Source organism: Cupressus sempervirens, chromosome 9, assembly GCF_028749045.1.
Source record: "Cupressus sempervirens isolate cs-2001-9-10 chromosome 9, ASM2874904v1, whole genome shotgun sequence".
Taxonomy (NCBI): domain Eukaryota; kingdom Viridiplantae; phylum Streptophyta; class Pinopsida; order Cupressales; family Cupressaceae; genus Cupressus; species Cupressus sempervirens.
The window spans coordinates 513,921,592-514,163,749 of record NC_143126.1 but is presented as its reverse complement, the minus strand read 5'-3'; the positions used below and the strand labels follow the sequence as shown (position 1 = coordinate 514,163,749).

The window sequence follows — 242,158 nt, the reverse complement described above, 5'->3', positions numbered from 1 at the left end:
ATGGACTCCAAATGTGGCTTCACTATAGTAAACCACTAAAACATACAATTTCATGGTGTTTTAACTATGTTACAATGATCTAGTTGCACTTTATGTGATGTGTTCCATTCATTCTCATGAAATTTGGATTTTGTGAACCATTACATAGACAAAATATACCTCTTTCAGCTAGTATGGTACTCATGTTTTAAATGGGTATCGTAGTTCATGAATATAATGTTCTTGATCTTTTGTCTAGTTCAACATGTCTCGATTCATAATTATATTAGATGGAAACAAAAATTAAGATGCTTAACTTTAAATAGAGGCTTAATGCATCAAACCAATAATAAATTAATAAATTAATAAATTTTTGTACATACCATTTGAAAACTTGGAAAGTAGAGAGGAAAACATTAAACAATGTATCTACTCTTTCATAAGTGATGGCTGATCATGTAGAAAAAATAGTTTATGTGGATACTTGAATGTCTGCTATGTATTTTTTGTATCTTGTTATCTATTCTCTAAACATATGGTTATTTCTATATTGCAAATGCATTAAATGATTCATGTATTTATATTGTAAAAATCTTACATGGCTCATCATTTTGTGCATTTTCGATTTCAGGGACTATTAGCATATATTAGTAGTGATTTGAATTTTCAACATATCTAACAACATCAATTACAGCGATCTGGTATGTTTCCATGCAATTATTTTGATATAGAATATTGACTTCTTCTCTCAAAATACAAAGATAAACTTGAGATTACTACATCTTAAAAAGAAACCAAGCTTTCACTTCTAATTGCCTTTATTTTTTTGCATATTTACATTTTCCATTTTCTATCTCTTCTTTAGTCATTTTTTGTCTAATGGATGTTTACATAATGCATAAGACATTTGAAGAATTTTATGATTTTATTCAACATTGTTTAGAGCACAACAATTATAGTCACAAAAGAAACTACATAGATAAACTATAGTTGTCTGGAAAGAAATAAATAATGTTTCCAAACTTCTTTGCTTATTAGCAATGATGACCATTTTGACATTGATCATAATTCATGAGCATCATTTTTCTGTAAAATATAATAAAGTTGAGCAATTGAAGAGAACCAAAGTCAAAGAATATGAAGATTGTTACAAGCAATATGACACCAACACTATTGAATACATACCATTTTAGAAAATTGCCAAAAATGATAGGCTAATAGTTCATCATAGACAACATTATCCAAGTAATATGTACTAACAATGAATTTAACCTATATCTTATAATCCAATCATGGCTGCAAAGATCTAAGATTTGTTGCTCATTGTCAACAGGTTTCATCTGTCCATATTGCACGACTATGAATACGCTGAGTGCATTTGCTATAGTAAATCGAGAAACAGATCATCTTTTTGAAAGACCACAATGTACTGTCTTTGAAAGAGTCCAACAACTTCCAAGTGAATTCCAAAGAAACATATTGCAAAGATATCTTTATGACAACCATGTTGTCATGTTTCCATACAATGGATGGGGAAATATTCAGTTGATACCAGAGACCAATCAAGTTTGTGTTTTGTCTCCATTCATGACAAAAGGAGAATTGATTTACCTTAAATATTTAGTGCGAGTATACAGGGAAGTTCATATCATTTTTCGTTGTCAAGATATTAGAATCCGTTTTCCTCACATAAATCACAACACAGAAGAATTGACTGCCATTTTCAATCCAACATGCAAAACATTGTTTTGTCAATTATCATCATTTAGGGCTACTGTTGAAAGCAAGACACTTTTGTGCATATTAAACCTTGTCATAGCATATCCAACTCTTACACTTGAATGGATTATAAGAAATGACAATGCAAAACTTGTTGGGCAATGGTATGATGAAGATACAGGAGCCGTATTAACTAAAACCATAGAGCATCATTACTCTTACCATTATTTGTTTGCATTTGCAAATGGTGACATGTCACCTGGCATTCATCTTGGAGCAGATATTGGAAGATGGTGCATTCTTAATTGATAAATTAATTGTTACCACAAGTAAATTAGTGATCATATGAAAATTATGAATGCATTGAAGAGCTCAATTGTTAGAAATAGACTTGCAATAGATATAATTCTAATTTTCTAATACAAGATACTTGTAATAGTGTCTTGTTCAAAATTGAACCAAAAGCATTGAAAGTTGCATTGCATATAGAGACGTAATCTTGTCCATGCATACTCTTTATACAACATAAATTTGTTCTTCCTCTTTACATTGAGCCATATTGTATATTTGAATAGTAAGTTGAAGTGAATATATGCATGTGGCAGGGCTGACAAATTTGAGGGAGACATCTATTCCCTTTAAATTTGAATTTGACATCGATAACCAATCAAGCTGACTGCAACTCGCAGTGGTCAAATTCCAGAAGATTATGGGACTTGGTGAAATAGTATTTGCAATTGAATTATGCTCTCTCCTACTTCTCTTTCTCACCGTAAATGAAACACCTACTATCATTTCGTTATTGGCTTTCAATGTAATAATTTTCTATGCAGTTCTCTATGTATTTGAAAAATATATGTGATGTTTGTAGAAAAGAATAAAAATCAATACTAAGTTTTGCTCAAATGTTTCTTGTTCGAGAACTACCTATGTATTCCCTTTCTTAAATGTCTACTATCAAATGTTATTAGTTATCTATCAACAGTACTAAATCTTTTAAGAAATTACAGTGCTGAATTTGATAGTTGAGTGATCATACTCATTTCTTGTGAATCATGGAGACATTTATTAAGTTGACATGATAGGATTGGGTGTTTCTATTCATTTCTTAAGAACTCAAGTTTGAAGCTTTCTTAGGTGATACTTGGTGCATTTGAAATTGGAGATTAAACAATTAGTAATAGCAAGTGTGTGAATGTTAGAAGCATTAAGTCAACAAATGGCTTATAGAAAATGGATAGCATTTCCAACCATCATATAAAAATTAAATGTCAATGCTATGAGATGGAAGAAGAATTTCCAACCATTGCAAATGACTTCACTGGAAACAATATATGATGAAAGTAAAGCATCTACAAAGATATACTATTCAATGTGTTTCGTATTCCTCCTACTATTTATCAGCTCTTTGCAAGCTGCAATCACTACCTTTTGGGTAAATTGCACCTTACAAGGTATGAAACATGGCTTTCATTTAATTTTTTTTTTACTCTTATGTTTAACTTTTGAATTTGAAGTGGTGAATATGCTGCCTTAGAAATACATTTTAGGCATTTAATGTTTGATGCCTTGTCCTCTTCATTTCATTCATGCCTATGATTATAGTTTGTTCATGTACTAATATGTTTTCTTCCTAAATACTGAATAACACATAATTTTTTTTTCTATATCATTAGGAACATTCAAACCTTGATATGTAACTCTTACCTTATAAAATGACTTCCTCATATGGTGTTAGTGTTAACTCCAAAATTTGCACCCTAAAACTAAGCACTAAAGCACTTAGAAACTCTGGATAACATGGGAACAATCACGAGTTTGTGGGTAAACTATAAAGGTGACTGAACCTCCGGATTCTAGGCCGGTTCCTATTTGATGTTCTGTGATGCCTCACCTAAAACTATTAAAAAAAAAAAACTGTAAAACTTGTGAGGAAAAGGGATAGGAAGTACAGAATGAATTTTTTCTTAAACCTAAGAGGTGATGCACCTGGACAAGATAATGGATTTTGATATTTCAGTGACACAATGATAGGAATACTGGCAACAATAAGATACAACTTTGATGAAAACCTCTGCATAACAGTGTTTCAAAAGAAGGCTCAAATGAATAACATCAAAAAGATATAAACCACAATTGATATTATTTCCATTAAGACGCACAAATTATGACCTATGCATGGAAATTTTACTAACTCAAATAGATGCAGAAATGAGACATAAACTTAAAGGTTCTTTAGAAGAACACAAAAAATAAACATCAATCACCGATTTTGCACACAAAGAATGAGTCCCAAAGTAGATCTAGCTCGCTATATTATTCCTTCAAAGGCCAAAAACATCAGCTCCCAATGATACAATCTAGAAAAGATAACTGTAGAAGACCATAAAAATGGCACAATAGCTTTCCCCTTCTCCAAAACTGAACCCTCTTACAATCAAAATACCTAGACTAAAAACCAATCCCTTGGGGTCGAATCCATAACAAAAGGCTCTAAAAAAGGAAGCAAAACTCATCCAAATGAATGACAAGTGACTGATGAACTGCGCCAAGTCATAGAAGAACTTATGACTTACTCATGATTACCCAGAAACCACTCCAGTTAGTCATGAGGACTCCAAATTACCATCACAAAGTTTAATTTTGACATAACTATGAGTCCAAAAATACTCTTTAAATGACTTGAAAACCATCAGTTAGAAATCCAAGTCTAAAATGCTCACTAAAACACTTGGTAACAGATTGCCAGCACTGTCAAATCACTCAAAGAGACTCCAGCTAACACTTGAAACTAGAAGTCTAACCCCTGATATCTAGGTAATTAGAGTACTCACCTAGTTAAGTTAACTTTAACACGAAATTAACTTCGCCCCCATTTCACATTGCATTTTAAATTTATTATTAAATAATTGACTTATAATTGGTCAATTAAAATAATAATAATCATAATATACATGCAATAATGAATAGAAACAATAAAAGACTTAAGAATAAACCTTAAATCACATTATAACCAAAAAAATTAAAGCAAAAAGAAAGCGTGACTTCAAAAGTCACTTTGTGGACCCGAAATTCCTTTAGAAAGGAATTAATTTGCAATGTTAAATCGCAAAAGGTAGAAAGGAAGTCTTCATTTGCTCATTTTCGAGCCCTAAAATGCAGACATATAGGGTTTGAAACCCTAGCTGCACTCCTCACTCTTTTGGACCTGCATGTGAAGCGATTCTGTACTCTTTCAATGGAGGCACGTATATCTTCGATTGTTCTTCATTGTTCTGGTTTGTTTGCTGGAGTCGACTTTGCATGAGTTCTGTTTGTTGGTGCCACTTCTTGCTATATTTGAGGAATGTGTTGTAATAAGCAACTCACGGCATGCACCTGTGAGTATTGTCTTTTGTCAATTGCGGCTCTGCTGCTGTAGCCATGACTGGAAATTGCATCATCTGCTATATATCTTTGAACACGTCTTTCTCTTTTTTCTCTTTGCTGTAGGTTTCATTTTATTGAATGAAATTGCACAAAAAGTGCATTCATTTCAAATACATCTCACTGTTTGCCTTGCAAAAAGATATGCGTACACATACAAGTTTTCAAAAGTATCTGTTGTTGACTACATATACTCTGCATGGAAATGATGTTTCCATGAACGAGGTCAGCATTGAAATATTCTTGGAATATACTTAAGGTTCTCTACAGAGATGTGGCATTTGCTGTCTCCACTGATGCATTTTCAGTTTAGCAAAAGTCTTGGTTGAACTTGAAATCTTTGCTGTTGTAAATATTTGCTTGGTTAGCATGAGCATACGTTCTTCTACACTTATGTTTATAGTTGTTTCCTTGCAATTTTCTATAGGGTTTGCATGAATCTTGAGAATACTAGCTCGCTGAAGTGGATGCTTCAAATGACAAACTTTTGCTCACTATTTTATGAATACTAAAAGTAGAACTTGCTGGAAATGTTTACGAATTTGAACTATTCACTCTTTGGCTGGAAATGTTTACCTCTTTGCTCGGCACGTCATATGAATGTTGCAATTGCTCCTTAACCTATAGCTTGTTGTAGATGCACATCGTATTCTATATCTCGTTGTATCTCCCATGTTTGTTCTTGCCATGTTTCCTCTTTGCATTTATGCGTAATAGCTTTCTTGTGAATGCATTCTTCTTGCACCTTTTAATTGTATCATGGATACCTTTCTCGCAGCCTACATCATGTCCATGACTAAAAGAATTCGTTGTATGGTGTTGTCATGGTTGTTTGTTGTTGCTGGTACAACTGTATAGGATATGATCTCTGCTATAGTTGAAGGTGAATTTATGTATTTCTTCTAGTCTGTTGCAGGAGGAAGATGAAATATATAATCTGCATTCTTTCTTTTATTCCTCTTCTTTACAAGGTTTGAGCACGGGCTCGCGACACTTGTAACCAAACTGTTATTATTCTTTGACATTGATTATAGCTTACTTTCTTTTGCAATGGAATGCATCAACAGATGAAATATATTTAGCAGTAGAGATATTTAGTTATTGCTTAGATCCTTCGGGATCTAATATCATTTCTTTTCATCTTTTGCAGTTGTCAGGGAATTCGAGCTTGGAGCTAGACAGAGCAATCATAGGAAATCTATAACCAGTCAAAGCAAAAAGGCAATGACTGGCTATCTCTAAACTCGCTTCTTTCCTTTGAACATATTTTATTTGTTCGTGTATTCCCTTATGAAAGAAGGATAGCTAAGAAGCTATGCTCACGGCTTGTGTGAGAATCTTTACTTTCAGCATTTCAATCATTTTAATCAATTGTAAATGAAAATTGTACATATCAGTTATGATTTATACAATGAACATTGTTCTTCTTTGCTCAGAATAAAAATGATTTTAAAAATGGAAATGAACTGAGACAAAAGCATGAATGGCTTATGAATTCTTATGCAATGTTACAAATAAACTAAATTCCAACATGTGTGAAAATTTAGTAACAGTTAGTTTTTGTCGAAAGAATTATAGCACACACCTGCTATCCTACGATTCTCTGAATTTTCCAAATTTTAAACTTGTCCTCTATCTGACGATGTAATGGTCTTTTATCTAATTTCTATGTTCTTTTTGTATTATTTGGAATAAAGAGTTCTGTGAATCCATGTCCCCTGGTTGTAAAAGTATCTAGAGCCTAGGAGTCTCCTGTGGCATTCTGCTAAAACTCTTCTTGGTTAATTGTTTTTGGGCAGTGTATTGTTGAAAAAAATATATAGTTATTTATGAACTAACGAACATGCACTCATTTTATGAACATGCACTTATTCTCATTCTTATCCTTATTGTCTAATATCTTGGAAAATAGTTATCTGAATATTAAGTTTTATCAGAATAGTGACTTTTCTACTCAAAGCAAAACATCCTAAACATAATAAGTATACATCTTTGTAATTGCTTGCCTTGAGAATGCTAGTTGCAAATAGGCCATTTCAATGCATGAATAAATTTGCTATATGCAAACATCTACTATCACAAAAACCAAACAATTCTGACCACCACAATTTATTTGCACAAATCCTTGTACAATTTGGAGGACAAATTAGTTTTCTGTCAACATTTTCTGTTGCAAGCATTTTAGATCTCCACAAAATCTGTTGGGAAGATCATAGAGCCAAGGAATCTCTTCCATTCAGCCATTGCAAAAGGATTTTGCTTTGCTTGACTATGCTTTAGCACAAATTTCAATAAACTTAGAATATAAGCAAGAAAGCATTGATAGTGATGATGTATAGTCAAAGTTGTGAATAAATAATATAGAGAGCCTCTACGGCTCTCTCTAACACCAAAAAGGTTTTCTATTTTTCCTTTTGCACAAGAATTTTTTGGAGTAAATTCTTTTTTTAAAGATCAAAGTTGCAACAACCCTCGATTAAAGAAAGATTTCCTTCTTCTATCTTATACTTCAACACAAATTTTTATAAATTACAATATAAGGGAGCGCTCATGGTGATTCTGTAGAGTGAAAATTGTAAATAAGAAAACCACAGAGTTTATGTAACATTATCCAACATTGTATTAGTTTAACGACACGACAATGTCCTCGTTTAGGAATGCCTTAGCTGACAAGTAGGGAAAAATTGTAAAAGTGCTCGCTATGGCTAATTTACATTTCCACAATGTACATGCAAAAAATTTACTTTGATGCTTATAGATCTTGAAAATACATTCTCACATAAATCCAAAATCACTTGAGAAGCCATGGAACTTTTACCATTTTCGACAACATCAATCACATTAACTAGCTAAATAATTTTTACCATACAGAGACTCTCGTACCAACAAATAATAATAACAATATTTTGGTTTTTTCTCGCTTCATTCACAACACTTAGTACCCATAATTACAATGGCTCTGAAATATTAAATATAAAGCTATTAGGATATGTCCATGGCATTAGTATTTCTTAACTAGTTTTCCAACCACAGAAAACTTGGTTTTGCATATGGTAAAAATGTGTTTCTAAAGGAATAATATAAACATTTATTTTATTGAAAATCAAATACTTGAAATAAAAAGGTAATTATCTGTGCATGGATCACTTCGATAAACTATTGTGAATGTCATGGCTCTTACTCAAAATTTGACCATGCTACTTTAGAGTAACAAAGATCTCTACTTAACAGAACTATTGCTTTACGCATATGAAAATTTGACAATGATTTCAATTTCTGCAAATGCAGGTTAATTGATAACTGCATTTTATAGGCCTTGCTTAATGTTTTCTCATTTCTATGTATCATGACATAGTTACAAACTCAAACAAAACTATTTATACAATCACACACACCCGAAAAAAGTTGATACAAGTGATCATATTAACAATGCTCAAATCCAATCTACTTAAAATATTCTTATGTTAAATCAACAAAATTGAAATTGTTCACTCATAAACAAACATGGAGGTACACAAATATGATACAAAATCCCATTCACAAAAACTTGATATTGACAAAAGTTTTCAAGAACATGGATTATGTACATCTGATGACTTCAAATACAATGTTGGTGATTGTTTATTTGATTTGTTTGAATTTTTATTCAATTTTCAACTCACCTCAACTCAAATACGCAAGGGAGTAATAGATTTCTTCATCACTTGCCTTCAAAATTCTAATGAAGAGGCTATACATTCTTTCACTCATGAATTGCATCCACAAACATTGAAAGAGCTACATAATATAGTTGATCGTAACACTTATTTACAAAGAATGCAACTATCTGAAAATGCAGCTAGGTCAAAAGAAGATCAGGGTTTGTGGGGTGATATATTCTGCATTCATTGGCTATCTAAGTGGCTAAACATTCACATTTTTGTTTGGTCATTGACTTCTGGAAAATTATATCTTGACTACAACCAGTCAGTCACTTCTAGTGCATACAACATTCTATTTCATGATACAAATCCTCTTTGTGGCCATTTTGAGCCATTGGTTATTACAAACACCAGAAAAAGACGTAGCAAAAGCATGAGCTTGCATAGGGTAAAAGAAATTATTAGAGGCAAAAGTGAAACACAGATGAATAAGATAAATATGAAAAGAAAAAATCATTCTACAAATGACAAGTTGACTAATATTGCTAAACTCGACAATGTAAAAAACGTTGGACATAAGAATGTGTTTGTAACAAAGAAAATTATTAGAAATCAAGCTCAAAAAATGCATGAAAACACAAGCAAGAATGACAATTTGACGGTTTGTCAAACAATGAACCAAGTTAAACAAAACTTGAAGATCAACTGAAACACGATCGTTAATTCTAAAAGACCATCAAAAAAGAAAAACATTACACAAGTGCAATGATATTTAGCCACAATAGAGGACACACCAAAATATCCTTGTGCAATATGCCAACTCCTCAATTTTAAAAAAGACATCAAACAACTTAAACACAACCATAAAATTGCATATTACAATTTGACAAATCATAACATCATGTTTTGCAGTGACAACATATGTAAAACGTGTGCAAATGCACTAACTACAAATAAAGTCCCAAAATATGTTGTTCCTTTAAACATTAGCAAAAATATTCCAATAAATAGTGTCCAAAATTTGACTCAACTAGAAGAACGCTTAGTGTCATTAAGAATTGCATTTGGGAAAATCTGGGAACTAGGCCACAAAAATTCACAACTAGGCTTAACTAGTTCCATCATAAATGTTCCAGTAAACATACACACAGTTCAAAGTGCTTTACCACTATCATTATCAAACACATCAACTATTTTTGTTTTCCTCAAAAGATGTTTAGAATATAAGAATGCTTTCCAAAAAGGCATGGTGCGACTGAACATTGTCATGCATGCCTTGCTTGATTTGACTAAAACAACACTTTACAAAATGCAAAATGTACAAATAAATGATGAATGGATGCAAACATTAGAGACCAACATTGAAAATGATGGCAATGACTATTTAGACTCAATTTATTCAGAAGATCAAAGTGATACTGAAATTGAAAACCCAACACAAACTCTAATTCATGACTACACAAACTCAAGGAGTATTCATAACATGCAAGACAAAATGATTGAGATTGCTCCTTCCGAGCAATGTTATCCAATTGGAATTTTCAAAGACAAATATTCAGAGGAAATGAATTTTCCAACACTCTTTTATGGTGAGCCATGAAGTACAAACATTATGGACAAATTTACTTACCAAAACTTGGCACAATCAGAATTATTGCATTATCACCAAGATTTTGCATTGCACACAACAAACCTTTTCTTCAAAACAATTAAAATACTCATACATCAAGTAATGTCAACAACGTGGATACGAATAAGAAAAGGTTAGCTAAAAGAAAGAAAGTTAATTGCAAAGGATGTAAAACAAAAACCAAACCTAGAAAAAATATTAAAATCTGATATTGGATACTTAGATTTCAAAAGAATAAGAATATCTCCAGACTACATAAACCAATTAAAGAAAAATGTCTTCGCGATGATTCGACAACTTGGACCACCTACTTTTTTTTCTCACTTTTAGTAGTGTTGAACAAAACTGGGACCCTATAGTCACAACATTGCAACATTTGCACAAAATGTGTCAACAAAGAATGCAACATACGACATCATTTGAATCCAGTGACATCAAGAATGTTGAACTAGTAAGAAAGGATCCGATTACATGTGCCAAGTATTATAGACATAAGATTAATGCATTAAGAAAACTAATTTTGATAGACAATTTCTTTTTTGGGAAAGTTGTCGACTACTTTTCAGTGACAGAATTTGAAAATAGGGGAAATGAACATGACCACATGCTCATTTGGGTTCAAAATGCTCCAATATATGGAAATCAAAGCAATGATGAAATTGTCAAATTTGTTGATCACCACATAACATGCAACACTGACCACTTGCAAACACATGTGGCTAAATTGCAAAAACACCACCACACAAGACAATGCAAAAAGTCATCAAAGAAAAAATGCAAATATAATTTCCCAATACCTCCAGTTCCATATACCATGATCTTGGAACCATTGTCTAATAACAATGCCACAATCACAATGCCTGCTTCAAAAAATTTTGAAACTTTGGAAAGCAAGCAATTTGAGACATTGTACACATTTGAAATGCTATTAATAGATTTGCAAACGACACATAAACAATACATTATATCACTAAGATCATCATTACACAAACCAACTTTGTTTTTAAAGAGAAAACCATCAGAGATATACAACAATAGTTTTTGTAAACAAATGCCAGAGTTATGGAGAGCAAACACAGATGCTCAATTTGTCTTAAATGCTTATGTTGCAGCAATGTACTGCAGTTCATACATGGCAAAAGTAGATAGGTCTATGACACATGCTTTTAAAAGAACATGAGATGATCACCAAAGAGAAAACACAGATATAATAGGGATGATAAGAAAACAAGGAAATGCTTTGTTGAATTTACAACAAATGTCAGCACAATAAGCTGCCCACTTAGTTCTATCACTTCCCCTCAATAGAAGTTCACACAAATGTACCTTCATTGACACAAGACCAGACAATGAACGTATCTTTGTTCTAAAACCTACTGTTCAAATTAACCAAGAACCAGATGAATCCGAGAATGTGATATCAAAATCTCTAATAGACCACTACATAAATCGACCAACAAGTATCTCCCACATATGTTCGGCTAATTTTGTATCAAAATATAACATTAGAGCAATGCAAAATATAACAAAAAAAAAAAAGAAACCATAATAAGATTCATTAATTACAACAAACATATTGACATCAAAAATTATTGTAGAGAGCAATTACTTCTTTTTGTACCATTCATACAAAATGAAGTTTGTCTCAAACAAAATTTTACATCCTAGCAATTAACATTTATACATCATGAAGCTATAGTGAAAAGAAATTGCTCAAAATTCTTCTTCAAAACGAACCCTGCATGGGGTGACATTGATACTGAAGCCAATGATATGAACATGCAGACAATAGAAAATAATAACAACAATGAAACAATGCAAACCTTTATGCCCCAAGAACAATATGACATTCATAGTGACATTGAAGCAAAATCACATAAGAAAATAACAAACACAACATATTCAGGATTTGAAATAGCAAAGCATCCACAAATACTCAACAATGTTGACTATTTTGAACTTAGACAAAAGCTTAACAAAGAGCAACAACAAATAGTCAAAGACATTGTTATGAAGAAAATGAAGAATGACAAAACTCCAATCAACCTGTTCCTTACAGGAGGTGCTGGGACAGGCAAAACATTTACAGCAAAGGCCATTTATCAAGCACTTTTGCAAATTTACAACAACAATATAGACAATGATCCCAACAAACCAAAAGGCTTAGTTACAACTTATACAGGAAAAGCAACATACAACATTGGTGGTGCAACAATACATTCAACATTACATATTCCTTTTAACAAATTAGAATTCTTACCACTAAATAGTGACACACTTGACAAAATGTCAAAACATTACAGTCAACTAAGACTTATTTTGATTGACGAAATCTCCTTAGTAGGTTCATCCTTCCTACGTTTCATAGAAAAATGACTACGAGAAATTATGCACACACCTACAACTTATTTTAGAAACCTGGACATAATTTTTTGTGGTGACTTGTACCAAGCACAACCAGTTCTAGACTCCAATGTATTTGAAAGTACGCCTACAGACAAAGACTTGTTGTCATATAACTTTTGGAGAGACAATGTTAAATGTTACACTTTACATATTACCATGCAACAGAAAGATGAACATTTTATTCAAATATTAAATAGGATTCACAAAGCACAACAAACTTTGGAAGATATATGGTACCTCAACCACCATTATCTTAGACCAATACCAATTGACCCAACACTCCCTTTTCTCCTTTATAGAAAAATTGATGTAGATGCACATAACAAAAAAATGCTTACAATTATGCTCAATAAAATTATTGTTCTAAAGTCTATTGATGAATATGAAAACAACAATGATGGTATACGACTCTACTTCCATACGGCCAGTCTACCAACTGAAATACAACTAAAACGTAACATGCTCAGAGAGTTATATTCAAGAAATTACAACACAAATGATGGCTTAGTAAATGGTTCTGATGGTATTTTCAAAGAATACACTAGACATGATACTTTTGACATTGTCTGGGTTAAGTTTAATGATCCTAATGTTGGGCATCAACAGCGAAAGAAATATATTACATACTAATACAACAACTTTTTCAGGACAAGAGTTAAAAGTAGTGCTCAAATCTCCATTGAAGAGCTCATTTCAGGCAAGCAAGGAAACACATTTGAAGGAGATGTTCTGGTTGTGTACAAAGCCACTCTTGACAAGGTCAACAAGACCCGTGAAGTGCTATGTGCAGATCTAATAGACCAAAAAGTAGAGATGACAATAACATTACTTGTCAACACACATTTAGTACAACAATTTGAAGACAAAATAGTACCAGGCATGGGTGTTTTTATAGAAGATTTTGACATTGCACCAAAATTAGAGTATGATAAAGGTGATTGTGACTATATACTTGTATTAAAAGATACAAGTACAGTGGAAAAAATCAATAGCACATGCAATCAAGACAACTTCATTCCAAACAACACAATTCGAACTCTCCTTAATAGCACTAGCAATTACCCTATTGGAACTGTTGGTGCATTGGTGGTTGGAACACTGAAACAAGGGAATGTAAATCTCTTAGAGATAAAGGATGGCCAATCAAAGGAAGATTATGCACAGGTAACATCAAATAACAAAAAGAAATAAAAATACAGTTAATATAGTTAGTAAGACATACAACTAAATATTTTTTTATTCAAGGCTTACATATGTCTCTTTCATTGTTGTCTATGCAGCTAGAGATCCATCCCAATTTTGTTCACCATTACATCACAAAAAAAGATCAACTTGCTCAAAATAAGATGCCAACATTATTGTTCAAGAACATTGTTACAAGAATTGACAGAAAATAAACACTCCGTATAGGCCAATCAATACTCATATGCAAGCTGACTGATAAAATTACCCTCAATATGTTACATGAAATAATGCAAAAAACTACAGAGGTAATATATCTACAATTTCAAACACAAAAAACTCATAGATTCTACTACAACTATTACTTACAAAGTCTATTGTGCAATAGGTAAACGGAGTATTGAAAGTTGCAAATCCATTCTCTGTTCCATTTATCGCTTTCTGTCCAAACTGTCAACATAGATTTGAAGGAAATGGACTTGCTGACAATGAAAGAGTTTATTGTGTCGGGTGTAACCAGAACATCACTTATGTCAACAAGTTACATTTAAAAATAGTGCTTATTATAGAAAAAAATAGCAAATCTATTGCTCCATTGATAACTCAATGATTGACAAATTAGTCCCAGTAATCCACAACCTCAAATATGAAGATTACATGCAAAACAAATCCAAGGTTGTCTTCACACTTAGAAAATTGTGTATTGAAGGCCGTTTTACACTTACTCAATCAAATGCAATTGTCCATGTTACTCTAATGCAGACCGCTCAGTCAGGTGAAAAGGTATGTCAAACAATCTAATGAAACAAGCATTTGAAAATAGAACTACTTCAATAATAGTGAATATCTTGCTCAAAGTTTCCTAACACTAATATCTCAGCCAAATTTTTCTAACACTAATTATATGGCAATCCTGCAGGCTAAAGAAGAATAGCCGAACTCAAGAACATATCACAACAATGGAGTCTTTTAAATAGTGACAAGAAAGCAGTAAACAAACTAAAAAAAGTTGTACAAGACTTACTAGCACAATCAAACTTCTCTAGCAATAGCCCAAGGTACATATCGAACTAAACTTAAATAGATCTTAGCATTAGTCATCCTTACATTATGCCACATGCAAATATATAAACACTAACATACATAATTAGAAATCTTTTATCTATAGTGCTATAGAAACTTGTACTTCTTACCTACCTTTTATATCAACCTGTATTTGCTATATATACAAATGTCTACTTGGTGACAATATTGTTTTTAGATGATCTATCTTAGGTTTCAATCATGAAATTAATGTTCATTGATAAAGTAATTCGATTATAATGCTAAATTAATCTTCATAAATGAAATCATTTTAATTGCAATTACTACTAGACTGAATTGAAAATGATTATTACTGTTTCCAGGTTTGTCTCTTTGAATGTGAACTGGCCCTCTTATCAATTTGGTAATGGAACTTATTTATCACTATTACTATTCTTTTCAGTTGTTATATCTATTGATTTCTATTTCTTTAAACTTAGATCGCTTTGTTGATTGCAAACTTGTTCTACTCTATTCCCTTGTGATTGACATCATAGAAAATTGAGCATTCCTAAAGTTCAATTAGATGCTCAAATGCATAGTGAAATAACATCATATAGGTTACCAATTTACACTTTCTTTTAAGGGCCAGACAACTTTTTAAAAAAAAATGTTATCTCAAATTCGATTGTAATCAAACTAAACTATACAACGCCATAGAAAAATTTACATAACTTTTTTAACATAATTCATTATCTCAAAAAATTAATCATATAGACTGTTACACTGTGCTACATTTTCAACAGTAAATACTTTTTTTCCTATTTTCAAGAAGAAACATATTAGTGTACATGAGGCACCGTTACAAAAAAAACTAATTGAAATTGAAAAACCCTGATAAAAAAACATACGGATATGAACTAACTGTCTGTTGGATTTGAAATACCCTACTAGTAGCAAATCATGATTCTAATTTAAAAATGCTTCTCTAAATAAATAAAAAAAGACAGTCCAATATCCATGTTAATATAGCAAAACTAATCATGGTAGGTTTTCAAATCAATGCAAAAATAGCAACATATTCATGTCATGGTTTTAAATATTTTATAAATTGGAAGTTACCATGCATACATTCCAGTTAAACTTTAATAGAGCTATGTAGCGTTTAGACTCTCTCAAGAAGGTTTAAAAAATTGTGTTGTAGCAAACATTGTACATAGTGTTCACTTCACTAGGTATTCCACATTCCAAATCTCCAAAATTATTTAAAATAAATGATGTTGTTTTGGCAGCCAATGATGTAGTTCATAGACTCTGTCGACACTTTAATCTTTCATAGCTATTTCTTAAATTTCCATAGGGTCCACTACAAGGACCTTTTTTCCTTCTACACAGTGTTAAATGCTTACAGTTGAACCTTAAATACATGATGCCACCAAAAGACTCGTTGGCATTGCTCCCAAGCTTGGATTACACAGACACTACTACATGCTTCAAGATCCTACATGCATAATAGTATGACCATTATACTCCCTCAAAGCATACAAGAGCTTAATAATCAATAATTGGTTTTTCATTTTTCTATTTCCACAAAGTATTGTCATCTTTAATGTTGAAGAATTGTTCTTCAGTCCTCATCAAGATAGCATTTTGATGATAGCTCTGGTATATCCTACTAATCAGAGATGCATTCAACATTAGATCCTCCATCCATTGTACTTTTTCCCATCACACCGCCATCCATTGTCTCTAACAAACTCTGAAACAAATGAACCAAAACAAAAGACAAAAACAATCCTTCCAGAACCTAGTTTCTTTGTTAAACTGGGAATTCTATGAGCTTTGTTCTGTAGCAAAAAATGTCTCAAAGATAGATAAAGATTCTATGCTTGCATATGCTATTACATATATAAATGATCGTAGCTCCGAGGTTAACCAACCTAGCTGATATCACAGGACATAAAGAATAAAATTATATCTCTTGGTAGAGCCTATACTGTCATAGGAACTATATAATCTGCTCATAGGAACAAAGGGCTTCTCGTTATCATATCGTACTCTGCACGCCACGCCAGTGTCATGTGTAGTTTGTTACCTTCCTCTTATGTCTCTTAGGTAGGTTACGCTCCTCAACAACAACTTTAAACATGGCCTTTTAGTTCTTGGAAGCAGTTGTTGGTCAGACTTTGTTTTACTTTTCATTTTCCTCCTTTTCATGTTTTGCAAAATTTTAGCCCTTCTATTCCTTTCTCTAGTTTACTCAGATGTTAGCCTCAGTCGCATTAGATTAACTTGTATACCCCAATAAGGATTTGGTTTTCAGAGTAAGTGAAACATCTTACATGTATTACGTGGAGTTTATCAAATAATAATTTGTAATCGTGGTTTGTGTATTATTTCTCTCGAAAAGTGCAGATTTATTATTTCTTAGCCTAAATATGTTAAAGAGCACAAATTGGTCCTGCAGTGATCTCAAACTTAAAATTCGAAGCCATGAAAAATATATGGTCAAAAACGAAAAAAAGAGGAATCACTGGATGGATCCCAAGTTTGTTTTTCACTTATATATTCAATAGGTGCATATATGTGTCTTCATGGAGTTGAGGAGGCTGATGTAGAATATAATTAATTATTGAATCATAAGGAAATCATTGAAGGCCACTCATTTGATCATGCAGAATAATACACAGATTTACAGAACTTCAGAGATGAGCATTCCAAAGCTTCCAAGTTCCTATGAAGCTTGTTATAAAATTGGTCCAAGTATAATATTAATAATTGATGTTATAAGTTTCTTTCAACTATAAGTGTGAACAAGAGCAACTATTCATTTATAATAAATTCTTATAATACCATAGATTTTCCTCAAGGTAAGTAAATCACATTAAAAAATAACTGTGGGTTGACATTGTGTAATGGGGGAAAATTAAGAGTCTGCCATAATTTCTGGGAAATAGTAAATCCCAGCATTTAGTGTTGAGATTTTACCTTGTAATTGCTTAGGCTCTAAAATGTATGCAGATGATAGTTGCATAACTAATGGATAGGTCACTGGATCCAATGCAACCAGTTCCATAGCTGCTAAAAAGTGGCCCTTCCAATTTCAATTCACTTGATTGAGGATTCACAGTATTCCTGAGAAACAGTCAAGCATACATGACTTTCCCAGCTCCATTTTCCTGTACCAAACTTAGAAAATGTTTACCCTTTCTACCAGGCTTTCAACTTGTATTTTCAAAAATTTTAAACATTGTAAATTTTGAATTTCTAATATAAAACTAAAAAATTATTTATCAGAGAATGACATATAAGCAAATTAAGATTTTTTCACAACTTTTATTTATTAATGAATTTTACTTCATTTTGATCTAATTTTAGATTTAAATAAAAATAGAACATAGATAGCATGGATAGAACTGTTGAATCTAAATACATATTGATTAACTATAAACAGTTATATTATCACATGACATAATTGAGAAAGAAGAATAATTGAGATCTCCATAGAGCATGAAGAGAGCTGTTGTATATAAATGCACATAGATGAAGTGTAAACAGTGATGGTAGCACAAACAATTAAGGAGGGTCCGTTAAGAATGGAGTTTTATTTTCAAGTGATTATTTTTAGAATCAACAACATTACACAATTGATTTCATAAATAATGTTTTGAATATTAAATAAATTTTGACAAACTCATATCTATTGTCAAAGTGCATTATCACCACCTCCATCATCACAACAATGTTTAATGAAAGAAGTTTCTCACTTTGCAAACCTTAAAGCTCAAAATACATGACCTTTACCATCCAACATAATTCCCTTCCCTTAAAGATCTGTATCCATCTTTTCCAAAGCTTAACATCCTAAGATTTTCCACATCGCTAGCTACCAAGCACGTCACATGCTTGATAAAAGACAACTAGCAAATTAAATTGCCAGCCTTTTCTTAAAAATTGACTGTGGGCTTTTGGTACAGAAAATGAAATGGAATTTCAGGGTGCAAGGTCAAATAAGGCTTGGATGCTATCAGATCATAAACAAGCAGTTGTAATTTTTCCCCATAATTATCTGCTCCTTATCCTAATGTCATTCTTTTAAGCAACTTAAGTTTCAAAAAAAATTTATTGTTTCAAATTTTGCATTACTAATCAGATAATTATCATCAAAAGATAATGTTATTTTAATTCTATTAATATAGATTTTTTTATAATATTATTATTATGATCAATTAGTTCTAATTTCATAGATGTGTTGAGGTTCAATTATTTGTGTTAAATGGGGTTTGGCCAATGTTTGTTTATAAAAAATGTATTTTACTATTGTTAACTAGTACTATGAAGAGGAAAAATATAATTTTTGGCTTTAATCTAATAACATTTAAGATTAAAATTTAATATTTTGTGATTATATTTAACTTTTAAATTTTAATAGAAATATTCAACATAGAAGGTAAAAATAAAAGTTAACTACTAGTTTTCTTTCATATTTAATGACTAAATGTGATTTCTTTCTTGCTTGTCCTAAGAGTGCTACAAAAGAGCTATTAATTAATCTTTTTGGATATCTATGCAATCTCATTATGGTAACAAATCTCATTGTCCAATCTTGGAAACTCAAATAGCATTTCATCTTATAGATGGTTGTTTATAGTAATGTGAATGATTTTAATAAATATATTTTATGAAAAATATCTATAAATTTATATGTTAATGTCAACTATATATTTTCTTTTATTTCTAAAATAGATCATGAATGCTACTTTACTTAGACCTTAGACCGGTGTTTAATGACTAGGAGGTGGTTTGTTTTTTCCTTACTCTAAGAGTGCTACACGAGGTATTAATTAATCTTTTTTGATATCTACACAATCTAATTATAGTAACCATTTCAATTTATAGGTTGTTTATAATACCATAATATGAATGAATGATTTTAATACATATATTATGTGAAAATAACCTGTAAATTTATGTGTTAATGTCAATGATATATATATTTTATTTCTAAAAAAGATCATAAATGCTATTTTCTAAACATTAACAATATTATCTATCTATCTATATTAATACTTCTTCTCTATTATCACTTTGCACCGGTCAAATCAGACAGCGGAATGGTAAGTGATAGGAATTTAACAACATAACACATGCCATTGTACTTTATTTTAAATATTTTTAAGTGTCCGCGAATTTTGACAGAGTTGCACGACAGGTACAAGTTGACAAGGTTGTGAAAATTTGCATTTTTGGTGATGAAAAGTAATTTTCTCTTCTACCTAAATTAACATTGTCCAAATATTAGAAAATCGAGATTTATTTAATCATGTAAAAAAAACATATACATAAATATTAAAATTTTGTTTAATTCTAAAATATGATCGATCAATTTAATTAGAAATTTTTATATAATATATTAATTAATATTGTTAAATTTAAGTTTTGAAAATTTTATTTACTAAATTTAAGATTTTTATGCATCATTAATGCTGGTTCTCTTGAGTTTTACAACTTACCTGTTTCAAGAAATCGGATTAAAAAATTTCTTAGCTGTTTGGTCGGGAGTTATGCATTTAGACATCACACCCGTAATAAGTCATCAGTAGTTGAGTCAGTTGAAGTGCTTTCCTCTGTATTTCTTAAAATTATTTTTTGACCAAGCAGATATATGTACTTGAACTGCTTTCCTCTTTATTTCTTAGAATTATTTTTTGACCAAGCAGATATATGTACTTGAATTGCTTTCCTCAATATTCTGTTTGTTAAGGCTGTGTAGTAATACGTCTTGACACTCTCTACTAGATTGGTGAGTTTTCAAATTTGTATAAGTTTTCACATCATTTTTTCATAACTCTCAACCACTCCCTATCAGGATAAGTTGAGCTGCAAATAGTTATTGTCATTTGTTAGATATAAAATTATGTCTATATTCCTTAGATACTTGATCTTCAGTTCGATATTTGGGTTGACATTTCTCAATTCTTTTTGAAGCAAATATTAATACGATATTCAATTTCTGTAACCAGGATTTGAAATTATTTCTCTGTTCTGTGTTTGCTAAGTGTTAGTTTTTGTATGAAGGGTGGGTGTGGGAATTGAAGCCCGAATGAAGGGTTCTGGATACTGTTGTTAAATTGCTTGATTTATTCAATTTAAAAGCAAAATTTAGTCATACATTCTCTTTCTAGCTTTCTAGTTTCTTATTATGATTCTCTCTATAATGGTCATGCAGATGACTGAATATTCACGTGTTAGGTTTTATGCGGTAGTCATGTCTGAGACAATGGGATTTTACATGCTTTTATTAACACGAGTCACATCATATCGCTCAAAATTACATAGGTTACCATGGCTTTTTCTGTCATAACTTTTTTATTTCTCATATTACCGTACTCCATTCACTTTAATTGTCTCATGCTGAATGCTCCTCATATTTGGTATAACTTGTTTCTACCATTTTTATAGTCTTATATAATCCTCTCAATATAGACTTTGTATTACACAAGAGTAAAACCTTAAATCTCTAACCCTCAAAAAAGTTTGCGCAACATTTAAAACAAAGGTCTTAATTAGACCTAAGAATAATTGAAGCAGAAAGACAAAAACATTTCAGTTAGCAATATGCTGTTGTCAACAAAGCAGTTGAATTAATGACAGTGGGATGACTACCACCGATGTTGCTTTTTGTATTCACTCTCAAAAGTAATATAGCAGACCAATTAAGCAGTCAAATTCTTCTAAAATTTTCCTTCGGGCATTTCAATTGTTGCTTAGTCCCTTACCTTTTTCTCAAGCTGCCAAAACAAGCTTTGCAGATATCAAAGCATTTTATGCATCATCTACACAAGGCAAAAGAATTTGAAAATCTTTTTACTTATCTTTTCTGTAGGTATCAGACTTTGAAAGCTATTATGTTTTCTTTAATTTCTAGCTGATTTGAAAATCTTTTTACTTATCTTTTCTACAAGTATAAGACATTGAAAGCTATTATGTTTTCTTTACTTTGCAGTTGACTAAAGATTTTCTGCAACATTAAGATTAAAGGACTTTTGGGTTTTAATGCGGGCCACAGAGAAGAAATACGAAAAAACAACTATTAACCATCATGCAAAATGTCAACATAAAAGAAGATATATTCCAGTTGACGTCTAAACACTCGTGCTCCCATCATCAAATATGAACATCCATGGAGAAATTAATGTAAACCTCCACATCATGCTCACGTGACGGACTACAACTACATCGACAGCCAACAAATAGCTCTTCACTTAGTATTTTATTAAGTTTAATAATTTATACAGAACTCTAAATGTTGACATGCTAGACTTCCAGAATAAGGGTGCTTCCAAATAGATAATACATCAAATGATCTACATGACCTTATATCATCGTATTTATAAAACAACTAGATGTCAATAGTATTAATTATAATCCAGCTCCTAGTAATCCATTGCTTCAACTTTGGGAATCTGTTTCTTACAAGGTTATAATCTCAAGATAACAAATTGCTATTTCGTTCTCTAATTGTTTTGAAGTAATGGTTCTTTCACCGAAAACTAATTACAACTTCTAGTCCTCAGAAACTTACTGATTGATGAGCTTAAAGAGGCTTTCTTAAGCAATGCTTTCTAATACCATCTAATCAATTTGTTTCCAGGTTTTTAAACTTCGAAGACTTTCTTAGATTGAGGTTACCAACACATCTATATTGGTTAATCTCTAGTATTACGATAATTGCTTTAAATTTTAGTATTTTCGTAATCTTTATTTAAATGCTCCTATTTATTTTAAGCCTCAGAATTTATTCTCATCGTACCACACCTTATCAAAAAGTAACAAACCATAGGCAAGAACTTTGATGCTTGCGTCCCTTATTAGTCCAGCCTATTTATAGGCTGAGACTTATGTTTTCACCTGATTTTAGGCTATTAGTTTGCCTTAAAAGCTGTGCCTTTGCAAAATATTAAACATGATTTCCAATGTTTGAAGTGTCTTTTTTTTTTTTTTTTGAATTTCTTGAAAAGTATTTCTTTTTTCTTATTGGTTGACCCTATTTTTGCTAGGGGTTTAATTAATTTTTCATTCTGAAAATTACAAAAAAATTGTCTAATCAACTAAAAGTTTTTTTTTTAAAGTAAATTTAAGTCTCCATATCTCTAAACTTTCTCTTTATATATTATATGCTATATAATATATATAACTAGTAGTATGGAGAAAGAAAAGGACTAAGTATTAAATTATAAAATTTATTATAGAAGTTAATTAAATTTTATAAATGTTATTAAATTTTATTATATACTTTATTTTATATAATAATTTTTTTGAAATATATATATATAATCCCTAATCTCCTTCATTATTATAATTTTAAAATGAGATTTAAGTTTAGTATTCAAATTAGTTTTACAAGTAAAGTTAGAGTTTAGTATGAGAATTCAATTAAGATTAGATTTACTATTACGTTAGGTTAGGGTCAATAATAGAATTGCATTTAGAGATAAGCACCACAATATTTACACATTTAATGTTTATATTGAAAAAAAGGTTTGAGTAATTTTTTATTTTAGTAGATAGTAATGAAATACATATTATTTAAATAGATTGATAGTAAATACGCTAGAATAAATTCATAAATTATGAAGAAAATTTGAAGTCATCATATAAATGAAATTATTTAAGTCAATTGATTTAAAATAATATTGTACCTATTGATTTAAAATAAAAAATATATGTTCAAACAACACTTTCCTCTAATTTTCTCTAATTTTCTATTTCATTATTCTATGTTCTTATATTATAAAAAAATTAAATTTTATTTTAAAACTTATAAAATTAATTTATTTGATTTACTCTTTAATAATTATTAGTTTATATTACTTTATTTTAATTTTCTTCTACTAATTATTTAGAATCATTTACTTATGCCAATGTTTGTTCAATCTATTCAAACAATATTAATTTTTTTACTATTAGGCTGAACTCTTGCTATAACACAGCTCTTGTTTAAGTTTGCTTTTAATAATAAAATCATAGTATAGCACTGAAGAGATAAATGTCTATCGTCTATTCTTTACTCGGCATATCACCTAATCGCATAAGCCTATATGGCACCATGACGCTACGCGTCACTTGTTTTAAACTTTCGAAAACGAGTTTAAATAGCGCGCTGAACATCTTCACAAACACCGTTGTTTTATATAATGGGAAGAAAATTCATGGGCTCGAAAAATTTAGAACGGAGTTCAACTCGAGAAAGATCTCTACCTACGGCCATCACTATTCTTACTCAATTCTGCGCAGAGTTAAATAAGGACGTGTTGTTAGAAGAGAGGCATTGATCTTGTGTTGCGTTGTATCTGCTTCTCTGTTAAGCACAAATATATTTTTCACCCAGGCAAAGCCCTCTTTTGGAGAGTAGGAGGGTCACACACATATTATCTCCACGGACCATGGGTTGTGAGGTTGGACGAAGATGGTATTATTGATAGTGGCTGACATATTTATAATGCGTGCATGTCGAGTTTGGGGTTATAGTAGGGATGGGGAAAGAGGGGAATGCATTGCTGCCAAGGTAATAGAGCAGGGGAATTGAAGGAGAAAGAGATGGAAATGGAAGGAGATCTGGTAGTCGTCCCTGCAATTTGCGCCACGCTCTTTGCGCTACTGGGTGCCCTTAGCTTTATCATTCTTTGGCGTGTCAATTGGCGGCCCTGGAGAATATACAGGTCATATATCGCAGCTTCATTGGAGCTTGTTTTTAGCAACGCGATTTTCGTAACATGCAGCATTTCTCTCACGGGTTTCTTATTTACAACACTTTCTTTGTCTTTTGGTTGTTTTTGGTTTTACTACGCTTTCTACTAGATTGCTACTGGATTGCTCTCTTGTCACTATCCAATGTTTTTTAAATCGATTTTATTTGTAATATTCTTTCCATGCAATATGAACATCATTTTGTTTGTTGCAACTGAGTCATGTAGGTCAAACTGAATTCCCTCTGCTTGTTACAGTAAGTTGATGCTTTGCAAAGTTGCACATTGGGGAGTACTGAAATCACTTTCAAACGTTAATCAAAATGCTTTTAGATGTTGCTTTACTGGGGATAATACCATTAATAGTGCTGGACGCATTAATGTCTTTTGGTTGTTTTGAGTTTTATCACGCTGTCTACTAGATTGCTACTACATTGCTCTCTTGTCCCTATCCTATGTTTTTTTAAGTCGATTTTACTTGTAATATTCTTTCCGTGTAATATCAACAGCATTTTGTTTGTTGCAACTGAGTCATGTAGGTCAAACTGAATGCTATCTGCTTGTTACAGTAAGTTGATGCTTTGTAAAGCTGCACACGGGATAATACCATTAATAGTGCTGGACGCATTAATTTGCTATTCTAAAGTAAGTGTTGGCAGTCTACCAGTCTTGTTCACAAAGTTTTATGCGCCTACTGAAATTCTGTGCAACATGGCTTTTTGTAGAAACACACCCCATATCTTCTTATTGACACGATGACTGTATATGAAAAGGACCTGAAAATTTTGAGCAGCATGTGGGTAATGGTAAAAATGATAAAATGACATTAAAAATTTTGCTCTGGAGGACATGGCATACATAACAGAGACGATTGGAATTTTTAGGATAGAAATCCGGGATTGATTGAGACATCCGACAGAGTGTTGCAATAACTATTAAGCGTCAGTGGTTTTCTGAAGGAAAAAAGACATATATATATATAAAACTCAAATTATTTAATTGGAAGGTACTTGTAAGAGAAGAACCCTACGACTGCTGGGAACATTTGAAGTTCTTGCATAGCTTCTTCCTGAAAATGGTCCATTCTTACAAACAGGAAACATAAGCTTGATTGTATCTCTGTGGGCGCAGCTTTGTAGAATATGGTAGCAACTGGCAGCATCACACACTGACTTGTTTATAAACATGTTCGAGTAAGAAGACATGACCATAGAGAGCTTATGTGTAAGTGTAGAGTGTTAGGGTCCAGGGGGTTATCAGATCTCAAAGTATAACAGTGTTATTTTGCTAAAATCTTACATAAATTGTTGATGAATGGAAAATGGTCAACATACCTTCAAGAGAAAGATCATGTTTTTTTTAATTTTCTAGGCTGTAGGAAGAAGGTATTTAATTTCTCGAGTGGGTCAGTTTGGACTACATTCTCTCGATTTCACATTCAGTGTGGAAAGGAAATCATTTTAAATGCACAGTTAGCCCATTGCCTTATCTGCTCATGTTTTTAGACAATATAACTTCATATCTGCTCCTTCACAAGCTTGAGGAGACAAATTTTTAACATATGTTCAACATTGGATACTTACATTTTTAATAAATGATGTGATTTTTCAACGCATGCTTCAGCATATTTACTTAAAAAAACTTGTCATCATGTTTTACATTTTTTTGTTGCTTCAATGTGTTCTTTGTTTTGAACCTCTTATATTATTTTGTTTCTATAAAAGCATTGCTAGTATGCTTACTGAAGAAGAATATGCTTAGCAATGTTAAAAATCTCAAGGAAGTTTTTGATTTAGGCAAAAGCAGGTTTTGAAGGGACTCCAAAACCATTTACAGCAAGAGATTACCAAGATAGAGCATTAAGCACAAACCAACAAAATATGCTGACAAGACCAAAAGGCCATCCAAATAAGACAAATAGCCAACACACCCAACCCAAGAACAAAAACAATAAACTATTTTAGAGCACCAAAAGAACACAAAAACTTAGGCCAAATTTCTCAGAGTGCTGGCCACTTCTTCTTCTCGAGATTCTCAATATCAGGAGGCAAGAAAGAGCCTGCCATCTTCTTTTTGCCGGTTCTTGTGCATTTGCCTGGACATGAAATTTCCTGGGCTGCAACATTCTTCTCAACATCCACAATAATGGTGTTCTTTTGTATATGGCCACTCTCTAGCCTGGAAACCAACATCCTCATTTTTTTAGCTGAAGACTTCACAATCTTCAGACTGTGATCCATAATCTTCGTCAGGGTAGCCTTAGTTTTCTCCACCGTAGCAGTCAGAGCATCCAGTTTGAAAGTTTCTTTTCCAGGCTCCTTCTAGCACTACTCTCCACCTCTACAGAGACCAAAACTAACTTCTTTTCTTCCACGGTCCATAACGAATGATAACCCTGGGCACCACCCATACTCTCCATTTTCTGCTGCATTTCTTCAAACTTAGCCAAGAGAGCCCTATATTTATATTTAAGGAGCCACTCCTACGTATATTGCATGTTCATGGTTTGCATGAAGGATGTTATTTATCGACTACATGTTTCACAAAAGTTACTTAGAAAAATAAGCCGCTTCTTTACATGTGTTTGTTTCATTTATAAGCATTTATTTGCCTTTTAAACATGTTATCTTTTGTTTTTATGCAAATATGGTGGATAGGTTTAGTAGACGGTGATAGTATTCTAAGTATCAACTATATATTAGTTATTGCTTAAGGAGCTAAATATAATCTCGATATATTATGAACATATTTTTTAGTTCATTTGGCTTCATGTAACGTCTTTTATTGGAGTAGACGGTGATACTATTCTAAGTATCAACTATATATTAGGTATTACTTAAGGGTCTAAATATAATCTTGATATATTATGACCTTCATATTTTTTAGTTCATTTGGCTTCATTTAATGTCTTTTAGTTGAAATAGGATTTAATAACAAACAATAATACTATTTATATACGAAAGATAAAAATAACATATAAATATTTAAATTTAATTAAGTTCATTGAATGGTCAAAAGGCAGGAAATCAAGAGTTGCGATTCCCTCAAACATGAGATATAAAAGGGAGAAGAGTCCCTTAGAAAGGAGATTTAGAAGAAGGAATGTAGCATGTTAATAAGAAAGAGTTCATTGACGGGAAGGAATGGGAAGAGAATAAGGAAGCGTCAATCCTTCAAAAGGCAAAAATGGCAGAAATTAGAAAGGGTTTTGCTATTTCAAAGGATGATAATTGTCAAAGGTTGTGACCTTTTGTAATGACCTGTAATGGCCTACCCCCTTGTACTGCTGGTTTAACGAAATATACTTCTTCAAATTCAATTTGAAATCAAGCAAGCATAGTGATAAATGAAACTTCAAGAACAAGTAAAAAGAACACCAGATTGTATTCACTTAGGATTTTCATAGACATAGAGCAATCAGAAAAAACACTTCCAACACCAAAAATAAGATTTAAGGGAAAGTCTGTCAAGTTCTATAAAAATAGCAGTAGAGTCATGCAGTTCAACACCCACCTAAAGGATTGGAGCAACATCACTGCACTTGCAAGTCAGCTAATCATCAGTCCAAAAAATAATGGCAACATGAGTCCTTTGTTCCGTCTCCTCCTCACCCGGTTGAGCCTAGTCTTGAGCACTCCTTCGTTTGCAATCTGTTTCTTTATAAGAGTGTTTGAAATAGATGGCTACCAATCTACCCTTCGACTCCTTACTACTTGCCTCCTCAGAACATCGACTTCCATCTTCTATCACATCATTCAGCTCCTGCGATTTCACCCAATGTGTGGAATGCTTTCAACATCTGGTAACATCTATATGTGCCCTTGGTCTCATGGCAGTCCTGTCGTGACTTTGCTCAATGCTCAATCCTCACACTATTTTTCTAAAAGTCTTCCTACCATGTTCATGCTAATTGGTGCGACACATCTACTGTTCCACCTTGTAAAGAGGATGTAAAATGGAACCGGTGTCTTTTTCATGCACTCACATGCGCAATCAATGACTTTCCCCTTGCTTGACGCATTCGCTGCTATTTTAGCCTCCATTACTCTAAATAGAAAATACTTGAACACTCGCAAAGTTATTTCCTATGCGTCCTGCCTTCTGGCAAAACATTGGCTTTCCTACCTCCTCCAATCACTGTGGATTCCCCTGCTAACTGCTACTATTATTCCCTTTAAAAATGGTATCCTGAAATGTCTTCACTAGCAGCCCTGGGTATGTCTTCCAATTCCAAAGACTGTTAATTCTTCTGGTGAGATGCTGTCACTCATAGTAGACTGACCAACATTAAGTTTAAACCTGACTTCTAATTTCTTTCTTCTTTCCTCGTTTTGGGTAATCTTTCTTCAATTAAACCTCCTCTCCTGTGTAACGTAACTGATTTCTTGTATACTCACCTTCCATGTAAGCCTCCGATTTGTCATCTAGTCCCTTTGTAGAATCCAAGTGCAAATATAATTCCCTATAATGTTTCCTTTAGCCATCCGAAATATATTTGCATTTTAAAATATTAATTAATTAAATGCCAAAGGGAATAAGCATTTGATAAATTAGTCTCAAAATTTCAGGGGTGAATGGGGGACATTATAGTCCGCCCTCTCCAAAATTGTTTGCCCTCAAGAAAATTCAGTTTTGGATGCATCAAGATTTGCTTTGTTTCCCACGTTCCATCTTCTATAGGTAAGTCTTCCCACTTTACAAGATACTCCTTGATTACACACTTCCTGAGTGATTTTTCTCTTGTATCAATGATGGCCTCTGTTATTAGGATTAACATACCTTCCTCATTGAGAGGTGGTAATACTGCCGATGGATTTACATTATGCCCCAATGCCCTCTTGAGCCGGGAAACATGAAAAACATTGTGTAGGGAGTTGCAACTCGTAAGCTACTTCTTTAAACTGCCCCACTACTCTATAAGGTCCATAGAACCAAGTCATTCACTTTGAAATTCCTCTCCACCCTGTGCTGGTCAGCATATTGCTTCTTCTGGTTCTAGGCCTGTGGAATATTCTCCTTCGGTGAGTTCATTGTGTCTTTACTTTGCTGCAAGCAACTTTGGGCACTTTACTATCCGTTAGAACCAGATCCAAAATGTTTGGTGGCTTGTAACCATAGAGAGCCATGTATGGTGACATTTTGATGGGCACATACTTGCTCATGTGCAATCACTTCACCCACACTTTCTGCTGTCCTAAACCAAAATTCCTCAAGTAACCATCCAACCATTTGTTACCAATTTCAGTTTGACCATTGGTTTGTGGATGATAACTAGTGCTAGGAATGAGCTCGGTTACACAACTTGAATAATTCTTGCAAAAAAAACTAATAAACTTTCTATCCCTGTCAGTAATTATGGTCTGGGGCAGCCCATGAAGTCTGAAAATTTCTTTAAAAAACAGATCTGCTACTTGTACTGCCGTGTATGTGGCTGAAATGACAAAGAAATGTGCAAATTTAGTCAATCTATCAACTGCAACATAGATGCAATGTTTGGACAACGGGTAGCCCTGTTATGAAATCCATTGAAATACTCTCCCATCTTTTGATTTGGTATGGGCAAGGGCTGTAACAAACCAGCTGAGTACGTGTTTTCATATTTGTTTTGTTGGCATGTTGGACATTCTTGTACGAACTTCTGAACTTCAAGCTTCAACCCTTTCCAACTGAATCTTTCTCTAATTTGCTTGTATGTTTTATAAAACTTGGATGACAAACCATAGGAGCATTATGAAATGATTTCAAAACCTCTGGTTTGAACTTGGAATTAGGTACTAAGAAAATTCTATTCTTATAAAGTATCAACTCATTTTGCACCTTATACTTGTCATCATGAGCTTTACCTTCAAGGAGGCTTGAACCCCAAGCATCCTTTGCGTATTCAGCTATAATGATTGTCTTCCAATCAGCAGTTACTTTCACAAAAGCACATAAGTATGGTCTCCTTGACAAGGCATCAGCCACCACATTTCTTTTCACCTTCACATAGACAATGTCAAAGTCATATGCGTGCAATTTACTCAACCACTTTTTCTGTCTCTCACTTAAATCTTGCTAGTTTAGGAAGTATTTGAGACAATTGTGCTCAATTTTAACAGTGAATTTACTTTCAACTAAATATTGTTTGAAATTGGCAAGAGCATGCATTATTGCTAGCATCTCTTTGTCATAGATTGAATAATTCTTTTCAGCTCCGCTCAACTTTCTACTTTCAAAAGCAATAGGATGTTTATTTTGTGTTAGAACAACACCTATCCCTTCACCCAATGCATCGCATTCTAGCTTAAATGGCTTAGTGAAATCAGGTATTGCTAACACAAAAGATGAACTCACTAGATTCTTGAACTGATCAAAACATTTTTGTGCCTCATTGGACCATGCAAAGGCTCCCTTTTTGGCCAAATCAGTTAATGGAGCAGCTACCTGTGAAAAGCTTTTAACAAACCTTCTATAAAATCCACACAAACCAAATAAACCTTTCAGCTGTGATAAATTGGTAGGGGTAAACCAATCCATGTTGCCTTAATTTTTTCAGTATCAACACTAACTCCCTTCACACTAATGATGTGACTAAGTTACGATAGTTTCGTTAAACCAAATTCACACTTAGATTCCTTAGCAAACAAAGATTCATTCTCCAAAATACTAAGCACTTTTTCTAAATGTTTCAAGTGCTCTTCTTATGTCTTACCATATATCAAAATGTCATTAATAAAATCAAACTAACTTATAGAGCTGCTTGACAAAAATCCGGTTCATGCAAGAGTGAAGGGTTGCTAGTGAATTAGTCAACCCAAAAGGCATCACTACGAACTTGTAGTGCCCATAATGGCATCTAAAGGTTGTCTTCTCCACATCTTTCTATTTTACCTTGATTTGATGGTACCTGGATCAGAAGTCTATTTTCGAAAAGAAGCAAGCTCTACGTAGTTCATTGTAATATCCCTGTCATTAAATAAAATAAATTAATAACTTTATTTGAGGCCTTGATTGATTTTTGTATATCTCGGGCCCATCTTCAATTTTCTAGTGTAGGTGTTTGTCGTGTCATGTGTTGGCAAGTTGTATCTCCCTTGGGAGTTTTCCTCCGATGGGGTATATAGGTTTGTCGGCTTAGTTGTTTTAGGTATGCGATTTGGATTATTTGTACTGCGAATTCCTATTGGAGTTAAGTATTGTTCTCCATTCGAAAGTGGAAGACCTTCCATACTTGACTATTCCGATTTCATTGGGATTCAACCCTCACCCATTCCGTCTATGTATTACTTTGCTTGGATCTGGCAAGTCGGAGCACCATCATTATTTGTAAGTTTAATCTTTGTTCAAAGTTCTGTGCGTATTTAGTGTTCACTTGGCAATTCAAAGGTAATTATTGATATTTGTGTTTGTGGCAAAAACATTAATCAAATTTGGTAATGTCATTCTAGTTCTCTTCATATCCACACGCCTCTTGCTCATCTCTCTTGTACTATTATAGTCTATACCACCACTCACTCCTGCCATACAGACACCTCTTCGCACTTATGTTTCCCATATGACTACGACTCTGTATGATCTAGCTCCCCCCCCAGTTGTACATCCTCCATCACACTGTACTCCATCATTGCTGTACGCCAACAAGACTATACTATCACCCTTTCACTACTGTACGACTTCAACTTCGTATCTCCCTCTTTGTCCTTCTACTTGTAGTCCCTCTTATTGCTTGGAGTTCACCTTGCTGCTTGGTCTGTTTCGCTGCTTGAAGTCTGCCCTGCTGCTTGGTCCGTCTTGCTGCTTGGCCTGTTTTGCTACTTGAAGTTTGTCCTACTACTTGGTCCTTTCTTCCACTTGATTTGTCTTGTTGCTTGATCTGTCTTGCTGCTTGAAGTCCGTCCTGTTGCTTACACTTCATCCTGCTACTTGCAATCCGTCCTGCTGAGATTGCTCCGTCTTGTTGCTTCACAGTTCATCCTCCAACCTACACTCCATCCTCCTGCTTCACAATCCATCCTCCTGCTTACGGTAATATCTATTATCGTGATACCCCCCCTTAATGGTTAATCTATCTAGAGTACGAAGCTGTCAAAAAGCGTAAAAGACAGATTTTGTCTACTTAAGGGGCTTTGCACTATTCGCTGTGGGCTGCGAAACGGATTGCTAAGATAGGACAGCTAAGCTCTTCCGACATTCAACCTTCATGTGCCCAAACTTGCGGCAATAGTTGCATTGAATGTTTTTCTTCCAGTAGCCTTTTAAATTTGGAGCAGAGGATGTCTGCTGAGAATATTGCTGATTGTACTTTGGATAATGCCCCAAAACTTTGCAGATGAGCATAATGCTACAAAACAAACTGCAAAAAGCCGTATTTTTGAGGTGAAAAATCAATCAAAATTCAACATGATTTTTGAGGTAAAAACTCAATTAAAACCCAACATGATTTTTGAGGTGAAAAAACAATCAAAACCTAACATGATTTTTGAGGTGAAAAAACAATCAAAACCTGATAATACAAAGCTTCGTTTTTTATAGGAAAAATGGTAAAACCCAAAAATAATTTTTGAGGAAAAAATTACAAACCCACAAAGGAATCTACTTTGTGCGAATTACAGAATCATAAATTTTAAAGGGAAAATCTATAGAGACCCACAAGAATTTTTTTTTAGGGAAAAAAATATGGAAACCCATCAGATATATATTTTTTTGAGGGAAAAATTATGAAAACCCACCAAAATTTTCAAGGAAGGCAAAACACGAGACTTTGCATGGTAAAGCAACACATGCAAACAAAATGCAAGTACATGCAACAAACATGCAAGTACATGCAACTCTCAAAAAGTAGAGACCTAGAAAATTTGAAGTGTGACCCAGAAGAGAGCTTGAAAAACACAAAGAATATGTCGGTTTCTAGATTGGCTGGCTCGAAAATTGAGGCACAAAAATCGAGGCAACTAAAAAAATCTGACAACAACTGAGTTGAGCTCTTGAAAAACTCACCAAGAATCTAGAATCATAATTTTTTTCCTAACCCGAAAATTAGGGTTTTGAACAAAAACGGCCATGCTGCAAAAAAACCACAAAAAATGGTAGAAATGTGCAAAAAAAATTATGCATGTGGACATAAATGGGTTGCAGAACCGAAAAAGAAGTCGGTGGATTCAGATCTCAGAACGGAAACCCTAGGCAGATTATAGAGAGAGTTGGAAGCATATATGCATGAAAATAATTTTGAAAATAAAAGGCAGATAATTTCAACCAAGAAATTATAATTATTTTCGAAAAAATTTAGAGTATTGGCTCTAATACCATATTATAGAAGTAATTCAAAAATATTTGCTTGTTATTAACAGTGATCAAGAGATCAATTTTTACAAGAGATTGGAAAATGTTTCCTTAAGAAACAATCGTAAAGAGTAAAACCATTTTATTCTAGAAAAGATAACTAAATATTAGAAACATTCTAATATGTACAGAAGATTACAATAGATAACCATTAGATACTAAACAGAGATAATAGAAACTATCTATTATCATAATAATATCTTCTTCTTCTTCAACTAATGACATAAATTTAAATAGCTAAGTTGGGATTTTATAGTGCATTTATCCAATGCATCATCTACTGCCTAATTGGATTGTATCATGTTAAAGGCTCATGGTTATTCCTCGTGATGTTTTCATGGATTTCACTCTCTTGCACACAATAAATTGAAATTCTATGATAGCAGCTATAAACCCCAAAATTCATCTGAAAATCTCTTCTAAAGTATGTAAGAGTTTGTTTTGTACGGAGTATTTAACTAAAAGAATCCATTGAATGATAGTTATGAAACTTTTAGTTCATTCCATAGTTTATCTTAGTTTTCAGTTTTTTTTGTAAAAGAGAGGTAAACTCAACCCAGAGCTATGAACCGGTGAGGTCACAAACAAGGGACCTCATCCCCAATGGGATTTGAACCTTGATGGCAATAAGAATAACACACCAACTTAACCATCGCAACATTCCACTATTGGGTAGTTTTTAAGATTTCTAGTGCTAATATGGAAGTGCCAAATTTTAAATAATTCTCAATTCTGGAATTATACACAACCACCGTCTTTCCTATTGAAAATCCTAGAATGTTACATGTTCAATATAAAATTTTACAAACATACTGCTTTAGAGTTGGTGAAGAAAAACTTGTGTATAATGGTGCATTCAACCAGATGTACCTGTATCAAATGATATATTGTGTCTTCTATGCTTTAAATTCATGGTACAACTCAATCTCACATGTTCTATCATTCTAGCAAAATTTTTATTAATGTTTATCTGATAAATCATGACATCAACTTTACATGACAATTAAAATCATCAGAAATCTGCTCAGTTATCATTATTGAATATTAGCATTTGTTGATTCATTGTTTTCGCTCATGTCTTGTACTTTACCTACCTTGTGGAGTGCATACTGCACATGGAAGTGATAACTTCCTATTGATTTTTAGCTACAAACTAGTTTCTGTCAATTGAACCTCATGATGTGTTGTCCATAATATCTGGGATGTTATTCTGGACTGAAGTTATTGCATATTGGTTTGACCCTTGAGGAATATTTGACAAACCATATGAAAACTGATTTGATGGGCATTTAGATTATTTCTGGAGCAAACCTTACCACATGCGATCAATTTGTTTCACTTGCAGACATTGTGGGCATTCTAACACCGAAGGTTATAAAGCCTTTATTTGTTATTGAGTCTGATTCAGTAAAAATATGAGGAAGTAAAAAACTAAAAAAACTTTGAATTATGGAAAATGTGTGTGCAAATTATCTGATCATGGGGCGATGAGAGATTAATTGGTTGGACTTATTTAAATCAAATGTTGTTACAAAAATCTTCTTTTGGAACAAATCTAGGATGAAAGTTTCAACATAGATAATTGTGAATGAATTGAGCAGTTTTTAGCTTAACTACTGTTATTCTTGCTTGGTTGAAGTAGGGCTGATACTCTGGATATGTGGATGCATATCTGTCGGTGACCTGAATTGCTTGTCTAGTTGAATATGACAAACTAAGATTTCCTTAATTTTTTTTCAGTCACTTATTTATGCTTGAATTTTATATATTAGCACATGTAATGGAAGCACCAACTACTATGGTTTTGCCTGAATAGCCATTGATAATGATACTAGTTAGGGTTTTTCTTGGTCTATTTGCAGCTGGGTTTTTGCTAGAAAGTGGCCAACATTTCTTCATGGTCCCCAGTTATGTGCAATCTTGCGATTGTTATCACTGGCAGCCTGGGCTATTGTAATTTCACCAATGCTGGTTGTAATTGTATGGGGAAGCTGGCTCATTGCAATTCTGGATCGTGGTATAATCGGGTTGGCAGTAATTATTGCCGGAACAGCTCTTCTGTTGGCATTCTATGCAGTAATGCTTTGGTGGAGAACTCAGTGGCAGAGTTCGCGTATGTATATTCAGTTCATTTGTATGGTTCTCCAATTAAATTGAGTTCATGGTTTTTATGCTAGAGTTTTAAATATTGTTAACTTGGGAATCGTAGAAATAATTGAGGGAGACATTTTAAAGTGGTTACATGTGTAAGAATTTTTTTTTTTTGATTCATAAATAAAGAGTTTTCATTAATTTGAAAGTCAAGCTTTACAAATCTAGGCAAAATCCCAGATGAACAAAATTCATTTTGCGCCTGGCAGTCTTTTTCCATATGCTTATTGTGCCTTCACAGAACCACTTGATACAAAGCCAAGAAAACTGCACAGCCCCGACATCCAGTAGACTTAAATTCTTTATTATTTGTTAAGAATGACTTACACAAGTGAAGCTACCAAGCAACATGCTATAGAACCCCTAAAAGATCCATTGATCATTGCAAGGGTAGAGTTTGACAGAGGCTAAATTTGTCATTTCCACTAAATGATCAATTGGGAGAAGCCCACGCCTTCACCATGCTGGCAATATGGGACAACTTACCTGCAGAAGCTCAGCCAACACCATTTTAATAAAAAAACAATGAAACCAAGATAGGCTTAGTCATAAAACCTATGCACAACTGATGAAAGCTACTCTCGCACAAAAATACTCTTATTTAAAAGATAGAAATCGGCTCCATTGTCCATGCTATTAGCCAAGGAATCAGCCTAGCCATTGGCTTCCCTAAAAACATGATCGGTATAGAATATCTCAAAATCCTAAGATATCTGTAGAGTCCTATTGGGTAAGCCTTGAAGTTTCCAGTTAGAAATGTGGCCTCTTCTAAGAGCATTGATCACTAATGCCGAATCTCCTTCAGCCACCATGTTCCTCAGGCCAAGTTCTCTGCATTTGTTCAAATGAATAACGAGAGCCTCCATAGCCTAAAATACAGCAACATTATTACTGTTTACTGGGAGAGGTTTAGTCAACTTACATGCAATCTGTTGTTCCCAGTTCCTATTAATGCAACGTAATAATACCAAATAGGACCTTTAAAAAAAATTCTGATTTCCACCCAAAAATCTGAATTTTCTGATTTTATTATTTTCAGACTGATCACTCACTTACTGTAATGCCCCACCATGTGACCCAAAAGAAGTTAACCTAAAGTTTTACTAAGTTTGTTAATTTTTTTTTTTAAAAGATAAAGATACAACAACAGTAATAGAATAGTGGAAGCAATTAACATACACTCATACATCAACAACACATAAACAGGTTACGACTCTTAAGGGTCCCATGACGTTGAGTCACATTTAAATTTAATTCATGCTAATTCAAATAAATAACACATCCATATGAAATAATAATTACAAGTGTAAGTCCATTTAAATAATATACATTTGTTCCAAATGCCACTTGACAATAAATTCGGAATACACAATCATCCACTGTGCATGTCACAGGGTATGAAAGGCTAAAAGAATATACATTAATAAAATAGATTACATCATCTTGTAAGATTTATGAAAGCAAATACAATACACTAAGTATAACCATCTATCATATAAAAACAAGAATAGATAGAGAGGAACATCTGCACAAACACACCAAGCAACAACATCCAATGGTCGGATCTCAATGGTATAAGAAAAAACACTACCATCCGACCTCGTTGAACTCAAAAAGGCCCACTCCCACCGTGCTGAGGAGATAATCTCAAGTCTCAAACATGATAACAAACTCAATAGTGAAATCCAACATCTAGGTTCAAGGAATCACCTAAAAGCAATCTAACTCAAAGGTACCAAGACACAAGTATCAACTAATCCCAGAGGCAACACAAACATGTAGGAAATCTGCTATGCAAGCTGTTAGGTGGATATTTTGCAACCGATGGTTTTGGGTAAAAATCCAGTCGCAAAATAGGATGACTAGGCACAACATGTGAGACAGAGTCTCTCCTACCTTAAAGGGAAGGCTCCCCCTTCTCACCATTCGTTGGATCAACTCAAGGTAAGCAAGAAGTTGAGAGATTTATAAATAGAGTGTTACTAATATCCTTTCTTCTTAACTTTCAAAAAAGGATCCATTTACTCGTAGAACGAATAATGGGCAAGGTAAATCTCTAACTACACTTCTATCAAGAGCTGGAAACAGTGATATTGATAAATCTTCACTAACTCAAAGGCTAGCTAAAAACGTACCGGTTTGGCTCTAAGTCCGTTCGTACTTCTATATGGTAAAAGTTTTACAATTAGGGCACAAAGACTCCTAAAAGTAAGAACAATCTAACTATTTTGTGAATTAAGACAAAAATACAAGCTACAGACAAAGCTTCTAGCTATGGATTTTCACAATTGTTTCTGGTCAAAGCTTGGGCTTCAATTGTTTCTTAACTCTCTATGCTCTTTTATTGAACACACAAGAATAACATGAATCAAGACAATAGGCACAAATTATAGTCAGCTTCTAATTTGTTCTATCACAATTGCTTCTAGTCAAAGCTTCGAATCCAATTGCTTCTTTTATTCACTTTTTTCTGAAATTCATACTACACAATCAAAGTTATGCTTGCACAAATGTGGCAGAGCTTTCTTGCATACAACAAAAGATGATTTTTACAATGGGGGGGCACTCCTTTATATAGGCACAGGAGTTGAGAAAAAGTGGGAGCAACTCAACCAACTTTGACCTAGTCTAACTATAGAAAATAAAGGGTTACATGCAACTGCACATGCAACTCGCATTACATCCTTTTACATACGTGTAACTTGCATTGCATGTAATTACACATCTTCATGTAATGCATCATTTTCAACTATAAACGTGAAAGAAGAAGAAAAAAGACAGAAGAGAATTGAAACAACCCTAAGGATTGTCCTGAAAGGCCTTGTACTTAGCGATGCTATCCCGGATGATAACAAGATTGGGAGTTCTTGTACTTTGTACTGTTGCATTCATCTTGATAACCACAATTTTGCATCTTTTTGTAACCTCTGACTTTGATGAATTGTCTGTTGTCATGTGGAAACTTAATGTGATCCAACTTTTCTCGTTCAAGTTGTCGTGAATTCTCCTTTGTAGATTGGCACATTTTGGATTCTCTGACACTTTGAAAACCTTTGACGATGTCCAGATGTAAACTTAGAATAACTTTCCATTAGCATCTTTAACTTTTTTTTTGCCTATAAAGTGCTTGACGCATGGGAATGTGTGCAAATGGAGATTGCTGATTTCCAAAATGTGACTTGGGCTTTCAAGATGTCATTGCACGGAAAATGGATTACATGTAAATGCAACATGTAACAGAAGGTGAAGGGTGAAATGAGATGCAAGTGCGAGTGAAAGATAAACTTTACGTGTATATGCGGATGAAGGCTAAGATGGAAAGCATGGAAAGATGTAGAAACATGTATTTGGTTATGAAGGTGCAAATGCATATGGAGAGGTGAAAATGAATTTTATAGATGCCTTTGAGGAAAAGTAAGGTCAAATTACATGGGAAAACATGCACATGACATTTTTTTGACTTTTCAAAAAGTGACTTATAATCAAAATTGGCCTTTTAGATGCAATTACACGTAAGACATTTTATGTAATCCTGTCGTGCGAATGGAAGCGAAAAGTGAGATGGGTAAAAATGGAAGTGGAAAATGGGATTACATGTATATGCGGATGGTGAATGGGATGAAAAACATGTAATCACATTTTGTTGAGTGAGAGATGAAGTGTTGTGACATGGAAATGGAAAGTGGAGTGAAGTGAAATGTGCTCAAGTTCTTGGGAAAGAACTTGCAATTTCTTCCAAATGGAGAAAAAACCGAAATGCAAACAAGCAAAACACAAAAACAACCACATGCCTTTGGCAAAAGACTCAAACATGTCAAGATGCAATGCACTTCAACATGTAATTTCGAATTTGGAGTTTGGGGAAATTCCAAAAGTGTGAAAATGAGAGTTTTCATCATTTTTAAAGGCAAAATGCACTTTTCATGGCACATATAGGAACAAATGGCAATCATCAAGCAAAAATATGCATGGAAATAGCAAGATAAGCTCAAATTAAATATAGCAAGAAAGAAAGAGTCCACTTGCATGAAGATTAAGTGCCAAAAATGAAGGAGAAAGAGCCAAAATAGCAAGTTTTATAGACTTAAGACCAATTCTCCCTTAAATCCGGATTTTCAAACAATCTTTTGACTTTTTCCGCACTTGCATGTAATGGACATTCAATGGTCGAATTTGACATGAAAGTGACAAATAAATGGTCTCCAAAGACAATATCATGCATTTAAAACTCAAAAACAATCTCTCTTGATCGAAGGTATGGGCTGGAAATGCATTTTTTTGAGTTTTTTGAACAAAAACATGACTTTTTAATGCAAAAATCTGGGCCGTTTTTGCAAAAACATGGCCAAAAAATGCATGTTTTTGATTCATTTTTGTGAATGCAAAAACGACTTCCCCAAATGGATATACATGGATCTAAATGCAAAAAAGTTACTTTAAAACACATTAAAGTGGATTAAAACCTCAATTTTCTGGGCATTTCCAGTGTTGTTGTATCAGACTATAATCTTATTTTACTCAAGGCAAAGATATAATTAAATTCTGAAGATGATAAATTTAACTGAGATGGAGGTGAGAAGATCCAATGTTATTCTTATCTGCAATTTGCAATACATATACTGGAAGACTTGTTAATGTTATGTGTTCGCTGCATATATTAAAGCAAATGAGATCGCATATTATATATGCGGGCAGATAAAGGAAGTCACGGGTAATAGCCGTGACTCATATATGAGTCACGTCTATTAGACGTGAGTGTTATTAAGTCACGGCTTTAACTAAACTCATAATTATAAGAATTGCGCCCGACACACAATAAACTACGCAAATACAAGCACTCGATATTATATCGAGTTTAATATAAATTGACACACCATAGTAATAGTCAGTATTTATATATATATTAATATGAATATATATGAAATCAGAACTTATGTCATAATTTATATTTAGAATAAATAAATAAATAAATAAATAAATAAATAAATAAGTAAATAAATAAATAAATAAATATATATATATATATATGTATATGTTTATTAAATATCTCATATATAATATAACATAAGTCTAATTATAAGAGTTATAAATAACTCTTCAACTAATCTATACATCAACACTCCCTCTTAGATTAGTAGGGTATACAGGTATAAGAAGTCTTTGATCAGAAGACTTCTTTTATCCAATGTCAAATATAAACATTGTAACACGTGAGAGTTTGGTCTACGAGAATATCACTTTCATGATATTCACCAGTCTCTCAAAAGCAATGGCCTATCAGAAACATCAACTTAATGATGATGACCAAATGCTCAATGTGGTAATGGCCTATCAAAATATCAGGGCATGATATACACCAAGTACCGGAAATATATCTATACAAACAACTTGTAAATAATCAAATTAATGATATCAACCGCCTAGTTGTTTGATTTACAAGATAAAGCCCTTACATGAAACACTTTCACAAAAATGAATCATGCTACAAGTTATTGTAAGGACGTCACATTACAACAACTTCTCCTGATACAAGTGAAAAACCTTTTGAAGTCGTCACTTCTTAAGAATTTAACACAAGTTATATATATATATATATATATATATATATATATATATATATATATATATATAGATATATATATATATATATATATATAGATATATATATATATATATCTATATATATATATATATATATATATATATATATAGATATAAAATAATGTACAATAATCAATTTCTCTGAGACATGTCCTCAGATTTTACAATCATACCAAGTTCTTTACGGAAAAGTTCCACCTTCGTCTTAGCAAGTGGTTTGGTAAGAATGTCTGCAATTTGATCCTTTGTACTAATATATTCCAGCTTGATTACATCCTTCTCAACCATGTCTCGAACATAGTGGTAAGGTATCTCGATATGTTTAGACCTGTTATGAAACACAGGATTAAGAGATAGCTTGATGCAGCTCTGGTTGTCACAATAAATAGTAGTAGGTGGAAGAGGCTTCCCAAATAATCCAAATAGAAGTTTCCTCAACCATACAGCTTCTCTTGCTCCCATAGATGCGGCTATGTATTCGGCTTCTGTAGAACTCTGTGCTACTGAAGACTGCTTTCGACTAAACCAAGATATCATAGCTGAGCCCAATGTGAAACAACATCCTGAAGTGCTCTTGCGATTCTCTGAATTTCCTGCCCAATCAGAATTTGTATATCCTTTCAAATTTAATTCAGTTTTAGAGTATTTGAGACCATATCCAATAGTACCACTAAGATATCTGAGAATGTGCCTTGCTGCCACCAAATGAGTTTGTTTAGGTTTACACATAAACTGATTGAGAACATTTATAGCATAACAAATGTGAGGTCTTGTATTCACCAAATACATTAAAGAACCAATTATTTGTCGATATAGAGTAGGATCAACACTTTCAGAATCTTCAGTTGCTTCTTTTAGTTTCAGGAGATTTGTTTCCATAGGAGTTTTCATTGCCTTGCTATCCAACATGCCAAATTTGTTAAGTAGATCCAAAGTGTACTTGCCTTGATTTAGAAAGATCCCTTCAGAATGCTGCCATACTTCTAGTCCTAAGAAGTAGTGTAGTATTCCTAGATCTTTCATTTCAAATTCAGACATGAGAGCTTGTTTACATTTTCAATTAAATGATCTTCTCCTGTAATCAAGAGATCATCAACATATAAAACCATAATTAACATATCCCCCTGTATTACTTTGTAATATAAATTTGGATCTGCAATGTTTTTAGAGAAGTTAAGTTTGGTTAGATGCTGATCTATCCATTCATACCAAGCTCAGGGAGCTTGTTTCAATTCATATAAAGCCTTTTTCAACTTGAATACATGAGTTTGTTTATTGTACACTTCAAATCTTTCAGGTTGTTCAAGATAAACTTCCTCTTCTATAACACCATTCAAAAATGCAGTTTTTACATCCATTTGATGAATTTTCCAATCCTTGGATGCAACAATGGCTAAAACAGTTTTGACTCAGGTATATCTGGCTACAGGAGCAAAAGTTTCATGATGGTCTATTCCTTCCTTTTGGGAGAATCCTCTAGCAACAAATCTAGCTTTGTATTTATCAATACTTCCATCTGTAGCATGTTTTATTTTGAATAGCCATTTGGAGGAAACAATTGATTTATTTTTCGGTCTCGAAACAATATCCCAAACATTGTTCTTAAGTATAGAGTTATATTCTTTTGTCATGGCATCTTTCCAGTGTTGATGTTTTATGGCTTCTTTTACATCAGATGGTTCAGATTTTGAAATTTCGCTCATTAGTGCAATGTTACTTGAGTATATATTAGGACGTTTCCTCTCCCTAATGAACTCTGAAGGAATGGAACTATTTTCTTCAATTAGCTTTCTGGCCCATAAAGGTCTTTTCCTTTCCTCGGAGGTGTGAGTAATGTCCATAGGTTCAATTTGTTTATCTTCCTCATTTATAGACTCCCTCTCATTATCAGGATTTTGATCTTCTAGAGTTTCTTCTGAATTAGATTCATCTTTAGATCTCTTGTAGGCCAAATCTTCGTCAAATATTACATCTCGACTTAGTTCAATATTCCTTTGTCCAAGGATATAGATGCGATATGCTTTTGAGGTTTCATTATAACCTACAAAGATTCCTTTCTTTCTTGAGGGCTCTAATTTGGTTCTCTTTTCTTTAGGAATATGTACATAGACGGGACAACCAAAATTTCTTAGGTGCTTAAGATCAGGTTTCTTCCCGGTAAATACTTCTTCAGGAGTTTTAAATTCAAGATAAGAGTGGGGACATCTATTTTGAAGGTAAATAGTAGTATTTAAAGCTTCTCCCCAAAGAAAAGTCTCAAGACTTTGATCATGAAGCATTGCTTTGGCAGAATGAACTATAGATCTATTTTTCCTCTCAGCTATTCCATTTTGTTGTGGATTGTAAGGAACTGAACACTCCCTCTTGATCCCAACAGTTTTACAATAGTCTATAAAGATATCAGAAATGTACTCCTTACCATTGTCTGTTCTTAATATTTTTATTTTCTTTCCAGAAAGGTTTTCTACAATGGCTTTAAACTCTTTAAATTTAGAAAGGATTTCCTCAGATTCTTTACTTTTAAGAAAATAGGTCCATGTCTTCCTAGAGAAATAATCCACAAATATGATGTAGTATAGAGACCCTCCTAGAGATGGAACTAACATATGACCACATAAGTCTGAATGAATAAGTTCTGGAATTTCTTTGGATTTGGTTTGACTATTATGAAATGTAGTTTTGACATTCTTCCCTAGAGCATAGCCGTTACAAGTTCCTTCATGATATGGATTAAGTTTAGATATACCTGTTACCATTTTTCCTATAGAGGATAGTCCTCGGAAATGAAGGTGACCTAATCTCCTGTGCCAGATTTCATTTTCTTTGAAGGAATCATGAATTAGAGCTGAATGAACGACAGAGTTAACTTGATAGAGACATCCATGTCTTGAGCCAATTTTGTATGCATTTTTAATGTTAGAGTTCTTAGGCCAAGCTAAGACCTTTCTTTCCATAAATGTAATTCTGCGTCCTTCATCTTCAAGAGCAAAGATAGAAAGCAAGTTTCTTTTTATGCCAGGTACATATAGTACCTTAGTAAGTTCAACTCTTTTCCCTGGTTTTAAATGTATGGTACATGTTCCTATTCCCATTACGAGGTAGCTTAAATCATCTCCAATGGTTACTTCATCAACATAGTCTTCTTGAAGAGAGTCTAACTACCCTTTAAAACCTGTGATATGTCGAGAGGCTCCACTATCGATTACCCAAGTGCTTGATTTGGATGATGCTTCACTGGATAGTGCTGAAGAGAAAGCATTATGTTCAGACTTTTCATTGGAGTTTTGAGTGGTTGCAAATGAAGCTTGAGTCTTGACTCTATCAGGACATCTGGATTCCGGATGTCCAAATTTATTACACCTATAACATTGCATTTTGGAGAAGTCAGTGTGCTTTTTCCTTCCTTTGAATTTTCTTTTCTTCTTGTTTACTTGAGTAGATAGAGCATGTATTTCTTCTTTTCAGGAGGAAACATTTTGACCTCGAGCTACTTGCATGCACTCTTCTTGTATACAATCAGCTTTTAGTCTTTCAAATTTAGGTAACTTAGATCGAGAGCATACCCCTTGTCTAAAGGTGTCCCATGATGATGGAAGACCTTTTAGAGCCATAATTGTTAACTCCTTTCCATCACATATATGTCCTACGGAAGACAGTTGATTTCGAAGATCAGTTATTCTCATGAAGTAAGAGGAAATTTTCTCTCCTTTATTCATTTTAATATTTGACATTCTATCTTTTAATGTAATGATTCGAACAATATTGTTTATCTCAAACATATTTTCAAGAGCATTGTACATCTCATGTGCAGTATCTAATTCTGAGATTACAGGAAGTAAATGAGTTTTAACTCCGTCCACAATAATTTTCATGGCTTTGTTGTTATCACTTTCCCATTTTTCTGTTTCATTATCTCCTTTAGGTGACTGGTTAGATTTTTCAATCAACTTATTTAAGCCATGTTCGTTGAGTATAAGTTTCAGATGTAGCTTCCAGCCTCAAAATCTAGATCACCTTCAAGCCTATCTTAAAGTCTCATGCAGTTCACCATTTTATTAACAATATCTGATGCCTCTAAAATCTAGAAAATTTATTGTTTGATATCAAGATACTTCTTTTAATCTTGCTCTAATACCATGTTGTTGTATCAGACTATAATCTTATTTTACTCAAGGCAAAGATATAATTAAATTCTGAAGATGATAAATTTAACTGAGATGGAGGTGAGAAGATCCAATGTTATTCTTATCTGCAATTTGCAATACATATACTGGAAGACTTGTTAATGTTATGTGTTCGCTGCATATATTAAAGCAAATGAGATTGCATATTATATATGCGGGCAGATAAAGGAAGTCACGGGTAATAGCCGTGACTCATATATGAGTCACGTCTATTAGACGTGACTGTTATTAAGTCATGAGACGTGAGTGTTATTAAGTCACGGCTTTAACTAAACTCATAATTATAAGAATTGCGCCCGACACACAATAAACTACGCAAATACAAGCACTCGATATTATATCGAGTTTAATATAAATTGACACACCATAGTAATAGTCAGTATTTATATATATATTAATATGAATAGATATGAAATCAGAACTTATGTCATAAATTTTATATATATATATATATATATATATATATGTTTATTAAATATCTCATATATAATATAAGTCTAATTATAAGAGTTATAAATAACTCTTCAACTAATCTATACATCAACATCTAGCAAAAACGTGATTCATTAAAGACTTGAAATGAATTCATTTTTAGCTTCTAAAGTTGAAAATGTGTATCACAATGCAATGTAAACAACTAATAAGGCCAAAGCAACTTGTCTCCAAGCAAAAACATTTTCAAAATTTGAAGATTTATGGAGTTTTATGCAAACTCGTGCCCTAGATTGGAAGTTTCAAACATGTTTTTAGGTGCAATAAACTGATTTTTGATGAGGGCAAAATGATCACCACTCCAAAACGTTTTGAATGCAAGTGATTTCATCCAAATCCATGGAGAAAATCAAAAGTTATGATCAAAATCGGAAGTTTTTGGAGCAAGAACATGTTTTCTTCACACAATAGGACATTTTGATGTTCATTACATATTTTAAAACAGGTTTGAAGGCAAAATAGGACCTTTTAGAGTCCATTGCATGTTTTAAAATATGTCTTGAGATATAATCTCACTTTTTGGAGTCACTTACATATTTTAAAAACATGTCTCACCTTTTTGATGCACAAGCACAAAAACTCAACTTTTCATGTCATTGCATCAAAAATGTCCACTTTTACAAGCTTTTGATGTAATGGTATGAAAAATATCCTCAAAGTGAGTTTTTATATGCAATAACATGAAAAGTTTCCACTTTTCATTATTTTTTACATGCATTTGCACATAAAAAGTCCACTTTGAGGCATTTAAGTTATGTATTTCACTTAATTTTATAAAAATGTCAACAATTTGGGTCAAAAATAACATTTATGCATCATATTAATCAATATAATTCATAAACGTTAAGTTAAACTGACATTTATATAAGTATTTGATTTAAAAATAAAAAATTTAAAAAGTAACTATATAGTTCTATAGTTACTTTAAGTGAAAAATTAAAAAGTAACTTAAAATTATAACATAAAACGTGCTATAGTCACTTTAAGTTATAAATTTAAATGAAAAGTAACTTCAAAACATAACAAAAAGTGAAAAAATGTTATATTTTTTAAAAAGTGAATGTCAAAATGAAAATATAACATCATTTTTTTAATTCGTGCTGTTGAACTTAAAATGTCCACTTTTGAGGCACTAAAATGACCATAGCTCTTGACTGACAACTCCGATCAACCCCTAGGTTAGACCGAATTGAAGGGGAAAATGAAAGACATGACATGAGCAAATCCAAATGACCAAAAACAAGCAAATGCAAACTCAAAAAAAAAAAAAGAACGACTGTGAAGGCTTCAAAAATCAAGCAATGGCTCGATAGAAAGCAAAAAAAAAACGACTTGACAAAGGCCTTTAGAAAAACAATTTGATATTCAAATTGAAATAGATTAGTCAATCAACATTAAGCAATTGAATATCAAATTCAAGCTTAGAGAAATGCAAAACTAACTTGGAAAAGTTTCATGCTGTTACCAACATTTTGTGGTGACAAATGCAGGACAACACAAGCAGCAAGTGTCATTGCACGAATCAATGCTAGAGTTACATCATCTAGTAAGATCTTATGCCATCATAGAAATACAAGAATAGATAGAAAGGAACATCTGCACAAACACATCCAGCAGCGGCATTTGATGGTCAGATCTCAATTGTATAAGAATATACATTAATAAAATAGATTACATCATCTTGTAAGATTTATGAAAGCATAACCATCCATCATATAAAAATAGGAATAGATAGAAAGGAACATCTGCACAAACACACCCAGCAACAACATCCAATAGTTGGATCTCAATGGTATAAGAAAAAGCACTACCATCCGACCTCGTTGAACCCAAAAAGGTCCACTCCGATTGCACTGAGGAGATAGTCTTGAGTCCCAAACAAGATAACAAACTCAACAGTCAAATCCAACATCTAGGTTCAAAGAATCACCTGAAAGCAATCTAACTCAAAGGTACCAAGACACAAGTATCAACTAATCCCAGATGCAACACAAACATGTAAGAAATCTACTATGCAAGCGGCAAGTGTCATCGCACGAATCAATGCTAGAGTTACATCATCTAGTAAGATCTTATGAAATCAAATTCAATACAATAGTACAACCATCCATCATAGAAATACAAGAACAGATAGAAAGGAACATCTGCACAAACACATCTAGTAGCGACATCTGATGGTCGGATCTCAATGGTATAAGAAAAAACACTACCACCCAACCTCGTGGAACCTAAATGGCCCACTCCCACCACGTTGAGGAGATAGTCTCGAGTCCCAAATAGGATAACAAACTCAAAAGTCAAAAACCAATATCTAGGTTCAAGGAATCACCTGAAAGCAAACTATCTCAAAGGGTACCGAGACACAAATATCAACTAATCCTAGAGGCAATACAAACACGTAGGAAATCTACTATGCAAGCGGGAAAGTGTCATTGCACATATCAACGGTAGAGTTACCCTGGCAGTCTAACTTGACTCTGACCCCCTAGTGACTCTATGCGGCACTAGTATCCTTTCGTACTGACAAGGCATACTAACGATGCATGGTCGCAACCAAATGCCCTCTCTACTCTCATCCTAGTTTGTACTAGCACTTGAGGCATGGACGAGGAAATACAAAGACTCTTATTAGGTTCATTTTATTCTCATTTAGTGTAATGTTTTCACTTATTAAACAACTTACAATGGGTTACCCTGGCAACCACTTTGGGCCCCTGCCTCCATTGTAAGCCACTTTTTGACATGACATATAGATAACCTACCCTAAGCTTAGTAAAATCAAAAGATCACAAAAGACCACATAACATACATTAGTTCTTAAACAAGCAACTGACAAGTATTAAAAAAAATTGATCATAACCACAGATTCCACCAATACGATCATCCTAACAGGACTGATCCCAAAATCAAGTATACATAAGCCAATTCATGTCATAACATGACATCACCAATAACAAATCATACAAACACCTCAGTACTATATAAGCGGCTGAAAAACAATCCAAATACAATTGATCGAAGACTCAAAGTTTATATCAGATAGGTCACACCATTCACCTCAGTTTCACACAAGAACACTGGAAAACAATAACAATCAATGCATCAAAACATCTCATAGAGCATACCAAACACATTACCATGGTTGAGTATAAAAGATCGTATACAACACATCATCATGACATCATAGACAAAACTCCCAAGCCTTTGGTAAACATCCTGACTGGCCAAAGCTAAGACAAACCCAAAAACCCCAACACCAGTAAATCACACGTCACATAAAGCACATACAAAAGTGAATTTCATAATTCATTAGGTTTTGAAAACCCTAAAGTTAAATATTTACTAAAAGTTTTCAGATTAAATCACAAACAATTCTATAATGGAAATCAATTTTCTCAAACAAGAGTTTCAACCCAGAGAACTTTTGAAAACAGAAACACAATAGACACGAAGAAGACGAGAATTCAAAGAACGAGCAATTACTGCACAAATCCACAAAATCTTATATGGATCTGATGCTAAAACAATGAATGCACAAACACGCAAGAATCTTCCTTTTCCTTCAAAAACCCTCTTCTAGAAAATTGGCTTCTTCAAACTTGTGTGTTTAGAAATGAGCTGTAATTTTATTAATAAAGAGTTTTTCTCCCAAATCAAGGCTTTGATCATGCAATTATGCGAAAACCCTTTGTCTTTAATTACTATATTTTAATTTTCATTCACACACTTTATGCAATATAATTAAAATAAACTTTATTAAATTAAAGCTTTCTCTCTTTTGTTAAATCATGCGATGTTTTTAATATAATGTTTATTAATTTAACTAATAATATTATTTAGAGTTCATTAATAATAAAATTCTTAAATAAATTATTATTAAATTAAATAAATATAAATACGCCTAAATTAGAACTGTAATCAAATTTTTTAAATTAAATTTTTTCATGCACATTTAAAGAACTTTTTAATTAAAATATTCTGTTATATTTTTTTTTCCTCCACTTATTAATTAGTGTAAGCACTATTTAAAGCATAGTTTATTATTAAATTAATAAGAATAATTAAAGCTCATTATTTAAATGCAACTCTAATTTAATAATTTTTGATTAAATAATCATAATAAATCAATGTTAAATCTTTAGTCTTTTAATCTTTTAATTCTATTTTTATCCAACTTCTTAAATTAAACTTTTAAAATAAATATTTTAAATTGAAGTACATATTTAATTAGTTTTTAATTAATTAAATAACATCATATTCTAATATTTCTTTAACCAATTTTTTAAATTTAAACGTCTAATTTAGACTTTTTATTTAAAGCGTAAATTTAATTAGTTTTTAATTAATCAAATATTCACATATTTTAATATTTTATTTTTAATCAAATAATATTTATTACTCAACTAATAATATTATTTAGAGTTTATTATTAAAATATAACTTTTAAATAAATATTATTAAATAAAATAAATATAAATATGCAAAAATTAAAACTTTAATTTAATCTTTTAAATTTAATTCTTTTATTTAATTAATTTTTCAATTAATTAAATATAATTAAATATTGAATATTCTATATACAATTTTCATGCAATTTGAATTAAAATATCTTTATTAAATTAATGTTCTTTCTCACTTTAATTAATCATGAAACATTTTTAATATCATATTTATTAATTTAACTAATAATATTATTTATATTTTATTAATTAAAATAAAATTCCTAAATAAATTATTATTAAATAAAATAATTATAAATATGCCAAAATTAGAACTATAACTTTATCTTTTAATTTTATTCTTTTATTTAAGTAATTCACGAGACATTTTTAATAATATATTTATAAACTTAATTAATAACATTATTTAGAGTTTATTATTGAAATAAAACTTCTAAGTAATTATCATTAAAATAAATAAATATAAATACGTCAAAAATAGAACTTTAATAAATTCTTTAAATATAATTCTTTTGTTTAATTAATTCATGAGACATTTTTAATAATATATTTATTAACTTAATTAATAACATTATTTATAGTTTATTATTAAAATAAAATTTCTAAAAAGTATCATTAAATTAAATAAATATAAATACGTCAAAATAAAATCTTTAAATTTAATTCTTTTATTTAATTAATTTCTTAATTAATTAAATATAATTAAATATCAAATTTCTTTATAAAATTTCTATTAAATTAAATCATTAAATTATCTTTTAATTTGATTTAATTATAACAGAAAATCACTACATACCCACAAAACCAAAAAATGACAACTCAACTGAAGGCGAAGAACATTATCAAACTCCAGGGTCAAAATCACCTATTCATGTCGCTTGACAAATTCAGATGGGCAAACTAACTCAGATACTTGTCCTATTTCCTAGAACAATTGGTTTAGGGTTTAGAATTTGGACTCAAGAGTTATCTCCCCACTTATACCACTGAAATACTGCGATAGGGTACGCTCATCCTGGCAATTCAGGGAAGTTGATACCCGGTATTTGCAATCTGCATAAAATCCATGCATGTACAAACACAATATTCTAAATTAAATAGGCAATGGCAGAAAGTGGTTCATCGTGTAGATCCCGACTAGCAAGTGATTACGACTCCCTTCCTCAACCACATCAGAAATGCCAAACATAAAGAAAACATACACGTACACCATACACATGCAAGTATGGGGTAAGTATCCCTAGAAACCGCATAAAAATCATTCGTCTAACTAACATCATTCAATAACTGAAATAACTGGCACTAAGTACCTCAACATATATATATCAACTGAATATGAAATACAACTAATCAATTCCAATAATCCAGCACTGCTAATCATAAAACATAATAATAGAACATGCCTAAAAGAATCCAGTCAAAACAAATCAGAAAAGTCAAGTAGGGGTAGGCATTACACTTACAACAGTGAATACCAAAACACAATTATTCTGCCAAAAGGTTTGCCCAATAGCTGACATGGATTTGAGAGATACACAATATATGAACAACAATGCATACTACATACCTTTTGAAATAATGGAGATAACTTTTGAAAGTACATCCAAACATGACAATCATGCCCAGAAATGCAGCAGTCCCAAATCAGTTAGGTTTAATACATACCAAATCATGAGAAAGTGAACATCAGATAATGAATGTGTCCTTGTAGGAGTGGCTCAAAGTTTAGGCAATGAAACCCTAATTCAAAGTGAACACAAACCACCAAGAATGCTGCTCCAAATATAACACTCAGATCTGCTTGAAAGGCTGTTATGAATTAGGATTAAAAAACCCCTGGACAATGAATAAAGCCCTAAGCGATCTGTATAAAGGTTGCATCAAAACCTCCAAACCCAAATTGAGATTTAATTCAAATCATATAATTTCATGTTCCAAACTCTAGCTGCCCGACTGCTGATGTGAACCCTGCCTGATTGATTTTCAAGTCAGCTTCAAGACATTGCTAAAAACCAGTAATAAATTTCTGTCGCTTCCAAAATGAGGTTTGGCACAAATCTTTCCGATTTTTTGGAAATTAAAACCCTAGTTTTTGACCTGCAATAAAATTTCTCTTGAACCCTTACTTATATCTGGTAAATCTTCCATATTTTTATTTAAATTGATTGTCAAATTCGTCTCCAACACTTGTTGCTACCTTGCAAACACTCCATGGGAAGGGATGTGGTTTTGTCCACACCTTCAATTCCAAATTTCCAAGGGTTACCGTTCTCAATAGTTGGCTCTTTAAAGGAAATGAATCATGTATCAATTTCGATAAACCATTTGAACATATAAAATGAACTCCAGGGAACATCTAGAGGACTAGAGCAACTTTAATAATCACAGAACTTTATTTAATTAAGTGACTTATTTAATATTTGATTAGTTTTACTTTTTTAATAACAAAATTATTAATTAAATTCATCCTTTTAATAATAATATTAATAATTTGTTCTACTTAATTTTAATTAACTTTATAAAAATTTGGGGACATAACAATCCTCCCTGCCCAACATTACTTCGCTAATATTTTCTCTAAAATATATATATTGCTGGACCCCATTATCAGTTTTTAGACAATGTAAAATGACTTTAATCAAAACATTGAATAAGTTGCTAGTCCATGAGGGGACCTCAAATATTAACATGAATTCATATATTAATTTTTAATATAATAACATTAGTAAAATTATATCATTTTTTTATCAGCTACAAGGTTTTATCCTAGCCCATAATCAACTGAGGCCACAAATGGGGAACCTCATGCCTTGCATTGACATAAGAACAACCTAGATCCACAAGCATGGCAGCCCAACAAGGGCATAGAGCTTGCAAGCATACCAGCCCAAAGGCAGTCTGGCACAAGCTTGAACACCTCTACACCTTGCCTTTTCACAAATGAATGGAACAATGTTGCGAATTGATGACACATTTGTGGTCATTTATGACAAACGTAGTTGCCATAATCCGACTCAATCTCGATAATGTTGGCATGATTCCAAACTTGTGATAAAGATATTCCATGGACACAGTTAAATTTTCTGTATCAAAGCTTGGAACTAGTGCAAACCATCCGCTGTCAGCAGGCTACTCACTCACGTGTCAATTAATTCAATCTCCTTTCCATCAATGGCTAGGTTTGCGAATGCATGAACCTCCATATTAGCTTTTCAGCAGGTGTGCATAATGGAGTATGCCTCAAAGGCCCCAAGAATGGATAAACCTCTATCCATTGAACTCTAAACTTTGCAACTGGGTGTATCCTTGGACCTATTGGCATCAACCACCAATGCCGAATCATCTTTACTTCCGACATGTTAATCCCTAGGTCTTTACAGAGGATCAGTCCTTGTTTTAATGTTGGAACTTGGCCACATATTGGTGTTTTCTTCTAGTAGTAGAGTCAGTTGATCCACAATTGAACCATCCTATAGCCTCTCTAAACAACCAGCTCACAATGCCTCAAGGTCAATACTACAAGCACCATCAAAGCTCATCTTGAACCATCCCATCTGTGGGGGTTTCCAAACAGCTTGGGCTCTCATTACTTCTACCTCTTTGTTGCCAATTCCTACAAATAATGGTACACTCAGGCTCATCTAAGCATGCCTCATTTTGTTACCGTAGTCTGTTAACTAGTTTTTAGATATAAGGCTGACTTGCTATTGATGAATTCCACTAACACTGCCTCTATTTATTGTAAAAATGAGTGTATATTTTGCCAAAATGTCAAAATATACCACCATATGAATGTTTTAGTTCAAAACTTTAGTCTTTAAAACAACAATGTCAACATTACTAATCAGTAATTAGTAATCGGTCATAGACTCATATGTGATCAAATATCAATGTATCATCAAAAATCATCCAAGAATTCATCATCATTAGGCAATTACTGATTAGAAGCACAATTAGTGCCACTAGCGTGAACAATCTCAACCGTAGTCTCAGCCGTAGCCTTAGGATCAGCTCCATTAGTACCATGTATCTTAGGATCACCATCTTCAATTGCAAGTGCATCGAAGTGGACTTCCAACAACGTGGCCTCTGGTTTGACATTCCATTGTTTTGCCTCCTCCCTTTTTGTACGTATTCTCTTTGTGAGTTGTGAGCCTCAAGTTTGAATGCACAAACACCAAGTTATCTGCTTTCTTGGAGTTTAGTCTGTTGCATTTTATTGAGTGGATGAAGAAGTATGTGGTCCAATTCCTCTTAAATGATGATGAACTAGCAACCTATCAATGCAAATTTACCAACAAGAAACTAGAAATTAGAGTTTTGAATATTTACCAACAAGAAACTAGTAATTAGAATCTTAAGACTAAAAAACTAAGTTGTGATAAAATTTTGATGGCAATGGGCTGCAAGTGTTGGTATTTTTGTCCATGGAAGTACCACCATCTATGAGCATCAACATTGTTCTCGTCTTCAAGAGCGTCAAGACCACAATCATTAGTGCTCGCAAAACTCATAAATTTAGACTTCACTGCAGGTCATAGGTGCTCAGGAAAGAGTCTTCGAAGGGCTGCCTTGTACCCTCGAGCAACTTTAGGATCTCTGTATGGGGGAACTCTAGTGATACTCCTCTTGAGGATCGATTGGCTATAGAACCTGGGGCTTAAGGAAAATGCAAGTAGATGCAAAGGGGTAGTCATTTTGTTCCATCTCTCTATCATGATTAATTGTAGCTCCTTGAAGAACATTTCATCAGGGTCTTGCTCTTTTTCATTTATGATATTTCTAATGTCCTCAATCATGGAGTCAATGCCATCATATACTTCACCCAAGCAAGGCCTATCCATGTCAGTGTATCGGATCATGCTCAATATAGGCTCGGTGATCTTCAGAAGGTACTCAACACGATCCCACCGAGACTCATTTAGTATCAATTCCCTTATGGCAGTTGCTTTATCACTATTAGATTGCTTCCATATGCTCCAATTAGCACTAGTTACCATTCTAGTCAATTCGTCTTTAACCTTGATGAGGTGCCTCAGAACAATGGTGTTGGAGGCAAAGGGGGTCTCAACAACCTATTTTAAAATCAAAACAGTAATAGATTAAAATTTGAAAACATAGAAAGTTTACTAAAGTGGCTAGATTTCTAAAACATGTTTGAATTTTAAACAATTCAACTTACCTTGAAGAACTCCAATTTCGAGAATTGTTTGAATATGGCTTGCGTGATATGGTGGTTCGTGACAAACATTTGGATCTCTAATGCGTCTTCATACATTTTTTTTATCCACTCAACCTTAGTGCCAATTTTTTGGAGCATTAGGTCGAGTTAGTGCACCACACAAGGTGTCCAAAAAATGTGTTCATACCGCTCCTCAACCAATAAGCTGGCAGCCCTACAATTCTTTGCATTTTCGGTTATTACTTGAACAACATTTTGAGGGCCAACTAGCTCGATAGCTTGGATGAGAATGTTTGCAATAGAAGGACCATCCTTTACCTCTCCTTCACAATCCACTGCTTTTGGAAACATTGCACCTCTTGTAGACACTGCAAGAACATTCACCAAAGGATAGTTCCTTGCATCTTTCCCTCCATCTGATACTATTGTAACACTTTTTTCGACCCATGCATCCTTGATGGGCAACATGACATTCTCTACACGGGCCACGTTATCATCTAATAAAGTGGTGCGTACCTTCTCATACCCAGGTGCCTTGAACCCTTTTGAGCCTCATTGATTGCCCTTACCATGTATTGCCAATACGGTGAGCAAACAACATTAAATGACAATCCATTGGCATAAACGCATCTGGCTATGGCTTGATCAGCAATGTCTCTAGCTTCATTTGGTCCCACTACTCTTTTACTTACAATCTGTTGTTGAGGAGGACACAAGAATGGACGGCACTCTGCAGGTGGTTCACTAGGAGCGGTAATTGAAAATATAGATGATGTTTTTTTTTTCTTTAGAGGCCTACCACTTTCCAACCGATGTGAAAGATTTGCCCTCCTAGTAGCTTCCTCTGCTTGCTTCTGTTCTTGAATATATTTGTTTATGATGTGATTTGGAAGGAAAGTTTTAGGTAGCACTCCATTACTCTTGGCTTCCCGGTACAAAATTTGATGCCTTTTTGAGGAATAAAGCACAAATGTGCTTTTACTCTACTATAAAAGCTACTAAATTCCTCTCTGTAGTGGCTACAAATCCACACATAACCTCCACCTGGCATCTTTCGAATCATTTGCACATGTCTCCAAAGTGGGGAACATTTGTCAATTTTTAAGTTGGGGTTATTGGCAACAAATGCACTTGCAGCCATGATGGAATCTACAAAAAAATATGCAACAAATAAAACATAAAATAAAAAATAAAAAAAAATATTGTCAAGTTGTAATGGATTCTTAGTCTCTATTAGTAAGTTCAAAATGAAAAAACTATGAACAGTTCAAATCCAAGAATCTCAAAAGCAATGAAATTATAATCTCAAATTTAAGAGAAATTAGAATCTCAGATTGCTATTCGTATCTAATTTTAATATCAAACTATGATGCATAAACAAGTTGCATCAGCATGCAATATGAATATGACTATATTTGATATTTCCCTACCTCTGTTTTGATCTCTGGAGTTGCAGTAGAAATCGCTGCCTCTCTTTGCTATAAATTGGAAACAAAAACGTGCCTTCCTTTTTCGTTGTTCTCAGGAGTCAGAACTAGAAGTAATGATAATCGCTCAACCTCAGCCACAAAACTCAGAATGTTAGGGACCTAGGGTGAATTGTTGCCTTAGAATGATTTTAGGAAGGCGGGTGACTTGGTTCAAACAGCCATGAATGAGGACGAGTTTGTGAAATATTCAAAATGAAGTCAAATGTTAAGGAGGCCATGTTTTAGGGTCGGTCAGTTAAACATTAAGCAGATTAATAAACTTAGAAACTGTCTTAATAAGTAAATTTTTTTAAAAAGTCAAACATTTTCGGTCACATGCGCAAATTCGTTACAAGGTCAAAGTCATTCCATCCGGGTTCTTCCGTTGTCCTCCAAATTCGCTAGACATTCGCCTAGATTCGACCAAGGTGCGAAAATGAGAATCCACAACGAATTTGTCAGGTAAATCACGAATGTGACATGAACCAGGATCGAATTTAACTTACTTGTGAATCAAATCTCAAATTTCCCTGTAGAGGGATGAATATGGTAACTTAGTATATATATATATATATATATATATATATATATATATATATATATATATATATATATATATATATATATATATATGTATGTATGTATGTATATATGTATGTATGCATGCATATATATATATATATATATCGATATCGATATATCTATATCTATATATATTGTTGCTAATAATGTCTGATGGAAATTAACTTACAATAACCAATATTGATTAACATAGAGATATGTCTCTTCTACTCCTATAGGCTATATATATGCATTCAGATCTGCACTTGAAAAACATAGAAAAAACATATATAGTGCCATTACATTTGCAGTGGTACTGAAAAATTGTTTCAGGTTGTAGTTGCTAAATTTTCTCACAATCATTAGGTAGCATGCCAGTTCCATCAGTTCTGAATTTGTCAGATTCACAGTTATACAAATCTGTATGTGATGATGCGCTAAATCCACTGTTCAGGCCAGAAACACAATATAACATTCTGCTGTTTTGACAAACGAGGGAATACTTTAAAATGAAGGCACTCCGTTGTTCTCTTTTACTCTAAAAGCTGCGAAGGATTTCCAATGAGATCTTTTCTGGAAAAAACATATTCCTTAAGTGGATATATTGCATTATTGGCTTGGTATATTGGGAAAAAGACATCGGGAGGAAACCATGTCACATATGGAAGAAGAGTCTGGATCGCCTGGACAGAGACGAGACTATCAAAACAACAGTCATACTACATTAACTACTGCCAGGAGCCCTGTTTCAAATGCAGGAACCTTTAATATATCTATGGGAATTTAGTGACTTATTGACCTTGAATTCTTATGCAGTGTATTCCTTAAAAATATTGTGGATATATATTCAATACTCAGGAGCCGTTGGCGCATCTTAACATACTGATATCAATTTTGCATACTTAATACTTAGCACAAAGAAGTGGTACACCGCCTTTCTGAATTTTGAAATATTTGTGGCACCCAGTTGATCTGAAGTTTGTATTAGCCACTGATATGATTTATTTTCAAGTTTCCTAACAAATGAAATATCGAATCTCTTAGATCATGTTGCGAATATATAATTGTGTAGTTTCATTGAAGCAACTCATGCCTATCATGTACATCGATATTTATCATCGACAACTCTAGCTGCGGAGGAGACATTTTGAGAAATGGCGATTTAAAGGGGTGCATAGTCTGAAGTGGTCTTAAATATGTTTAAATTTTCTATGTATAGAAGGGAGTGAGCTGACATATTGACAACATCGAGTCTTATAAAAGTGACAAAATTACATGTGAAGATCTTCAGGAGATTTTGACTAATTGAAGACTCAAGAGGTCTATTTCATGATAATTTACAATGAAATAATGCAGACTGGTCAAGAATTAGAATATTTAGAATGAATTCTTAACTGTGTCAAGGTCACAGACTTTGGAATGGTCAAGCTTGTTGGCAAAGATGGAGCTCTTTGAATTCTCTAAAATTTATGGGTCCATGGGAATCGATTCCGGGTAGTAATCATTTTTCAATTTTGCTGTTGCTAGCTATGGTGTTGATATTGTTTGTAAATCTCAGTTCTGTTACTTTTCCTATATCACAATAACTGGATAAGTTTACCACAAAAGTTTGAATATAATGTTTAAAGATCTCGTAAATTCAGCCATGCCAAAATTGTAACAAAGAGAAGTGCTAGGTAGGAAATTTTAAAATTTGTGCAAAGGCTGTGTACTTTTGATAGAAGACTGTAAGTACTAAAAGAAGTGATTCTATAAAAGGCTGCAATCAGATTTAAGAGAAGAAATAATACAATGAGGTTTGATTGTTAAGTGTTGCGACTTATGTGAAAAGTCATAAAGAGAGAGTGCATTAATGCCAGAGTTGGTTGATTTATCTGATATTGTAGTCATTGGAGACAATTCAGACTTGATTGCATTATTGAAGACCAAACTAGAGCTTGAAAGAAGACTAATACTCAAATAAGAAAGAAGCAAATTGCAAAGATGTTAAAGAGCATCTTGAGATAAGTATTGTTGGTTAATGCCTCTTGAATACTAATTTTATTTGCATATCGTAGTCAATCTCTTAACTATATCCATACATGTAATATAAAAGTCATTCACTTTATTATGCTCTTGTTCTTTCCCTTGATTCCCAAGGATGATTCTTTGCAAAGAACGAAAAGAAATTTTCCATACTTGAATATGATGCAAAATTGTTCAACAATATAAGAGTAGGAACTTCACATTGTGGGGGGAAATAATAACCACTGTTTAATTCCCATTGTTTGACAAATGCTTATATGGAGGCATTTTCGGACTTGACCGATATGGACCTTCATTAAAGCAACTTGTATCAAGGATGCACAGGTAAGTATTCATTATCTTGAGTATTACATTTATCTACTCACTAAAGTCTCTCTTAATTGTATACATACTATAAGAGTTATTTTCCTTGATCGTTTCCTTTATGTTTAGGGATGCTCTTTTAGTAAAAAAAGGTTGGTACTTTATTTATGCTACCAAATATTGTGCAGACTCAATAATATGACAATAGCTCCAAAGAAGTTGTGATCTGGAATTCATTCCTCATCTGATGATCTGGCTGGATGAAGTGAGGCTCTTGAAACAAGATGGTTGAGATTATGAGTATCCTTCTATATAAAGAGGGAGTCGTAACTTCATTAGAGCCAACCTTGTACGAGGAGGTTAGAAGGTTGATATAAGATTAAAAGGGAGTCTGATAATCCATTAGAAGCAAGCTTGGATGGAAAAAGTCAACAGATTAAGAGGGAGAATTTCGAGGTGAGATTCCTTGTAATGCATTCTACTCTGTGAGAGAGAAGTTTGAGGTGAAAACCCTTGTTCCACCCTCTAGGAGCAGTTATGGTGGATCCACCCTCTCACTTGGCTCACGGTGGATATCATGTGAGTTATTACACAATTTTGTTGGAAAACATCATGAGAGGTAACGATCTTTCATTGATGTGTTTGTGAGGTTGCTATTGTAAGTTGACGATATTTACTATGGCTTGACTTGTTATCATGATGGATTACATTAAGTTATCCCAGAATGTGCTGAAGATCATGGTAACGAACATGTGATGATAGACTACATTATGTTGCTGTCCAAAAATGTGCCGGAGATCATGATACTTGTCATGATGAACTACGTTAAGTTGTTTTCCTTGAGATCATAACTTTATCTGATGGTTATGTTCAGTTGCTATCTCTAAGTGTGTCGGAGATCAGATAACCTATATCCTTCTAGGACATGATGTATTCTCTTGGTAGACTTCATGGACATGAGGCTAGTGCAAGAGAATATAAGTATGATGAATGTCATATGGTTGATATTCCTTGCTGAATCATACTTTAGAGGATATTGAAAGATAACATCTATTTTGATGGATATATGTTGATATCCTTGTTTATGTTTTTTTTCAAGAATATCATATTGAGATGATATCTCTCTATATGCTTGAGAGAATAATGTGTTCTATGCCAATCCTCTTGAGCTAAGAGAGAGTGTTAATGTTGTAGCTTCAGTCAGATTGAATTGATCTAAAGTTAATCCCCTATGGTTATTGGTTAAATACTATCACATTTGATTAATCATCAATTAGACATATATATATATATATATATTGCTGTTAATAATGTCTAATGGAAATTAACTTACAATAATCAATATTGATTAACATGGAGACATGTTTCTTCTACTCATATATATATGCATTTGGATCTGCACTTGGAAAATATCTAAAAAAAACTTATGTTCCCCTGAGTTTCTGGGATAGGGATGAGAGGGGACAGCGGGGTGACAATTTTTTTTGCTGATTTTGGGGACGGGGGGAACGCAAACGGGGATGACAAAAGTGACATTTAAAATTTTTTTTTTTCGTGTTTTAAAAAATTGGGGACAGATGCAAGTCCCCAATGAAGTCCCTGGGATGGGAATGTCCCCATCCTTGAAACGATGTCTTTTTTGGGGGGAACGCGTCCTCGGGTATAGAGAAAAAAACATATACAGTGGCATTACATTTGGAGTGATTTTAAAAACTCAACAGTGCTAGCTATCCTCGTCATGTATTTGCTTTGGATTATTTTAACCCATTTCAGCTAAGATTCTTATTAAACTTTTCGAACTAGCTGTGCTCCAAGTACTTTTTTTGCCATAGGTATTTTACTTTGGATTTTTTTAACCCATTTCAACTAAGGTTCCTTTTGTAAATTTTTCGAACTAGCTACGCTACAAGTGCTTTTTTATCCATAGGTGGTTATTGTAGGCTTGCACCTACATGCTTCTTAAGCTTGCAAATTTGCTTCCAAATTAGAAGAGCAATTTTCTTCTTGTCTACAAGGCCTTGCGAAAAAAACTTTCCTCATTTTCCAAATGATCTGCAAATTGAGATCTACAGATGGGAATAGAAAAGAAAGAAGGTAGATCAGGATGGATGAGATCACTAATTTGAGTTTTATGATTCTCGTAGCCCAAGACAACAACCTACCCTTTGCTAAGGTAATCCTTCTCTCCATTTTATCATCCAAGGGAATGGTGGGCCACAATTCTTTAGCAAGAGGCATGCCTTAGTATGTACTAGGGAATGGTTTCATTAGTTTGAGATGAGCTTCTTTTTTAGGATGCGACAGTCATTTGGTAGGAATTTATCTTCTTATATCATATCATGGTAGAATAATGAAGGTGTTATTAAAGAAAGATCATATATATACACGTAAGAATGTTTCTATAACAAACAAAGAGAGAGACACAGAAACATTCTGAAGAAAGAAAGAGAGTTTCCATATTGAACATAGAGAGAATATGGATACATAGAAGAAGAGTGACCATTAGAAACTAAAGTAAATCTATAGAAGAGAGAGATTTGACTCTAATTCCCTCTCTTAATAGTCTAACTAACTTTAAAACAAAAAAAATTGCTCGAAAATCCTCAAAAGGTGTAAAAGGAAGACTTGGGATGATCAATGAGCTTTGCATATTCTGCAATATTTGTCTGTGGTAGGACGAGTCTTGGTACCTAGAACAAGCACCTCAAGGCTATGGTACTCGAAGATCGTCATTATTCTCTGCTTCTAGGTGTTGTAGTTCTTTCCTTTAAATTGATGACTACCTTCCAAGAGAAGATTGGTGAGAGATGCCATGACACTTTTTTGACGCAAAAAACATGAATGTTTGAAAAGACATGAACTTTGAGGCAGATTGACGGAAGACCTAGAAAAAATGAGAGGTCACTCAGAAGAGAGCATGAAAGATAGAAAGAACAAAAAAATGGAGACCGACCCAGTTGAGATCTAGAAAAACCTAGTGTGAATTCACAAGTTTATAATATTTCATCTTTATTTGAAGGGTAGAAACCGTAGCAGAAAGTTCAAGAACTAGAGGCGGTAAGCTCAGATATTTGCAGAAAAAACAGGTTCACAAAAGAAAGGTGAAATGCAAGCCCAAATATGCCAAAAAGCTAGTTGTTTTTTAGAGGAAGTTGGTCGCACAGGTAGGGGAAAGGTAGATGATGCACGAGTTGATGGAGAAAAGCCACCCGGAGGATAAAAAATACAAAAACCCTAGATGGATTTTAGGAAATATCCTTGCAAATAGATGGCAAAGGATGTTGAAAATCTTGAGTCTAAAATTTCATGAAGAAATCAAGATTTTCAAAACCAATTCAAAAAATAACTCAAAAAATTTCAACGATGAAATTATTAATTTTCGAAAAACTAGCTCTGACGCTATAGTATGGTACAAGAATGAATGTATTATTAAACAAAGATCATAAATGATCTATGTATACAATTATACATAAGAATGTTTTTATAACGAACAAAGAGAAATAAAAACATTCTGAAGAAAGAAAGAGAAAGTTTCCATATTGAATAGAGAGAGAATATGGAAACATAGAAGAGGAGTGACCATTAGAAATAGAAGTAAATTTACGGAAGAGAGAGAAACAAAAATAGAGAGATTTAACTCTAATATTAATATATCAAGTGTACACAAAACATGAAAGTTATTATAATGTAAGTCCCTTACCTAATTTGCACTACAATTTTTCCCTAGAATCACAATTGCTTATGATTAGGGATATGTTTCGCGATGAGTAACTTGAATCTTGCAACCTAGTTAGGGTTTATTCATAATTATAATATCATGGTTATATTTCTTTAGAAACAAATAGCGTAAATCAATAAAGTGCTAATTTAACATTAAGGTGACCAAGCCATAGAAGTGTAGGATGATTTGAAGAGGTGCCCTAGAAACCTCCTATTCTAGGCCCAAAAGTGGGTTCATTATTCCCCCTTATCCTCATGTAGCCCTTTCGATACATGTTAGGTGTGCTACCTAGAGTGGGGTCCTATCACCATTCTCCATTTCCAACTGCCTTCCTTGAGTCCAAGAACTAATAAATTGTTCCTTCTTTGCCTCATGGCATGTGCCATGCATATGATGTGTGCTACCTAGTGTAGGGTCCTATCATTGTTCTACTTCATCTCACCATTCCTAACTTGGCTTTGAATGATTGAAAATTCTTACCAAGGTAGAGATTGTGAGGATCATTCACCATTGGATGCCCAAGAATCTATCCTTCCTAAGCCTAAAGGTAGTCCACATAGTCCTCCTTTTTCCCCATGGAGATTTCTCAGTCACAACCATGAGATGGCATGTGTAGAAAGGTTACCTCATCATTGTGCTCCAAATAGTGACTACCTCATCACTCTTCCATGGTTGATTATAGTAGTTACGAACATAACTATACACAATATTCTACCTAAATCATATATTCCATATGTCTACATATCAAACTATAAATAATGAATCATGGATGCCTTGTCTCTGGAGATTGATTAAACCTCTACACTGCTCCTCTAATTTTGAATGTGAAGGATGACACTAAAGTCCACACAAAAGATGAAATGGGAGTAGGGATGGGCAACAATGATCCTATCCAAATTTTTGTATAGTTCCCACGTTTTAATTCAAGTAATGGGCCCATAAACATCCACAACGATGTAATGGAGGGAGGAAGAAAGGTTGTTGACTCTACACCCTATCTAGTGTTTGCCTTCTATTAGCATTTTGACTATTGCCAAGTTAGGAATCCACAAGAAGCTGGACCTCATGACATTCCATAAGATTGAACTACGTTTACCTTCAAATTCCCCACGTTCTTTGATATCGCATCCATTCCAATACTGGTCAATGTGGTTTATTGTAATAAAGCAATATTTTATGTTTCACTAAGTTTTAGGGACGTGGATGTTTTAGGGGATCTGGACATGTTTCTAGTTCGTTTATGGTTTAAGGCCAATTTTTAGGGGACAACAAGGGACGATTATTAAAAAAATAGGGGGATTATTATATATATAGAGACTTCTTATATGCATATCATAACATTGATAAACCATTCACCATAGATATTTTAGAACCTCGATACATAGCAAGTTAACAAAATTCAAATACTCTCATTGTAAAAATATGGCATACATATAGAAAAAATGCTCCAAGGCTTCTATCAACTAATCATAACAACAAAATTCAATAATGTATCTGCAAATATATGGCTGTCCATAAAAAACACATCATAAGTCTAGGAGTTTGACAATGCACAATACTCTGCTGATCTTGTAGCTACAATGTGATGTGAACAACCACTAAATTCTTTGATCGTCTAGAGGTAAGTTTGTTCCTCTTGACTAATTGGATGAAGCTATATGTGGACCAATTCCTCTCTTTGCAATAGAGGAACTGACAACCTATTAAATAAGATGAAAGACAAGTATTCTCATCTTAGATTCATGCCTACCATGCCATGTCCACCATCCAATAGGGTTAGTTTGTGCAAATGTAACTTTATCTATCCTTGCCCCTGGCCTACCAAAGGTTGGACCACAATGATTGACGAGTGCAAGCCATTGACCCTGAAGTTTAGCAACATCATTTTCACTGTACATATTTGAAAGGACCTTAAAAGAAGCCCTCCACCTGAGTTGGATGGAAAACAATAACATATTAAATAACGTTAAATGAAAATGAAATAAAGAGATAATCATAAGATATCTAGTTTGCTATTTGATATTTAAATTTAAAAACTTAAGATTTCAGATTTGAGACTCACCTCCTCATCAACAAATAGAGTCACTGTCCCAGGTTTTGGTGCGTACGATTTGGGATTGAGACCATAGGCTGCCATGTGAAGCGGGGAATTCATAATTTTCCACTGTCACGTTACAATGGGCCTAAGATGCTTCTCATAAAATCCTAAGTAGAATCCCAGCTATAAATAGAATGCTTGATCTACCCAAGCATACCATTAAAGGTCTCATGAATCTTTTCAAGGTTAGGATAGTCAATATCAACATATCTAATGGCTTGTACAAAATCATGTGTAATATCCCCTTGGTGTAATTTTAATAATAAGCCATATAAAAGTAATAAATTATTAATAAATTATTTAAACAATAAACAATGATAATTAGTAATAAATAGTTATATTAATAGTTGTAAGTATACAAATAATATGTGAAACACTAAACTATAAATCATCAATGAATATTTATTTTAATTAATATTTATAATTAAAATAATAATAACTCTATATATTTATGAATGTGATTGAAACAACATTCAAATAAATGAATAGTAATCAAAGTAAAATCATTAATTAACGCTATTATAGTGGACAAGAAAAAAAATAAAAAAAATAAAGGAGTCGACAAAAATTTATGTGCCCCTTTGAAGAGTCACATCATTAGATGCCCCACCCATATTTAAATGGGAAAAAGTTGGATTTGCTTTTCACGGGGATAAGAAGAAAAAAATCAGAAGGATAAAATGAGAATTAAAGAAAGGAGGGAGAAAATAAAGGAGAACAGATAGGAAATAAAAAGACAGGCACAAAGAAAATAATAAAGGGAATAAATATAAAAGTAGGAGTGGTTGAAAGATTTATGAAGAAGGGAAATCATAATAAGCAACGTGGCCAAAATAAGAGATGTAGAATAATAAATGCACCCATCTAAAAATAAGGCAAATATTATTAATATAATTTAAGGTAAAAGCCAAAGTTAAAATTCCTACCTTGGAAAAAGAAGAGGGGTTAAGTATATGATATATTATGTGGGAAATATAAAATAAGGAAGAGGATTTCCTCCATTCAAATAATAATAAATAAGAGAAAGAGGTAATCCATGTGTCGGGGCTTATAAGTTAAGGGAAAGATATGTAATTAGGAATTTATTAAGTTAAGGGAAAGATATGTAATTAGGAATTTATTCTATAGTCAAATTAAGCAATGCTATTTTCATTTGAATATATATTGAAAGTATTTTTAATGAAGGATTATTGTTATTGATCCCAAGTTTATCAAATATGTTTGTTGATGACATAAGGCTATGGTAGATAAGAGAAAAATAATAGTTGAAGATAAATGATTTTATTTATAAAAATCAAATGAATATATTTGTGATAATAAATTCCTTATATGAGGAAAAGTGGAAATTGGATAATATTGTGTTAACCAATGGGGTTAGCACCATGGAGATTAATGAGACTTGAAGCATGGAGCATGCAAGATATTAAGATCTCTATGTCCGCCATGGCCAAGAATCAACGTGGCAGAATATTCTGATGGTGTCAACAAATGCATATGTGATTGACCTTGGACAGAGGATGCCTGTCCAAAAAGAATCTTAAGTGGTGCGCTCCCGGGAAGACCACAAAGTCGCTATGAGCTAGGAAGCCTAATCTAGAGACGTCCTTAAGATTGTGGTTAAATTAGAGGATAGAATAATATAGTTAGTTTTGTTATTATTGTGATTCTAACATTTATTTTGCAGGTATTATTTGTCCCAGACTATTCCTAATAGTGGGGAGTCTGGGGACATTACATCAGTGTTGCTACTTTGAATGATATTTGGCAAATTTTGAATTATGAATTTTTTAAAGCTGATCTTGGTGTCTCTAGATAAAGGGAGGGACAGCTATGTTACTCAACATCTAATAGGAGGGATTTTGGTGTACTTGGTCATATCCAGATGTTCTGCAGCAATAGGAAGTTTATCAGCAGTAGGCTCTTGTCGTAGGGCATTTTGAAGAGAAGGGGGCATCTTTCTTTGCATTTGTGTCCAAATGACTTCCATATTATGTCAAGTTTTCTACCGGGTAGTTAGTGGAATGACCATCAAGGGAGGGTATTTAAGTAATTGTGTAATGTTTCTGTAGTGGTCACCATGTTAGGATCTTTCCTTTTCCTAGTTAGTTCTTATTTAGAATGTTTTCTTTTGTGTTTCTATTTTGGATCATTTCTGTTATGGAAAGATCCTCTTGTAATCTGTATTTAAGGAGCCTTCATCTCCTTAGTATTCTATTGACTATCAATTAATTATCATTTGAGCTACTCCCTTCAAACTCACCTTTCTCCATGGAGACCTCCCCTAACTTTGGGTCTTCTCGAAAATTTTCCCGCAAAGAAGGCAATCTCTGGTGGCATTTTAAGTGCATGGTTTTTATCTCATCCATCTCGCAGGCATGAACTTGAGGATTTAACCTTTGTTCCATTGGAGGACATAATTTTGTATTTCTCACTGACTTGTAATATATCTTCTTGGATTGTAGTTCTCTCACCCTTTCCTTTATTCTTTTCTAATGAATAGACCTCTAATGTCATTGGATTGACTGAAGGTTAGGGCTCTGCTGTTGGGGTGTCACTTCAAAGTTCAAACCCAAGCCTCTCTCTTTCTGAGACTTTTGGATCCCCTAAGGACCATCCTTCAGAGCTATTCTGGGGAAGGCACGCCCAACAGATTGATTCTCTCCACCACCACCTTCTGAAACGATCTGCCAAATTCAGTGTTAATCTCCGACTCTTTCAGAATTGCAGCATTTGGTCAAATTCAATTAAGAGTTTTTCTGTTTATCCCTTCGTCTTGTTTAGAAATGCTTCCTCTAGCTCCACAAAGGACCCTGGGGCATCCCCATTATTGATTAGGGTTTCAGTTTTCCAATATGCTGCTGGCTGCCTGCTCAAATTGACTTACAAAGGTATTTTCCTAATTTGATACATCCGTGGATCAGAATTTGGGATCCAATTAACATGGATAAAGCTTAAGCACTCAAAAAAAATGGGCTTCCATGTGAAAGTTCTTATTTAAGTGATTTATCAGTACATTCAACCCGAATGAAACTATTCAAAAGAGGTCTGATACTTACCCTACCATCAAAGCTGTTTGTCCACCATTCCATAATTTTGTTGCCTGAGCAGCCTCAACCACCTCATTTGATGTAAACAGCCAGATCCCCTAAACTATGCATTGTTCTGTCAGAATCTTCATGCAGATGACAAAAGCTTTACTATTAGCTGGCCTTTGCCTAAACCCACCATTCCTTCCTTTCTCATTTCTGGCCATTGTCTGGACCCAATTCCAAGCGAAGGTGTCTGGCTTGAACGCTTTGGCAGCTTTCTCTGCTCTGAGTGGGACGGAGTTAGCCTCCCATCAAACTGTGGGATGTATCAGGAAATGTTTTCCCATTTGTCGATGTTCTTCTGGCTTCGTTGAATCTTTGAAACCCTCGGGTATTATTTGCATCCCTTGTCCTTTACGCCATTGCAAGCAGGAAACAATGGTACACAAGTTGTTCACAGAACAACAAACTGGGCAGGAAATGAACTGCAGCGAAGCTCTTATTTTAGAAAATAGCCATGTACTCAATATGCTAATATAAGATAATTTTTTGCTTTGTTTCTCATTTATGTTTTTGATGATTGTTAAAGATTTCCTCAAGTGAAAATCAATTTATTGGAAAAAACCAATGTATTTTAGGAAATTACATATAAATCTATTGAAAGAAGCTGTTCTCATACAATTTTAGAAATATAAATACAGCTGTGTAGTTAATCTATGAAGTAAATAACTTTCTAAAGTTGTAGAATATTTTGAATACATTTAGAAAATGTCAAGAGATACGCTTTTGGAAATGCCTGTCTAGCTTCTATCAATATAGTCAGCTCATGATTGATATTCTTTGGTGTCTTTTAGGTGGATGTATTTAGAATACCAATGCATGTTCTATTAAACTCTCCTATTGATCCATTTTGTAACGTCTGAAAGAAATTAATTTGCATAATAATTTGGAGAATGTCCAATGGAGTGCTAAAAATTGTAAATGGTTTGGTTTTTCACTATTGCAGGAGCTGTTGAAGTTCTTCTATATTTGTCGGTTGCATTACTTTGTGCATATGAACTGTCAGCTGTTTATATTACAGCAGGCAAGAATGCATATTCAGCATCTGGTTTCTTCTTTGGTGTTTCAGCACAAGCTCTTGCAATTAACATGCTTTTTATATGTAAAATGGTTTTTCATGGTAAGATTTTACATCAAAATGGTTCATGCTATTAACATATACCATGGATGTTTTTATTTTATTATTATTTCCCCATAATTGAGTTGTTAAAGGAAATGTTTGCAATATGCTAGTTTATCTTTAATTTTCACTTACAGGAGCAGGCCTAGACGTAGATGAGTATGTGCGGAGGTCATATAAGTTTGCCTATGCTGATGGTATCAAAGTTGGTCCACTTGCCTGTCTACCAGAACCTCCAGACCTTAATAATTCTTCAATACGAAAACCAAACAGGCAAGAACATCACAGTATGATCTACAGTCAATATATTGGAGACAGTTTTGAGTGTTGAATATGACATAAATTGATGTGTTAAGCAATATTCATTCTTTCATGGTGGTTTGGGTTGTGCTTTTTGTGTACAGACTTCTAATGTGACATGTTCATTTATAGGATATTTCATAGTGGGTGTCTATATAGTGGGTCTTTGTTCGTACTCCTTGTGTACTCCATTTTATATGGCATGACCGCAAAGGAGGCACACTGGCTGGGGGGAGTGACATCCATTACTGTTATTATTCTGGGTAAGAGGAGTTTAACTTATTGGGTTGGAAACAATTTTATTGTTGTTTGTACGGAATTTTATGAGGGAACTGGTAGGTATAATAAGTTATGATGCGCTATTTTACTCGTAATTTAAAAGAATTGATACATGATACACTTCATTGCTTTACAGATGTATATGTGGGAGCATGCCTGTTTGGTTTTGAGCTTCTCAAAAGTCGATTGATTGCATTGTTTATAGCTGGCACATACAGATGTTTCTTCATATGCTTTGGAGTGCATTATTGGTATTTTTCAAGCTTCTCAGTTGAGGTTGATTTATACTTTGCATACAATTTTGAACCTTATTATTATTTTTGTTGCTCCAACTGTTATGCTTCAGGTATCTTGGCCATTGTATAAGTTATGCAGTGGTGGCTTCAGCATTGTCAGGGGCTGTTATCACGCGCCTTTTTGCAGTTGTGAGCCCATTGGCTGCAAGGAGAGATGCTCTTGAGAGCACTGTGATTCGCCTGAGGGAGGGATTTAGACGGAAAGATGCTTGTAGTTCGTCAAGTTTCTCAGAAGGCTATGAATCGAGTGCAAAGCACAGCAGCGGTGTTGAAGCTGCTCAAATTGGAATTACTGGTGACACTTTTTGTAGAAATAAGGTGCAGAATCAAGGTGGTAGTGTAACAACCAGGAATAACGTGGTCCATCATGGAGCTGAAGATGATCAAAAGGGTGAAAATGGTGCTAAAATCTTGGACACTGGAAGACTAAGTTTGGCTTTGAAAAATGCTATTGCCTGTTCTACTGGTCAGGAATTTAATTTTGGATTGGCTTTAGCAGACCAGCAGCCAGAGATGACTTCTTTAGATCATAACAAGCATGAATCAGTTGGTCCAAGTAATCAAATAGATAGTCAAGGATCTGACTCAAGTACATTGGGTGGAAGCTCAGTAAACCAGCAAATCTTGGACTTTGATTTAGCAATGCTTTTTCAGGAAAGATTTAATGAGCCAATGATTAGTTCAATTCTAAAACTAAAAGCTAGCCAAAGAGATCAGGAGTTAATCTGTCTGCTGCAAGACAAAGGGCTGGATCCAAATTTTGCCGTGATGCTGAAGGAGAAGGGTCTTGATCCGAGAATACTGGCATTACTGCAGAGAAGCAGTTTGGATGCAGATAGGGATCATAGAGATAACACAGAAGGTGCAGGTATCGAATTAAATCAAATGGAAAATGCTGTATTGAATCAGGTCTCATGGTCAGAAGAACTACGACAACACGGATTTGAAGACTGGATACAAGCTATACGATTTTTGCTGCAAGCGTTAGTGGGCAGTGCAGAGAAAGCTTGGGCACTTGTCACTGCTTTTTTTATTGCAGAAACTGTAGCCATTGGTATACTACATCCAAAGTGTCTAAATGTGATAAATAGAACTCACCAGCAGGCAAGGATTGAGATTTGCTGCTTAAAATACCATGATACATATTTTGGGATTGTTTTTCTGATATCAAGAGAATCTTATCTTGATGACATATTATATGTTTGCATATCATTGTATAATGAATTTGAAATTGTCCTTGTTATGCAGTTCGAATTTGGCTTGGCAGCATTGCTTTTCCCTCCTGTTTTTTGTTCCATAATGGCTTTCATTCGCTCACTACAAGTAGAAGAAATGGAAATGACTTCTAAACCCAGAAAGGTATAGGATATTAACTGTTTTAGTTATGCCCTATGTTACGCATCCAAATCCTTGTGAACATTAAATGACGGCCTTATATGGATTGCTTTTGTTTCACACTTAGAAATACAAGCATTACTCCTTTCTGTGACCTTTGTAATTTTAAATCAGCAGGTATTATAATCGTCTGTAGGAATATTTTTGGTTTTTGTAGCATATCAGAAGTTAATATCTTTTGGGATTTTTTTAGTTGAGAACTCTGAAATGTTGAGATCAAGCTTCTGTCTATTATAACGTCTGATATTGTTATACTCTGAGTGGGAGTTCCCTGGAAAATTTTGTATATATAGTTAGGACAATATTATGCAGAAATGAAATATGTTTTATGTCTCTTGGAGTGGAACAAGTGTTGGGGCATTGGAACAAATTAATCTGACAGAAATGGCTTTTATCTAGACATGGCAGTATCACCATAGTTTAATCGTAGCTCTTTAACATGTTTGTTTGTTCTCTCAGTATTGTTTCATTGCATGGCTCGTGACCACGTGTGCGGGTTTGATTCTGTCTGTCTTAAGGTATGTTACTATTTTTTTTCTAATATTTATGAAGCATCTCTCTAATGGCTTATTATGGCATTTTTTGCATGCTTTATTGTGGTTCTTGTAGTTAAATTTTATTTGGCATTATCCACTATTGATATAGGTCACGTTCTGATATTGTGCATATGAAGATTTTTTAAGAAAAACACTATCAATTATACATTTTTGATAAGCTTTTGTTTATAACAAGATCATTTAAATAGGTTGAAAATTCTTTATATGCAAAAATTCAAAATGTGATTTTGCAAACATTGTCTATATTTGCAAAAAAGTGTGATTTTACAAAATTCAAGCTTGTATATGTGTAAAAGTTAATCTACCAAAGATTCAAGACAACCTTGAATAGACCCTTGCTACGAATGTGTAAAAAATAATCTATCGAAAATTCAAGACACCCTTGAATAGACACTTGCTACGAATGTGTCCCTATCATAGTGCTTGAACTCGGACTCGGTTCAGACTCGGTAAAGCCAACTCGACTCTTGATTCAGCTATGACTTTGCAAAATGACAAAACCATTGAAATTTAGAGAGTTTTAATGATTTAAAACTTGTTTCATGCATCCTTTATTGATTAAAACTTAAAGACACTATAATTGTTAGAGTGGGATTGCCATTGCACCAAAGGATTGATCTGTCAATGCTCGATACAACCACTCAACTTATAGTACACAGGAGGCGGTTAAGTCCTTGCCATGAATCCCGAGGGCAATCTCCCCCTCAACATTACCTGAAGGTTTGAGGATTCAGATCTGTGACCAAACTCTGATACCACTTGTTAGAGTGGGGTTGCCATTCCACCAAAAGACCAATCTATCATATCCGATACAACCACTCAACTTATAGTACATAGGAGGCGGTTAAGCCCTTGCCACAAAGCCCGAGGGGAGTGTTGAATATTTTTCTAGCAATAACACCATCAAATAGAAGCTAATTTGTCATCACATACATGAACAAGGAACATAAATAATAAATCCATCATATACATAAAATATAAATTGTAGCTAAGTTTGTCAGGAATATGAAATTGAAACCAAAGGGATTTTGGATGAAATGAGTCAAAAACTTAAAACCTTTAGAAAATTCTTGTTCTAGCTTTAGTTTTAGTTGACCTTAGAAATTGAGGATACGATATGGGGGGTTAGAATGCTAGTTAGAGTGCTAAAGGCGTGTTGAATCTTGGAATTTGGCTAAGTCTGGAATATTTTGGAAAACTCTAAAATCTAGATTTTGCATCTCAACTCTTATGAAGTTGAAATCTATCTCAAACATCTTGATAGTATTTATACAAATATAACTTAAAATATAAGAAAGGAAATAAATGTAACTTAAATGTTATAATTGTATAAATCCTTATGGCCTTTGAGCAAAGTTTTGAATTGCAGATTAAACTTGCAAGTGTATGCTTAGACATCTTGACAGTATTTATACAAATATAACTTAAAATATGAGAAAGGAAATAAATATAACTTAAATGTTATAATTGTATAAATCCTTCTGCCCCTTGAGCCAAGTGTTGTATTGCAGAGTAAACTTGCAAGTGTATGCTCAGACCCAACTGAGATCTACATGCTTCAACTCAGCGAGTTCGGTGAGTCATGCCCCAAAACTTGGCAAGCCAAGTTGCCAAGATGACATAACTCAGCTAGGTTGACCCAGCTCGCCAACTCGCCCAACTAACGACAATTTTGGGAACTCTAGTCCATATTGAACATGATTTAATGGGTTATGTGGTTGAAACTTCATATATATGTCTTGTGATTCAATTTTCATAAAGTAAAACAGCTAGTCGCTGATTACTTGCATAGCTAAATGGTTTGCTGACATTTCTAGTGGAGTGAAATGCATTATAAAATTTCATAAGGTCAATTATTGTGCTATGTAACTAAGACAAAGGCCAGTTTCTCTGAAAAACATGATATAGCTTTGTTTATGATTAGTAATTCCCTAAAGTTACTAGGCTTGGTATTGGTTTGGGTCTAGGTTCATTGTTTGGATAACTGGATTGGAGAATAATTTTTTTGGTTTTGAGTTCGTCCATACAAAAACATCCAAGGATAAGAAATAAAATCATATAAAAACAAGAAATGCTTACATATTTGCACTATTATATATATACGTATGTATTTGTGCCTGTGTATATATAGCAATTAAGTTTAGATTTTCACGCATAGGAATGTGCATTAATAAACAAAAGCACCATAAAATTATTATTTTTTGACAATGAATGTCATGATATATATTATATATTAAAGCTAAAAAATAATGGCAACAATCATCAATAATGAACCATCATTGAGCAAGCATTGTCATCCATCTTCAAAAATATCATCGTCACCCTTTCTGAATACCATCCTTATTGATGCTTGACACCCAATGATGAGAAAAGATGTCCCCCAATGTCTGCATGCCCAAAATTTGATCCATGTAGGAATAATATAGCTCATATATGACTCATAATGAATATGAAGGCCACCTCATTTGCGCGCTCCGATATTCAATGCCTAGTGCTTCTAATGTTTCCCCTTCCTTGAACTTAAATAGTCTTTGGATTTGGTGATCTCTGGAATTGTCGACACATTCACAAAAAAACATCAAATCTGCTTTGCTCCACCTCTTTGTACACAACAAACCTCCCACTATTTAACTCAGTTTCCATGCATTAAGCGCTAGGTTGATCTAAGTCACTCAAAAGCCCAAAGTCAGTAAGTTAGAGCAAAGGACCCTCACAACATTTATTATATTCAAATCATGTTAGAAAGTATCAAATTCATCAAGGCATCTAAATCCCACATAAAGATAAAGTTCTTGTCCCTACTTGCACTCGAATACACCACAACCTATATCATTACCTCGCTAAACAATCCTTTTGAAAATGACAGCAATGGATCTCAAACTCAATTTGTATTTGTTTCAATGCCACCATATACCTCAATCTTGAAGGAGTGAACCACTAGAGGCATTGAATTTACTATGGGATTGTTTCTTGATATATTCTTTTAGTGTTGAAAGTGGCAAAGCTCTCTATTAAGTCCCATATTTTGTTGCAGTAGCGACCCAACCTTTTATCATGACATGTATATTGTTTTCAAACTTTCCCAACCAATATATTTGTATCTCCATGTACATGTAGGAACTTGGCACTTTTTTGGATAGCTAGAAGCAAACCAATAACTAATGAGTCATACTTAGCAACATTATTTGTAGATGGGAATTGTATTCTATGTGCTGCCAAATAAGTTTCTCCATGTGGGCTAACCAATTCCATGCTTGCTCCACTTCAATACTTCGACTTGGTTCCGTCAACTGATAGTGTCTAGGCGTGATCAACCATTTGTACATTGGACAATTCAGCTCGTGATTCTTCAATCTCTTTCTTATGTTATTCTTCAACAATTTGCTTCTCAACTCTTTCAATTTCTTTACACTATAGTACCAGAATAGCTACTTGCAATTGATCTTCAACATAAAAAATTTCTTCAACTTTTATCTTTACTGGTGCTTGTGGAACCATTTTTGTTACTTGTGTAATTGGAGATTTACACATTTTGCATGATATTTCGGAATGGAAAGCATTATAAATTCTGTACCAATTGGGTAGTAACAAATTTTGAATGCATATTTACCTAACTCAACTTCTTGTTTGACACTCTTTTGGACAAAATTTCTAAAATTCTCAAACATTTCTTCATTTAGTATTGGCTTTGAATTATTGTAAACATGTACCTCAACGAACTTAGGTATCACTTCTGGACATCCTCCTTAATTGTAACTTTGTAGCATTTAAAGTTCTCTAGTAACTTTGAAGCATTTAAATTTTACCATTTGACATACTCTTCAACTCTGTACAAACTTCTTAACATCTTGCTGCAATTATGGTCAGTAGTAGTTCTCACTAACTAGAGCAATAGTTTCATCTCTACCAAAATGTCTAGGCCAATCCTCCACTATGCTTCTCCTTGATGAGATTCTCCCTAATAGAACTCTTTGGAATACACATTTGACTTCCTTTGAATAGCACACCATCTTGGATGAGGAAATCCAACCATTTTATCTTGTCAAGTGTAACATATTTTGTACTTACAAGGTTTTCAAGCTTCACCAAAATTAGGATCCTTTGGATACAAACTCTTGAGATCCTTGAACCCAACTACTTTAATCTACATCTTTGTTAGTAAAAGTTGCCTCCTACTAAGGATATTTGCAACCCTATTAGACTTCTTACTCATGTGTTTCAAAACAAATGTGTAACTTTGCAAAACTCAACCCTTTTCAAATGCCTTTGATTCAATTTTCCTTGACTATTTAAATATTACAAAGCTTGATTTGCAGTATACAAAACAAGCTCCTTAGGAAGAAGATAGTGTCTCTACTTCTTCAATGCTTGAACCATAGCATAAAATTTTTGATCATAAACAAAATATTTCCTTTTGGCATCATTCAACTTCTCACTGAAATATGAAACAGGTCTACCTTCTTGGTCAAAATAACTTCTATTGTAGTACGACTAGCATCACAATCTACTTGAAACATATTATTAAAATCTAGAAGTGCTAAAACAAGTTGTTTTGTAACTTTCTGTTTCAAAAAATTAAAACTCTTATTTGCTCCAGTAGTCCACTTAAACTCTTTCTGATCCACTCATTGTTTTAGTCAAGGGTCCATAAATACTGCTAAAACTATTGATAAACTTTCTGTAAAAGCTAGCCAATCCATGAAAAGATCATACCTCGGTAGCACTCCTTAGACTAGGCCATTCGAGGATAACTTTCACTTTCTCTGGGTCCATTTTTAGACCTTCTGCTGAAAATACAAATCCTAGATATACTAATTCTTTCACAAGACTGCATTTGTTCAAATTAATCACCAACTTTTCTTCCCTAACTTCTGAAACACACTAGAAATAGGCATTATATGCTCCTCCAATTTCTAATTGAAGATCGATATATCATCTAGGTGAAAATGACAAACATACCCAGAAATTCTTTCAGTACCTCATTGATGAGCTATATGAAAGTGCTTTGTGCATTGGTTAGCGCAAAAGGCATGACTAACCATTCAAACAACCCTTCCTTTGTCTTGAAGGGAGTCTTCCATTCATCTCCTTCTTTGATTCGAATTTGATGATATCCACTCTTCAGACTATCTTTGTGAAATAGAAAGCTTCACTCAAGTAGTTCATAATATCATCCATTTGTGGTCAAGAAATTTTGTAGTTTATTGTGATCTTATTGATAGCTGTGGAATTTGTACACATCCTCCATTCTCCATTCTTTTTTGGTGCTAATATTGTTGGTACAACTCATGGACTCAAACTCTCGTGAATCACCCCTTTTTGTAACAACTCCTGTATTTGTTTGTTCAACTCTTCATTTTTTGCAGGTGTCATTCTGTGCACTGTCTTATCTGGAAAATTTTCTCGTGAAATCACGTCCATCTGACGACTGATCTTCCTTACTAGTGGTAATCTATTAGGCACATTATCGAATACAATATCTTGAAATTCATCCAACATATTTGTAACTTCTGTAGGTACATCTACTTCTTTACCCTCTTTTGGAATTATAGCAAAACACATGTTCTAATGCCTCATACCTTTTAGGAACTTTCTTGCATCAACAGAACGTATTCTAGTAGTACTACATACCTTTTCTTCCATGTCCATTAATAGTTTTAGCTTATGTTTCACACCATACCATTGTTAGTGAATAGGTATTCGTATGACCATCTTGAAAGACACGCTTGTCAAACTACCACGACCTACCCAACAAAATATTATATGCATCCATAGGTGTGATGTCACATAGTATTGCATCACGGTAGCCCCAAATCTTGAACTTCACTAGGCACTGATTATTGACCATGACCTTGTGGTCATCTTGCATCCAAGCAATGCGGTATGGACATGGGTGTTTCTATCTCTTAAGCTTCAATTTTGTGACCGTCTCTTTTGAAACGAAGTTGTCAGTGCTTCCACCATCGATAATCACATTACAACACTTAACTTCGTACTTGTACCTAGTGTGAAACAAGCTTCTCCTTTGATCTGGTTCATTCTCACCACCCAGTAGGACTCTTCTATTAATTAGGACTTCTCTTTTAGTATCTTGAAAATGTGATGATTTGACATCTTCATCGACATGTGCAACTTTCGGCTGGCCTTCAGTTCTTGCATCTGTCCTTTCTTGGCGTTGAGGACATTCAAATGCTCTAAAACCTTGTCCATAGTGGAAACATGTTCCTTGGAAGCCTCCTCTTCTTGATCCTTGCCCTCTTCCTCTCTGACATCTATTATTTTCATGATGGAAACAATTAAAATTGCTTGTCCTCTGATTCTAATTGCTACTACTAGCCTCATCCTTCTTCTAATCTTCATTTCGGCTTCCATAAGACCGTCCACCAAATCTTCCACCATGACCTCTTTTGCTTTGCTCGCTCTCAAACTTCTTGTTCATCTTCTCTTCTAATCCTGTGCTTCTGGATTTAGATTGTGTGAGTATTTTCTGGCATAAAAAATACTCACACAATCTAAATCCAGAAGAACTTAAAAATCCAAAAGCACAGGATTAGTTCTATGGATTGTGGAAATGCATTTACAATCATCTTCTCTTCTACTCTTGGGGCAAACTAGTGTCCCTCTTCAATACTGTTCATTCATCGCAGACTCAACTCCTCCTGAATACTTTGCCTCAACCCATTAAGGCAACGAACAACTTTTCCTTTTGAGCTTCTGCATGGCCCGTTTTGTTGAGGACTCAGGAGAACTCTTTTGTATATTTCTGAACTGATTTTCTGCCTAGTTCAACCCTTGCATTCTATTTTGCAGATCAAGCTCATAATCAATGGGAATGAATTGCCACTTTAGTTTATCTACCATCCAATCACATCTTGTGATCTTCTCCTTCCTCTACTATTTCACTCCAGTTGGGGAAAACAGGAGGTCTTATATCTGATAGAGAAAGTAAATGTACACAACGCAATCACTCCAAGGTTAAATTTAGGAAGCAAAATCTGCCTGCTAGAGGTGGTAATAGAGGAGGGGGAACTAGAAGAGGAAGGTGGACATACTTGTAATACCCTGTGCTGTTGCATTAAACAACCATCTTAGGATGAAGCATGCCAAGAAGACAAGGAATAGTCTTAAAACCCAGGCAATTTAGTCATTAAAAAAAAATCTAGAATGGTGGAAAATATAGAGGTGGAGGAAAACATAAATAGATTGCAATAGTAAGAAACTAAATCTTTCAATAGAAGATATTGGAGAAAATTTAAAGATATATAAAATTTAACCCATGACTTGTTACTAATTCAAAGCGATTTAAGTGATCAATTAATCCTTTGGGACAAAGCACACAAAAATCATATAACCAATCTTGATGGTAGCCTTAAAAATAAAGATCAACAAAACAATAATAAGATCAGAGAAAGTACCATCTCTTTATCAACAAAAGGGCATCAACGTCAAGAGCAAACACTTCAATAAATGAACTCTCATCATCTTCACAAGCAAAATTAATTGAGGATACATAAATTTGTCCAGAATGCTTAGAAAGAAGAGAAGAAATCAAGAAATCTGCAAAGTAGGTAATGATCGACAGTTCTAAAGAAGGCATAGAGACAAAACAAAATAGAAATTAGGAAGAAAAGACAAATCCTGAAGCAAATAAGATGGAAAAGACAAGAAAAATGAACATGGATGATGACTTAATAAATAATCTCAAAGAAAAAATAGAATCTCAAGATGATTGGATCGAAGAATCATAAGTGGAAACAAGAGAACTCAACATTAGGAGGAAGAGATCGAAGGAGACTAAACAAAAATCCTACAAATTCTGGCAAACTCCAACTAATGGGAAGAATATTTTTGATGACATATCAAAACCATCACCTCTAGAAAAGAAAGAGCAAGATGGACAAAAAGCAATTAACATCTCCATAGAAATAGAAAATATAATTAGCGAATATGGATCATTAAACAATGAGGAAATAGGCCAGCTTAAGGAAGATGCAATGCAAGATTCAGAAGAATTTGGTGTACAGATTCCAACATATTGGATGCAAGATGAAATGGAGGATGATGAAAAGGAAAACCAAGCAGAGACTATGGAGATAGGTCTTATTGCAGAAGGAAATCTAGACAGTTGGATTAGTTATCTAATAATGCAAGAATGACAAAAGAAGAAGAGGATAAAGAAGATAGCACAATAGCAAATAGTGTGCATATTGCACAAAACAATTTGAGTAAACTAAGCAATATAAATAACATGGATGGCCTAGAAAAACCAAAATGTGGCAAAATAAGTAATAAAAGGGGCAGGAAAAGCCTTGCTGAACTGAGAAAAACAATAAGTAGAGCTGAAAATCAAAAAATGATAAATGACATCCTTAATGTGGGGAAGGGGAAGAGCCTTACCACAAAGCCATGAGGCTCACTACGTGGAATGTAAGGGGCCTAAATGCCCCAAACTAAAAGCACTTTTGAAAGTGCAACCTAACATTATTTGAATTAGAGATAATACCACTACAAGAAACAAAGCTTAACAAAGGAGGAGAAAAACTAAAAAACAAACTACGCTATTGGAAAAATGAAGTGGTGGAATCTACAGGATTATGATTTTTTTGGGATCCAAGAAAGGTAGAATTCACCCTTCAAACAACAAATAAAAACTGGATGGGTGGCAAAGTTCAAAGCTTCAGAAGCGGTATTCAATTTACTATAATAAATGTTTATGGACCAACTCCTACTATAGATAAGAAGGCAATATCAACAGAAATAGACAATTATTTGGATACTCTTCCTACATAAAACTTTATCTTTGGGGGAGACTTTACGCAATTATAAGCCTTGTAGAAAACAAAGGTGGTTCACGAACAGTAACGCATGTCATGTCTAATTTTAGAGAATGGCTTGTTAGAAATTCCTTCACTGATATTCTAACATCAAATGGGGTTTTCACATGGAATGACAGGAGGAAAGGCTTCTGTCAAATTGTAGAAAGGCTTGATAGATTCATTTATAAAGGTGATTTTAGTTCTTTTAATTTCTCTTTCTTAACATCTATTCTTCCCTACACTGGTTCAGAGCATTTCCCTGTCAATTGGAAATAAGAGAGCAACAAAAACCAACTAGGAACCCCTTTAAATTTGAAAAGATGTGGTTTCTAAATGATGACTTCTTGCAACACATCAAAAGCTTGTGGCTAGAAGAGGATTTTGAAGGATCTAAAATCTTTTGTTTCTTGGCAAAATTGAAAGCCTTAAAAGGAAAAATAATTAAATGGAATAATGAACACTTCAAAAATATATTTAAAGAAAAACTAGATAATGAAGAAGAAATTGAGAAACTTAATGAAGAAGTAATTAAAAACAATGTGAACAATGATAAATTTTGAAATTTATAAAAGAAAAAGAACTACTAATAAAACAAGGAACAATTTTGGCCAAAAAAGAAATATATTGGGAGCAAAAGTCGAGAGAAACATGGATAACAAAAGGAGATAGAAACACAATTTTTTGCACAACAGTACGATTAATAAATAAAATATTAATAGAATTACTAAAATAAAAGATACCATGGGTCAGGAGGTAGAAAACCCTATTCAAATACTAGAAACCTTTGTCAAATATTTTTTTGATATACGAAATAATTATGAATACTCTTATTATGCAACTTAAAATAAAATGTTAAAAAATATCCCTAAAGTACTCTCTACTGAAAATAATAAATATTTAGATTAAAAATTCACCTTAGAAGAAATTAAAGTAGCTCTCTTTTCTCTCAATCTAGATAAATCCCTAGGACCCAATCATTTCCAGGCCTCATATGAGGTAATGACCTATGGGAAGCTTTAGAAGTTACCAGGAATTCAGACTTGTTACTATCATAGATTAATAATACATTCATAGCCCTCACACCTAAGAAACCCAACCATAAAGTTTCGGAGGATTTTAGGCCGATAGCTCTTTGCAACACAATCGACAAAATATTGTCAAAAGCTCTGGCAAACAGACAAAAAATACTAAAGTAATTAATCTCAGGAGAACAAACTGGTTTTGCTCCTAGTAGGTCTATTTACGACGGGATAATCATCATTCATGAAACAATTCACTCAGTTCAAGTTAACAAAGAAGTATGTATGTTAATGGAATTAGATATCCACAAAGCTTATGACAATGGATTGGAGATTTATCTGTAAAACAATGGGGGCATTTGGTTTGTCTTGTCAATGGATTAACCTAATCTTCAATCGTATTTCAAATCCAAAATCTCCCTGCTTATCAATTGTACAACAAAAGGTTTTATCAATATAGCAAGAGGTATATGACAAGGCAACCCTATATTGCCTTGTCTCTTGATTATCATGGTTGAAGCCTTTGGGAGAGCCATAAAGAAGGCTCAGATAGAAGGAACAATTAAAGGCATCAAAGTGATAAATGATGTGGCTAGGATAATAGATCAACAATTTGTGGATGATACAATTTTTCTAGGAGAAAGTATAAAGGAGGAAGCCAATCAGTTTAAGAAAATTATTAAAACTTATATGGAGGCCTCCAGTCAAATACTTAATGTAGACAAATTAGAGATCTTTTCCCTTAATACTCACCTAGATATAGAAAGGGATACATGCAATACTAAGGGATTCAAAAAAGGAGCATTCCTTTGCAAGCATCTTGGGATTCAATTGGAAAAAATGACCTAGATAGACTAAAATGCAGACCTTGATATCAGAAAAATTAGACAAAAAAATGTAAAGTTGGAAAGGGAAATGGCTAATTAAGGCTATGTAATGGGCACCCCTGGATGTCCCAAAGAACTAAACCAAATTGCTGAAAGGAATTATGTCAAACAATTTGCATTCAACCTCTTATTTCTCCGTTTAATGTTTTAAACCCCTTATAACTCCGGAAATCAAACGTTTATTTGTTTGTTGTGTTTCGTGCATGGAATTGGTATCATACAACATAAACAAGAAAGAAACTACAATAATATGCAAAGTGGAAATGAACTGCTGCTAACAAAATGTTATTTTCAGAATTCATAAAACCAAATACATGGCAGATTTATCAACTCACTAATTACTTCAACAGTATTGACATAATACACCAGCTCATGCTTTCAAACTTTTTGCTACAGTGCTTTGTCCTTCAATCAGTCCACTACATTTGTAATATCATTCCCTCAAAGCGGCATAAGCGTCGGAAAAGTAGTGAAGAAGATATGAGCAAAACACCAAATCTGCTTGTAGCTGGAAATGCAACTAAATTGCTTGATAATGAAGCCAATAACAAAGAATTCCAAAGGCCAAACCCCAAGGGAATGACGTCTAGAATGCTACAAGAGAGGATAGACGTCCTCAAATGCCAAGAACGGAGCTGCAACTCACACACCAATTTCTTATCATATTCAACCTTGGCTAATGAAGCCACAAATGCTTCCTTTTATTCTATTTTCAAGGGTCCACTCAACTCATATGGGCAATGTGGGATAAAAGATGTGTAGTATATAAAACATATATTAAAATACCCCTTATGTCTCCCTTGGGTACAACAATTGTTAATTCTCAAGGATGGGGAAAAATGGAAACTCTCCTTATGTTGGGACACAACATGTCTTCCTAAAGCTAACGTGTTTCTATGGGCTGCTCTTCAAAGTAGAATCCTAATAGTTGATAGATTCACGAAAATAGGTTTTTAAGGGTCTTCAAGATGTGTGTTATGTGGAAACGAATCTGAAATTGTAGGAACATCTTTTGTTTCAGTGCCCTTTTTCAAATCTTTGTTGGAAATGACTTTGTAATAAGCTTAATTAGCAAACAGCTATTTCTAACAATCTTTGGAATTTCTTAAAGAGTTGGCCTAAAAAAAGATCTCGTAAGGTCTATAGTGATCTATGAAAAATCTCCCCGTCCATTCTTCTTTGGGAAATATGGAAAGAAAGGAACAAAAAACATCTTCCTAGACGAAAAGATGGACTCTCAAACCCTTCTCAATAAAGTGGAGGTAATTATAGTAGAGGTCGCGAACAACCGCCTAAGAAACATATTCAAAGAAGAAGGCTCCTTCTTTGATTGGGACGTAGAGTGTAGAAGAATTGGTATAAATTAATCAATCTTCTAATGACTTATATGAAAGCCAATATACTAGGCAGGGTTAGTTGCAAATGGGAACCTCCCCCAGTTGGATGGGCAAAATTAAATTTCGGTGATGCTTCGAGGGGCAATCTCAAGGTTGCAGGATTAGGATGTATCATAAAAAATGAGTTTGGCTCTCGGGTGGCTAAATGGGCTATAACCTAGGGATGACATCCATTAACTTGGTAGAATTAGAAGCTTTAATAGACGGGTTAAAACCGAGGTTGGAGCAAGGTATAACTAAGTTAATTATTCAAGGAGACTCTGAAATTATCCTTAACACTTTAAGGGAAAAAAACACCCCTAATTGGGTTCTTAACTCTAAACTGGAAGAAGCTATACTTATTGGAAAAATTTCAAGAGACTAAAATTAAACACATATATAGAGAAGGTAATAAAGAAGCTGATGCCTTAGCTAACTTAGGGGTAGATGATGAAGATTTAATGGTTAGTAATATACCTACCCATTACATAGTAACTTATTTAAAGCTACACAACATTCTCATTATTATCCACTACAAAGTGTTTAATTAGAGGAAGACAATTTCTATTAAATGATTCAATACCTTTTTCAAACAACATTGCAGTAAGGTTTTTGAATTCAAATAGAATGTTAAAACTCAAATTTAATGATTTATTGGGAATATCCCAACTACTTTCTTTATAAAGGATGCAATACGTATCTTAAAAAAGGAAAGGATGCAATAAGTATCTTAAATCCTTGAATAAAAGCATTTCAAAAAATCACCAAATGCGAAGAATACCTAATAATTCTAAAAACTGAAGAGGCAAAAAGTTAAAATTATAAAATGAAAATGGATCTAATAAAAAATAAGACTCAATATAAAGAGATTCTAAAACATATAAGAAGCACAAACCATAAGTCTGAAAAAGAACTCCAAATTATCAAATTAAAACAAAACCTAAAGCACAAAACCTAAAATTTAATATAAAAATAATTCAAATTATATATCAGCAACAACTTCAGTAAACTATGAAAGATTCTTATAAGATATAAACTAAAGCTTAAATTATTACAACTAGAGACTTTGTATCTATATTATCTAACCTCCTTTGTTATTTTGCCTTTAAAAATTATGATTTACTCTTATATAAATAATATGGATTTCAACTAACAACGATCTTGGTCAAGAAAAGTCAAGTTTTGCAGCTATCTTCAAATAAGGTGGGGGAAGGAATCGTGTTTCAATGAGGCAAAATCTCTGTTTGATGAGGGATATGGACATGAAAGAGTTTATGTATTAACAGGAAAAGGAAGCTAACACTAGGAAGACAAATTGATATGATAAAGCACCTGATCAGTCAGAAGCTTTCATGAAGTATCAATGAAGGTTTATGTATGTAATCAATTGTATAAACTCAAAAATAGAAGCCTTTTAATGTATAATCATATACTTTGTAAAGGAAGGAATGCCTTCCAAAGGCTTTCAAAAAATGTAAGGGAAGAGATCATATAAGGGAGGGGATATGGACATGAAAGAGTATGCATTAACTGGAAAAGGAAGCTAACGCTAAGAAGACAAATCGATAAGATAAAGCACCTGATCAGTGAGAAGCTTTCATGAAGTATCAATGAAGGTTTTTGTATGTAATCGATTGTATAACTAAAAAATAGAAGCCTTTTAATGCATAATCATAAACTTCGTAAAGGAAGGAATACCTTCCAAAAGCTTTCTAAAAATGTAAGGGAAGAGATCATATAAGGCAGGGTACGTCCTTTCAAAACCTTTGATGAGTAACAAAGGCATATGTAATATTACATATACTGAACATTAAATGTCCTAGGCTAATGCTGGGGTTTTTTCTCCCGTTCTTTTCCCTCCAGTGCCTGCACTCTGAACAGGGAAAAATAGCTGTAAATGGTTTTAAAACACAATACAATATATAGGGCTTTATGTCTTTTACCAATTAAAAAAAGATGAGGATAATTGTCAATTTTTTTTAAAAAGATGCTTGCAACCACAAGATAAGGATAAAAATATTTGACTCAAAAAAAGATACACTTAGTATAAGCCTGCAAGAGAATTAAAAAAAACAAGAATTAGTAATATGAAACAAATATAATATTAGAGCATACAAAAATCTTTAGATTAGTATTATAATAACATTTTAAACATGCAAACATAAAGACACAAGAATAGATCTGGAGTAGATTTGAAACCTGCGACTAAAATTTGTTACAAAAGAGAAATCGGTAACCTTGTGTTTGCATTACAGAGGTCAAGATGATTTTTTTTTGATGCAAGTTCAACAAAAAATTTAAATTAAACTTGAAAATTGAATAACCTAGTAAGAAAAATATTTGCACAAAGAGCTTAGTATTATTTATTAAACCTTCAAATAAGTGGATGGTGAAACTTAGAAATGAAATAGGTTTGGCGGCAAGCCAGCCAAATAATTTTTTTTCACAAATTTACTCTTTGATGGCAAGCCTTCCAATGAGGATAGAAATTGAAACAACGAAATAGATAAAAAACTTGCAGCACAAATGAGTTAGAGAAATCAGATGCAACCCTCTTCTCAAATGTTTTTGCAAAATGGCAAGCTCCACAAAATGACAACCTTTAACACCTTTTATTGAAAACAAGGATCAATAACTTGTTCTGATATCGTGAAAGGAATATCAATAGAGAAAGGAACAATAAATCCAAGAGAGTTAGATGAAGAAGAATTCTTATCATGAGAAAACCATAAACTAAGAGAAAACACACAAAATCCAATAAGAGGAGACAAGTGTTTGAAAGGGAAAATGCAAAGAACCCCTTGTAACAAGGAAAAACTAAGAGCAAGCACGGAAAATCCAGTAAGAGTAGAGAGATTTTGTAAGGGGAAAAGCAAAGAAAAACCCCTTGTAACATTATGAATGAAGCAAAGCCTTAGAAAGAGAGGGATAGGGAGTATGAAGCTCATTTACAGTAATGAGAGTGTTGTGTTTTGTGTTTGAGAATGACACAGACATATCTCTTAAATAAAGATGAGGAGACGAGTTACATGTGTAACTCCCAAATCTATGAATGCCACCTTTCATAAAAGGTGTGTGCAAAGTGTCAACATCCTCTTACAGAGGATAAACTAATTTTCTTATTAAAGGAATTAGAAAATATGATGTCCTCACAATTACACAAAAGGACAAACAAGTTGTAGGGATATTTCGGGATCCTTGTAATATCCTTTCATATAATACATCCAACGAAAGATTAAATTTCGAACAAGTTTCATACACTTCGAGAAGCCATCAAATTAATGAATCAAAACTATTTACATTTGTTCGTTGAGAGACTTTTTATTTGAGTGGGGTTGCACTTGTAATGATGTTGAGGGAAAAGGAAGATGAGGTAGACGAGCTCGCCTGAGAGTTGGTTGTGACTATGGAGTCTTTGGAGAAGAGGATAATTGGCCTTTTGCGAGTCTCAGTCATTGACTAACGAGTTTAAGATGGAGTTATGTTGGGCACAGTCTTCATCGACTATAGGTGTAATCCAATTCTCTATAGTGTCAGTTGGTGATAACTTTATACTCGCGAGAGATAATTATGTGGTTGTGGATGATGTGTCCACTCTTATCGTAGTTATAAGTGCAAATGATATAGTTGGGATGGGTGCATTTGTAGAAAGTAGTGGAAAACCACATGTTGTGTCAGGTTCTCCTCTGCTTACATCCACTATGGGAGTAGTTGGAGACGAGTCAGATGACAGAGTTTATACTCAGAACTATGAAATCAATGTTTGACTAAGGTGGGAACTTTTTATCAGGATTGCATAGGGAGGAGAGCTCATCACTACTTTATGATCCACACACAGAGGGTTTGATGATGCATTATTGGTGTGGATTGGCTTTGAGGTTGTAGCCTCCTTTGTGGGATGCTGCAGTCAGGGGGATTAGTGGCCACAAGAGTGACTCTTTGTAGGTTGCGCACATCCATGATAATATATTAGAGGATGGAGATAGTTGTAATGTTGTAGACACCTTCCGTGATTTGTATCTTCACATAGCAAATGGATGTGAGTTCAATGTAATTTGGGAGCCAAGTGACAATAAAGCTAGCACTACACTTTGGGCGGGCCTCATTGGTTAGCTTCACAACTTTGGGCATGGTGAAGTTGGGATCATAGTTGAGTAGCAGAAGTCAAGATGTTCTTATCTCATCCTAATGATGGATCATGGAGTATGATCCGAAATGTTGATGGTTACAATATTTGCACGCAATCTTAGCCTAGATATACAACTCAACGATGTTCTTCTCATCTGGTTTCCATTTAGAGTCGGGATCCTTCAAGTGCATTGAGAAGTCAAACAGGGCTCAATGAGGAGTTTCCAGGAGGTTACACAATTAGGGGTGCCTACTAATTTTCTGTACTCCTAATATGTATGATCTTTTTTAGATGCACAATTTAGAAGTGCTTGGTGCAATCCAAGGAAGCTAGCTTTGTTAGCCTTCTAAATTGCTTTTGTATGAAATATTCACTTGTGCGACATCTATGGATGGATTTGATTTAGTTTGGCAGGTTCTATCAGTTATTCTAGTGATAGTTCTAGAGGAGCTGGTTGGTGGTCATAGGTACATTACATGATTCTATGCTTGGGATTTGGGTGGATTGATGTGTTTTTTTTGTTAGATTGCTTGGGGAAAAACAATTTAAGGAAGGGTAGAGTGTAATGTCCCCTTTTCTCTTAAGTGTGGAATTTTAGAGGTTTTAGCCTATTTTCTGACCCTCATGGGCTAATAGTGTTGTTCATAGAGTCTAGTTGACAGAGTTGGAGACCAAATCCCATTCCGGAAGACAATGTACACTTACTATTTATAGTCAAATTGACACACTATTTATATTGTCTATTTTGGGAAAGAGTTTTTACCTTTAGCAGGGCTTCTTCATAGTTTGGTAGTGGTATGGAGTTATGGTGACATTGATAGAGCTTCCAGTTGGGGACATACTATTTATAGTAAATTAAATTACCGTCAGAGCTATTTTTGCCAGAGGTACTTAGACTCATTGTTTGCATAATGATTGACTCATTCGTTAGTTGGCTTAGTTTTTTTCACTTAGTATTTATTGTAAGTCATCTATCTAGCATTTCTATATTTGACAGGGCACCTACAATGACCTTAGTTGTAGTGATGACCTTTGACACCTTTGTCGATCAAGTATTCAAGGATTTACTAAGTATAATAAATCAAGGGTTGATAGAGATGGTCCCTTACTATTTTTAGTAAGCCAACCTGGTTAGCAGTGAATGTAGTGGGTTATCGCCTAGTTTTGACAAAATCTAGAAATAATTAATATCTTTGCAGTTATGACTTTTCAATTATTAATATAGCAATACTTTATTAACTATTATTTAAAAGTGTACATCACTAAATGTTATTTGACTCTATTATTAAAAAGGATTATTTAGTGATCATAAAGTGAAATTCTAAAGTCTATATGGGGAGTAATGTAAATTGCTAATTTAAAGGGAGGTATAAGTGATTCTTAAAATATACTCCATGTTATATTATTGTTTACCTAATGGAAGGAAATATAATTAAATATTATATTTTGAGTACATTAAAAGCAAGTGGAACAAAAGCTAAATATTTTCTAAGTCATTAAAAGTGTATTGAAGAAGATTGATTTCTTTTTGTGAATTATAAAAAACCAATAGATGAGAGAAATGGAATTCATTTGATGACCTGTGCATTTTCTTTTGTTTGTGTGGAGAAGGAATTAAAACAAGTGTTTCAGATTTCAAGCTTGAAGAATTGTGAATTCTTCAAAGTTATTTCGGCATAGTGAACTAGTGTAACACTCAATGAATTGTGCAATTAGAATAGCTTCAACTAGGAGCCATCATTGAGCTTTCTTAGATGAAATTGGTGTGGAATTACTTCAGATTTGTGTTGTTTATTAGCAGCAACAGGTTTGAGCTTCTCAAGGCAAGGATTAATCATTCCTAGTGGTTGCTGATTTATGGTATTATTAGCTGCAGCAGATATATATCAGCTGCGGGAGATGTGAAGGGTTTGTGAGTGTTTATAAAATACACATTTTTGACGTGGGAGTCTTTTTGTGCAAATCTGAAAGTGAATATTCTCAGAATTCTGCAAGGGGTTTGAAGTGCTTATTATTGAAGCTTTCTTAATCACCTAATGATCTGGGCGTGAGCTTCTTGAAGGTTTATTGATTGAGTTTGCTGCTATTTCATCATCAAGTTCTTTGATGTATTTTGCATAATTATATCTATCGACATATGTGCTCTAGTCGATACACATTATGTATCAGATTTTGTAACAACAATTTGATTGTCAGGCATAGCAACTTATACTTAGTTTAGCATATGAATACAAACAATATAGGATTGCGTGCCATTTGTTGTCAAAATGCTGAATTTCTGTAAATGACTAATTTGCATAAGGATTTGCATTTGGGAATTGGAAAGATGCATGCCAAGTGTTTGTGGAAATGTCCATTGGCTGTAGCTGCATATTTTACATGTAGAAATTATATATATACATTAAAAAATATAGAAAGGATTGCATTTTCATTTTAGTTCTTTATTTAGATATCTTAGCGTTTACAAGCATTTTAACTTAATATAAAATATTCCAAGCAGGCAAAAACAATCTAAAATTGAAAGACAACAAGATACAGGTTTCATTACAAGTGTTTGACAAAATTCTTTGAGATTAAAGTTTGCACCAGGAAAAGCAAGGGATATTACAATGGTCAAGTTAGAATTAGGTAGGGCTTTCACATACTATAATTGATTATAGTAGCTATAACAAGTACAAGTGTAGTGTTTAGTGGTTTACCGATTTTGAAAATGTGAGATTTTATGAAGAGTAGGGACAAGTGAAGGAAAATTTGTTTTGGACAAATTAATTGTAATCTATGTTCCATGACATTCCAGGGATGGGGATAGGGGGATGTTAAGAGAAGGCATTATGCAAATTCATATATTTATATATGAATTTTTCAAATATATTAATATATTATGCAGAGATACGGGAAAACAGAGCAAGATGCCAATAATTAATAACAATAATATCAATATGTAAATAAATCATGAGAGTTGTAGTATAATGAAAATTTCCATTGGCTGTAGCTGCATATTTTACTAGTAGAAATCATATATGTACATCAAAAATTATAGAAAGGATTGCATTTTCATTTTAGTTCTTTGTTTAGATATCTTAGTAATCATTTACAAGCGTTTAAACGTTATATAAACCATTCCAAGCAGGCAAAAAACAATCTAAAAATAAAAGACAACAAGATAGAGGTTTCATTACAAGTGTTTGACAAAATTCCTTGACATTAAAGTTTGCACCAGGAAAAGCAAGGGATATTACAATGGTCAAGTTAGAATCAGGGAGGGCTTTCACATACTCTTATTGATTATAGTAGCTATAACAAGTACAAGTGTAGTGTTTACTGGTTTATCGGCTTCAAAAATGTGAGATTTTATGAAGAGTAGGGACAAAGTCAAGGAAAATTAGTTTTAGACAAATTAATTGTAATCTATGTTCAATGACATTCCAGGGACGGGGACAGGGGATGGTAAGAGAAGGCATTATGCAAATTCATATATTCATATATGAATTTTTCAAATATATTAATATATTATGTAGAGATAGGGGAAAACAAAGCAAGATGCCAATAATTAATAACAATAATATCAATGTCCAACCCAAATTTTGGTCTTTGCTTCCACAATTGCTTAAGCCTTTTGGGGCCGGTCTTGCAGATTGAACAATCTAGGGTTACCCTCTCATATTTGAATGCCAGAGCCCTAATTTCTTTAAATTCTGATGTTCTTTTTCCATAAGAAATCTTTGTTAAAATTGAGAAAGATAATTTTTGTTGGAAAATTCAAAAATTGGGTGATTTGGGAGCGTGTTTCCATTGCAAAATGAATGGCCATAATAAGAAAGGCCGTTGTTAAAAAACATATATAAAGAGTTTAATGGGAGCCTTAAAAATATGTAGGATATTAATGGTAACAAGGAAGATAGTAAAAGTAAGGTCAATTCTGTGTCGACAAAAAATAATGAAGAAGTTTACAAGTCGATGAGCGAAAACCCTAATGTTAACAATTTTTTTATTCACCATAACCCTTTGTATGATGATGATTGTGATGTTGTTTAGGCAAATGAAAGTTTGTAGGGAAATCTCAAGAACCCCTTTGATTCAATACCCGCATACATGCCAATTGAAAGAGAGAAAGTTAATGAGGACAATGGGCCTAATTTGAATGCTCAGCAGTTAGCATTGAAAAAATTGAACTTGAATGCTAGCAGAGGTGTTTCTAAACAACATAATTTGGGTGGAGACAATAGCTCATCTATTCTTACAGGCAAATTGTAGAATGCCTCTTCCTCCGAAATCAACAATTTTTGCAGCAGGGTCTCTAAGGAGGATACTGGTGATGGATTTATTGAGGTCTCCGGAAAAAAGAAAAAATGGAAAACATATGAGAGAACTAATAGTGCTAAGACCAGTGAAAGGAATAATAAAGCCAAAAGTGGTGATGCCCAACAGATTTTATAAAAGCAATAACTCCTAAATCTATTTAGAACGAATTTACATCTATATAGCTGGAATGTTAGAGGTTTGGAAATGCCGGACATGAAATATATTGTTAGGAGTTGGTGTAATAAGCTTATCAATAAAGACATTATTTGCCTTCAAGAGATTAAGACCACTGCTTATCATGCTTACAATACTCACAAATTGGATAAAGCCTCTTGCCTTTACTCGGGGCATCAAAGGGGTAAAGGTGGGGTGACTTTGCTTATTAATTCCTGGTGGATGGATAGAATTGTTTCTCATAATTTATTCTCCTTGTTACAGAGCTATTTGGGCCATATTTAAAATTAATGGATCTGATGTGGGAATTTGCAATATCTACTCTCCCAATGACTATAGAGATAGAGCAATTCTTTGGGATTGGTTAGCAGACAATCTTCTTGAAGCAAATTGGATTGTCCCTGGGGATTTCAATATGATATAGAAAGCGGTCAGGATAAGAAGAGGGGATCATATTATGGGTGGAAATGTAATGAATTATTTTTTTGGTCCAAATTCAAAAGAAGATTATAGGTCCAAGACTCGATGGATAAAGGTAAGAAGGATTTTAATGGTATATGGTATACCTGCTGTAATAAGCAGGCCTTAAATATGAGAGTATATTGCAGACTTGATAGAATGCATTTAAATCCCCACATTTTAAAATTTGTTCATCCTCTCAATTGTACTTCGATTATGGTATCTCTTGCTAGCATTTCAGACCATTCCCCCATATATGCACACATTGTTCTTTCTGAGGATGAGGGCTTAAGCGTGGTTAGAAAGAAGGGTTTATTCAAACTGAATACCTCTCTCCTTCAAGAAAAAGGCATTGACAATACCTTATACATTGTTTCCATTATGACCAATTTTTGTAATAAAGATGCTATAGCTATTTACAAATGGGTACTTAAAGTTGACTCATGGAAGAAAGTGCTGCAAATTAGCCAAAGATAGGAGAAGGGAAGACAATTTGTATTAGAAGAACAATATTGTTAGAAGAACAATATTGAGAAGGAATTGCAGGGTAAAGGGAAAGACATTGAATTGGAGAAAAAATTGATTAATACTTCGGAGAAGTTGATTAGAGGCTCCAAATATTTTTTTAACATCATCAGAGCTAAAGAGAGCAGAGAGAAAATTGAAGTTATTTATACTGATAATGGTATTTCTAAGGATAACAAAGATATTGTGGATGCTTTTTATCAGTTCTATTCTGAGTTGTTCAAGTCTGAACAGAATGACAGTATATTAAGAGACATGAATAAGTGTATAAATCTTATTCTCAGGAAAGTTTCTGGGGAACAAGTCAAGAAATTGAATGTTCCTATTAGTGTGCAAGAAATTAATGATACCATTCTTTCTATGGCTAATGGGAAATCTCCTAGGGCTGATGGACTGCCTGCCGAATTCTATAAAAAGAATATTTATTGGATTGCTGAAGATCTGCTGGGAGTTTATGAAGAGCCCTTTGAGGTTGGTACACTTGGGAAAGAGATTAATAAAGGAGTTATCAAATTGTTGCCCAAATGTGGGGACAAGTATCAGGTGAAAAATTGCAAGCCAATTACATTGCTTAACCTGTCCTATAAGATTCTTGCAAAGTTGTTGGCCAAAAGAATTGCTGGGATGCTAAATAATATTGTCTCTGTTTCTCAGACCGGCTTTATTAAAGGTAGACATATTTTAGAGAACTTAATTACTAGTTGGGAGGCCATGCAGTGGGGAAAAGACAGTGGCCAGAATGTGTGTATGGTGCTTCTGGATTTTGAGAAGGCTTATGACAGGATTGAGTGGGAATTTGTGATTAGAGCTTTGGAAAGATTAGGGTTTCCTCCCTCTTTCTGCAGATGGTTAATATTTTGTTTAAGGATTTTAATACAGTTATCCAGGTCAATGGGGAGCTTTCCAAACCTATTTGTTTAGGGAGATCCATCAGACAAGGGTGTCCTCTTGCCCCCTCTCTCTTTGTACTTGCTGCTGATGCTTTATCTTACATTCTAAAGGCTAATGAGCTTGGTCCACCAGTGAAAGGCATTTTCTTACCTAATAATGATATTCTTCTTTTTGAGCAATTTGCTGATGATATTGCTATGTTTTTGGAGCTGACTGAAGGTAATTTTGAGATTGTGATGTATAGGATGCAGCTATATTGTAGTGCATCAGGTGCTAAAATTTCTACAGGGAAGTCATTTATCTTGGGATGGTATGACTCCCCTCCAGATTGGATAAGAAATCAGGAGTGGCAATGGTGTGGGCCCAAGCACACTGTGAGGTATCTCGGCATCCCATTCTCCATTGAACCTAGTTTGAAAGACATGTGGAATTGGATTTATGCTGAGATAGAGATAAACATTTAAAATGGCAGGCACATGTTTTGTCTATTGCTGGGAGGGCACAAGTTGTTCAGAAGATTCTGTCCTCGTACACTATTTATTATTCTTCTGCTTGGCTGCTTGCTAAGTATCAAACTACTAGGATTGAGAAGACTTTAGGACATTTTCTGTGGTCTGATGGTCTTGGCAATAAAAAGAGACATAATGTCAAATGGGAGTGGTGCTGTTATCCGAAGAAACTGGGGGGTCTTGGCATGAGAGACATCAAGACTCAAGGAATTGCTTTGGCAGCCAAGTGGGTTCTTAACCCTTTGGAAGGTAGTGAACCATGGAAGATATTGGTTCGAAACAATATTTCTAGGGCTATCATCAAAAAGCGTAAGCATTAAGGCAACATTCCCTTTTTGGGATATTGTCCTTGGGGATTTTGATGTCAGAGTTGCTGGTTCAAAGGTTTTTCACTCTATTTGGAAGCCTTGGGTCTAGGTGAGATTATTGATCCAATCAAGGTATGCTGTTGGGAAAGATCCTTGTTATTATTCAGTTAAAGACAGATCTCTTTGGTGGGGGGTATATCTCAATGGGAAGCCATTGGTTCTAACACAATGTTGTTCAGCTAAAATTTGGAATAAAAAGGGCATTTCTTTGATTCAAGATGTGGTTATTGATCATCAAATGAGTTCTTGGGAGGATATGAGAAGGAAGATCAATATTCCTAACACTCAAAAAAAGACATTCACATTGGTTAGCAAGGCTTTGGGTTCTTGATTCCCAGGTAAATATTTGAATACTAAACAGTTTATTGAACAACTTTGCTGGCAAGATGGTAAGATGTTAAATGAGTTCTCTAGTAAGCAGATTTACTCTTCTTAATCAAAAAATGGATATCTTTGATAGAATCAACCAGGTCTGGGGGTTTGAGTGTTCTCATACTAGATGGCTTTTCATTTTTGATATGTTTTGGCATTCTCTTGTTGAACCTAAGAAAGTTTGTTTTAGATGGATGCTTTTGCTTAAAAAACTCCCTGTTGGCGCTTTTTTTCCTGTAATGGTAAGCAACCAATTGTGTGTTCGTTATGTTTGAACACGTTTTCTTTGAATGCAAGTTTTCATTTAGTATTTGGTCTGTTTTCTTTGGTATCCCCCTTGCTTGGAACCATAAACCTGGTCTTTCTTGGCATGAAGTCCTCACTGGCTTTGTTGAGTCATTTGACCTTAAATTGAATGCTTTTTGGTTCACTCTTACTAATGAAGTTTTGTGGTTCATTTGGAGGCAAAGGAATTGGAAGATTTTTCAAGGGAGGCAATAGGATCGTACTGGGTTTTTTTATATTTTAAAGTCACCCTTCTCATCATTTTTTCTCAGGTTATGGCTCTTATCGAGGTACCGAAAGAAATGTTCATGGATTTGTTGAAAGGAAACAATATGGTGCTATTCGAAGAAGATGTGCTCATGGGCAATATTCTGATGCAAGAGATGCAAGAGCAGGAGATAACCAACAACGCTGATAGAAGATTGCCTCAAGAAGATGTGATTGCTAGCCCAGCAGATACTAATGATGGTCAACAGGAGAATGATCAAACTAATCAATATAGCAACAGTGAAGAGGATAATGTTATTAGACCTCCTGAGAATAATGTTTATGATGATGGATGGAACTTCAGCAATATCAGCCTTAATAGCAGCCCAAAGGATGGTTGGGGATAACTGGTTTAAAGTTGAATAGCTTTCTTTTGTGTATAACTGAACATGCTTTGTACAGTACAGCTTATTTGTTTTGGTAGCTGGATCAATTTAGTTGATGGTCTTGTTAGCTTGAAAAAACCATCTGTAGATGCAGTTTTGGTGGCATCCAGATTTTGGCTTGATTTAACTTGAAGTTTTTTGATCCTCTATCATTAATAGAAAAAATATATTAATATATTATGTAGAGATAGGGGAAAACTGAGCAAGATGTCGATAATTAATAACAATAATATCAATATGTAAATAAATCATGAGAGTTTAGTATAATGACATAATAGATTTTGTGTAATAATCCTTACTTAATCTGATCCGGAAATTAACATTTATGCTGATGGAATCTTTGTCAAAGAGTTGGTGTACGATCTCTTGGATTAAACTATAGGGCCATTGAAATAAACTGATTCTGGTAAGACATGGCAAAGTCTAATAGAGATTGAAATAAATTGATTCTAGCAATTACACAGCAGTGCTTGAAATAATGATAACAGGATTAATATTGATTACCATCTATTGGAAATATGACAAGGGAATGAATCAAATTCAATGTTTTTACTTGCAGCAGTTGATTACTGTCTTTCAATACAAACAAGAGTTAATGCACCTGTATGTTAGCTGCTGAAGGAGAACAGCCCAAGTAACAAGGTATGAGAGTCTGCAGCAGGTTACTGGTATCTTGAAGTGGGCTGCTGTAGGTGACTGTCCATGCGAGCTGGAGATTGTACTCTGCTGTAAGTTACACTCCCAGATATAATCAACAAACTGTCCCTTCTCTCTTGGATGTGGCCACTAAGTAGATTGTTACCAAGGTACATTGATGCACTGTGGCTCCTGCTGTGATTCGTGTGACCCATAATTAATTTCATCTACAACCTGCGGACTACATCCCTTGTCATAACATAGACATAGATGCTGGGTTGAACATGTGAATGCAGACTCAGCTTGTAACTGCAGTTCGATACTCCCTTGCTCTGATTGTGGATACTTTTCCTACTGCTGTGAGGTGTCTCTTGACCTGTCTACAGTGCAAGGACTATGCTGACTGCAGTCTTACCTCCCTAGCCGGCAATAACTATTACTGAGAGAATGGAGGAAGAACCAAAACAAGTAATTCCTACTTCACTGTAACAAATAACTTACTTCCAGCCTGATACGAAATCACTGTTCACTTGCCATTTCCTTCCTGAACTGTACTTTTATCCCAGTATGAGGGGTTGAGGTGACGTCCAACTTTCTCAAAGAACTTGAGGGGTTTCGTCCTCAGAGTTACCCAATCACATTAAAGCAACCGTGGTAGCAATATATTATATTTACCATATTCATCCTTGTTTTAATCCCAATGTAGCTCCATGCTTTTATAACCTCGATATAAGGGAAGACACAAACAACTAGGCAATGTGGGAATAAAAACCAATTTCGTCTTTTAGTCACTTAAGTGACTTTATAACTTTATAACATTAAAATATTTAAATAAATCACTTAAGTCACTTAAACTTAAATATCTCTTAAAATACTTGTCTGATTGCCATGCTATCTGAAATAGGAATCTCTCCTCATAATTCCCCATGTGACCAAATACACTTTCTAAAAATAGAAAGGGTCCATCTCCATTAGCCCTGACTTACTATACATAGTATGGCAAATGGGGTCCAAATGACATCGAACGAAGGCCAAATCCATAAATCGCTGAATGTTGGAGATGAACCAAACCTCAGAACACCCTCTAACTGTCCTCATTAGCCTACGAGGATACAATATTAGGCTAAACCCTGAAATACTGATGCTGGCAACCAATGAGGACATTACAATTTCAATAAAGAATTATAACAATAATTTCAAACATAAAAACTCCGTAGTTTATTAATATAAAAAAGTCTCAAACATGCGTGCAAAAGTCTTGAACATCAAAATACGACAGTCTATGAATTAACCTTGATTTTGGATATTAATATCCAAATAGTCAAAACCATCTAAGTTACTAACCCCCCTCCGGCACAAGTGGATCATCCAATGCTAGCCACTATTGTCAGTGCCAAATAGTAAACATTTTCAAAGAAAATAAAGTACAATCACACAAAGAAATATAATAATGCATCTCTTTAATTTCAAAACTCAAGAACGAAAGTTTTCAAGCATAGTATTAGGACTCAGACTTGGCATTTTTCTGAAAATTAAATAGATGTAAACTCTTATTGTATATTTCATTGACTATATTTGATTTTCATACATTTAAAATTAGAATAGCTATTTTGATTCTCATATATTCGATTCTTATATATTTAAAAACTAAATTTATTTTTCTGATTCTCATATGAAGGAAATAAAATTAAAGAAAAAATTTCTTCCTTTATAAAATTATTACTATAGGAAATGTTCCCTTCCATTTGGGAATGTCTAGCCATTTTGGGGATGACTAGCTGTCCTGAAATGGCAAGAGACGTTTTCTTGTGTTTTAGAGGTTTGCGCTGGTATTTGGGACAATAGGGGGTCATCCCCTTGGTGTCCCTGTCCTTGAAATGACTAGGGGTCTGGGACACCAAATTCTGGGTAGGGGACACCTCCCCACACATACTTGATTGCATCATAATCGGCTCTCTTATAAATTGCAGCATTGAATGTAATTTCATTTTTTGTTATTTTATTTCAAAATTTCAAATAGCATGTCAAATCAACTTTTTAAATCTGAATTGTCAATATCAATCATGGAAAGAGCTCAATGCTCTTGTTTTTAACGATTTTTGATATTCTATTATCAACTTTGATATCTGCAGTAAATCATCTATTATGCTTGGATTGGCATTGACAGTACCACTCATGTTGGTATGCTTGTCTGTGACCATTCCAATATGGATAAACAACGGATACTGTTTTTGCTCACCTCCATTAGAGCGGACAAGCAATAATCAAGGACACCTTAACAGATCAAAGGAGGTATGCATAAATAATTTTGGTGAAGTTATTTTTGGTCCAGTAGTATACGACTTGCTTAAATCTACTTCTTATGTTATTGTTTTCTACTAAGATTAATTCCTACCTTCTGCTTAATAGATTGTTGTGTGTGGTCATAAGAATATTCTTATCTAATTATTGATTTTATTATTTGTTTGACTAAATCTAAGAATAATGCTTGAATAGTTTAGCTTTTTATTGAAGTTATGCTTTATGCTAATGTTGTTTTTATCACTCAGATTCTATAAAGAATCAATGATTTCTTAAGAAATTGTATGAAGAATCAATGTTTTCTTAAGAAATTACAAAGCTTCATATTTGAAATTATTGATAGCCTCTTATGTCCATGATGCCTATAAACGTATTTATCATTTTGAGTTTGGCCTTGAGTAGTAATTTTCAAGTGCCTGATTACTGAATTTAGCATTGCTTGTTCAAATATGGTATCCTATTTGATTCCAATGTGCATGCTGGAGAAGTGGTTTGATGAACATGGCACGTAGCTTGAGTGAAATATATCTTGATATGACTGTTAAATCAATTAGACTTCACCTTTGGCTAAGATTGTATAATTTTAAATCTCAGGTTAATGGAAGTTCATAAAGTTACAAATGTCTAAGTATGAGATCGTCAATACTTGTACCTTTCATAAATATGTGTACATTATTGAGCTTGGTGTTAACTAGCAATTAGCATGTGTCTAACATAGTGCAAATGCATTGACTGGACAAATTTAGTTATGGTGGATAACTTTGTGATCATGCATGACAAAGAGTTTCTTTTAAATAGAATGAAATTTAATTAGACAATTAAATGTACAAAATTCAAGTGAAAAATATGTTGAGAAGTTTAATTCCCAAGTAAAGTAAAATACAAATACTTTTTCAAAAACAAAGTAAAATAAAATGCGTCAAGGAAATACAACTTGAAATTATTCGTAAGGATATAAAATATGTTTAAAGTAACTCCAGTTAAATATACCTCCAAATAAAAATAGAAACAAGGTAAACAATACAAATAAAATAGGATGATTTTGAGAAACGTCTGGAATAAAAAAGATAACTTCTGAATAAATATAATAACTTAAGGTATCCCATCCCTTGACATTTTTGAGATAAATGTACTTAGGATGTTTATAATAGTTATTACTTCTAGTATAGCTTACCTTGTGTAACACGTAATGTATTTTGAGGGGAAGCATGAGTAGTGTTGCCATATTTAATTTTGTTAGCATTATTGTAATATTTTCCTCTGGCGCTCTTATGTGTGAAATATTTATTATATAAAGAAGATACTTTCTAAAAGTGTTGAAAGGTATTTGTGCAGGTTGTTGATACTTGTTTGTCTTATTTTTATGTGTACTTAAAATGATAAGGTCCATGATATATTCATATATATTTTGAATAATTAGGAAATGAAATATTTAGCTAGTTCACAAACAATAGAAAAACAATGTTTATTATTGAAAATTTGTAGGATGAGAATGGTGAATCAGGTGTGTTTGTGCAGGATAGAAGTGCTGCAGATCTTGTGTGTAGTAAATACTAGTAATGATGTTAGACGACTCCATCATTATATGCATTTATTTTTAATCTATACTGAATAATTGGGAAATGTTTCTAATTTCATAAGTGATCAAACTTTTTATTAGAATTATTTTTCATTTTTCTTTTGAGAAAAAGTTATATGAACTGCATATGGCAGCCACGATGCATTTCTTTAGTATTGCAGTATATATATGGTAAGAAACAAACTTGCACCAAACGAGGCTCATTTATGTCAAGTTGTGATTTCTAATAATAAACATTCAAAGTTCTTTATCTTAGTTTCACACCCTTGCTCTAGAGTTCTAGCAAAATCTATATGTGAAGGTTTTGAGTGACTTCTATTATCAAGTACTTTATTGCATTTCCTAGTCTCCATGTAATGTAATTGGAGTATATAATATTACTCTTGTAAGTTGATGTGATGGTGCTCCTATGTGAAGATTAGTGCTCTCTATATTGGTATAATTTATAGAGCTAGATAGGTGTTGCATGTGTGTGAGATTTTTGAAAAGGAGTTGTATTGATTAAAACATTTATTAATTAATGTGTACTTTCTAAGAGAGAAGTGTTTATTTCAATGATGCGAATTTAGGATAGTAATTAGGCCATAGGTCAAAGTTGCATGGAAATGGATATAGATACACATATTGTAATGTCCCCTCTTTAGTTCGACATGGCATTGATCATGGATTTGCCTATTCCAGACTCTCGTAGGCAAATGGTGTGGAAAGAGAGTCAATTCTGCGGATCAGATAGTCACATCTTGCTCTTGAAGAAGTGTTAAGAGGTTATATTTTATCATTATGTGATATTGGGGCCCACATGTTATAATTTTAATTTGAGTTGCACTTTTTATTTTTATAAAATTACTTTATTATAAAAAAAAGTGCATTATAATGAGAAATTATAAAGGATGTTTCTAGAAGTTCTAGCAACTTCTTAGAAAAGTGAATAAATAGAGGGCTGGGCCTCTCATTTGGACATGCTTGGATTGGAGAACTCTTCTACTTCTTCATTGTGAAGACATTTGTGGACTTTGGATCTGCAAATTATTCGATCTTTGGGAACGAATCACTCCCTTGGATTGGCGACTTTGAGGGTGTGAAATATCACCTGAATTGTTGCATAATTGGAGTTGGTATTCAGCCATCTCATTGGAGCTTATTGAGAATTCGTTGTTAGGGTTTGTTTTTGGTTGGAATAAGGATTTCAGATTTGCCCTATCATTGGAGAAGCATTTGACAAGAGTTTGAAGACAGAATAAGTGCATTTTCAGAATTGGCAAAGCAGGGTTCGGAACCACATAATTGCTCATATCTCCTCAACCCCTTGGAGTTATTTTTTATGGTTTTACAGGGTTACTACCTAACCCTAGGCGCCCATTTTCCTTGCATTTTGGGGGTCCCAAAACCCTAATATTATTTTATTTCAGCAGCCGTACAGGTACGGCCTGGTACGGCCCTGCTAGTTTGGGCAGCAGCAGCAAATTAAGGACAGTTTGGGGGTGCGGTTGGAGGTCTTCATCAACGATCTGCAGCAAAACGTGGTGTTCTTCCATAGTTCTTCAAACCAGGTTCTTGCATTCTGAAATATATGTCAATTTTTTGGTAAATTTGCTGTCATACAGTCATTGTAATAATCAGTCCAGAATTGGTAATAAAATAATTTCAAAATTTATTGCATTGTAATTGAAATATAGTTCAATGGCTTTATATATATTGTAATTCTGTGATTATATTCTGAAAGTATCAAATCTGAAATTACCATATCCTGAATATTGTTACTGTTACACGCCAAGTGTTTGACAAAATTCCTAAGTTCAGTTTGAGGGTTTCTGTGGCCTTTATAGAGAGGGTCATTACAGTGGTATCAGAGCTATAAGTCCTGCCATCCTGTGGAGGTCTTATAGGGAATTTGGAACAGCTGGATAGGAGGGAAAGTGTTTGACGAAATGTCAAAACACTAAAATCAGAGCATGCGACAAAGGCCTTATAATTTCCGCAATACCAAAGCCAGACAAGATAGGATTTCTGACCTACAGAGCGAACAGTCTAGCTCATCTATCCAGGTGGACATAGAATCCAGTCATACAGACACAGGGGAGGTATTTTTTGATCAAGACTACGACTACAATATGGATAGAGGCGGGAATGCCGGTCCAGATCCGCAAGAGGAAAGATTTTTACAGTTATTAGACACCCTGGCACAGGGACAGCGATTAGTCGAACAAAGAGCACAATAACAGAATCAGAGAATGGAGCTTATGATGCAGATGATGGCTCGACAAATGGGGTTGAACGCTAACATAGGTGGAGGAAATAATCAGAATGGTCACAATCAGAATGGGAATGATCAGGATGAGAGACATAATGGAGGCGAACAAATTGGGAACAATTTCGGTCATGCCCCCCAGCAAGCTCGGACAGTAAGTTCGAGGCCTATGATTCCTACGTTCCTTCCTAGAGCTCCAGAGCAGCCGGTACCAGAACCCCAGATCACTGACATACAGGATCAGCTGAGGAGAGATTGGGAAGCAGGAGGACCAGATTTTACAGCTGCAATCACCTTTAGAGAGTATATGGATGTGCGGATGAAGCATATGCCCCGTGGACAAGACAGGACTCAGAACTATGAGCTACGAAAGAAAGTAGGAAAACTACAGTTACCATATTATGATGGCTCGGGGAAGTCTACAGCAAGAGCTTGGGTTCAAAAGCTTGACACATACTTTCAATTGAATCCTATGTCTGAGGAAGAAGCTATTAAGTATGCAGCAATTCACCTGGATGGGTTAGCACACGAATGGTGGCATCATGGTATGATCACTATGGGTCATGCACACATTACCTCATATGTGGAGTTTACGGAGAGACTGATTGAACGTTTTGATAAGAAAGATCCAGAACTCCATTTCAAGGAATTAGCCCAGCTTAAACAGTGGGGCTCATTGGAAACATACATTTCAGAGTTTCAGAAACTTGCAGTGTTAGTAACAGATGTATCTGAACGAAGGCTATTGGTTTTATTTATGGATGGGTTAGTTGATCCGTTGAGAGGGTGGATTAAAGCTCTCAACCCTCCCACTTTGCAGGAAGCCATTAAGAAAGCTCGTGACATGGATTCCTCTTCAGCTTCTAAAAATAAATTTCAGGCAAAGAGTTTCCCTTCAGGAAAAGATAAGGACAGGAAACCCTTTCATAGAGAGGCACAGCTACCTAAGGAAGAAAGTAAGAGGCTGGACAAGGAGACACTTAATGACTTGCGTAGGAAGAAGCTATGCTTCTATTGCAAAGGCCCGTATGAGTACGGCCATGACTGTCCTATGAGGCCAAAAGGGAAAGCCAACCGGGCAATGTGGGCTTATTACGAAGGCTCAGATTCAGATGGTTCAGAACATCATGATGAGGATCCTGATGAAGCAGAGGGAGAGCAGGAGATAGACAGTGCAGGGCAAAGGCAGGAAACAGAGCTACATTTACAGGAAGCACGACTGTCTAGTATCCAGAGAGAGGGATCTTTCAGACTTCGGGGAGTCTTGGCTGGACAGAAGGTTATTACATTGTTGGACACAGATGCCACGCATAATTTCATTGATGCACGATTTGTAGAGAAGCGTGGACTCATTACTGAGGAGTTCGAAGGACTAAGAGTCAAGGTAGCTGATGGATACACTCTTCGTTGTGACAGGATGGTACGAGACTTACCTTTACGCTTGAACAACTATGAGTTTAAGGAGGACTATCATGTGGTCAACATGGGTGACATGGACATAGTACTTGGAATGCAGTGGCTACATTCATTGAAGGTGGTTACCCTAAAATTAGAGGATATGGAGATACAATTCGAAATGAATGGTAGGACTCATGTGCTAAAGGCTATCCGTAATGGAGACATCAGGACTATCTCATTTAGGCGGCTGGAGAGATTAACTAGGCATAATGATATAGAGTGGGCAGCAGTTTGTACTTTGATACCTACACAGGAGGAGCAACATAAGGCGGAATATCATCCTGATATTCAGAAGTTGAGGATTAAGTACGAAAAGGTATTCAGTGAGATTCCACCAGGCAAGCCACCGGACAGAGGCATTGAGCATATTATTGAGCTGGAGGAAGGTGCTAAACCTGTCATGGTCACACCATATCGACATCCAAAGCGACTCAAGGATGAGATCGAAAGGACCATTGAGGAGTTGCTAGCGATGGGGCACATCCGACCCAGTAAGTCACCTTTTGCATCTTCTGTTGTTTTGGTAAAAAAGAAGGATGGAACGCTTCGGATGTGTATTGATTACAGGGCATTAAATAAGAGAACCATTAAGAACAGGTATCCTATTCCTCGCATTGATGAGTTGATAGATGAATTGCATGGGGCCTGTTATTTCACGAAAATTGATTTGAGATCAGGATATCACCAGATCAGAGTCCGTGAACAGGATATTGAGAAAACTGCTTTCAGATGTCATTGTGGGCACTTTGAGTTTGTAGTCATGCCTTTCGGCCTGACCAATGCACCTGCCACTTTCCAGTCCACTATGAACTGGTGTTTTTTGATGACATTTTGATCTATAGCCGATCATGGCAGGAGCATCTAGAGCATTTGGAGATGGTGTTGAGCATTCTACAGAAGGAGTCCTTGTATGCAAAGGAGTCCAAATGTGACTTAGGGATGACCGAGCTGTTATATTTAGGACACATCATTAGTGCAGAGGGAGTGCGGATGGATCCTGAAAAGATTCGCGCTATTGTTGATTGGCCTCCACCAGAGAAGCTTACATAGTTGAGGGGGTTCCTTGGTTTATGTGGTTTTTATCGCAGGTTTGTTAGTGGCTACTCACGACATGCAGCTCCCATGACAGATTTACTGAAAAAAGGGGAATTTGTGTGGACTCAGAAGGCACAGGACTGTTTTATGAGATTTAAGGAGATAATGACTACGTGCCCAGTTCTAGCATTACCTGATTTCACGAAGCCATTTGAGCTTCAATGTGATGCATCTGGAGAGGGAGTAGGTGCTGTACTTATGCAGAATAAGCACCCCATAGCTTATGAGAGCAGGAAGCTCAGAGGCCCTGAGCGTTCATTCAGTATATATGATAAGGAGATGTTGACCATCATGCATGCTTTGGCCAAATTTAGACAATATCTTGTGGGTAGCAAGTTTTGTATTAAAACTGATCATAACAGTCTGAGGCATTTCTTGGGACAGCAGGACCTGAATGATCGCCAACAAAAGTGGGTAAGTAAGTTGCAGGCATATGATTTTGACATCTCATATGTCAAGGGAACTCAGAATGTTGTTGCAGATGCTCTATCTCGAAGGCCACACCTCACTCTTATGGTTCAGATATCAGAGGATTGGCGACACTTGATTATAGCAGAGTATGCCAGGGATACATGGGCCTCCGATATAGTAGAGAGAACAGTGATTGATACCAGATACACACTTGTGGATGATTTGATCATTTACAAGAACAGGATTTACCTGGTCCCAGGATCGAAGGTTAAGCAACTGATTATGAGAGCACTTCACGACTCACCGACAGCAGGCCATCCCGGGTACTTCAAGACTTACAAGTCAGTTCGAGAGCGGTTCACTTGGAAAGGGCTGAAAGCTGATGTTTTGCAGTATGTTCGAGAGTGTCTTGTTTGCCAGCAAAACAAACAAGAACACAGCTATCCGGCAGGGCTCCTACAGCCACTTCCGATTCCCGACAGGAAGTGGGAATGCATCTCCATGGACTTTATCACAGGTTTGCCCAAGGTACAAGGACGAGATTGTATTTATGTGGTGGTAGATAGATTAACGAAATATGCTCATTTCTTTCCTATCACCACTACACATTCAGCAGCTCAGGTGGCAGAGGTTTTCTTTCGGGAGGTTTTCAAATTGCACGGCTTGCCTCAGAACATTGTGAGTGATAGGGATAGCCGTTTCATGAGTCACTTTTGGCGGGAGGTATTCCGGTTATGTGGCACGGAGCTTACACCCAGCACTAGCTATCACCCACAAACCGATGGTCAGACAGAAATTGTGAACAAATGGGTGGAAGGGTATTTAAGGAATTATGTGGCAGCTCAGCAGCGAGTTTGGGTTAGATGGATATATCTCTGCGAGTATTGTTACAATACTACATATCATATGACTATACAGATGACACCCTTCATGGCACTTTACGGTTATGAAGCACCTAGTTTCTTGGATTTGTTGTTGAGCGACAGCCGGGTACCCAGTGCAGGTGAATTATTACAGGAGAGTAAGGATATAGTTGCTACCCTCAAAGACAATATTGCAAGAGCTCAGAACCAGCAGAAGCAGTATGCAGACCAGAAGAGAACTGAGCGTAGTTTTGAGGTAGATGATATGGTTTACCTCATGTTGCAGCCATACAGGCAATCTACTCTTAAGAAGAGTGGGGCAGAGAAACTTAAGCCACGCTATTATGGACCATTCAGGATTATCAGGCGAGTTGGTGAAGTGGCTTATGAGTTGGAGCTTCCCGCAGACAGCAGAGTGCACAATGTGTTTCATGTGTCACGCCTCAAGAAGGCGTTGGGTCAGAATGTGGTGCCTTCTGCAGTGTTACCTCCTTTAGACGATGAGGGAAAATTGATTTTAGTACCAGAATCCATCCTGGAGAGTAGAGAAAAGCAGCTTCGTAGAAGGGTGATCAGAGAATACTTGGTTAAGTGGAAAGGTTTACCTGTTGAGGATGCTACTTGGGAGGGGGAGGCTATTTTGCAGCACCCGGCGTTGAGATTGCTTGAGGCCAAGCAATTTCAGGAGGGGCGGACTGTAATGTCCCCTCTTTAGTTCGACATGGCATTGATCATGGATTTGCCTATTCCAGACTCTCGTAGGCAAATGGTGTGGAAAGAGAGTCAATTCTGCGGATCAGATAGTCACATCTTGCTCTTGAAGAAGTGTTAAGAGGTTATATTTTATCATTATGTGATATTGGGGCCCACATGTTATAATTTTAATTTGAGTTGCACTTTTTATTTTATAAAATTACTTTATTATAAAAAAAAGTGCATTATAATGAGAAATTATAAAGGATGTTTCTAGAAGTTCTAGCAACTTCTTAGAAAAGTGAATAAATAGAGGGCTGGGCCTCTCATTTGGACATGCTTGGATTGGAGAACTCTTCTACTTCTTCATTGTGAAGACATTTGTGGACTTTGGATCTGCAAATTATTCGATCTTTGGGAACGAATCACTCCCTTGGATTGGCGACTTTGAGGGTGTGAAATATCACCTGAATTGTTGCATAATTGGAGTTGGTATTCAGCCATCTCATTGGAGCTTATTGAGAATTCGTTGTTAGGGTTTGTTTTTGGTTGGAATAAGGATTTCAGATTTGCCCTATCATTGGAGAAGCATTTGACAAGAGTTTGAAGACAGAATAAGTGCATTTTCAGAATTGGCAAAGCAGGGTTCGGAACCACATAATTGCTCATATCTCCTCAACCCCTTGGAGTTATTTTTTATGGTTTTACAGGGTTACTACCTAACCCTAGGCGCCCATTTTCCTTGCATTTTGGGGGTCCCAAAACCCTAATATTATTTTATTTCAGCAGCCGTACAGGTACGGCCTGGTACGGCCCTGCTAGTTTGGGCAGCAGCAGCAAATTAAGGACAGTTTGGGGGTGCGGTTGGAGGTCTTCATCAACGATCTGCAGCAAAACGTGGTGTTCTTCCATAGTTCTTCAAACCAGGTTCTTGCATTCTGAAATATATGTCAATTTTTTGGTAAATTTGCTGTCATACAGTCATTGTAATAATCAGTCCAGAATTGGTAATAAAATAATTTCAGAATTTATTGCATTGTAATTGAAATATAGTTCAATGGCTTTATATATATTGTAATTCTGTGATTATATTCTGAAAGTATCAAATCTGAAATTACCATATCCTGAATATTGTTACTGTTACACGCCAAGTGTTTGACAAAATTCCTAAGTTCAGTTTGAGGGTTTCTGTGGCCTTTATAGAGAGGGTCATTACACATATGGGCACGGGTATGGTATCATATATAAATACGATTATTGTTCAAGATTTCTCATTTGGATATGATAGGATAAAGAACATAAACACATATTTAACATGATTTTCCGAAGTTAGTAAACAAGAATTTCATTACTATGAAAGCATAATCGACACATAATTGTGACATATTCCAATATAATATATTTAAACAAAGCTTAATTATTAATTTAAAATTTAAAGACATGAATTGTTTGGTAGAATCACACAATATCAAAATATCATCACTATTCTAATGAAATTGGAGATCAGGATCATCAAGGTTCTTTGAAGAGTTAGTATAGTTGGATCGTGTGTGAGCACCAACCAAAGTTAGATCCCTTTGAAGATTTACCGAAGGCTCCTTGTACTATGTTGGAATTCTCAAGAATGGAATTGAGTTGTGTCAATGTATTTATGGATGAATCAATGTTATTCATCTCAAGTTCTACATTCCAAAGTCTGCTAATCGTTTCATGTAACTTGTAGAGGAATGTGATGAGAGAAAGATTGAAATGCACCTATACAAGGTTCTTTGCTTTGCTTGTTGCCAAGTTATTTCATTTCACAGAATGAATGAAGCCACAAGTATTTAAATTCCTCAGATGCATAAGAATTTGGAATGTTTTAAAAAATGTTTATATTTATGGTTAAAAAGAATCTAACAATAAAAAATAAATCAAACTAAGAAATAATTTAAATTACAATATAATTCATATAAAGTTAAACACATGACAAAAGTTTGAAAGTTAGTTTTTACAACTGTCTACTTGTGGCACCATGGAAGTTCCACCACTTTGTAGGGTCCATTTCTTTTTTATTTGCCATCACATTAACATTTGGACACTTTAGATCAGAGGGTGCAAAGTCTCAAACTCATCTCATATATGTGCAACAACTCTAGGATTTGTAAACATTTTTGAAAGCTTTTTTATATGTATCAATGCCCTTAACATCCATATTTGTTAATGCTAATATATCATCATGGCAGTGTTTTGGATTCAAAGAATATGTCAAAAGTTGCAAAAAAGTTGCCATTTTACCCTATCTTTTCTTGATTCACTCATATATTTGACTATAAAAATTATCATGGTTGGCCTTTCTCTTTTGCTATAGTATCTCTAACTTGCTCCATTATCGTATTTATGCAATCATAGATGCCGGCCAACATTAGCTTTACACGATCACAATGAAGACTGAGGGTGTATATTGGCTAAGTGAAAGATAGTAAATAATATATTTGGTTCTATTAATCATCATCAAGAATTATTGTCTAAATGTTATTTGCTCTATATGTTTCAGATTGCCTCCAAATTGCTCTAATGTCACTAATCACCATACTTTTCAAGGCTTGTTTTGACATCCACAAGCCTTTTGAGAACAATGTGGGGCAAATTGTCTCAACCACCTTCATTTATAAATTTTAAAAACATGCTAATCTTACATAGATTTCAAAAGATAATAATAAAAAGTTATTTAAATATTTTAAAAACAAAAGAAAACATACCTTTAACAGTTCTCATTTGTCGAATTGTCTATAAAAGCCCCGTGAGATGTGATCATTTCAAATAAACATATGAATTTCTTTGGCTTTTTCATAAAATGTTTTGTATCTATTGAGTTTTGCCAATATTTTGCAGCATGAAGTTCAAATATTGAACTATGCAATAGGTCCACCAAACGTTTGGTTATCTTGCTTCCATGACCATTGTTGCTGCTTTGATACTCTTGCATTATTTGTGATCACCTGGACAATACTTTTTGTCCCCACTGGCTCGATTGCTTCAATGAGATGTCAACGATAAACTGGGCATGTTTTTCTTCAACCTTGCATTTCACTTCTTTTAAAACCACAACCCCCTTTGGACTCCCTATGTTACGCATCCTTTCGTCCATCACATATAATAAAAACCCCTAGGATTTTTCATGAAGCTTGAGTCACCTACAATTTTTAACAATTAAAATTCTTCTTTAGACGAAACGGTGATGCAAACCTTCTTGTACCTTGAGCTTTTGGGGCTTCATTATTTGCCTTGAGTGTCACTTGCTAAATTCTATTTGCATACAGACAATATGCAATATTCTGATTTGTATCTGCTTGACTTTGCAAATTAAATGCCTCTTCTCAAGATGTCCCAAATTGCCTCTCTCGTGACCAGTTAATGTTCCTGAAGCTGAATGCAAAAGAGGTCTATTTAAGCTAAGTGTTGACCTTTGATTTGATGTTTGAACTCTATCTCTTGATTACATTATCAGCTTCACATCTAAATCAGGACATACTTCACATCTTGTAACTTGTATGTGGTCAAAGGTGCACATGAACCCTGATACGAGGACCTTTACAATCACTTTAAGACTCATGACACCTCCATTTGTAACCTCCATCACTCTCAAATTTCCATGGACAGATTGAGTGTTAGGTTTAATACACATCCTTTCATGATGCTTTGACATTGGATGATGATGGTGATGTCATGATTGTTATACAGACAAAAATAATAAAATATAATTTAATATATATTGAATTTATAAGACTCTCCTTTTTTAAAATGACTATTACATGGGTAAGACATAACACTCAAAAATAAAGGAGTGCCATAAACTTCACAAATCCACCTCTATTAACCTTGCCTTTCCTCCATGTATTTTTTTTCATCTGATATATTTTTTAATAGTGAATTAGTCCCCTACAGTATGTTGTATTTTTAAATGTTCATTCTTTAAGGCATATCATCCATGGGCATTAAATTAGTAACTAAACAAATTCTGTAGTTAAATGTTTCTATGTTTTTGCGAGCCTTCGAGACAGGGAGATGGGGAAAAGGATTTTTAGGATTTTTTTTTGTTGGAGCATGTGACGATTATACATACATACATACATACATATGTACATACATACATACATACATACATATGAACATACATACATATGTACATACATACATACATACATACATACATATGAAAATCTGAATTTTCAAATATATTCATAAATTTTAGAATTACATAGCATTGTAACATTCATCATAGCAACATAATTATCAATGTCATTCATCAAATCATTAGAGAACATAGCATTGAATCGAATAATCATAGAATAGGAATATATAATGACATCAAATGAGAGTTAAATTTTAAATTCATACGGTCATAGATATACTTTAGATTTCAATTTCATACGTTCATAGATATGATTTAAACCATCACAATGATTAAAACAGTAAACTGTGATCTTAAAACTATTGATTAATCATTCAATAGTTTTGTTAATATGGATATTTTTAAATTTTTAAATCTTAGAATGACCAACAAAGCCTGAAAATGAAAGTGGGCGCAGAATTTTTTTATTTCTATGTGACCACAACTTCCATCTTTCCTTCTAAACACAACAATTAATGGGCAAAAGCAGCTTAAATTCTTGTTATTTCTCTACAAAGGCAACTTCAAACTCGTATTCTTCTCCCGAGATTTCTCAGCTGCAAACCCAATTCGCAAGGGTGCATGTAGCCAAAAGATTTCAATGTTTTAAAAGTTAAAAACTTTATAAGTTTATGCCTTGTAAAATATGTTAATATATTATTATTAAGTTTGCATTATGTGGAGTCCGTTGAATTATAAAAAAGGTTGCAAATTAGTATAAACAAGAAACTGCAATTCATCCCTGGGACAATCAGGAGACGTAGTCGTCTGAGGTAAGGTCGACGCAGCTAGGAAACAATCAATAATCTTACCAAGTTTTGCAAATGGTATCCAATTTTGTTGACCGATTAGGGACGGCTTAGAGATGTCCTTGACAGTTGCTAAGTCTTCGAATTACTTTTCATTTCTGAAACTTGGCCATTAGTGGCGGACACATGTTTCCAAGTAGCACAGAAAAAATATAATATATCTATATATTACTGTTTCAAATTAAATTTTACAAAAATATTCAAATTAAAGTCTTTAATTATATGTGTGATGACTATCATATTTAAATCTGAGTTTTTAACTTAATTATTATTTATATTATTTGCATTATATTAAATATCTTAATAATTTAGTAAAAATAAAAATATTATGTTTAACGATTATAGTCATTTATTTCATCAAAATAATTAAATTCTTATAATACATTATAAAGTTGTTTCAAGAAAAAGCTAAATGTAATTAAAAATTTAAATATAAAATATGGAACAATTAAAAATCAATTATATAATTTATATTTAAATACAAAGTTAAGTAAAATTTTAAAAAAAAAGTTAAAAGCATTTCAAAGCCATTAAATTTTTTTCAACTAACCTAAACAATGTTAATGTTTTGCCCATAAATAAAGATAAACAACAATAACCAAAATGTAGAACAATAAGATACATAGAGACACAACAATTTTTTCTAGGAAAACCCTCCAACTTGACGGGAAAAATCTGAGCACACTGAAAAATATCTCTTTTATTAAATAAAAGAAGTTCAAGTACAATGCTTTCAACTGAATAATATATTTATCACATAAAGCAATCATATATATATATATATATATATATATATATATATATATATATATTGAATTGAGAGACTCTTCATATCATAACCAAAAGTCTATTGATTTTTTGAATGCAAGTCTCTTCATTTTCCAAATGCAAATCTCTTCATATTACCAAACACATCTCTTTTCCTGTTGCATCTTAGATGTTTAGGATGAGACACTTAGCACACCTTGAATGCCATATCATGCTCACTTGGTTATACAAGAATATCCTCATAAATCTCTTCTCTAGCAATATTAGAGGCAAAGATCTCTATCACAGCTATAGTTTTCAACACTCCCTCTTAGCAAGAGAGACATCTTTAGTATGGCAGGCACACATAGCTACAACCAAAAACGTCAATAACAATTTTTTATCACGGATTTTCTCAATAAAACATTGTTATCTCTGCATAACACTATTTACCATAGCTACTTCTAGAGGGTGAACCATAAAAGCATAAGATTAAAGTCATGGTGTCACACACATGACTTCCGCCATGCCTACTTGTAGAGGGTGGATCCAACATACGTACTCAGAGGGTGGAATGTGGGCTTTCAGCTTAGACTTCAACTGTAGAAGAATGCATCTCCACCATGCCCACTCGCAAAGGGTGGAACAAGGGATTTCTTCTTGAAGATTTCCTCCATAGAGAAGAAATCATTAGCAACATGTATAAGAATGGCTGAGATTCCCTCTCAAGAGAGATTCCCTCTTAGCAGGAGCAACATTCTCAGTGCTTTGTTTATCACAATAAGAGAGCTGACACCAAGTTAAACAAATAGGGAGCTTGAGCAATCATATTGCCACACAAGCTTGCCAAGAATTAGGCATTCTCCCTCTGTCACGCAAGCTCCCTCTAAATCTGATTAATGCAGCTTAATAGTCTCCCTCTGAATACCATTTCTTCCTCTTATCATAACAACAACTTGTTTATGATCTAACTTTGTAATGAAGATAAGTATCACATATTCAGTCCAATGACTGCAAGCATCACTTCCATGTTCATTTCTACAGTTTGGATGACTTTGCTTGTAATATCACGTCATCCCATTGCTTCTTGATTGGTCCTGTAATCAAGAGAGATTAATAATAAAGAAGATAAATATAGAGATCAGTGATAAAAGCATACACTATTCCCAGTGATGTGTGTGTATACATACACATATAATTCATGATTAACATTCAAAGATGTAATCATTGAATACACATACTTTGTAGTCTAATCTTTCTTGAGAATGATCTTAGTACACACACAAATATTGATCAATACACAATAATGATATAATCTCTTTTAACAATATAGAAACAGTCTCGAAGTATTGCTCACAAGTAGAGCACAACAAAACTTATATGCTACAATTTAATGCTCCTTACTTAACTTTAATAAATATTTATGAGACTCAGAAATACAAATGAATATGATTGCACACAGGACGGCCACACACACTAAGCTGTATTAACATTGATAAGTAGGAGATATTTTCCACATCAAGTCGAATCATGATATTGCTATCAGGATTTAACTATTAAGTTTTTGAGTCAAACTCATTGGCCCATGTTTCATGAGTAGTGATTCACATGAATCCATCTCTCATGAGAATAAATAGAACACTTAGCACTCATTGGATCTAGGAGATGCTCAAAGAGGTGAATACACATACTTTGTAGTCTAATCTTTCTTGAGAATGATCTCAGTACACACACAAATATTGATCAATACACAATAATGATATAATCTCTTTTAACAATATAGAAATGGTCTCGAAGTATTGCCCACAAGTAGAGCACAACAAAACTTATATGCTACAATTTAATGCTCCCCACTTAACTTTAATAAATCTTTATGAGACTTAGAAATACAAATGAATATGATTACACACAGGACGACCACACACACTAAGCTGTCTTAACATTGATAAGTAGGAGATATTTTCCACATCAAGTCGAATTATGATATTGCTATCAGGATTTAATTGTTTAGTTTTTGAGTCAAACTCATTGGCCCATGTTTCATGAGTAGTGATTCACATGAATCCATCTCTCATGAGAATAAATGGAACACTTAGCACTCATTGGATCTAGGTGATGCTCAAAGAGGTGAAGTACCAGGACTTCCTGTGAGGTCACCCATCCCAGTACTACTCCAGCTTGAGCGCGCTCTAGTGCAAAGTTTCCTCCATGGTTCAACCCCCTCTGCTTGCAACCCATTTGCAAAACCTTCACCTAGTGTTGTGCCATACCAACCATTCATTATAAAGCCCCTTTAGCTCATCAATTGATAAGTAGGAGATATTTTCCTTAGCAAGTCCAATTATGATATTGCTATCAGGATTTAACTACGTAGTTTTTGAGTCAAACTCATTGACCCATGTTTTATGAGTAGTGATTCACATTAATCCAATTCTCACGAGAATAAATGGAATGCTTAGAAGTTATTGGATCTAGGTGATGCTCACAGAGGTGAAGCACTGAGAGTTCTTGGGAGGTCACCCATCCCAATATGACTCCAGCTTGAGTGCGCTTAAGTACGGAGTTTCCTCCATGGTTAAACAAACGCTGCTTGAAACCCAATTTACAAAACCTTCACCAAATGTTGTGCCTTATGAACCATTCATTAGAAAACCCCTTTAGCTGATCAATTGATAAGTAGGAGATATTTTCCACAACAAATCAAATTATGATATTGCTATCATGGTTTAACTGTGTAGTTTATGAGTCAAACTAATTGACCCTATGTTTCATTAGTACTGATTCACACAAATCCATCAACATGAGAATAAATGGAACACTTAGCACTCATTGGATCTAGGTGATGTTCACAAAGGTGAAGCATCGAGACTTCTCGGGAGGTCACCCAACCCAATACTACTTCGGCTTGAGCGCGCTTGACTACAGAGTTTCCTCCATGGTTAACCCCACTCAGCTTGCAACCCCATTTGCAAAAACTTCACCAAGTGTTGTGCCTTATGAACAATTCATTAGAAATCCCCTTTGGGTCATCAATTGATAAGGATATATTTTACACAACAAGTCAAATTATGATATTGCAATCAGGATTTAATTGTGTAGTTTTTGAGTCAAACTCATTGACCCGTGTTTTATGAGTAGTGATTCACACGAATCCATCGCTCATGAGAATAAATGGAACACTTAACACTCATTGGATCTAGGTGATGCTTACAGAGGTGAAGCTCCAGTACTTCTTGAGAGGTCACCCATCCTAGTACTACTCTGGCTTGAGCGCGCTTAACTAGGAAGTTTCCTCCATGGTTAAACCCACTCTGCTTGCAACCCCATTTGCAAAACCTTCACCAAGTGTTGTGCGTTATGAATCATTCATTAGAAAGCCCCTTTAGCAAATCAATTGATAAGTAGGAGATATTTTCCACAAGTCAAATTATCATACATAGATCAAACACAAGGATAACCACCTATGGAATCTATGATAAATTACAATACAAAGATATATTGATGCTTGATAATCACATATAAAGTTCATGCACAAAATCAAAAACTACTACATATGACTCATATATAAAACTAGCAGCAAATTTTTTAGACTTGGCGAATAATGTCAGAAGTTTTTCCAATGCAATTGGTACATGGAAGTATTTGATAGCCATATTACATTGAATACTTGAAGAGACCAACACAACACCAAGCGTCTTCTTATGAATCGAAACGACAATTACAAATAATATCGTTCAAGAATGAGAATAAACACCAATAAATATATATAATTATGAATCGCTAGTATAGTAGATGATGACAAGGATAGACAAAAACAATGAAGAGACAATACCAAAAGCCACTGAAGCCATCCATTGTCAGACAAGAAAACTGAAGCCATGCCAATATAAAAGTGAAGAAATATGCACTGATGGTCACAAAAAATTGCTGCCACATTTGAAAACAATTGCAGAGCTTCGATGGTGGTGTTTCAAGATCACACCGGCTACAAGAGAAACGCAATAGAGACATTCAATGTCAATATTGACGAGGAGATATAAAGTCGCAAAATTTTAATTAAAAATTTGTGACTGAATTCAAATACTAAAAACAAAGGACTGGATCAAACTAGCCAAAGATAAAATGACTTCTTTAATGGAAAAGCAAGGCACTGACATATACTAAAAACCTTGAGCAGACAAATTCAGGTAAAACAATCTATCTGGCAACTATTCACTACAATACTTACATAGTACCTACAAAATACTTATGCAATCTGCATTAGACAACGAACTAGAGAACAAAAGAAAATCCCTTATTTGCTGTTATCTAACCTCTCTTTAATACTATGTTAATGTTTTGCTCTTAAATATAGATAAACAACAATAAACAAAATGAAGAACAATAAGACACAACAATTAATCCTGGGAAGACTCTCCAACTCAAGGGGGAAAAAGCCATCTACACCAAAATAACATTTCTTTTATTTAATATTAGAAGTTCAAGTACAATGCTTTCAATTGAATGCTATATTTATCACTCAAAACAATCATATATATATATATATATCTTGAGTTGAGAGATTGTTCATATCATAGCTGAAAGTCTCTTCATTTTCCAAATGCAAGTTTCTTCATATTTCCTAGCACATGTCACTTTGCATGTAGCATGTCTCTTCGTAAAATAAAAAGCCAGATATTTAGGATGAGATATGTGGCACACCTTGAATGCTACATCATGCTCACTTGGTTATATATAAATATCACCATAAATTTCTTTTCTAGCAATATCAGAGGTAAAGATCTCTTTCGCATCTATAATCTTTAACAAACAACAGGGGATAAAAATCACTATTTAAATATAAAGACAAAATAATATTATAAAATATTTTGAACCTATTCTTTAATAAAATAAAACCTTTCCAAAGTGAATGAATGAAAGGTTTTAATGACATCCATGAGGCCAAGGTAGTGTATGGGACCTCCTAATCAGCACACACCCTAGACTAGAGTGCCAAGAATCTTAAGCAATTTGTAACTTCTTTAATTATACTCTTCGATAATGAATTTTGATCGCTAGGTTTTCTGTTATGTCTAGTTGTGTTTCTTGAAATAAATGATTTAAGTTTTCCGCTCCTAAAATATACACTTATCTGAACAGATGTCATTGTATGCTGGGACCTCCATGATAAAATGTTGCTCTTTCTCTACCACTTCAATGTTGCAGAATAGGCCTATTCTTTTCTCATTCTTTCTTTCATATTATCCATCTACTCGTTTCACACTCAAATGTTCAAGGCTAGTCCTAAGCATTTTTGCTGGCCATTTAATATTTTCTCCTATATATGCTTTTTCCTCATGGTCTCCCATGGAATTAAATTCTTTGATATAGTAGGTATTTTTATGGAATTTTTATTATTATCATATGTTACTCCTGAATTTCCTGCACAAACTAGTTTATTTTGTCATTGTTATCCAGACATTGTTGTATGTTAATATCTCATTTTTTCATCCATTTTTCATTTTGCTTCATCCACATGTTCTTTCTTGTATCTATAATATTTCCTCAATAGTTCTCTTAGGTCAGTGATGATTTTTCATATTTAGTGTTTTGTAAAAAGTTAAACCTAGACTGAAAAAATATGCATGTAGGAAATGAGCACAGAGAAACAGAAACAGTTAAAGTTTGCCAAATTGTGCAAAGAAATGTCTCCAACTCTTCAGAAATTGACCAAAGAACAGAACTCTGCATGAGGAAAGTCACTGAACAAATGCTTTGTTCCAATAGGAAGTAAAAATGCTCCAGGAAAAAATGAGTTGCTCCTCGTGGCAAAAACCATTGAAATAATGAAAACACTGATAAGTGAACAAACAAAATCAGTGGAAGAATTTTCAATGCCGTTTGGAGGCATTATTGTAGTGTCATTTTTATGTAATTTTTGACCAAGAAAAATTGGTTTTCTTTTGATGTTTTGAGAAAGTTTTATTCATAGGGAAGAGCCTACAACACAACAGTAAATTGTGAGCCATGGGAGGTCTTGGGTTCGAGTTTACTCGAGCTTAACACATAATAATAATAAATCTCAACAAATAATAATAAATAATCTAGGCTTCGCTCCATTACCTATAAAAAAAAGACAATTTTCATTCATCTTTACGAATTTTAGTGCAGTATAGTACAGTTAGTCTTCAGCAACTGGTAATTTCTGTGGGCAGCTGAATCCATAAGTATCCATCATGCCAAATATCATTTCTGTTTCCAAATGCGGGTCAGCATGGCTTCCATTTCATATTTGATCCGTAGCCTTTTTTGGTACGGCAGTACGTCCAGGCAAGGATGGGTGCCATTTCCTGCAATCCTGGGCTATACTAATGCATGTTTTCCCTTTCTGTGTATTAATCAATTCTGCATGTCACCCATAGATTGTATTCTAGTAAATGTATTAGTTAATTTGATTTCTTTCTTGCTTATGCTCACTCGGTGTATAACAAGGTTTTATTGAAACAAGTAAACAAAATGAGGAAAATGAGAGTGAAAAAGAGTAGCAATAATTAAGTAGGATTAGTTTTCTGGTTGTTTTTCATTTCTGTTACAAATGATTTTTTTGTCATTTTTTCCCTAGATCAATTCAATTTGGAACCACCTTAACATTATGCCAAAAAGTGCAAAATTATGTGTTTGTTCATTTTATTGATTTACTAATCTCTGCATTCTATGATTGTAGTTATATGTTGCATTTTTATAAGTAAATAGAAAATTGTCATGTCAGAGTGATACAACTGGTTTGTATGTTTATATTTATCAATTATGCAGGATGTTGCTCACCATTTTAGTGGATGGTGCTTTAATTTATCAAATAAGTTGCAAGGGTGCAAGGGGTTGCTCTCCTATCCATTCAGAGTTATATATTTTATCTGATAGCTTAATATATTTTGTCAACAGGCCTCCAAACTCAACAAAAATGAATTTGACTTGAGAATCAAAATTTAGAATATTTGCACTTATCAAAATAGTAAGAAAGTTTTATGTCATTTGCTGAACATTAAATACCTATACGAGCATCGGAGAATTCTCTTGCTTGTAAGATTTCATGTTTTTCTGCAAGTATCAAACCTAGGAAGTGAATGACTTGTAATGAGTGTGAAGATACAATATAAAACATATTCAGATCACGATCTTTAAGGGCAGGACTTCGATACAATACTGATGTCTTATTGCTTTGTAAAATGTGCTGATGGTTCTATCTTGCTGAGAATCGACTAATAGCTTGTATCGCAGGGATTTATTGATTAAATGCCAAGGTTACGTTGGATGTCTCAATAGCGACTCTTCTTATATGCAGAAGTATGGTATTCAATAAATATTTCATAAGTTTATTTGGGGCCTGCCATAGACTATAATAAAGTTTAAATTATTATAGGGTGCGGATGTGCCATGCCATTAATCCATCCATGCACACATAATACTCTAAAATGGATACTTCAATATTAAATTGGCTACTATGGTCGACAGATCTGATGATTAATTGAAAATATAAATTGATATCATTGATCAAGGAAAAATCAACATTTCGATGGTAACTAAGTTATAACATATCAACAGCAGTGATAATATTGAGAATATTGGGAAAGTTGTCTATGTCACTAGGACTGCATACTATGGATTCCAATACTCACCAAATAGATATTTGTCAATAATCTAGAACTATTAAAATGCGTAACATAATACGACAATCTCCTGATACTTGAACAGAAAACAACAGGCTCCTGATACCAATCAGCGATCATGAGAAGTCATTTTTTGGTTTAAAACATGAAAAGGGTATGATTTTAAGGCCCAAAGCTTAATGAATTGTTAAAGGTGCGATTTGGTTATTATGATGACTAATTCATAAATAAGGAACTATAACTAAGTGTGATATGTTTGAAGAAATATTAATTGTGCTAAGGAGAGGTGCATTAGAAATCATTATAAAACTTTATGAGTATGAAGGGACATGGGATCTTATCGTCCCAAATACAAAGTATAAGAATGCATTCTCATCGGCTATTGAGAAGAATCATTAGCAGATACAAGAAAGATCATCGAATCAGGAAAAGGATAGACAGTGATAAATATTTAACAGCCTAATCTATGTTCCCTGATCTTTGTTACAAATGTTTTAAACACTTATTCATGATATATTGCTGTGACTACTCATTAAATTAGTACTTACAGATAATACAACTGTTAAACATGTGTACATACAATATTATACTTCTGAGATGAAATGCATGATTTAATTTTTAGATAATTAGTGATTCATTATCTCTAGTTTGATATATTGGCATATGGATTATACTTAGTTACTGATTTGGGATACAAGTCCGATTCAGGCATGTGAATTGGATCCGTGGATTTGCGATTTTTTTTCCCAATTGGGATTCGTGGAGGATTCGTGAATATATATATATATATATATATATATATATATATATATATATATATATATATATATATATATATATATATATATATATATATATATATATATATAGTTTTAGAATTGTGTATATTTCTCACAGTTTTTAGTATATATAATGCATAAAAGGGTCATTTTAGGATAAGAAAGCAAAAAAATTATTTTAAAAAGTCATATTAAATAACTTAGACCCACTTAAAACCGTGGATCCTTGAAGATTCATGCCGGATCCTTGAGGATTCTTTTAGATTTGGGCATGATCCTTGTTTGACATTGTGGATTCGTTTGGATTCACGGCCGGCCGTGAATCCGAACGAATTCACAGTGTGAAACGAGGATCATGCTCGGATCTGCACGAATCCAGGCATGAATCCGGATCTAGATCGGACCTGAATATGGATCCGGCCTCTAGGGCACAAATGCGGTAACTAAAGGAATATATGGTTTAGGTAGAATATTACGTGTAATTATACTCATAACTACTATAATCAACCATGGTAAGGATGATGAGGTAGTAAATATGGTAGAACGGTGACGAGAGAACCTTTCTACATAGGGCACCTCATGGTTGTGACCGGGGAATCTCCATGGGGCCAAAGGGGGACTACGTGGACTGCCTTTAGGCTTTAGGAAGGATAACTTATTGGACATCCAATAGTGAATGATCCTCAAAATGCCTCCCTTGGTTAAAGAGTTTTCGATCATTCAAAGCCAAGTTAGGAATGGTGAGATGAAGTAGGTGTAATGTCCCATTCTCTGCGCTAGCATTAATGGTGCCTAGTTGGTCTATCTTTCCATCCAGATAGGCTAACGACATGTGATTTAGGATGCCAACCAGTCACAAGAGTTTTGGTTTCAGTTGAGGAGATTTTAAATGGGAAATCCTAAGGTTAAAGTCACTTTATTTTATTGAGTTGAAATATAAAGTACTTTATTGTTTAAAGTCACTTTATGACAAAATTACTTAAGTGACTAAAAGACAAAATAGTCTTTTATCCCACATTGCTAAGATGTTTGTTTCTCTCCACACTTCGAGGTTATAAAAGAAAGCTTTTGCATTGGGATTGTCACCACAAATATATGATATTACTCAAAATCCTGAATGCGGTTGCTTAAATATGACTGTGTTCTTCTTAAGGACGAAGCCCCTTGAGAAGTTGGAAGCTGGACGTAGCCCCAGTCTTCTCTGTGAGACTTACACCAGATTGGAAGATTATTGGATAGTAAAAAGTGTTTGAAAACAATCTAGCATATACAGGTCAGTACTGGATTTTTTAATGTTTGGATGACAAATAGGGTAGGCCAACTTTTCTTTGCCAAGTAAGGAGAGATAGCATAGGTTTTTAAGAAAAGACTTTAGTCTGAACGTATTGGGATAACCGGGCCAATCACAACAGGTCAACACATAGCAGGAATGTGCTTGACGACTGGCAGTATGCTTTATACTCCATAGTTGGGTAAGGAGGGATCATCACTGCTTCAAAACTAGCTATTTAGTTCATATCCAAACAAAAGTCACCCTGTATCGAACAAACAACAGATTAACAGGTTGAGAGAGACACAACCTACATTCACTTCGTTCTCCAACAACCTCACATGGTTGTAACCGCCTACACAACAGTAGCAGGCAGATCATGGGTAATAGCTAGACTCAGGAGAGACCAAGGGTGATCACGGGAGGAGTCTTCTAGGTGGGCTGACAGGGTTTCCCTGACGACAACAGCATAAGGATATCATCCAACAGTAGCATGATATACACCTCCAGGAGTGCGGTATACACATCACCTAATAGTGGTATCATCTATTGTTGCAAATCGAACAGTAGTATTGTTTAAATCATGAGTTTCATATTTTATTAGTGATTTGTAAAAGTTTGTATTTAAGAATTTGATTGGAATTTAGACAATGGATTAGGTTTGTTTGATTGATTGGAATTCAATGGCATGACAGGAGGCCTCGAGCACCAAATAGAGACTTAAAGCATGCTATGAACAAACTATCTCTCCCTACTTTTGATGGCAGTAGTAAGACATCTTTGAGAGCTTGGATCACAAGCTAGACACTTACCTAACAGTTAAACCTATGTCAGAGACAAAAGCCATCAGATTTGCTACGATGCATTTAGAGGGAGCGGCAAATGATTGGTGACATCATGGGTTGGTTATCGAGGATCATGGTCTCATTACATCCTATGAGACTTTCAGCTCTAAGCTGATTACTCGCTTTGACAAGAAGGATATAGAGGTCTATTATAGGGATTTGGCATAGTTACAACAAGAAGGATCTCTAGATGATTTCATTGATGAGTTTCAGGGGATCTCAGTGATGGTTCCATACATGTCAGAACAGCATAAGGTAAACGCTATAGAGGTTTGGTTAAGGTACTTAAACCAAACACTCTGGATGATGCTATTAAGATCACACATGATCTAGAGTCACCCTCTTCGATATTACAACCTCCTAAGAAAACGTATAAGGGGTCCACTTTATTCCAAAAGAACAACAGGTACAAGGTAATAGATGATGTGATTCTCTATAAGGATTGTATTTACCTCGTACCAAGATCTAAACTCAAAGGTAAGATTATGGAAACTCTACATGATACAACATCAACAGGACACCCAGTATTCTTCAAAGCCCATAGATAGGTTAGGGAAAGATTTTCATGGAAAGGCCTCAAGGAGAGCATATCAGGGAGTGTTAGACTTGTTAGCAGAACAAGTAAGAGCATGAGTTCCCAGCTAGGTTATTACAACCTCTCACCAATCCGGCATAGAAATGGGAGAGTATTTCCATGGATTTTATTATAGGATTGCCTAGGGTGTAGGGTAAGGGTTCTATTTTTGTGGTGGTGGATAGATTAACGAAATTTGCTCCCTTCTTTGCCATAGCAATAGATTGATCAGCCTGTTAGGTAGCTGAGTTACTCTTTCAAGAGGTTTTTCGTTTACACGGTCTTCCTTGCACCATTGTGAGCGATAGGGATAGCAAGTTCCTTAGCAGTTTTTAGCAGGAATTGTTTGATTGACCGACAGGAAGTTGACAACCACCACGAGTTATCACCCCCAGACGGATGGACAAACTGAGATAGTTAACATTTGGGTGAAGGGTTATCTGCAAAGATATGTAGCAGGACAATAGAGAGCCTGGGTTAAGTGGTTGTATCTAGGGGAGTATTGTTACAACTCCTCCTAGCACATGTCCATTTAGATGTCTTCATTTCGTGCTCTCTATGGCAGCGAGCCCTTGTCATTCGTAGACTTGGCTTTGTAGGACAACAGGGCACCACTAGCTAGGGAATGGATACAAAATCAATAGGATATCCTCAGATCTCTTCGGGAGAACATTCTACGGGTCCAGAATCAACAAAAGATGTATGTTGATTGCCGGTGGACAAAGCGGAGTTTTGAGTTGGGTGACGTGGTTTATCTCCACCTCCAACCATACAAGTAGAGTTCCTTGAAGAAGAGTGGGTCTCAAAAACTTCAGCCCAGAATTTTTGGTCCATATCACATTACTAGGAGAGTTGGTGAGGTTGCCTATGAGCTAGATTTATTTGATGACAACAGAATGCATAACGTGTTCCACGTTTCATGTCTCAAGAAAGTGATTGGCCAACATATAGTACCCTCCATAGAGTTGCCCTCGCTCGATGAGGAAGGGAAGCTTGTATTAGTTCTAGTAGAGGTGATAGGGGTCAGAGAGAGGAAGCTACGTAACAGGTCCATCAAGGAATATCTAATTCGTTGGAAGGATTTACCTTATGAGGATGCCACTTGGGAGAGCGATTCAATCCTACAAAATCTAGCTTTGAGATTTCTTGAGGGCAAGCAATCTCGGGAAGGGAGGACTCTAATGTCCCCTTCTCCGTGGTAGCATTAATGGCGCCTAGTTGGTCTATCTTTCCATCCAGAGAGGCTAATGACATGTGATTTAGAATGCCAGCTAGTCACGGGAGTTTTGGTTTCAGTTGAGGAGATTTTAAATGGGAAATCCTAAGGTTAAAGTCACTTCATTTTATTGAGTTGAAATATAAAGTACTTTATTGTTTAATGTCACTTTATGAAAAAATGACTTAAGTGACTAAAAGACGAAATAGTTTTTTATCCCACATTGCTAAGATGTTTGTTTCTCTCCACACTTCGAGGTTATAAAAGAAAGCTTTTGCATTGGGAAGTCGGAAGCTGGACGTAGCCCCAGTCTTCTCTGTGAGGCTTACACCAGATTGGAAGATTATTGGACAATAAAAAGTGTTTGAAAACAATTTAGCATATAAAGGTCAGTACTGGATATTTTTATGTTTGGACGGTAGACAGGGTAGGCCAACTTTGCTTTGCCAAGTAAGGAGAGATAACGAAGGTTTTTAAGAAAAGACTTCAGTCTGAACGTATTGGGATAACCGGGCCAATTACAACAGGTCAACACATAGCATGATTGTGCTTGACGGAAGGCAGTAAGCTTTATACTCCATAGTTGAGTAAGGAGGGATCAACACTGCTTCGAAACTAGCTATTCAGTTCATATCCAAATGGAAGTTACCTAGTATTGAACAAACAACAGATTAACGGGTTGAGAGAGACACAACCAACATTCACTTCATTCTCCAGTAGCCTCACATGGGCGTAACCATCTACACAACAGTAGCAGGATGATTGTGGGTAATAGCTCGACTTGGGAGAGACCAAGGGTGATCACGAGAGGAGTCTTCTAGGTGGGCTGACAGGGTTTCCCCAATGGCAGTAGCATAAGGATATCATCCACCGGTGGCACAGTATACACCTCCAGGAGTACGGTGTTCACATCACCTAATAGTGGTATCATCTATTTAAATCATGAGTTTCATATTTATTAGTGATTTGTAAGAGTTTGTATGTAAGAATCTGATTGGAATCCAGACAGTGGATTAGGTTTGTTTGATTGACTTACTTAACTGGGCTGGTTCTCTCATGTATTTCAATATGCCAAATAAATGAACCCTTGTAAATATTGGAATAGTTGTGTTGATCAGTCAACTGTTAATCATATGCAAATCTGGAAATAATGCTATAACAACTTTTCAGTTAGCAGCAGGTCATAATTTACCAACTGTTTGACAAAATTCCTTGGTTAGAGTCTTGACCATTTCTTTTAAAAATTAAGGGAGAATATTACAGTAGGACAGTTACAGGATCCCACACTAGGTGCAACACCTCATATGCATGGCACATGCCACGACGCCAAGAGGGAACAATCTATTAGCTCTTGGATGCAGGTTAGGTGGTTAGAGATGGTGAAGAACTGTGATAGAATCCACACTAAGCAGCACACCTGATGTGTATGGCAAGGGCCACATGAGGATAAGGGGTAATAATGTATCTTCTTTTGGGCCTAGAGTACGAGGTTTCTGTGGTACCTCATCAAGTCATCTTGCACTTCTATGGTTGGGTCACCTTAATATTAAATTAGCACTATATTGATTCATTTATATTTGTTTCTAAGGAAATCTAGCCATGACATTATGATTATGAATGAACCCTAACTAGGTTGCAGGATTGGAAGTTACAAATCACATAATTGAAAAAATCATATGTATAGTAAACGGTAAACCCCATCCCTAATCTTGAGCAATTGTGATTCTAGGGAAAAAGTGTAGGGTACTTTAGGGAATGGGCATTACATTATAATAGCTTCCATGTTCTATGTACACGTGACATACAAAGGGGAAGTCCTACCAAATGACTGCTGTATGCTGAAAAAAGCTAATCCTGAACTAATCAGACCATCCTATACATTTAGGTTTATTACTACCAGGAAAACCTGAAAATGAATAGGGAAAATGGCTAGAAGTGAAATATGTAACATGGCAAAGACTATAACAAATTACATAAGCAATAGAATGCCAAATCATGTTTCTTGATCTGCTACATGTCTTCAGGCATAATCAAGTGCCATAATTGTTTTTTACTTGCTGTTGATGTTCTGCATAAGCTGTATCATATCTTGTAGCCTATTAACCTTTCAATGAGGCTTTAACCTAATTTTCTGTCCCTTCTGCAATCATTTTTGTGGTCCTAACATTGTAAAAACCTCTGCTACCTCGGTAACTGAGGGATAATTAGCGAGCTTCTTTTTGAGGGAATAATGGGGAATTTCTTTCAGAATACAGGATGCATTGGTCCTTTATAGGCAAGGTGTCCTGTTTACTGTTAGTATTTTCTAGTCTCACTTAAATTTGTATTAGGATAGGTGCAGTTGAAAGTTAAAGAAAATAAATTTGTAGGCTGTATATGCTAAACAGATCATCTACTACTGATTGGTTGTATCATGTGTATCACTCCCAATCACATTGGATGAATACACATTGATTTCTATCACCCCTGTTCTTGACTATGCATTTTTTTTTTTTTTTTTTTTTTCAAAAATTCACTCTGTAGGTTCCATGTCCACCCCATCGTATAGCATTAAACCAGAGCACACTTGATGTTTCAAATCCTTGATTACGATATCTTAGTGCAAATGACTTTTTTGTATATCATGGAGATATCATAGTCTCTTGCACCCAGTTTGTTGAGGTCATTTTAATAATCTTCAATTGTATAATTTTCTGCCTTACATTTCATGCTTATATGGTGTTTTATCACACGTTCCCTCTGTTAAAACCAGAGCGCAGAACTAAAGATGAAATACAGCAATAAAGAAATCATTAGAGAGAAAATCAACACCAGAAAATATACTAGGAAAACCCTTCTAGAATGAAGGGAAAAACCCAGCCACACAATGAAAGATCATTTTATTATAATAAAAGTTCAAGTGTACAATATCTTTTACTTGATGTGAATATATAACAATAGGAGAGACTCTCCACATTATAACCGAAAGGTCTCTTGAGATTTCCATAACTTCTATAATTAATTATAACTCTTTGAATATTCATGCCTCAATGTATGTGAATGACACATGTCATTTACATTTAGTATTACAAATTAAACTTAAGTGACCTTTTCAGCTGAAGATGACAATAACGGTACTAACGTTCAGATTTCGAGAGATAAAGATCTCTATCGCAGCTACAAATTTTAACACTCCCTCCTAGCAAGAGAGAGATCTTTTAGTTGAATAGTCACACAAAACTGCAACCAAAAAATGTCAATGATAAATTCTGATTTTACGAATTCAAAACATAATTCATGGAGTTATTCAACATGAAAACCTTTAACAATGAGACATATTCATGGAATCACTCAACATGGAAACCTATAACAATTAGTCATATTCATGGAATCACTCAGCATGAAAAGATTTGTAAGACTCACAGCTAAGCCTTTAATCACAGACTCTCTCAACGTGAATTGTCATGGAATCTCTCGACATGACATCCAACTCCCATCACGGATTCTCCATGTGATGACACCATGGACTCTCTCAACATGATGTTAACTATTGCATAGTGAAAGAGTTATCGTAGCTGATCTTACAATCTCATTTATTCACACAAGAACAAAATAGGCAATAACAAACTAAGACTTGGTTCCATTTAAGTCTCAAATTTTATAAATACCACAAGCATCACAAGCGTATATGAGAATGAAGGGGATTCCATAAGCACTCCCTTTTAATTATGAAGCCTCCCTTTGAAGTTAAAATCTCCCTTTAAAGCTTAACTTCTCCCTCTTAATTAATGCAACCAATTGTCTTTCTCGTTGCATCCTGTAACGATGAGAGATAAAAGATCAAATGCTATTTATGATTAACATTCATAAATACTGAAAAGTAACCTCTTTTTTTTGACTATAACAGAACTTCAAAAATCATAGGATACTTATCTCAGTAATTCCATACAATACTTGTCTCTGCGACCTGTATCCAGACCAGAGTTTATGCAGAGAGAGGGATTTCTGAAAATGAATCATGCTGCCTGCAAAATCATCTTGCTATATCCAGAAAATAAATAACTCATAAAGAACGTTTGAATGCAGTAATATTTATAATGAGAATCACATACTTTAGCAGAAGATGATGCTAGCTTATTATTGAAAAATTTAGGAAGGCAGAGATATGATCCATTACTCTGATATTCCAAGAATTTCATCAAGCCCTTATCATAGTATATAAAATCATATGATATCATAGTATCAACCAACCCCATTTTTCGAATCAGAATAGCCACATGATAGCAAAGAAAACATTATCCCTAGAAAAACAATTCAAGATATAAATTTAGGATACTTATCTGTTTTGAATTCTTGCATTTTCTTCTTTCGCAGCATATTCTTTAATCTGCCAAGCACAATTCTAACATATGAACTCCCCTTTGAGATCTCATATCAGCTCCACCAATGTAGAGTAATGACCACAATTCTGGATACCCTTGCTCTCTCAAAGCTCCTCCACACCCTAAACCGTCTGATAAAAACAACTCCAATCATATTGTAGTTAGAAATTATGACTGTCAAACTCAGAACTTGCAAGGGCATTGGCTGCACAATCCCTTACAGCTTACTTGACTGTACTCCTTCAAATTACACCATTTTTCCAAGAATAAAAAAAAAAAATCTTCATTTGAGGAACCGATCAACCCTGACAGTTGACATAGACGCCATGATATGATTCACACAATAATAAATAAAGAACACACATAACTCTCCAAAGTATATGCATCTCACGGATATGAAAAAATAAGACTAAACCCATCTATCATTCGTGTTGAATAAATTCAACAAGAATCCAAAGAGTTCTGCCTGAGTACACGTGGTGACAAAGTTAATCAAAGTAACTGATAATATAAATAAAATAAAGATAGAAAGAACTAATGACGTCTAACTGATATCGCATCAAATATTATAATTAAGCCAACTCAACATAGTTAGAGCCATGACTCAGATATCGATGCCACATTATTAATGATGAAGAACATGTGCTCACATCATGAGAGAGTCAATAAAAACTCATGATGGAAGAAAAAACCGCATGCACAAAAATTTATTACTTTACGCCACCATAAAGAGGAGTAATTGTCGACAGAATTACTTGCAGAGCTTGATGTTCAAAACTGTATAAAATCGGTACTGATCTCTGCAAATACTAGGAGCATGACCGCTGATGTATCCAATGCAAGAAGTATTAGAAGTGCTTATTCCTCCACATGATATAAATCTTCTGGCGATGACACACACCCTAGAATATCAACCAAAAATAATGCACGATCTCTTTTATTGCCTCAATCCAAGTCCTTAAGCTTATTGATTTGCTCGTTCATTTGTTCAAGACTCGTATTTCTTGGAATATCCAGCAACAAAAACATGCTGAAGGGCACAACTGTTAACAATGGTTGAGAGGCACTGCTCAACAATTTTATCACACCCTTCCTCAATAGATCTAACCCACAATATAATAAAGATGAGAAGTCGTCATAGAAGAAAGAAAACCACCTTGACTTTGACAAGTAATATGAGAATTTAATTCCACCGCAACACATTGCAAAATAACCCTCTCTTGATTTTTTTTTTTTTGTATCCTAAACAAAGAATTTTTAAACGAATCTAACCCAAAAAAAGAGCCATATCAAATATGACCGAAACTGAAAGAACAACCCATGATATAATAACCGTAAAAAGATCAAGGCCAAGACAATGATCAGGACAAATAAATCATGATGCCAACGAATGTTCTGAGCAATATATGCACTAAAGATTGCTATTTTCCACCAAGCTCTGATACCATGTTAAAACTACAGCCTAGAAACTAAAGATGAAATACAGCAATAAAGAAATCATTAGAGAGAAAATCAACACCAGAAAATATACTGGGAAAACCCTTCTAGATTGAAGGGAAAAACCCAGCCACACAATGAAAGATCATTTTATTGATAATAAAAGTTCAAGTGTACAATATCCTTTGCTTGATGCGAATATATAACAATAGGAGAGACTCTTCACATTATTATCGAAAGGTCTCTTGAGATTCCCATAACTCTTATAATTAATTATAACTCTTCGAATATTCATGCCTCAATGCATGTGAATGACACGTCATTTACATTTAATATTGCAAATTAAATTTAAGTGACCTTTTTAGTTGAAGATGACAATAACGGTAATGACGTCCAGATTTCAAGAGATAAAGATTTCTATCATAGCTACAAAATTTAACACCCTCTTATTGGGTTTGTGATTTGGACGTATGTTAAGGATTCACTTTACTAGGCAATTCAAGCCTACAACTCTTCGAATATTCATGCCTCAATGCATGTGAATGACACATGTCATTTACATTAAATATTACAAATTAAACTTAGGTGACCTTTTCAGCTGAAGATTACAATAATGGTAATAACGTCCAGATTTCGAGAGATAAAGATCTCTATTGCAGCTAGAAACCTTAACACTCTCTTATTGGGTTTGTGATTTGGACGTATGTTAAGGATTCACTTTACCAAGCAATTCAAGCTTTGCAGACTTTGTTTAGTGAGTAACAAACAGACTCAAAAGATTTTTGTTCTTTGCGAAAAATAGTGTAGCATATGCAAGAGCAACACTATCATGGGTGTCAGATCCTTGCCATAGTTGATCAATTTGCAAACTTTGTATAATGAGTGACAAACAAACTCAAACCATTTTCTTTCTTTGAGAAAAAATGTAGTATACAATATGCAAGAGAAACACTATCATGGGTGTCGGTTCCTTGCCACAGTCAATCAATTTTTAAAAGTGAGTGAGGAGCAGACTTTGGAAGGTTTGATGATTCTTCAGTTAACTCTTCAAAGAAATGTTCTTATACCATTTTAAGCTAACTTACGAAATCAACACATATATATATGCTGATTTGGGGTACGAAATGTTCCTGAATTGAATTCTGAGTGGAATTATCCTTGGGTTCAACTAAGGTATGGGTTTTTCCTGCCTGAAATGTTTCAAATGTTAGTTTTGTGAATGAATATAGATCATAGATAGGGTTTAACAGTAAACTCATTGTTTCAATTTAATCAGATAGGATGATAATACTTTATCAAGTTTATTACTTCTTGTGATTGTGCATTTACAATAAAATTATTATTCTATACTACAGATGCAGAAGACTTGAGAGAGATATATAACTCTAGATGTCGCTTCTTGCACTTTGCATGAACTTGTGATTGATGATTTTCAAGATCAGTGATATCAACTGATATTTATAAGTAAACCAAAAGTCTTATCCACATAAGGACATGACTCTATGTGTCTTATGCCAGATAGGGTCATGTCCCTACGTGGATAATAATACAAGCTAATGTCTATTAAGAACCCTAATCAAGGGTAGACATGCTCGATAACACAAATGCCTTATTTAGCATGGAGTATAATGCCACAGGGATATGTAGATCTCGATCTGTCAAGAACATATTATACAAGGGTTGCAGGTTATGCTACATGGACTATTAACATCATACTATATTGTTCATATTACATCCATAGACAATGTCATTGCTAAACACAAATGGATATGCGATCAGTTGACGGTTTATTTTGACACTCGCAGACTTGAATATATATACATGTGTGTGTATGTCAATCATACTTTAAGATCCGACTGATGCCATATCCTCAACACCCATTTAGTGAGGGAAGATTTGAATAACTCAACCATCTTCAAGTTTGTAACTCAAAAATATCATCAATCTCATATTCTTCTAAAACGAGCATTAGCATCATAATGTTTATTAACAAGTATGTCCTAAAAGGATATGAGTTATCTGATTTCCGACACATTGCGGGACAATAATTGAATGTAGTCTTATTAGATAGCAATCTCGATCTTAGGGATGACAAGGTAGTCTCCATTTTGACAAGTATCACAATCTCCGACACACTCTAGGATACCAATATAACGTAGTCTGTCGTGATACGTTAGTTATCATGACCTTTGGCACATTCTGGGACAACAACGTAATGTAGTGTATCATGATAATAGATCAGGCAATTGAGAACATCAAATGTAGTATCATGATCTCCAACACATTCAAGGACATAATCTTAATGTAGTCTATCATGTTACGTTCATTATCATGATATCCGACACACTCCGGGACAACAACTTAATGCAGTCTGTTATGATAACAAGTCAAGCTATTGCTAAGATTGTCACCTTACAATAGCAATGTTAAAATACATCAAATCAAAGATCGTCACCTTTCATGACATAATCCACATATGCAACATAGTAACTTTTTAACATTTAAAACATAAATGAATATATTATAAATTTAAACATGAGTGACACTCAATCTCATGAATTACAATCACATTCTAGTCATACCAAGTTTACCTCTAAAGTACTCCACTTTTAATTTTGCTAGAGTTTTGGTCAAAATGTTAGGAGTTTGCTTCTTAGTGCTGATGTACACCAACTTGACAACATTCATGTTTACCATATCTTTGATGTAGTTGTAAGGTATTTGTATGTGCTTGGATCTATTATGAAAGACGGGATTAATGTAACTTTGATTAGCACAATTTATAATAGTGGGATTCAAGGATTTCCCAAATAGTCCAACCAATAACTTAACCACATTGAGGCGGCTATGTTTTCTGCTTCAGTGAACTCTGAGCAACTATGGATTGCTTCTTGATAAACTAAGATATCATAGCAGATCCAAGGCTGAAACAACATTTTGTAGTGCTTTTACAGTCGATGGAACTGCCGGCTCAATCTGAATTTGAATACCTTTGAAGTTGAATTTCAACATTGTCATATTTTAGACCAAATTCAATGGTTCCACACAAGTATCTCATAATGTGTTTGGCTGCCATGAGGTGAATTTTCTGGTGTTCAAACATGAATTAACTTAATGCATTTGTTGTATAACAAATATCAAGGCTTAGAGATCCAATTATTTGTTTGTACTATGTAGTATGTGGGATTTGTAGATTCAGAATCAGATGCATCACTTTTGAGTTTATGAAGATTTGTCTCCATCGGTGTAGATAATGGTTTACGGTCCATCATTCCGAATTTGTTCAAGATGTCAATAGTATATTTGCTTTGATTTAGGAAAATATAGTTTTCCCTTTGCCATACTTCTAGTCCAAAAACATATTGCAGGAGACCTAAGTCTTTCATTTCAAACTCAAACATAAGGTCTTTTTACATTTTTCAATGAGGTGGTCTTCCCTTGTTATTAGAAGATTATCAACATAGAGAACAATTATTAGCATATCACCATCTGAAACTTTGTAGTATACATTTGGATCAACTTCATTCTTGGAGTACCAAAATTTGATAAAATATCTGTCTATCCTTTCATACCATGCCATGGGGGCGTGTTTAAAGCCACAGAGAGCTTTCTTTAGTTTACACACATGGGTGTTGTTATGAATGACAAAGCCTTTTGGTTGTTCTAGATATACTTCTTCATCAATGGCACCATTTAAAAATGTTTTCTTTACATCCATTTGATGTACCTTCACCCTTTTGACACAACAATCACAATTATAGTACTAAAGGAGGTATATCAAGCAACGTGGGCGAATGTTTCTTTGTAATAAATTCCAACCTTCTGAGAGAACCCTCTGGCAACAAATCTGGCTTTGTATTTTTCAATACTACCATTTGTTGCCCTGTTGATTTTGAATAACCATTTAGAGGAGGCAACTGATTTGTTCTTGGGTCTAGGCACAATGTCCCAGTGATCATTTTTTAATATGGATTGATATTCCTCAATCATAGCATCTTTCCAAGCTTGAGATCTTAGGGCTTCTTCAACATTTGATGATTCTAATTTGATGGGTTCACTTATAAGTGTAACATAGCATGAGTGGCTTCTTGTATCCTTACTTTTCCTAAAGATTTCATTAATAACTACATTATTTTCTTTGATCATTTTCCTTGCCCATAGTGGCCTTTTCTTGTTGAGTGAGGTTTGAGCATTTTCAGGATTAGAAGATGTGGTTCTAGGTTTTTGTGAACAATTTTCCGTTTGAATCTCAATAGTAGAACTTTCATGTAATTTTGAGTTTGGTTCTTCCATATTCTTTGAGGTTTTATATGCAACATCTTCTTCAAACTTAACAATTCTACTGATTTCAATTGATCTTTGTCTTGGTACATATACCCTATAGGATTTGGAAGACTCACTATAACTGACAAGGATACCTGTCTTTCTAGAGGGTTCTAATTTAGACCTCTTTTCATTGGGAACATGGATATATACAGGAGAACCAAAGATTCTTAAATGACTTAGATCTGGTTTGTTCTCGGTGAAGACTTCTTTAGGTGTTATGTTCTCTAGGATTGAATGAGTGCATTTTTTTTGATTCTTTGAATGTACACTGCTATATTTGAGGCTTCTACCTAGAATGTTATGTGAAGATTTTGATCGTGCATTGTGGCTTTGGCTGCTTCAATAATGGTTCTGTTTTTCCTTTTTGCTACACCATTCTATTGAGGATTATGAAGTACTGTATACTCCCTCTTAATCCCAATAGAGGTGCAAAACTCTTTAAAAGTTTCGAAAATGTATTCACCTACATTATCTGGTCTTGGAGTCTTAATTTTTTCTCAAGTTTGATTTTCAACTAAGGCTTTAAACTCTTTGATTTTCAATAATACTTCGTTTGATTCTTTAAGCTTTAGAAAGTACATCTATTTTTTTTTGGAATAATCATAAAAAAAATGACATAATACAAGAATCCCCCTAAGGTACTAACGTTGGGCGACACAGATCAATGTGATTAAGTTCAAGTACTATTTTTGATTTATGTTCATTATGAGGAAAAGATCCTTTGGAGTTCTTCCCTAGGGCACATCCCTTGCCTGTTCCAACATGTTTAGATTTTAGATTAGCTAAACCTATCACAATCTTTTCTATGGAGGGTCGAGCACAAAAATGGGACACCTTCTGTACCAAATTTCATTAGTTTTTACAATTTCATGATTTAGTGCTAGATTTTTGAGGAAAGTTTCTATAAGATTACATCTCTAAATCCTATGGTGATTGCTTTCTTGATATTAGAATTCTTAGGCCAAGATAGGACTTTATCTTCTTGAAAAGTGACATGATATCCTTGGTGTGCAAAACTAGAGATGGAGACCAAATTTTTCTTGATGCCTGGTGCAACCCACACATCTCTTAGTTGCAGGGTAACTCCAGTTTTCAATTTTTTTGAGAAGATCCCAATTCCTGCCATTGGATAGGTGGAGTTAGCCCCTATTATAAGTTTCTTTGTTGAGTGTCCTTCAGAAGTTTCAAATTGGTCTCTAAATACAGTTATGTGTCTAGAAGCTATCCTATCAACTATCCATGTATTCTTGTTAGTGTTTAGTTCACTTGATAAGGCTAAGAAGAATACTGAATTTTAAGCTTCCTTGAGTTCAACTATAGAGACATGGGTTTTTCTTTTTTCTTTTCGGGCAATAAATGTGAGTGTCTCCAAATTTATCACACTTGTAGCATTGTATTTTGGACAAATCTCTTTTCTTGCAGGTTTGATTGTTCTTCCCCCTTTTTCTTTGGAAATTGTTGACAAAAATGATCTCTGCAAACATAATAACACTTCTGATTATTTTTGTGTGTTCGAAGTGCAGATTCATATGCATATACATGGTAGTAGAGAGACATGTCTCTATGTTAATCAATAATGGTTTTTGCATGTTAATGGAAATTAGATATTATTAACATATATATATATATATATATATATATATATATATATATACGTATGTATTTGTGTATGTATAGTTCTAATAGAATATTAATAAAATGTAATAATATTTAACCAATAACCATACGGGATTAACTCTTGATAAATTCAATTTGACTGAAGCTACAAAATTAACACTCTCTCTTAGCTAGGGTGGATTTGTTATAGAACACATTATGCTCTGAAGCATATAGAGAGATATCATCTTAATATGATATTCTTGGAATGACATGTTTAAGGATATCAACATATATCCATCAAAATAGATGTTATCTTTCGATATCATCAGAAGTATGGTTCAGCAAGGTATCTCAACTATATGATATTTATCAATCTCATATTTTTGTGGTATGTGCACTAGCATCAGGTTCATGATGCCTACCAAGAGAATATGTTATATCCTAGAAGGATATGTGTTATCTGATCTCTGACACACTCCGGGACAAGAACTAAATGTAGTAAATCAGATAACAAGTGATTTGGATGTCACAATCTCCATCATGACAAGTATCATGATCTCCGACACATTTCGAGACAACAACTTAATGTAGTTCATCATGATAACAGGTGAAGCCATTGTTAGTAACCTTACAATAGCGACCTCACAAACACATCAATTCAAGATCATCACCATTTATGATATTTTCCAACAGAATCAAATAGTAACTCACATGATATCCATTATGAACTATGTTAGAGGGTGGATCCACCAGAGCTCCTCCTAGAGGGTAGAACAAGGGTTTTCACCTGCAACTTCTCTCTCACATAGAAGAATGCATTACAAGGAATTTCACCTCAAACTTCTCCCTGTCAAGCTGTTGACTTTTCTGTCCAAGGTTTCTTATGATGGAATGTCAGACTCCCTCTAAAACTGATATCAACCTTCTGACCTCCTCATACGATGTTGTCTCTGATGAAGTGTCAAACTCCATCTGAATAAATATGTTCAAGATCGTCAAAGGTTGCCTCTAATGAACTGTTAGACTCCTTGATATAGGAGGATACTTCACAATCTCAATTATCAAGGATATTAGCTTCAAGAGCATCACTATCAAGCATGGTCATCAGTTGACTAATGAATTCTAGATCAAAACTTATTTATCATAAGATTGAGTTCTTCGCAATATTTGGTAGCATGTATAAAGGGCAAACCTTCTTTATAGTATATATAGAATTACAAATAAGAGAGACTACAATAAGTAGATAAATGTAATAGTCAAGGATAAGAATATTTATCTACACAAGTTACTCCAATGAAGGTCCATATCAAATCAAAAAATGCCTCCACATAAGCATTTGTGAAACAATGAGAATGCAACATTGATTCTTATCCCCCCCGCAATGTAAAATTCTCACTTATTCCACTATTCATGTTTCATGTTGGGTTTTGTGCTCGTAACAATGGAATCTGAACTTGTACTCACTACTAGATGCTTCTCACAACAAGTATAGGCTCTTTGGCAAGTATCGGCTTATCTTTGGCAAGTTCGATAATCATAGCTGATTCTTTAACCAACATTTTGTGTTTTGTAACACTCGTTGACAGACAAATGTCGTTGATGTTTTTCTTTAAACACTCAGAGGCGTTGCCTTATAGTGAGGTAATGATTATTATAAATCACTGTTCTATGAGATTTCAGACCAATGTTCTTGTCTTCAAGTTGCTGTATTGCTGAAGTATGTGATCACAGTCTCTTAATTAATCTCACTTTTTATCCCACACTAACATCTTTCTTGGGTATATTATTTTCATTTCATTGTGTCAATTTCCACTCTTCTCTTTTTCTTTGGGCCTATACATTATTTAAATAGTCTCACATCTTATCGGTGTTAAAGTTGTAGCTTCATTCAGATTGATTCGATCTGATATACATTATTGTTATTGGTAAATTTTTATTTCCTATATATACTTATCCATGTTAATAATATATATTATTGTACACAATACATACACACACACACACACACACACACACATATATATTATAGTATATAATATATATATTATATATTGTTATACATATTAAATAATAATTTATTATGTATATGGTTATTAGTCCCTGCCTATCTATAGGCAGGTTACTAATGTTTTTTTTTTACCCCCCCTTCTATTAATTTTTTGGAGAACAATTACTCTATTTCTAAAGTTATTCCTAAAGTTCAAGAAACTTTCTATTTTAAAATTAATTTATATTGATTAATTACCTTTTTCTAATTGGTCCGTTACATTTTTGGTGGGGTTTATTTTATTTTTCCACTTCAAAAAATACAATATTTTCTAACATGCATTAATGAATTTATTAATTACACTCTATCTTTTCCATATTTGTGACAAGTTTATTATTAATTACAACTTTATCTTTTGCATATTTCTCACAAGTTCATTAGATTTATAAAATAATTACAACTTTATCTTTTGGATATTTGTCACAAGTTCATTAGATTTATTAAAAAGTCATGTTTTTATCTTCCACAACAAAAATAATGTTTTATCAATATTAATATCACAATTTTTAGTTTTGAATATAGTATTTAAAAATGTTAATATATTTTATATTATTTTAAAAATTAGTTTTATATAAATCAATAATTACTAAATTTGATTTTTTATTAAAATATATTATTGCTATTAAGAGTTGTATTGCTTTATATATATAAACTTTAGTATATATTAATTAAAAAAATAAAAAACAATTAATCTCCAAATTTAACTTATGTAATAAAATTCTAAAATTCTAAAATTTTTTAGTTAAAACTCTATTCATTTAAATCTCGCGATTTTACAATGCATTACATTATGTTGTATATTTTTAGACAATGGCTAGTCGCCAAATTATTCTATAAAACTAAAATTTAAAATATTAACTAAAAATCTAAATTAAATTTGTTAAAATTTACAACTTCTCTTTTCAAAACCATTATTTTAACAAATATTATGTCCAATTTGTTTCCTAGAGGCAGGGACTCCAGCTCTCAAAGAGCTCTTGTTTATATTACAAATATATTAACTAGTGATGATTAACCACAGAGACACATCTCCTCCTCTCTTATTTATAAGCCTTCATTTGCATTTGGGCAGTGATCCTAGAAATCAACATGGTATCAGAGCCTAATTGTAGATATAAAACGAGTACAGATTTAAAATAAGAGTTGACTCAAAAGTACTGAGCCTGCACATGTTAGAACCTATGAAATCAATTATAATCATATGAAATTCATGGTCGGTGATGCATAGTATTAGTTTGTGATTATGGAAACTGCAGGAGATGTGTATGTCACCAACCACTTGAATGATACACTCTGGTACATAATATGCACGGGATATATCCCACCATATCCACAGAAAAGCAATGATATAATATCAGAAAAAGACAAAAGAATTGCCAACAAACAAAGAGAAAACAAAAACTAAGCACCTATAATGATAAATTGAGAAAGACTGATTAAGAAGGCAGCCCAATATATGAATGTTGATCAGATAAGAAAAAAACTGCCCAGTCAGTCATGAGTCATAGTGTAGTTTGAAATAAATTCAAGTAGCGATAATAATAAATGTATCGTTTCAAAAATTGAAATAGAAATATCTCATTGGGAGCAGATTTAGGGAACATCGAGAATTACGGAAGAAATAAACAAATTCCTTTCGGATATTGAAGTTTATCAAATAAAGAATCACCTGATAAGATGGTCAACTAATTCAGATATAGAGGATGGTGACTTCCACAAACAAGCAATCAACATGTCATGTGATGAAGAGGATCAATTAACAGCACAAACTAAGACTATTTAATCTGCTTATGATAACACAAATGAAAATAGTTATCGAAGCATCTATAAGACTATTGATATGCATCTATAGAACAAATACAAAGACAAACAAGATCACCATTTGTTTGTTAAGTCAGTGTTGGAGTTTTTACAACAAAACCAACAAGGATAAATGAGAGGTGATAATAATTTAAATCATTGAAAAGAACAATTGAGCATTGGAGTTCTGTAATAAACAAACAAAATTCAATAAATTGTGGAGCGACATATAGAGCAATATGAATAACAACAATTAATATATCTGAGTCAACGATTAATATACCGAAGTCAACGATATCAAAGGGAAAGCGAAAATGGTGCATCCCTCATATGCTTGTGATGCTGTCAAATTTGAATAATAAACCTTGTCTTAAAAATAATAAACATGGAATCATGGTCATTGCACACTCAGTGAATTTTTATTCGTCTCTTTTTTTGAAGGATTACACAGATACAAGTACCACATCTTATGAAACATAGTGATCATTGATGGAGAAATTTACACAATGACTATTTATAGATTGCAGTATTTACAAATAAAATGGATTGTAGCATATTCACAGGTATCTACCAATCGCTCTATAGAGTGCACCATCATTTGGAGTCATATAAAGGATATGATTCAGGCAACTGTTGGTGATCTTGATCATATTAATTCAGAGAGAGTAAACCACATTGTGATGGATTCACCAATGATATTAATTTAGAGTACACAAATTACAAGATGTGCGTCATATAGGTTTAAATCAAAATATCAAACAAATACCTTTGCATGAACAAAGGCAATTTGAGTTGTTGTGAGACGTTAATGAAGCTTTTAAGAATTCATTTGAACCATCTATGAGTCTCTCTTTGATGAATGAAACTCGATGTATGAGTTGTAGATTCATTCATGTGGCATAATCATACTTAATCAAAATATTGTCATATTGTGGATGAGTTTGAGAAAATGGAAGGACATGTTTGGTTCTACTATTAAGCTAAATGAATATTTGGACCTTAAATGGATGAAAAGAGCAAGCTGGAACTTAGAAACGAGTTGTTATATTTGATGCAAAAGTGTTTAAAGATATAAGATTGAGAATTTTACATTGTGGGGGGAATAATAACCAATGTTTCATTCCCACTTGAACCATCTTTAGAAAGGAGATATTCCATGACCCTCATGGGTAGATAAGTACTTGTATCTTTCTACATTAAGAGGGAGTATGACACTTCTTCTAAGGCAACATGGGAGCTTAGAAGGTTGATACTTAGAGGGAGTATAGAAATACATGTGTGTAATTGCATGATTTTGATGGGCCTACTCCTATGTATATCATGGGGAAGTAATGACTTATCACCAAAAAATCAGAAAATTGATATCAGATTTAGAGGGAGCCCGACAAACATCCTTGGGCGAAGAGAGCCTCTCAAGAAGTAATTACAAGACTTGACTTCACAGGATCATTGTTCAGAGGGAGAATTTTGATGTGCAATCCTTTATGAATGATAGCTTCCCTGTCAGGAGAAGTTCTTAGTGAAATTCCTTGTAATGCATTTTTTCTCTGTGAGAGAGAATTGAGGTGAAAGCCTTTGTACCACCACCCTCTGACTTGGTTTATGGTGGTTACTATTTCACATATGATATGAAATAAAAGGTGACGATCTTTCATGTGTGTAAGGTCACTATTGTAAGGTGACGACCTTATCAATAGTTTGACCTATCTCATAGATACAATACATTAATTAACTTGTAGTACCTAAATGTGTAGGATGTCTAGGAGCAAGTGTTGTCATGGTTCTTTGGACCAGATTTTGCCAGACACCATGATAACCAACTCATCATGGTTCTTTGGGTTGGATTTTCCAGACACCATGATAACCATCTTGTTCTGGTTCTTTGGGCCAGATCTTGCCAGACACCATGACATAGTCACTATTATAGACCACACTTAAGGTGGTGTTTAAACTCATATTAAAGTTATTGAAATTATTTCAATTATGTGTTATGAAAGGTGAGAAATTTAGCCTCATAGTGAATTGGGTATCATATTGAGATGATATCTCTTCATATACTTGAGAGCATAATGTACTCTACTACTCTTCCCTAGCTAAGAGGTAGTGGTAAAGTTGTAGCTTTAGTTAGATTGATTCGATCTAATATACATTATTGTTATTGGTAAATCATAATTTCCTATATATACTTATCCACGTTAAATAATATATATTATTGTATATAATACACATATATATTATTATATATATATATTATACTCTAATATATATAATATTGTTATACATATTAAATAATAATATATTATGTATATGGTTATTTATATTATTAATATATTAACTAGTGATGATTAACCATAGAGACATGTCTCTTCATGAGACATGTCTTGTCTTCTCTTATTTATAAGCCTTCATTTGCATTTAGAACACAATTAATACAATGACAATTGTTAGTACATTTGCAGCAATCCTAGAATCAAATTGATTTGATCTGATATACATTATTGTTATTGGTAAATCATAATTTCCTATATATACTTATCCATGTTAAATAATATATATTATTGTATCTAATACACATATATTATTATATATATTATACTATTATATATATATATATATATCGTTATACATATGAAATAATAATATATTATGTATATGGTTATTTATATTACTAATATATTAACTAGTGATGATTAACCATAGAGACATGTCTTGTCCTCTCTTATTTATAAGCCTTCATTTGCATTTGGAACACAATGAATACAATGACAATTGTTAGTACATTTGCAGCAATCCTAGAAATCAACAATCGAGTGAGTGGTTACAAGATTTAAAAAAATTTCTATTTTATTTTATTTTATTTTGTTAACTGACACATAAGTTATAACGAAAAAACCCACTGAACAACTGAATAGTCAATCATGTAAACATTAAGCTTATGTGTATCAACTAGATTCTTCAAAGCTGTTGGTATATGCAGGTTGCTGATATTGTAATTGCAAATCACATAAGATGTGCCATTGTTTCAATACTAGAGTCCAGTAGACATCTTATGCAAACTGACGACTAAAAGCATCGAACATAATGTCTTTGATTCTAAAATCTTATATCTTCACACCATCACCATAGCTGGACAAAGAATGAATGGGCTCAAATATAGTAGACGCTGTCCATTATATTCTAATCTGCCATTAATACATTTGGATATTGCTTCGACATGGCTTAATACTTAGTATTTCTGTTTTCTGAATTACTAAATGGTTCTGTTTTGCTACTGTATTTCGAGTTGCCATATTTGACATGTGCCAAAACCTTCCAAGAACTTCTTGAATTATGAGTTACGACCAAACTTTCTGGGTCTTCAATATAGTCATTTTCATATGGTCAACAAATTTAGATGCTTCCTGTGATGATAGACGGGTAATACTTCTGCCTTATAAAAGCTTCTGCTAGTACAGGTCCTTGTCTGGCATTTGACTTATGAGTAGCAATAAACAGATCTCTCAAAAGGAACTTATAGATTCTCCAAATGATGTTCTACAATGCCACTTAGATATCCAAACTCTTAAATTTTTCAAGTTTAAGGACAAACTTATTATGTGTTCTATAATCAGCAACATTTGTTTATCTTTTAGTCTTCTTTCTCTTTCCTTTACTACAAGTGGGAGTGGGTGTGAAACTTTCTTCCCTATGAGAAGGATGATCTAAGGCAAACTAGATTGCACATTCTCTAATGAAGTCTTTGATTTTTATGCATTCCTCTCCATGTATGATCTAGTTGCCTCAAGTTTTTGTGCTTGTGTTATTCTTTTGCAACATTTGATCCCTTGACTACCTATCCACAAAAGATACCAATAGACTCTAGTATAGCACCCAAAATAATGTTTGTGGCACAAATGGAATTTCCACTCCCTACTACTCCCTAGATTTTTTTTTTCTTGTCCTTGTCTCTTGTGGAAAATTTTAGTGGAGGTTTCTTGAGGTTGAATAAGCCTTTTGCGAAATTTTTCAGGGCTTGGGAAGGGCACTCATGGCCAAGAGGTTTCTACCTTGCTTCATGGACATCCACATCAGTTGAAGTGACTAGTTAGGTCTTTTTCTTTGTAATGTTTGGGTTTCTTATATTGCACCATCTATGCTATGACTGTCACTACTAACCTCACTTTCACTCTTGCCCATGATTATGCATGTAATATAGTGCTGCAAGTTAAAAAAAAATTATTTCATTGAAAATGTTCTCCCTGTGTGTTGCAAAACAAATGAAAAATAGAAAGAAATATTGGCCACAAAGTTGAAGTAATCAAATAGAAAATGAAAAAAATACTTGTCACGGTTGACCTAATAGTCATTTGTAAATCCTTTAATCAAGGTAATGTTGTAAGGGAATGTTCAAATTCTTGTAACAAGGCCACTCCTAATAGTGTGATTATATCCTTTAATAGGGTCACACCTAAAAATGTGTTTAACCTTTAATAGGGTTGGATCTTAATAGAGCTCATTTCAAAAGAGAGAAAAAGTGGTAGCATGTTACTTAGTGGTTTATTTCCAAATTGGGTTTCCACGTTAAATACTTATGTCAAAGCCCCCTCTTGCAACTCTTAAATGCAAAATTTGAAAAATTTCTTCCCTAGTTGCTGCTCTATATTCTTCTTGGCAAGTATGGTAAAATGAGTAAGCATTTACCTTTTTCTGTGTTTTTAGCTCGTCAAAGAGGGTTTCCTATTTTTAATAAATTTTTTTACCCACATGCGGCCCGCATGCTCAAGCAAAAGGAAAAAAAACCTCTCTTTTCTATTTTCTTTCTCTTGGAAAGTGGTCATCTTTTTTTAATTTTTATCTTCTCAAATATGGTTTCCTATTTGTCAATAACTATTTTGTACCCACATGGCTAACCAAATAGAAAGAAAACCTTAAAAAAAAAAGAAATATTGTTGGCTGTTTTTGACTTAGGCAATTAGGGGAGACAATCTATCTTGGGGACGATTGAGGGGCAGCTAGGTCATCCTCTTGATCGATTGGTGTCCACAAGTCTCCTTTTTGGCATGAAAGTGTTGTTTTGGGAAAGGTACCCTATTCGGCAAAAAAGAATCATATTTGTGGATGGAAATTCGTGTCCCTGCATCCTCATACTGTCCATGATACGGGTGTGGGTGGATTTACACAAGGGACGCGGCCTCATAGAGCATTGCTTTTCCACCTTTGGCGGACTTATCACATTATTACTTTTCTTCCTCTATACGGTGAACCACCTTTAGTGGACATATTGCACTATCACTTTTCCACCTTTGAGGGTGCTCACCTTTAGTGTGTTAAAGCTTTATCAAATTTTTATGTAGGGGGAATTTAATTTTCATCTCAAAACTATGTATGTATCTTCAATGTTGATGGTATAATTCCTCACAATATCATAAGGATGATTCTTATAAACCAAGCAATATTTAATATCAATTGGTTCTAGTTTTAGTGGAGATATAAATCAGAGAGATCTAATCTCAATATCGATTTCCTATAAATCTATAATTGGACTGATGTAATATGATCTTAGCAAATAGCAATGTCTAATTTAATCTTAATAAGATTACCGTCAATCTGAATATGTTATGTTCTTATTGCTTAGATCAATGCGCTGGTATCTATCTCTTATGGAAACCGATCTCTTTATTAATGAAGCTATTTGATATAGTATGAATCATTGTAATGATACTTGCTTTTGCACTTATTTTTCTTGTACACTTACAAGATCCCAATCGGCCTTCATATTTGTATGTTGTGAGGAGATATGTCTGCTGTAGAGGCATGCCTCTATGGAACATATTCCACGTAGAGACATGTTCATTTGCAAATCATATTCAGTCCGTTTTAATGATGCCATTTCATACTATAATATAAAGTGATCATTTAGTAATGAGATCAATTAAATTTGCCATGTTCTATATATATATAATGAATCATTGTAATGGTACTTGCTTTTGCACTTATGTTTCATGTACACTTACAAGATCCCAATCGGCCTTCATATTTGTATGTTGTTAGGAGATATGTCTCCCGTAGAGGCATGCCTCTATGTGGAATATGTCTCTACGTGAGACATATTCTCATTAAATCATATTCGGCCTAATTTAATGATGCCATTTCATACTATAATATACAATGATCATTTGGTAATGATTTCGATTAAGTTTGCCATGTTATATGTAATTAATATTGATCTTAATCATGATTAATATTATTAACCACGATCATATATATATATGTATGTATGTATGTATGTATGTATGTATGATCATTAATTTATAATCATGCTTAATTTATGATTAACATAATTAAAGCAAATAATCAGATTAGTATCTTGTGAGGGATAGATATCAAATGCTTAAGGCTGATAGGACAATTGAGCATTTGATTTCATCAGTTAGAATAATCTGACTGAAGCTACAATACATTAACAATACTTTTCCACCTTAGGGGGTGATAAGTTATCACTTTACATATATATGTCATAAGATTAAGGCATATGCTATAATCTGATGTCTTCCTATGTCTCACCTTGGGGTATTTAACTACGGGGTCTCCTATGTACGTTCATTCAATTCAATTCATTCTTTTGGATCAGTGTTAAAATAGCATTATTCTTCATTTTTGATCTCTCTTGTGCTTCCATGGAGTGCATTGAGCTCGGGTGGTTGTAATCATAGTGAATTGTCGTAGTGTTTATACTCTTCCTACAAAGGATGACTTAGAATTTATTCGCCATATGCATTTTATCAAGAAAGTCACCCCAAAACTAAAGAGCAGACTAAAATGCTGAGAAAGGCAGGAATGATCTTAATGCAAGTTTATTTCTCTATTTTTAGCTAAAGTGAGTCAATTTGACACCCATTAGTTTCCTTCTCATAATTTTAGGTAATCGCAAAGAATCTACGTAATGATATGAGAAGGTTAAGGTTTATCAGGTGGTAGACCCCATGTACCATCTAGTGGTCTTTGGAGTCATAAGATCCATAAATTTACAGTTAGACTCAATTTAAGGGTATATTGGAAATACATAGCTCATTCAGTTTAATGAAGCATTTTTCTCAGGATCTTTATAGAGGAGAGAGTTGAAATTTTAGAAATGACTAGAAGTTGTTTGCTTCTGCTGTAGAAGACTGCCTGCTCATAAATACCATGAATTTTTTTATTGTTCTTTCCTCGATTCAGTTTAAGGAAGCATTTTTCTCAGGATTTTGTTAGAAGGGAGTTAAAATTTTAGAAATGACTAGAAGTTGTTTGCTTCTGCTGTAGAAGACTGCCTGCTTATAAATACACATGATTTTTTTATTTTTCTTTCCTCGATTGTCTTTGTGTTATGAATCTTTGTATTGCTACAACAAAGACAATAATTGCACTTCCGTAAACCCCCCTTAGAACTAAAATTCATCATTCTTTTGCTTTCCTCGCAGGTTGTTGCAATGGCTATATCTGTAGCGATATTCATAGCTGCTGTTTTGGCATTAGGTGCTTTAATATCCGTTAAGCCTTTAGACGATTTGGACTACCTTGGCTGGCATACAGACCAGAACTACAGCTCTCCATACACATCATCCTTTTACTTAGGTTGCGCAATTGCATCAACTTTTGCTTTAGTGGTTACTGGTGTTCTGCCAGCAGTTTCATGGTTTGCAACCTACCGCTTTTCTCTGTCATCAGCTATTTGTGTTGGAATTTTCACAAGTAAGTCACAAAAATGTCTATTTGGTGAATTGATCTTAGTGCAGCATATTAGGAGTGTTATTTTTTAAAACATACTTTATGTTGGTGTACATGTTTTAGAAATTGCTTGGTCTGTGTAGTTGTTCTTGTTATCTTCTGTGGAGTATCTTATCTGGGAGCTGTACATTCTCGGGATGGGCATGTTCCAGCGAAGGAGGATTTTCTCGCTGCCCTGTTACCATTGGTGTGCATTCCTGCTATACTTTTGCTGTCCTGTGGTATTTATAAATGGTAGGTCATTGCGCCTAGTCTTTTATCGTCAAATGTGCTATTTCTCTTTATATAGTAAACTTCATATGCAAGCCAGTCAAGCTTTGCAGGAAGGATGATAGGTGGCAACTTTCATGTGGGGTCTACATGTTTGTTGGTATGGGCATGTTTCTTTTACTAGTTGCAATAACAGCAGTAATAGCTGCTGTTAATCCATGGACGGTGAGTGATTTTGGTTTACAATTCTAAATTAAAATGTTATTATCTTCTTGAATTTGAAAGTATGACACTGTTCTGTTTTATGTTATAATTTTCTGTTGCTTGTTGATGGTTCAGGTTGGAGTTACATTTTTACTACTTCTACTACTCCTAGTTCTTGGCATTGGTGTTATTCATCATTGGGCTTCAAACAACTTCTACCTGACACGTACAAAGATATTTGCAGTATGCATGGCACTGTTGATACTTGCTTTAGCAGCTTTTCTTGTTGGATATCTAGCAGGTTACATGAGATCTTTTACCAAGCACTTGCTCTACTGTTCACTTCCAGAGAAAGTTTGCAACTCTTGCTTGGAAATTCCTACCTTAGCAATGTGCTAATATAGCCAGTATACCTACTATATTAACAAATAGATTGATTTTTCTTTTGATATGGGTCTTTCTTTCCTTGTATAAAACTGTAGATATAGTACATAGGGCAGTAGGGATCTGAAGGATATGCATATATAGCTAATGTAGCCATAGTATAAATATATGCAGATCATTAAATCTAAGTGCTTGTTCCCCTTTCTCATCTATGTCAACATTTATGGACACAAATAGGGCAAACATGGACATACATATACACAAAATGTGCACTGTGTAAATACACACGCAAATGCCCAATGCTAGTTTAAAGTATGATTATACAGACTGTCATTCCACATATTGAGCACATTTTCATAGCATCCAAACATCAGGTCACGTCAAAATTGTTTTTGGAGAAATAAACTTACTCTATATTCCAGTCCTTGCAAACACTTTCTTGTTTCATTTGAAAAGAACATAAATGAATTTGATATATCGTTGATTTTATAAATCCTTTCTGGTGGCAATATTAAAGAACTTAAGTGGATATAACATATCTTTCTTTTAAATGGATTTGATATCTTGCCAAATTTTAAAATTTATTTTATAAGACCTGCTTTCATGACTAGGCTAGTGTATAGAAATAGTTGAGCGCATGTGCTCCCTATTGGCCGCCCATCTTTTTAATACTGGGATGATTTTAAGAAATGATGGAGCAATGGAAAATATTCTGAAGGATATCTTTTTAAAATGAATATGCATGTAGAATTTGCTATAATGTTTCACAAGAGTGAATTTATGATTTACGTCAATGATTATCTTATTTTTGTGGAAACTTGTCTCCCAAGTTGTGTTATATTTTATTGAAATGTAATATGGTATTTTGGTATTATGATCTCTAACTATTGTTAAACTTGAGCATGTTTCTGTATACAGATGAGCCATTTTTTGGTGCATCTGTTGGCTACTTTTCAGTCCTCTTTCTTCTTGCTGGCCATGCTTTGACTGTAAGTTTGTGTTGACAGTTTGGCTAACTTTATTATGCATCACATTATCTAATGGGTTCTCAAGCCAATATATATCTTATGGATTTTTGTGAACATGCCATACATAGCTCATTTGTTGTGCTTTTGTTTTTGCCCTAACAAAATAGGATCCCAAATTGGCTTATATTGGATTTCAAATATTTCTTTAATTTTTCTGATTAGTGATCTGATTTCAGGTTCTTCTCTCACCTCCTGTGGTTGTGTATTCACCCAGTGTGTTGCCTGCATATATTTATGATGCACATGCAGATTCTGCTAAGAATGTCAGGTTGGTCTAATGGATACCCTATACGTTGCCTAAAGGTCTTAACGTGTTACACAGGTTGCATTTCTAATTTTTTAGACAATTCAATTCAGATAGTTGGTTTACCTCTGAAGTTCTTCCTTTGCTTTCGCCTCCTATATATAAGCAACTAAGTTTGATGTCAGAAATTCAAATCTATTATACTCAGCTTTTTGTTGGTGCATTTCAGTGCTTCCTTTCTATTACTTTTTGGGATTGCATTGGCAATGATGGGCTGGGGTGTTGTTGCAAGCCTGGAAGTATACCCACCATTTGCAGGGGCTGCTGTTTCTGCCATAACAGTTGTAGTGGCATATGGATTTGCTGTTTCCCGTCCATGCTTAACAATGAAGGTGATCTCATTTATTAAATTTTGTGACAATGACATTTGTCGGGATAATGCTTCCTTTTTACCCCTTCATGATAGTAAATTCAAAACCTTTGCAGAGTACTTAATTGTTTGGCATTTGTTTTCATTTAGCCTCAATTGTATACATGTTTGCTGACAGATGATAGAGGATGCTGTAAATTTTCTCAGTAAAGAAACAGTTGTTCAGGCTATCACTCGATCTTCTACAAAGGTAATTTTCCATAAATGACGAGGACCTCTAATTTCTCAGAAAGGAGTTCCCCCAATTTTCTGAATCGTAGATACTTTCAGCCCTCACTGAATTTAAGTTCTTCCCATTATATATGGTTTGCAGACTTTGTGGGATTGTATCCATTTTCTCCATTTACTTGACAACAAATTTCTGTTTTTTGACTTTTTCTTCACATAAAAGGCCAAAAATTGATTAATAATGGGACCATTTTTCTACTCCATTTACTAGACACAAATTTCTGTTTTGACTTTTTCTTCACATAAAAGACCAAAAATTAATTAATTATGAAACTATTTTACTATTCACTATAAAGCCCGGCCAGTGAACCAAAGATGATAACAAGAAACTCCTAAGAAACATGGTAGTTTTTTTTAAAAACCTACACATCTATCATTAACACTACATCATGATAGAAAATTACAATAACCTCAATATGTCCTTTAGTTTCCCCTATGTTGCTACTTAGCAATGCATAAACCAACTAATAATTAAAATGTAAATGAGAATACCAAATTAATAATGCTAAACTCATAATCCATGTGCGACTAATCTAACACATAATGATGATAATTAATTACATAATCAGTCTATTTAATTCCAAATAGTACTTTTCTATAATAACTCATGACACGAGCACAACATAATTTCAAACTTATAATAAGAGTTTATGTTTACAATGATAGAATTCACTTTACATCATATAATACATTTACAATGATTATCATAACTCAAGTAGCTGGTATCAAGATACATTAAGGATGTTAGAATGATGTAGAAACTATCCAAAGCTATGAACTAACTAGGAGCCTCAATTGAAACACATTTGCCACCCAACTACGTGGTACCCTAAGGCTCTTTCTCACGTTCTAGGAGATAACATAAGGCTCCACATCGAGCAACAATACACATCACAGAAGAAAATGATACCAAACAAAACATGTCAAATGCTCAAAGAATATATACAATATTTCACAAGAGTACTCACAGAATTTCACAAGACATCATCCTATTTCAGAGGCGAACTACAAGGCTAATTGAAGAAATCCTTAGGGTGCATCCTGGAGAGTGTCATCGCATAGCCTTTATCTTGGGTTATCTTGGACTGGTCACTTTGAACCCAAGCTATCAAGTGAAAGTTATGCAGAACCAAATAATCCTTCTTTGAAAACAAGTAAGCTTGATTATGCCAATCTCAATAGGCATCTTCTCCCCCTCCTATTCTTAGCCTGTACTAACACTTAAGGCATGAGCGAGGCAAACAATGATCTTATTTAATGTGTATTTCCCTTCAAATCAATTATTAGGTTATCACTTGATTATAGCACTTGGCATTGGTTTATCCTAGTTTGGCCACTTTTGGCTCCCAACCCCCATTGCAAACCACCCTCCCAATGATTATGCTCTAAATTTTAACCCAAAAGAGCAAAACAAAATTGGACAACTATAAATAGATTTTTCAAGTTCATTTATTAAAAAGTGTAAAATAGAGTTTGGAGGATAGTATCTCAAAACACCAACAAAATCTACAGATTTCATCGTAGCTGAGGGGACATCAAAGTCAAATAATATAAACCTCATGCTAAGAAACACATAAGAACCCTCTAGGTTCTATATCATAAACATCAATCAAATACCATGTGAATCATACGTAATTCCCCTTTGGCTCCATTCCATCAAATCACAAGGTATAATTGTCATCAAATAATTAGCAACGCAACATAGAATAACAATGTGAGCTAATTACATGGTATTGTTTCAAAGCATCATAAATGAACAAAACTTCACTCGAGACATCAAGTCAATATAAGAAAATAAACAATAACATGACCCTCATAGCCTCTGGTTACATGAGGAGAAAACCCAAACACCAAATCCTTCCATATTGACCATGACATAACAAGGAGACAACAAAATCACAATTTATTAGTAGGCTAGAACTACCCTTTAGATATCAAAAGTAAGTAATCTAATATAATAATTCAATTAATCTATAGACCTAGGGCAAGGCCATTATGTATAGAAAATTAGAATGACAAATAAGGTGACATAAGGCCTAATATCATTGAGGTAACAACTACTAGCGCTATCTTATTACAAGGAAATTTTAATCATGTAAATCATAATTATCTAGAAACAGAGTGTGTACCCAATAGATCCTTAACTATCAACCACCAAATAATAAGAACCGTTTCTATGCAAATGATCAATACAAGGCTAGCCTACAACTAACATAACTAAAATCTTTAAAAGATTACATTTACAATTTATATTCAAAAGTATCCAAAAATATTTCCTATTAGTCAAACAAAGACTCAATTATATTAATCTAGCTAAATTTTTCATACAAGAGTACTATCTAACTAATTTGATTCTATAACTTTATCAACTTAATTTAAATTCTTGTTAATTACTTAGACTTTCCTACATTATCTAACTCAGTAATTCCAATTAATAAAGGCGAATTAAAACAAATTACATGAATACTTTACTTTAAATTCCTAAATCTGAAATAATGTTCAGTAATTTTATCAACATTAATTTATACAAACAAAACCTCATATTAGACCTACTCTCGAACACAACTCTTAACTAGATAAAAGCTAAATCTTAACTTTCTTAAAATTCTCAAGATTCCATATTTTATTCCTTTAAACAACTAAGTTTTAACATAATAAAAAAGGAAGAAAAACAATACTTTGAAATGATTAAAAGCTTAAGGAGCGAATTTCTAGGGATAAAAGCATAGATAACGATGGGGCTATGTTATCATGTAGAAGTATTTGATACCAATGCAAAAGCAATACTAAACATGGTCAAAATGGTTTCTCCTTTATAAAATAATCATCATTCATATTTTATATGCCATACTTTATATAAACATTCTTAATTGAGCCTGCTCAAGGAAAGGAAGGATTAAAAGTTGGAGAAAGTACACAAGAGTGACACCCCGAGAGGGAGAAATATAAATATCACTAAAAGACAAGATGTGTTTCTCTCTTCAGATTGATGAAATCATAAATTGCAGAAAAGTTATTCATCCATGTTTGATCAACATTTAATGTAGAGGAAATCAATTTCATACCTCAAGACTGCAAGAGAAGGTTGGAGAAAAGGATGGATAATAATCATTGTGTAAATGCTCAATCCCAAAGTCAATTCAACTGCAATCCAAAAATGTTCCTGTCCACAAGATCTGAAACCTTCATGTTTTGTTTCAAGCATGGATGCCATTGATATTATGTCCACTAAATTGTAAATTCTGACTCTAGTAAATTCTAAGTTATTTCTCATTTAACATCTGGCCTTTAGCACTATTCAATTGCTTTATGATCTACACTTTTCAATTTGAAGATTGAGATTGTCTGTAATTGGTTGGTATTCCAGTTTTCTGATAAATACAATCTAATTTATTTAATGGGAAAACAGGTCAGAAATGCTTTGTCAGGTACATATTCAGCACCACAAAGGTCTGCAAGTTCTGCTCCCCTTTTAGTTGGAGATCCAGCTGCTAGGAGAGACAGGGCTGGCAATTTTGTGCTTCCAAGGGAAGATATTTTGAAGCTTCGTGAATGCTTAAGGAATGAGGAAGCTGCTTCAGGTGTATTATTTTGTGGGCCAAAACTGACCTTAACCTACGAAAATGAAGCATCTTCTGAAGTGGGCTACAGGAGAATATTGTGTGCACATGCTCGCATTTTGGCCTTGGAAGAAGCCATCGACACAGAGTGGGTATACATGTGGGATAAGTTTGGGGGCTATTTGCTACTGTTGCTTGGTTTAGCAGCAAAAGCTGAAAGAGTACAGGTAAATTTTTATATTGCAAGAATACATAAATTTTTCTACTTCAAACATGGGTACTTCGCAGTTCGCACAAGTGGCATAATCTTCTCTCTTAAAATTTTGATAGGACGAAGTCCGTTTGCGGCTATTCCTGGATAGTATTGGATTTTCAGATCTGAGTGCCAAGAAAATTCAAAATTGGTTGCCTGAAGATCGCATTCATTTTGAAATGATTCAAGAAAGGTGATTGTCTATAAAATATATCACCTGGCTATATTCCCAAATGTTCATTAGCTTTATCAGTGCTGTAATATTTTTTGGATGTCTTTTAATACCGCAATCTGAATTTTCCTTCAGTTACATTCGTGAAAAAGAGATGGAAGAAGAATTGTTGATGCAAAGGAGAGAAGAGGAAGGGAAAGGAAAGGAAAGACGGAAAGCTTTATTGGAAAGAGAAGAACGAAAATGGAAAGAGATTGAAGCCTCTTTTGTATCGCCTATTCCAAATGTAGGAGGGAAAGAGGCAGCAGCAATGGCGGCAGCTATACGGGCAGTTGGGGGGGATGCACTTTTCAATGATGTAGGAGTGCATGAAAAGGTTTCTAGTATTGCGCGCCGTATTCTCACAGCACAGATGGCTCATCGAGCTGAACAGGTGTGTTTGATATTGCAAAATCCACATGATAGATTGGGCCACTTCGGTTTCTTTTTGTACTGAGAATGCACATGATCCTGGCAGTGTATGTCTGTATGAAGTTGTCTATTCAGTCTGATTGTTAATCATGATTTTTTTAGTCTGAGCAATGTTGCGAACATTTACTATTGTTTTTTGGAAGTGACTGCAACACGTGATATAGATATAATATTATAAGCCTATCTGTCAGCTTAACATTTTTTCACAAGCTTAAATTATGGCTACTATTGATATAGTGAAGAAAAATGGAGATTACATATCTACCATAGGTTGGGTACCATGTTATTCATAGTATAGATGATTTTGGGAATGATTTTCATGTGACATTTTTAATTATGTCTTCGAGTCTTGTACACATTCACTCGTGTCCTTGCCTTTCACTCTTGTAATATATAGTGTAACAATTCGTTTCCTTCATCTAGGTGTTGTAAATATATACTAAAAGTGATGTCCTGTGAAACTAGATATTGTGCAAAATGATTCAACTTATAACAAAATAAAAATCAGAGTTTTTCATAACAAGACAAATCCAAATCAGATTTACCCTCATGCAGGTGGTATGTTTTTAATATGACCTTTAATATTTGTTATAAATTATCATAGTAAAATCAATCTATCAAGTTTGCATATCATTTTCTTTCTGAAACAAAACAAGCCATTTTTTTTAATCTATGTTGGTTCATGGCTATTAGAAATCCAAAATGATTGAGATGTGCAATGTTTGGGACGTTTTGCTCCATTACTGTCAATTTATCAAAGTTAATGAAATCAATTCCTTAAAAGCCTATCATAAATATGCTATATTTGCTCAAGTTTTCTGGATGGGGAGACTGGGAAATGGGTCTTCAATACAGATTTTTTTTGCCATTGTAGGTGATGGCAGAGGGAATGGTTTCATAAAAATGTAGGCAAATTTTGAATATTCAAATGAAAACATAGATAAAGCATGCTTATATGCATTATAGAGCTTTAATATATAACATGTGTTAAATAATTTAAATTGAGAGTTCAAATGAGAGGCCAAGTGAAACAAATTATCAAAACTCAAACATTAATGCTACAGGACAGTCAGGGGACGCGTTTCTGAGTTTTTGAGTTTCCAGGTCATTGCCATGTCTGGGACTGCTCAAATTATGCCGGGGATGTGTCTCCTTGTAAGGCTGTAAATATTTAGTTCGACAGTGTGAAATTGTTTATGTGATGCGTCAGTTTGAAATAGATAGCTGGTAACTGTGAATGACTATCTTTCAAAATCAATGTTCGTCAATGATATTAGATAGATAGTTTCTGCAGTTCTGTGTTCGTGTGAACCAAAGCCCAAATTGTGTTAATAAAAGATAAATGTTATAAACCCAAATTCATTAAAACAGAAGTAACAATAATTAAAATAATGAAAAGTATAAGTGACTTGGAAATTGCTATCAAGGTAATATTTTAAAGAAAGCATATTTTAGGGACATCATGTGTTCCTCACGGTGAGAGCAATATCATGCCATGCTCATTTGCACAGGGTGTTTTGAAATAAAGAAACTATAAAGTAACATAACCCCTTATGTAGGACAATATGCATGGGAGGTTGTGACTTTGGGTGAATAATTATTTTATATATGACATATGAGAGCTCCCTAAGTATGCATCGTCAGGGAAAAATTTGCTTACTGGAGAATGTGGGCAGATAAGTAAAATGTCCCGTGTTGCCTTGCTTGACATGCAGAGTGGTCTTGTGGTGTAGGGAATGTCCCTGGGGACATTTCCTTCTGAAGGGTGTGGCTGTGGATGGTTAGGGACAACATGGTGTTACCACTCCATCAAATAAACAGTTATTCTTTTTAGAATTGCATTTGAACTTTATAAATTTTCTTTCTGTATATGTTTAGGAAGTAGGTGAAATGCAAAGTTGCGTGGATACGGATACGGATACAAATACAGATATGGTATTGGGTACACATATGGCCATTTTTTAAGGCCACCAGTATGGATATGGCTCAACACAACATTAATAAATAAAACATACACATATCTAGCATGAAGTTATTAATTGTAATCTTTACAATGCTCTCTTCATTAGAAAAAAACAATTAACTTAATATGTGTCATTCGCAGTTGTAGGGTGTGGTCTCATTGCCTTAATGCATCCTTTAAGTAGAAGAAAAGGTATCTCTGCTTTGTGTATGCGAAGAAGGTTATGAGAGAGCTAGTCTCATAGAATAAGGAGTAGAATCTCCTCAGGATGTCATAATAGATAGGGCTATGATAAATAAAGTGAATCCCAGTCTCAGTCACCCCCAAGTTACAAAGCTCATATATCCTATCCTCCCTTGCAAGATGGTGATCTGTTTGGATGCGTAGCTGATAAGAGCCCATTCTAAAAGAACCGAGGGAGAAAGGGCAGGCATGAGACCAACAATGAGACATGTATAACAATATTTGACTTTTTCAACCACAACCCTTATTGTTAATCTCCATGCAAGCTTTTATACAATGATACTTTTGTAATCTTTACAATACTCTCTTCATTAGAAAAATTAATTAACTTAATATGTGTCATTCCTAGTTGCACGGAGACCTATTTTTAACCTCTGGAGACATGTTTCATAGACCGAGACATGTGTCCAATTCCAGAGACTTTGCTTGAGAGATCTCCAATTGTAGGAAACCTTCAACTCTGCCCCCTGAAAATTCTTGCTGTCTCCCTTAGAAACGTTGACGACTCCCACAAAAATAAAGCAATAATCCATAAAGTTAAAAGTTAAATGGATTGGGAAGCTCGAAACGAAGCACACCATAGAAAGGAAAACAAGAGCCAACAAAGGGCAGGAGTCAATATAAGCTAACATGCAATGTCCCTTGTTAGGGTTGGACATGAACATTACACAATTTAGTGATTCTAATGTTATAGGCTTCTTAAACCCTACATTAATGCGTAGGAAGTAATTATCCTTGCATCATACCCTGTAATGTCCCTTAATCAAGATGTCTTGAAATTAAGAGTAAATAACTTAAATTCTTTACTATTATCATCCTAATACCATTATCATCTCACATAATTGATGATATCAAGTTAAATGATCAGTATCCACGTCTTATTGTTTGTGAATTTGGTGACTAGATGAATCCTTAGTTGATCTTACAATTAAGTTGAATTTAATATGATGGCCAGTATGATCTCTGTTGTGACTGGGTCTGCTAATTTACTATAAAGGCTTATATCGTCTTATTGTTGCTCCTTACAATTATACTTCTATGCCTGAGATAATTCTAAATGGTTGTCTCTAAGACTATGACATTACATAGAATGAAATGGGACACCCTTCATGAATATCTATTCTTGCAATGGTGATGACTTCTCAGAAGCAAAACTGATTGCTTATCTTGTTATGTGTCTCTGGGAAGTTATGATGACCCAAATGTGCTTCAATTAGTCTTTATATTACAGCCAATCTGAAGTTCTCTGTTGTTGTTTCTGATATCAATCTAAATACCCGGTGAGTTATGATGTTCCTTCATTATATTTCAGTAGTATTTCCTTTACTGATATGTGAATAAGAATAAATTGTTTGATTCTGCTCAATCCATGTATACATTGAAGTATTAATTGATCTGATATGTCATCTTTATAACTATGATATATCTTACTGTTTAATATATATAATTCCCTACTCCAACGATCTGCCTCTATTACAGATTGATTCAAATGTATTCCTCTAAAGATCAATGTGTTTTCTGAAGTGCTCCCTTGAAGCTATTCTCTCAAACCTTGGAACGAGAATGATTTTCATGTATTATCAAGACTCCAGATTCTTCACTGATTCACTGGTTGTATCTGCTCATTCATGCGGAGTGTTATTATTTATTCATTCATGACTAAACTTCCCATGCTCCCTTGTATCAGGAAATGCTCATAGCATTTGCTCAGTGAAGCCATTTTAAGGGAACTGAGTTGTAGTATTTGTGATCATTATAGATAGCGTTGTGATCCTATTTGCTAGCCATATTCTCGCTCATACCATTGACTAACAAAATGCCAGGCTAGAGAAATTATCTATTAACTGTCTATGTTGAAGTGCTGATTTGATGATTCTGTTCTCCTATTCGGTGATTAGCTGAACACAGTTCATTGTCTCATGGCACTCAAATGATTTTTAAATTATTATCCTCTTATGGTGTTCCCTGTATCTTGAATCCGTGTATGTTTGCTGAGTTGGATATTTTTATAACAATTGTGGTCTTATCTTCTTGCTCCCTTTATGATGATTGCTATTAACAACAATCAGCTTTTTCATTATCGCTGGTAATTACAAAAAAGAGCTTGATACATATATTATAATTGTAGGCACTGACTGTAGTTCTTAATTGATGTATAATCCCCATTTGATGACCGTATCCCATCTCCTCTTTTCTTTTCTTCATTGATGCCTTAAGTTGTTTACTCATTAAATATGTCAAATCTGAATATCCTTCACACCACATTGGTAAAAACTTGGTTAGTCTTTAACTGAGAATGAATCCTTGGAAGTTTGGATCTTTCCCCTAACGCTGATGAAGAGATTCCTAAGCTCTTTTTTTTCTCCCCTCCATATCCACTTAGTTGATATTTTCTAACATTATATATCGGGTGACCTGGTCAATAGGTTACAACTAGTGTCTTCATCGTGACAGTTGATATTTTCTAACATTATATATCAGGTGACGTGGTCAATAGGTTACAACTAGTGTCTTCATCGTGACTTTCCAACTATGTCACTATTTGATTGATTGATTTAATTGCATAATAAGATGTATTTTGTTCTATTACTTGGTATATATATATATATTTTTTTTAAAATTAATTATTATTTCTAATAATTCTTTGATTCACAATGAATATTTTAAGTACATATTTGACATGAATATGTTTTTTTTAATGTTGATAAGATAACTAATAATTTCAGTAAGCTTTTAATATTTTTAGATTAGCCCTAAGTGTTCAAATCATGGTTACCAGGAGACCTGTCTCCCCCCTAAAAGTCGCGTCTCAGAGACTTTTCGCGTCTCCGGAGACCTCACAAAAGGTTGGAGACTTCATGACGAAGTCTCCTGAAGTCTCCCCGAAGTCTCTTGGTAAAATATAAATGTAAAATATAATATTAAATAATTTTATATATTTTAGCCCTCATTTTAATGTTTTTAATACAAAAATTGAGACCACCGACAATTTAAATGATCAAATCATTTAAAATATTTTATTTAATAAATTAATAACTTTAAAAACATTAGAAAGACTTTTAAAATTTTTTTTTTATTCAACAATTTAAATGATTGAATCATTTAAAATATTTTTGGAGAGCATGATAGCTAAAGACTTTGAGATGGATGATCACAACCTTGTAGGGTAGATGATAGTACCATCGACATACTAATACTAGATATATTTCTGTTTTTTGTTTATTGTACAAAGTGTTCATTTTTGTTTGCATATCGGCAATTCGGCATCAAACTATACTTTTTTGAATTTAAAATTTGAATATGTAATGATAATCTCAGCGATTATCAATCTGATATGATGGTGATCATATGCAATATTCGAAAAACAAATATGTCTATCAGATACAATATTGTGATCATGTGAGTTTTGAAATCTTTGACCCTATGAGTCTATTTTAATTTTTAATGTGACATTACTATTATTATTTACTTTAGTCTTACAGTATTACTATTTTCAAATTTTGTATTTAATTTTAGTGTTAGACTCTTTGAACTATTAAAAAAATAAAATAAAATGAAAATTGCCGTCTCCAAGTACCCCCGTCTCCTATTTGAAAAATTGCTGTACCGGTACCAGTACCAGTACCGAAGACCTCAAAGTCTCCCCGTCTCTCGGTGACCTTGGTTCAAATTATATCATGTTTCAATTTGATTAATAATATGAATTCTTTTCATATATATTAATTACCAATATCATTTCAATTGTCTTATTTTTATCTATAGATGATATTTAAAGATTATATTATAATTATATTATTATTTATGTTATTACATTTTTTTTTCATATTTCTAGTTAATCAATTGATATAATATAATTTGATATGAATTTGATATCATATTGAAATAGTATTTTTAATGATAATTTATATTATAATATTTATTGTTGTTTAAGATTACTTATTACAATGGGGACATTACATGCCCAACGTTATTATCATTTGATTTGTGGATCGAGGAATATATATGTTATCCAAGTTGCCTAGATACTAGCTAAGTACTCCCTTATAGTTTACAAGTCCAAGTCCGTCTCACGAACATTTACGAATTTCTTACCCCTACCCTCTATTGGGTAAACCCCTTAGCCTTGATTTATACAAGCCCCTCCTTGGTAACATTATATGCTTTTTACTAGAGATCAAAAAATAATATTGAAGGTAATCCTACTTAATAATTATTCACAGTCATAATCTTAGGAAGTCAAGTCTATTCTTAATAATAATATGGAAAGTTCCTCCAATCCCAATATTAATTCATATATAAGCATATATTATAGTTAATTCAATAATTATTTGCAATAATATTGCACAATGCTCCTTAATGTAATATCCACTTAATTATAAACATGTGTAAGTTCCCTTACACACCTAGTAGGTTGACATCATCTTATATATGTAAGGTGTATTGGTCCCTACCTCCCACTGTGGTGGTATCCAAGTGGGTTATCTCGCAGGGAAAGTGGAAATGTTTACAAATTGTTCACCACCATTGATGCAATGTATGATTATATTCTTTATTATAAAATTGTTTTCATTATAAACTTTAGTGGGTCAAAACACTAATGGTGTCGCCCTTTTTGATGTTATTTTGTTATCTCCTTTTACAATGCATGACCAAACTGTATTTTGTACCATGCATTAATTTGTCAAATCATTAAGGTGCACCATTTTAAATATGTTTTCTCGGTAGTAAAGATTGCAGTTGTCAGGTGGTATATCTTATACACTCTCTTTGGGCCCTTATCTTTATTATAATTGGTTTTTCGTTTGTTCTATTCTATGTTCTTGTTATTTTCCCGGCCCACTTAAATAGGATGGGTCTACCATCTTGCGTTCGTAGTAAGGGTCGCCCCTTTTTATTACGTCAACCCCTTCAAACTTAGGTATTATTTATTAATCATAATCTTCTCGTAATATTTGTATTGCTAACTAAGGGATGCCATTTTTCATAGTTGACGATATTATTATTATGTATTTGTTTAGTTAACATATTTAGTTTCTTTGACTAATATTATATGAATTGATGTTAATAATAATTAATAATTTATTATGATTGTGATTGTATTTGAAGGCTTTACCTATATGTCTTTATCTATGATCTACAACAATCTTTGTAACTTTCATTTGGACATGTTTGTATTTATTTATTTATTTCCATATTATTATTATTAGTTATTATTTAGATTTTATCTCAAGGAGGGGGTATTACATAACAAGACCACAAGTATTTTCCATTTAGCTTTTTGCACTTCGACGCAGAACTCTTTCATATTTTTTATGTTCTTTTTAAATTTTTTTTGTTTATATAGACTTTGCAGTATACACAATGGGGATGAATTTGATTAGGAACTTGAAAGTAGGAAGTTTTCCTATGATATATATTTTCTCGCTTTTATTCTTGTGAGTATGTTCATATTTATATTCTGATATATATTATCTTTGTTTCCATTCTCATATATGTAATTACATAGAATAGCAAAAGGATTTGCACTTTTGAAAGATTCAACTTGTTGGTTTGGGCCATCACCTTCAATTTCCTCATACACTTTGTCTGTATTCATATTTAGTTTTACAAATATGCACCTATTTATAGAATTCTATAAATTACTAAAATATATTAAAATTTTTTAGCATCTCTGAATGCCCATTTGCCTATTTTGAAAAATAGCTGTACTGGTACTGGTAGCAGTCTGCGGAGTGTCCATGCATCTCCTTCTTGGTGCTACTTTGGTTCATTCAAACTAGCCATTTACATTTTCCATAACAAAAAATGTGTTCATTACTACAAAAGAGCATCAATAATTTCCAGGTTTGCTTGATATTACAAAACTATACCACTTTCTGCTGACTGGAATCTTTCACAGAAAGAGCATGAAGTTATATATATTTCTGAGAAATATTGCCTTCACAGAATATACACAAGCAATAGATATAACAGTAGACCATTTGTGCAGAATATACTACTTGATCCAGGCCATCCCAGGATGTTACTCCTTGCGCCATCAGCAATGGAGAAAAAGAAATTGTTCCCACAACAAACAATTTTTTTCTTTAATTAACAATGCCAGCACAATCTGGAATACCTGTGCCCATCCAAATGTCCTGAAGCCAGGAACTAAAGATCCACAATTTGGCAAAAGGCATCCAAATCACAAAGAACTAATGTAATCGCCATTGCTTCATTTTATACACCACATACTTCAATATCTTCGCAATGAATCAACAGGATTGATGCCCTAATAATGAGATTGAAGGTTTCAACTAATAAAGACTTACCTAACATGAAAGCTCAACCTCTAGATGAGAGCAATCATTATGCTGAAATCACCAGCAGACTATCAAAGCAGGGCGAGCAAGAGAGAATCTCACACAGAGAATGAAGTAAAACCATGTCACCCTCAGAATCTCATGCCACAAGAAATAACCTCGCAACAGAATAAAAATGAATGGTGCTGGATATTGTCTTGCATTTTTGTCACAACAAAATGTAGGTAACAATACAAAACTTTTTCAAACTAGTTTCGAATCTCGCTAAGTTGAATTTGTTATTCAATTGCTTAATGTTGATTGATCTATCAACTCCAATTCATATATAAAATTCTTTTACTGAAGGCTTTCGTCAAGTTTTTTTTGTTTTTCTGTCTGTCGAGCCTATGCTTTATTTTTGAGGCCTTCATTATCTTTTTCTTTGCTTTTGAGTGTGTGTTTGTTGGTTTTTAGCCCTTTGGTCTTGCTCAAGTAATGGCTTTTAGTTTTTCAATTTGATCTAACCTAGAGCTTAATCAGAGTTGTCAGTCAAAAGATATGACCATTTTAGTGCGCAAAAAGTGAAAATTTTTGATGCAACAACACAAATTAAAAATATCATTTTATATTTTTAATTTGACATTCACTTTTTGAAAAATATAAGTTAAATTCACTTAATGTTATTTTTTTAAAGTTACTTTATCAATTAAATTTTCGCTTAAAGTAGCTATAGTGCACTTTATGTTATATTTTTAAGTTGAGTTTACTTTTTGATTTTTCACTAAAGTGACTATATTAATTATATAGTTTAATTTAATTTTTAGCATTTAAATCAAATGCTCTAGTAAATGTTACTTATTAAATAATATTTACATGTTATATGTTATATTGTTAATGTGATACGTAAATATAATTTATGTCCCATTTAAGTAATATTTTATTGAAATTAAATTGACACATGCTAATTAAATCACTTAAAGTCATAAAAAATGCACCTTTTTCATGTCATTACATGTAAAATCCATCAAAAGTGGACTTTTTTCATGCCATTGCATGTAAAATTCAACTTAGAACGTGAAGTCACCCAAAGGTGGACCTTTTTGATGCCATTGCATGAAAACTCACTTAAAATGTGCAATGACATGAAAAAGATGAGCTTTATAACAAAAATATGCCATTGCAGCAAAAAGTTGAGTTTTCACATAAAACATTCATACACCTCTGAAAGGTGAGTTTTAAAAGTAAAGACATGTTTTAAAATATGCAATGACCATTAAAAGGTGTGTTTTGCATCTTAGTAAATTTTTAAAACATGCTTTCACCCCCAAAAGGTGCATTTTGGATCATAGCATGTTTTTAAAATATGCATTGACCATTAAAAGGTGCGTTTCGCATCTTAGTGAGTTTTTAAAACAAGCTTTCACCCCCAAAATGTGTGTTTTGCATCATGGCATGTTTTAAAAATATGCATTGACCATAAAAAGATGCATTTGCATAAAAACTCATGTTCATGCCCTTCCAAAACCCATTTTGGAGAAAACACATGCAAAGAGCTCTCAAGAACCCGTTTTTGAGGATTTTGATTGATTTCCTTCATAAATTTTCTTGAAATCTTCTCCAATAGGGCCCTTTTTGCCAATCCATGGGTTTTCAAACAATGAATGTTGAGTTTTCTTGCTAAAAAATGTTATTTTAAACTCCTTTCAAGGGCACATTTTGGAGGAAATCACAAAAAATCTGTCATTTTGGCTCATGTTTTGGCAAGAGGAATCGTTTTGGCATTTTTAGTGGTTCTCATTGCATCTCGGCTCACATGGTGTTTGGAAGCCAAAATGTTTTTGTTGCAAGCCTTGGAGAATCATGTTTTTTGCAAAAATGTCCCATGTGCATGCCAAAGCCAAAAACGTTGGGATCTTGAGCTATTTTAGGGCACGTTTTTGACATTAGCCATTAAAAACACCTCTTTTGCTGCCCTCTGGATTGTTCTTGCAAAGTTTGAAAGGGTCCAATTTTCTTGAAGAAATTTTCAATATTGGAGCTTTTCTCTCCATCATTTTTCGCACTTAATCATCATGTAAGTGGACATAAAGTGTGGACATATTCTTTATTGCTATTAAATTTGTGCTTATCTTGCTGATTTTATGTACATTTTTTCTTGCTGATTGCCATTTGTTGAAATTGATGCCATGGAAAGTGTATTTTTCCTTTAAAAATGATGAAATTGTTCATTTTCATATTTTTGGTTTCCCCAAACTCCAAATTCGAAATTGCATATTGAAGTGCTTTGCTTGTTGACGTGTTTGAGTCATTTGCTAACGGTACATTTTTCTTTTGTAGTTTTTGTGTTTTGTGTGCTTTCTTTCTGGTTTTTCTCCAATTTGGAGAAGTTGCAAGTTCTTTCGCAACAACTTGAGCACGTTTCATTTGACTTCATCTTCCAATTCATGCGAAAGCGTCATCACTTTCCATTTCCATCTTCCATGTCACCACACTTCGCATCTCATTTGTCAAATGTGATTATATGTTTTCCATCTCATTCTCCATCTGCACATGCATGTATTTCATTTTCCACTTGCACAACACGATTACATGAAAAGCCTTATGTGTAATTACATCTCCAAAACCCATTTTTGACTTAAAGTCACTTTTTGAAAAGTCAAAAATGCCATATGCATGTTTTCTCATGTACTTTGACTTCACTTTTCCACCAAGGTGACAAGAAAGTTCATTTCACCTCAAGCTACATTCTATTTTCATCTCTCCATATGCACTCACGCCTCTATGAGCAAATACATGTTTTTACACTTTCCATGTCTTTCCATGCTTCACATCTCATCCATTATCCGCACTTACATGTAAGCTCATCCTCCATCCTCTTCCACATCTTATCTCACTTTTCATCCCTCATTACATGCTGCACTTACATGTAATCCATTCTCCATGTAATAACATCTTGAAAACCTAAATTGTGTTTTTGAAAATCAGCAATATTCATTCGCACGCATTCCCATGCATTCCACCTTCACACACATCCATCTTCCATTTTCCACCTTCATATCACTTCATTCCACATTCCATTTCCACTCACATTTCATCTCCATTCACTACATATGTATATGGTTTTTCTTTGAGATCATTTCATTGGATCTACAAAGTTTCAAATCCGTATTTGAACCTTTGTTGCTGGTCGAGAACCAACTTGTATCGCGATTTCCTCTAATGACGTGTTTATGTATTGAGATTATTGTGTTGCAGCACAAGCGCAAGAGATGCCCTCACCATTTAAATCTAAGGGCAACATGAAATATCAATTTGACTAAGAATTGACTCATGCAGCTCCATCACCAGTCATATCCATTCTTGATAACGTGTTGGACATGAAGATCAGACACGTGGATATGGCTGATTTTCTGTGAAGATTAGAAAATCCTGTTAGTCATGAGATGAAGCACATCAAGAGAAGCCATTTTCACTTGGTATTTGCATTTCCCATGGCTGCCATGGAACCTGAGTTCGTTCTTAAATGTGCAAAACGTTTCAGCGCGAAATCAAAGACGATCAAGGATGCTGATTGTAGGGTTATCATTAGTGTTGATCAACAGGTTATTGAATAAATCTTCAAGGTGCTACATAATGCAGATCTTAAAGAATCATCTTTGGAAAGCTAGAATGAGAAGAAAGGAGATCATTAGTCGTAATTTCTCTAGATGGCCAAAGACTGTTCATAGGTCTAATTTCAAGCAAGAGTACAAAGACCTTATCATTCTTCTCAGCAGGGTTTCTGGTCTTAAAGATTCCACTGATTTCGAGCCATGGATGTACAAATTCATCTTCCAGATCATGGAAAAACAAAGAACACATCTTTTGGGGAGAGTTGATTAGCAGTTGCTCAGTGTAGGGACTTCGATGCCTTTTTACATGAACTACCTTGTCTACATTGCTGTTGCCATGGGATCTTTCTCTGGTCTCTCAACCAAAGGAGATTGTCTTTAGATTCCAATTTGGGATTACTATGATTTGATCACTCTAGCTAATAGTAAGTTTCATTACAGAAGAGTCCAAGATACTTTCTTTGGGCACTTTCGGTGCTTGTTTGATAGATAGTTATCCATCAAAAGGGTATCTAATGAAGCTTGAGAAAAGGTAAATCAATATGGTTGTATCTTAATCCAGTTTCCACCTTTTACATACTTAAGAGTTGGATACTTTAAAGGTGAGTCGTATACCTTACCTAGGTATACTACTGATAAGATCATTCTGATGGAGTTAGCTAGACAACTCATGGGAGTATAGTCTGATCAACATACTTTGCATAGGCCTGGTTTCGGTATTTCTTCTGCCAAACCCTTGGCAATTGGTAATTATTCAATCAATTTCGTGCATAAAGCAAAGAATATGGAAGCAGAATTGCAATTAATCACTTTGAAGAAGTTCAAAGCTAGATTTGACTTTGATTATTGATAAATGAATTCTCAAATGAAGAGGGCTTTCACACATGTTCATTGCATCGAGGATGTTTGGATTGATATGAGGATAGAGCCGAATATAATGAAGATGGATTATTGCAGATTAAGTTTGCACCAAATAATTGATCTTAACATGCTTGAAATCCCTTCAGATTTGCAAATAGAAGATGATGGTGATGTTTTGGATCCGAAATTTCATCAAGCTGGTTTCGGTAAAAGGTGCCCTTTTCCCATTCAACGGTAGCAAAAAGAAGGTACATCTATCTTGGATAGGTTCTAATCCATTTTGGCCAACACCAAGAAGTATCTGAAAATTAAAGGCCTAAAAAGGGTAAATCCTAAATTGGGTTTGGATTGTGGAAGTTTTGGTCCTCCTAGAAGGAAGCCGTAATTGAAATATATAGGGAAAGATGGTGCTTCTTCTTCTGATGTGAAGAGTTACCTCAAATTCAAGTTAAAGGGCGGAAAGGGATCTAAATCATCTCAGATCATTGAACCAGTTCCAGAATTAGAAGAAGAGTCATAGGAATCAGAGGAGGAATTAGAGACGAAATCAGATGAAGAAGATGAGGAGGAAGAAGGGGAAGACATGATCATATCTCCCTCAAAGCCTGCACAAACTCATGCACCATCCATGCATGAAGCACCTTTTCTATATGGGATAAATAATGATATGGATTCATTTTCCACTTTCATGCCTTCTATTCCAGTTTCAAAAGTTAATACATTGGCTTTGTCGTTGGTAGAAATTGTAGCCGAGAGTGTGTTGTCGTCGGTAAAGATTTTGTAGCCGACGGGTAGATTAGGATTGTTTTGTAGCCAACGGACCCCTTCGGGAAGGTTCGGCGGAAAGTATTTATACCCCATCTAGGATCTTATCTTATGCTCGGTATGTAATGATTTGGCATATGCGAATAAAGGAATACTGTTGCTGCTGTTCTTGTTCATTATCTGTGTGCATTACTTAATTAACCTATGCGGTAAACATTTGGCGCCTTTGCCCTATGAACCTGGAAGGAGGGAGGAATGAAGCTTAATGCCAAATCAGCTTAACAAGGATCGAAATAAGGTAAAGGGAAAAGATGGAATACGAACTGCGCAGCGTAAGAAAATTTAATTGTGGCATAGCAAGCTGAACGCAGAAGGAGGTTCCAGAAGATTGCCGATGGACACAGAATCGTGGAAGAATTGGAGGAGACTCGACAGTGGGTGGAGTTGGTGGAAGAAGCAAGGGAGGAGTTTTTGAATTTGTATTCGCCGAGGGAAGAGAATCTAGACGGAAGAGAATTGGCTTGCACGGCTTGGAGTGGAGTGCCGAGGGAGCAAGAGCATGGAGTGAACTCTTCGTCTGGGATACACTTCTGGAAGGGACAATTTCAGAAAATCCTTCTTCACCAAAGTTCGTAGCTGTTGAGACCGTCGGTGTGGGAGTGCAGACCGCTGGTGTGGGAGTGCAAAGCCACGGTGGGGGAGTGAACATTGCCAGTGTTGAAGGACCGAACAACGCCCGTGCACAAAATCTAGTAGTGGTGGTGGGACCAAAAGAAAAGTTGCCAAAGTTTGATGGCGATGGTACGGCCGATCCCATCCGACACTGTAAAACATGTGAAACGATTTGGAGGGAAAATGGCATAACAGATGCAAACGAATGGGTGAGGCAATTTTCGGCAACCCTACGGGGTGTCGCAATTGATTGGTTTACTGATATAGATCCACAAAAGCTAAATAGTTGGGACAACATTAAAAAGGAGTTTATCGCGGAATTTCAATTGTTACGCGATGATAACGAAATTGTAGCAGAGATATTCAATACTAAGTAGGGGAAGAACGAAACTGTCCATGTCTACGCCAGGAAATTAAAACACTTAATAAGTAAAATGGAAAATAAGCTAGCGGACAGACTTCAAAAAAGATGGTTCGTGGAAGGCCTACGCCCGAAGTTGCGAAAGAAGATGAAAATTGTGCTGTCGTCGTTATACACAGAAGCATACAACAGAGCAATGAACTTGGAAAGCGAGCAAAGGATGAAAAAGAAGAAGAATAGTTCCTCCGACTCTGATGACAACGCATCCTCGAGAGAGGATAGCAGTAATGATGAAAACAGTAGCAAGAAGGTCCACGCCCTACAGAAGGAATGATCTGTATGATGAAGGAATTTAAAAACATGCAGAAAGAGACAAAGGGAAGCGAGCTGTGGTGCACGGAATGTAAGACGGAAGGTCATACTAAAGGTTCCTATCCAAAGAACCAATTTTGCGAGATTTGCCAGATCATGGGACATTCCACAAGAGAATGCCCCTTCAATATGAAAATTAGAGGACCTCAACAAGTGCTCCTGACACAGGCAGCTTCCACATCAGGAGGGAACGAAAACACAAACATTGATGGTGCCACTTCAGGTGGATACAGGAATAATAGCAGAGGGAAAAACCACAATAACAATATGAACAATAACAATAATAATGGCGGGAGGAGTTGAATTCAGTATGATGCAAACGGACGGCCAATCGTTCAATGCCGTGCATGTAATTTGTGGGGTCATTTTGCACGGGATTGTACAACAAACACACCGAAATTATTATGCAGATGGTGCGGACCCGACGACCATGAAGATGCCAAGTGCCCAAAGTCTGGAGTGAATCTGATCACCATCGGGACGGATGAAGAGGAGGTGCTAGCCATCACATGGAAACAAGCAAAACCATACTTTGACCTGGCGGAAGAAAAGAAGAGGCTGGAGGTAGTACAGAAGGAAATATAGAAAGTGACATAGGCGGAAACATCTCAGTTGAAGGACACCATCGGCACCTCAGCAAGGAACTGTGCGGAATAGAACATCGTACGGTAGATATTGCAAGTTGAGGTACCCGTCAAAATAAGTGATCTACTGCTCACAATGCCTTAACTTCAATCGGCACTCACAAATATCGTGCCAACTGCCAAGTTACCGGGAGAACTAGGAAGAGGGAAGGAAATCGCCGCCGGCGGAGAAGACCCAATGCTGCTAGCACTTGCATCCGGATGGCATCCATCGGTCGTCGAGATGGGCATTTTGGGAAGTGTGCTGATGGACACAATTGTCGACAGCGAGTCCGGCGTGAACGTCTTACCTGAGCTTCCCTGGAGGAAGCTGGAACAACCGACGTTGTGGCCCCCTACATTTCAGTTGTTGACAGCGGACCAACATGGCATAAAACCTCTCGACGTTTTGATGGCGCAACCGGTGACAATTGGCACACAGTCGTTCTTGCTGAACTTCGTTGTGATTCCATTGAAGAGAAAAGGATATGACGCCGTCCTGGGCCGTGGATGGCTTATTCAAGCCAAAGTTAGACACGACTGGAAGAAAAACACCGTCACTTGAAAGTAAAGGCTGGAGATTTTTCATTGATTTGCACACCCAGATGGTGGGGGAAGAAGCTCTGTCATCAGATTTTGAAGAAGAAGATGAAGGGAGGCAGCGTATGGAACCAAATCAGGAGGAGTCTCGCAGTTGGAAGGAGGATCAACGGACGACGATTTGGATTTTGTCAACGGTCTTTACCACTGGCAGATAGAAGACTACGAACTCTTTCCGAGTTGTAATATGTTAAGGGTCGACGACGGTGAGAAAAAAGAGGAAAATGAATGTCTGAAGGAATATAGAGAAGCGGAAGAAGGAAAGGCGATTACGACTGAAGTTGAGGGTAAGAACATATAGTACGAACTCAGACAAATGAAAGATCCCACCGTCCGACACATGGTGAATGGACCGCATAGAAAGAAAAGAATACACTGCACCATACAATTAAATGAAGGGTGCTGACAGCAAGGAAATACTCTAGATGAGTGACGAACTCAGGCGCAGTGGGCCACGGAGGTGAAACAGAATAGACGAAAGGCGTGACATGATAAGCATCTCAAACTCAACAGGTTTCAATCGGGGGAGTTGGTACTCAAGTACGATGGTGGGAATGAAATTAAACCAGGAAAGTTTAAGGTCAGATGGGTTGGACCATACCAGATTCGGGAGGTAGGCGACAATGGAGCAATAAAATTATGGACCTTGGACAGGCAAGAAGTGCCTTAGGCAATCAACGGGTCAAAGCTAAAGATGTACCATGCAAGGAAGAGCCCGTCATTGTTGTAGAATGACCAAGCCCAACTGTCTCCCTCATCGTCGCAGGTTGGCGAGGTCGGGAGGCAAAATTAAGCACTTGTATTTTTTGTTAAACAAAAAAAGAAAAAAAAAGTAAAAAAAAAAGAAAAAAAGGAAAAAGAAAAAAGAAAAAAAAGAAAAAAAAGTGTTTTGCCCCGCTGTTGCCTTATTTTTTGTTCTGTGGATGTCTTTAGTTCCCTCACAGATGCCTTCTATTCTCGCATGGATGCTTCTATCTCCACGGATAGTATTGTTTATGCAGGTTGGCGGAGCTTGTTTCTTGCGGAGTAATCTTCTCTTTTCGTGCAGAATGGAGTTCTTGCCACGGCTTTCTTTTTTCCTTCCGCGGACGCCTGCCCCTATTCCTCGTGTCGTCTTCTTTCCCACGGTGGTATCTTGTTCTCTCGCGGGCACTTGTTATTTCCATTCGCGGATGCTTTCTTTCCCTCGCGGATGTCTTTAATTATCCTATGGATGCTCCCCGCGGAAGTGGCTTGTGTTCCCGCGGCTAAACTTTGTCTCCTTGGAGTGTATTGTTAATGCTAGTTAGCAGAGCTGAAGTAATCTTCTCTTCCCCTGTGCATACTTCTAATTTCCCGCATTGCTTTCTTTCTTTCCACAGAGGTTCTTCTATGGTTTCGTTGATGCTTATGTGTTCCGCGGACTACTTGTAAGAGGTGTCTTTGTGCGTTGAGTTACACTTATCTCGCGGGTGGCTTGGTCGTTCGCAGGCTGCTGGGTTCCTTCCGTGACTTCACTTGTGCAACCGCCACGCCTTACTCTTTTTAAGCCCCTCCTCCGTAGGTTGAGACAATTAAGGTGTTGATAGCGAATGTAGCAAGCCTTGGAGTGAGATCCTTAGAGTTTCTTTTCCATGGCTAGTAAGATTTCATCCCGCGGAAATGAGACCATGTTGGTTGTGCTGCCATGGAGAACAGGGAGTCTCGTGAGAAGGTGGTTTTGATAAGCTATGCGGGGTTTGATTGCGTGGAATTTGATGGGAAAAATGGAGTCATTGTGGTCGTAGGGATCTAATTGGACATAGAGCAATATTTCTCACTCTCGTACAACATATGCCGCAGACCGCATTTAAGAGATATTCTCGGAGATCCGGACAAAACCTTGCTTAAAAAAAAAAAAGTAACGAAAGGAGGAACCCTGCATTATACATGCAAAAGCATCAGAACAGTTAGGAGTGATAGAGAGACAAAACAGCCAAAAAAAAAAAAATCGATGACAGATTGAACCAGTTCGGAATGAGTAACACATGATGCCAAAGGGAAGAGAAATACAGAATCAAGTAGAAAACATAAGCGGTTGTCAAAAAGAGTGTTGGATCAGAAGAAAATCACAAAAATGGTGTTTCTTGTGGCTTTGAAAGTGCTATTTTGGTCTTGGCAGCAAGGGGTGCTACCCCAGGACCTTGCGGGGGCGCTGCCCCTCGACCCCGCTAGGGGCGTTGGCCCCTAGACCCCCAGTCATTGCGGTTATCACTCGTGGAAAGTGTGACTAGTTGATGAGACTTGGAGCTGTTGCAGGCATGGAGTGTCTGTGTACTAGAGGCACTTGGAGTGGGTGTTGGACGTGAGGCTATCTTGGTGGATGCACAGAGAGCTCGGGAGGAGTTGATCATCCAGTTGAAGGTAGTTCAGTGACGCTTGGCTTGAGGTACCCAGAAGCAAAGAAAGCGACACGGGTGGCTATCAAGGTCAGCTTGACTAAAGGAAACAGTATTGTGTTCGCAGAGGTTGCAGATGCAATATATTTTGGAGACCAGTTAGTGTATTCTGTTTTGTTAATCTGTCCTGGATATTTTGTAATTGTATCTTGTAATTGTCGTCCGGAGACGACTTTTTCTTTTGGGGGGGATGATGTTGTCGGTAGAAACTGTAGCGGAGAGGGTGTTGTTGTCAGTAAAGATTTTGTAGCCGACGGGTAGATTAGGATTGTTTTGTAGCCGACGAACCCCTTCGGGAAGGTTCGGCGGAAAGTATTTATACCCCGTCTGGGATCTTATCTTATGCTCGGTATGTAATGATCTGGCATATGCGAATAAAGGAATATTGTTGCTGTTGTTCCTGTTCATTATCTATGTGCATTACTTAATTAACCTATGTAGTAAACAGGCTTTTCTTATTTCTTCAGTCGCTCTTGTCGTTTTGGCAATTGAACAATATGAACACTTGGGAAATGTGTTTGAGGATTTTGCAACTCTTACAAAGGGTCAAGTTTGTCAACTTGATACGTCTCACGACAAGCTTTGAGCTCTTCATGATAGAATCCTCTCATCATCCACCTATGAATTCAACTGTGCAAACTGTATCTTGTTCAATCATGACAGAGATACAATCAAAATCAATGCCAATGGTCTCCATTGTACCTGCTTCCACAGATGAAAGTTTCAACTTGCCTACATGGTTGAGCAAGATCACAACGAAGAGAAGAGAAGTGGTTGTACCTCCGAATAATCTCCTTGTCAAGAAAACTAAGTCCAAATCTTTGAAAGATAAGATTGTTTCAAGGATCCTAGCTGATTTGGATAAAACCAAGTTTGTAGAAGTTGTTGAGCCACTAGTGGACAAACCTGTTGAAGAACTTACTCGTTCTGATTACAAGTTCACTTAGGTCAAAATTGGGAAACAATCACATTTGAGTTGTTTACAAGATGCTTAAGATGCATTAGCTAATGTATTGAAAAGCAATCATGAATTATGGGAGAAGAAAAATCAACTCAAATAGGATGTTTCTCGCCTAAATTAAGTCATTGAGCAACAATCTTCTCAAAGTGTTGTTTTTATCTCTTAGACATCCAAGGAAAGAAAGCTAATTGAAGCCGCCAAGTCTTCGATAGGAGAAATCATCTCTGAAGGAGTTCGAGCCATTATAGAAACATTGTAGTGCTTAGGTATGTCAAAGAGATGAATGAAATGGAGCAAAACTTGATTTCTTTTTTGATTCGAGAAGCAAATGATTTGAAGTTGATTCTCAATGAGTGGGATGAGATTCCAAAATTTAATCTAGATGTGTTGGTCTCATGTGACATTCTTCCATCATGTGAAATGTTCTTCAAATTTCAAGGACTTATGGGCTACAAAGAGGAAACATTGTGGAAGGTGATTACAAAGTTGCAGGCAGCCCTTGGAGATTGCCAAGCAGTAGAAATAAGTGTCACTTGTGATTTGGGACAAATGGGATGTCAGGTTCTTGATGAACGTGGTAATCTAATTGCAGTTGAAAGGGCAAGTTCAGAATATACAATTAGGATCAATGCTGGTTTAGATTATGAAGACTTTAGTTCTCACATGATGAACAAATTTGTCATGTATAAATCCTTGACAAAACACTTGCTAGATTCTCTGGCGACAAATTCCAAGGTTGTACAATCAGCATATGCAGATGCAGTAAGGATAGAGGCCATAACAAAGACAATTGAGATTTCTGATCTTCGTATAGTGCGTAATGTTATCATCAAGTTCAAGGTACTAAAGAACAATCTTTAAGATTGTTATTTTGTTTTTATTTTTTTTTGTAGATCGAGGAGGATGCATTGCATGAAAAGATGTAATGCGAGTTGCATGTGCAGTTGCATGTAACCCAATATTTTCTCTTCTAGTTAGACTAGGTCAAAGTTGGTTGAGTTGCTCCCACTTTTTCCTACATCATTTTTTAAACTCTTGTGCCTATATAAAGGAGTGCCCCTCTCATTGTAAAAGCATCTTTTGTCTTTATTGTATGCAAGAGAGCTCTTGAGAAATTGTACCAATAGAACTTCGTTTGTGTAGCACTATTTTGAGAGAAAAGTGAATAAAGGGGAGCAATTGAGACTTAACTTTGATTGAGTGAGATTGTTATTTGTGTGAATTAGAAGCTTTGTTTGTAATTCGTATACGTTATCTTTGATTCATGTAATCTTGTGTTCTTGATAATCGAATATAAAAGAGTTAAGAAGCAATTGGAGTTGGAGTTTTGACCAGGAGCTAATGTGGAGATATATAGTTAGAAGCTTTGTCAGTAGCTTATGTCTCTTTTTGATTCGCAAAATAGTTAAAATATCGTACTTTTGGAAGACTTTGTGCCCTATTAGTAAAGCTTTTCATATAGAAGTACGATCGGACTTAGAGCCAATTCGCTACACTTTCAACTAACATTTGAGTTAGTGTTGGTTTATTCTTGATAATTGAATATAAAAGAGTTAAGAAGCAATTGGAGTTGGAGCTTTGACTAGGAACAATTGTGGAGATATATAGTTAGAAGCTTTGTCTGTGGCTTATGTCCCTTTCTTGATTCGCAAAATGCTTAAAATATCTTACTTTTAGGAGTATTTTTGCCCTATTAGTAAAGCTTTTCATATAGAAGTACGACCGGACTTAGAGCCAAATCGCTACACTTTCAACTAGCGTCTGAGTTAGTGTTGATTTGTCGGTATCATCGTTTCCAACTTTAGATAGAAGTGTAGTTAGAGATTTCACCTTGCCCATTACTCGCTCCATGGGTAGGTGGATTCTTTCTTGAAAGTTGAGAGGAAAGAGTATTGGTAACACCTCGTTTACAAAGTCTCTCAACTTTTTGCTTACCTTGAGTTGATCTAAGAAACGGTGAGAAGGGGGAGCCTTCCCTTTAAGGTAGGAGAGACTCTGTCTCACTCGCTGTGGCTGGTCATCCTATTTTGCGACTGAATTTTACCCACAATTGTTGGTTGCAAAATATCCACCTAACACTGTCTAGGAATAATGAAGTAAATATTGATTTTGTTTCCCAAGGAAGCCTTTGATAGGTGTGAAATAGTAGTTTGGGTTTCGCAAGATTGCTGATGTTTTTGTGTTTCTGAGTTCTCTGATGTTTAATGAGATTTTTGGGTTTTGAATGATATAGTGAATTTGAAATGCAGTGAGGAACTAATACAAACATGCACTTGCAAATCAAAACACTCAAGCTGATAGGAATATGAATTTCTTGCTCTTTTCATATCAAATGAATAACATGAAACCATGCCAGGCAAATCTGAATCAATTATGAAAATCTGGAAACATGTAATTCTGAATTCTCCTCTACTTTACACTATAGATGGAGACTGCTGGCTCCGATCTACACTTTCAGCCAGGAATGATAATCTTGAGCTGCTAAATGTTGAAGATCAGCCACAAAACCCTCTACAGGAATGATGTCAGCCTTCTTTAATACTGTACTGTTGCTGAAGATGCGATTTCAGACTAAAATACATTTCAGAATTAATGGATCTACAGCTACTACTTCAAATTTGTTCCTTCATGTGACCAATTTGATCTCCAGCAGGTGTCCAAATCATCGCAAATTCAAAATATGGAAGAAAACCTTTCCTCTAATGGTTATGTCAGTTATCTTGGCCTGTGTGGCTGGCCTAGAAGTCCAATTCCAATAAAAATGACAGTATGAATGATTAAAGATGAAATTCCAATTGCACCTTGCTCAGTATCAATTATCAAAGCAAATTCCAACTTAAATTGTTTCCCTAAGTTGAACAATGTTGAAACTTCTTTTACTAGCAGGCTTGGGTGTCGTCCAACCTGTAAATACTCAAGAGTTTCCGTTCTTGGGACTGAATTTCATTCTGAAAACCCTGAACATAGAGATCTCCTCAATTCTCAAATAAAATCATAAACTTGGATGACAAAAAATGATCCCTAAGCTTGTTTTCATTCACTTATGTTTTCAACCTCAACTGTAACTTTGAATTAGGGTTTCATTTTCCATCATTATTAAGAAAATAAATTTATTTTAATTATGCCCCCTTAAGAAAATCCAATCGCAACGAGTATTCTCCATTATTTAAGTTGGCTCTTTTATTAATTATAATATTATATGTTATATGAAGGGCTAATAAATTACCAAAACTTTATTTAATATAAAGTCAATATCTGATCACATTAATATTATACTATTAAAATCCAAACTTAGGAAATATTTTATTTTTTTCTTATTTGTCAATAAAATCCAATCTGGAGCTCAAAATCAAAATCTATCTGAAATATTGTGATCAGCTTTGTTATTTGAATGTCTTTAGGCTTACTAACACTCCCTCCTAGAAAACAGGAACTAGCTCTAATTTAGGAACCTTCGCCAAAGTACTAAAAATTGCCCAAGGCACCCCACTCATCTACTCAGTCTCTTGTGTGGTCAACTTGTTAACCACCAGGTCTCCCTAGAATTTAGGGACGCTCATCTTATGAAGAGAAATGATCCTGTCAACCCTAAACTGAGAGCCCGTGAATCCTCTCTAATGTATGCTTCTCTGGAGCCACTGGCACTGAGTTGGGAGTTCCTCGTAAAAATAGGGGCGCCTCCTAAAAAATAAGAAAGATGCTCAAAGTCACCAAAATGATCCCAAAGTCAAGTCCCTTGAATGTCTTCTAGATCACTCCTAGTCAATCCCTAAAATAAATAGGGGCCTTTGTAAATTCTAGGAGACTATCATCAACTTCCCAAATTTTCTTGAAAAGTTCCGACATAATACGTTAAGCCCTTGTACTGGTTCCCTTCAGACTCTACTCGCCTACGGGAACAAAATGATAGTCAAACTTGCCATTCTTATCTTGTTGCCTAGAAAGGTCACATTACAATCCTCCTAGAATATAGGAACTAGCTTTCATTTAGGAACCTTCCCCAAAGTACTAAAAATTGCCCAAGGTGCCCCACTCATCTACTCAGTCCCTTGTGTGGTCAACTTGTTAACCACCAAGTCTTCCTAGAATCTAGGGATACTCATCTTATGAAGAGAAATGATCCTGTCAACCCTAAACTGAGAGCCTGTGAATCCTCTCTAATGTATGCTCCTTTGAAGCCACTGGCACTGAGTTGGGAGTTCCTTGTAAAAATAGGAGTGCCTCCTAAAAAATAAGGAAGATGTTCAAAGTCACCTAAACGATCCCAAAGTCAAGTCCCTTGAATGTCTTCTAGATCACTCCTAGTCAATCCCTAAAAAAAAATACGGGCCTTTGTAAACTCTAGGAGACTATCATCAACTTACCAAATTTTTTTGAAAAGTTCCTGCATAATACTCTAAGCCCTCGTATTGGTTCCCTCCACACTCTACTAGCCTACAAGAACAAAATGATAGTCAAATTTGCCATTCTTAGCTTGTTGCCTAGAAAGGTCACATTACAATCCACTTATCAAGGACATTGATTGTCCACAAGCAATGCACTATTGTACAATCATCGTCTCGAACAATTCTAATATTGAGCCTTGATTGTTCACATTGCTCCACTCTGATGTAAAGATCACGTTGCCTCAAGACTTGAAAAAACTCTTCAAAATCACAACTCAAAGTATAACCCACACTAAAAGGGAAAGAAGTGAAGTAGACCATGTCATTACAATAAAGTATCCAACCATGAATCCAACTCATCCCTATAAGGTGAGGATGGATGCCCTCATTCCTAGATGTCCACCAAAACGTCCACCCTATATTGCAGCCAGAGCATGGGCCAACACCTCAAAAGATATCAAGCATGGGACCTACCTAGTTTTAGCCCAATTTAGACTCTCCATACTCGGTCTCTAGCCACAATATGAGCCTATTTGTACTCTCATAGTGCTGAATCAGTGTAATGGGCCATATAGGCCTAGGGGATGCAAAAAGAATGTGACTTGCCTCTTTGGAGTTAAGGAATATGTAGTCTCCAATCAACAGGGATATGGCTGCTCTATCCAAGGTGGCATGTGATGTAGGGGCATCTTGGGTTCTTGGCAAGGTCTCTTGCAATGCATGCATTGAAATATCCTCAATGGATATATACTCAATTTTACCTCAAGATAATTCTTAGAACATAAACATATGAAGATGCATTATAAGTCAACAATATAAAACTGTAGATTCTCACAAAATACCTTGAAATATGTTATTGCATTATACATCAACAATACAATTATTAGCATTCAAAAAATCCAATCTTAAACACAGTTTTACAGTCAGATTGGAATACTAAGAAAAGAACTTGTAAGCATATGCGGGACACCTAATGTGACGTCTCCATGGACAATGGGTTTGTGTCCATTGTCTATCGGCACGAGGGTTTACATCTGCACACTGCATAAAAGCTGAAGCTTTCCAAATGATTCTCTCAAGAGAAAAACTGAAATCTAAATCATAAACCAAGCATGTAGAAATGAACTTCTCCTCCTGTTAAAGAACCAACCTATGACTCTTTAGCTCTTGAATTCTTCTCCCTATCTCTCAAGCCAACTCATCTCTTATTCATTCTCTTTTAATTAAGAATTGACTTAATAATCCTGTATTAAGTCCTCAAAGGTCAAATATTTGGTTGGCCTATTAGTTTTTTAATGTCCCAGAAAAAGAGGACATTACATGCATGGACATGGTTGTGGATTATTTCCCAAGTTCATACTGCATTTGGTTCTGTCACACTCGAGTTATGATGGGTTCTTATAGGGTCACTGATGTTCTTGAGAGTTTCTCGAACAAATCGTGTTTCCCAATCTTGCGAAGTTATTCCCTAGTCGGTAAAACATGTTGGCCTCGATGTTCTTGGATCATGTGTAGGGTTATATCTTGGATCACAATGGATTTCACAACTTATGTGATGAGATATATGTAATTTAGGTCTTGCCTTGTACTGTAATACATTTTCATGATTGTTGGAGAATTTAATTTGTTCTAGGCCAACCTGCATGTTGTGAAGTCTTTATAAGGTTTGTGATCGATCTTTCTTGGGAGCGCTTGCAGTGAGTAGTTATTAGAACATCACGTAGTTCTCAGATCGAAGGATATCAGTAGGATTTATATTCATAATTGAGCTTGTTTGCCTGGAATTTATGACTACATGTAGCATGCCCATTGTAATTGAATTTCTGATAATAAGAAGGCTGATCTTGCATATCTCTCAGTTGTTCCTTGTTGTTTCCATTGTGTGACACTTGCTATATGATTGGACAAATATCTTTGATCTCTCTCCATTCTTGACTACGCCAACATGTGGTAGAAACAATGACCCGTGCATATCTTTTGCATCTGTCATAGGTAACTCTAGAGTGGCAGGCCCACTTGGAGGGCTGCTAAATGACTCACCCCCATCATTAGGGGAGTGCTGAACATTTGAATAAACTAAGGTAGCCAACCTATGCGTACTCCCTTAAAGTGAGTGCTAGCTGTCCCGAATATGTTGAAGTCGTAGTTCGGCTTGATGGGCCACTAACTTGGCATGTTTCGCTCTTTCCAAGACACAATCATATTCTTAGCTGCCCCACCTTTAGATGCATGCCTAAGTGCCTTAAGCACAATGCTTTTTCCATACGAGTAAACTCTAGCCCCATCTTGTTGAACTCTTGGTTATGCTCCCATGAGACTTCAACCACTTTACTCTAAGTACTATATTTGTACCTCTATCAATATTGGCCACATAATAACCATCTGTGAAGGAGTCATTACCCAAGGCAAAGGATAACTACAATATCCTCCTAGTTCAACCTATATTGGAACCATGTGCAAGCATAACAATGAACCCCACAAATCTCTCTACTTTCAGCACCAAGCTAACCAGAGTGCTCTCATTGATGAAACTATATGTAGCACCATTGTCTATCATTCACAATAGCCAATTTTCCTTGACAATTCCTTCCATCATGAATGACTGATAAGTAGGAACACCAGAAATAGTAGCAATGGTACCAACTTCCATTACACAAGCCTCGCCATCCTCCTTATTCCCACCCTCAAAATTTGTATCTGGAACCTATGCATCATCTACATCTAAATGAGCCTTGAAAGGTGTGCCTTGCCTTTGCCAAGGCACCTATTTCTCGACTCCCATGGCTCCTTACAAGTAAAATACAATTTCTTGCTCAACTCATTCTTGGACTCTTGATCTAACTTGGTGAAGGTGGTGCCTCTTGGCTTGTGTAAAAAGCCTTTGTGATGTCTGCATACCCTTGGATGTCTTCTTATTCTAATGATAAGAAGGTGGGAGTGGTGATGTATCAAGGAAAAATGTGGTGTCAATAGCCACATTAAGGGTCATATGCCATAATGCAAGGTCTAAACCCTTAAGTGTATTCAGGAGACGGTCAATGAAAACCATCATAACTCTTTTCTATTGCATCTCGGGAATAATAACTACCACTCTCTTGAAACTCATTAATATAGGTGTCTACATCTTTCATTCGTCTACTTAGTAATAATTCCTTGTAGTAAAATTCTAAACCCTTCCTATCAAATCTTGTGATGAGTCGCTTGGTAAGTTTGCATAGGAATGTATAAGGCCATGATCTCGGGTCACCAATTTGTGGTGCCACCAATCGTAAGCAAATCCCTTAATCTATAAAACTGCAAACACGATGGCCTCTCTCTGGCATAGGTCTTAGTGATAGGTAAATGTCCAACTTGTGCTCCCATGCATGTCTACTTATACTCCAAACACCATCAAAAGTAGCCATGATGAGCTCGCTTATAGCTCTCTTGAGATCCTCGATTTTGTTGTGCTATATTTTTCTCCTTTGTATCTCATACTATCATAACGCTGTGCACAATACTATGGCAATGGAAATGCATCTCTGACCTCTAGGGTAAGAGCGCTCCACTCATCCGTGGCTACTTATATAGTCTCTTGAAACCCAACTCTCTCGAAAGGATTTTCTTGAACCTATTGCTCACTAGGAGTGAAATGTGGTAGTAGTGATCTATTTGTGGTACAAGTGTGAGTCTGTTCATGTCTAGGAGAATCCAAGATACTTTCATCCGATGTAATAACCCTAACCAGTTATAACTTTATCAAACATCAAACTCTTTTATAATTCAATTGTTTGACGTTTTACAAACACTTTGCAAGCAAGCTTTGATACCACTCTAATGAGGCTCACTGGCTCTCAAACAATTTGTGCCAAAGAAATGATTTCTTTCTTTGTTTTTGAGGTTTTGCAATTTATGATTTAACAATATCGAAGAAAAATAGAAGATATTACAATAATTATTTCATCTCAAATATTTGGATATCACATAGGAAATATACAGTTTAAAATTCCAGATTTTAGTATCAACTTAGATGCTGAGTATTTTCACAAAATACTAACAACCCAGTTGATGAAATATCCCCTATTATCTAAATCAACAATACCCAGAAAAATTAGAAGTAACAATCCATGAACTTACACGTAAGACATGCCTTGAAACCTTTTGAAATGAAGTCTAGCAATAGCGAAAGAATTCTCCAACAAACAAATGCAACTGTAGGTATGTAAAACATTGCTCCCAAAGTGCAGATAGAAAATAACGCCTAATAGCAAATATTAATTGGCACTTTACCAGCTCCTAATAACAATTCCAGTGAAACCCTTCACAAATTTTAGAACAACCTTCAACAACAAGAAAAAATTAAACTTTTCCTTAGCAACAATTAATATAGTAGGAGAAATGGTAAATCGTATACTTGAGCACAATTTGCCGAGCAATCTCAGAATTGAATCTACAATACTTCAGTTGTAGATCCCAAACCCTTATACTTCAGCAAGGGCACAAAAATCAGAACTTCAGAAGTGTCACAAAAACAACAAAGAAAGATAAGATAATCAAATAATTGGATGCTTTTCTCATCAAAAGTCCTGATATTTATAATCTCCAAATGGCACTAGTTTTCCCAAAATAGCTTCACTTAAGAAGTTTCCTCTACATTACATTAAAATATAATAAAGTGTCATTAATATAATTTATTAATTGCTTGCCAAAAATGACCTTTTCCACCATAACTCAATATTTTGACATGCAAAGCCACTGTTTTTTGTTCCCACAATCTAAAGCGTTTCGTTCTTGTTCCAACGAGATATGATCCTAAGGTGACCAACAAACAACACCAACAAAAATAACAACCTCAACGTATTTAGATGAATAATAATAATAATTCACCCGTCTTGCGAAAATAACTAAAGAAGCATCAGAATCGAAATTTGACAACACAAAAGTGATCTTGATGATGAAAGACGATGAATGAACATGACGGGGTGACTTACTATAAATAGACATTCCCTCCAAGATTCTTGGAGCCCAAATCAGAAGCCCGAAATAAAAATTGAGAGCATCACCCAACTCCTAACTCAACTGAGCTCATCGGAACCAACAGTTTGACTTACTATAAATAGTAAGTCCCTCAAATGGAGCCAAAACACACCATAGGCTGCTGGAAAGCCTATAACTACATAACTGAGACCCTCAAATCCTACTGCCAGCTCACGAGGATCGTGATGGTAAACTGACCTAGCCAACTGCAGGAACTTGCTAAAAATGGGGACATTACATCCGATGATATGAATGAGTCACTCCTACGGCTACTAACTGCTGACACCATTCTACTACTCTTGTCATGTGTACTCGTCCAACTCCTGTGATGCCCTAGCTCCAATTGGTCTAATATATCTTGCAGTCTATCCAAGGCCTGTACTATTCTCGACTAGGTAGTAATAAGAGTTCTCATCACCTCTCTCTCATGTTCCTCTTGCTGACCCTATCCATTGCCATGCTGGCCTTGAAGATCACCAATGTCTATAGTATTTTCTGTACCTGAATCCAATTGTGCTCTCCTTAGAGCGTAATATCTATAAATTTCTGCTCTACCCGAATGCATAAATGACTGTATCAATCCCACAGGCTGGCAGACTCATGCTCTGATGTCAGTGAAAGATGCTGGTCAAGAATAATGAAATTAATACTGATTTTGTTTGCCAAAAAAGCCTTTGATCAGTGTGAAATAGTAGTTTGGATTTTGCAAGATTGCTCACATTTTATAATTTTTTTTGAGTTTTGAATGATATTGCAAATTTGAAATGCAACAAAACTAATACAAATATGCACTTACAAATCGAAACACTCAAGCTGATCGGAATACGAGTTTCTTTTTCTTTTCACATTAAATGAATAACATGAAACCATACCAGGCAAATCTGAAACATGTACTCCTGTATCATCTTCTAATTTGCACTGTAGACGACCTCTGCTGGCTCCAATCTACGCTTTCAGTCAGGAATGATAAACCTGAGCTACTAAATGTTAAAGATCAGCCCCAAAGCCCTTTACAAGAATGACGTCAGTGCTCTATAATGCTATAGAACTGCTGAAGATGCAATTTCAGACTAAAAAACACTTCAGAATTAATGGTTTGCCTAGTTTGTCTAGTTGTTGGCCTGATTAGGGCAGGTGTGGTTTGTCTTGTGTTAAGGTCCAAGTCGCTGGGCGGCTGTACCAGTCCTCCTCTTTTGAAAAATAAATTAACATATTATCTGATACGATGGAAAAAATGAATTCTTTTGGGAGTTTGTTGTATGGTAGTTGATGTGTATATTTTATCATTTCCGTGTCCGTATTAGATATGGGGATATGTGTGCTTCGGGTGAGGCAGAGGTGTATCCGGCTACTTTGGTTGCAAAGGGTAGTGACAATAGAGCTTTGAGAGGTAGAAATCACAATTATGGATATCATTTAGTGTCCCAAGTTTGAACATGATAAGGCAGATTTATTGAGTGAATACGCTGTAGAAAAGCAATGTTGATCAACTGCATTATTCTTTTTGTAATTGATGATCTCGTAGTAACATAGATGTATGGTGTCTTTTGAAGGGCAAAATATGATGGATAGAAACATTCTAACTATTATAAAGCCGAAAATCATCTGTTGTCCTGTTAGATCAGATGCCTTTGTGTATTGCTTGAAATCTCCTTTGTGAAAATTCTTAACAATGCATATCATCAAGAAATACTCTAGAAAAATGGCGTAAATAAAATAGCTACATCTGAAGGAATAATTCTATTCATGATAATACATTAAAATTATCGCAATGGGAGCTTGAGGAGCATTTTTAAGCTAACATAATGAACACTAGTGTGACAGTTTCAATTTTGTAAGTGAGATGACATTTATTATTTATTGCATAAAGCGTAGGATGCTTGCTCTTGTATTTGCTTGGCTTGACAATTTATTTTGGTATCCCTTGCAATCCCTTGTGTGATACAAGGATTCTAATACATGTTGGAAAATAAATCCTCACTACTCTGTGTGAGGAATTTGAAATATGAAGGGGAATTGCTAAAAGTTTGAAATGATAATTTAGCAAATCACTGATCTAATGTATTTATCCTAGGGTTGATTTTCACTAATTGTCAGTCTACATTATTATACTTTATTAATTTTGGAGTTAGGAAAGTGCTCTTCTGTGTAGGAAGTTAAAAATAGATTTGCAAAGCTATTCATTAAAAAATTGACACTGGTGACATGGTACCTACAATGTTGAAAAATCTCTTCATATGCATATTTGGTTATTTATGTAGCTTTGGACATTGAGGTTCATAATAGTAAGTTTTGTGAAGCAAGCACTCTTTTATTTACAGACTGGAGTGCATGGTGCTGTTTGTATTCTTGGCAATGAACTGACAACAGGAGGGAGGCATTGTGGTTCAGTTGATACCCATGTTTGTCAAAGTCAGAAAATCACTGTTTCTGCATCTGTCATGATTCAACCTGAATCTGGACCAGTCTGTCTTCTAGGAACTGAATCACAGCAGAAGGTTTGTTTGGAAATTCTGGTTGCTGGTTCCGAGCAAGGCATTGAAGCTGGTCAAGTTGGATTAAGGCTGGTAACAAAAGGAGAGAGACAAACTACCGTGGCTAAGCGGTGGAATATTGGGGCTTCAAGTATTGCAGATGGAAGGTTTGGACTAATAAAAGATTCTTAGTCATTTATCGTAATTGTCTTTGTACAAATACAATCTTTAGGATCAACTCATTATACTGTTTTACTGATTGTAGATGTTGTTTTTCTATAAATATATTTACCATATTGCTTTGAAGCAATCTTTCTTCCAATGTAGCAGTGACACATAAATGCAACTTTAATATGCTTTCTGTCTACTTATTAGATGCATTTTGACGAAAAAAAGAAGAAGAAGGGACTTTATTTGTCTCCTGTTTTCTGATTGTATTAGTATTTATAAGCAATAATACTAAAGATTATGGTGAATTTGGGAATGCAGGTGGCATACCGTTACTGTGACCATTGATGCTGAAGCTGGAGAAGCTACTACATATCTCGATGGCGGTTTTGATAGCTTTGAAGGCAGGTTGCCCTTCCAGGCATATGACAGAATCTTGCAGGAGGGAGCTGAGGTTTGGGTAGGCATGAAACCTCCTCTGGATTTGGATGCATTTGGAAGGTCTGACAGTGAAGGATGTGAATCTAAAATGCACATTATGGATGTGTTTCTCTGGGGAAGATGTCTGACAGAGGATGAGATATTTACTTTATATAGAGCCACCAGTGCTGACAAATATGACATGGTTGATCTTTCAGATGATTGTTGGCAATGGTGTGAATCAAATAGGGTATGTGCTATGGATTTGTTGATGTATTTGCTATTAATTTGTTCATCATGTATGTTTAGCTGTATGACTAAAGGTGCAGTACTCGTCATTGCAAGTCTTCTTTCCTGGCATGTTTTTTAACGATACACTGATTTTTTCTTTGCTCATTTCTCTTTCCTGGTCTGCATTTTTCATGTTTTCTTTTATTTCATTGTATATTTTTCTTTGTAAAAACATGAAACTTCTTACCATTTTGAGGCAAAGTCACTGGTTTCACATTGTTCAGAAAACTGATTTTTCAGTGATGCAATGTTTAGAATATTTTAGGAAGGAAAGCACTGTGTGAAGGATATAATGACACTATGCACATTGGCAGACTTGGTTTCCTTTTTGTTCAATATTGAGAGCCATAGCCTAAGTAAATTTGAAATTGAAATAACAAATAGCCTTTTGAACATTTGATGATTGGTTGGATATTTGATCCAAAAACATTTGATTCTTTGTCTTTTTTTACAATTACATTCCTATAAAATAGTTTCCTTTAAAGAAATAATCGATATTCCTGGCAAGTTAGCCTAAACCTAATGCTAATTTAGCCTCTATTATATCATTGCTTTGCTTGATGAATATGACAATGCTAAAGCTACATTTTGTACATAATTCCATAACTAGAAGTGAATGTACAATGTTATGTGCAGGTCGTCTTTGTCTTCATAACATTCTATTATTCTCAAAACTTGGAGTACCAAAACACCTGGCTGCATAAAAACATCATGTTAATGTTTATAATCGAGTATTGCACCAAGATTTCCAATCTTGTGACATCAAACTCTTGGTCATTGTGATTTTGTATGCTTATTCTAATATTATGCCTATTTATTCTACATGTGTTTAGTGCTTATCTTGTAGTCCTTTATACGATTCGGTACTTTGACTAAATTTTGAAGGCTTCGATAACAAAGCTTTTGATTGTGACTTGGTTTTGCATATAAAATCTTCAAAAATGCATTATTCATGCCCATTGGACTCCATGTTATGAGAAATTGTTTCTCTTATGTTAGTCGATTATATTTTTATTTGATTCATATATTATTTGAGGCTTCCTAGTTGAAAGTTTCTCAGTGATAAAATGTTTTCTTCCATTATTCTACTGGGATGCAAACATGCTTATTGAAGTTGTTTTGAGGTCTTTCTACGTTTTCAAAGTTTTTGGAGTTTCTTTATGTTAATGCAATCTTTATGATTAAACATTCTTTTGATATTAATAATAATTGAGAACACAGTGTTATTAGTATCATTTTACCATCTACTCACATCATACATCAAGACTAGAGGTTTTCTTGTTTATCATTTGGTCAACTGTTTTATTATTAACTTAGCAACTTCATACATGACTTAGCAAAGAATCATTAGTAGCAAGGCTTAATTGCTATACTACATTCTACTGTTTTAGACAAACCTTTTAATTGGATGATTCATGGGACATATTATCTATCTTAGACAACTTGTGCTAAATTCTCTATACATTTTTTCCCCAAGACCTCTATGCTATGAAAATACCTTTATTTCAAAAACAACTAGTTTTTGTCTCTTTCAACATATTTTTATTCTTTTTCAAATCCTTTTACTTGCCGGTTTCTTCAAAAAAATTCTTATAGTTGAATTCTGCTGATGTTTTCCCCAAAAGATATTTGCTGCCATGGTTATAAGGATATACCAAGTCTATGTAGTTCCTTATGTTGTAATCATTTTGTCTAGTATGTTGTTACTGGTCTCGAGATATATTTCATATGCCTTGCTTGATTTACAAACTTAATTATTAAATGTTGTTAAGGTGGAGGACTGGGAAAGTGAGCCTGCAGATGTGGATTTGTTTGACCGGGAAGATGTGGAGTGGGATGGGCAATTTTCGAGTTGTAGAATAAGAGATGTACCTTTAGACATGGATTGCATTGTAAGGAGGTTGAGAAGACCTAAGATGGAAACTCAAGAGGAAATAAATCAGCGTATGCTCTCTGTTGAGTTAGCTGTTAAGGAAGACCTTGCAGCAAGAGGGGAAACCCACTTCACTGATCAGGAATTTCCTCCTGCTACTCGGTCTTTGTTCATAGATCCTGAAAATCCTACAGCCAGGCTACAGGCAAGGATGTCTTCCTTTTGTCCATTTCTGACTCAGCTTTTTCTACTCCTAAACTTCTGCCCATATTTATATACTGTAGCTTCTGGCCCTGCTTACTAATTATGACCAACTCCTGGGACAATTTTCTTTGCAGTATTTAATTCTTCATCTTAGATGTAATGAGCAACAGACTTGTGATTTTTGCAGGTCGTGAGTGAGTGGATGAGACCAAGTGAATTGGTAAGAGAAAACAGCAGGGATTTATATCCATGCCTCTTTATGGGTGCACCTAATGCTTCTGATGTTTGTCAGGTTTGTGCTTCAAGCCCTTGTGGTTTTTTCACTATAATAAATAGGACTCTCTTATTCTTGTTGGATCTAGTCCATCATGCGCTTTTATTGTGGCAGGGTCATCTAGGTGATTGTTGGTTTTTAAGTGCTGTGGCTGTATTAACTGAGGCATCTCACATGGCTAACCTTATTATTACTCCTCAATACAATGATGAAGGAGTATATACAGTCCGATTCTGCATACAGGTCAGATTTTTTAGAAAGCAATATTGTTAGCAACTGAAGTTTTAACTATTTATTTCAATTTTAAACTGACTTCTGCTTGGTTCTGAAACTGAATATGTTAAATCTAGATACAGATATACACATCTTTAATAAATAATCTTTAATGAATTACATTAAATGCATTTCATGTGCTATAATGTACATAGTTACACTGCCTTAGGGGACGGGGGGAGGGTGGAGCAAGGGCACCTGTTTCCAGGACGGGAGGACAAAGGGGCCTTAATTTGGGGACAGCAGGGAATGGGACGGGGGGGGGGGGCGCAGGGGGTTTAGTATATACTACAGATATGATACTCAAAGTGCTAGTTATGAAAAGATGTATTGCATTATAAGATGTAAAGATGTAAAAGAGTAAATACTTGAACATTGCATTGAATTGGAACATTGAACATTGAACATAAAATATTCAAATCAGCAAATAGTCAACATCGGGATGTACCCATCCTCGATGGAGGTGGCGGAATTTGGTGGAGCTGCTGGGGGCGGTGGGACACATCTCCGTCTTACTGTGATAATATATTTCTTTGTGAGTTAGTGTCTATAAAACATGAGATAGAGGTAAGATCTCAGGAATACAATTTTGTTGGAAGAAACTGGCAAATGTTGCCCTTGTAAACTTTGACAAGGGTGCCTTATGTCTGAGCTTCTGTCTGGTTTGGTATTTATAGGGCAGTCTCTAGGGTGTGGCTGGCAGTTCCTGTGACAGTTTGCGGATGTGTGGAAATTCCCTGCAAATTTTTGCTTGTTTCTGAGATGTGCTCTACTTGTTATTTTGATTGGTGACAGATCCTGAGATGTTTCATAGACATTGACAAATCCCAAAAACATCCTGAGGATGGGTACAGATATGAAAGCCTAGGGGACATGTCCCATGCGATTCTACGACTCTGTCTGTTGAAGGGTCTAACATGCTTTTCAATTTTGTATTGCTTTAACAGTAAAGTTTTGTCCCAATAGTTTTTGCCAGTGATTGTATCTGCCTCTTACTTGTTCTCGCTCTACTATAATAAGCAGCAATCACAGTCTGACTGGTTTAGATTTATGAATTTGCATTTAACACATTGATCAGTAAAATGCTGGCCAAAACTTTAATAGTAAATAAGATGCTTTTATTTTTGAACAACACTATGAGAAGAGACCCAGTAACCGTTAGGGGGTCCAATGACCGTGAGGGTTTTGTAATAGATATCCCCCATTAGCTCTTTTAAAAAACCCCCAAATATGATATCACATGCACTAATAGCCGATCAGACGTGTACTAATAGCTGATCATTTTTTAGTTTTCTTGGTTGCTGATTGGTCCATTTGTGCCACAAGTACTGTTTTTTTTGGTAAATGGCTATGGGGGTGTAAACATAATGGGTATAGCACGAGTGTTTTAAAATGGAACTTTTCAACCACTTTCCATTCCAGTCTCTAGAGACTACAGAGAGATCCATAAATGCACAAACACTAAAATCTTAGCTTTAAGCTCGAGTCACCTACGGATGTACACAAAAAAATTGGCATTGTTAATTCCTTGTAACTTTGACAAGACAAGTGTTCTGATTTTCAGATCAGTCTGATTTGGATGCATGAGTTCCCTTAAGTATTGGTCACTAGAACATATTGTCCCCTCTAGATAGATTGACATCTTCCTTGTGGCTTTTATAAGCCTTCTTATTTACTAGTGTGGTTAGTTAGTTACTAACCATTAGTAACTCTTGGAATGGGCACCAATCTTGAGGAAACAATCATGTTTTGGAGTAGGCCGACCTAGAGAGGGACATGTCCATTCAATGAACATGCCCCTTGAGTTAGGTATAAGGGAGGGCTAGATTGCAGATTAGAAGACACACCGAAATCCATAAGTCTGCTCTTCTAGCAATCTGACCAAATAAGATCATCTACAAGAGTGTAAACATTTGTAGAAGTTCCATGATATTAACATGGTATCAGAGCCAAACTGTAAATGTAAGGAAACAACTTGTTTTGCAAGAAGAAGAAAACATGTAATGTTTATATTAAAAGCCTGATAAGGAAAAGATTAAATCATCATCTACTAAGGTAGTGGTGCAAGGAAGTAATATTGATTGCATATGAATGATATAAATGGTGATCTTTATAAGGAAACTTCAGACACAGATTCATCTCTAATGAGACAATATGAATAATTACTAAAATGAAAGAAAATGCCAGGCCTAAGCAAGAAAATTCTCTACAGGCAGCGATAGTGTTTAGTCAAGCCAACACTTATCTAGACAATGACAAATGACTAGAATGCCTTCCTGTACAAACCACTCTAGAGCCATCTGTTATAACAGAGAGTTTGGTTGGAAATATAATACACTGATGGAGAGACTTCAGACCCGAATGAAGACCAATGATCTCCGCAGCCATAGTATGACGAAACCACTGAAAAGCCATATCAACATCAATAGAATCAATATTATGGTATGAAGAAAAGAAACAAAGAGAAGGATGCAACTTCAATATGTGTAAAGATGGTTGAGAAACTAATACATATAAAGCTGCACATCATAAATTACTTAAGCATGCAGAAAAACTGAAGATAAAACTTTTTTGTCTCATATTCAAATCGAAAGGAGACATAAGGAATGTATTGGGACACTAAAAAGGGTATAACGTTGCCCTTAATTAACATATATGTTAAGTGATGTTGTTATGGATACTATATGTTAATATGGTTGATATAAGTTGTGACACCATTGTGTCTCAAGAAGTAGGAACGACATGTATAAGGCTGGGAATGATGGAGGAACATGGGATATATGGAAGAGAATCAATAAAAGATATAATGTCAACTGCAACTGTATAGATGACATATATAGCTGATACCAACAGACAACTACTGCATAGCAGCATGGAGGGATTATCATACATTAAATTATTCTTTAATATATTCTGAGACTATATTGATCCCATTCGATTGAAGAAAGAAGAATAATATCTACAATATATTATTGCGAGGCATACCCAACCAACGATATTTGAAACAGATTACTATATTGCTACAAGACTAAGCAGGATTAATGTTACCGTAGGAACAATGTGGTCTATAAGATGGAAAATCAAGGCGAAGGAAGCAAATGTCGTGGCTGGTGATGTTTTTAATAAGGAGCATTTCAATTATGTGTGAAATTCTATCCTTGGTATCATTATTCTACTTTGTAACTCTCATCCTGTTGTATGTCGTGGTAGTCGGGTAGCTAAGCAGTTTCCATTCTTTATGTTGACATTGAGCTTTATCCTGACTTGGCTCGTGGAATTCAAAGGCTCTGTTGTAATGGCTTATTATCAAGGATGTCTTGCAAATAAGGGAAATAACTAGTCATCCCATACCAACTAGGAGCAACATGAAATAGTTGGCCGCTTGTGACTTGCATAGTCAGTTCAGTTAGACATTGAAGATGGGAAAATTCATTCATTCATTCAAGAAGAGACCAAGGGTCAAGGGTCACTACAGGGGCACGTATCTACGGCCACTGCAATATCCACGGCTCAATTGTTCAAACCAGGAAAAGTTCACGTTAAGTAAAGCATGACTAGCCAATAAGGAAGCCTACTCAAACATATGTGTGTAGGTTAGAGAGGGATGATTCACTGATGTGTACCATTTTATTTATAATTTCAAAAGAGCGTGGATTGGAAGGATGGTTACCATCTTTCCTCTCTATATTATATTATAGTAGAGGAGATTGAATATGGATTCGGCCATGGAGAATTGAGAATCCCGCTATGGTATTGCTCAGTTTTTGGAGTATTTGAGAAGTATTAGTAAATAATATGAAAAAGAAATAAAGAGATGTGTGACATCTAAACCACCAACTTTGCATGCAAAGGAGAAAGTTGTGTCAAATCTAGTAGTGACTGCATAAGCATGGATTTCCTTCCACTGGGAAAGACTCTGAGGAAACTGCATGCAGGAAAAGACCTTGTTTAAATTATGAGCTATAATTTAAGAGAGAGCAAAATTATTTGATATGCATGTGTACTGGTTGAATGCCTATTTGACTTGTAATAACATTTGGCAGAATCTGAAGTATTGATGTGCGCAGTGGATTTGACTTTTTGTCCTACTTGTAGATTGCCTTTATATAGATTTCTTGAAAACGATAATATCTCCATTATCAATATTGGTTGTAGATAGATTTGAGATGATCATCGACAGGTGTAAAATTGTTTGTTAGTTCCTGGATATGGAGACATTTGGAGAATTTACAGTGAGTAAGCCAAATGTCGCCCTACTGAAAGGAAATTCCCATTTAGAATAAGTTTGATCCACTATAAAAGGGAACCTTGGAATAAGAACAAATGATTCTATCATCTTAAACAAACTCGATTATTTTATTTGAGAGGGAGTTCATCAGTGAAGATAATTATAAGTTCATCAATGAAGATAACTCGTGAAGATAACTAGAAGATCCTGAATATGGAGACATAATGTTATATTCTCACATTTGGACTGGGCCGTTATCAATGAAGATAATGTTGTTTCTTTTATGTCACCGTTTGGTGATCCTGTTGCTGCCGGCTCTTTTGTTTGTATGCCCAGTCCCCATAAACCTTTTTGGTTTTTTGTTGGACATTAATATTATTATCTTATCTTATCTATGAGTTTATTTGCATAGTTTGACCATATGGACCAATTCGTGACCTCCCTAGGCAACTTTGACAAGTATTTTACAAATGGTTTTATTGAGCTTTACATATTGACTCGAATGGAATAAATACATTTAAAAGACCATAAAAAGTCAAGAAATGTCTTCTATTCTTCAAGAGATTCCTAGTGTGCCTTTGTGCTAGGTGCTCCTGCACTATACTCCTGACGATAGAAGAATTCAAGTCCACTTGAATGTCCTTCCTAGACTTCCAATTTCTTTGTACAATGCCATTGATTCATGAAAATAAAATTGGTTCGTAATGCTTTGATTTCTTTTTGCACCTGCTTGTACCCAACTGACTTTTACTCTCTTGGTTTGAGGAATCCAAGTCTTCAATGTATGTCTCTATGCTCATATAGGTTTCCTCAACATAATTATCTTCATGAAAACCTTGAAAACCTGCGCATAACTTGTTAAAAGTCAGAATAAAAATGCCTTCAGTGGTATGTTCATTATGGACATCAATTTGTTCTTCCATGACATTCATAGTGTTATCCTTTCCTACTGTCTTGATCACTGACATGAATCTCATCATGAGATTCATCAACAAGTATCTCACCAAATTCTTGGTCAGCAATCACATCATTAGCATACCCTTACCATGCATGGACCATAAATACATATTTTCAAGCGTCTTTCTCCTTTTGGGTGAATATGATGAGGAGGTTATAGTGATTGACAAAATCAAATCAATAATAATTGATAACTTTCCAAAGAAATGTTGCACATTTGCAAACTTCTAACAAAATTAACAACTAGGGCAGCATCTGGAATTTACAAACAATCATTCATAAGTTTGACAAAAGAAATAATGAAGCAAGTCGCTTTTGTGAGATTAAAGAACAGTGCATTACAGTCATTTCCCCAAATTTATAGCCAAATCCAATCAGTGAAACAAAAGTTATTCCAGTTTCTTAAAACTGCTAACCCAAGGACAGATTGAGATAGTCTTTACCAAAATGACCATAACTTCTACAAACTTAATGAAACTGGATCAAACCAAAAGAAAAAGAAAGATATCACATTATCCTTTCCAAAAATATAAGTTTGATTTCTGTATTATTCTGTATGAAGCTTTACCAACACAAACATCAGACAAATTTTAGGAAAAATAACTCAAGAGAACTACAAAATAAAATTTCAAAACCAAGTTTTCTTTCGTTTCAATCTTTCTCCAAGCTCATCCAACTTATCCTCTTCCTAAATCACAACCAATACATAAATTTCAAAATGTTTCCAAGTTCTCCTACTGTTTAACTACTGCCAATGACTTTTCACCTTCACTTTTACACGACCTTTGCACTTTGATAACATTTTATGCATTTTGTTTGCGTAACAACATTTTATTACATATTTCCAACTTCTGCATTTTTATGCAAATGACCCCAAACTCTGTAAAACCCTTCCTAACATATCAAAATGGACTATATATGACATTTTACTCTATTATTACCTTTCCGTGGGCCTATTTGCATAATTTGATCATATGGACCAATTCATGACATCACTAGGCAACTTTGACAATTGTTTTACAAATGGCTTTATGTAGCTTTATATATTGGCTTTATGCTAGTCCAAAATCTCTTATTTGATTTCGATATTTGTGAATTCTTGTGTGTTATCTCTTGGAGGCGACTGTATTATTTATTTATATTCTTCACTTGTTGTTCGAATCATCTCTTTATGTAGCTTTATATATTGAGAAAATTGGCTCGTCATCCTTTTCTTTCTTTCCGCATCTTCTTGTATCAAACTTACTGTTACCTTCTTGGTTCAAAGAATCCAAGTCTTCAATAAATGTCTCTATGTTCATATATATATCTTCAACATATTTATCTGCATGAAAACCATCAAAACCTGTATGTAACTTGTTAGAAATCCAAATAAAAATGCCTTCATTAGTATATTCATCATGGACGTCAATCTGTCCTTCCATGACACTCGTAGTGTTATCCTTTCCTATTGTTCCATCAGCAACAATCATAGCATCTTCTTGATCACTAACATGAACCTCATTATGAGATTCATCAACAAGTATCTCAAAAAATTTTTGGTTAACAATCACATCATTAGCATTCCCTTTCATGGACTCATCAATAAGAAAATCAATTTCTTCACCTTCTTGTTTAACATGGACAATAGGTTCATATTTTACCTCTTGTGTTGTCATCTTTGTTTACTTTCTCCTATCCAATTTCTCCTCGTAGTCTATAGGCATGAAACGTCTTTCGATTGTTGTCAACATCCTCTTGTAGGAAGTAATCATACTCATCCCTTCTCTTACCCTTTCACCTTGTACATAATTCTAACATGTGAATGTTGCCCCTTTCATTTTTGACATTCCCAACTTTAAATCTTTCTCTTCCGGTGTCTTCTCGTATTCAAAGTATTTATTTGAAGCCTCTATCCATTCCATTATTTCTTCAACATCCTTCTTCGAAGTATATATTGGGAGTTCATCTCCTTTCCTCTTTCTCCCTTTGTAAACCCTTACTTTGCATGGAAAACAAATACATCTATATGAGCAAGTCTCTTTCTCCTTGCTTCCTCTTGTCATTGATACCTCAACGTAGGCCCTTCTCTTAATTTTCTCTCTTGGCCTAGTCTCTTGGCATCTAGGTTCTCTCCTCAACCTGCAAAAGGCAAGCACACAACCCACACAATCTTGTCTTTTGGGCTTTGATACCAATATGATGAGGAGGTCACAAGGATTCCCAAAATCAAATAAGTAATACTTGATAACTTTGCAAAGAAATATTGCACATTGTGCAAACTTAAAACAAAATTAGCAACTGGAGCATAATTTGGAACATCCAAGTAATCATTCCTAAGTTTCACAATTGAAATCGTGAAGCAAATCCCTTTGACTAGATTGAAGAATAATAAATTATAGTCATTTTCTCTAATTTATAGGCAAATCCAATCAGTGAAACAAAAGTTATTCCATTTTTCCCAAAACTGCTAACCCAAGGACAGATTATTTGTCTTCACCAAAACAATCATAACTTCTGCAAACTTAATGAAATTTGACCATAACATGGCTTTTTCTTTGACTTTTGCTGCATATTTTTTGTGTGCCATAACTATTAAGTTGCCGCTGTTGTATATCATTTTTATTATTATTGAGCAACTTAATATTTGATTCCACTAATTGGTTGAACAATTATAATATTTAATAAATCAAATTGTTGTCATATAGTTGCTGTAATTTAGCAATGCTTAAATGGCCTTTCAACATTATTTTACAATGTTATCTTCTTTGCTGAATCACCGCTTCTATCTAGTGCTGAGTCTTTCATCCTTTTAGACACTCTTGGAGTTTAATTAAGTTTTGTCACAAATTGATTTATCGTTGCTTTTGTTGTTTATTTATCATTGCCTCCATCTATATATTTGCTTACTATAATATTCTTCTTCAATCTGATATTATTATTATTGCTAGACATAGGTTATAGTTGTCTTTCTTGGAAGTCACTTAAGTTTTCATCACTTCTTAATTTGCAGCCTTAACATATTTTTATTGTCTTATTAACATTTCTTCGTGTTTGTCTTATATTTTACCTTGTGAATAATCAAGTTATGACTTCAGAGATAATAACTTATTTCTCATTTGCCATCAATGACAATTCTTTTGTGTCTTTGACATCAATGATGATATTTCCATCAGTCTTCCTGAAAACTCTTTGAAGTCAATGCCAATAATTCCATCAATGTTAGGGGATTAATCACCCCTAACAAAAAGTGCTTGTTTAAGCGCAATATGACACTATTCGAATCAGAACTAATCCTAATTCAGGAAACAAAACTAAATAAAGAGGAGGGAGCTAAATTTAGTAAAATACTATGAATATGGAATCTAACTTGATAGAATCAGCATGAGCTTCAGGAGGCATAGGTATAATCTGGACCCTACAAAGATAGATTATAATAGACTAAATGTGAATAATAACTGGATGGGGGTGGGGGGAGAATGCAAAGTTTCAAGAATGATTTACAACTAATTCTTATAACTGTGTACGGACCAATCCCAATAGTGGAAAAGAAAACAATATGGAATGAAATCAGCACTTTTATGGGAAAGTTCCAAACAACAAGTATTTGTATAGGAGATTTGAATGCTTTATTAAATAGAGGATAACTTTGGAGGTTCACAAATAATTTCTCAAACTATGACTGATTTGAGAGATTGGATCACAAAACACAGTTTAATAGACATTCCTTTGACAAATGGTTTTTATACACTTGGAACAATAGAAGATCAAGCTTCAGCCACATCGTAGAGAAGCTAGATAGATTCTTATTTAAAGGAGATTTGAGTAGCTCCAACTTTGCAATGCACTCAACAATCCTACCTTATGCAAAATAAGACCGGTACCCTGTCAAACTAGAAATAGAAGAACAAAGCAAACCATTGAGAAACCCCTTCAAATGCGAAAAAAATGTGGTTCTTAGACAACACCTTCATAGAAAACATAAACAATGGTGGACAAAAGGCCACTATGAGGGATCCAAAATGTTTTGTTTTGTGTCCAAACTAAAAAACTTAAAAGAATTTTTTTGAAAATGTAACAAGAACCACTTGAATACCATCTTCAAAGAAAAATTAGATAATGAAGAAGACCTAATGAAGCGAAATGAAGAAGTAATTAAACATGGTATGAACAATAAAACATTCAACAAAAAAAAAGAACTACTAGCTAAACAAGAAAATATCTTAGCAAAAGAAGAAACTTTTTAGAAATAGAGATCCCAAGAAACATGGTTAGTAGGAGACCTAATACAAAATTCTTCCACAACAGTACGCTAAATAACAAAATTATAAATAGGATAACAAAAATTAAAAGTGAAACAAGTGAATTGAGTGAAGAACCTAGACAAATAGCAAATACTCAGGTTAACTATTACATAAATATCGTTAATAATTTTGAATCCTCTAATCTCACAGCTCAAAACACCATTGTCAGAACCATCCCAAAGATTATCACTAAAGAAGATAATAAGCTCTTAAACAAACCTTTCATTCTAGAAGAAATTAAAGTAGCCTTGTTCAGTATGAACTTGGATAAATCACTAGGGCCTGATGGCTTCCAAGCATTCTTCTTTTAAAAGTGTTGGGTTATACTTGGAAATGATCTATATGGAAAGCCATTGAAGCAACAAGAAAATTAGGCTCTTTTCTAACAGAAATCAATAACACCTTTCTAGTCCTAATACCCAAAAAAGCTAATCATGAGGAACCACGAGACTTTAGATCAATTGCTCTCTACAGCACAACCTATAAAATATTATCTAAAGCATTGACCAATAGATTAAGAATGATTCTACCAAAACTAATATCAGAATAACAAACAGGTTTTGTTCCAGGTAGATCAATCTTAGATGGGATCTTAGTAATATAAGAACTTATTCATTTAGTATAGATTAGTAAAAAGGCATGTATGCTAATGAAATTAGACATCTAGAAAGCTTATGATAAAGTAGATTGGAGATCAACCTAATCTTTAATTTTATTGCCACTCCCAAAATCTCACTCCCAATCAATGGTTCCCCTCAAGGTTTCTTTAACATTTCTAGAGGAATAAGACAAGGTGAGCCAATTTCACCCTTCTTTTTTATCATAATGAAAGAAGCTTTCAGTAGAGCCATCAAAAAAACACAAATTGCAGGGGAAATAAAGGGAGTTACAGTCACAGAAGGAATGCTGAATATAACACATCAGCAATTTGCGAACGATACTATCCTCCCAGGAGAAATCTCAATAGAAGAAGCTCAAAACTTCAAACAAATAATTTCTGCCTACACGGAAGCCTTAGGACAAAGGGTAAATGCCGACAAATCAGAAATCTTCTTCCTCAACACTAATTTTGGCATGGAAAGACGAATATGTAATCTAATGGGTTATAAAAAAGGTGTGTTCCCATGCAAGTATTTAGGAATACAGTTGGAGAAAAGTAAGGAAGACAACAAAACCTGAGAACCTATAAGTGAGAAAATAGATTTAAAAAAATGACAAATGGAAAGGAAAATGGTTAGCAAAAGCAGGTCGTGCAACCAAAACTAAGGTAGTCTTATCAACCATACCTACTGATCAATTGTCATGCTTGCCATTACCCAAAGGAATAAAAAAGAAACAAGCAATTATCAAATGGGATAATATTTGCCGGACGAAAGAGTTAGAAGGACTAGGAATAAAAAATTTAAGTTGACAAAATGAAGCTCTAGGAGCTAAACTAGTTTGAAGAATGTATCAGGAGCATGAGAGAAAATGGGCCAAGTTACTTTATCAAAAATACCTCAATAGCAATCACCCTAAATCTCTTTTTCACACCAAAAATCCACCGAAAGGTTTCAAAACCTGGAACTTCATGATGCAATGCAAACCTCTTATTAGCAAAAATTTAACATGGGATATAGGGAAAGGCGAGGATGCATTATTTTGGGAAGATTTGTGGGATGGATTACCATCCCCAAATTACCTCAACCTTCCCCCAAATATCAAAGCCACCTTAACAAAGAATGGAGGAAATGGGTTAGTGATTATCTTCAAAAATCTAATGAGGGGCAGTTTGAAATCTGTACTTGGGAAAATGTTGACAGCATGAACCTTTCGGACCAAGAGAAAACAATATTCAAACAACTACTCACACAAAGACAAGCAAATCACAAAGAAAGGAAAAACACTAATCTTGGGGGCTTCCAAAGATAGAAAATAGTTTAGAAAAGGGATATGAATTAATAATCAATTCCAAAAGTTGGAACTAAAAGGATACCCCCCTAAAACTATGTTGGGATCAAGCATGCCTTCCCAAACCAAGCATATTCCTCTGGGCAACATTACAATGAAGAATCCTCACGGCAGACATATTCTCCAAAATGAGCTTTGAAGGACCCTCGAGACGCCCCCTATACAAATCAGAAGCTGAGACAATGGAACACATTCTTTGCCAATGTCCCTTTGCCAAATCCAGTTGGCATTGGTTAAGTCAGAAACTTAATTGGCAGACGGCTATCTCGACAAAACTCCATGACCATCTGAATAGTTGGCCCAAACGTGTTTACTCCAAAATTTACAACTTATGGAAGATATCACCATCCATTCTTCTGTGTGAAATCTTGAAGGACAGAAATAGGAGAATTTTCCTAGACCAAGAATTGTCATTAGCATCACTTTTCTAACAAAGTGGAAGCCAACATAACAGAAGTAATGAATAATAAACTAAGAAATACACATAATAAGGAAGAGGGGACATTTTTAGAATGAGATTCAGAAATGAAAAGGAACTAGAAAAGCCTCATAAACCCATCCTTAATCTACATCAAAACAAACAAGCAAGCTAGAGAAGATTGCAAATGGGAGCCTCCCCTTAAAGGATGGGCAAAAATGAATTTTGACGGAGCTTTCAGGGGCAATCTTGGTAAAGTGGGATGATGATGCATAATACATTTCAAAGACAGAGACTGGCTCGTCAAACGAGCTAAACCTTTAATAGAAATGTCTAATAACTTAGCAGAAATGGAAGCCCTAAAGAAGGCCTAAGAATAAACTTAGATCTAGGAATCAAAAAGCTAGTCATTGAAGGTGACTCTCAGATAATTCTAAACGCTATTAGAAAACGAAACACCCCAAACTGGAAACTCAATTGCAAATTAGAATATGCCCTTATACTCATCGATAAATTTTAGGAGGTTAGATTCCAACACAGCTTTCAAGAGGGAAACAAAGAAGTAGATAAGCTAGGAAATCTAGGAACAGATGAAGAAGACCTATTCATCAAAACTTCCACCTAATCCACTTAAACCCAAAGAAATCTTCTAACAGATTTGATAGAAGATGTTGCTTACCTATTCTCCCCAAACTTCATCTCATGAAGGCACTGTTTAAACTCCCTTTAATGGTCCAAGCCCATGATAGAGGAGCGTCTTTTTAGTTAACCTAGTGAACTTCCATCAACCTAAAAGAAAGATTAAACTTAAAACTTCCCTTATAAAAGCTTTTTATTCCGTTCCTATTTCTCAAGATAAATAATATGAGATTAAGAGATAATCCCCTGTATCAATAATGACTAGATATTGCTTCAATTTAAACTACATTCCATTATGATTATCTTACACCTATATGAATCATTAACTTTATTAGACACCTTTGGATCACACTATCCATCATAATTAAGGAATAAATGCATTAGGTCACCCACTTGTACAATGCGGTGTTGTCAACCCCCATTATTGCTCTCACACATGTAAGCCCCCTTACCATAGCACAAACATCATGAATGAAGTTGGGAGGTCCGGCCCCTAATCAGCAGTGATAAAAGCTCACATGTTCAAAGGGTAAGATTAAACCGATTTCACTGAAAACTTCAACATTTGCACCTTGTGACATGAAATTAATGCATCTTTTCCCAACCTCGACGTCTCACAGACTCAAACCGTCTATTTATAGAGGTCTGCATTCCCTTCTGGAGGCCATAACACTGCTCTATTTTTTTTAAAAATTTAGTTTGGCATAGTCTCAAATTTAGCTGCCCACTCTAAGTATTAATGCTAGGAGTAAACGGTTTTGGCCTGCATTATCATTAGGAGTTCTCATTAGTTCTCTGGTTATTGATTTAGTCTGTTGTTGTGTCCAGGTTTTGGTTTAGTCCTTAATTGTTGTAGGTATGGACACCCCAATTAGTATGAAGTCTGGGAACAGGGAGATGGCTTTTTGGGGTGAAGTCAGTGACCTTAGAATCAGTAAGATGACCAAAAAACAGGGTCTAGTTCACCAAGCAATTCAGATTATTGTTGGGTCTGAATTTTCACAAATGATGAAAGGCATAAGCATAATACAAATATTATAACCATCTTGCATGTAGATAGAGATAAGGATGCAATTAGGGATTTTTGTAGGACTGTGCTTAAGAAATCCATTATCCAGGAGCTTGATGTGGTCTTAGCCAACATTGATGAAAACTTGAGCATTCCTAAACAAAGTGAGTTTGAGTTGGATAATCACCATGTCCGAGTTTATCCTATCCTACAAATAAAAAACGATAGAGCCTTTTAAGACAGAATGGAGATTATAACTAGGAACTAGATATTCCTGTTGGCGGTAACCAACACCTACATTTGTGTTGAAAAGAAAGGAATGGGGTGGTATCTGTCATGTCCCCTTTTCAAATAATTAAAAAATAATAAACTTTGCTAAGGCAGGCAGGCTCCAAAAAGGTGAAGTTTCGGAAAAAGGGGCTGATCTTTGGAAACCAATGGACTAATAAATAAAAATTATTATTAAATTATATTTTATTAACCCCTTTTGGACGTGAGTTAGGGTTATGCCCTCTTTTAAGGGGGTTTGGAGGCATTTTGGGCTCATTCTAGAACTGAATTTTTGCTAATTTTCTTGTTGTTCTTCAGAGGCTGCCAAACTTGTGGAGAAGGAGACCCAAGAACGGGAGTTTGCAGGTTTTCAGGAAGGCTAAGGACGGGAGTTTGAAGCCATTCCATGTGCATGTTCATACAAAGTTTGCCTTTGTGCTGAATAGTGCCGATTTGTGGGTTTCCGGGGTTGTTTTTGGTTTGAGTTTGGTGTTTTCAGTTGAGTGTTTTATATCAGTTTGGGTTGCTGCTGTATTTCAGACTTTAAGAGGTTAAAATAGAGCTGAATATATGTATTGGGTCATGATTAAACTTCTGAGATAGTTTATGAGTGTTTTTGTGGTGTTTCTGGGCATTGTGTGTTAATTTCGGGAGCCCGATTGAGCATAGTTTTGTCCTACATTTGTGAGCTATTGTGTAAAGGCTATACAAATCTGGAAATGTCATTTTGTAAGCTGTTATGCTGCTGAAATTTCTGTAAAAATGTCCATTCTCAGATTTATTAATAATTTGTGAAGTTGTGAAGTTTTTTGGCACTAATTTGGACATACCCGATTTGGGTTTTATTGGGAAATTGGCAGATCTTTGTAATTTTGGTTGTTTGATTTTAAAGATCTGATTTGAGGCTGGAAATACCATGCAAAATCAGTAAAGGGAAATTCCAGTGGTATCAGAGCCATGCTCTTGCCAGCCTGAGGGTTTGTAGAAGTTGCATGTCAGTTTTAACAACTACCCCGATTTTGCATGTCAGTTTTGACAACTACCCAGATCTTGCATGTCATATTTTATGGTTGCATGTTGCTTCTAATTAGTTGCATGTCAAAATTTATGATTGCATGCAACTAAGTGAAAGAGAAAAAAGATATTTGCAGCGAGAAAAGAATAAAGAAATTTTGATCAAACCCCCAGTTGAAAGTAAAAGTACAAAATCCAAGGAAGAAAAAAGTATGGCTGATCCAGATGAGATGGCAAAGAAATTCTTCCAAGACATCCAAAATACTCAGAAGCAAACAGTGGATGGTTTGGCGGAAACTAGAGAGGCTTTGCGAATATTGACAGAAAAATTACAAGGAGTTGCATCTATTAATGAAAAAGGGAGCACTTTAGAGGAGCCAAGAAATGGGAGATCCACACCATCTAAATCAACCAAAACTATTTTTTTGCCTGTAGATGAGCCACCAGTACCAAATCCAGCCATTAATCCAGTGGAAGAGGTTACAGGTAACTTGATTACATTAAGAGCTACTTACAATGGCTTAGATGATGACTTTCGTAGTTCAGTTCCTTTTAGAGAATATGTGGATATGATGAACACTTTGATGCCCAAGAGAGAGAACAGGAGGGAGCATGACACAAGTGGAAGAGAGCTCAAAAATAAAATAAGCAAGTTTACAGCACCTACTTTTGATGGAACAAATAAAATTTCAGCTAGAGTATGGCTACAAAAATTACAAACTTTCCTCACACTTAACCCCATGAAAGAGAGTGATGCTGTTCAAATTGCAAGTCTGCACTTGGAAGATGCAGCTTATGATTGGTGGTATCATGGAATGACTACTCAAGGTCACGATCAGGTAACTAGATTTGAAGATTTCAGTCAAAGAGTGATAGATAGATTTGACCTCAAGGATGATGAAGAGTACTTTAAAGAATTGTCAAAGTTGAAGCAAACCAAATCAGTTAATGAGTATATAGAAGAATTTCAAAAAGTGGCTGTTATGGTACCTGATATGAGTGAAAAGAGGATTGTTTATCTTTTTCTTGATGGTTTAGAAGATTCTGTTAAGGGTTTGGTTAAGGCTTTCTCACCCTCAACCTTACAGGAAGCTATCAAAAGAAGCTTGCAACTTGAAACTTGCGTGCCTATGAAATCAATCACTAATCAAAAACCCCCAAATCTTTGGCAACATAAGGGAAATTTTCAGAAAAAGATTTTTCCAACACTACCACCAAAAGATGTGACAAATGTGGCAAAAAAGAAGGTAGATGAAGAGACCAGGAGTGAATTACGAAGGAAAAAGCTTTGTTTTACTTGTAGAGAACCATGGGTTCCAGGACACAGATGTTTGGGGAAAGGTCAAGTGCACTATATTGAAGTTGCTTCAGAATCTGATTCAGATGAGCATGAGGAATTTCATGATACTAAGGAGGAGGTAGAAGAAGAGAAAGTAAAAGAAATCAGCAAGGATGACACTTTAGCAGCATTATCAGGAGTCCCAAGATACCATCCCTTCCGAATTCGAGGGGTACTAGCAGGGCAAAGGTTGACCGTTCTTCTTGATAGTGGGGCAACTCACAATTTTATTGATGAGGGATTTGTCATGAAAAGAGGGCTTAAAGCAGAAGATTTTGAGGGATTCAATGTTACTGTAGCTGATGGATTCACTATGCCTTGCACACGGGTGGTAAAACAACTCAAGATGACCTTAGGAGATTATGAGTTATGTGATGACTTCTATGTGGTTCGTATTGGGGAGACAGATCTTGTATTGGGTGTTCAATGGTTGCACTCTATTGGAGGCTATTATATGAACCATCAAACTATGGAGTTTAAATTTCATTCCAATGGGAAAGAAGTCATATTGAGAGGGTTATCGAATGGAGCACCTAAGACAGTCTCTGCAAAGAGGATGGAGAGGACTTTTCGAAGAGGACAAGTAACATGGGCAGCAGGAGTCATAATCCAACCAACAAGCTCTCCAAAGAATCAAGGTAATTTCCATTTTGAAATTCAAAATATTCTTGATAAGCATAGTATAGTTTTCAATGATTTGCCTCCAGGATTACCACCAGATAGAGGTTTTGAGCATGTTATAGAGTTAGAACAGGGTGCCAAACCAGTTATAACAACCCCATACTGCCATCCAAGAGGTTATAAGGAAGAAATTGAAAAAACTATTAAAGAACTCCTGGACATGGGATTCATAAGGCCTAGCTCTAGTCCATTTGCATCATCTGTGGTACTTGTCAAGAAAAAGGATGGTACAATGAGAATTTGTATAGACTACAGGGCTCTAAACAAGAAGACCATAAAAAATAGGTATCCCATACCATGCATAGATGAACTCATTGATGAGTTACATGGTGCTGTATACTTCTCAAAAATTGACTTAAGATCAGGGTACCATCAAATCCGAATGAGGAGTGAAGATGTGGAAAAGACTGCTTTCAGATGTCACTATGGGCACTTTGAATTTCTTGTTATGTCATTCGGACTCACTAATGCACCTGCAACATTCCAATCTTGTATGAATAAGGTATTCAGTCAGCATCTTCGAAAATTTGTTTTGGTATTTTTCGATGATATCTTGATATACAGTAAAACATGGGAAGAGCATCTAAAGCACATAGACACTGTTTTGGGAATCTTGGAGCAGCAATCCTTCTATGCTAAGCTATCTAAATGTGAGTTTGGTTTGACAGAGATCCTATATTTGGGACATATCATAAGTTCTAAAGGAGTACAGGTTGATCAACAAAAAATCCAAGCAATTTTGGATTGGCCTCCACCCACTAATCTTACACAGTTGAGAGGTTTCTTCAGGTTGTGTAGCTACTATAGGAGATTTGCCAAGGGATTTTCTCAGCTTGCTGCCCCCTTGACTGATTTGACAAAGAAAGGATCTTTTGTTTGGACAGAAGAGGCACAAAAAACATTTGATAAGCTTAAGGAGGTAATGAGTTCATGCCCTGTGCTTGCAATTCCAGATTTCTCTTTACCTTTTGTTGTTGAATGTGATGCTTCTGGAGAAGGTATAGGGGCTGTCCTAACTCAAAGGGGACATTCAATAGCATTTGAGAGTAGAAAATTAAATCAATCAGAGAAAGGTTACTCCATCTATGATAAGGAAATGTTGGCAATCATGCATGCACTTCATAAGTTCAGACAATATTTGGTATGTGGGAGATTCATTGTAAAGACAGACCATAATAGCCTCATATTCTTCTTGAACCAAAGGGATTTGAACGATCGTCAACAAAAATGGGTAAGCAAATTGTAAGCTTATGATTTTGATATTGAATACATGAAAGGAAAGAATAATGTGGTTGCTGATGCTCTCTCAAGAAAGTCCACTTTGTGTTTCTTATCATCTATCTCTGCTGATTGGAAAGTCTCCATAATTTTAGAGTATGCTAAAGATTCATTTGCCACTAAGATTTTGGATAAGTTAGTGGATGATAACAAGTACAAGGTTGTTGATGAATTGATTTATTACAAGAACATGATCTTCTTAGTGCCAGGGTCAAAAACTAAGGAGAGGATATTGAGGGCCTTTCATGACACACCTTTGGCTGGTCATCAGGGATACTTCAAGACATATAGGCAAATTCGAGAGCGGTTTTCATGGAAGGGTATGAAGGAGGATGTCCTTAAACACATTAAGGAATGTATGGTATGCCAACAAAGCAAGAGTGAGCAAAATTTTCCTGCAGGGTTGTTGCAGCCACTTCCTATTCCCAAACAAAAATGGGAAAGTATTTCCATGGATTTCATCACTGGGTTGCCCAAGGTTCAAGGTAAGGATTGCGTATATGTGGTGGTAGATAGACTAACTAAGTATGCACATTTCTTTCCTATCACATCTGATTTCAAGGCATCACAAGTGGCCGAATTGTTCTTCAAGGAAATTTTTAGATTACATGGTTTGCCTAGAAACATTGTTAGTGACCGGGACAGTAGATTCCTCAGCTCTTTTTGGAAGGAGCTCTGTCATTGGGCAGGACCTGAACTCACTCCCAGTACTAGCTATCACCCTCAAACAGATGGACAAACAGAGATAGTTAATAAATGGATAGAGGGATATTTGAGGAACTATGTTTCAAATCAACAACATGCTTGGGTGAAATGGTTACACCTAGGGGAGTATTGTTATAATACATCTCATCACATGTCTATTGGTATGCCTCCTTTTCGTGCTCTTTATGGTTATGATTCCCTTTCCTTTGTTGATCTAATACTTTCCGATAGCAGAGTACCCGCAGCAAGTGATTTCATCAAGCAAAGCCAAGACATAATAAGGTCCCTCAAAGATAATCTACAACATGCACAAAACCAACAAAAGATATATGCTGACAGGAAAAGGATTGAAAGATCTTTTGGGGTGGGAGATTTGGTATTTGTTAGGTTGCAGCCATATAAGCAAAGCACCTTGAAGAGGAGTGGGGCAGAGAAACTCAAGCCAAGGTTCTATGGGCCTTATAAGATCATCAAGAAGGTAGGAGAGGTAGCTTATGAATTGGAGCTCCCACCAAACAGCAAAATACATAATATTTTTCATGTATCTTGCTTAAAGAAGGTTCTAGGCCAGCAAACCATGGTATCTACAGAATTACCACCTCTTGATGATGAAGGGAAATTAGTTTTGATACCAAAAGAGATTTTGGATACAAGAGAGAAAAGGTTGAGAAATAAGAGCGTCATAGAGCATTTGGTCAAATGGAAAGGATTACCACTAGAGGATGCAACTTGGGAAGGAGCACATATTCTTGAGAATTCCAACCTTCATTGCTTGAGGACAAGCAATATTTGGGAGGGGAGGACTTGTCATGTCCCCTTTTCAAATAATTAAAAAATAATAAACTTTGCTAAGGCAGGCAGGCTCCAAAAAGGTGAAGTTTCGGAAAAAGGGGCTAATCTTTGGAAACCAATGGACTAATAAATAAAAATTATTATTAAATTATATTTTATTAACCCCTCTTGGACGTGAGTTAGGGTTATGCCCTCTTTTAAGGGGGTTTGGAGGCATTTTGGGCTCATTCTAGAACTGGATTTTTGCTAATTTTCTTGTTGTTCTTCAGAGGCTGCCAAACCTGTGGAGAAGGAGACCCAAGAATGGGAGTTTGTAGGTTTCTAGGAAGGCTAAGGACGGGAGTTTGAAGCCATTCCATGTGCATGTTCATACAGAGTTTGCCTTTGTGCTGAATAGTGCCAATTTGTGGATTTTCGGGGTTGTTTTTGGTTTGAGTTTGGTGTTTTCAGTTGAGTGTTTCATATCAGTTTGGGTTGCTGCTGTATTTTAGACTTTAAAAGGTTAAAATAGAGCTGAATATATGTATTGGGTCGTGATTAAACTTCTGAGATAGTTTATGAGTGTTTTTGTGGTGTTTCCGGGCATTGTGTGTTAATTTCGGGAGCCCAATTGAGCATAGTTTTGTCCTACATTTGTGAGCTATTGTGTAAAGGCTATACAAATCTGGAAATGTCATTTTGTAGGCTGTTATGTTGCTGAAATTTCTGTAAAAATGTCCATTCTCAGATTTATTAATAATTTGTGAAGTTGTGAAGTTTTTTGGCACTAATTTGGACATACCCGATTTGGGTTTTATTGGGAAATTGGCAGATCTTTGTAATTTTGGTTTGATTTTAAAGATCTGATTTGAGGCTGGAAATACCATGCAAAATCAGTAAAGGGACATTTCAGTATCTCCATGAAGAAGGCTTCCACTAAGGTCCAGGCCAAAGGAGGATAAAATTTGAAGGTTTTGCGCATGGAGGCGCCTTTTTGGACAACAAGCACCTAAAGGACCGGAAGTAGTCATGGAAGTGTAGAATGTGGAGGATGGTATCCACTGCCTCCTTGCAACGGGCATTTTTTTAAATTCTCACCCTGGGTCACCATAGTTTGCTGGTTGGATAATTAAATACAGTTAAAAGTTTATTTATAATGTATAATCGGTGGCTTGTAAATATTATGTTTATCAAGTTTGAAAGATGTATCAGATCTTGCTATTCGCTACAACCGTTTTGGCTTGCTAGGCCTAGTCGTTAGTATTCTGATGTAAATTTGAACTAGCCTGTAATACAATGAAAGTATAGTATTAAAATGTAGGACTATGTTGTAAATTCTAGCCAAAAACGTTTTCTATCAAAGAAACTGCCGAATTTACGCTTCCAGTTCAGTCGTTAAGGCTCTCTAGGCCCAGCTAGTAGTCTCTTGAATATCCAGCTATTGTACATAAGATAACATTAATAAAACAAAGGAAGTTATTAAATTTTGTAGAGAAATGGTGTAAAATCTCTATTTAATATGAAATATCTGGTTCAAGAATTCATTGAATGTATACGACAAGAACACTGAAATGTAAGATGAATGTGTATGGGAAACTAATCCAGATGCACAATCCAGATTAAACCTCTCCCTGAAACATCCCTATATCTTTTTGACCCAACTAAATTGTGTAAACACATTGGTAGAACCAAAAATAGCTTTGCATTAATATGTCATTAAATTTTCTCAAGATTGCCAACAAAAAAATAGAGTATATGCCCTTTAAACTATCTACAGATAGAAGAACAGTAGTCAACACCTAAACAATCACCCAAGCAAAACAAGGGAAACTGAGGATCTCTTCCGTCTTCTAAAAACTGTCTTAGTTTCCACAAATACCAAGTTGTATCAAGGCCTTGGAAATCTCCACAAGTTAAAGGGCCTGAATAATCAAGCATAATGCTAATCTTAATTTCTTTAGCTAATCAGAATATTTTAACTAATCATAAGTATCCACTAATCTGATACGAAAGATAATCAGTTAAACAACATTTGCAGACCCATACAAGGACATGGTAAATTTCTATCTCCCTATTGTGGATTCTGAATTTGAGTCGACTTAAATCCTAAATAATAATGCCCTTGAATATAGAACAATCTAAAAGGAGAAAGGGCTGTCTGAAAACCTTCAAACTAGGGTTCAAATAAGATTGGTTTAAGAAACAAATCAGACTCATAAATCAAACCAAAAGAATTTGAAGGATTAGTCTCAACCTAAAAATGCTTAGTATCAAAATTTGATTACCCTTGTGTTCATTATAAATATTGACAAAAGAGAAATCTTTAAGCCAACATATCTTTTAACTACTAACTACTTTAAATTAACAAGTACATGTGGGTATGTAGTTTCAGCTTCATGCAGAGATGCAGGTAGAAGTCAATAAACCAAAAGAAGATTCCTACAATTCTTGCCATTTGAAACAGCAAGAGGTTTTGGTAAAACAAATCAAGGAAGCTATCAATACAAATTATATATGTAAAGGAAGGTATGCCTTCCCAAGTCCATAAATTTTAAAGGGACATTTGTAAACAGTCTAAACAAACTATCAAAAAAATGATGGAAGATGACCGTTAGCATAAATTCGGGTATGCCCTTTTAATCATGTAATTTGTATAGGACTAAAAGTGCTAGGCTAGACTGTAGGTTTTCTTTTCTGTTATTTCATACTAGTGCCCGTTTTAATTTATTAATATAATCAAAATGGCTTAGGCTTTTTACCGATAACAAAAACTGTATTATCTAATTAATATTAAAATTCTATCTGAAAATGGGGGCATGATAAAATATCTCCTTATCAATTGATAAGCTTAAGGGGCATCCTAATGTATGGTTCACAAGTCACACCACTTGTTGAAGGTTTTTCCATTGCAGTTGCAAGCAAAGTGGGTTTAACTAGGGAGGAAACCCAATAAGTAAGCATACGTGAGCTGGAGTAGTACTAGGATTAGTGACCTTCCAAGAAGTTCTTGTGGTTCACCTCTATGAGCATCAGCTATATGCCATGAGTGCTAAGTTTTCCATTCATTCTCACTAGAGATGGGTTACTGTGAACCAGTACTCACTAGACATTGGTCCATGAGTTTGACTCAAGAACTGCATAATTAAATCCTAATAACAATATAACATCTCATGCTTGATGTCTCATTTTTATGATTTATTATTGAAATTTTGTCTCTCCACTGATGGAGGATGGTGACATTACATAAAAAATTTGCATGTGTATTTTTTGAAATACTGTCCCCAAATTTGTGTCTTCCAAGAAAGTTTTCTTCTCTACAACTATTAAAACTATCTTTTATTCCTTATTTTTTCTTATGTGCCGAGAAGGTTTGAATCCTTTATTTATGAGCTAAGGTTCTTTGTCTAGATATGAAGGCTATTTTTCTTCATCTACTCAAAGTGGTTCTATGTTATTATATTTCTTTCTAAGTATTTCTAATTTTTCCCAAAAATTAAAACTATCCTTTAAGCTTCCACATAATCTTATCTATACACTTTCTTATTTTTTCTACTTTCTTTCTTTTCTTACTCTTTCATTTTTTTCCTTTAAAAGTAAGAAGATTATAAGATTTTTAAATAAAAGTATATTTGAGTTCTTTTTAAATTAAAATATATTTAATTTACAATAACTATTTGTAATATTATTAAACTTTACACATAAAATATGTATTAATAAAATATATTTTTGTGTGTATTAGAATAAGTACATTTACACTATATAATAAAAATATGTATTAGTAATGAGCGAAAGTACCGATAACATTTTTCATCTAACTTGATACGATCTACATTGAATTCAATCAAACCCTGAGGGCGTATTGGCCAACTTTGTTATATTCTTCTAGATCAATGTCGTAGACACTATACTCATTCCAAGACTTCACAAATTGTGAGAACAGACTTAAGAGAGCAACAATCTGCAAATCCTCACCTGATTTGGATCCACGGTGGACAACACCGACACAATACAAAGTCAAATCACCAAATTGAACCCGGCAAGGAAGCGTGGCAGCAAAGCACATCGTCTTCCCATATTCAGGGTTTGAATTTTGATTGAAAGTGACAAATGAAATGTAGAAGGGAAAATTGTAATCTCTGTAAGAAGTCACCTCTATAAAAAATATTTATTATAAAATAAAGGAAAGGCACAGGTCTGTTGAAAGTATTGGACTGTAGAAGCGATAAAATATTAGACAAGAAATATCTCTTACATTAGCAGTGAGAGTAATCATCTCTAATTGTAGCAGTGAACAACCTCTCAATTAACAACAATCTTTATCAACTCAAGGCGTTGAACAAACATTAAAAGAGCATATTGATAATTGTAATTTGGAAGTGTCTTGGCAAGAAGCAAATTTAGAACTATTTTGTTAAATTAAAAAAGCTAAAGTTTATATTGTTAGTACCAAATTTGATCCTCTTGTAACAATATATTCAATCCTCCAGAAGTAGCAAATACAATCCTCACAAGAAGCGATTCAATAATAAGACAATAGAGAAAATATTCATGACTATCAAAAATTATCTGGCAATAAAATCATCTGACTCTAAGATAGTGAAGTGCATCTTTTGACCAACAAAGTTCCTCTACATTGGGAGCGATTTCCATATCTGATATCGCCTGTACTATGACAATAACAAACCTATGACTATTAGTTGGGAAAGAAAATGTGAATTACCAAATTCACAAACCCTAACTTGGGCGAACAAGAGAGAAACACTCATAGCAATGAATGGATGCTAGTTGTCAATAAAAAATGGAAGAAACAACATGCATCAACAAACCAAAGGTTGGGGAGAAATCTTAGATTAATAAAAGATAGAAATCTTGGACGAAAGAATAGTCCCTTTATATGCTTTCCCTCAAATAAGGTGCATTCTTTGCAGGCTCACAAGCAAAACCAAAATCAATGGAGAAAGCAACATTATCAAATGGAAACTATGCATCTAGAAAGGCCATAGAAGTCAAGGGCAATTTGGATGGTATCATTGAGAGTAATGATTCCATATTTTGCCACAGGGGTCAACCGTATTAATTTAGGACAGAAGGAACCCCTGCAAGTGATGCTGAAGGAAACTTCATTTCAAAATGGGAACGAAATGACCAAGAAAAGGCAGTTTAAAAGTCTAGCTAGGACATGTGAGGAAAAGGCAATTTAAAAATACTGCAAATCAACCTTGAAGCAAGGGAACAAATCTCCTCTAGAAAAGGCTTTTCCGAATGTTGAGAAGTTGTCTATTGTGTTTAAAATGATTAAGGACAATGTGGAATGAAACAATTTGCAGGGACAAAAGGAATGGAAAATTTGTGGAAAAATTCTTTTCGTGATTAGGTAAGTATTAACTTCATTGCTCATAAGTTTTTTAATGTTAAATTTTAAAACGAAATCTTTAAAACAAACCTTTTTATCAAGCACTAAGTGATGTCTAATGGATATTCCGTACTATTTTTTTATTGGTACCTAAGTTTCGATATATTCTACTTTTTCTCCTTCTACGGCTTCACAATGGTTTAACTTAGTGCATATTCCCCCAAAATCAATTAATTGGGACAACCTAGCTTCCATAGGTAAATTCTATGGGTTGTTTTTTAGGTTTTGAAAATCTAGGTTATGATACAGGAGAAATCAAAATTCTCATAGATTGTAACCCCTTTCGTAAAATCAAATCTATCAAGATTGCAACAGAGGTAGCAAATTACAAAATTTCCCCTAAGAGATATCTTGGACCCGTAAACTTGCATTTTGTCACTACAAAATGTAGGTAACATTACGAAACTTTTCCAACTTAGTTCTGCTTTTCTTTGAGTCAGTTCATTATTTAATTGGCTAACATTGGTCAATCAATCAACCTCGATTGGTATGATGAGTCCTTTTACTGAAAGCTTTCATCAAGTCCTTTTCATTTTTCATTTTAATAAATTGTGCTTGATTTTTGAAGCCTTCAACATCCTCTTTGGTCTTTTGGTTTTATTCAATCCCTTGTTTTCGGTTTTCTCTTCGATTCGGTATATCTTAGGGTAATCGGATTTGGCAGTCAAAAGATATGATTATTTAAGTGCTCAAAAGGTGGACTCTCCAGATATCATTGGATATATAAAATATCATGTTATATTTTAATGCTGACATTTATTTTTTCAAAAATATGACATAAATTAATTTTATGTTATGTTTTAAAGTTACTTTATCACTTAAGTGACTATAGAGTGCTTTATATTATTTTTTCACGTTGAGTTGCTTTTTATTTTTTCACTTAAGTGACTTTATTAACTATATAGTTTGATTTTTTTTTTGAGTTACTTTATTCTTAATTGCAAAACATCTAACTTAAATATTGGTTTTTGGAAAAATATTTGCACATGATTTATTAATTATATAGTGTAAATGTTATTTTTGACCCACTTAAGTGATATTTCCTCAAAACTCAATTAAACATGTGCTTAATTGATCACTTAAGTTGTGCAAAAACAACTTTCAACCCATTTACATGTTTACATGTAATTGCCTTGAGAGAGTGCAATTTGCACTAGAAAAGTGAATTGTAAAACACTTAGTAAAAGCTAAGTTTTTAAAACATGTAATGGACCTCCAAGAGTGCGATTTGCATGAAAATGGTCTTTTACATGTTAAATTGTTACATGTAAATGCATTTAGAGTCCACGATTTTACCTTCCAAGGCCACAATTGCTCAATGCATATTACATGATGCATAATTTTAAAATGAGTAATCGAGGTTGGAGAGTGCAACTTGCATTCTCATTCATATTACATGTTTCTAAAATATGTAATGGAGCCCAGAGAGTGCGATTTGCATTGTTTGTATATGTGTGCATTTTTAAACATGCAATAACATATGGAGGATGCGATTTCCCTTCTTTCCCATGAATGTCTCCATTTTAAAACATGTAATCTCTCCAATAGAGTGTGTTTGAGCATTTTAATGCATGTAAATGCTATTGGAGATCATGATTTTGCATTCCCAAGCCAAAAACAGCTGAAATACGTGCATTTTTAGGGCATGTTTTTTCTATAACACCCAAAAAATTGGGTTTTCATCCACGTTTTTGCAGATTGGAGCCACATTTTTGCATTTGGATCCATGCTTTACCATTTAGGGAATATATTTTTGCATTCACATGTAAAAAATGACCAATATATATGCATTTTTAGGGCACGTTTTTGCTAAAAACACCCATAAAATGGCATTTCCAGCCCATGTATTTGGATCTAGAGGGCACATTTGTGAGTTTTAATGTGTTTTAGCATTTAGGGAATATATTTTTGCATTCACAATTAAAAAACGACCAATATATATATATATAGGGCATGTTTTTGCTTTAAACGCCCAGAAAATGACATTTTCAGCCCATGCATTTGGATCTAGAGGGCACATTTTTGAGTTTTAATGCATACTAATCAAAGTAACGAGAATTGGAGTCAGCAAGGCTGAATCGAATCATGAATCAGCCATGAATTGCCCATGAATGGGCATATTTAAAAAAAAAACCCTTTAAATTTAGAGATTTTAACAATTTAAAACTTATTTTATGTACCTTTTATTGAATATAACTTAAACACACTATAACATCATCAAATAGAAGTTAAAACTTAACATACATAAACATGGAACATAAATGATAAATCCATCACATACGTAACTATGTTACATGTAAAATGTAAATTGTAGGCTAGCTGAAGTAAATAGAAATCATATGATCATAATGATTCAAATCATAGAATGTATGTAAGATGAAGATCCATAAGACATCAAATCATAAATGTATGTAAGAATCTAAGATGAACATCCATGAAACGTATGTCTATCAGTATCAATATCTGTAAACAAAATGAAAAAACAAGGCTCCAACTCAGGCCTCATCATCATTCTCATCATCATCTTCAAGCTCGGTCGTAACCTCAACCTCAGCCTCAGAGTATCCAGTTTGCCTACTAGAAAGGCATCTAAGGTAGGTCCTAGAGTACCGCAGAGCCATATCCCCCACATGTAAGATGGGCTCACGAACATCGCTATGATTTGTGTTTGTGCATGCGCGTGTGCATCTACTAGTGCTTGAACGTGCTCTAGCTGCCTCCTCTGCCATGGCCACAGCCTCAACTTCTATATTCACTTGGTCAACCCACTCACGATCTTCCTCAATGAAGATTGGATCCACAACCTCTGTGAGCCATTTTGATTCTGGATCAATCTCCTCCAGAATGATCGGAGAGGAGTCAGTGCCCCAAATTTGTCTAATCTTAAGACAAAGGTTGTAATGAACAAAGACAAGATCATTCAACCTATGCATAGTCAACCTATTTCTCCTCTTCGAGTGGATGTGTTCGAACATGGACCAACTGCACTCACATCTAGAAGTGCTGCTTGGCTGACTTAAAATACTTATGACAAATTTTTGAAGTTTTGAGGTTGTGGGCCCAAACATTTGCTACCATCTATCTGAAATAAGGGAAAACAAACACAATTAGTCTCATTTACAACTTTAAAATTACATAATCAACAATTAAAGTTTAAAATGCACAACTTATATGTCATAAACTTTAGATTAATTAATATATTATTTAATTTTTACCTGGTTGTATTGTTGTCTAAGTATCTATGGCCATCCTGCTAGAGAAAAGTAGCCCTTCTTTATTATTGAACTTGTCAAGCTCAATGATTGCAGTTGCGCTATCCTCATTACTACTCAACCTCTGGATCACTGTATATAAGCTGGTGAGAACCTCCTCATCCGCCTTGAAGTCAGGATGGAAACAAAATGCCGGATTCAAAAAGTAAGCTGCTACATGGATGGGTCGGTGGAGCTGATTTTTCCATCTCCTATCAATGATATCCCAAATAGGGGCATATTTCTCTTGCACTCCTACATACTGGGCTCTAATGGTCTCCTTGGCCCTATCCATCCCCTCATATAGGTAGCCCATAGAGGGCTTCTCCCCATCAACAGTTTGTAGGAGACATACAAGGGGCTCAGTAACCTACATATAAAGTAAAACGAAAATTTGAGTCAAAACTTACATATAAAATAATGTAACTTAAAGTAAAACTGAATCATTAAACAATTAAATATTAAATATTAAATACTAAATAGTAAATGTTAAATTGCAATAAATTTACCTTAAGGATTTCTTTAGCAGTTTTCCAAAATCCGTCATCATCAAATATGCAATTCACCTCATCTACCTCTGTAGTGGTCGTAGCATAGGAAGATGAAGTCCACTCCCGCCCAACAAACATGCTCCTCAAATCGTCCCTTGATGTCAACAAGGACTGCAGTGTGATGAAATTCAAGAAAAACCTCATGATGCTTAGATGAGCTAACTCCTTGCCTCCTGTGTACTCCCTCATTGTGCTAAGGACAAATGAATGATTATAAATAAACTTGCATATATTTTTTGCCCTTTCGACACATGACTTGACCCACTCAAGCTTGCCAATTTCTTCCAACATGAGGTCAATGCAATGTGCTGCACAAGGGGACCAAAATATGGAGGGGTGCCTCTCCATCAAAAGTTTACCTACAACAATTTTAAGTTAATTAGAAATTCAAACATGTTAGAACTTAGGAAACTTAGAATTAGAAAAAGTTCAAAATTCAAATAAATTTATTTTCAAAACTTGAAAAGGTAAAAGTTTACCTGCAACAACATAACTTGTTGCATTATCCGTCACCACCTGCATCACATGTTGTTCCCCCACCTCTGTTATGACTTCCTCAATAACCTCACATAAATATGTGGCATTTTTTATATGAGTGGAAGCATCAATGAATTTGAGAAACATGGTATATCTTACAAAACATGAATTATAATGGATCATCAGCAAATCAGCAATCAAAAAATCAAAATTTGAAATATAATATATTCAATCATGATTCACAATTATGTATGTAGGAAAGTAGAATGATCAATCACCTCCATAGGATACAAGAAAATTGAGGAGTGTTCTATTCCTCCTATCTGTCCAATCATCAGTCATGATGGTGTAAACCTTTTCGATCCACTCTTTTCGATTCTCCTCAAGCTCAACCCTCATATCCTCTACCATGTCATCCAAGAGGTATTCACTCAACTCAGCCTCAATTGGGGCTTTAAACCCCGGATCACAAATAGCAGCTGCATCTATCATGTTTTGCCAATAAGGAGGCCTATCAGAAATAGATAATGATTAGAAATTTAGATGTCAAATCATTATGTAAGCTTGTAAAGCGAATATATGATTAATCAATGAATCATAAAACAAGTAGTTATAATTAAAGTTTTATTTTTAAGTTTAACCTTAAAGAAAACAAAGAAAAAAGAATTAGTAACCGGGCTGCAACAAATGGAATGTTGCAAAAGTACCAAAATTTGCAAATCTCTTTTCTGGTAGCACCGTAGCATCATGAATCTCTTTGTTCAAAACCCATGCCCTCAAGTGTGGGTTGTGAGGCAGGAGTAGTGCGGGGCACAAAGTAACTATCCATTTTGTTTTTCCACACTCTAGGCCACAATAGGTTAAAGTTGGACTCAGTCTCAGTATAAGACTGACTAGCACTAGCACTCGCATGAGCACTAGAACTAGGACGAAAAGGAGGCCCGGAAGAACTCTCTTACACAACTTACGGATGTGGGAGTTGATGTAGATGTAGATGCGGCTACGGGAGCATGGGAGCCAATAGCCCTTAACCCTTCAAGTTGCATTTTCTTATTCAATTTCTCTTGTTCATATTTTTGTAATCCCACTAAACAAGTGCGTTTTGCCTCAACAGTTTGTTTAGTGCAAATTGTAACATCATGTCTAGTTATAGCAGCAATGTGGTATTTGAATCTATAAATACCTGTAGAATTTATTTCTTTACAAAACATACATTTCATTTGAAATTTGTTTCTTCTAGGAAACTCTTTGGTATATTTCCAACATTCATCTTTTTTACCCATTGCAGAAAATGAAAGCAAAGGGCTGCTGCAATAAGAAAATTCATGTAAAATATCAAAGTCTGAACCTAATAAACAAAAGCTACAAAACAACAAACCCTAGTTTGCAATTTAGTAAAACTAATAAAATTCAAGATTTGCAAATGAAAACTAAAAATTTTTATCAAAAAATACATAATACACTAACATGCAAGAAAAAAATCAGCACTTACCTTTTGCAAATGAGTTGAGGAGTGTTGATATTGACTCTTTAATGCTCCCAATGCAATTTATGGCCTCCCCAGATGGACTTCTGATCTCTTTGGAGCTCTTCCTTCTTATTGGTTGAAAACCTATGTTTTTTTTTTCCCTCTTCTTTTCTCTCACTTTTCCACTCTTCTATTCATGCTTAACAATTAGAAGGTCCTTTAGGGTTAAAACAAAGAGGAAAGGCCAAAAAAAAAAGAAAATCAACTTGTGTTTTTTTAAAAAGATGAAGCCAAATGTATTGCATGCTGTGGCTGATTTTTAGGACCAATTTAGGTGATTTTTTGGCATGAATCGACTGAAGCCAAGTTTATTGCATGCCATGGTCGATTTTTAGGATCAATTCAGGTGATTTGTTGCAATGAATCGCCTTAATCGGCGATTCATGCCAAAATATCGGCCAAGACAATTCACAATTCAAAGAAAATCACTTGGTCTAAACTGAATTGCCAAATTGGCGATTTAGACGTTTTTTGAGCGATTCTCCGAACTATGATACTAATGCATTTGAAATCCACGTTTTTGACCTATTTATGCAAAAATGACACATATGCATCTAGAGGGTAGATTTCTACCCAAAAACGTCCCATATGCATGAGTATCTCAAAAACTTTTTACACTTGGAGGATCGCATTTGCAAGCTTTGAAATAGTTAAAGAGTTGCTTGGGAAATTCGAAGTTGGAGAAAACTCATTCATTCCAATTGCTTAATCTTTCACATTTGGCTCTTTGAGCTCCAAGTAGAAGATCTTAAACTTTGCTTGTCTAATTCTTACTTTGCTATTTTGTTGCATATTTTTGCTCATCTTTGTCCATTAGTTCAAAGTCATGTGATATATTTTGCAAATTTTCTTTAAATAAGATGAAATCTTTTGTATTCAAGTGCTTGAAACTTCCCCAAACTCCAGAAATAAAATTACATATGTAAGAGAGCGTCTTGGTAGTCGTCATGTCCAAGTCAATAGGCAAGGCTATGTTTTTCGTTTTGTGTATAGTTTTGCTTGCTTGTTTGGAAGAAAGTTGAGGATTCTTTCCCAAGAATGCAACAACATTTTACACCTTTTCACATTCCACCTTTTCATGCAAGTGCTTCACGTCTTTTCATTTATCATCAACACATGTCAAAGCATATTACGTCCATTTTCCAATATATGCAATTGCATCCATACACATTTACATGTCATTACATTCTCCAAACCCACTTACATGTAGTTCCATCCTCCATATGCATCTGCATGTAATTCCATCCTTCAAACTTAATTTCATGTTGACATCAAGTAACAATTATATGTAAATTACTTTATATGTAATTAACTCTAGAGAACCCGATTTTGGTAAAAGATCACACTTTTAAATGTTAAAGTCACCATTTGCACACATCCATATGCATCCCAACTTGCATTCTTGGCCATAGCCACAAAAGCCCATCTTTGCTCACATGCAATCCACCCTTGACGGTCTGATTTTGGCCCTTTTCGCCCAAATACATATGCTTTCCGATTCATTACTAGTCATCATATGTGTTTTATAAGTATCTAATCCATACTTCGAACACTCATCCCACATTAATTCATGAATGTAACTCAAATCCCAAAGTTTAATGGATCCAATCTCATTGGAAGATGTTTTCATCTTTATGTTATGACGCACTTTTCAAGATATGTCAAAACTTTTTCAAAGAATAGAGACATCCCGTCAAGAAGGCATGCTTCAAATCAAAAGAAGCAGTAATTCATTTAGTCTCCCTTTCCCCAATGGCTTCCCCAGAATGTAAGTTCGTGTGCGAATGTGCAAAACACTTTGCTTCACAAAAAAAACGAGTTAAAGGTGCTAATGGAAAGATGCTCTGATATTACATTTGGACATCATCAAGAAGTTTTTCAAAGTGTGAGACTCCAGAATGTGCCAATCTACAAAGGAGAATTCATGACAACTCAAACGAGAAAAAGATTGATCACATCAAGTTTTCAAATGACAACTTGAAACTCATCAAAGAGAATGCAATGGTGTAAAATATAGGAATTCTTGATCCTGCGGTCATCACGAAGTACAAGGCTTTTGCTGATAGTCTACATGATTGATTCATTCAGAATCAACAGTTTCAACATTGTCTTAAAGTATTTTCTAGCTTTGTAGTTGCAGAAGATGGATTGCATGTAATCGAATTGCATGTAACTCAAAAGCATGTAATGCAATTGCATGTAGTCCGATTACATGTCCTCATGACATGTAATCCAATAATTCTTCTTTCCTAATTTTATTGGGTCAATGGGGTTGTGTTGCTGCCACTTTTTCCTCCTTTCTCTCACTTCTTTTCCTATAAAAGGAGTGCCCCTCTCATTCTAAAAATCATCTTTATTGTATGCAAGATACCTCTGCTAAACTTTTGCAAGCATAACTTTGATTGTGTAGTACCAGTTTGGGAGAAAAGTGAATAAAAGAAGCAATTGGATTCAAAGCTTTGACTGGAAGCAATTGTGATAGCGCAAACTAGAAGCTTTGACTGTAATTTGTGCCTATTGTCTTTGATTCATGTTATCATTGTGTGTTTAATCATAGATCATAGTGAGTTACGAAACAATCGGAGCCAAAGCTTTGAGTGGGAGTGATTCTAGTAATATATAGACTAGAAGCTTATATTACCTTCTCAATTCTAAAAAATAGTTAGAATTTCCTACTTCTGGAAGTCTTTGTGCCGCAATGGTAGAGGTTATTGTTATAGAAAAGATTAAACATGGCTTAGAGCCAAATTGGTATGTTTTCAACTAGCCTTTGAGTTAGTGTTGGTTTATTAATATCATCGCTTACAGCTATTAGATAGAAGTGTAGGTAGAGATTTTATGTTGCCCATTACTCGTACTACGGGTAAGTGGATTCTTTTCTGAAAGTTAAGAGGTAAGAATATTGGAAACACCCTTTTGAAATCTCTCAACTTTTTGGTTACCTTGAGTTGATCTAAGCAACGGTGAGAAGGGTAAGCCTTCCCTTTAAGGTAGGAGAGACTTTATCTCATATGTTGTGGCTGGTCTACCTATTTTGCGATTGGATTTTCACAAAACTATCACTTGCAAAATATCCACCCAATAGGACAAATTGAAGAATACAGAGTAGTAAAATTAAACATATTTACTACACCAAAGATGATATTGTGTGATGACCCCCGAAAAATAGAGTCAATAATTGTTTAATAAAATAATTATGATAATTTTTGTTCCAAATCAATAAAATTATGAAATGAATAAATAATAAATCCATTCCTTATAATTCCTTACTTAATTCTAGATTCAATTATTTGAAATAAAAGGAATTATATAATAAATGATATTAGAAATTGTTATCTTTAATCCAAGTAATCATAAAGCTTTATAAATGACCTCATTATCACCAAAAAAAATTTTATTATCACAATTAATTTATAGGATTATAATATCAAACAATCAAGACTAACGTCACGACCAAATACTTTGGTCGTGACTCTTGGCACAGGCACGGGAAGAAATAGGTATTAAAAGCCACACACAATTCAAAGAGAAGAATCATTCCGGAAATAGACATCTGATTCAGCTGTAAAAAACAATATCGGGAGCAATATTCCAATGCAGCACAATATAGTTGGGTTTAGGAGAAGTACTCCAATGTAACACACCATACTTGGGTCCATATTGAAAGAACTGCCAATGCAATACACTTGAATTCATGGCCAAGATATATTCAACAAACAAATACAATTAAAATAAGTAGACTGGGTTATACTAGTTGCATAGAATAGAGAGGAGTCTTCCAGCATATAATACAAGTGTCAGGTGAGGAATGACAAAGTAGTTTCTAGTGGCAACAAGGATAGAGGAGAATAACGAAGTAGACTTCAGTTTAACCAATACAACAGATCCAGAAGGAACAATCAAGGGATTAAGATCGAATCAGTCCCCATCTATTGGAACGAGTGTCTAAATTGGAAGTGCCACCAAACGACATCCTTTCTCATTTGGGAGCATGTTTTCTAGTATAGAAACCAATCAATTAGAGTTCTTAGCCATATTATAAGTATTCCATTCAAATAAAGAATATCAGTGGGAGGCCAACAAGAGATAAACAAATCATTGCAAGTCAATAATCACATTCTTAAACAAACTTCATAAGGAAATAATAAAGAGAGAAAAAAATTAAAGAAAAAAATAAGAACTCTTCTAATTTCCCCCTTGGGGATCAAGGTAAAGATCCTAGGATCTCTATAGGGCTTCAATAGCCACAATCCTACAAGGGTGCCGAACTGAAGCAAGGCAGGGATTGAAAATCTCTGAAGGTTTGTATAATAAAAACCATATGCATATGAAAGGATCGATACACTTAAAAAGTCCATAAGGCTTAGGATGAGTATATAATGCTTTCCTAAGAAGAATGGGTACATCAATACGATTATCCATAATGTCTTAAAAAGAGGACATATTGTGAAAGGATGGCACTTAGTGGAGAGTTGTTCTAATACTAGAGACCCAGGAAGCACTCCCCCAGGAACTAAGTGTTTGATCGTAGTCCCCTCAAGAAAGGAATTGACTAGAAATTAGGATTTCATATTTTATATATAAATTTTAGCATTTGGTTTCTCATCTTATTAATTTATGTGTATACCTTCATTGGAATACTAACACACAGAGTAGGTTCATCAACCAGGAGTTCGTGAGGCTCAGCTATTGTACACGGGACATTACATATTGGAATTGATGGGTATCCTTGTAATCTAAACCATCAAGAAAAATCTCAGCTCAACATAATCTCGAGAGAGCAGGGGGGAGGTTTCAAAATTCTTCTTGGCTCTGAAAACATCGATATTACCTAACACCAAAATCTTTTTAGGTCCCACTTTCATCCCCTACCCCTTCAAGAAGAAGCTGATAAGACAATGAAGGGCAAACCTAGCCCTAGTAGTGACCCTATAGAACGAAACCTACAGGAGTAGGAAAATTTAGTTGAGGATATGAAACTTAAAATGATAGTTCTAAGTGCTCTTCTAGGAGATATCATTGCTCTGCATAGTGAAAGCAGCAATGAATTTTTAACTTGGCATTCATTAAAAGAAGAATTGGAATAAATAAAAAACAAAAATAAGGCTGAAGATTTGGATATCTGTGCTACTAATCATGAATCTAATTTAGAAGAACCATTAAATGAGATTTCTCCAGCATGAGAGGCAATGCACAATATGATGGGCATAACTGATAATCTAAATGAAATTGAAATAAATAAAGGCTCGGTACCTATCAATCCTCTCTTTACAAATTTTATGGTTGAACTTGAAACAAATAGCAAGGAGGATGATAAGGAAATTGATCAGACAATGATTGGAAACAATATTAATAACAATCTAGGTATAGCCCAAAACAAAAAAGGCTTAAATGTGCCAAATTGCAGAAAATCCCCTAAGAAAAGAGTACGTAAATCCATATCTGAACTTAGAAAGAGGGATGGTAGTGCAGAAAACTAGGTTAAAATTTCAAATATGTTAAATGTAGGGAAGGAAAAGTTCCTTCACACTCAGCCCTAAAGCTCATTACCTGGAATGTTAGGGGTCCAAATGCCCCTAACAAACATCGTTTGCTAAAATGCTGCCTAAATAATTTTAAAGCTGATATTCTCCTAATCCAAGAAACCAAACTTGATAAAGAAAAACTAAATAAGCTAGATAGGAAATTAGGTATCACACAACTGGAAGAGGTACATGGTACATACTAACACTGCTTTTGGTGGTATAGCCATGATTTGGGACCCTAGAACAAACAAAGTAGAAATACCTAATAAAAACAAGTATTGGATGGGTGGTTGGGCTAGAAGTGTTCAAAGCAAACTATCTTTCTATCTCTTAAATATATATGGTCCCATTACTACTTAAGGGAAGGCTGACTATGGGATGGATTAAGTAATTTAATTTCTCAATATAACAATTACTCTTATGTAACTGGGATGGACTTTAATGCAATTAGAAACCTCTTAGAATAAAAAGGTGGGGTTCAATACATTTCTCAATCCATGACTGATTTTAATTAGTGGATATCATGAAACAATCTCATTGATATCTTTATAAATAATGGTACATATACCTGGAATAATAAAACGGATAGTTCTGCTAATATAGCTGAGAATTGGACAGATTTCTTTTTTATGGGAATATATCTTCTTTTGACTATCATATGATTTCTTCCCTATATCCTACCTCAGGATCGGATCATTTCCCTATTTTCCTTGAAATTCGTGAAGACTTCGAACCTAATAAAAGCTCCTTCGAGTTTGAAAATATGTGGTATTTGGACAATAATTTTATTTCTTTATTGAAAAATTGGTGGTTGGAAAAGTCGGTCAATGGATATAAGATGTGTTGTTTTGTTTCAAAACTCACAAATATAAAGTCTAAAATCTTAGATTGGAATGAGCATCATTTTAAGAACATCTTTGAAGAAAAAGAGAAAATTGAAACCGAAATTCGCAACCTCAACGAAGAAATCTTTAAAGAAGGTATGCATAATGATAGTTACTTTGAAGAAAAAAAACTTTTGAACAAGCAAGATTCGATATTGCTGAAATAAGAAATCTTTTGGAAACAAAAATCTAGGGAGAACTGGCTTGCTGAAGGGGATAAAAACACAAAATTATTTCATAAGCACTAAAATGAGAAGAAATGTAAATAGAATTACCAAAATAAAATATCAGCTAAATATAGGCCTTGATGATCCAATAGAAATAGCTAAGGAAGCAATGTCTTTCTTCCAAAATACTCTAAATAATTGAGAATCTTCATATTTGAAATCTCAAAATTTTTAACCAATAATATCCCTAAAATTGTCTCTCTTCAAGATAACAGATTGCTGAACCAACCCTTTTCAAAGGAAGAGATCAAACTTGCACTATGTCAAATGAAGTCAGACAAGGCTTTAGATCCTGGTGATTATCCCCCTAGTTTCTTTCAAAATTGTTGGCATTCCTTGCTACAGAGTTACGGGAGGCTATTGAAACTATTAAGAGATCTGGCAATATCCTTAAAAGAAATTAATAATACATTTATGACCCTAATCCCCAAAAAACGAATGCAAAAATATTTATTGCTTTTAGATCTATTGCGTTTTGTAATTCTTCATATAAAATTATGTCTAGAGGAATGGCAAATAGACTAAAAATCATTTTACCCAATATCATCTCTGAGTAACAAACAGGTTTTGTTCCTTATAGATCCATTTTCGATGGTATAATCATTATCCAAGAACTTATCATCTCCCTTCCTCTTTGCAATCACAATTGAAGCCTATAACATGATTTTAAAAAATTATCATTCCTCGAATAGAATTAAAGGAGTTTAAGTAATTGAAGGCATTTCAAACATTAAACATGAACAATTTGCAGATGATACTATTTTACTGGTTGAATCTTCAAAGGAAGGAGCCCTAATTCATAAAGAGACCCTTCAAGAATATATGAAAGCCTCAGGCCAACAAGTAAATGTCGATAAACCAGAAATCTTTTTCCTAAATATTGATCCATCAATAGAAATTGAAATATGTAATCTTTTTCCTAAATCACAGAGCTTTTCCTTGTAAATATTTAGGCATCTCAATTGACAAGGATAATGGATCGTTAAGGCTTGAGATCCGATTTTATATAAATTCGACCAAAAAATGGATAATTGGAAAGGCAAATGGCTATCAAATGCTGGACAGTTAACATTGGTTAAATCTGTTCTCTCAACCCTACCCTCGTACCAAATGTCTTACCTCTTTTTGTTAAAGCAAAGTTTGACATTGAGAAAAAAATGAAGAATTTCTTGTGGGAAGGCATCTCCAATAATTTTTTAAAATTGCATTAATTAGTTGGGAAAACAATTGAAGACCTATTAAGAATGCTGGTCTTAGTACCAAAGGAGTAAAATGGAAAAATTAGGCTATATAATCAAGGATGTATCAAAATCCTCAAAGTAAATGGGCTAGGATCATTTACAACAAATACTTTGACCCAGGCGATAATACAAATATCTCTAGAACCCTTAATCCTCTAAAAGGTTCCAAAGTATAGAACTTTATGCTGAAATGTAGGAATATTATATCAGAAAAGATCTCCTAGGATATAGGTCTAGGTAACAAAGCCTTGTTTTGGGAAAATTCCTTGGGTGGCTACTCTCCGCTTTCTGAAGTAATTTCCCCTAATATCAAGACCACTCTCTTTAATATATGAGCGGAAACCTTGAACAAGTATGTGGTTTTCCCTAAAGGTGATCCAAGCTTGGAATGGAAATGGAAATCCCTTGACACTACCCTTTTAACAAATGATGAAAAATTAGAACTATCCTCCCTTTTGGCTACTAGATCTATTAATCTCAAGAATTTGGATGACTCTCTGGTATGGTTAGGCTCTAAGTCTGGAAAATACAAAGTTAGAGAGAGGTACAAATCCTTAGTAAATAAAGATTTTTGAAACCGCTTTGAGTTTCCACTTATCTATGTTGGGATAAATTGTGTCTACCTAAAGATGGCATGTTCGCTTGGGCTGCACTCCAAGAATACATTTAAATTGTTGAATGGTTTAAGAAAACTGGTTTGAAGGCCCCTCTAGATGCGTCCTATGTGAAGCGTAGGAAGGACTGTGGATCATATCCTATTAAATTGCTCTATTGCTTGCAATTGTTGGTCATGGCTAATTAGAAAGTTGCAACTCTACATTCCCCTTCCTAACAACATTCTCGATGTTTTCAAAAGCTGGCCTTACCCTTATAAGAATAATACCTTTTATTCCTTAACTAAAATTGCTCCATCTATTCTTATCTGGGAATTATGGAAGGAATCTAATCGAAGAATATTTTGTGACAAGAAGGTGGAGCCAAATAATCTAACTAATAAGATATAAGAAAGCATAGTAGAAGTAAAGAACAATAGATGAGTAGATTAGATCCTATAATAATATATTCTCTCAATGGGACAACAAAATCTGGAATGATTCGTATAACTTAGATATTCCACCTCATGCCAGACAAAACTTTGTTTAGTCTCCCGCGAAACTTTATTGGTATAAATTAAACTTTGATGGAGCTTCCCGTGGAAATCCTGGCCTAGTAGGCATTGGATGTATTAGCCATAATTGGAATAAAGACATTTGTAATAGGATTGTTAAAGCCATTGGGAAGGCCACTAATCACATTGCCGAATTAGAAGCCCTGTCTGAAGGGGTGATTATATGTAAAGATCTCGGGATAAAAAAACCTAGGATTTGAAAGAGACTTGCAGATTGTATTTAATGCCATTAGAATGGGTACAACTCCTAATTGGTGCTTAAACTCTAAACTTTAAAGAATTAGGGGTCTATTAAAATACTTTTAACAATTTTAGTTTCAAGCATACTTACAGAGAGGGTAATACCAAAGTAGATAAACTCACAAACTTAGGCATTGAAGGATCAAACATCTTTGAACTAATCAAGAACATCCCACCCATCAACCTTCATACCACTAATTAACTGTCTTAGATTTTGACTACACAACCATTTGAAGATAGTAAATCATCTTTTGTGTAGGTTTTACATCTCATAAGGAACACTACCCTAGTAGATTCATAGGTTTCAACAGTTGGATATAGTTGATATAATATATTTCAGTATAACTATGAATTATTGAGATTCCCATAACAAGCTATTATTATTTTTGTTCTATATCTAACAAACTATCAATCTCTCTAGTAGCATATGTGTAATTTGTGCAGATATACTCTTAGAGATCATGACATGAAGACACAGTAAAAGGCGAAAAGTTCTATTTATAGTTTGTACAACATTATAAAAGGTCTGCCATGTAATATCATGAAACGAGGAAACTTTGAGGTATTATGTAATCTTTGAAACCTTGAGGGAATGTCCTCAAGGCATAAAATGTTATAAATAGGGATTGACCCTATATTTTATTTCTCATAATCTGATGAGCGGACAAAAAGTCCACAAGTAAGACTCGAGGTTTTCTTGACTCCTTTCCTTCCTACCAGTGCCTATTTCGAACGGAGAGAAATGTAACTTAATTTGATGTCGTAGTGCCATTCACAACCAAGATGCCATTCACAACCAAGAAGCTAGACGTTTTGTTCTAGCCTTCGATAGTACTTGCTTAATCAATTAATCATAATCAAAACTGTTAGTGAAATAGGATCAATTAATCTGTTTTCTAACTTGTAATAGCACTTCTGGATATTTGTGTTTTCCAAGTTACTGTACCAATGAATATATATGTGATATAAAGATGCATGCCTCTTAAAGAGACATGTCTCTTTAATATATTAACTTACATTAGTTATAGTTATAACATAATTAATATACCCTCAATATATTATAATGATTTTATATATATATATATATATATATATATATATATATATATATATATATATATATATATATATATATATATATATATATATATATATATATATATATCACTCTTAATATAAGTTAATTATTGCATATATAATATTTGTCATATATTATATCTCATATATATAATATAATTTATCCGACATAATTATAACATTAACACTCCCTCTTAATGAAGAAGGATACAACACAGATATTACACCATAGGTAATATTTCAAGAATAATATATATAGGAAATCTTTGATTAGAAGATTTATAGAATATGATATCATATAAGTATTGACCTATTAGAATATCAACACATGATATTCACCAATTACTATTTGATATCATATTAGGTAACATGAGCATTGGCCTATCAAAACATCAATCAAATGATATTTACCAAGTACTTTGAGTAATGGCCTATCAAAATATCAATTCAAGATATTCACCAAGTACCTAAAATATATCTATACAAACAACTTGTAGATAGTTAAATTAATAACATCTAACGCCTAGTTGTTGATTTATAAGATAAAGCTTTTCATGATTTATTTCAACATTTACACAAAATGTATATCATGATACAAGTTATTGTAAGGTCGTCACCTTTCAATAACTTCTCCTAATACAAGTGATAATCATTTAGAAGTCGTCACTTCTTCATGATGTACATAGGGGACAGGCTCATACATGTACGATATCAAAAGTTCGCATGAAGTCTCCATGAATATTGTCATGTGGTGTTGTCACAACATTCACCATAAAACATATCAGAGAATAAGGTTCTCCCTCTTAGTTTGATATCAACTTTTTTGTCCTCTTAGTACAAGGTTCTCTCCGATGAAGTGTTAGACTTCTCTGAATTTGTTATTATCCTTCTTACCTCTTGGTAGCAAGTCATATCATGCTTCCCTAGTTCAATGGGTATCTTGATAGCATAAGGCCTTCTAGCCTACATACATGAGACTTTATCGCCATGAATCATAGTCCTTTAGCTGTTTTCCAAGTTTCTGACTATGTTGAATCCATCAACAAGGTCTACCCCTTTTGAACCAAGATCATCAAAAGTTTGATTGAAGCATTTTTATTTTCTGCTCCCTCTCTTTCTCCAAGGTTGCCTCTAATGAATTGTCAGACTCCCTCTCATAATGTCAATCATCAAGGATATTCACTTCAAGAGACTCAAATTATCCAACCTAATCATCAGATGATTAATGAATCCTAAATCACAGCTTCTTTGAAGCTACTATAATAAGATTGAGTCTGCACAATATTTGGTAGCATGCCTAATGTTCCAATCTTCTTCCTTGCAAGAATATCCCAGAGAAAACAGAAAATGATCAAGGAAAATAACTTCTTATAGTACATATAGAAATACAAATAAGATAGAGACTAAATACTCAAGGAGATAAATACTTAAATCTACACACCAACTTCCTTGATACAAATTTTTCCAATTAGAAAAATGTCTTCATATAATCTTTTTCAAACAATGGGAATGGTACATTGATTAATATTCCTGCACACAATGTAAGATTCCCACTTAAATCGAGTTATTCAAAGCCTTCTTGGCATCCTTGAGACAAATAACAAGGCGAATAACTCATAACCTATAATAATTTTTCTCAATAATAATAATATTATTATTACAAGAACATTAGAACTTTTATCCTATACTTAATTTATAATGTATTAATTATATTTCAATAACCAATATAGTTACTATAATAGTTTGCAATCATAAATCTTGCCAATAAAGAAAAGAACATCAAATTCAAACCTTTAATGATGGTTAGCCATCAAATCCTATGAGTTTAAGAGTCCAATGAAGGATAGATTTCATTTTCATTAATTATCCTTTTCTTTTCAATATCTATTTTCTACTCCTTTTATTATGTCCCTTGAATTATTCATAAGCAACATATCTCTTATCCTGTAAGACACTTAAAGCAATATATTCCTTGATAACATTAAATGTAATACATTATAAATACATACCTGTAAGGCATCGATACCCAATATATTGTTATTTATAACATGTGATTGCTATTGATTAGATGACCCTCTTTGTGGGATAGCCCCCATCACCAAGGTCTCAACACATCAATGTTGATTACTCTATATTTACCTTGTGGAGCCCGATGCTCAAGCATAATAAATAGTTTCACATAATCATATAAGATCATTTCAATAAAATATATGTAAAATGTCATGAAATAGTCTTAATTATATATTTAATAGTGCCTCGTGAAAGAATATCAGATAAAATAAAATAATGTGAACTAATAAAACTGAATATACCTTTTATACTCACCGATAGGTTTTAGCAGAAGAGTTATCTTGAACCTCACCGAATATACTTTCATCTAGAAGTGACACCTCTTCTAGGGCATATCGGGCTCTTGGCATCGCTTCTTTACTCCTTGCTAATTTATGTGATAGTGGTATCCACGTTGATGATGATCTTAGATATTTATCTTTGCCCTAATTTCTTTGGGCCTATCATTGCTTTCTCTTATTCTTGCCTTTATTGGGTCAGTACCCGATGTGCTGGATTTTGGCAATGATTTTGTTGATTTTCCAGATTGTCTACATGTTGTGTATTTTCTTGAACTATTGTATTCTCATAATGTGATGCTTATCTAAATCATCGATATCAAATATTAATCAATACCCTTCTCACGATAAGACATCTCATAACATACTCGCTATTATGCATTCCCTTTTACACATACATCAGTTATAGAATTCTGGTGTTGATATATATATCATGGCTTCTACTTCTTGGGACAAATGGACCTGTGTACGTTGGATGTAAATTCCTCCCTTATACATAATACACTTAATGTTTAAATATGTTGTGCACTTCATTTGACTTACAAACTTCCTTCTCCAATAAGCTCTTTGATGCTAAGGGTGACTCTGTTATCTAGACTTATGTCGTCCAGCATTGATTCATTTTCTAAACCTAAATCTCATCCATGTTTATGATGAAGACAAGTGAACAACACCGCACTTTAGCAGCCATCACGGCTATGCAATTGTCATAGTAGTCCCCGCACATGGACTGAAGTCTGACTACGAATAAATTACGATGTGGTTAAAATTTTGTAATATTTCTCAAATTTATCGACTTACTTTAGGAGCTACAATGGTGATTGCTTCTTCAATTTTCTGCTGATACCATGTTATTTTTTTCCAGTGATGTGTTCGAAAATATGGGAGTGCTGTGTATAATTTTTAGCCCATAGTTTGAATGTCACGTAGTAAAGACAAATCTGACATAGACATTGAATTCAGTCCTTGACAATCCATATCTCGGGACACATCAAACACCCAAGACACATCACAAAGTGCCATCAACCCTCATTGGTTGGTATAATACTTGTTAGCAGATCGTTTAGTTGTTGGTTTTGCTAAGCTTGGACATTGGGCATTTGGAGCCCGTAGTTCCCAAATTTCAGTGGTCCACCAAATTCTCAGCTGCCTACCAAACAATTTGCACACTTTGACATCACCAATAATGCCCCGCAACGAGTATTTAGAAGCTCATGACAATTTCTAGCAGTGCATATGGCAGCTGAAGATCCATGAATCTATATTCTCTTGTTCTCTGCACCATGTTTGAAGATGTATCGCAGTCTCTCTATATTCTCAGATGGCAATACTGGGAATATATGGTATCACAAATAATACTTCTATTTGATCCTCCATATGAATTCAACTTTGATCCCAAGTGCCGCATCTTCCCACGCTCCGCTAATATTTGAGAGACATCATCTTCAACAATACGGAATTTTGTGATACTCGTCATCTCTATCGTACGATTAACACCATGAAGTTCTGATCTTGCTCTATCTCAAATAGAAAACTTGACAATAGTTGAGTCCAAACAATTGTTATCAAATCTATGAGACAAGTAATTACGTCCAGATCCAACCATGTAAGTGAAAATCTCACAAGTCCCTAGTAATGTATGCTGCTTTGATACCATGTTAGTGAAGTAGGATCAATTAATCTGTTCTGTAACTTGTAATAGCACTTCTGGATATTTATGTGTTTTCCAAGTTACCTTACCAATGAATATATATATGTGATATAAAGAGGCATGCCTCTTAAAGAGACATGTCTCTTTAATATATCAACTAACATTAGTTAGAGTTATAACATAATTAATATACCCTAAATATATTATAATGATTATGTAATATATATATATATATATATATATATATATATATATATATATATCACTCTTAATATAAGTTAATTATCCCATATATAATATTTTTCATATATTATATATCTCATATATATAATATAATTTATCCGACAGAATTATAACATTAACAAAAAAACGTTGAAATTATTGCATCATTGTTCCTCTATGATTAATAATTGAATTCAGAACAAAAATTTAAAATATGTACAACTAAATAACCATCAAATAATTATCGATAATTACCACTAGATTATTATATTTCATGGAAATAAAAGTTGGGAATGACGCTTGTTAAGTGTAAATAAACATACAGATCTTTTGAAAATAAATATGCAACAAAATTCATTTAATATACAGAAAAGTGAAGAAGTGTCGTATCTGGTTTGAGATTATGAAATTCAAATGTCACTTTTAAATTGCATCCTTTTGTAGGGAGAATGGATTCCGGTTGTAGTTGATGATTGGATACCTTGTGAATCTCGTGGGAAGCCTGCATTTGCTACCAGCAGGAAAATCAATGAGCTGTGGGTCTCAATATTGGAGAAGGCTTATGCAAAACTGCACGGATCTTATGAAGCATTGGAAGGGGGCTTTGTTCAGGATGCTCTTGTTGATCTTACGGGAGGTGCTGGTGAAGAGATAGATATGAGAAGTGGGAATGTGCAAATTGATCTTGCTAGTGGGAAGCTATGGTCTCAGTTATTGCATTTCAAACAAGAAGGATTTCTTCTTGGAGCTGGGAGCCCTTCAGGCTCTGATGTTCACGTGTCTTCTAGTGGTATTGTTCAGGGGCATGCCTACTCCATATTGCAGGTATTTGTTTCATTTTCTTATATTGCAATATTTGGCACAATTTTATCTGTTTTGAAACGTGGGGATTATCTGAATAATATTTACTCCCTTATTGTATTTATTAAAACTATAAATGTAGACTGTTCTCTGTGGGTATTGGCATAACTTCACTGTTTCAGGTATGTGAGGTTGATGGTCACAAGTTGGTCCAAATACGAAATCCTTGGGCAAATGAAGTGGAATGGAATGGTCCATGGTCAGACTCTTCATCGGAGTGGACAGATAGGATAAAGCACAAGCTAAAGTTCACTCCTCAGGTATTGTTTGGTTTACGAGGACAAAATAGTTATTTTTAGTCTACTTAGAGGCTTGAATTCCTTGTGTGTGTTACTATGTTGCTGGAATTGCTGGCTTCCAGGCTGGATCTGGGTTTGGTTCAAACTGGATCCATTTGTAAGCAATGCAATGACTTTTATTAACAACCAATAGCACTCTCCTCATTCTAGTAACAGGAATCTAAGAAGCGCTCAAAATAGCTTTAATTTCAAATAGAAATTAAACCATGAATTCTCAAGTGAAATAAAATATGAACAATAAGTTTTATTAAATGGGTTACTGTCTGAAGTAAATTGAAAAATGGGATGTAGCTGACCAAAAGATTTCATACCATCTGGCTCAACAAATTTTCAAACAGTGAATCCAATAAAGATAAGTCTATAAGTCATTGTCTATACAACATAAAAAGAATTGACATCACCTTGGAAAACTTGAATGTAAACACATAGTGAAGCTCACATAAATGGTAAAAATTCTGGATCAAAAGTTTATGCCAAATAAAGTAGATTGAATATTTTTTATCAGAATGGTTATAGCTAATGTGATATCCTAATCTTTATTAATGCTTCCAGGCTGTTGTGTCATTTTATTTCTATGAATGAGTCCAAAACGTCCATAAAACTACAAAAATATTTTGCAAAACCCCACATTTAGGATCAGCGAACAGAAACCAGAACAGGGAAATTTCTGTTTTAAAGAAGAGTTATAACATACGTTGCTTGTGTTTTTATTGCTTACCCATTTACTCCCATTGATAGTTTTTGGAAAACTGAGTGGGATACTATTTTTTTTCCCTTCTTTGGTTAGTTGTGAAGTTTTAGTTCTTAACTTGATCTTTCCTTTCCTCAATTTTTTTTTGCGTTACGATTAAAGATTGAATTCTGTTTGTATTTGTAAACTTGTAAATGGTAAAGTGTACACAGAGTGGTGTTACTCTTCATGTAGTTCTTGTTATTGAATTTTTCTAAACACAACTGTTATTCTTATTTTAAATAAGCACTTTTATGTTTTGCCATATATTTGGAAAAATATTGAGGAATTTGTTTTCCTTGGCAGGCACAAGAAGGGATTTTCTGGATCTCCTGGCCAGATTTTCAGCTGCACTTTCGATCTATATATGTTTGTCGTGTCTATCCTTCTGAAATGCGGCACTCTGTTCATGGTCAATGGAGGGGATGCAGTGCTGGTGGTTCCCATGTGCATTGTACATGGCATCAAAACCCACAATTCCGATTGAAGGCTGTAGGAGCTGATGCCAATTCTGACATACATGTTTTTATCACTCTTACACAAGTGGGTAAAAACTATTTTAGAACATGTCTCACATATCTTTTCTAATGTTTAAAATACCAATGCATACATTGTTGTTGGAGCATATGCAGGGTGTGAACTTTTCATCCAGAAAAAGGGCTGGTTTTGGGAATTACCAATCTATTTACAACTCTTCAAGGTTTCATATTGGAATGGGTATCCTCAAGGCATGCGGAAACCGGGCCTATGAAATTTGTCGGGAGCATATAGTTGATGTTACATATTATGTGAAAACACGCGAAATAGCTTGGGAGCATGATCTGAAACCATATCCAGAGGGCTACACAATAGTACCAACTACAAGATATTCTGGGGAGGAAGCTTCCTTTGTGCTCTCTGTTTTCACCAAGGCATCTGTTGTGTTGGAACCTTTATGATCTTAAAACAAAGTTCTTGTGTCCTACCCTCATAAAGATGTGATTAGTCTTATGATGACCTGATCCCAGAAGGGGAGGCACTTGGTGTTCCATTTGATTGAGGCATCTTAAGTTTTGAAATCATCACAACTTTACACTGCAGTGGTATACTTCTATTTTCCAGTCAAGTTCCATTGATGATAGACTGCTTTCTGTTTCCCAGTTAAGCTCCACTGACAATAGAAATAGATGATATTGTAGTTTATTTGACCCCCCCAGTTGAACTTTGTTTCCATGGAATAGGTATGGACATTATCTAAGGGGTGAACATTCAGATGGAAGTACAGTATACCAGTGAAATCTGGGGACTCGCACCCTCCACTCCCTCTAAAATTTCGAAAAGTACCCATCCTCAGGGATGTCTCTGCATTGGGTACTTGGAGTACTCAAGTACCCTTACCCCTGCCGTTTCACAATCATGCTGGTTGTTACAATTTTGCAGCAACAACTTATATGCACCTCTTTTGAGTGTATTTCACTTGTATTTAAAGGACTTAAAGACTATTTAACACGAGTGTCAGTGCATATAAGTTGCATGGTAGCCTGTTCCCAATTTTGCTATGTTCAATTATTTCAGTTTAGTATGTTATACTAAAACATCATTTCGTAACAACTAGTAGTTACACCCGAACAAGGTGAAATGATTATGCTAATAGGAAGATATATCCTAGCAATATATAGAAGGATGTGAAGAAAATTCAGAGTAATTTGGACACAACAATCATTATTCCAATACACTAGTCATGTATAATATATTTGCTGGTGTTTTTATTCAAGGCCTAAATAAAAACAAGAGCTGCAAAGATGCAGCTAGAGTCCCTGCCTATAGTTTAAAGTAGGGAGATTGTGAGACACAATGTCATAGTTTGAGGTAATCAAGTAGTTGAAAAA

General features: G+C 34.6%; 1 protein-coding gene across 2 annotated transcripts; it reads left to right on the top strand.

Moving 5' to 3' along the window:
- The first annotated feature begins 24,187 nt into the window (after window positions 1-24,187).
- LOC149539614 (calpain-type cysteine protease DEK1-like) lies at window positions 24,188-241,797 on the top strand. 2 transcript variants are annotated; one of them, XR_016356273.1, is made up of 31 exons: window positions 24,188-24,728; window positions 35,939-36,189; window positions 70,359-70,532; window positions 70,670-70,805; window positions 70,965-71,095; window positions 71,248-71,362; window positions 71,458-72,511; window positions 72,656-72,766; window positions 73,262-73,320; window positions 100,893-101,052; window positions 150,457-150,727; window positions 150,847-150,997; window positions 151,087-151,198; window positions 151,313-151,478; window positions 152,480-152,550; window positions 152,766-152,857; window positions 153,063-153,225; window positions 153,382-153,453; window positions 156,901-157,278; window positions 157,382-157,497; window positions 157,612-157,909; window positions 189,400-189,719; window positions 190,042-190,390; window positions 192,204-192,509; window positions 192,696-192,800; window positions 192,897-193,025; window positions 238,845-239,225; window positions 239,384-239,521; window positions 240,597-240,833; window positions 240,923-241,372; window positions 241,511-241,797. XR_016356273.1 is itself a non-coding variant. In XM_089800843.1 (30 exons), exons 1-30 carry the CDS (start codon window positions 24,559-24,561, stop codon window positions 241,226-241,228), a joined length of 6,522 nt encoding a protein of 2,173 aa, XP_089656969.1. In that variant the 5' UTR covers window positions 24,188-24,558; the 3' UTR covers window positions 241,229-241,797. The 2 variants fall into 2 exon arrangements, 1 of the variants encoding a protein (XP_089656969.1); XM_089800843.1 differs by having other exon boundaries at window positions 240,923-241,797.
- Window positions 241,798-242,158: the final 361 nt, after the last annotated feature.

What these genes read in the sequence shown, in the direction of transcription:
- LOC149539614 (XM_089800843.1), top strand. Translation starts at nt 24,559, where the DNA reads ATGCATTGCTGCCAAGGTAATAGAGCAGGGGAATTGAAGGAGAAAGAG. An exon ending in TCCTGTGGTATTTATAAATG is followed by an intron (nt 150,998 to 151,086) that starts GTAGGTCATTGC and finishes CAAGCTTTGCAG; the next exon opens with GAAGGATGATAGGTGGCAAC. An exon ending in GATTCTGCTAAGAATGTCAG is followed by an intron (nt 152,858 to 153,062) that starts GTTGGTCTAATG and finishes GGTGCATTTCAG; the next exon opens with TGCTTCCTTTCTATTACTTT.